The sequence below is a fragment of the Lonchura striata genome, chromosome 1 (assembly GCF_050655825.1).
Source record: "Lonchura striata isolate lonStrDom1 chromosome 1, ASM5065582v1, whole genome shotgun sequence".
Taxonomy (NCBI): domain Eukaryota; kingdom Metazoa; phylum Chordata; class Aves; order Passeriformes; family Estrildidae; genus Lonchura; species Lonchura striata.
This window is the reverse complement of record NC_140703.1, coordinates 45,420,629-45,708,986: the sequence shown is the minus strand read 5'-3', so window position 1 is coordinate 45,708,986 and position 288,358 is coordinate 45,420,629. Positions and strand designations below refer to the sequence as shown.

General features: G+C 39.2%; 2 protein-coding genes across 3 annotated transcripts; both read left to right on the top strand.

Annotated features, from left to right (window-relative positions):
• The first annotated feature begins 13,086 nt into the window (after window positions 1-13,086).
• On the top strand, window positions 13,087-24,255 carry VMO1 (vitelline membrane outer layer 1 homolog). Its single transcript, XM_021529393.3, has 3 exons — window positions 13,087-15,072; window positions 15,537-15,634; window positions 16,295-24,255. The coding sequence occupies exons 1-3, from the start codon at window positions 14,905-14,907 to the stop codon at window positions 16,578-16,580; spliced, it is 552 nt and encodes a 183-aa protein (XP_021385068.3). The 5' UTR covers window positions 13,087-14,904; the 3' UTR covers window positions 16,581-24,255.
• A 44,722-nt stretch (window positions 24,256-68,977) lies between these two features.
• On the top strand, window positions 68,978-219,263 carry GUCY1A2 (guanylate cyclase 1 soluble subunit alpha 2). Of its 2 annotated transcripts, XM_021529359.3 has the most exons (8): window positions 68,978-69,303; window positions 83,496-83,557; window positions 84,043-84,164; window positions 95,436-96,154; window positions 145,040-145,525; window positions 161,377-161,520; window positions 190,280-190,434; window positions 201,198-219,263. In XM_021529359.3, the coding sequence occupies exons 1-8, from the start codon at window positions 69,049-69,051 to the stop codon at window positions 201,403-201,405; spliced, it is 2,151 nt and encodes a 716-aa protein (XP_021385034.1). In that variant the 5' UTR covers window positions 68,978-69,048; the 3' UTR covers window positions 201,406-219,263. The 2 variants fall into 2 exon arrangements, with proteins under 2 accessions (XP_021385034.1, XP_085449548.1); XM_085593422.1 differs by lacking the exon at window positions 161,377-161,520 and having other exon boundaries at window positions 69,006-69,303.
• Window positions 219,264-288,358: the final 69,095 nt, after the last annotated feature.

Genomic DNA, 288,358 nt, shown 5'->3' with positions numbered 1-288,358 from the left:
AAGCAGTGAAAACTATTCACACAAGTAATTAAGTGCCTGTGGGAGCAAGTGAACACTGGGTGCATTTCTATGACTTCACGGTGGGAAGCAAGAAAACAAACAAGGAACTAATCTCAGTTCTATATTTCCCTCTCCTGTCTCTCATTAATTTTTAACTCTTCCAGAGTGATGAATCTTCGTGGGTCAAAGAACTTTCCCTCCCCTCCTCTCTCACCCCTTTCCCTACAGAAAACTTTCCCAGCACTAGGAGTAAGGAATGGACTGAAATGAGAATGACGGTATCAGTATCAGCAGCTGAATTTGTGCTGTTGGAGTGCAGGGCCAGTGAGTACTTTTGGCCTGCTGATGCCAGATTTTTGACCTGCTGTTGCACCAAACTTCCCTAAGCATCCAGTGAATTAACAGTTTATCATCTGGGGAAAATCTTGCTCTTCACCCACTGCTTCTTTCTCAGTTAACCTGCAGGTTTCTAGTCAGGCAGGAGAAGTACCTGCTTGCAAGCCTAGGATGGGTGGGTTTTTAATTATGTGACTTTGGAAAGCTGGAGTTTGAACTCAGAGAGTCTGGCAACTTCTCTGCTGGTAAGCTATGGCAGCTGGTGGTAGGGTCATATATGACATGTCCTTTCTTCTTTTAATCAAGCTATTGGAAGGACATGATAGTGTTAGACTCAGCAACAGAAGGCATGATGGCCAGTGCAGAGTGAAGATTAGTTCTGTAATTTTGCAAGCACATAATAAGGAATTTTTTTTTTGGGACAATTTAATCCTCCACCCTATGAAAAAAAAGGACAGAGTTACAAAGAAGATAAAATATTTGAAAACAGTGCAGGCACTCAAAAGAATCAGAAATCAGCAGGGCAGTAATAGGTAATCACACAGCCAAATCATCAAGATTAAAGAATGAAGTGCTTGCAGTACCCTCATTGACATTACATGTACACATTTACATTGTAGATACCTAAGTGCAGGTTGGGTGAATTCCCCCTTCCCTAGGGCAGAAGATATTTTTTCATTTCCTGCCCATTTATAAGATGATGGGGCTCTTCAGAAGCTGTATTCTCAGTTGACCTTCCCTAGTAATATAAACATTCTTAGATGGTGGTGAGGAACAGCCACTTTACATTCTGTGTGGGCTGAAAACATTCTTCAAATGGCCTTTGTAATGTCATTTGAGATAAAACCAGTTAAACTCTTCCCACATCTATAAATTAAAGATAGTTCTTTGATAAAAGGCCTAGTATCAAGAATTCTTTAGTGCTGCCAAGGGCATCGTCGGCCTTTGAAGCTGACTGACACTCTACTCCTGCTGCTGCCATATCAGTTTAAAAACAGATGCAGTGTCTCAAAAGGTCTCTGCTGCCTGTGGTCTTCCATGAGTTGCAGGTGCACAGCTGCTTCACCATGGGCTGCACCTCAGGCTGCAGGGGAATCTCAGCTGCAGGGTCTGGAGCACCTCCTGCCCCTCCTCTGCGCTGACCTCAGTGTCAGCAGGGCTGTTTCTCTCACATATTCTTACTCCTCTCTGCAGCTGCTGTGCAGGATTTTTACCCTTCCTTAAATATGTTTTAGAGAGGTGCCACCAGCATCGCTGTTGGGCTCAGCTCTGGTGAATATGTCCTGGGGCTGGCTGGCATTGGCTCTGTCTGACATGGGTGCAGCCACTGACATCTTCTCACAGAAGCCACCCCGGCGGTTTCCCAACAAAGACTTTGCCACAGCACATAGATGCAGCACAGATTGGCAGATCCCATTGTAGTCTCTAAGCTGAAATAAGAGACAAATAGTTACTCCCATCACCTTTGGAGCAAAGTTTTAAAATTGACCTCACATTTGCCCCTGTTTAACTTTCCAGTAATTTTAAATAACACATCCATCACTGCTATGATCTTAGCTCTTCCAGTTTAGAGACACAGACCTCCTGAGTACTTATTATCAGTCTTAGTCATTCATTGCTATTCACTCTGTGACTTTTTAAATCTCACTTCTGAAGTAATTTTGATTTTTACCTAATCCTTCTTAAGAACCCTAATCCCCAGAATGGCTGGAGCCATTTGAACACAGTTTCTTCCACTAGGAGCAGTAATGAGCAAATAAATAATTTTAAATGGCCATATCTACTGTGATCTTTTATAATATCAGCTGGCCCTACAGATTTTCTGACAAGGTCCTGAATCTTTGATATGAAGAAACATTAATAGCATTTATTCCCTTTGCCATTTGTTCCTCAAAGTGCTTTTTGTCTGCCATGTTTTCATGTGCAATCTACCACCAGATATGTTACTTCTATTTTTAACATCTGGCTGCAATATTAGCACTCACTGTCTCCTGCAGCCTCCTTTACCTTATGGTATAACACCAACAATTTTCTTGTACCCTTTCCCAGGTAAAAGTTAATTACTTGTGTTTCCTGGTCCTGTACTTCCAGCACCACAACCTTCAGGCTGCTCCTGCTACAAACACATGGGTTTTCTTTGAAGGCTAGCTTTGGGTGGGAACAATGGAGAAGGACCCTGTGCAGGGTCTGTACCTGTGGTTTTTCAGTGGGCAAGGGGAATAGAGAGCCAGGAGCTCCTCTGAGCACTCCTGAGGACCTGGCAACAGACACCTACAGCATTGTCTCAGCCCTAAGATACCGAGAGAGATGGGCATCCTGCCTGGAGAAATTACTAGGATGGTGTGCAAAAGTGAATTAAATTTAACTGAGAATTAAATGCTTCTCTTTGTGTATGAAATCTGCCAAGAAATTCCTTCCAGGTGGTGAGTCCTGGGAACGTTATCACTGGCAAAGTTTTGTTGGTATTACATTCCAAGCAAAGCCATAGCCATCCTGGCATGATGTACTGCTTCCAGCTCTTGCTCACTTTGAAGAGTAAAAATAAACAAATTTGACAAAATATTTTTTTTGGGAAAAATAATCTTCAGAAGTTGACTGGATATGACCTTCAGAATCTTTATCTTTCTTTTAAGTTGTCCCTCCTTTGAGCAGGGTGCTCAGGTTCTGTGAGAAAGCCATGCCTGCTGAGATATTGTTTGGGACTGAACTGGTGTAAAACTAGATATATGGCAATGTTGCTGCCACACTGTGACAGCAAAATTCTTCTCTGGACTTGTCCTCTGAGTTAATTCTGAACACATTTCTAGCCTGATTTATTCTCTTCCTTACAGTCTACACAGTCACTTCTCTACTTTAATCAATTTCCAGACATTATCTCATCCCTTCTCTTTCCAAAACCACACAGATTTATCCTTTTGAGCTCTTCCTTTGCACTTCCTTCTGATATTTTCTGTGTTGTCTGGGAGCTTTGGACATTTGAATAGTTAAATCCCCATTACACTTGTCTTCAAAGTCTCAAAATTCTTCTTTAATAACATCCCCCCAATCTAAAACCTGAGTTTCAGATATTCTTGTAGCTGTTAAACTCCAAGGCCCCATTTGCTGATTGCAAACTGAGTGGAAGAAAAAAGCCCAGAATACCTCACAAGAAAACTACCTCAATCATAAATGAATTCTCCATGTGAGACAGGGTATTGAAAGTACAGGGGCAGAAGGTAGATCATGGCAAAGAAGAGAGGTTCTGTACTGTCATTGCAAATCCCTTGGTATAGCCAAGGAGGAGCAATCCCTTTGTTAGCCCAGGAGCCTCCATGGGCTCAGCTGGGCCAAGGCTGTGCTGCTGAGCTCCATTTTCCTGAGCACACAGGAACAGATCCAGGAGAAGGTTTGCACGCCTACAGTTCACCTTGAGCCTACGGAAAGAGCAGTCACTGGGGAGCTCCTGCTTTGGAAATGAGAGCATTTACACTGCAGCACCATAGGGTAACACAGCCTCTGTGGTCACTGCTGCTGTCTGCTCCTGTGTCACCTTTGTGGCTGTCAGGGTGGGAACAGCCATTGGTCAGGGCAGCAGCGGGACAGGAAAACTGGCAGTGATTGCTGAGGAGCTGGGAGAGTTGGGTGGCTTTTTGAGGAGGAACAGACAGACTGGTCATAAGTTACATCCTCAGCTGGCCAAGAAAAGCTTTGCTCGTTTTATAGCCCTGTTTATGGTCCCATGGCTTTTGCCTTCTCACCCCTGCCTTCAGTGGTGTCCTGCCTTGGTGGCCCCTCCAGGCTCATTGATTATCTTTGCCCCAGCCACTGCATGCACTGTCCTCTTCCATCTTTCAGCTCCTCTCTGGGACACGCTAGCACATAGGAGGTGATCTTGATTTGGTGGCTGTGTGACATGCCCACAGCAAAGGGACACACATTTGTGACTTGCTGCTGGCTCTGACTGCTAAGTGAAGCAGATGACATGCATTATGTGTTACCTGTTTTCCCCTAAAATGGGGAACGAGTAATAATCTGAGTTTAGTTTTGTTTCCTCATTTCTCTTGACTGTCCAAATCCAATTTCCACAGAAAAGCTTCATGAAGAATGAACAGGGTGGCCTCTGGGAAGAGATTCACTAGCAGGGAAATGCCAGGCCAGGTCATTATTAATGGTGGTCTCTAAAATAAATAACAAGCTTATTAGCTTTGCTGGCCAGAGCAAGCTGGAATAGGCTACAAGTACTTTGTATGACGCAGCTTGAACTTGACAAATGGTCTTGTCAAATTGGAGAAATAGTTTGAGAAAAATAGGACGTGCTTCTGTTCTAGGGACAAGGGTGAGCTCTCACCTTCTGCAGAAATAAGAAGCTGCATGAAGATAAACACCTGCATTGACATCACTCTGCAGAGAGGGTCTGGGGGTGATAAAGGATTAAAGGCAGTGCGTGAGTCAGCGGTGTCAGGTCATCTCCATGCTGAGAAATGTGAACCAATTACAGCCTATGAGACAAATGAAGTGAGTTTTCTTCTCAGCAAGTGTGAGCCCCCAGTGGGGCTCCTCTGCTCAGCTGAGGGCACTGAACTTCCAGCAGGATATGTCCTGGCTGGATGGAGTCCAACAAAAAGCAACAAAACCTGTCACAGTCCAGAAACCTGATCCCTGCATAAGGAGCATGAGAGCTGGGACCGTGTAACTGAGCTGAGGGAGGACAGGGGAGAGGGATTCTTGGGAATAGCCCTTCAGTCAGGGGTCTGCTGCTCTGCTGCCATGGGAGCACGTGGAAAGGACAGTACAAGGAGCTCAGGGGAGAAAGTCTACCCTAGGTTTTTCTGTCTTCTTCCCCACTGGGCTCCCTCCATGCCATTTAGAGCCAGGCTGGGTGGCAGCTGTAAGGGACCAAGGGGGGAGGCTGGTGGCTGTGCAGGGAGTCCTGTTCAAGGGGGAGATGCAGGGAGTAGGCTGGGGAGGTAGGTATTGCTCCAAGGACTTAGAAACCGTATCACAGTAGGAGTGCAGTCACTGGGGTCTGCAGGGAGGTTAACAATCCCCAGGCATTGCAAACAGATCACAGATGCTGTGGGAGAGGGGCAGCATAAGAACCTGCAACAGTCCAGAATACTGCTGTACAGTGGAGGGGAGTGGTCTGGACTCTGTCTGAGACAAAGACTAATGGATGAGTACTGCAGCAGGCTAAGGTTGGTCAAGGAGTATCCTTAATAACAATAATTAAGCCTAGTAAGGCTGCAAGATTATCCCTTGAGAATTTTTTGGGAAAGTTTGAGCAGAAATGCATCAGCAGTGCCTAGTGTGCAGTGATTACTTTGGAGTAGAAATGCAGCAGAAGACCTCCTGAACATCTTTCCAGTCCTGTTTGCTCTAATCAAACTACTGATTCTGCAAGCCAAGAGCCCACCCTGACCTTCAGCTGCTGAGCTGTAGGAGAGCCCCCAGGAGCTGCTCTCTGCTCTGGAGACTCGCTGGGCACGTATCTGCTCCTGGGGCTGGTGGGCAGCAGGTGGGAGCAGCCTGACGGGGAGCAGTGCAGCTCTCATGGGCACGGCCCCGTGTCAGCACAGGGACTCTGCAGCCACAGCGCTCGGCTGAGGTATTGGCTGCTGGAGGTGAGAGGGAATGCACAGGATGGGAGGGGGATGCCAATTCTCCCCCTCAGCCATGCAGGATCAAGTCACAGTTGCCTGCAGGCTTGCTGGGAACAGCTTTTCCTGGGGATTTGTTCAGTTGCTTGCCTTGGCCCCTGTATCACTGTGCTCCCAGGCACCCAAGCCTCTGCTGGTGCTTCTGAGAGGGGAGTGTGAAATGTCAAGTGACAGAGTCTGCAGGAGCTTCACACCAGCGAATCGGTGAAGGCTGCTGCCAGAAACATCATTACAAAATGTTTATTTTCTCTGTATTTCCAGGATAAAATTGGGAAAACACCGAGAATACGAGCAAAAACAGTTGAATAGCTGGAATCTGTTTACACAAACTGGTAAAGGAGAATGTAAGTAACCAGGGCCACATATACATTGCAGCACATGCTGTGTTTATTAGATTAAACATATGAAAATATCTGTTAAATCACATATAATTGCATATGTGTTATGTTTTACTGTGAGTTTAAGTCCATCCTGAATTTCCCATCCCCTCTGCAACTGGCCAGCAGACTGGAAGTCCTAAATAATCTTCAACCTTTATTAATACAAGCTGGACTAGAGTTGCAGATAAGAAACTGTTGGACACCAAATTCCTGCTGCCTGGGGAGTCCTTTTCCTGACCAGCAATGTGAGCCTAGCAAAGGGTAATATCCCCCAAGCCACACTGAAGAAAACAAAGAAATAAATTTTGCCTAGCACTGACATGAAAGGAATACCATGGAGCAAATTTTCTGGGATACTTGGCACTGTCCTCCAGCTACAGCACTGTTCATGGAGCTGGGTGAGCCCAAGTGAGCCTGCCTGAGCACTGGCACAGATCTGGCTTAGGCTGTGGTTAGGAAACACCCACTCAGACTGGCACCAGTTCTTTTTAAATGAAGGGATAGGAAGGTGAGAGGACATTTGTGGGTCAAACAGGGAAAAGGAGAGTATAAACAGTGGTTTACTTGAGTAAACTCTCTCTCTCTAAAAACCCCAGACCTAAAAAACCAATCCCATTTGAGATTCTCTGCTATTTCCAGGAATAGGCTACCTCTTTAAGTGAATGATTTAGGGAACAGGACTTCCACTGTCTGTTTTGAGATATGTTCACTTTTTTGCAACAGTTTTGTGGGACCATAAAACCTCTCCAGTCTGAGTCCCCCTGGTGTAGCAGTAGTGAAAACCTGATGTGGTGGAGCAGGGACAGCAGATCTCCAATGCACCAGTAGCAGCCAGAGAGCCCTTGCAGCAGCTGAGGCTCATCCACACTGCTCTCCTCTGCAGAGGTGGAGTGTAATCCACTGGGGAATTGTTGGGTCTTGGAGCTGAACTTTGCTATGCTGCTAAGGAGATTTGAGCCATCCCCAATTTGTTTTCTCAGGGCATATTAATTTCCTGACATGTCTAAGAAGGCATTTTCACTGGCTAGCATTTGAATCCCGTGCTATTTCCAGGTGACACTCAAGTGGACACACCATGGTTGTTGTGGTTTCAATACCAATCCACAAAGTTGACTGTTTTCTGAGTATTTCTTTCTCATCCAGGCTTTAAAGCTGAAGTCCTGGATCTCGTCTTCTGCCTTGCCCTTATCTCCCCTCTCATCAGCTTGTTGTCCCCAGGCTACAGTGCAGTGTTCATTTCTTGCAGCAGCACAGAACAGAACAGCTCCCAGCATCACGGGAGGGAAGAGCCCAGGCTTGATTTGCAATTTGATTAATTTATGCACAAAGGCTTCCTTTTGTCTGAGGTACTTTTAGCTAATAGATCCCTCACTGGCCAGAGCCAAGGTCCAATTACACGATAAAATTGTGCAGATGTGACCACAGAAGAGACTCATGCTGTTGATAGAATGTCTTTCCACAGTGACTTGACCCAGTTTGGAGAGAAAATTGTGGTGGTATTTTTTTGATTTTTTTTTGTTTGTTTTTTAATTTTTGTAACTGCATTTCATGTAGGGATACAGTTAAAATAAAAAAATACACCAGCTTCACCAGTGAAGCCAACAGTGTGGCCAACATGGTTGGACCTTAATTTCAAGAAACACATGGTTTTGCTCATCTATCCCTGACTGAGTGAAAAAGGGACAAAAAACCAAAGCATTGAGGAAATTCTAAAAAGCAAGTGTTCCTCAAGTGAAGTGTACAGATACCATTTGTAGTGTTCAAAGCCCTTCAAAGACTGAGTGCAATCCTACTTGGGGGAATAGGTGAAGATGAGGGAAACCGAGGCTGCCGTCTAAGACATTTGTCTGGGAGGTTAACAGGGTTCATGTCTTCATGGATTTCCCCATTTTTGTGAAAGATTTTCTTGAGAAATGTCCATAAATTTTCAAGAAAGGGAAAAATTCCATATTCCAGCTGCATAAAATTACTGACAAACTGGACATTCTGAGGGAAATCTAGATACGAGATATTTTTGGCATGTAGCCTGGGAACTGTGAACTGCTGCAGCCTCTGCAGGTGGTGGTGCAGTGGAAAGTCATGTTCTAGGATCAAGGAGGGTTTTCAGAGGGAGTTAATGACATGTGTGGAGCTGGCATAAAACACTACTGGCAGAAAAGAAGGTTTTTACCTGTGGTACAAATCCAATGACTCCACTAAAGTGATAGTGGAGATTTTCCCCAGTTGCCCAAGGGTCTTGTCCTTAGGAACACAGATGACAAAAATGTGCTTTGTGCTCCTGCTCCCTGGAAGAAACAGGAAGAAAAGAAGACCAAGTCCCTGGGTGTGGGACCTGGTATCCGTGAGCTCTGGCCTGGCAAGAGCAGAGCCACTGCTCCTTGGCACAGAGCTGAGCAGGTCTGCAGTGACCTGTCCTGGCTGTCCCTGGCACTGGGTTCTGCAAGGGTGGGCAGCTTCAGAGCAGCATTTCCCATCAGCTGCTTCCCTCTGCTCCCTCCACTGCCTGGCAGCCCTGATGGGGAGCCCTCTGGGAGGCTTCCAGCAGCTCTGAAGTGGGGCTGAAACCTGGGGTGACCCCAAATGAACAGAGGGTTAAGTACTTGGTGAACAAAACCTTCTGCCAAGGAATGCTTCTGTGGTTGCCAAACCTGGAGCGTTGCACACAGGCAGCTCTTAGAGGCAAGGCAAGCACAGCTTCCCTGCAAGCAGGGTATAGCTGCATTTTCCTCCCCTGGGGGAAATAAGAAGTCACAAAGTTTTATCTGAGTGCAGAAGAAAAGGGATCATAGCATAGAAAATAGCAGATTTTCTATCAAGGCACTCGTTTTTTTTCCCCTGAAATAAGAAAGCAAGCAAGACCCCCAGAGAGAAGCTGAAGAACGAGGTGTGTTTGCTCAGGCAGGGTGACACCCTAGCAGCCAGGGTCACCCAGACCTGCTGTTTGATGCAGCCCACACAAACCTGAAGTAGTGAAGAGAACCACTGAGAAAGGGCTTTGATCTGCAGGCGATGCCATAAAAAGAGTAAAAAGAAGCTTTCTGCTTCCTCCTCCCCCTCTGCTATTCCTGAGGTCCTTCCTCAAGGGGGCAGAGACCACCTGCAAGCACACTGGTGTTCCCTCAGCCCTTGTGCTCAACGTGAGAGTCTCTCCCCTGTCTAGTATGTTATGAGGGATGAACACTGGGAGAAGAGATGGACACAGCAGTGTCAGGGTTTCAAGGACATGCCAAAACCAGCATGTCTGGCAAGTGCATTTAGGCAGACTCTTTAGAGCAGTGAGATAATGAAGCAGAGCCCAGCCTGGTCATGATGAGCCTTCCAAAAGAAGGGGCTCTTGTGGCTGTGTGAAAACCTGCCTGTGGCAGCAAAGAGAAAGAGTTAGATGGGCTTTCTGTAGGTGACCTGCTTATCTCCTGTGGGACACCGGTACAGGGCAAGGCCCCGAACTGATCAGCTGCACTGGCAGGCTTTGCTGGGGACCAAACAATATTGAACTTGGTAAAGCATTTAACCCTTTCTTATTGCATGCATATAGATTTACAAACCTGTATAAAGATAAGGTGCCACTGCATGCACCTATCCTCTCTGTGAGAAGTTCTCAGGACAGGTGATTTTCATGGATTCTGCCAGAAATTTCAGGCCTATTCAGAGACTGCCAGCTCCTATGAGTGTGGGGCTTACCTCTGCTCTGAGGTGACTCTGGAGAGGAAGGGATCAGGAGCTTTGTCCCAGTTGGCTCAGCTAGGAGGAGAGTGATACAAACCAGCATGGATTCAGTGCAAGTTGCAGTGGGTAGGGATAAGGGAAGGTGGCTTCTGGAAAAAAAAAATATTTGAGTCTTTCCGAAGTAGTAGAGGATTTGGAGGAAACTGGAGGGGAGGAATGACAGCTGTCCTTTCTTTTCATCACCTGTGTTCAGGATCTGTTAATTAATTCTTTTATTTAAAAAGTAAAGGGAAACTGTGAATGATTTGGGACTTATCAAAATAATCCACAAATATTCAACTTTATTTTCAGAGCTTCTTGCTCACTCTTTCTCTTTCATTCTCTTTCTTTCTTTCTTTCTTTCTTTCTTTCTTTCTTTCTTTCTTTCTTTCCTTCTTTCTTTCTTTCTTTCTTTCCTTCTTTCTTTCCTTCTTTCTTTCCTTCTTTCTTTTTTTCTTTCCTTCTTTCTTTCTTTCTTTCTTTCTTTCTTTCTTTCTTTCTTTCTTTCTTTCTTTCTTTCTTTCTTTCTTTCTTTCTTTCTTTCTTTCTTTCTTTTCTTTTCTTTTCTTTTCTTTTCTTTCTTTTCTTTCTTTTCTTTCTTTCTTTTTTTCTTTTCTTTCCTTTCTTTCTCTCCTTTCTTTTTCTCTCCCCCCATCTTCTTTCTCCCTCCCTCCCCTAACCCTCAGAAGAGCTTAATCTGTTTTTTTTCGTCTTGTCATTATGAGCCTCAGTTTCAAGGGGGTGGAACAGCCCTGTGGCTGTGGTTAAGGATAGGTTTCCTGAGAACTTTTCCCATTGAATTCTCAGAATGAGTTGCTAAAGTTTTCATACGTGAAGTGATCTTTAGCTGAAGACTTGCAGTGGGTGTAAATTGGCATTTGGTCTCTGGCTGTCAGTAAATCTGCACTGCAGGAGGGTTTGCCTCCCCATTTCTTTGCAGGGTTTTTTGTTAATTAGCAAATTTAATCAATATTTAAAAGTATTGAAAGCCTGTAAAAACACGTATCAAACCATGTCCCACAGGAGACAATTCTAGATCGAAAGTTACTCAATAGTTTTTATTTATTTTATTACACAGTAAAATAGAGAGTTTGCTTATTACATTTATAGACTGTAATTATTGCTTTAAAAACAATAATGTATGTTCAGATAACTGTCTAAATTTTCAAGGTAAAGTTTTATATGAAAGCTGGGGATTGTGGGCAAGTGGGAAACCACCAGAAAATAACTTCAAACAAGAGGAGCACCACCTCTACCTGTAGGTCATCTTTACATCCCGTTATTTCAACTAATGCAAAGTTATCTCCCCTTATATCTGAGCAATGTCTATACCTATGTTATTTGCTTTAAAGCTTCTCTTTCTGCTCATGCATCTAGAAAATCCCAGCTCTTGTCTAATTTCTGATATCTATCACTTATATTTTTTCCTGCCATTCAATTTTCTATTAATCTGAGTCAATTTAGCAAATGAGAAAATGAGGACCAGATAGCACATAATTTGATTACTCATTTTCTCTTAAACATTTATCCATATTACCCATATTACTGAAAACTCATTGTCATTCAGCACTACCATTTTTAGCCTGAGAAAGCCTACACAGAGTCTGAGTTTATAAGACTAGTTCAGAGGGGACCATGCCTCACTGTAGTCAGAAGTGATGAACAGATGATTTCAGAGAGAGGTTCATGTGAAGATATCTGCTCCTCTCTATTGTCATCATGTTGTCTCTCCCAGCATCTGTGAAGGGAGCCCACTGCTGTTATTTCAGATGGAGACATCTGCACGGATGTTTGTGTTCCTTCAGAATCTCACCTCTTCTTTATAAATAATGCAACCCTTTCCTTATTAATATTTTCATAGAATAGAATAGATTATTTATTGCCCTTTCATGTTTTTCTGGGTTTGCTGATGTACCATTTCCATGAGATAGTGTGTCTTTTGCAGGATGCAGTTAGCTATGGAGTATCTCATCTACATCCCAAGCTGCAGGTGAGGAAGGTTCAGCAGAGCCAGGCTGTGTGATTTACAATGGATTTATACCCAGTTATAATGGTCAGGTTTGGCATTAGAGCTGCTGAGGAACATGGCTACTGAGAGCTGATGGGTGGCAACCAGTGCCTTGGTAACTGTGTGGGAGGAGTGTAAAATGGCCTAAAGCACTCAGAAGTACACAGTCATTCAGTCAAAACCATCACCCTGTATTTACTGACTTGTCTTTTCCCCCTCCTATTTAGAGTTTCTCCTCCTATTTAGAGTCCCTGGTCACTTGTTGCCTTCAACTCTTCCTACAGCTCACTCAAAAGAGCCCAACATCTCAAATGATCTCACCCTTTGGGCAGCAGCAGGTTTACATGAATATGAGAAAACGAGAATATGAAAAAGACAACACAACACTGCCAAACAAAGTTTGTAATATTAAGTGTGCAGTGTTTTTAGGTCTAAAAATCAGAAATTAATGAATTTTCAAGAGCAGCTAATACATAATTTTTTCAATAACATCATAAAATAAACAAATTTTGTATGGTATATGTTTCTGTATGTTATAGGCAATTTTTTCCATGTTCCATATAGATTTAAATGTCATAACATCACAATAATAATTTTATAAAATCAATATACTGATTAGTATTATGTTAATCTTTTTATGAAAAAGAAATAGAAGTTTTTTTATAAAAGCTGAAAAGTAGTGGCAAAATTTTTATGCTCCTCTGCCTGCAAAAATAATTGTATTAAGCTGGATGAATAATGAAAGGATGAAATACCCTGTATCATCATCATTTTACTGTAGTCATGTTTCATTAATCAAATTCATCAATTTCCCAATTTTCTTTAAAACTATTCTGACATTTTCAAGGATATTAAAATACAGGAGAGGGATCAAGAAAGCGGCGTGGGTGTGTCAGTAATAGATCTGGATCTCAACATTGCAGACTTTTTAAAATTTTGGTAGTCTGTGTAAGCTGATCTTTGGAAACTTGTTAAACTTGCTACTTGTGGTAGCAAAATCAATGTCTGCTCTGCACATGTTAAGTGCTAAGCCATGTACTGTGAAGTCAAGTCCAAGGCATCTCACATTTGGCAGCCCAAGTTACCAGCTATTTGGTTATAAATGGGAAAAGGATTCTTCCCAGGTCCTGGACTAATAGTTCTCTAATAGTTTTCCTCTTGGGCTTGAGTTTTCTCCTGGACCTGTGAGTTCTGGATGGGAGTCATTTCTCATGGCCAAATCCCTGAAGGTGTCCTCACCTCCTGCCTTGTCCTGCTCCCCTGCACACTGTGGGCTCACTGTGCCCCAGGATCCTCCTCTAGGGATGGGAAAAGGCAGGAATCTTATCATTTGAGCAGAGTCTGAGGGGAGAAGATGGGTCCTGCCAGGCTGTGGACCTGCTGCTAGTGGTGAAGTGATCAAGGGTGATGGTCGAGGGCCAGCAAAGGAGAAATGAGAGGGAATCTTGCTCCTTTTGTAATCTTAACCAGGTCCCAGCCATTTCCTTCTGACTCTTGCTCCTTTCTATTCATTTGCTGCCAAGAGCAGGTCTGAGTGTCCTCGGCTACCACTGTGTGACCCTGCTGAGCAAACACACCTGGTTTGCCAGATGTGATTGCACAGTCCTCGTGGGAGAAAACATATCTCCTCTGGATTTTGACATCCCTTTGGAGAAGTAAAACAAAAGTTCTGGTTTAAACAGGAAAGCAGGTTGTGCTTTCATCACGTGCTGTGCTCTTTTAGTGCCTTTCACTAAAAGGATCATCCTACTTCCCATCCTCTTAATTTGGATATGTTGCCACCTGTAGACACCACTGGCAAGTGTGAGGGAAATGCATAGTCAAGAATGGGAAAAGCAACACCACCCTTTAGTGGGACAGTAACAGACGGAGCAGAACAGGAATTGGAAGAGAAACCTAGAAGAGGGAAATTCTTTGTATTCTGTTAGTTCAACAGGTTTGGCACCTCATCTTGCTTTAACATCCTGAGGATCAAGATACTTCTCTAAAATATATTCTCTCTTTGCCTATTGAACTGAGAAAAAGCTTCTGCCAGATGCTGCAAGACCAGCCAAGGGCACTCTGAAGCATTGGTTAACTTTGTGTTAAGAGTTTTTAATTCATCTCTTTCTGCATCATGACATCCTCGAAGACTGTGCCCTCAGTGCATCAGTATCACCTTTCTACTTGTCCTCAGTGGCACTTAGGCCTGAGAATCACTGTGGGCATCCATCCCAACATATCTGACTTTGGTTAAGCTTGCTGCAAAAGAAAAGCATACAGTTTTTCATTGATATTAAAAAGGCTGTTGAAAAGAAAGATATTAAAACCTTAAATTACTTAATTTGTTGAGATTCCCAGGAATCCTATTCAACAGAAGGTATTGGGAGACACAGGGCTTGAGTTTATTTATTGTTTGTTCCAGACCAAGTCCCTTATATTTCTTCATCTAATCTGACCTTCCTTGCCAAATAGCAATAGGTAAAATGGTTCTGGCAGTTACGCTCAGAAGGCAAACATTCCCATGGCCAAATATCTGCGTAGCCAGAAGCAGAAATCTATATTAAGCTTCTACCATGAGCACAGCAAGGAGGTGTTCCCATAGCCCTTCAGTGGGGGTGGATACACGTATGGCCGCAGTATCTGCTGCCTGTCAGCTGCTGAACTCCCAGAGGATCTCCTCATGGGCACTGTGAGCATGTCAGCAATGTCAGCAAGTGCTGTGTCCCTGCCTGGGTGGAAACTATTGTTCCAGTGGTGTTTGTCAATGGGCTGGTAGGGAAAGGCAAGCAGCCTTGGAAGGATATAAACTCCCCGGTCCATGCAATAGCATTCTTTCAGCAGATGCAGAGCACCAAAGATGAAGTTCCTTGTACCAGCTACACTCATCCTGATCCTCCTCTGCTCCCCAGGCACAGGCATGCGTGAATACACCTCTGTCCTCTCTGTCCCCAATGGAGGCCACTGGGGCAAGTGGGGCAGCCGGCAGTTTTGCCACCATGGCTACGCCAATGGATTTGCACTGAAGGTAAAATTCTCTCCATTCCCTACCTTCGCCTTTCTGCAGATTTTCTGCAGATTTTTTATTTTCTTGAGTGTGATACTCTGTACATAAGGCTATGAGTCTTCCGGCAAGTGTTGCCACTGTAGCTACACCAGAAAAGTCTGCATGGGGCTGATGTTGTGGGGAGAAGTCATGTGGGTATGAAAATCTGGATTCTGGGAGAGAACCATCCACCACCAGTGTCCTTCCTGAGACTCTGAGACTCTGCCTTACTTGTTGGGTCAGCAATAGTTAGAAAACACAAAGAACATGTTACAAGGGTTAGGTGGTTTCCCAGTGACAGCTATTTTTTCCAATGTGCTTCCCAAGACATTTTCTCTTTCCCATTACAGAAAGAAGGTGGGACTATTTCTGACAGGCATGTAAAAATTTTCCTGGGTCCTTTACTCCTTGCCTTTACCTCTGCCCCTGTGTGACTTCCATTGCAGGTGGAGCCCGACCAGTTTGGAAGTGATGACACGGCTCTGAATGGCATACGCCTGCATTGTCAGGATGACTCAATAGCCATTGAGTCCTCGGTGGGGGAGTAAGTGACGCTCTGGTTTCTCTCCTGTTTGTCATGCACCAGCTCACAAAACACCCAAATGGTGTCACCATTTGCAGGGGTCTCTTCTCTCTAACTTGCTGTATACACAGTGATGTATTATAGTGAATTAAAACAAGTGGTTAGGGGTTATTTTTCATTAATTTTGAGGGTTATTAAACACAGTTACCTCACTTTACCACTTTTTGTTTGCCCTTGGATTTTCTGCAGAGCACTGTGAACACCTGAAATATGGTCCCAAAGTTAGAGTTTTCTTTGGAAGGGTTTCTAACCATACATTTAGAAACTGCCCTGTCCAAGCCCTGGCCATGCTGCAGGGAACACCATGCTGCACCTTTGGCTGCTCTCCCAGGTGCCTGGTGTGTACCTGTCACACATGTCAGGGAGGAATCATAAAACATGTGCTTGGGCTGCCCTCAGGTTACTACCCAATCTCAGGTTTCCTTGTGTTTTTCTGATGAGATATCAATGACAATTACATCTTTGGAAGGCAAGGAAAATAAAAGGAGAAGGTAAGGGGCCCCCGACTGCAGAAGGATGCTGTGTCAGAGAAGTGTTAAGCTTCAGAGCAGTGTGACAAGGAGAAGGAGCATTTCCCAAAGCTCACAGAGCCCAGACATTTTTCCATTTGCTTTTTGTCAGGTGGGGTTCCTGGACCAGTTTCCAAGTTTGCCCTGGAGGCTACCTGATCTCTTTTTCACTGAGAACAGAGACGTCCCAAAGAGCAGGTGATGACACAGCAGCCAACAACATCCAGTTCAGATGCTCAGATGAGGCTGTGCTGGTAGGTGATGGGCTGTCGTGGGGCAGCTTTGGCCCGTGGACCGACAGCTGTAAGATATGTGGTCTCCAGACCAAGGTAGAGACCCCACAGGGACTTCAGGACGACACAGCACTCAACGATGTGAAGTTCTTCTGCTGCAAATGAGCACTTGCTCCACCTTCATCACTGCCTAAAACATCCCATATCCCACAGGAAGTGATGTACAAGTAAAGCTTTGCTCTAGCTTTATCCTGGGACATGCCCATGATATTTTGACTGCTTGCATCTTGCTGTTCTGGCCAATGCCTTAGATGATAATATCTTTTACAGCTACTGCTATATCAAATCATACTGCTATAGGCAAATCATTGCATCATGAACTGCTGGAATGTTGCTGTGAAAATGCTCAATCTCAACCAATTGCTCAGAGCTGACAGATTTCTCAACTTTCTTTTTCTCTGACTGGCAAGTTTCTTTGAGGTTTGGTCTGCCCATTTTCCCTTATTTGAAGTAATACTTGATCTGTCGATATGACAAACAGGGAAGAATGGGTATTTGAGTCCATTTGAAGCTTCTGACCAAAGCCAAAATGAGTAATGAGAGACAAAGGGTTTGGGTAGGCTCATGAGAGGCATCAAAGGTTTGCTGTCATTGCCCACCTCTAGCTTAAATTGCCTCAAGATTTGTACATGCTTTTTGCAAGCAATCTCTTAGCTGCCTGAGCTCCAGCCTTAGGAAACATGACTAGAAAGTGTGTTTACACTGTGCATTCATCTGTGTGGCACTGAGCCACCTGGGTGTGTTGTAGCTCCCCAGGCCTCCCTTGCTGCTGCTTTTCAGTGTGCTCTGCTGGCTCACCTGGCTGCTAGTGCAAGACATTTTCATGGGACTTGGATTTTGTTTGTCACCTCTGGGCTTCATGCTTTAAATAGAATGGAGTAGAATCCAAACTAAAAATAAACTCTATGTCAGTCATCCATTTCTTATGCTCCAATTTGCTGGGTAAGCTGGAAATTATTACTTTGTCCTGATATGCTAGATGTAAAGAATGTACTCACATTTCAGGGAAAAATAATGTCTGAATATCATTATCATGCTTTATCAAGCCACCAAGCCTGTCTGGCAAGAGTTTAAGAAGACTTGCTGCCTCTCTCAGCACCTTCTAGGAAGTGCAGCTATCGCTATTCCCTCAAAGCAATGCATTATGCATCTTTGTGTGCTAGAAAAAAGGTAGGGGCATGATGCTGGCATTCTCCAGGTGGCTGCTGGGGTTTGGCTTTGGGGATGTTGTGTCTGGGACCACAGCCATGTGGAACAGCACAGAGCTGATGGTGGATGTGAATGGTGGATGTTCCTTTTGCCAGTTCACATCCTTTCCTTAGCACATATATAGTAGCCATCACCACTCTGGCTCTTCAGGCATACAAATTTTTCTTACTGTTGCTTACCTCAGAAAGTACTCAAATAATAACTGTATTTCCTTCCACTGAAGCACTCCAGCAAAGCTTCTGTAGTGCAAGAAGAATATCAGAAAAATTCCTGCATTTGAATTTTATTAAAAAAAAAATATTAAATTTTCTAATCAGACCTTCTGCTGCAAATTTTCAGGGTTCTGATTTGTTTAATCTCAGGATTTGACTTCTTTCTTAACATTTGGTATTTCTAAACGATCCTTTAACTGCTTTCTGTCTTCCTCTTGATTGCAGACATTTTAAGTGTGCAAATGCTTTATTAAAGAAATGCTTATTTTGTAAAACCAGCCCAGTCATCACTTGAAATACTGATTATTAACTTCAAGGAACTGTTTTGCAGCTTCCATCTCATTTTAGGAGTTTCTGAAAAAATCCTTATTTATCATATATTTAGCTCTCGCTAAACATATAAATGCCTCATCTCTAGCAATTAGCCAAAAAAAAAAAGAAAAAGCAAAACAAACTCCCCCCCCAAAAAAACCGAATGAAAACAAACAACCCAAAAACTGCAACCTTTTTAACAAGGGGAACCAAACTAAACTAAAACTAAATTCTGATACTATCACAGTTAACTGTAGTTAGCAGTGTCCACACCATATCTTAACTTCCAAAATTACTGTTTTCAAGCCCCACAAGAGGAGGACATATTTTAGTTTGCATCTAGTTGCTTGGCTTTCATTTTCCTGTGAAACAGGAATAATTTCAGCTTGCAAACTGACATTCCGTATAATTAGTGAGGCAATATTTGGGAACATAAAAGTAAAAATAGCTGCACTGATCCACTGATCTAAGCAAAACAGGCTTAATTTGATGAAAGTGAGCAGGAATCATGGTGACACGATTATCTGCATCATCTTCCAAGGCCTGGGGAATTCCCTTGTTGAGGGAGAGGCAGCTCCATGCGCTTCGCAGAAGTCTTAGAGGGCCAACTGCTGGTCACCTTCCACCAGGGCATGTTGGACAAGCAAAAACCATCAAGTATTGATAACATGACACTGTGTGGTCAGTGTCACCAGCAAATCTCACAACAGGAGATTCCAAGCGTGTTTGTTTTAGTAAGTTGTGTTTTTTTTGAAAGATATACTGAGTTGTGTGTGCAGCCAGTTTTGTGGGGGAAAAAAGGTCAGGTAGTTCATCATCTCCATATAAAGAAGGTTTCTAAGAGAGTTAATTCTTGGAACGGCCAATGCCACTGAGCTGAAGTGCTTGAAAGAAGGAATGGCATTTCTTTTGAGTGACTTGTTCAAGAAGCAGTATCTGTTTTCTTATATATATACGTATGCGCATGTAAATGTAGATGATGGAAAACTGGAACTTCATATTGTGCATTTCTTCTCCAGAGAGTAATTCAGGCTGGAAGACTCTGATCATCTGCTCTTTCTTTGCAAATGAGCAATTCAGTTAAATTTTGAGGTTTCTCTGTGGGAAGAATTATTCACAGTGCCAGCAAAACTGACCTTCTGTGCTTTCCTATTATGCCAGGTGTAACACAGCTTCCTAATAGAGTGTGAATAGATACTCCAAATGAGAGCTGTTCCAAGAAATGTTTTTTTCTCATGTACTTACCAGCAACTTGAAAATCAAATGGCTATTTTTTTATCATCTGAATATTGATGAACCAGCTGGGTCTCCTCTGATGGTCCACTTGCAAAACATGGGTTATACACAAACTAGAAAGTAGATCTCAAGCATTTACTCCACTCAGAGTGGAGAAATCACTCTTGTACCAGAAATGAAGGCATAAGACCACCATCTAAGTGTGCTGGAGCTAGTGTGGCTGAAAATGTGCATAGCTGGAATCTGTGAGTGGCTACATCTGCATGACTCAAAAAAGTGACTGTGTGTCTCTGGCACATCTACAAGTCAGGAATATGTTGCTAAAGAACTAACACACAGTCCCTGTGGAATGTTGGTGGAATTAGTGGCAACACCAAGGACCAGGCAAGAATTATCCCTGAATCTACTGATAATGTGGCAATATTGGATCCAGAGCATGAGTAGGCTTGGAGAAGGCAAGGAGGAGTTTTCCACTGATCCATGCATACTTGGTGCAGCTCCAGGGAGACTGGCAGAAGCAGTAGGCCTGGAGCTTTCCTGAAATGATTTTTAAAAGCCAATTCTATTGAATAAAACTGAATTTGACCAAGACCAGACCTGATGTTAGTGGTGCTCTGGTGAACCAAGCTTTGAGTCTGCCTCTGATAAAGATGACCATAGAAATCCTAGCCTTCATGGCCATATTGTTCCTGTTGCACAAAGAAGATAGATATTCCATCCATCAAAAATGCTTTGAAGCTTAAGTTGTTAGTTTTTGTGAGATGCAGGGGAAACACCTGAAGATGCTTTAGCTACATTTCATTGATAATACTATACATGATGAGTGCACCATGGAGCTCATGCTCAACCTGTTATAGTCAGCAAGTTTTCCAACCCCATAAAACCAATCTTAATTAACTAGTGTGATTGGCAATGAGGAAACACTAAAAACATCTGGTTTTGAATTTACTGAGTATTATTATTTGGAGATGTTTTTACAGCATGTGAGGAGCAGAGAACCTATGGTTCATGAAAAGAAAAACATCAGGACTCTGGAGAGGTGATTGAAGGATTGAATTCTGACTTCCATGCTCCCCCACAACACTGTAGGCATGACTTTGTCCAGTAGGACTTAATATCTATGGTATTGTGCTTGAACACTTTTTGTCTGAGGAGTTGTTTCATGGTTTGTACCCACCTGCTCTGTCTTCATCTCTGCAGAAAGGGAGCCTACCCAAGGCAGTCCAGGCTCCAGCAAGTAATGTTAGAAGCTGTTGTCCTGGCAGGAAGAAGGAGTAGCTGGCTCAGTGAAAGCTGGGGGAAACACATGAGCTGTCTGGCAATGCATAAACACGATTAGCAGCAAGACAGCAACACCAGATATATAGAAAACATATTGCTCCCGGGCAGATAATGTAGAATCTTAGAGACTTTTGCATTTGGTGTGTGTTTCCTGAGCTTTCCATGTTCTACTGGAGCAAAACTTGGTAGACATCAGTTGCCTCAAAACCCCTTCCAACACAGGCTGACTCTACTGCTTGCTAAGGCTCGGTGGCTTTGGCAGCAGCCCACTGAGCTGGGTGACATTTGGCTCCACTGGCACCTGGGCCTCTCCAACACAGAGGCTTTTTTGAAATCTCCAACAGAGATTTCTTTTTGATTACTCAAAGTCAGTTCAACACTAGCAATGGGGTAAAAGTAATTTGGTGTATTTCTTAATGAAAATAAAGTAACAAAATGGGCACCCATGACCTCTTTAGTGCTGTGTAGAAAAGGAAAAAAGTGACAGTGCCACAGGAACACGTGCAGGAGTTTCATAACTCAGTTTGTGAAAAAGGACATTTTCAGAGAGAATGGGACAGTATGAGAAGTCAGGTTACTGTGTGAGTCATTTCAGGATCAGGTCCTGAACAGGTCCAAGACATCCCCTTTGTGTTTCTGCTGTTCTCTTTCTCAGGGGGAGTATTCTGCTGCTGTCCATAAATGACTTACAAGTCCATGGACAAAACTGTACATCACTGGCTTCATTTAAATCCAGAAAGGGCTGCTCTTACCCTAAAGGAGTCTCTTTATGCATTCAAAAATAATTTAATCAATTTCACTTTTGCTAGTAGTAAAAGTACATTAAAAAATTAATTCCCCAGTCTGATGGTGTGCCTAGAATGACCTTCAATCCTTGCACCAACATTTTTTTTATGTCAGTGAACTTTTTATGGTGAGATAACCAAAAGTAATTTTAAAAACAACTTTCTGTCTCAGATTTTGCCACTTATCAAATAAGACCACCTTTTGTAATTCTAATTTATTGCTATAGAATCCACAACATGGCTAGAAGTGCTGTCAAGTGGAAACATGGAATAGATTCTAAAGGTTGATTTGAACATGTCCTTTTCTGAGGAGAAAAGACAAAAATAAATTCTCTCTCCTGCTAGCTACACTGTTTGTACTTCACTGTGACAGCAACTTCTGTGTGCTTGCTGGGAAGAGCAGTGTCAAGGGGACAAAGCTTTTCTAATTTTAGAGGAGACTTCCATCTCAGGAAAAGTAGTACCTAAATAAAGAAAATATCACTTCTATAGCTAGGTTTTTTTCAAACAAATATCTGGGAACACATCAATGGTTATGGAAAAAAATAACTGTGTTTCTCCTCTGGGTCATACTAGTGAAGTTGCACATCTCTGAAGTAGGGGATAAGTAAGAAAGACATAAACTTAGGAATCATTACTGTATAAACAACCTGATGAAAAATTTCCTTTCAAGTCCAACCAAATGACTGCAACTTTCCATGTGAGATTATAACACCCATGCTATGGTGCTAAGTAGTTATCCAGCAGTACCTGCTGAGTGTCACTCCTATTAGAGGTGTAAGAAATCCACTGTGTCTTCCCGGGCTTTAAAACCCAGCTGGAAGTTTATCAGTGGGTTACCTCAGAGGTGGCTCACCTTGAATGAGATACAGTGTCACACTCTTGCTTGTTAAGCAGGCTTTTATATAAGTGTTATGGTTTCCATAGAAACATAACTGAATCTTTCCTCCAGCATAATCCCCAAAAAGCTTCCACAGACCTAGAAAATACACAGTGAACAGTCAAATAATTTTTTATGCTGACAAAAAGAATGCCACAGTTGTCACCCAGTCAAGTTTCTCACACAGGGCAAAATAAGTTTAAATCCCACAGAGGATTTCCTTGCAGCATTCAGACATCATCTGGAATCCCATTTCCCTGCAAGTTAAGTTTTAAAAAGCTCTAGAGGAACCTTATAGAACTGTGTGAGCTATAGGTGGGAAAGACCTTGTCTTCCAAAAGCGTGTCAGTGAGTGCAAAACCCATGAGAACAGAAAAAATAATTATGCTGATGATCTCTTCCCCAGGCCTATACTGCTTTCAGTTGTACATTTTCAAGTGTTTTTCATGATGAGTTTTAAATATTTTCCTTCATAGCTGGGGCTACCAGCACGTAGCAAGGATTCTCTGGGCAGAAGAATTTCCCCCTAACAGTCTGTTTCCTCTTGTGCAGGTAGGGATCAGTCATTTCTCCCAGGCAGCCAGGGACAGGACAAGAGGAAATGTCCCCAGGTTGTGCCAGGGGATGTTCAAGTTGAACATCAGGAAGAATTTTCTCCAAAGGGTGGTCAGACACTGGAACAGGCTACCCAGGGAGGTGGTGGAGTCACCAACCCTGGAAGTGTTCAAGAAATGACTGGACTGGCACTTAGAGCTGTGGTTATTTGGATGATGGTGTTTGGTCGAAGGTTGGACTAGATGATCTTGGAGGTCTTTTTCAACCTTAATGGGTCTGCTAATTCACTAGGAGGATAATTTACAGATCTGTGTTTAACCTTGCCTGCTCTTTTAGCGTCTTCAAGAATGTGAACAGAGCAAACTGAAATAAAATCTGGACAAAACTATAATGATTAATTGAATTAACACTGTATTAAGTTATTTATTTTTTAAAATTTAAATATACAGTGCGGCTGCAATTCATTTAAGCAACTGAACATAAGTTTGTTGAAGGTGCATGAGTATTTTTTTCACTTTCAACACTTAAAATTAGACAGAAGCAGGTGTTGGTCTGAAGTTGCTTGCTAGAATTATTTATTATGAATGACAGATATATGAACTGCAGTGCCCTCAGGTGGAAATTACCTGAGTGAACATGGACACCTGTAATTTATAGTCCATCAGTGACAATGTCCTTGTCTTCTGCTTCTATTACGGAAACAGGTCTGATGTTTAGCAATAACCTAACCCTGTTTGTTCTCTATTTAAAGGGTAAAATGCAGTTCTTTCAGATTGTAGTTAAGTCATACATTCCAGGCAGAAGAGAGAAATCTTCTGAGGAGCTGATTCAGGGCTGCTGCCTGTGGGTGACCAATGAGTATTAATGGCAACTGATGGTTTGGTCACAGCCCCCAGACACTGGGGGCTCTCTGTGCACGCAGTCCCTTCTGCAAGGCAGATGGCCTTGTCCACAGCCAGGAGCCAGGCGGGTGTCAGCAGCCAGACACAACATTCCCAGGCTCTGCATCATCTCCACTTCATGTGGGAGCACGGAACAGTTGTCAGCTCTCATTACATCCCTGTGAGTGAGCTCAGGCCCTTCCCAGATGGGCTAAAGCAGGACCGGCTGATAGAGTCCCAGGGAATGGCAGCTGCTCTGGGGACTCTGCGTCCATTGGGCAAAATCCCTCCCTGGCTCACTGGCTGTGCTGCTTTCCTTGGGGCAGAGCAGACAGGGAGGGAGAAGGGCTGTCCCTTTCATGCTCCTGGCATGGGGAGAGAGGGAGGGGGTGAGCAGCCCTTGTTAGAGCTGTCCTCCTTCATCCTGGGGGTGACAGCTCATGAGGACTCTGCACAACAGGAGTGAGTGGAGCTTGAAAGGGGACACAAACACTGTCTTGAAGCTAACAGATTGAGAAACAGCTGTGAGATGAGCTATTGTTTCATGTCCCCATACATACCTCCAAGAATAAGAGCTACTTCATGAACCCTTGGGATTTTTAAAAAATCAATTAATTTAAACTGTAATTCAAGATAGCTTAATGTTAGAAAGTCCCAGGCAGGTTGGTACTTGATACAGATTTGCTCTGGCAAGGCCAGGGTATCCTAGGAGCTTGTTGAGAACTCTACAGGGATGACCTACACATCTCTGCCAAGGTTATGTTGCAGTCATACTGTTGAACCTCCAGGTGAAGGAACTGATGGAGGAGCTGGACCCATTACACAGCATCAGGTAGGATGAAGGGAAGCTGTCCCTTGAGGCAAGACCCCAAGCCCTGTGTTGCATGGAAGGAGGGATGGCAAAGAGCAATCCCTGAACAAGTGGAGGATGGTGACTCCTGTGGTAGGACTGATTGGATTCTTGTGAGCTATTGCAGCAGGAGAAAGGCTCCTTCACTACCTGTGCAGGGCCTCAGCAGGTGAGACTAGACGTTGTATTGGGGTAGGAGGCTAAGCTGGTTGAGCCTGATCTGTGCTCTGGAGCACTCTGAGCCTCTGAAGTGGTGTTTGTCACTTCCAACGAGCTTCCTGCTGCTCTGCTTCTGCTCCTTTGCACTGGGCTCTCCTAGGAAGAAGCCAATCCGGATTCATGTTCCTGAGCTGCAGGTATCAGAAGGTGGCTGTTGGTAGCACTGTTAGATGTGTTTTGTGTGTTCCCACTGTGAGAAACCATCCTGTTCTCAAATAGCCTAGAGTTAATCAATACAGGAAAAACAGGGACAGGCAGTGGTGGGTAGTGAGGCAATGTCTTTGATGTTGTCCAAAAAATCAGTGGAAGAAATTATGGCATAAAAGCTGCAGGAAAACCAGGAGTGAATAGGCAATAATAGTTTAAGCTCCTTTTCCCAAGGAGATCTGTGGTGTTTTTGCATAGGTATTTATAGCATACAATCTGCATTATAATTGTCCTTTGAGGGACTAAGCTCCATGAGATGAATAAAGAACAGTAATACAATGATGTAATTTAATTAGAGCGTATTTCATACAACAACATGACAAGTGTCCTGTTTCCATTCACCCTGGAAGCTGTGTCCTTGATGTCAGCAATAATGGTGATGCTGCGGGAGCAGCATCTAACTGGTGGTGAAATGGAGAGCCAAGGCTCTCTGCTGTGCTGGGATGGATGCACCAGCTAGGAATGCACTGCCTGACAGCATCACCTCTGGATGCAGACAGACGCAGGCCACAACCTTGGATTTTGATGGCTTGGTGATATGTCTAATGAAAAGACACATTGTTATGAACCTTTCTCCAATTTCTGCTAGAGAACATTAAATAAGAGGAGCCACTGTCATGTAGGATACGTACCCCAGTCAAACAAAGAACAGAGAGTTCAGCAGGAGAGAAAGTGCTTCTCTAGCATTACTGCAAGTGCATGCCACCTTCTGGGATTGAGAGAAATGAAAAAACATCACAAAATTCCACAAGCAGAAGTTAAATTCTTACTAAAGACCAGAGGCATGTAAATGCCATTGTCTCCCTTTCGAGTTTTAGAGCAACCTATGAAGATAAAGCTATTAATCAGGTAAGCTGCAAGTCAGATCTCATGCTTTGGCTGATCCAAATGGCCAAAGCTGGATGACACCTAATTTCATCTGAGGTGAAGCAATGCCACCAGCTCTCCCAAGACATAGGACTGCAGAGGCATTGCAGATCTGGTGAGGAGTCCTAGTCAGATTTTTCAGATGTGAAAGGAGTGGAGCAATAAGGGAAAGTCTTCATCCACCTTAGAAGGGAAATTCACTGTGGCAAAACAGACCAGTCATTGCCTGCAGCACTTGTCAGCTTCCTTAAAGACCCTAGACACACTGGGGCACACCTAATATATCAAGAACTTCCAAAGTGCTAAGGATGCATACTTTCCCTCTGTATAGCAACATTAACCCCAAAGAAGTCAAATTTCTGCTTAGAATAAAAGACAAAGGCCCCTAGGAATCCAACATATTAGAAAAAAATTGTTTAGAGCCACATAACACCAGGCTAGATTACTATTTACTGTGATGTTGCAGCCTAAAGTGAATATTGCTTTTATGACCAAATTTTAATTTGGAACCAAGTGTCTATTTGCTAAGTTCCTGTGAGCCAAGGACAACTTTGGGCTAGAGTTTGAATTGGGGATGCTTTAAAGCCTGGATACTTTTTCTGGACTTCTACTGAGGAGAAGTAGAGCTCTTTCCATGAGCTCTTTCTGTCACCATGAAAGTACGAAATGCTTCCTACAGCATTTTTCTTTTTCAGACCCTGAGAATCACCTCCAGGTGATCTTCAAAAGAAGTACTGGTGTATTCCCAGTCCTTTGAACAACTTGCAGAAAAGGAATAATTTACACATTGCTGGAGTTTGAGATATGCCATCCATGTGGTCACTAACCCTGCACCCTCTTTACTCTGTCTCTCAGAGCCCTGAATCATGCAGATGACGGCTGTGTGCCAACACAGGCAGCAGCCCAGCCATTAGTCACCCTGTGGAGCACTGAGGCCATAAGATTCATCTGAACTCACCAATGTACAGCAAAAGCAAAAGGTCTCCAAAGGCAGAAGTCTCCTTCTGCATGCTGCTGCAGGCAAGGAGAACATGTTTCTGGGAAGGGCAAGAAACCTCCTGAAAACCTGCCTTACCTGCAGGAGCATGTCTGACATCCTGGCTCTGCCAGGTTGTAGCCTTCACCCCCACAAAGTGAGGAGAGGGGCATTGGATCCCTCATGGCAACAGCTGTCCCCTTGTGAACTGATCCATTTGTCAGCAGTGACTCTGACTACAGAGCACAGTTGTGACCTGTGAGCTGCCTTGTCAATGTGCAAATGCTGACTGTCTAAATGGACAGAAGTAAAGCAGCAAACATCTAACTTCTCAGTCCAGAGTGAGATTCCTCTCTGTTGTGCTTCCAGCTAGGGCTGGGGGATCATGAAAGAGGATGTGCAAACACTGGGCAAACAGTGTTCTTCAAAATCCCTGACCCGTCTTGAAGTGGTTTGCTGTGTTTTAGCTGATAGCATGAGCCACGTGCTATCACAGACCATGTACAAACTGCATGACTCCTGCAGCAGTGATCCTGCTGGGCTCACCAGCTGGACAATACCTAGGGAAGTGCTGCAGCAGTTCCACCTCAATATTGTATATTATGCTATGTCCTACCACACTATGTGTATATTCAGCAGGTGGTTCCAATCAGGGATGAGGTGCTGCAGATTACTGTGGCTGTCTGACAATACAGAGCTGTTCTGCACAAGGATGCTGATGTAAAATAGGTCTGTAAGATGGGGCTGCAGAAAAAAGGTTGAAGGAACGCAAATTGTATGGAAATGCATGATTTGGATGTGATGGAGCCTGATAAGCACTAGGCAAGGATTTTATAGACTATGCTCTACACCCAGCTCTGCAAAATGCACTGTCTCTTACATGTCATTAGTACACTGGGTCCTCGTTCTGTGTTTCACTTCTCACCTTTCTCTCCCCTAAATGAGGATCCATCTTCTCTTCTGGCCATTCCAGCCAAAAATGATAGCAAGGGAGATCTGCATTAATGCTTGATATCCGCTGTTGGTCTCCACTGAGTGTACAGCCATGGACCAGCCCCTCTCCTGCTCCTCCAGACAGCTCTGGCTGCTGAACCACACTGGTGCTCTCTTCTCCTGCCCTACTTCAGGGCTGTTGGTCTTCAACTTTGCTCTTCACATTTTCTGTGATCTGCTCTGCTAAGAATTCCGTGCACACCAAGGCCAGCAGCAAATTCCCTGCCATAGATCAGATATCAAGGCATGGCCCCCATATCAAAGGTGAAGATGTGGAGCAACCAAAACATTTGGTACTACTCTGTCTGTGTTTCCCAGCCCTGCACCCAGCTGCTGGTGTTTTACTAGTCATTATCCCGTCCAGGAATTGTAAAAGCATGTAGGAATATGTGTCCTTTAACAGCTCAAACTTTAATTTGTCTTAGTAAACAATTGCACTCGTCTTAAGTTAAATATTTGGCTCAAGGAACTTAAGTGCACAAATATAGCAAAATCTTTCAAGAAACCTGGAAAGGAACTCTTTACAAGGGCATGTAGGGAGAGGACAACAAGCAATGGATTTAAAGTGAAATAGGGCAAGTTTAGATTAGCTATTATGAAGAAATTCTTCACTATGAGGGTGGTAGTCATCTGAGCAGAACCTTCTGCTGTCCTTTCAGTCTCTGAAGGTGCTTTTGGGGAAGGACATGCTGCAGACTAAAGCATGGGCTTTATAAAGGATGCAGAAAGGCCACTGAAAACACAGAAAGTATAAAAAAAAAAAAAAGATGTAATGTGTAGAGGAAATTCTGAAATATGGGAACTTCAAAAGTTTTGGGATGTTCAGGCTGCTGGAAATAAAACTGAAACATTATTTGATTGTGATCAGGAAAACCTTGATAGGAATTAAATATCAGTTAGTGAATGGCTCGTTAAGCTCAGGGCAGAGGAATGTATGGTGAGTTACAGTAGCTGGATGCTCAAGATGGAAAATTTGAAGAGGAAAAAATAAGGTGCTGATATGAACTTGACATGAATAGCTGCTAGAGCAGGCAGACAGGGAAAGAACAGGGTCTCCCCCTCAGGAGGATTCCCAACATCAACAAGATATTCATCTGGAAGGCTCTGACTGAACACATTGCCCGGATTGAGGAGGAGAACAAGAATATCCTGTAGTAGCTGTGACATTTCTGGTGGGGTGAGGAAACGCGCTGTTCCAAAAGGTCTTAAACTCTCTTGATCAGTGAATAAAAGGAGTAAGATCTCATTTCATCTTGCTGCAGCCATCAGTTGTTGTGTTGGAAGTCCCCAGTTTAGAAACATGCATCAAGCAGAGGCACATGCAGAAAGGCTGGTTGGGTGTACTGCCTGTTGCTGCGTTGAGCTCGACACCTATGGGAACGACAGAAATGCAAAATTAAATTAGTACCACTAAGGTGTCAATAGATAGACTGGTCAGCTTTCCAGAAGGACGATTTGCTGCCAGAGGTGTCATTTTCCTTTAAAATTAACCATTATGCGCCAAGTAAGCCTCGTACAACAAATACCAAGGAGTAGTTTGAGTGGAAGATGCAGAAAATAGGGCAGCCTAATCATAGGCAGGCTGAAATCAATCTCCTGCTGTCCCTGACCCAGAGACTCTCTGTGCTGAGATCTCTGCTGCATAAAGACAAGGCATATCCTTGCCTGTGCATTGCAAGGAAGGTCATCAGGGATTCACAGGAACAACACAGGAGAATCTGAGACCTTACATTTGCATTCTGAGATTCACCCCAGCATTAACCTGTACCCTAGTAGAATGGACTAGTTTCAGCTTTATGCCCCAAGTTCCCTTGCAATACCAAGTCCAGGTAAGGGATTAAATTACATGTGCAAACCCACACATCTGTGCATTCAGACATTGATTTGGTGCTTGCCTTAATTTTCACACTAACAAGATAAATGCAATAATTTTAGTATACAAAAGAAATAGTAAAATTTACAGGACTGTAATGAGCAAACCCTTTTGGTCTGACTTTCAAGAGAAGCTATTTTTGTCTGTTTTTTAAAGAAAATAATAAATGTGTTTTTGGTGGCCAGCCAGTTCACAAAATAAGCTGCCAGTGTTATGCTGAACTGATCTATTAGTATGGATACCAAGAGGCACTCTGCTCTTCGTTTACATTGTGAGGGAATGGTTTCACATGCTAATGCCCTCTTCCCATCAGTGTCCTACACTGGAATCATAACAGCATCTTGCAGTCTTGCCTGGGTGCTTGTAGTTGTGCAAGAATTTCAGCAGAAATCCATGGTAAATCCTTCCCTCCTGAGAAGTGGGCAGCATTTTAGAAAATACCCCAAATCACCTCTGAGCACAACAACCCCTGGAAGATGCATTATTTGTATTCAATAATTTTATTTCTGATAGGATTAATGCCAATTTGAAAGAGCATTTTAAAAAGATAGAACAGTTCTTTCCACAATTACAGCTACACCAGCTTAATTTACAAACTCCTATAAATCTGTTGACACATGATAATAGTGGCATTTAATCTTTGTTCTAATATCAGATTTACACTGGTTTGGTACACTCAGTGCCTTTCATTGCCAATTTCATCCCAAGTGCCCTTCGTTTTTCAAAGATGGGTAAAAGAAAAATTTCTCTAAACTGTGAGTGTCTGGATATGTACCATGCTGCAGGTTTTTATTCTGGCAGAGTAAGATAGTTGTGTCAAAAGCCAGGGAAGGGAAGGGAAGGGAAGGGAAGGGAAGGGAAGGGAAGGGAAGGGAAGGGAAGGGAAGGGAAGGGAAGGGAAGGGAAGGGAAGGGAAGGGAAGGGAAGGGAAGGGAAGGGAAGGGAAGGGAAGGGAAGGGAAGGGAAGGGAAGGGAAGGGAAGGGAAGGGAAGGGAAGGGAAGGGAAGGGAAGGGAAGGGAAGGGAAGGGAAGGGAAGGGAAATGACACTTAATTGGTAACTGCTCAGAAACTTAGACTGGTCATAAAATGCTGAGTCTCAACTATATAAAACCACAAACTCCTTGTCTCCTGTAATCCAGACCAGTTAATCATTCTTAGACACCCTTGAGAATCTGGGCCTGAAATTCTAATTTGAGAAACAAAAAATTGAACATATACTCTCTTTTGCATCACAGTTTGCCCACAGAGGAACCAACAGCCTCACTTTTGATAATAACAGAGTGCAGACAGATCTCTTGGTACTGAGAGCCATAAATCAACTGCTTCTGTTCTTGATGCTGCAGTTATTCAACACATTCTTCAAACTTTCAGTTTTCCCAAAACAGATCAAATTACAGTCTCTAAAATTCAATTGCCAAATAGACTTATTTTTAAAAATCTAGCAACCTTCACCACATAGCAATACTTTCACTCTTGCAAGCAACAATCCTTTTATCAAGAGGAGTAATAAGGTAAAGTATATGTGGCCTTTCTGCCCATGATGAAATACTTAGTTAGCCCAGAGCACCCACAGAGCTCTGCTGGAGCCATGGGTGATGCTGGGTTTCAGAATGATGAGCCTGATGTTCAGGTGAGTTTGGCTCCCCAGGATGCACAGAGAGGCCCAGGATCAGTAGGAAGTCAGGAGCTGGGGTGGGTGATTGGATGTGCATCACAGTCCTGGGGTGCTTCTTGCCCCCTGGACCCACTCCAGGCAAACCTGGCCCTGGTGCAGTGCTGAGGGGAGCCTGGGTACAGCCCTATATTTGCATGGGTCTGGCACCCACTGTCAGCTGCAAAAGTCAGAGGTCGCCATCCTTGGGCTGAAGCAGAGGTAGTGAAACCTTGCTGAGAGTAGTAGGAACAATAAAGAAAAAAATAATACATCTAAGAAATTAAATACATGGTCTGAAATATTTTGAATATAATTAAATTGCACTTGGAGTTTTCCCTCACATAAATCAAGCCAGCTACTAAATATTTTTTATGTGAACCTTAGGAAGATTTGATGCTATAAACCACTAAACACAGATATTACAATTTCCCCCATGGCCAGTGTGGACATCGTATTAATCATGCAGCACCCACTGAAAGCTATTTCTACCATACTGCTTTTGTCCAGTCCCCTAAACTATTACCATCCATCTACCACATGAATTTCCTGTAAAGGATTGTAAGAAGTCCTCTGTGTAGCACGCTGACTGAGTGATCAGAAGAATTTGATTTTTTTTCCTTCCTTTTCAACTTTTTCATACATTATCTTTAGTGACTCATATGCTTCAGTTTTTTACAGGTGTGCTTTAGGGAAAAATGAAAATAACCTATCTCCAGCATAGGCTCAGCCTCTTAGGAGAAACTGCAAGTTTTTTGTTATTACTATAAACAAGTTTTTTTGTTGCAGAATATCCAGTTAGTGCCATTACTGGGCAGAAAGTCTCTTCTTAGGCTATTAATCACTTACTATTTTTTTCCTGTGGAAAAACAATAAACAAAAAGCCAAAAGATCCTCACTGGTAATGCTGTTCATATACAGATTAAATTGCCAGAGGAAATATATAGTTTGACATTAAAAATTTTCTATGAATCTATACATAAACATACAGATTTTCATTCCTGTCAGTGCAGCCGTTTGCAGGTCTGCATTAAACAATGAATTTCAATGCCAGTGCTGTAAAAGCGTCACTCAGCAGCTCTGTTGCCTCTGGGTCTGATGGTAATAGATTGTCTAAGAAATCTGGACACGTTCATTTTGCCAAGGGATCGAGTGTTGCTGGAGGTAATGCACATCAGATGAGATGTCACACTCTCAGAAGAAGTGCAGAGGCGTTTAAGACAAGCCAAATTCTCTGCTGTTTATATTCTTCTTTACCAATCAGGGTATCAAGATGCAGACTGAATTTATAAATAATGGAATGGGATTTCTTGCATGACAGAAGCTCTTGGAGAGAGATATATAGGTTAGAATTTTTGCCTTATTATGTCTCAAAGAAAAGTGATTATCTGTGTTCACAGTTAAAATTAAATAAATACGTTTGGCTGTGGAGCGAAAGGGAGATTTCAGAAGAAGAGTGCTTCAGAGAGCACGTGCTGAGGGTTGTCAGGGGGGAAGCAGAGAACAGCAGCCAGCTGTCTTTTGTGCTGCACAGTTTTCCGAATGTTTCAGAGCAGCCCTGAGAAATTTTTCAAATTTTAGAAACGGCTGCCTGCAATGAACACCAGTTCTTGCCTCCTATTTGAAAGCTGGTTTTGGGTTACTGGTAACTTCCCTGAAGAAGGAGTGAAGAGAAAAAAAAACACTGATAGGGAATAAATGAGAGCCAGAGACATTGCTGTAGTCTCCTTGTGGCTGTGGAGGCACCGGTGGAGCAGGGAGGGAGGATTGTGGTGGGGTGTTGTATTGGGTTTAGCTGGGGACAGCAAGAGTAGCAGCAAGAAGAGAGAGTCTAATGGCATCTCCTTAGCTTTTTGCCTTTCAGTATTTTTGCCTATCATGGTTTGACTAATCCTTTAAATATATTTTGCGTTCATTTCTCAAATAACCAGCAGACATATGGTGCTAATGAGAGCTAGAGAGGGTTTGTTTTTTAATGAGCAAGAGCAGCTGGTAAGCAGAAAATAAAATTAAAAATGGAGGAAAAAAAATAAGCTCAAGGGGATAGATAAGGTTATTAATCACAGCAGAATTCCTCAGCTCTCTCCTCTGATGAGAAGCATCAGGTGGAGTGGGACACTGGTGACCTTGAGACCAGGTATGTGACAGCCTTTTGCACTAGGTGAAAAATAAGTGACTATCTGATACATTCAACTGTGTCACAGCTCCCCATGGCAGCAGAGATGCTCTGCCCTGTCCCCGTGCAGGCAGCCTGGCTGGTGGCAGCCCTCCCAGCTGCCCCAGACTGTCACAGCATGGTCCTTCATCTGGAGGAAAGCCTGAGGCACCTTGTGGGTGCCATCTGCAGAGGGACAGGTGAGCAGAGACCAGCAGTGACACATCTGAAAGGGAAATAACTAGAAAGTGGAAAAAATTGCTCCAGTACATCCAGGGGTAAATTTGCCATTTCTGAGTGGTGCTGCGTTGCTGGGAGTATTTGTGGCAGATGCTCACAGCTTTTTTTAAATGAAAGTCACTTCATTTTCTGCTATTTAAACATGTCATCCTAAGCAATACAGAATAATAAGGGACTTTTCCAGGATGCACCTCTGTCTGACTGAGGGGCTCAAAGTAACACAAAGAGCCATTCTGCCCAGCAGCCCAAGGTTTCTGCTGCACTACACTGCTGTTTTTAAAAATCAAGCCCATTTTAATTACTTGAGGCAGACAGAGCCCAGCTCACAGCTTCCGTGCTAACTTACATTCACCAGGATGCACATGCTTTTCAATACTGCTCTTTTCACTCAACAGAGCTCCTCTGGATTGTCTTGAAGCCTGTTCCTGCCAGAAGTCTTTTGTCACATGGTTACTGCTGGCCTGAAGTCAGGGTACTCCTACCCCTTGCTAGACAACACCTGAGTCATGGCATTATCCATCCTCAGGCTCTCAGGGGCCCTGAGCACCTCTTGCTGCACTGGTTCCATGGCTGAGGTTGTCCCTGTTTATCAGACCCTGTGACTTTTCTGGAGAAGCATGTGTATTTTGTAGGTATGTCTGATTCTTAAGGTCAAGTTGTTCTCCGGTTTTTGCATGTGCCTGGCCACGAAAGATAGAAATTATCTGGTCCAGTTCTATATGTCTATATGAGAGCCAGTCTGTTCCTGTAATCCAAGGACAGAGAAAGGAGGTGGGATTTGTCTCTCCTAATACAGACATAGAAGTTTGGACAGGTTAGTAGCTTTAGAGACCTTCTCCTACTGTGGCCATGCCAAGGACAAAGGACAGTCCTATCCCTCCCTATGCTTACTGCGGTACACTTTGATCTCAGTAACTTTGGGGCAGAAACACAATTGTGGTCCCAATTCCTTGCTCCTCTCAGCAGGCTAAGGACATTTATGGACACCAGTGTTGCTTTCAGTGTTGGTCCTTTAGGTGCTGACAGTGGTGGGGAGGGGCAGGCATGGCCCTCTAGCTTACCTTTCTTTGAAAGGATTCAGTGTGTATCCCCTGAGACACACTTTATGATGTGCAGAAAAAGTGCATGGCTGCAGTGTGCATTCTTGATCTGATCTGCAGCATAGATGTAGATGTACCTAAAGAGTATTTAACAGACTGCAGTATGAACATGACCCATTGCTGGCTTCTGAGGCATTATTAATCTCCTAATTATTATGCTGAGGGATGATGATGATGATTTACACAAAGCAAAAGCAGCCTCTTTTTTGAGTAAAATCCTTGGTAAATTATTCATTCCTCAAATTTTGCCCAGAACATGCCCCTGATTTCCAGAGTCAAATGCATACTGCAGTAAAGTGACCACTCTGAGCAGGAGTCTGTGCCATACCTTTTCCTCCTTGAGCAGTGCAGTTACCTTTTACTCCTCTAAAGTGTACTGATGGTTGCTTTTTCTAATAATTGAGCAAAATGTAAGGTAGAAGACCAGCCACTGTAACAAAGAATTATGACTTCTTTACAAGGTGAAATCATAAGAATCTGGATATATGAAAGTTCTTGTTTGAACATGTAATTTGAACAAGTACAAAGAGAATCCTCACAGCTGGATGACACAAAGTGGCTTCTTCTGTTTAATAAATACAAAAAATATCTGTCCAGATCAGTTGGATGAGTAATGGAAGCACTCAAACCCTTTAGGGACACTTTTGCTGTCTTGCAGGCTTGGATTCCTTTTGCGCCTAGGATGAGAAGAATTGAAAAGGCAACAGTGGGAGATGATTGCTGCTGCTAGCAGCAGTGAAGAATGAGTGCAGATGTATTAGGCTTTACCCCCTACATGTTAACAACCTTTCTAGGAACAAAGAGATGACGTGTGCCATGGGATTTTGTGGAAAAGATGGGTGGGAAATTTCAGGGACATAGCTGAACATGCTGGGTTCAGAGACAGGGGAAATAATTCCAAATCCATTTTCTTCTTATATCACCCTGTAAAGCCTTTGGTGGACATAAGCATCAGGCATGCTGTGGCAGCCCAGCTCTGTGCCCAGAAAATGCTCTCCTGCTGCATATTCAGTCCCAGCAATCTCTTCAGGAAAAGACTCCACGTGGCTGGCTCTCACCAGGACTGACAAGTGCTATTTGAGCTGTTTGTGCTGTGAGATTTCCACAAACCCATTGTGGGGGATGCACATTTTCAAGATCTGGCTAAGGCAGCTCTCTCTTGTTCACTCCTCTATGGTAATTACAGTGATATTTTTTGCTGCATACTGTACTGAGAGGGAAGGGTCCCGTGGTGTGCCTGAATGCTGCACAGTGTAAAGCAGCACAGTGCTCCCTCCTGCCTCTCCCAGACCCCCCTCAATTTCTCAGAAGGGGGAAAAGGCTCACATAAAAGGGATGTTTATGCTGATGTTATTCAAATGAGCAATGAACAAATAAAATGATATTTAGGCATTGCCTTTGCTTTTCAATAGATTTCTTCAGGCAAAATTACCCACAGTGGTACTTGGTACCCTCCTTGGGGGGTCTGTAGCTCTTGACAATGTTTTCTTTCTTGCCTGCTACAGTTTGAGGGGAAAAAAAATTCTTTATTGTACTAGCACAGCCCACAAAATTGCTGAGGCACAGATGTGAATCTCTTGTCTTAGAAAGAATAAGGAGGAAAAAGAAATCTGAAAATAGGAAAAATTGTCAAGGGAGACATTTGCAATTATACCAAGTCCTTCCCTTGGATTTAAATATTTCTGTAACTTATTATGAAATCCAATGTTTGCAAGAAAGAATAAAACCTCTTTTTGTGGAACAGTTGCTGGATAACATGTTTGTGCAGAACAGAAATATTTCAGGGTGAAAAAATCAATACTCAGAGGGGACTGAATGGCTCAAACTATGGTTAAGTGTATGGAGGCTGCTATGAAGAGCTTAGCACTTTGAAATTCACCCTGGTCAGTAGAAATGAAAACTAATTTCTAGCTAGCATCTTTTCTGAGGCCATTTGTTAGAACCTGTCAAGTTCATATGACCTCTCTTTCCAATCTCAAGAGGACAAATGCTTCTAGTTCCTATTTACAGGATGTTTATCACCAGGACAAAAAGCAGTCTTAGCCATTAGACTGGGGAAAAAAAAAAAAGCCTAGCCACAGAAATAGGTACAGCTCCTGCAAGTCAGGACAATAGCATTTTGTAGGAAATTTGCATAGCCATAGATCACACATTGGAGAGCAGTTTTGACTGTAGTCAAACTTCCGTGGCTTGGTTGACTTTGTGCTAGAGTCAAATCACTAAATGAGAGGTGTCACAAAGCACAGTCGACAGAGGGGTTGCCTACTTGACTTTTGAATCCACTTTGGTGTGAGGGATGCAGGAAAGGCATTGAGCCTCACCACCTGAGCCAAGGACAGAGCACTCATCAAGGGCAGGTGACTGACTTGATAGAAATGAGGATAGAAAGGCAGGAGAATAATATTGACAAGTGACGTTTTAAGGAAATGAAATTACTCCAGGAGAGCTTTGCTTTTATGATTGAGAATCAAAGGGCAGCTGAGCACGGACTTATCTCAGGCATGTTAATTTCTCCAGCATAGTGGACTGATTGAATTCTTCAAAGAAAAGCCTCACTACTAAAATCCAGAATAGGTTAGATGACAACTGTAATCTATCAGCCATGATAATTTCAGCATATATTGGAACCAAGAAATTTTATCTAACTGTATCTATCTGAGTTGGTGAGGAGGTCTGTCTTTGCCTGTGGAGAAAAGCTCCTTCCCATCCTGCTGTAGCATGATTAATATATCCCCCCAAATTATATCTCCCTCTCAGAAGATCAGTTGGAAAGTGTTGGCTGGGAGCAGGTCTACAGGCCTGCAGGTCAGCTGTGCTCTTATCCGCGCAAGTCAGAAGTGGCAGAGCAGGCAGAATTACAGCTGTGACTCATCTGGTGACATTCTGGAAGAAAGCCTGTTGTGAGAGGGCTTGGCAGCTGTCAGCCCCTGCGAACTGCAGGACCATCAGGAGTGGGAAGTGTGAAACATCCCTCTCTGAGTTCACAGAATCATGGAACATGCTGATAGCATGAGCTGGATAGGACCCATCAGTGTCCCCTGAGTCCAACTTCTGATCCTGCACAGGACCACCCATCTCATCCCTTTTTACTAATGTCTAATCTACACCTTCCCTGACACAGTTTTAGGCCATTTCCTCAGGTCCTGTCACTGGTCATGACAGTGGTCATCAGTGCCTGCCCCTCCTCTTCCCCTCATAAGGAAGTTGCAGACTGCAAGGAGCTATCTCCTCAGTCTCCTCTCCTCCAGACTGAACATATCAAGTGACCTCAGCCACTCCTCACATGGCCTTCCTTCCAGACCCTTCACAGTCCTTGTTGCCCTCCTTTGGACACTCTTTAATACTTTAATGTTTTTTTTATATGGTGGCATCCAGAACTGCCCCAGCACTGGAGGTGAGGCTGCCCCAGTGCAGAGCAGGGCAGGACAATCCCCTCCCTTGCCCGGCTGGCCATGCTGTGCCTGATGCCCCCCAAGACAGGGCTGGCCCTCCTGGCTGCCCAGTTCCAGTGAGAAAATGTCCATGCCAACTATGGCTGAACTCACAGGCAGTGTGTGAGGTCAGTGGCACATCCCATCTTGACATCAGTGATCATGTTTTCAGTTGTTGTGAGGCACATGAAATACAGAACACAGGAATCTGTGAGACTGTGTAAGACTTCACTAGAGTGGCTTTCTTCTCCTGTGGAGACTCAAGCTGGTAGTTTCAGATCCAGCAAGAGATTTCTATATGTCATATCACTTGGTTTCACTACAAATTGATGGGTATAAACATATCAAACTCCCTTTGCATGCCCTGCCTTGGAGAATATCATAACCTGAAAGTTTAAGGATCTATAAAGATTTAGACATAGTGGTTGCTATTCCTCTTTTCCCACTGAGAAGGTGTTTCTGATTCCATAGTGCTCTCATTCCATTGAGCCTGACCCGGGACTTTGGGCAGCCTGTACTTTTTACCTGCTACTTGAGCCTTTCCATAAGTTGTTCTCATTTATTTGGTGGCCTACTTAAAGCTGTTTTTACCTATGACATGAGAAGTGGCCCATACCCTTCCCTGACTAAGATGGAGCCCTGTGTGTGAGCTGAAGGGCAGTGGGCCACGCTCCCCTAGAGACTCCCAGCTGGCTGACAGCTTCCCATCCTCCCTGTGTGCTCCTGGTAGGAGGTGACACTGCAGCCACCACAGCACAGCCCCCTGGCAAGGCACAGCCTGCACAGGATGAGACTAATATCAGTTTGTTGTGTTACTTTCTTTCCTGAGCAAGGAGGAAGAAATACCTTCCTTTCTTTGCAAACCGACTGTATGTGCTGTAGATTATTTCCATCATAGTCTTTGTCTGTATTACCTGCATTAATCCAGTACAGTGTGGGATGAAAATGTGCCCCTGAGACTAAGCATGCAAATAACTTTGACTACCAGCTGCCAACATGGATGCAAAGTTGTCTCTTCAAACTACTCATAAAACCCTGTGGATAGTGGCACTAAGTAGCTGTCTTCTATGTAATGCAGGCGTTACATTTTTTTTAATGTGTTGATGCATCATTATATTTCTCAACAAGGCAAATTAAAGCAATGATATGAAGTTTTGTCTTGAGAGCCTGAGGATTTTTTATGGTTCTGGGAGCCTGCATTAAGACAGAGTGTAAAATGGGGTGTAAATATTATAATGATGAGTTATTTCTTCCTGCTTGCTAAAAGCAGCAGAACCGCTGGTAGAAGTCAGCATATCCCATATGGATTGCTTCTATTATGTTTTAACAACTGCTGCATGTACACTAATTGCTTTTAGTTCATAGGGACCAAAGATAATGCTATGAATACTCAAAGGAGAACCTATATTTTGTACATGACAGCCATGGCTAAGCATCTCCTTTCTTCTGCTCTTGCTATGAAGACACCCAGGTGGGATCTTCCTTTTCTATTTCTTTTTTTCTGTCACCAGTTTTGATGTCACTGTGAAGATGTGCAGTAGTTTTGAAATGCTTGTTCCAGGGTCTAGTTGCATGACAACTTGTCCCAGAGATGCCTACAAGGATGGATTGTCCATGTCCTTCTGATTAGGGGCAGATGGGCTGTGTGTTGCCAGAGTCACTGTGATACAGCCTTGGGCTGGTACAGCCCTTTCTTCTTCTCAACCCCAAGAGCTATGGCCATCATTCTGTCTGTGACAGCACAGCTTTTAAAAAAAAAGAGAACTGGGACTGGGAAGAGTGCAGCCACCATGCCATGTTACCTGTTTTGGACAACACTTCCTGCTAGCACCTGCTGTCAGCCCATCTACTCTGACTAGCCAGCAGGTATTCAGACAAAATTCCTGTGCCACTACCCACAGAAAGGACATTTCCACATGAAAGCTGACCAAGAAAGTGTAGAAATTAATATTCCACAGGACTCCTCACTCCCTGTGTAGAAACCTGCTTGGATTCCCTTTTCTTGTTTCAAAGTGGTAATATTAAATACCAAAATAAAAAGGACTGGAGTTCCTGAGATCTCTTGCAAATTCACTGTGTCATGGACATTTGTAGTTTAACTTGCACACTGCTGGGTGCTGGCATTTGCTTGTGCTGCACCCCACCTCCTTGTCAGGGGCAGGGGTGGGTGAGCACAACTGCACCCTGATTTTCCTATGGAGAAAGCCTGACCACAGCAGCAGGGCGCAGTGCTGTTTGCTCCTAGCTCAGGAGGAAACTGGAGAAAGTCTCCTTACATACATTTAAAAACATATACTCCTGCTTAGCAGGAGTTGCTGTTCAATAGGTGCTACTGATGTATCATCCAACCTTCTGCAAACCACAGGACTTATCATTCTGCTTTGCACCCAGCAGTTTGTGCTTGATCACAGTAGGACTTGCCTTTTGCCACACATAATGTTCAAAAAAGCCATCCAGCCTTCATGTGACACTACAAAAGGGGAGAGAAATTACCATTTTCCATGATCATGTGTTCTGTTGGTTAACCATCTTTGTTCTTATAATTGCATGCCTTATTTCTAATTTAAATACATCTGACTTCAGTTTCTAGCTGCTGCAACTAATTTTTTTCTCTGCAAAATGAAGAAGGAATGTGGTACTGAACATCTCTGCAGTCAGGTCACCCTCCAGCCTCCTCTTTGGTAAAGCAACCACAATAAGTGCTTTAAGCCTTATGAGGTATTTTCCATAGCCCTCAAATAACTTTAATATTTGTTAAAATCTCCTTTTGTAATGCCAGATCCTTGAGTTGAGCAAATTTTTCCAGTAACAATTTCTGTGAACAGGAATGATCTGAGCTGCCAGCCACTGCCTGCTTCTTTGAGCTGCTCCTGCAATCCCCAGTGAGACTGCACAGTTCTCAACCTTGTCCATTTTGACTCCTTGTCCCTGCTGTTTCAAAAACCATGGATGCTGCATCTCTTGCTCTAGATACAGAGCTTGATGTTTGACTGTTCCCAATGCTTCATTTTGAGTTTCAGTTGCTGTACTTTAAGGTAAAACCAGATAAACCTCTGAAGAATGAGACTTTAAAATCCAGGTTTCTCTTTGTTTCATTAATTACTTTCATTAATGGGCTACAAGGGCTTATTTTTGTTCATTTGTTTTCTGATTCCTCAAATGTACCCTCACAACTGGGAGGTCAGAGCCAGAAGCCAGAGGAGTGAAAAATGATTTTGTGGGAGCCCTGGTGCTATCCCAGGGGTTTTGGCATTCCCTTGCCAAGAGGGTGATCTGTCCCAATTCATCCAGCTTGAGGAGGACTGAAAATTGTCTCTCCCTCCCTGGGTGATTGCTCTGATCATCAGCATTTTCTACCACCTTCAGCATAAAAACAAGGAATGAGGCAGTGTTGTGTACCCAGCAGAAAGGTAACAGCTTGGGAGCAGAAGTCTGTTTCAGAAGATGTATCTCAGGCTCCCTTAGAGAGAATGGTAGAAAGGCAATAAACTTAAATTTGTTCCGGACCAGACCATTACATTTGAATCTCAGAAGGCTAGTGCAGGTTTGAAATCCTTGTTGGGTGGCCAGAGGTGCTATTTAAGCCCTTTCATACAGCTGGATTTAAGATTCCATGTTGATCACAACCCGAAAGAACTGAAGGACCTGAGATGTTCACACAGTGAGTGCCAATTATACTTTCTTAAATAACATTTTCTTTTTAAAAGGAGAACATTTCATCGACAATATTAGATTAAATTCCCCCAAATAGTAAACATTTTTGCACTTAATACAACTATTAGTGATAATAAATCCCTAATTAATGGTAAATATAATTCCAAACCAAACACTGAATTCTTCTCTTGTGGACATTAACATCACTCTGCAGAGAAGGCAGTTTAATGCTGTAAATGTACAAAATTTGGGCCATAGTTATTTGATCTTGGGTTTGAAATTACTTTGATCTTTTTGTTGAGAAACAGGCAACTGCTCCAATCAGGAAAAAGGAAGGACACATGATTGAATAAATAATGGACAATAGCACACAGAATTCAAGCATTCATGCATTAAAGTATAATACTGTGCACACTGGCATGTCTCATAAACATATTTGGATAGAATGCTAAGTCAACTCACAGGAAACCCTGAAAGATTAACCATTTGCGTTGTGTGCCTCTTGCTTAAAATAGCTTTATTTTATAATTTGATTGCATAAAGTAACAGAGCTCTGAAGTTTAGGAGCTGTATTTAATGAAAAAAAGGAAACAAAGATAATGCAAACTAGGTTCCTAGATCACAGGATGTAAATACAGCAGGTATCAGCTGTGGGTGCAAATTTTTTGTATTAAAAGAAGTTCAATAGGAAGGTTTTTCCTTTATTTAATTTCCAACTTTTGATTGCCTTCCCCTAACAGTTCCATGACTTTTTTAAAATCTAGGCAGTTAATATCAAGATAAAAAACACTGGTTCCCTGTATCTCTTTTAGAAGCCTTTTCTAGTGTTGTATACATTTCTGAATCAGTCAAGGTCTTCTCAATGAGAAGCTAAAATGAGTCTGCATTTAATTAATTAGCTCAAAGCAGCCTGCAATGTTTACCTACAACAGTGAATGGGCAGTGGGGCTGTTTGTCAAACCTGGGTGAAAACATGTTTGTTGCAAATGGGATTGCTTATAAGGATTTGACTGACTTGAAGTAAAATCTGTTTAGTTTCTGCAAGTTTTGTGTTTTTTCCTATTTGGAAGGGAAAGTTTATATATTCTTGAGCATTGCCTTTACTTTCCAAGCAGTACAACTGGACATTTAATGATCTGCAGAATATGACGCATGAGAAGAAAACAGTCACTGGCACAGAACATTTATAAGAATGCTTCTAACAGAAAATCATAACAGAAAATTCCATGTTTTATTTCACATCTTGTAATTCTGGAGTATCCATCTCACCATGCTCTGTCTGGCTCTTTACTCCTGATAACTTCCTAAGTGCACCCAGGGGCAGAACTAAATAGAAGTCAAAATAATTCCAAGTAAAGAGATATTTGCCTTCAGCATTGCTTTTTTATTTTCTCCAAAATGAAAGCATTTAGTTAAAAATTCTCATTGAAACCAAAGACAAAACTTCTGTTATCACCTGTCACCCAGAAGAGAAATTCTTCAGCTCTTATAAATCAGAAGGGTATATAAAGGCTATTGAACGCACATTGCTATTTCTGTCAAGTTAGTGGGACCAGAAGGACCTTTGATCTGGCCTAGAATGGAAGTTATTGTATTTTTATTTAATCTAAAGTTGCATTGAAGAGATCAAGAATTGTGGGTGGTTTTATTGTATTTATGTAGACAAAGAAATGTAGGTCCCAGCTGTTAGGTCTTTATAATCTTCCATGAAATATAATAAATTGCTGTAGCATGCTTTAAAAGAACATATCTGCATATGTCCTTTATACTTTATATGAAAGTAAGAAAATCTATTATTGAAGAATATTTGCTTGTTTTGTATGCATAAGTCACTATTCACACTTCTCATTCCCCTTGTGTAATGCAGAGCATGTTTGGCTTCACATGACCTATATGGTCCATCACACAGTCCAAAAATCCATTGGTACACATCACAGATGATCAGCTGGCTAAAAGTGACTCAGAAGTAATGGATTTTATGGATTGCTACACAAAACTTCTAAGATAAGGCCCAGATTCATTAAGAACATTTAATTTTTGGTGATGAAAACCCATTTTTCCTGGGGAAATCTTCCTCAGCTGCTTCATTTGGGTTACACCAGGCTTGATCTATATTCTCTTAGTATTTGAATAGATTGTGGTTTGTTTGCTCCTTTTGGCTTCTCTGCCCAGAATATGGTCTTTGCCTTCTCATGAGATGAAGGTTTGCAGCCCAGCAGCCCCAGACTACCTGCACTGAAGCTGTGTCTTCAGATTGCCAAATGTTTAAATAACTTTTTTTCCCCAATAAATTCTACCACAAGCAGACGGAATTTACAGTTTAGTCTCCGGAGTCAGATGCATAAGAGCAAACTGTGCCCAAGCTTTTCAAAAAACTGGTCTTGCTTTTAACTCAGAGTTGTATAGACTGTGGCTCAGCTATAGAACACAATTCAATGCCTCATTTCACTCCTCCTTCATGAGTCCTCTGGGGAATGCAATGTACTTTTGCAGATGGCTTCTTCCTCAATATGTCTCCTCCAGCCCATCTCCTCCCTCCTTAGCTGTTTCCACAAAGGAAATAACCTCATTTCTGCAAAAGTGGATCTCTCAGCTCTTCTCTCCTGCTCAGTTACCATTTGTTGAATATCCCTCATGAAATTACTTGTTCCCTACCAGAACAGTCAATCAGTGACTAGTTAGTGAAAATCCAATTCTTAACAAATTATATGCTGAACTAAGACTTTCACCATCCCCTGCCCTCAACCCCCAAAATGTAGGGTCTCTTTAATGGTCAATCTCCAAAGTTCATTAACTTTCCTCTACTGGTCATAGCCAGGTGCAAGAATACTCCTGCCGTCTTCTGGGGATTTTCCTCTGTGTGAGGCACCCCACTGAAAACACACATCATCCCCTGAAAATACTACCATGTAAAAGGCCCAGAATTCAAAAATTCCTCAGTTTTGGTAACAAGTGCTCTGTGTATAGAGCCCAGTGCATTTTAAGCAGCTAGCTCAAACCAGTCATTTTGAGACTGAATGAAGTGTCCCTTTCTTTAAATCTTTGTCTTTCTGAGGAGGAATGACAGCAATTTTCGATTTTTAATTTTTGTGACAATTTTCAGTGAAATAAGTGAAGTATTTCTGACTTTTTCTAAATATGCCTTCAATCCTCCTTTAGTAAACATACATCAAAAGCAGCTGAGGCTGTGTTTGGTAAAACATTCACTTTTCTTCATTTACCCGTAACAGGACTGACTTCTGTAACATCCTTGATTTGCATGTGACTTCTAACTTTCATTCTGCAAAAGGCAGAATGAAAGTTAGCAAAAAATCTGACCAATGATGCCCTTGTACCTTTCTGTTGGCAAGCTTGGTCACCAAATATCTTCTTGTTTTGTTTATGCCAGTTTAATTCACTATACATATATGGTTTTGCTTCAAAATCCCTACAAAATGCAAGTTCCTTTTACTACACAGGCATAATTGTCTCATGCTTTAGTGCCATCCATTAACAAGCAGCTAAATAATAAATAAATTAATAAACAATTTAGAGAAAGCACACAGAAAAGTAAGCAGCATAAGAATGGATGATGTTCCCCAGTAATCTCAGCTTTTTCATGCCACATAGAATTTCTTGTCTTTTTTTCTCAAGTCAACTGCTGGAACTATTTCAGACAGATGCCCCAGTAACCTCTGATGTTTCCTACAGATCTCTCCTTGACACAGAGATTACAAAAGCTGTACTCTCAAAGAAATTGGAAACCTTGTATTCTGCAAAAGCTCAGTTCTTGATCTTCTCCAAGGAAATATAGTATACTTAGAAAATAGTATACTTACAGTATACTCAAAGTATACTTACTCTAAGTCTACTCCACATGTAGCAAGAAGACCAGAAGGTGCAGGATAAATTTATCTTCTGTACTACCTAATGTTATTTCTATATTTGTATATTTATAACTCCTCCTTTGTTAGTATCTTCACAATGTAAAAAGTGAACGGAAGTGGTGTGAGATATGTTTGGTTCCTGTCAGATGTAGCTCTGAAAAAAATGTGAGAGGTCATGGTCACCCAATAGAAGATGAACAAGAGGCTTGGATTCCCTTGGATGTCTGCCAGTGGATATCGGCTGGTGCTCTGTGAGTAACACATTTGTGTAAACAACTTTTTTCTTGCAGGAAGTGCTCTGAGGCTGTTGACCCACAAAGTTGTCAGGACTTCCACTACACATCTCATGTGAGGGGTGGCTCCTTGCCTGGCACTGTAGCCAATGCCGTGTGGAAGCATTGGTTCATAGTGCCACCTACAGAATCAACACTTCCACTTGATGAATTGGATTGCCTCTTGCTCCTTTCTCTGTTAAGACTTTCGATTTCATTTAACATTATGAAGAAGCTGTGAAACAGAAGCCTCAAACTTTAAGTGTTAAATTACCACAGATTTTCAAGTGAACAATTATACAGTGCAACTGAGTATCTTTAAGCATCTCCCTTCAATCTAGCCTGTGATGAGGATATTCCTATCCTGGAAAGCAGAATAAAATTGAACTCAATTTCAAGTGGAAGGAAGACAGATCTGGAATGTTAAGTTAAAGATAACCCCTGAGAGAGATGTGTGGACATTGAATAACATAGGAAAACATGTAATTTATTAGGCCTGAAAGTGTGGAATTTAGTTTTCATATTGAAGGATATTTTTATTTTTAAAAATAGAAATTTGATTAATACACCCATTCCCAAAAATGAAAATGCACCTTTTATGAATGGAATCCTATGTGTAGGACAGGATCATGTGTAGCAATATGTGTAAAGAGATTATATGTGCACTTGGAGAGCTGCATTCTAGGGCTTCAATCTAAAGGACATTCACGACAAAAGCTTCAGGCACCAGGCTAGACCTTGAAAGAGTGAGACCTGCCATGGGCACAAAAGGCAATGAACCTGTTATAAAGAGAGCTATCCAAATAATGTATTGGGATGAAGAAACCTTTCTGGAATGTCTTCCTTTCTTTATGGTTAATATACACACACACACATACATGTATATATATATATATATATATATATATATATATATAAATGAAGACAAGTAAACTGGACAATATGGGGAAATTTGGACTTCAGACCTATTTGGATTCCTCTTGTGTTAATTTATGCACTGCGCGAAATATAAAGATTCATCAACTGAGTTTCAGAAACCCCTTGGCATCACCAACAGGAAATTCATATTTATCCCTTGTGCAACCAGTTGTTTTTGTAGCAAGCGGGAAAGAGATAGGGTGATGCATGTTAGAGAATGATTTCAGTTTCAGACCTGTTCTCACAATGACTGTTTTCAGTGAAAACTTGCACACAGGTAATTGCACAGCATCAAACATGCTCTATGTATGGTGAAGCAACACTAATTGCTTCTTGCAGGTGAGGCCAGGTGCTGGAAGAGAGGTAAGCTCTGGTTTATCTTTATTTGCTCTCTCCCAGAGCACACCACATCCTGGAGTTAGTCCTCTTGTGCTGGAGTCCTGGGTACCGGTCCCAAGGACATTTGCCTGCCTGGTGTGTATGATGGGAAAGCCCTGGGAAAACAAATTGACTGCATCTAAAGAGGAATAATTGAAAACAATTATATGTGAAGTCATAGCATACAAGAGTTTGAGTGTTCCTGTCATACCAAGCATTAGACTTGGAGAAAATTTTAAAAGTGATTGTGGAAGCTCTAGAAGTGAATAAATCGGTGTATGATTCCCCATTCAGAGTAGCACTTGAGTGAGAAATTATTTAAAACAAGTGGAACAGAGTAGGTGTTATCAGTCTGACTGTCATTCTGTTCTGTTTGGAGAATCTTACTGGTCCCTAAGGAAAGAGAAATCACATTCCTTGACTCATGCTGTGCTGGTAAGGGATGATATGTACAAATTACTGGGAGCATGTGTTGCATTCAGTAGATAGCAAAGAGAAGGATGAGCTCCCTTAATTAGCATCCCACTTTCTAAAATATGTAGTTGTACAAACTGGGCTGAAAATTTGTGAAATAGGAAAGAAAGAACAAATACTGAGAGAGAACTTTTTCAGCCCCTCCGTGCGTAGCTACAAGCTGCATTTACAATTCTTGCACCTTTTATGCGTGATCTTTGTAATAATAAAGCCAAAGATGAGTTCCTTGCGGTTGAACTACTTGACTTAATGTATGACAAGGTGTAAAACCAAAATACAGAAGGAAGAACTGAATTTAAAATACCCTTTTATTGCTATAAAGCAGACTGGAGTTGTATATCTTTTCTCATGTTTGCCCTTTAGCTTGTGATGCTCTTTAGATTTATGGCAAAGTGCTGAGTGAAAATGATAAATGGCATATAGATACTGGAAAATGGAAATGTTGCTTGCCAGCCTGAATAATATGAGCAGCCATTCAGTCGCTGGAAGATATTCCAGGTTTAAATGTACTTTCTGATGCTTCTTCTAGCCCTACACCTTTAGTTCATGCCTGTTTCAGAGATACTATCTTACCATGAGATACATGCTCTAAGTAGCAAACCAGAAGCTCAGCTGTGGGAATTACTTTCCATTGCTCCCCTGCAGATGTGTACCTCTCTGTAAGAAAGCACTGCAGAATAATTGGAACAAAACCTTGGAGCGTGAAAGTGAGGATGGCTTTGTTGCTGAATAGTCAGATCATTAACATAGGAATTGTAAACTATACTCTTTTTGAACTAAGTTGTGTTTGTACAATCGACCCAGTAATTGGGTACTTATTATTTACCCAGTAGCTGGGTAAATGTGTGATAATGCAAAATAAACTGAGATCTCCATGGTGCAAAGACCAAGCACTCTTTCAGTCTTAGGGTAAGTCTCATGATTTGGAGTCATGGAAATAAAACTTAGAACTCAATCATATATCTTTTAAAGATGGAGTGCCCTAACATGACAAGGATAGCCAAAGGTTTGAGTGAGGAAGTCTGGGATCAAGTCTCCTTTCTGTTTGAGCCAAAACACAGTTACAGTGAAGATCAACCACATCCTTAACTCATGTGAGGACTGGGGGTGGATTTTTCTCATCTGTCTTGTTGAAACTGTTCCAATTTATATCAGAACTTAAATTCTCTGGGGCTAGAGAACAAATGAGAATATACAACTCACTAAACTTCATACTTTGGGCACTTAGATGAGGGAAAGGAAATGATAACTTGTATTCACCCTGTTTTTGAGGGATATGTCTATATGCAAGACAAAACATCCCGTGACATCTGTGGTTGAACATCCCATAATGTCTGTCTTCAGAAAGCTGATTCTCATGCAGCTGTTTCTCATAGTTCATAAATGAAGAAGTCTGGTGCTAATCTCAGACAATAAAAAAGAGTTAGATCAGTTATGTGGAATTCAGATGATTAAATCCCAAACTTCCTGTGTATTTTAGATACCAAATGCCCTGAAATGTGAGGGTGTTTGTGAAAGAAAAGGGATTATAAAAAGTCTTAGTTTTTTTTTTTTTTCTTACTCAGCATTGAATCTCAACAAGTGCTCAGTTATTTTCACACTCCTAAAAACATGAATTTTTTCATTTTAAAATGACATCTACAAAATATGGATATTTCCAAAACATTTTCCTTTTCCCAGAGGAAAAGAGGGCATGGAGAGAGTGAGGGAAATGTGAAGAAATTCCACCATACCCACACTGCACGTAAGTTTGAATATAATTCATGGAATCATAGAATGATTTGGGTTGGAAGAGATATTAAAGGTCATCTAGTTCTAACTCATGGGTGAGGACACAAGACCAGATCACCCCATCCACCCTGGCCTTGAGCATCCCCAGGGATAGGTCATTCACAAGTTTTCTGGACAACTTGTTCCAGTGCCTCACCACCCTTAGTAGTGTAAAGACAGTAAAGATTTTCTTCTTTAAAAAAATCATATTGGTGAAACAAAAAAGCACAATTTTGGTAAGTAACTTACCAAAATTAATGATAGCCTCTTCTCCTTTCCTCCCTTTCTCCAAAGTTAAGGATTCCACAAACTCATAGCTGTTAGAAGACTATAATCAGGAATGCCAAACTAGACTTAAAACAATGACATGAATTGCCATTAGTGATTAATAGGCTCCTTTTATTTGCCTTCAGTTTTTCTTTGGTGAGTTTCTTTGAAAAGAACTTTGCTGAAAATGAGTTGACCAATGGCTCCTCAGATTCCATAAGAGAAACCCCAACACTTAAGCTAATGGAGAATTTTCATTATTTCTCCTAAAATACCATGGTGATGAACACTGGGGAAATGACTATTAATCATTTGTCAGCTTCAGCAGCAATATAATTTTTTTTTTATCGGGCATTTAACCATATGAGGACAAGAACAACAAAGAAAAAATTTCACCAGGACAGAATGCTTAGTCTTTCACATCATTTCTCACAAAAAATGTTGGGTTTTCACTGGTCTGACAGAGGGGTGTTTGCCTTGGAGAATCACTGGTGATGGCTGTGCCTGCGTACAAAGTGGGCTATCAGTGAGCAGTGTCAATGCTGGAATAAGGTTAGTGCCTGGGAAATGTGAATCTTACAGACAGGCGGGTGGTAATGTCTCTTCTTTCCAAGGGAAGGCAGTAGGACACTGGCTGGATGGCTGGAGTTTAATAGGGATGAATTGTTTCAACACAGTTGCCCCAAGGAGAGGACTGAATATCTTTCAAAGAAAAGGACAAAACAAGGCAATTTGCATTACAGAGGAATCCAGTAATGAAGACTTATAAAGACTTTCTATATGTGTTAGCTTAGTAAATGTGAGAAAGGTGGATGTGAGGCTGTCCAATGAGAAGCAAAGATCTGAGAGAAATGACCAACTGTCCCATAACATTTACCTACATGACTGGAAGTTTGGAGGGCTGATACGCCTACAGCTTCCCTCAAATCCCTGACTGTATCCCTTCTCCCACTGCACACACAGCCTCCCTTGTTCATGAGCATAACCAAGTTCTACCCAAACTTACTGAGCCTGCAAATACCCCTGAGCTGGTGATATTTTCAGGATATTTTTCACCATGGAGCCACCAGAAACACTCATTTAATAATAAGTTTCTTGTGTGACTTGATTTTCATCAAGCTTTTATCAAACCTGCATGGAGAAGTTTGGGTTAGAGGTGTACTGAGGAGAATCACAGGCTCTATCCAGCCACTCTGTCCCCAGCCTGTAGCACTGCAGGGGGTTGTTGTGGCCCAAGTGTAAGACCCAGTGCAATACCACTCTCATTTTTTCTGTGCAGCAGCAGCACTGTGACTTATTCAGGAAAAAAACACTGCTCTAAGGAAAGCTAAGAAGTCATCTTCTCCAGTCTCCTGTCCTAGTGAATGTGTCTTGCTGTGCCTAAAATTTTGCCTGGCTTCCAGACTTTCAGCCTACTCCTAAAAATCTTCCCTGATGGAGACCCTGGGGTCTCCCTAGACAGCCTGTTTTGGTGCTTAACTGGAGCTAGATGTTTCTTGCTTTGCTGCAACCAGGGGGTCTACCCACTCTCCACACAAGTATGGTTGAACAGCCCATGATCATGGCACCCAGCCCCAGGTCCCCAGTCACAGCTCAGCTGCAGACCAGCTATGGCTTGGCAATGCAGGAGAGTAAGTTATTTAAAATTACACTTAAAAGAGTCCTAATCTTCCTGTCTGAACAAATGAGTAGTCCAAGTAAGTTACTTAGCTGCTGTGAGCTCTGTCACCTCGTTTCAGCATGGATGACTAAGGAAGTAGTATGGCTAAAGCTTAAAATATTAGAACATATTTTTACCCTAATTTAGGCATGACCACACTGTGATTTCCAGCCTGTGAGAAGTTGCTCACATTGGGTCAAAGCACACTGGCACTATTATTAACTGTGGTCCTTCATTTTTGGGTTTGCATGGGAATGACCTGCATTTCTGACAGATGCCCTGCCTCTTGTGGGCTGAGCCCACCTTGTTGGCATCTGACTAACACAAGGCTTATTGGTGACTGCAAGGCATTACCTTTTGTCTTTCCTCAGCTGCTTGTTCTCCTTAGACTTGATCCTTACAGCAAACCATTCCCTCATCCCAAATTATCACTAAATCTGTTTAAACTCAGACAACAAAAATGACCTTTTAAAGTATTCTGTAAGTCAAAATATGATTAATTAGGGTTGAGTTCTTTTAATTCTGAATAGTTTAAATACTTATAAATTAAAATTTAAATAATTATAGTCTTCTCCAGATATTTTAAAGAAAGAGCTATCAAGTAGAAAGTTGAATTTTCAATGCCTCATTTAGCATGCTGAAAAGAAGGAAAAGAAGAATATTAAAATATTTTATATCAGATGCCTAAAACTGAAAAGAGAGACCTAGCATTCTGATTACTAATTAAGTTCTCATTTAACACAAATAAAGCATACAGGGTTGTAAGAAAGTTTGACAAAAAAAAAGCCTGCAGAGATCAGTATTTTTTGTGCTATAATTATATTGGTATTTCTATATTATTATAGTCATTATCTTGCCAGTACCCAAGACAAAAAGCCACTATTAAATCCTCTGAAGTGGATAGTGGCTGCATATGTATGTCTGTATATGTGTAAAAGTGTGAAGGGTTGTAAAAATATTGAATGGGTTTCAGAAAATAGTCCAAATTTATGTAACCACTTAACTGCAGCTACTGCAGCTTGAGTTTCACTTTGTGTCTGTGAGAAATCCAACACAGACTGACTTGAGAAGAACCTTGCTCAAGTCATGCATGGCTACCTACCCTTGAGTTTGCAGGAATTCCACTGAGCCACATGCCAAGAGCAGGCAGGTGAATTGCTGGCTGCAAACACAAAGCCTGATCTATATATTGAATCCTACAATTCTTTAAGGATGCTGGTTTGGCTCACATCCCTTCACTCACTGACTGTGTGCAATGTGTCTCCTGAGAGTTTCTTCAGCACTGCTCTCAGCTGCAGGAAATGAACAACAGAGCATGAAGTCAGAGCAAAGTCTGACAGTGCTCACTGTCCCGTGCTTGCAAAATGTCTGCAGCCACAGACAGGTGAAGCCTGTGGACAGCAGAAGCAGTCCAGTCCTACCAGTCAACCCCACTGGCTCCCACAAGGGTGTTCCAAGGTTACTTTGCTTCAGCTGAGAACAGAGTCCAGTATGTCTTGTGTGTTCCCCTTCAAGAGCCTCCATCATTCTTGTTATGTTGGTTTTATTAGTGTAGAAATGTTTAATTTACTGAAGAATATAGAAATTATTTGCAGGCGAAGAATGTAATCATTTTAAGAATGGAGTAAGAGTGATTCTTAACAAATACACTTAGATTTTTCTGGAAAGGCCATTTTTCTATTCACATTTAGATGCATTAAATTTCTTATGGAGAGCATCACCATAAGTTTCAATGATATGAATTAGGGATGAGGACTTTTTTAAATGGAAAAGTTGAATAGGATTGATCAATTATTTGAATGGAAGTTAAAGCTAACTGGAGTTTGGAGATTAATTTGAAAATGGTATATGTATTCTGTTTTCAGGTACCTTTATGCATTCAAAGTGTGAACAAACACAGGGCAATCAAGAGGAAAAGCAGCAGCTTGGGAATACAACTTTTTATGACATTAGCATTATGTTTTCAGAATGAGGTTGCGAGCAAACTTCTTCAGCTTTAGTTGGAGAGTTTGTGCATTTAGGCCAAGCCAGATCTCACAGAAGATTCTCCACAGTAGCAGGCTAGTTTTACTGAAGTTGCAAGAGGGACTCCCCCTTTTCAAACCTGCTCCGTCCGTCTCTGATAAAGAAATCAGTCAAGCTGTGCTGATAATTCTGCATATCAGGAGAACAGGGAAGGCCTGTAGTGAGGAAGGCACAGAGTTACTGAGTGGTTGTCTAATATTGGCCATGGGGTTCAGGTGCCACAGGGAGGCCCAGGGAGGTTCACATCCCCACACAGATGCTGCAATTGCACATCACAACATCACAGAACCTTGGAATGGTTCAGATTGGAAGGAACCAAAAGGATCATTGAGTTCCAAACCCCTGCCATGGACTGGGACACCTTCCACTAGAGCAGGTTTCTCAAAGGCCCTTGGACACTTCCAAGGATATGGTTTCCACAGCTGCTCTGGACAACAGTTTCTATGGCATCTTCCTTAAAAACCAGAATAAAAAATGCTATTTCTGTATCAAGCAAAGGTCTCAGGTAGGTTTCCAGATGGAATATTCCAGTTTAGGAGTTTTGCTTCCTTAGCACTCAAATTTGGTCATATGTGGCTAGCAGTTGGTAGATATCTCCTCTTTGAAATCCATAGTATTTGCCTTCCAATCTGTTCTCATTAATTAGCTTGAAGATCCAGAGTCAGCCTGTCTGTGTGATCAGGTAATTATTTTCACACTGCCACTATGGTCTGTGCCTTCTTTGCTCCTCTCTCTAACCATCTCCTGACCCAACATTTGCTTTGTAAAATGCTACTGCTGCATGGATTAGCTGCAGAGCAGTTTCCTCATTAGTACCAGAGTTTGTGTGAGGCACAGCCCTGTGCACCATGTGGGGCTTCTCCCACAGCAGATAAAGAATATTCCCCTTTATGTCATCCATGTTTTGTTAATGTGTCAGCAAAGAAGCCAAATAACTGTCTCTTGGGGCATTAACACACCCAAGAGAAAAGTGCTATTCTGGAGACTAGTCCATGGTTGTGTAGTCCATAAAAGGAAAATTAGAGTGAAAGGTGAATGCTAGGGCTTGGTACCTGCTGCCATGTGCTCACAAAACGCGTTCTCCATGTGAAGACCTCCTGGAAGGATCTCACACCAAGTGCCTGAGAGTGTTTTCTAAACGCTTCTTGAACTCTGTCAGGCTGGTGCTATGACCACTTCCCTGGGAAGCCTGTTCCAGTGCTCATCCCCTTTCTGGGTGAAGAAACTTTTCCTGATATCCAACCTAAGCCTCCCCTGACACAGGTTCAGGCCATTCCCTCAGGTTTGTCACTGGTCACCACAGAGGAGAGATCAGTGCCCGCCCCTCCTCTTCCCCTGGTGAGGAAGTTGCAGACTGCAATGAGGTTTCTCCTCAGCCAATCCTCTTCTCCAGGCTGAGCAAACTAAGTGACCTCAACAGCTCCTCATAAGGCTTCTCCTCCAACTTTTCATCATCCTTTTACACCCTCTAGTAGCTTAATATCTTTTTTATATTGTGGTGCCCAAAACTACATACAGGCACAGGAGGGACAGAAAAAAAAGAGGGGAACCAATTATGAAGACTAGATGAAGAAAAAAAGACTAGTGAGAAGGGAAAACCATGGTGGAGAGAATATTTCATCAATTTTTGTCCAGGGAAGAAGAATTCCCCCAGCACAGAGTGAAACTAGATTGTAATGAATGGCAGCTCATGTGCATTTTGCCAGCAGGGCTGACCCAGACTGTGGTGGGGCTGCGACCACTTCCCACTGGTCTCAGACCCGGCCAAAGAGTGTTTCAGATGTTTACAGCAAGTGAATTGATTAAGGTTACCTGGGGACATTTCACACTCAGTTGGATTTACTGCATGCAGAGGACATCTGCTTTCACCTGGCATCCTCTTTCTCAAAGGCATGACATCAGCCTAGTGCATGGTTGTGATCTGCATGGTGTCTCCCTCACTATTAATGTTTCCCTCAGTATCAGTATTTCCCTTCTTAGTTCATTGCCAGCATAGTTTTCTGATTTCTGTTGGTCACTGTTTGGATATTTTTTAGTAGTTTTGTGACAAAACACAGATACAGGTGAAAGCTGCTGTGCAAAAAGCAGCCAAGCACAAAGGGGGAAAAAACCACATCTCTCCTCAGTGGCAGGGAGCTTCACTGTGATTCACTGTGCTGCTGCTGAGCTCACAGCTCTCTGCTGGCTTTTTAACTGCTGCAGGCAAAAGCCAGATCAATCTGTTTGAGGTGTTTGTTTCATTGTTGTTATTCTGCACTGTCAGTCACAAAGGCAAGGGACACTCACCCAGAGACAAACAGATGATGGCAATTTCTGTTGTGCCAGATGGGGGTGTGCAATTCAACACTGAGAGGAACTGCCAACCAGAAAGGCCATCATAAATCACGGTATCCACATTTTCCATATGATTAAGGTCTGTCAGGTCTCTGCCAGGCATAAATATCTGCAAGCATGCTATCATTTCAATTTTGGAGCACTTTTCTGCCCAAGGAGTTACCATTTTACACCTGAGTACTCCTTGGAGACTAAAACATATTATCTGCCTGACTGAAGGATGGAGGAAAATCCCACAGGATTTTGGCACATGTGAACCATACTTCCTGTTCTTCCAGAAAATCTCAGCTGGCTAGGACAAATGAAAACTCTGCCATTGTTGCAGGAATTTACGAAGTAAAAATTTGACCTTTGTCATTAAAATACTGACAAACATTGACAGAATATTTTTTATGCCATAATCCTACACTGTAAAAGTCAATCTGATTTCCTTTTGACCCAGATATAATTGCCTTAATTTGTTCTTTGCATCGTCATTCTACAAGAGCAATCTTGCTCTTACAGAGTTTGCCTGCAGCTGACACTTGGGGAAAGGTGAGATATCTGTGCCCTAGGGGTTGGAGTCCATGGGCTGCCATCATCTAAATCTTGCAAAAGACAGATCCCTTTGGAATGGCTCAACACTAAAGATGTGACCTCCCTGGTAGGGGCCAGTTGCCGAGTTCACCCACCATTATGACTTTCCCAGGACTCTCTGTGCCTGAGTCTTACTCCTGCAGCTCTGCAGCACAGGAAGATGACAGTGGATATGACACAACTATGCAGCACATCTGGCCCTAAAATATATTTGAGTTGTACGTAGGGTTTCTGTCAAATAGGAAATACCTCCGGATCTGTTAAGATCCCAAATCTTATCCTCTCTCAATATCAATCACAAAAATTCTGTGTGTGTTTGTAGTGCTTATATTAAACTCCTTATGTGTGGAGGATTTGGTAGTTATATTTGTAATGTTATTTAATATTTTTGGAGGTGTCATACTAAGTTTTTCAGGTTCTAATTTAGTATGTTACTGCAGAAAATATAATTTTGTATTACCTAATAAACATACTTATTAAAATCTATTTGGTGGAGGGAACCAAAATCCAGTCTGTGAGCTGCAATAAAAGTTTGCAGAGGAACTTCCACTGTTTTTGTAGAAGATGCATGTTAAGACAAAGTGAAGCATCTTTTCTTTGCATTGTGTATGGGGAGTAGGATCATCTCATACAATTACAGCTGTCTCTGGTGTGAGTGTAAGTCACCCTAGGTTCCTTTCAGAGTCAATTGAGAGAAGTAGGTATTTTCAAGAAGTGATTCACTTGACCTATTTGTAGCCATCTATTTTAGGATGAAATGATCATTCCCCACCCCCCAAGTGCCTATTTCTGTGCATTGACTGTAAAGAGCAGTGAAGGCACTAGCTGAAGGGTAAAACATTGCAGGTTTTTGCTTTTGGCCAAATGAATTAGTGGATCTTTAGATTTTATCTTTACTTATTCTTGGCTCAGTCCCTAATGTTATTGTAATGGGTAGTTTTGGGGCAATATAATCACACCAAGGACTGCTCTTTTTCTGCTGTTTTTTTCTCTGCCTTTCATATCTTCATTTTCTGTTTCTCTTTTGTCTTTGTTGTCTTTCTGTATCTCTTCATTTTCCCTGCAGCAATTTCTAGTACTTTCTTGTTCCCTGAAATTGTGTTCAATGAAATAATTAATATGATTCCTTAAAATACTATAATACTTTTAAGGTAGTATGCCAGTGGGAGTAATGGGAAGCTAGAGAGTTTATAACTCCGAGAACTCCTGTGCTGATCAGGTTTCAAGGTTATCTTCCCAGTTAGTAAGATCTGGTTATCTTTCCAGTCAGAGGGATGGAAATACACATTGTAAAATAAAATCTTAAGCTATTCAGAACCTGGACATTGCAAAACCAGAATACTACCCCAAATATGTTGAATTCAGACAAATGTATTCCAGGGAAGAGCTGCTCAGTGTGTTTGCTCGATATTACCAATTCCTGAAGACCATATTTCACTCATATGTTTTTACCGTTGCTGTAGCTTTGGTACATTTCTTCCTTCCCCCTTTGCTGAGCTGACTGCAGTGAGCCTGGCAGTGTGAACCTTCTAGCAGGACACTCAGGGTTTGCGGCACCTGCAGGGGTGGGTGCTGGGGCTGACATTGATGCACTTGCATCCCAGGAGGCTGATGAAAGCAGGGACAGATCTACCTGTCCCACCCAGTCCTGGATCCAAACTGCATTCCCAGCCCTGGGCTGTGATGCCAAGGTGAATAGTGGTGCCCCCTGATATTTTTGGAATGGGATCTCCTCTGTCCACTAACTCTACTCACTTCTCCAGGATGGAAGATGACTGTTTCTGTCTCTAATTTTTTCCTGCAAGTGTAGTGGCTTGTTCCTTTTATCATTTCCAACAAAATTATGCAAAACCTAGCATAAAGAAATTTATCACCTCATCTTTACAAAATTCTGTTTCTTTCGTGCCTATGGTTCAGTTGTTCCCAGTAGTGCCTGATTTTCTTTCAGTTAGTCATCTTTGTTTTCTTAGCTGGGAAAAAAGTACTCAAACTTCATAAATTCTGGTCCTCTAAAATAATAAAACTCTATTATTTGTGTTGTCTTTGATGAAGAGTCGTATGCAAACATTATGCATGTTGCTCTCTCATCAACAGTAAAGGAACCCAAAATACTTCAGAAGAAATTAAGAATACAAATGTTACAGCCCTTCATAACTTCTCTTTAAAGTTAAAGAAAAATAAAGAAGAGTTGCAATGTTGATTGAAGTTTACAGCAAAGTCATTTCTGTTCCAGAGTTTGCTAGCAAAATTAATTTTACATTGCTGCATTTTTAAATGTAGAATTATTGACAGATACTGAGCTTCTGGTTAGGCTCACAGAAGATAATGGGCTGTCTACAGGAAATAGAGATTTCCTTGGAATGGTTTCTTTTCTCGTGGAAAGCCAGAACTGGTATCTTTGAATAAAATCCAAAGAGGAACAGAGAAGTTGACTCAAGATTGACAAGTTTAAATTGGCAGAACTTTCCCTTTGATAAAATATAGATGAGTACTTTACCTATCTGTTTCTAATTTGTCCTTTGCAGCATCAAACCTGCCTCTCTGTCTCTCACACTTTTATTTCTGAACTACCAGAGATGAGACTTTGCTCAGTATAGACCTTTCACACTATTTAAAATCCAATTACCCTGAAAATTCTTCTCTTCCCAGCTATGTCTCAAGTGTTCAGGTTATGTGGAAATTGCTCTGCTTGATTGTAACAGGTACACTTACCTTACTAATAGAATAAGGGCTTTTGCTTGTGTTTTATATATCTGTTGACTCATACCAAATGTTTAACCAAAATATTACTGTTTTTGATATTTAATGAGCTGTATTTTTAATATAAATAACAGTGAACAGAACAGGACAGGACAAGATGGGAAGGAAGAAGAGAACAAATAATTTTGAAACTTAAAATATTTAAGAATTACTGGCAGCGGTGGACAAGAAGAAAGCTACCATAGACAGTAGCACAGTGTTTCTGTTTCTTATTCTCAGACTTCCTCAAAGAAGTTGTCTATTTAGGAATTTACTGGTTGTGCTAATCTTCAGATTCTTGGTTTTAATACTAGCGTCAATAAATTCAGTGTTTCCTTTTCATGTCTCTATAATTTTTTAATGTGACTTCACATTTTTCTCTTTCATCTTCAAATCTTGTCTGCACTAAGTCATTTTATGGCTTTTTAGACAGAAAAAAAATTTAAAATTATTTTAAATTATTTTTTTTAAAAATAAAAATTCTGCTATATGATGAACTGAATGGGGTAACACTCTATTGCCATGCACTTCTGAGTTTTCACCTGCAAGGAGTTCAAGATGCTTCTCAAAATCCAGGGAAGTGTTTGGCATTTGAGCTGGTACAGGTATTTTAATGTTAACCTGCTTCTTCCAACTTCAGCACATTTGCTTTGTGTTGCCTTTGTGCCCAGCCAACAAAGCAATTGCTCTTTAGTGGTTTTGACACCTTGTTCATATTGAGTCATGTAAAGCATTAAACTGTTGTCAGGGGATGGAAAAGATCACACATGAAGAGAAACCATGTGCATGAGGAAAAAACCATGCCATCAATTTGAGATTATACAGCAGGAGCACATTTTACTTCATGGTAAAAACAGGACAAGATACTTTGCAGAAACTTTGTATTGTGCACAGATTAGTGCTAAAAATAGTTTGAACCAACTGTGTTAGCATTTTCACCTTTCTGGAATCAAATTCTCATTGCTTTGCAGAAGCATCTGTGGTTTAGCTTTAGCTGAATCTTATTACTGAAGAATGAAGTGAAAAACTGATTGTATAGAAAACTTTACCAGTCACCTGAACTACAGCACTATTTTTACAAACCAGGGACTTGGCTGCACCACTGCAGTGAGAGCTAAGATCTACTTTGTCTTTTTAGAATAAATATTCCAAAAATATAGTTTAATTATTGGTCTTACTAGCAAATGTTCGATTCTTTCAGGATTTTAATGGTAGTTTTCTGTAAAAATACTTTTATCTGTCTACAGATAAAGGTTTTTTTTAAACATTACTGCACTAGCAGCAAATATTGTTAGATAGAATGTATTTCTGCATTACTACAAGCAAGCACATTCCCATTATGTCAGTATGTGCCTTGCTTGTGGATTTTTTTGCTTATAAAAGATTTTGAGATTGATTCACCCAGAGCTGGATTCAAAGAAGATATGAGGATTTCTACAAGGTGCTGAGCACCTCAGCCTATATCAGCAGGGATGAAAGCTATAGGATTTGGCCCACACTGCTCTCAGCTCCCCACTGAAACCATTAATTGTTTGAGCTTATTCATATGCTATATATTTGCTTTATAATTGCTTGCAAATCACCTTGAGAAGTTTGGAATGAAACATGCTACAAAAGTGAAATATTCATGTTATGGCAAGCACATTGCAGCTTGGTCCCCCCACCCCCCGCCAAGGTGTGTGGTTCCTCACAGTAGACTACCTTTTTTTGACCTTTTTTTTACATAAAATATGTTGATATGAAAGAAAACTTGAGAATCCATTAAGAGTCGTCCACAGAAAAATGATTGGTCTTTCTGTCCTATATTTTCCATCTTCTGTTCATTCATCTCCTCCCATTCCCCCTCAACAGAATATTTTAGAAAGGTTCCAACTCAGATCCTGAAGCTGAAACTACACATATATATATATTTGTTTCTAGTAATGTCACTATTACAAAATACATTTATTTAAAAACTCCTAGTGCAGAGTTTCTCTATTAGTATTCACACTAATGTCTGCGTAGAAACATTCCTCTGGGAACTGTCTGTTTTGCAAAGAGCACAAGAAACAGTGGAATAAGAAATGGTGGTATCCTGATGCTCAGTAACATCAGCAAGAGTGACAGTGTTGAGTAACAGAGGAACTCATATCTGAAAGTTCTGTTCCTTCACCAAAACAAAGTGACAGGAACTAATTTGACAGGAAAATAATTTACCTTTATCTTTGCCTGTAGCCTTGTTTTAAGGAGCCAAGTGAAAGTGAAGAATGAGGTTAAACAATCAATTATGTTTTCAAGGACTAAAGGTAAAAGAGAAGAATGGAAGAAACAGAAAAGTGGATTCCTCTCTGGCGCTAAAACTAAAGTCATCATGTTTTGCAATGCTTTCAAATATTTCTCCAGAATACTAGGAATGTTTTAACACAAGTATCTAGAGCAGGTCAGATAGCTGAACATCTAAAAAGGAAAGGGTTCTGAACACTATTAAGTAATAAAACTGCTATGCACTACTAGCCAGAGACAGACTGAAGTTCATGTTGAAGATACATGTGATGAAAGAGGCTGGGACAGTCACTGTAAGCACCCACATATTTTATATTTATATTTTAATGCTTGAAGAAGTTGCTTTCACAAGAAGATCACTTGCCACCGCTTGGAGAAATAGAGTAGATTTTATTACAGTAGATTTTATCTGGATGCTCAGTAGGATCTTTCATTAGGACAGTATTTTGGCTGACTCACTGTTCGTGAATAATATCCTGTAGGTAGATATGGTAGATGATTTTTCATTTGCTCAAGCACTATCTTAATGGCTTATTATCATCTACATCTATAGGTATAAGCATGTTCTTTCTTCTCCCTCTCCTGTTGCTGAAACTATATAAAAGTAAAACCTCTTTATTATTTTTTGGCCTTCATGGAAGCAAGTCTTTAGGAAAAATAAAAGAATTCAAAGAAACTTCCAAGAGAAACTCTTCCAAGTCCTTACATGATAGAAAGTTTCAGTTTTCAACAAGTCTGGGTAAAATATAGTGGGATTTCCTGTTGTTAAGATAAAATAGAAAAAGTTAATCTAATCAGACAAGATGTCAGTGTGAATTAATCGTAGACCAGTTGGTAAAGTGGTATTGCCACATTGGTGGCAAATATTTACATTCTGGAACTTCGGAATTGGAAAATATCTGGTGGAAAGTGTCAGTCTGTGAAGTAACAGAAGTGTGCAGTGTTTGTGGCAAGGACCAGCTTGCCCAGACGAGACAAAAGGAGCTGCAGCTCGACACTGTGTTTGGCCTCCTCTGGCAGAACCCTCTGTCCTGCTCCCAGCCAGGTCCTGCTGAGCTGCTGCAGAAAACCTTCCTTACACAAGCTCTGCTGCAGGCTTGTCACCTTCCAGATGCTGTGCAGCACTGCTTGCCTACCAAACCGCTCCAATAGATAGGTTCAAACCTAGTCAAACCTGGTCAGTACTTTGTGATTATCCTGATTTTCCAGGACTTGCCTGCTAACTCCTTGCTTTTGCTTTTTCCTGGTGCTTCTGGGAACCACAGGGTTGTGCCATGTGAGATACACACACAGAGTGTGCTGTGTGAGACACCACCAAAGGGAATTTCTACAGGCAAACCAGATGACTGGGAGAGACACGAGGGGCACTCTGCCTTGTTGGCATCAACTCTGCCTCTCCTCAGGCAAAAAGGCAGTCCTAGCAAATAGCTCAGGAAATTTGAGACTTCTGGTTTAATTCAGCCTCTGTCTGGAGCTTTAAAGATCTTTCCATTTTGGATCCTCATGCTGTATGAAGAGTGGAAGGAGCTTCTCCAGAAGTCTGGAAAACATGTCTATTTGAATTCCTGCTATGATACTATGATACAGAGGGTGCTTGAAAGCAAATTTGATTTAATTTCATAAATACATACATACAAACCATTGTATTTTCTTTGGGTTAGACTTGATTATGACATTGATATCCTTACAAAAAACCTGCTCTTAGCAGGAAGTATGTCTAGGATAAATACATCTGCAAGAGTGGAAACAAACTGGATTTCTGTAGGGAGATGTTTTGTAAACAGTGGCTTGACTAAGATGTAAAAGGGTGCTGGTGTGAGGTAGCTCTAGACTATAAAAATACTCATCAGCATCTTCCTGTTTTAGTGTTTTAAATGAATTTCAATGGGGCCTAAAGGTAACTCTGAGGCAGAACTTATGCTGCCCCTACTACCTGATGTCCTCAGGGTAAAATGGACACAGAAGAAATGCAGATCAAGAAAAGTTTCAGTTTACCTCACTCAGTGCTGAATTCAGTAAATCTGCCTTTCTGCTCAAGTGGAATGGAAATAGAAGATTTTGAGTTCTGTAGTACAGTTTTTATTTTGCAGTTTATAAGTTTTTAGGTCTGAATGTTTAGCCAGCTGAGTGTTCATTCTGGACAATTAGTTAAATTCTATGCTATCACTTCTCCCTGAGATTTGCAATCTCAGTTTGACCTACTCATCTGAGTGAAAGCACTGTCATTTGGGCATTCTTATTTTTCTCTCTCCATCAGGCACTTCCTTCACCTTTACTTTTTCTTTTTTATGTGTGAAATATTGATTATGTCAATATACCTTAGCTCTTTCCACAGCCCTGACATCTAGTTTTGATCCTATTTTGGCAAGGGAGTATAGTGAAATCCCTGCATTTACAAATGGATCTGATCCTTTCCATTCATGTTTCCAGCCAATTGATCCTGAATAAAGTTGTCTTGAAGTTGGATTAGGCAACAAGGTATTCCTTATTCTGCTAGGTGGTCTGCTAGGTGGTGTGAGTCTTGTGGTATGTCACCAGTGCTTTGTTTGCTTTTCTCATCGACAAAAAAGAAGTCCTAATAGTGTGATGAAGATCTAAGATGAAATATATTTTATGAGCATTAAGACAGATTCTTCTGCTTTCATTACATCATCATCTCATCTCACAGTGAAAAACAGATTCATTACTGCTTCAGTAACATGCTGGACTCAAACATAACCTGATGACTAGAACAACAAGTTAGACCAATGTGAATTTGCTGCACTTTGCACATAAACTATATTTCTGAATAGTTGAAATATAGAATTGATTTGTTCTTCAAGCCAGCTGTAATTCAACAGATCATTAATGACGAATGGCAGAACGCCCCAGCCATCCTTCCAGGCACTACTCCAGATGGAAGTCATTGGATAAAGAACAGGAAGGTTTGGCAGAATGTGAAAGAAGAATAAATTTGCTGCACATCATTCATTTTGCCTGACTGCAATAAAGTAATTGTAACACAATGTTGTTACAGGATAACAGTCTCCTGCTGCTTTAGAAATGCTTTGCAAAACAGGTGTTTACTTTCTCTGTGGGGACACATTGATCCTGTGACAACAATCTTTTCTATTAAAGGAAAATTAAGTACTTACAGGTTCAGCAGTACTATAAAAAAGATTATTATAAAAAGCCATATAATGTAGTAGGTGAAATTATATGAACTATATATATTATATATGTGAGATATATATGTGATATGTGCAGCTAATGTCTAAGAGGGATTAGTTAAAATACTTTTAGCAGCTTTGCAACCAACATTTTCTCAACAAAGGCAGACAGGACAATGCAATGCACTCTGATGATGTTGTTTTTGTTATTTTAATCTTCCAAGGCTGTAGAAAAACAGCATTTGTGAACAAAAATAATATCAAAACTCCAGCATATGTCTGATGAGAAGTGCATAGTTAGTAGCAAATAAATAAAAATCATTAATAATTACCAATAAACTAACACACTCTAAATAATGGAAATTAAAGACTATGTATTTTCTGTCAGGACTGAACTCAGTTTTATGATGTTTGCTCATTAGCACTAAGACAAAAATATGAAAATAGATAAAAAATGATAAAACATTTGTGATTTTCATAATCTTTTCCATAGAATCATAGACACAGAATCGTTTAGGTTGCAGGGGACCTCCAAGGTCATCAAGTACAACCTTTGACTGATCATAACCTTGTCAACTAAACCACAGTGCTAATCCACAACCTCTCTGGGCAGTCCAATCCAATGCTTAATCACCCTTTCTGTGGAATAAAAAAAAAAAAAAAGGTCTTCCTGATGTCCAGCCTGCATCTGTCCTGGCACAACGTTAGGCTATGTCCCCTTGTCCTGTCACTTGTTACCTGGAAGAAGAGGCTGACCCCACCCCGCTGCCCCTCTCTGGACACACTCCAGCCCCTCAATGTCTTTCTTGCAGTGAGGGGCCCAGAACTGAGCCCAGGGTTGGAGGTGTGGCCTCAGCAGTGCTGAGTGCAGGGGGACGGTCACTGCCCTGCTCCTGCTGGCACAGCAGTGCTGATCAGGCCAGGGTGCCATCGGCCTCCTTGGACACCTGGGCACACCCTGGGGCACGTTCAGCCAGTGGTCTAATGAGAAGAGTAATTATGCATTTGAAATTGTAAAAGAATTAAAAGTACTCCATATTTTTTCTGACGTGTCTGTAATGTGGGACACATACATTGCACATTGTTGTAGTATGAAAGAAAAGTTGCATTGGCTTTCTTTTAGTGAACCTTATTAATTTTACAGACATTCTGCTATTTACTCAATAATTTGCCAACTACAAGTTGGTGCTGATGAGACATGTATAAAAGAAGAATATTTGTTCTTATATGCTGTAAATGTCTATGTCTATGGGTTCTCAAAGGCATTTGACAGCCAGATGAAGCAATCCCTGTGGTATTTAGCTTTTGCCAAGGCTGTGTCTGGATCAAGAGAAATTAAATGAGAATAATTAACTGGGGACTGAATGACTTGTTTGCTCACCAGACTCACCTCCAGAATCTGCATCATCTTGAATCTTCTGCTGTCCATTTCTATTTAGTTCAAGACAACTTATGATGATGTTTGGTAGTTTTCCAGCTGGTTTCTCTATTCAGTTCTCTGTACTTCATATAATGAATCCCAGAGTTGCAGTATGCATACTACTGATATCCTTAGTAACTGGATTGGGCAGGTATGAGGTTTACTTTCACAAGCTTTAAAGGTTGTATCTAATCAGACTAGCCAACACTATCTGGGTTTACTCAAAGCTCTGCTTCATCTGAAGAAAATAATACTTGAAGAACCTAATGGCATTTTCCCCTGAGTTATGAACTTCACTATCTTGATGTTGGAGGAAAATGTCTTTCACATTCTTGAAAAGAGTTGCTTTGGTACACAAGTACATTTAGTTATGATGTCCTCACCTCAGGAATAGTCGCTGAGGTAGAGAATCTTCCTTTCCATTTCAGGATAACTATATTATGTAATAAAAACACTCAGAAGCACTTTCAAATGCTACCACTAAGTTGCATTGGGAAGTGCTACTTTAAACTTCAAGAAAAAGAGGAAACTGAAGACCGAAAAGGTGTCATTTTTGTCATGTTGTAAACCTCTTCCCTAGTGCTGAATAAAATGCAAAATGCCTCCAAGCAAGTTGCTTGCCCTACAGCTGAAGTGCTGCACATGGAACCAGTTGACACTTTGGTATTTTTGCAGTTTAGAACTTATAAATATGTATTTGCATTTTCTGTGCTAAACTATGTGGCTCTTACCCAGTTGTCACTGTCACTTCATCAACCAGGAAGCCAGTGGTAGTTTACTTCACTGAGGACTGTATGAAATGATCTACGAGAAGGAAGTAAACTTAGTGGAAACTGGAGCACATGAAGAATGTTACACAGAGTACCCTGTGCTAAGGATGATGTTTAGCACCAAAGGGCACTTTCCAGACCCCTTAGTTCCTGAGTCCCTTCAATAGTGGGAGCTTGGCCTGCAGGCCAGCAAGGGCTTGTGCAGCAGGTCTCAAAGAACCTGTGAAAATGGGGATTTGTTCAGAAGGAGGAACAAAAAAGGCAGTGACTGTTTCGCCTCCCTACACTCATCAGATACTGATGAATATTGTTAATCACTTGAGGAGGAAACGCAGATAAGTACAACAGATCTGAAGGTTCATGTGTGAATTACTTGCATGCCTGATTCATGTCCTAGGTCTGCCAAGGGAATCACCAGGACTGCAAAAGGAAAGTCTGTGCATCCCAAGTGTAATACTTCCCATGGCAACAGAAGGTAGTATGGTACACTCTGGCTTTACTACACATCCTTTCAAGCCACAGGCTTCAATCATTCGACTTCATATCTATTTCTATTAAAAAAAAAAGCAAAAAAAGACACTATGCGAGTCAAGGGAAACAAGGATGATACACTGAAAGCAATGTCCTGGCAAAGGTTGTTATGCCCCAGTTAAAAGCAGCATGCTCGGCCCTAGACCTGTGCCCCATCTGTGAGCAGACACTGGCTTTTGCTGCCTGAGGTCATGCTCAAAAGCTCCTTCATACCTGTGGATATGTCCCTAGTTTTTTCAGTGAGTCCTTGTTTAGGCTGCATTCAGACATTTAAAAGGATACGGTTGTAAAACATGTCATAATACAGTGAAAAGGTAGAGTAAAAACTATTTAAAAATCATTGCCTTTTAAAGTAAGTCTTGTTTGAACAAAGGGAAAGTAATGACAAGCTGTCTTCATTGATGGTAGGACGAACCATTTCAGCTCAGATCACATTTCTTTGGAACATTTTTGCTGAGGAGAACTTTATGGGATTATCACTATTGGAATGAATTTTGAAAGGTGTCTTTAAACTGACAGCATGGGTAGGGAACGTTGGGAAGGAGACACCTTGTGTGTCATCTGGGATCGAAGCTCCTCTGCTTTGGGTCCTCTAGACCAGTCCTTTCTCCCCTTGCCAGGGCTGTAGCGTGGAAAGGAATTTAGTTTCTTTGCTGTTTTGGACATGACCCACAGTGTTAACGGGAGCAGTGCTTGCAGAAAGACAGCTTCTGATTCTGAAAGCAGATGACCTGCATCCTCTCTCCTCAGTTTTTAAAAAGACTTATTTCTTAAGCTTCAGGTTCCCTAATGTCATTTCAAAAGTTGGCTGGCGGGGAGGCTGGCAGCGGGCGGGTGCCGGCTTCCCCGGCCGCTGGAGCTGCCAGGGAGCTGTCCAGCATCGCGGCGGCACTGGAGGCGGCGGCGGCGGCGGGGCCGGGGCGGCTGCCACGGGAGGGCCCCGGGATCGTCCCCATTCCCGGCTCTGGCACCGCCGCTCCCCGCGGAGCCGTGCGCGGGTGCCGGGCCACCTCCCCGCTTCCCTCAGCGCGGCTCCAGAGTGCCAAAGCGCAGAGCTCGGCGGGCGGGAGCGCGGGCTCCGCGCCGGCCCTGCCCTCGGCCCGCCCCGCCGGGCCGGGGGCATCGCCGCGGCGCGGGGCAGCGGGGCCGGCGGGGCCGGGGCCGGCGGGGCCGGGCGCGACAGGCGGCGAGCGGGGCGGGGGAGGCGGGAGGAGGAGGAGGGGGAAAGGGCTCGGAACAACACGTGATCCCCGCGGAGCAGCGAGGGAGCCGGGGGAGGGGAGAGCGGGGCGGGCGGCCGAGGCAGAGGAGGGCAGCAGCCGCCGCGGTTGCCGCCGCCGCCGCTTTAAAGGCTCCCGGCGAGCGCGGCGCGGCACCGCGCTCCCGGCCCGGCGCGGAGAGCCGCGGAGCGGGCAGCGCCGCGCTCTGCGCCGGCCCCGGCGCGGCGGCTCCGGCGCTGCCTCCCGCCCGCCCAGGGGCACCCGCGGCCATGCGAGGCGGCCGCCCCCGCGCCCGCCCAGCTCGGCGCTGCCCGCCGCGGCTGCCCGCCGCCCCGCGCTGAGCCCGCCGCCGCCCCAGCCCGGCCCGCGGCACCATGTCCCGCCGCAAGATCTCGTCAGAGTCCTTCAGCTCGCTGGGCTCGGACTGCCCCGAGACGAGCCCCGAGGAGGAGGGCGAGTGTCCCCTGTCCCGCCTGTGCTGGAACGGCAGCCGCAGCCCCCCCGGCCCCGCTGACATCCCCTTCGCCGCCGCCGCCGCGGCCAGCGCCGGGGCGCGCCGCGCTCCGCGCCGCCGGCGGGTCAACCTGGACTCGCTGGGCGAAAGCATCCGCCGCCTGACGGCCCCCGCGGTGAGTGCCCGCGCCGGCCCCCGCCCCGGCACAGCAGCCCCGGCTGCCCCGCGGGCTCCGTCCCTGCCGGGAAAAAAGCGGCCGTGCCCGCTCTCCGCTCCCTGGTGGACCCGCCGGGTCGCTGGAGCCCGCTGCCTCTCCGCGCCCGCTCCGGCTGCCGGCTGCCAGCCCCGCAGACTGCGGGAGTGCAGCTCCCGGCAGCCCGCTGCTGGAAATCGGGTCGGGAGTCACGCTTAGGCGCAGCTGCCGCTTTGGCTGGGTTTATAATTTCTGCCGAGTCCCTTTCTGAATGAAAACGAAGCAATAAAGTGCTTATCACTGGTAGTAGCAACATTTTTATTTTTTAATATAAAAAGTTACATCTGTGTGGTGCATGGTGTGCACATCGTTCCTGAACAATGAGGGGATGTGAACTTTTACATTTGTAGGGCTTCTCTGTGCTGAATAGGGTAAAACAGAACAAAGTTCTGGCTATGCGCTCGGAAATATTTCAGCAACAGATTTCCCTGTGCCTCGTGGATGTGCAGACATTACTGACAGATCAGTTTTTTCAAAGCAGACTTTGAAATCCACTACTTAATGATTGTCTGGATAGCTGCATCTGTAGTTGAGTCAGGGACCCATTGTCTGTATGCTGTTAACATCAGGAGCGAAGTTAGGTAGAGCCTGTAACATATGCTGGTATAATTTTGTAAGACTGAAACCAGTGATTCAGGAGCTCTTGTAGATTAGTGTGAAAAAGAAGGTTTTTCTCCTGCCTTTTTGTTTTGATTGTGCTATGTTCCTGTACATATGTCTATGATCACTGCTAAAATTTTCTCCTAAAGTTTCAGCTGCAACTGAATGTTTGTTTGGGGTCTGAGATAGTTTAATGTTTAAAAACATAAAACATTAATGGCAACAAGTAGTCTTAATGTGCAGGGCAACTGTATCTGTTATTGTGGCATCATATAATCTTTTTCATATTATTAGGCAGTTCTGGAAATTCCTTATGAGTCTCATCACCATCAGCTCTCAGTTTGCATTTGTTTTAATAGACTCTTTTCTGTTTGGAGTTTAAACACTGGACAGGAGTAGACAGGGTGTTTAATGGGAGAAGTTTTAGTGCATTAAATAGCTAATAGTCATCCAGTAGCAGTTAAGACTTTTCTTTCACATTGATTTTTTTCCTCTCCACTGGGAATCTGGTCTTGTAATGCTGTTATTAATAGATGATATTTCAGGTGACCTGTCTTGTTTTAGTATATTAAAAAAAAGAGAAGCTATTTAATTTGATAGTAATGCAATGATATAATTAGAGCATTTGTTACCCCAACTATATGAAGTATTCAGAAGTAGTTCAGCACAGTATTTTGAAATAACCTTAGTATTTGAGTTTTCTAAGCTTTGCCTGTTACCTCCTGTATTGTGCTGCTATAAGAGACAATTACAGTTTTACATATAAATTGATGAATTTGTTTTCAAAATAAACATATTCCTTGAATTAAGACATGAATAAAACTCTGATAGATCAAGTCCTCTTTCTCCCCTGCTTACAGAGAAATTTTATTTAAGAATGCAAAAATTTTGTCTAACTTGGTTTTAATGTCCCAAACAACAGCTTTCATTATTTCCCTGGGAGGTAATTATAGCTATCCTTGTTGCTAAAAAAAAAATAGGTTATTTAAAAACTATAATATGATACACATTACTTAAAATTTCCCTTTTTATCTTTGCTTTGTAACTACAGCTTCATTCCCATCTTACACATTTTGGCATAAATTAATGTCAGTAAGTCAAATAAGTCTTATTGTTCTAGTCTTGGTTTAAGAAAAGAACCATGTCTCCTGCCATTTTTCACTCAGAGAAACCACTGTTAAGATGCTTTGTTATTTTGTGCTTTTCTTACTGAGCTCTGTGATACTGAATATATGCCTTCATGCAACAAGTCAAGTTACCATATGTCTAACACTTTGGATCTGATTATTTTTTCACATCTACTGATATAAATCAAGAATAACTTTAATTAGAAGTAAAAAAAAAAAAACCACTTTGCCTATAAAATTGATTTAATAGGATTCATTTATATTGTTTGTTAAATTAGAAGGCAAGTCTGAAGGGAGCACTGACAGATGTTCTTTCTAAACAAGAAGCTCTAATATTTTTTTATAGATGTAGATAGATCTTCATTCCATAATACTATAGATGGGGTCTCTGTTAAATATATAAACATATTTATGTGCATACAGATGTATATACTAGATATCTAGCCTGCAGGGTTTAACATTGTCTTTTCAAACATGAATGCAGCAGTTATTTTTCCTCATCCCAACTTTCAAAGTTGAAGGATGCTACAAGTTCCTGATGTTTATACTTAGCTGTAGTTTTTTGCGCTTTCCTTCAGCAATGACTAGGACTGAATACTCAGTAAAATATTGTTTTGTGTTTCCACTGAAGAAAAATTTTGTGTGTGTATTTAATACTATTGTACCATGAAAGGAGTTCTAAGTGGTAGCAGGAGCTAATGAGAGCTGCTCTGGGCACATGGAGAGCCTTGAACAGAGCAGGAAGGGGCATCCAAGGGGCAAAAGAGCATTGGACACCCAAGAGGGGTGTGCATAGGGCAGAACAGCCAGAAGGCTGTGCAAACAGGCTTCATCTTAGGAGAGGTAGTGCAAAAATGTGTATGAAATGTATCTCCTGTGCAATTAATTCATGAATTAGTACAGCTGTATTGTCAATTGTATGAGACTCTGTAGAATGAAATTTGAGATATATTACACTAAAATATAGAGAAAATAAGTTACTACAATTTCTTATCACTTGTAATCTTGGTCTCAATTTTAGCTGAGTATGACTTTGCACAAACATTACTTTTTGTGGAACTGTGGGAAAATATAAAAAAATGAACATTGCTGTTGCAGCATTAAATCCTCCCCATTCTCCTTGCTCCCAGACAACAGCTTCTAGCACTTTCCAGCAGGCATGATATTCTACTTTTTCTCTTATACTGATTATTTGAGATATTTTTTCCTGCAGTAGTTATACTAGAGGATGTAGGGACCTGATCCCTCAATCAGCACAGGTTATGTTCCTGTGGGTTCGTAAATGTTCCCCGACATGCTTGGATAGGTGAAGGATTGCTGTTGTTCATCTGGAATGTACTCATTGCAAACCCTCTCTTTTCTGAGCGCCAGAACTAGAAGGATGATAGGGCTCACCTCCCACCAAAACAGCTCTGTATTTTGGGGAAAAATGTGTGGTGATGAGACCTCCATCCACATCCCACCATTGGCATTCGTGGGTAGGCTGTGCTGGGGAGGCAGGGTGCACTGGGCAGGGAGGCAGAGCAGCAGCAATGCAAGGAGAGGCAGCTCTTTGTCCCAGCTGCACTCAGCAGACTAAATGTGCGTGTGCTGAACATCTCATCAAGTTGCTGCCCTGCTGCCTCCCCCAGAACCAGTTTGCTGCGCAGCCAAGTGCTTTGACATCAGAAGGGTGGAGGCGCAGCCTGGCGCCCTGCCCGTGGGGCCGGGGAGCTGTGCTCAGCACCTGAGTGTGAAGATGATGGTTGGTGGCACCAAACTCTGCTGCCCAGTGCAATAAACCCCAGGCTTGGCACGCAGCTCTCGTGGCTCCATTGGCTCACGAGGTCCTGGCACCAGTGCTCCCTGCATATTGCCCCATGACTGTCCCTGCCCTCTCACAGCCTTTGATCCCTGTGATGTTCCCACAAGGCTGAGTGATTGTGAAGGCAGCTCCTATCCATTCTAACATGTTCCTAAATCATGTTCCTGACAGAACACAGATGTCCCTCTGTCCTCCTTCATCTGAACCACTGTTGAATGGTCTTTGGTTATGCAGAGAAATCTGGAGCCAGATTCAGCTGCTCTCAAAACAAACAGTTGCCCTTGTCACCAGGCTGGGTTCAGTTTATTGGAGATAAATAATAAAATGTTGGGAACTTTATAGGGACATTGATTTATGACCTTGTTTTTAAGAAATAACTCGGTAATTATATGCACATCACAAGCAAATTTAATGATACATTCTCTTTTTGATTCCAGCATTGCTATTGTGTTTCATTTTAAAGAATTATCTTTACACCCACAAAGACATAAATTTTGATTAATTAAAAGTAGAGAACATGATACTATATGCTATTCATCATCAAAATAATATTTTCTGCCATTAAGGGCTGTTCTATAGGAGTATGGTATCCTGGCATCAGCTGACATAGCTTGATTCTTTAAAAGTTTAGTTTAGTATGTTACTGAATTTTAGTTCCTTGCAGCAATTTTCACATTTGCTCCAGTTCTATCTTGACTTGTATCCAATACTGAGCTGAAAATAGAATCAAAATCAGAAAAACATAATTTGTCACTGATTTGAAAAGTCAAATTCTCTGGTCCCATCTAAGAGGCACAGGCTATCCCTAAAGGAACTGAGAGTGACTGGGTATGCGTTCAGAGTAGTCTGTGTACCCCTAAGCACTGCACTGATCTTTCTGAAACACAAATTACAGCATAACACAGCATTAAAGTGACTAACACTTCCATTTGATTTTATTTTCTGAAAGGCTAATGTAATGCATCGCTTACAAAACTGTTACGTGAAAATCACTTCTGTTATACTTTTCTGTTCATTTAGAATTATTTCTGCTATTCTTTACAGGCCCAGTTCAAAACACATTAATGTAAGAACACTTCTTCCCCTGTGTTATTTAGGAAGCTGCTACTGGCTGCCGCCAAATAGTTTGAATTTAAGAACTGTCTTTTTGAATACAGCCCTTTCCCTGCCAGTAGAAGAAAAGTGAATGTAAAGGCAGTCATTTATGTTAGTGTGTAGGCTCTGACTTATGTCACAGAACTACTGTAACTTCAAATTGCTTAATTGCAAGTGAATCCTCCAGCGAGCGGAGGTGGGGTTTTGGCAGAGAAGCTGCAGTGTAGCAGCTTATATCAAACGTGGCTCCATCATAAACCTCTACCACTTAGTGTCCATGAATACTACTCCTTTTACTAGCTTTTTACTTCTACTCCCTTAACAAGCTGCTGCCACTAGAAGAGAGGTAGCAAATTGGTTTTTGCATAAGATTTTGTAAAAAATTTGCACAAGTATTCTGAGCTCCTAATGATTTACATTAACACATTGTGTATAGCTAAGCTCTGATGTTGTAGAAATGACTTCTGCCTGTCTTTCTGAATGAAATAAGGTAATGTCAAATGAAACCCGTATCAGTGCTATAATGAGCTTATTCACTTAGTAGCCCAGGCTGGATGAGATTTTTATATGAGTAAAACCCTTCTCAAGAATGTGGGTGTGAACCATGAAAATGGTGAAGAGAGACACATTCTATGAAAAACTTCTAATTTCTCATTTTAGCAGGCAAACAGAATGATTTTTTTTTGAAAGTATAATAAACTCAGACTTTTGCCAAGTATCTTCCAACTTAACATAGACAAAAGTCAGTTATACAGAAGGTCACACAAGCAGTCTGTAGCCAATCAATCTGTTATTTCATAGCCTGAAACAAGAGCTGTGATGTCTTAAACAAGAACATTCAGGAAAATATCAATATGAGAATCACAGTGGGTTTTAATTGTTTGTCTTGTTCAGAAGTTTAACATCTGATGCAAAGAAAAATCAGCTTCAGCAAATAAAATACTAAAAAAATTATCTGCACCCAAGGACCTGCAGAATTGTATTGACCTTGATGAAATTTTATTGAGTGTGTGTTTAAGTATTTGACATCTAATGCTTAGACCAATCATAGTAATATTGGCTTTCTTAACGTTTGTATGGTTCCAGGCTGAATCTTCCCTTCAGTGTTTGGAGAAAATGTGTCTTGGAAGCATTCATAGGTTGCAGACATGTTTGCTGCCTGGAAGCAGTGAGCATATCCCTGCTATGCTGGGGAATAGGCTTGCCCACGGGCAGTTCGGACCTGCTGGCTGACAGAGCAGAGTGTGGCACCACTAGTGGTGATCCCACAAAATTGATTTAAATTGCTTTGCACTTCTCTGCCTCTCCCCTGGCCAGAGTGTGCAGGTGCAAATAGAGAAAGATGTAAGGGAGTCAAGAATGTCATGATCATTAATATGTGCCCCTACAAAAGCAGTGAGCCCTCATGGCTGCATCAAAATGAGTGTGAATGTCCTTCACTTGAAACTGTTTGAGCAGAGCCAGTCACAGCAGTTGGTTGTACTCTGATGAAATGCATAATGTTAATACAGAGGAAAGCCTTCTCTTGCCTTCTACCTCTTGTGCTAATGTTAAAGGCTGCTATGAAGTGGTTTGAGTAAAAGAAGTTATTCCATCTTGTATCCAGATTCTTTCTATGTTTTCCAACTCTCAAACTAAGTTTTAGAATGAAGTTGAAAAAAATCTGTGGTTTGTCCATAGGGCTCAAATGGATAAATACCTATGCAGAGCTGCATATGAAATTAGGTCCAATTACATTGGAGAAATCAGTTCTTCTTCTATCTCAGCAGAAAAAAATCCTTGAAAAGATCCAACCTGTAAAGCTTTTCATTTCCCATCAGTCTGCTGGAGTAGCACTGATGATTTTATGTAGTAGATATCAGTTGCATTAAAAGATGAGCAGGTAGCATTAGCAATAGATCATCTGTTATAGTCTTACCTACTGAACCCGTTCGCTCTGCAGCACAGAACAGTTTTTCTGTCCATTTCAGACCAGGCTGAAATTCAGAGATTAACAAAGTGATCACAGCTGGTGTTATAAGGGATAGCACCCTGAGATACTTATCCTTTGCTGTCAAGGAGTTAGGCTAGATGATTTAATAGGTAATTTCCATGTGTAATGTCTGTGGTTCTTCTAGCTGAAAGGCAGCTGGGGATGCAGAAAACTTACAATTTTTAGTTATTATTTAGCTCTGCTTTATTTCTTCACAGTGTTTGCATTGTTGCCATGAAATAGTATTGGGCAAAATTCTTAATCTCACTGCTGTTTATTAAATTAAGGCAATTCTCTGATGTGCAGCAGCATTTCTGTGTGAAGAGGACCCCAGTTTGTGTGAGCTGAGAAGCAGAATGGTCTCAGGTTTGTCTGCCAGTCGCACTGACCCCGGGCACTGCACCCTCGCACAGTCCCGACTGGATCATCGTGAGCTGTTGCAGGCAGTTTGTTTTGCCTCCAGCTGTCAGTCACCCTGCCCTGGATCCCCAGACAGTCCACTCCTGGGGATTATGCATCTTCCTCGTTTGATACCAAATCTGCTGCTAGTCATGGAGGTCTGCAAGCAGGGGGTGCTTTTATCTAAAGAACAAACATCTGGAATTGGGAAGCTGGTCTTCATTAAGAAGATATATTTTTAGCTCAAATAGAAGCAGTTAAAAAAATAGGTGCACCTTAAAATGCTCAGAATCTAGAGAGCAGAACTATATTTTTTCCTGATTATATTGTCAAAAGAACTATTAAATCCCTAAAGATTATTTATTTTTTAAAATTTCAGATTATTGCTTATGTTGTGACTCTGTTTCTCCATTTCTGATTTCTGTCTGTTCCCTTTCATTCCATTCTTCAGCTACTGGGAATGGGACAGGGAGAGTGCTGGCTGTGCAGGACCTACTAGGGAGTTTTCCTCCTTTCTGCATCATCAGAACATTGCTGGATGCTAAAGGAGCCTTCCTTTTCTTTTTCAGTTCTGCTTTTCCCTAGCCACAGCAATTTCAATGCTTCTCTCCACTCCTGGCACTTGGGAGTGTTGATAAATGTTTTCTTCAACTGGAGCCTTGATTCTTTGTTTACAACCTCTTTAATTCAATATTTTGCTGATCAGAAGGACAGGGAGGGAACAGTTTTTCACTGCTTACATGATCATGGGGTAAATATTAAAAATACTCAGACTGAAAATGACTGCTTTGCCATTTATCTTCTTTTGCATGGGCAAGATGCACACCTGCTCGCGTGTGCTTAGAGATCTGCAGTCACCTAAGCACAAAGACTTGACTAAAATTGTTTTTAAAATATGAAAAAGGGAATTTTTGTCATTAATGAATGATCACCAGCAGTGAACCTGATGATTAAAATCATACACATCTGTTGAGTTTGTGATTGAACACTTGAAATTTGAAGCATTTAAAACTTTCAGTGTCACAGTGCTGATATGGCTGATGTCCACAGGCTCTCCTGCTTGCAGGGGTGCTGATTCCTCTGGGAAGGACTTTACAACTCCCCAGGACACACAACTGTGGGGAGCCCCCTGACCTAATGGACATACTTCAAGAAATTTTGGTAGAAGCAAAGTGGTTTCTAGCAGAGCCTGTTAAGCTCTTCAGTGCTTCAACTTCCACGTTTAAAATTTTAAGCACTCAAGTTTTTAACAGCATGACTGCTGAAGCCCTTCTGAAGCTCAGCTAGGAGCCACTTAGCTTTTCCAAGGGAAAAAAAATCTTTGAAACTTTGTTAGGCTTAAGGAGAAGCTGTCTATGTACCTGGCTGCACTCTTGGCAGTGCTCTCTACAACCCTTTTCTTCCCTGATTCCATCTGAGTATCTTAGGATGCAAAAGGAATGGCATGGAGAATTTGAAACTGCATTTATGTAAATTTAGACTGAGTCATCTGGGATACTGTGTGCAGTTCTGTCACCTCAGTGTGGGGTTTGTCTGTCCTTACCTAAACATTTTAAGATGTCGAAGTCTGTAGCAATCAATCAATGTCTCTTCTAGACAAAAGAAAGAAATGGGTATTTATAAAGACTGAGTCCTCAGGCACGTATTAGATGCCAACCAGAGGATGAAATGAATCACTGTGGGTGCCTGCAGTTGGGCAGATGAGCCCTACTGTTTATTTCCAAAGGTATTGCAATCAAATGAAAGACATTTCAGAGGCAACTGAAAATGGCTAGAGAATAGACTAAAATCTCAGTCCTCTGAGAAGATTGGAAAGTTTATGTTTGATTGCCTTAGGAAAGACATTTGTAAGAAGGGATGCAGTAAGAAGGGATGCAGTTAAAGTGTAAGTTCTTTCCCCTTTACCTTGAATACCAAAGCAATGAAGCTGTGAGAAAAATGAACTCAGAAAAAAGCCACACAGTTAAAACTAGAATCCTTTTCCAAAAGAAGTAGTCTGAGTTTAAAAGCCCAAGAATATTTCAAGTTCATTTAGACAAATGTCTTCATAAAGATTTTCTCCAGTTAGTCATAGAAGGAGTTTTTGAAGAACTATTACTCCTCTATCTTCAGGACTTGAACCAGTTTTGTACTACTGGAAAGCAGGATGAGATCTAGCAGGAAGGGCACATTTCTCTAGGAGTGCATCGTGTAAACATTGGTGGCTGGCAGAGTGACAGTGGGTGTCACGGCAGGGCTGCCACTGCCAGGATTGCTGCCTGGTGGTGCCAAAGGCTGGGCACTCTGGTCAGAGAGCAATGAGGTACCAGGGGGAAGAGCTGTTGTAGATAGTGAGGGAGGATGGACAGATCTTTCCAGAGGCCCTGCAGAGTCAAGAACCTGAGCTCCATGTTGAAGAAGAGAAAAATAGAGCTGAGCTTTGAGAGCCAGGGTTAGAAACTTTCCAGGTGGAGAAGGCTGGAGGTTGGTTACTGCTGACAGCATAACTAAGGCCCCTGTTCCACCTGTGATTCATCAGGTACAGAGAAGGTAAAATGCCCTGTGAAGAGGTGGGAGAGATGACCTCCCTCCCTTCAGATGGGGCAGCAGATCCAGCAGAGCTTCAGCCCTTAGGAGGTTCCAGAAGAGGAGGTGGCAGGTATCAGAAGCCCTCTCCTGAGGAGATGGAAGCCTCATGTGCCAGCCTGCCGTGCTGTCGCGGGTGGTTTGCCGCTTGCCGAGGGCAGGCACAGGAGCGCTGCAAGGAGGCTGCCAAAGCTCCTTTGTCTCCTGGGCTGTGACCGCTGCTGCTCATCCGTGTGGGCACCCGTGATGCAGCCAGGGGAGACCTCAGGAGTGACTGCACGGCTCCGAGTGCAAGGGTGAAGGGTGCAGGTGCCCAGCGGGTACCTCAGTCCCGCTGGTGCAGGGGGAAGGCTCTGGCTGGTGCAGGCACATCTCGGAGCCAGTCTGTAGCTGTGATGGTGGTGCTGCTGGCAGGGCTGTGATCTCCAGGGACGTGGGGTGTGCTCTGAGGAGCAAGGACTGCTGAGCAAGAATCTGACAATGTGAGCTGAGGTCATCTCTAATTGGCTGCACAACCTTGTGAAGGCGGCTTTAAAAGATGCTTACTGGGGAAGAGGGTTCATTCTCTGAAGAAAAGGGTGAGCAGAAAGATGCAGTCTACAGCTAAACTGAGCAGGGTGTGTAGGGAAGATGGAGCTAGGCTTTCCATGGAGGTACAGAGTGGAAGAAGGATGAGAGGCAAAAAAAATGAAAGATGGGAGTTTAAAATCAGAATTATGGAAACAAATGAGATGTCATGAGGGTGTTCAGATGCTGGCACAGGTTCCCATAGAGGTCCATCCATGGAGAAAATTAAAGCTTGTCTGAAGAATGACCCAAGCATCCAGTTTTAACTCAATTTACTGTGAGTAGGATGTTGGTCTAGGAGACTTCTAGAGGTTCTTTCAAACCTGAACGACTCATTGATTCAGTCATTTTTTACAAATTATTCTGACACATTAGGGTTGGCCATGGCCTGATGTCTGAATTCAGTTATTTCAGGGAAGTCCTCTATTCTCTGCCATGCAAGAGATCAGTATGAGTATCTCCAGTGGTCCCTTATACTTTACATATAATCATGTCATATGGAGCTTAGATATGACCTGGTATGGCAATCCTTGGATTAATTTACAGTTATGAATAAGAAGAATTTGTTTTACTTTGATTTGTCCTTAGGCACGTGAACAGATGTGACTACTTCTCTTGTGCTGCATACAAATATTCGTCAATCATCATAATCAAAAGGAATTCTTGACATTACATTGTTTAGGTAATAGTCCCTGGCTTATATTTACATTAAATCCTATAATTTTAAGTAGTAATGAAACTTTACAATCTCTTCAGTAAATAAGTGGCACTGAGCACCTAAATGGCATTACAGTGGAGGAGGTGTATGGTTAAAGGCTTTTACCTCCTTGAGTGGTAGAGCTCTGCTTCTGGGAGAGGTCATGTGTGCCATGCTTCTAGGAGAAGGTTTAGATATTTTGTCTCCATCCACTCTTGCTACTGGATACAGAAAAGAGGTGGAAATGTTTTCCTGCTCATTCTCTGCCTCATGGGCAATGAATTATCAGTAGTGGAAGAAGCAGTGCACCAAATTGCCTTTTGTGGGCAGCTGTAAACAGGTGTCATATCTCTTCTCACTGTTTTGTTTAGACACGACCCTGGTTACAGAATTACATTTGTAGCAAAATGACATTCACCAGTGATGAAATACAACAAACTGAGAAGGTGAGCATAGTGACTCTCTAACGATGCACAGCAACATGCCATAATAATTCTTGTCAGAGATGAAGAAAGACTTTGTGACTCCTTTCATCAGTTTTCATTCTGGCTTTGAGTGCATTATATTGAGCTCTGTTTATGATGCATGTTTTAATAGTAAATCCTATTTTTGTCTGTACTTAATTTCTAAGATTCGGTAGGAGTTGCCAGTGAAAAATGGTGTGAGTTCATGGGGTTGTTTAGAACTGTGTGACAACAGCTAGGCAACTGATTTAGCTTTCAGGAGAGAAAGTTAACGTGGGATTTTTTTTTCTTTTTTTCCATTCAGCACTGTAGGAAAAGGGGCATTTACCACTGAAATAAGTTCAGGACTAGGAGATTGCTTGTATTGTCAGATCTTGAGGTAGTCAAAATGATTTTTCCCTCATTAAGGAGCATATATGTTCCAGGCATGAGAAGGACAGAGACAATCTGTGGATGATTGCTCAGGTGTTTTAAGTTACAAAACTTCTAGAGAAGTCAAAAAGCTGTTTTTCTTCCTCTCTGCTGTGATACCAAGCATTGCTGCATTTCATATGCTTGCTGTAAAAGCACTTTGGGACAACTGGAATGGAGCTTTAATTTAGCAATCAAACATTTCTATTATTCCCTATTTCATGTCAGAGGAGTCGCTGGTGGAATACTGATTGTGTGTAGGGACTGGGGCTGAGGGGAATGCTGTATGGAGATGGGAAGTGGCAGCTCTCACTTCTTTGCTTGAATCTATTCTGCTTTGCTTTGTTGCTGCTGTGAGAAAACACATCTCTTCTATATGTCAAGAATGGATTTTTTTTTGCCTGCTGAGCACAGGGAGGCTTCTGAGTCTTGGTGAGAACATGCCATCAAATATATTTGCAGCCCATTAGGCCTAAAGACTTCAACACCTGCTGTAGCAGTGAGAAGGATAGCAGTGAGAAGGAGATGGTTTTTTTGATATGTGATGATTTCACTCATATGATGCTTTCATTGTGTTTTACAAGAGAACATGCAACTTGTTAAAGCCTTTTGGCACAGGTAGCTTAGTTCCCACAGTGAAGTAAAGTGATTACCTGATAGAGAGTTAGCAAGAAAAACATCTTTCAAGGTTTGCATCTATGCTGAGCTTTTTTTTTTCATTCATAGGATCATAGAAAAGTTGGGTTGGAAGGGACCTTTAGAGGTCATCTAGTCCAACCTCTTTGGAATGAACAGGGGTATCTTCAGCTAAATCAGGTTACCTGCAGAGAGCCCCATCCAACTCAACCTTGAATGTTTCCTGGAATGGGTCACCTACCACTTCTCTGGACAACCTGTTCTGGTGTTTCACCACTGTTGCTATAAAAATCTTCTTTCTCATATCTTGTCTAATTCTATCCTCTTCTAGTTTTAAACCATTGCACTTTTCCTACTGCAACAGGCCTTGCTAAAAAGTTTGTCCCCATCTTTCCTATATGCCCTCTAATGCTATTGTTGAGTGCATGCATTTCAATTCTTTTTTTTTTTTTCAGTTTTATTAATTTATTTTTTTAATTCAAAAATGTAGATGTTTTCTTACAGTTTGGTATTAGAAAATAATTTTTTGCAGTTGTACAAACCTAGTGTAGCCTGGTATACAGTTTTTTCTTCCTGCTGTCATCAGGACAGATGACTCCTGCAAACTCATGGGCAAGTGTTTGAGCAAGGTAGAAAACTCAGCTCTTGAACTGCTGAATTTGTAGGTTGGTAAGAAAAATTTGAGACTTTCAAAGGTGATTGTGGTTTTAGAATGAAATTCCTCTAATTAAGGGGCATTTTGACTACTATTTTCTAAAACTATTAAGTATATATTCCAAAAGGCAGGAAAAGACCAAACATCTCCAAAATTCCAGTGTGCGTTGCTGTGAGTCTGATCAAAATGTCCATATGCACTTTTGATACAGAAGAAAAACTTATAAATCTCATATGTGTATCTCTGTCTGAATTCTGGCACCAGGTCAAAATAGACAGGTGAAGAACCTCAGATTTGACACAAGATAGTAATTTTTGAGGAATAATATTGTGTCGTAAGTGACTTGGAAAATTCAAGAGAGAAAATTACATGTATATCACATGTCCTTTATTTGTCCAAAGATCTGTCATGAATTTGTTCAAAATAATAGGGGCCACAGCAGCAGTAATAGTAAGACAATAAACATTTATATACATAAGAATTTTGGTGAACAGTGGTAATACTGCAAAAAACAATTACGTACATATATAGTTTGGTGAACCCCTATTAAAGTGAAATAGCATAGAAGAACTTGAAGCAGGTAATGATTTTCTTCTGATGAACTTGACTTTCCTGGTAATCTGAAAGATAACTGAAGAGTTATAACTTGTCAGGAAAAGAAGCCAAAATAAATTGCATCTTTATAATATTCTTTATTAGAAAATGCTCTAGGGAGCATATAGAGTTTAAAAACTCAATGCCTTTTCCTGATGATACTTGCATCACAAAATAATGGCATTTTATTGCAGACTATTTCAAATTAATTATTTTAAATTAGTGAGATAGTTGGTGGGTGATAGTTTTTGAGAGCTGTTTTTGAGAGTGAAGTGTCTCCTTTGTTATGTGCACCTAGCCTTATAAGCAGTATTAATTATGCCACATTGTAAAATTCTTCCTATTTAAATGGCAAATAAGATACAAGGAATGAATAATAATATTTCATATCTGTTGTTGCAATGGGCATATGGCAGGTAGAAGATAAAGAGGAGTAAAACTGGAGAAAAATAGTTAATGGAAAGATCTGTTAATTGAACTGTGCTACAATTCCCTAATCTCACAATTTTTAAAATTATTCTTCCATAGCCTCAGACCATTCGGCAGACTCTTCAAAAGACATTGCAGTATTTTGAGCATCAAGTTATTGGGTAAGTGTTAATGTGAGGTAGTGAAAGGTGCATGGTAATGTTTTGCTCTGTGCTTTCTAATTCACAGCCTTACATGATAAGCTTTTTAATTTAAGTTTTAATTTTTTCTCTCAAATTCTTAGAGATGCTTTGGAGTAGCAATATGTAATCTGGATGTAAATGTTAAACTGCTGTGCAGTCCTGCTTCTGTACAATCCCATCAGACAATGACTGCTTAATGAACTATAATGTTTCTTATAAAAAGAGAATAATGAATCTTTTTCAGTCATAGAATATCAGGTTGGGAAGGGACCTCAAAGCTCATCTTATCCAGCCTTTCTTGACAGAAGCATGGTCTAGACAAGATGGCTCAGCACTCTGTCCAGCTGAATCTTGAAATTGCCCATCCTGGTGCAATTAATCCTTAATCCTTTGCCACCACTTCTGAAAGACATTTGTTGTCTTGGCATTTGTATAAGGAGTTGTTATAACTTTTTTTTCTGTAGTTACAGAGATGCAGAGAAGAATTTCCACAATATATCAAACAGATGCGCCTATACAGACTGCTCTGGCAATGAAGAAACTGAAGATGTCTCAGGAATTCTCCAGTGTACAGCTAATGTGCTTGGTATGTGTTTTTTCAAGGGAATTTGTTTCCTTTAATTGGAAGGAAAGTTTACTTACCAGCCTAATGCCAACAATGAAACCAGAAATATTTGCTCCAACCACAGAAATTTAGAATATAGGCAGCAACATACCAGTGCACTGTTATTACATTTGTCTCCTTTTCTACATACATATTGAATCTTTAAGATTATCCAGATGTGATTGTCAGTGGAGGCAGTGAATGTGTATTGTGCAATACCCAGTGATTTGAGAAGTTTCAAAGGTTTTTGGCAAGTGGACTTGCTTCTGTGCAGGCCTTGGGATTATCTCTAGTGTTTTTATAGAGGTTCTGCAGAACAACAGACACTTGCCATCTGTGGGCCTGGTGGATCGAGGGCCTGAGAAACAGCAGCAGGGTGTACCAGAGACATGAAACATTCTGAAAACTTAGATTTTCTTCGTCAAGAAGCATAACACTGAAATCTGACTGTGTACGATGACTGAAGATAAGTTTTAACTTTCCATGTCAGGGGAATATGGTGAGGTGATAGCCTGCTCACGTCTTCGCCATTGTATCCTACTGACTTAAAATACTTTTGGCGGATATGCACTGTGTATCTGTCTTTTCTATTGCAAACTGTTAAACAGACTTGGTGTGCTCTGTGAAACAGCAAACATGGTCTAGTTTAGAGATAACTGTATTTCACTGACATTCAAAATGTTGTTTTTTTGGTTTTTTTTTTAGCTGTCCAGTGTTTTATTCTGAAAGATGCTGGATGCTGTCAGGCATGTTACGTGTGCCTTTAACTGCTGCTAGAAAAAGGTGGCATTTAGAACAAATCAAATTCTAAATGTGTCCAGTGGAAGTTACCTTTTTTTTTTTTTTAATCTTCAAATATTTGCATTCTAGTTCTCTAAAACAAATGCTATGAGTGATAAGGCAGCATTCATGTAAAGCAAAAACTTTTAATGTTATCAGGTGCATAATAATATTATAAAAAGCCAAACTAGACATTCAGTACTTATTTCACTATGACACAAAGTATGTGTTATAAGAAACATTTATTAATGACTTTTCACTCTCAAAGTGTTTTTAAGCAGTGTGTTCAAAGTGCTTTTAAGCTTTGTGTTCATTACTATCTTGGGGAACTGTTAAAGTGGGCTTTGTTGAAAATTATGTTGCAGAGACTTTTTCTTGGACAAGTTCGCCTCTTAAAGAGAGTTCTTAGCAAAAAACCCACTTCAGTATGACCAAAACACTGAGATAATTTAAAAGCAATCCCTCTCCCTATCTGGCATAAGAACATAAGGGAATGAGCAGTAAACCCAGCTTCTTTATTTTAACTGTAGCTCCTATCATGACAGGGAAAAAATTAATGGAGGCTGTGTAATTAATTCTCACATACACAGTTGCTTTTCTTGTTGAATAAGGACAGGTAAGAGCCACCTCTGTGAGAGAGGGATGTAACCACTGGGGTGTGTACCTGGAGCAACTGGCATTACTGAGGCAGGAGGCAAGCATGAATATGACTGTGACGAAGGCTACAGAAACTGTTGAACCAAATCTGGCTCTTAGCTTATTTATATGAGCAGTAAAAGGCAGTTGCTGTCTAGGGCTGGAAGAAAATGTTTCCTTAAAGATGCTTGGAAGCATCTTCATGCTCTCTGAACTTAGATACTGCCAACATGATTCACCTCTTCCAGTCTTTTAACCACCTCTAAAAAAGTCATTTAGCATTCCTTATTCATCAGAAGAGTGCAAATGCTGAGATCATTGGTAAGCTTGGAAGACTGTGAGCAGATGCTTCATACTATGGTCCTGGTGCTTACACTGCTCACAGGGAAGTGCTGACTGCAAGCTGTTCACTCAGCTCGGTGCATGTGATTTATCATGTATGAATGCTGCAATTTTCCTCCTGTCAAGTCAGCACGAAAGTAAGTGTGTCACCATTTTCCTGCAGCACAAGGACCTGATTCTCCTTGTTGCCTTGCTGAGCTGCTCTGCTACAAGTCTTGACATCAATAGAAGTCTCCCTGCTTTAAAGCACTGTAATTAAAGGAACCCATGTCCATTCCATTCGCATGCTGTAAACCATGTGTGGTACCAGATCAATCCCACAGTTTTCCTTTACAATGACAGCTTCTGAGGCTTGAGTTTTTATTTTAACTTTTTCTCCTTTCAAAAATAGTCCAGACAGCTTCATTGTGGACTACTGTCATTAATTGGTGCATGCATACTTTTACAGTGTCCTTCATAAACATATAGAAACAGAGAATCCTTTAGGCTGAAAAAGATCTTTAAGATCATCAAGTCCAGTTGTTAATGCAGCACTGCCAAGTACACCACTAAACTGTGTTCAGAGGAGATTGACATTGTTGGAACCTATTTTAGAAATAATGATAAGAGAAAAATGTCCATGATGAAGTATGGTATGTGGATTACTACCACATTTGTTTCTTAGGTGACTATAAACTTGTACTGAGGTATGCTAGAGAGAAAACATTCAGATATGTTGTATCTGAAGAGACTTCTTATTTGACCTTGGGCAAGTTTTTATTCTTTCTGTGCCTCAATTTCCCATCTGTATAATGGAGATAACAGGATTTTAAAAATCCTTTAAACCATATGTCAGTGACATTCAGATTTCAACCTTCTTGAAGTAAAGACATTTTTTTTCATACCCTTTGTACATTCAGCATTTTGAGCAATGACAGCAAATCTCGTTTGGGACTGCTTTTGTCCTCATGATTTAAAATAATTTGATTTCAAGTAAGATTAGAGTGTGCATTTTTACTTAAGTGCTTCCAGAATAAAGCAGAAGACCTTCATATACTGCAAATTAAAACTTCGGCAACAGGAAATTACAGATTAAAACTTTTTTTTGTTGTTTTGTAACTGCTATTGCAAGGAATTTATTCCGAGACATAAAGCCTTCATGACCTTTCTCCTGTTTATTTTTTTGGCAGGTATTCAAAGAAGGTCTGTGCTACTGAGTTTTACAAAGCAGTAGAGAAATGCCCAATTTTCCTTTTTGAACCCCACTCAGTACTTCCAATATATCACATGATATTTCTCACATCCCAAATGCACAACCTTCACCTCACCTCCTCCAAACACTCTTTTCAGACACTGCAAACAATTAATGTAACCTTTGTGAATGCAAACTATTTTTCACTCTTCAGTCCTTCACAAGGAAAGAAAAGAAAAGGAGCTTCACTAAGGCAGTTACCTATCTTTTAAATGGCATCAGTATTTCCTTTGGAGCCACTTTACATCTTTCTGAGGAACTGTGTAATCTGTCATCACTTTGATAGTAAAACTAATGAAAAGTAACCTAAATTTTAAAAGTCCTATAAAAAGAGCTGTTGTGCCAAATCTGTAAAGCAGCAGTAACTGTTCATACCCAGTCTCTAATGACAAAGAAGTGTCTTTGAAAGCCCATTTGTGTATTTTAAACTTCAGGATCTAAATTGCATGTACTGCTGCACCACGTTAGATACACTCTATAAATTACACTTGGTCACACAGTCTGAAGTTACAAATACACTTGTATCAGATCATGGTTTCAGCAGAAAAGCCTGTAGAAGTAATTTTACCTGACTTTCCATTGCATAAGGTACAGAAAAAAAAATCTCCTCCATTTTTTAAACTCAAGCAAATAATTTATACAACAGAATTTATTTTGTCTAATAAAAATTTGGCTCCTAAAATTTTACTACAATTACTTCATTTTCTTTAAAAATGCACAGCACATATCGATGGCTAAGTCAGCTCTGCATGTGGACTCAAGTGTATTGCAGGAATTTTTCCTATTAGGCATTTGTAACTTGATGGATAACAATGCTCTTTCTTTTGATTTTGCTTCAGAGAGTGGTGTGAGGAATTTGCTTGTCTTTCTATCTTTTTGGGCATCTTCTGTTTGGAGGATGATATGGAGCAGTGGCAATTCCCTAGGGATTCCCTAATACCCTGGTGATAAGCTGTATGGAATCCTGGCCCAGAGCCCTGTCCTGTCAGGGAGATAAATTGTGTTTCTGGATTCTGCTTCCCCAAGTCACCAAGGAGGAGGTGGCATCCATTGTTAGTGTAAGGTTTTAGAGAGTTCTTGCTCTGGGTGACATTTGCTTGTCACTACCAAAGAGAACGTGCTGCAGGCTGCTTTATATAGGGCAAATCACTTCATGCCTAAAAATATCTTGCAGGGTTGATCCTTCATTTAGTACAAAGGGCATAATTCTATAAAAGTCATTTGTTCTCTGTACATTTGTCAAAGTTAAAGATCCGTGTTTCCTTTATGAAGCTGAGAAAATCTTAGCTCTTATATGAGGCAATGGCATGAAGCTGGACATTAGGAAAAGTTTATTCACCCAGAGGGTGGCTGAGAGCCTTACTGAGCTGAAGGCTGTTCAATTTTTATTGCTCCACTGCTGAGCACTTGGGCAGTGGTTGCAGCATGAAACCTGACAGAATTCAAGAAGTACTAGGACTATGTTCTCAGGTATATGGTGTGATTCCTGGGGATGTCTTGTGCAGGGCCAGGAATTGAATTTTGATGATCCTTGTGGGTCCCGTCCAACTCAGAATATTCTATGCTTCTATGATCCTCTGTTGTTAGAGAGGAATATATTTGGAATCATCCTGGTAACTATTAAATAACTGCTGAGAAATAGTATATTTGAAGAGGCAGGAAATAATTGAAAAGCTGGTGCCAGGACAGATCTTAGCCTACCATGAGATTAGACCAAGTGTAGTGTTTGCAAAAGGAAAACAAAAGTTTGGTAGATTGAGTGCTTGGGAGGTGTCTGAGAACTGTAAATGCTTAGATATTAAAAGTATATAAATTTTTATCACTTCCCTTTGCACTGAGAACCGCGGCTAGTCATTAGGATGCAACTAATTTAGGATACACGGCCTGATTTATAATTAAAGTTGTTGGTTTACAAATGGCGTAAAAGGAAATGTTACATGGCCCAGAGGACTGGCAATACTAATGGATTCTAATAATACTTTATCCTGTGGGGTCTAAGCTATACACACAGGGCTCCTGTTATTTAGCAGATGTTACAGTGCACTGGCAACACAAAAGTAATCTAAACAAAAAGCATGTAGTTCATGTGATTTCAAAACTGAGATGAGTACATCTCAATTAGAAAAGGACAAATGTTTATACCAAATGGCCTTAGACATCCCACTCTTCTCAAATCAGAGCTATTTATTGCTAGAAAGCAGATGAACTTCCAGCAGATAATGAGGGGTTTGGAATTATGATATACAATAGCATCTTGTGGAGGTCTATTTATAAAGAACATATTCTTGCCATGATTCATTGACTAAATGTAGGTGTTTGTCATTATCTGAGGTGCTGTGAGGTATCTTGTGGCCTCTGTCAAACCTTCAGAAATGTGTAGGTCTCCCTTAGGTCCTTCATCTTGGCAGATACAGTAACTGTTGGTTCTTTTGTAGATGTCTTGGATGCCTTATGAAGACTCAAGGAGCATTAGATTTCTATATTTAGTCAGATGAGTTGAGCCCTTTATACATGTGAGGAGTTATGAGAGAAGATTTTGCATTTCATGGGAAGAGTTTTTGGATTTCATTACAATTTTATTCATTCCAGGAAGTGCAGTTCTGCTCCCCATATTAATTTAAAGACACATATATTTATTTTATAGAAAGAAAAAAACAAATGAAAAAAATCCTTATTACCATTTAGTCTCTAGGTTTACCATGAAACAGACCTGGTCTGCCTAATGTCTAGGAACTACCAATGTAATGACTGTAGTTTTCATGTAATGAACCCTGAGCAAATGTAAGAAGTGAGCCTCCCAGCTTGTGGTGGGGGACATAAAATCATGATTGCTACTTGTAGCTTGGCTTTGCTTGCAGAATTCGCTGCTTCTGAGAGCACTATATGGGGGCAAAAACCCCTTCTTCTGCCTGTTCTTAATATCTCATGTGAGCTTCCCATATCAACAGTTTTGAGCAGAATATTTTATATTTATGTTGAGAACTGGTGATCAGCTCCTCACCAAGAGGAAGTAATTACAATGGTGTGTCTATCACTGGGCAGAGGACAGGGAAAGAAACCACCTCATTAAAAGTGGATAAAAGAAATATTATAGGTGAAAAAGTTTCAGGAATTATTTTTATAGTAGTTGTTCGCATTTATATTCTGTGAAATCTTGAAAGACATGCAGGTCCTGCATGTCACTCTAAGAGAAGTGTTGTATAGATTTTTCAGTTGTGTCACAACCATATGTAAAGGCATAAAATGATGCTACTGTATTTATATAAAAACCACAAAAAAGGTAATATAAAAATGCTATCTCGATTCCAAGGATGATAGAAATTCACAATCATAATGAAGTAAAATCTAAGTCATTTATACAGTAATTAGATACTGGTACTAAGCTCACTTTCAAGCCAAATGATTCATCTACTATACCTTCAGCATTAATCTGTACACAAGAAAACCTTTTTTATTCAGAGACTAAACATTGCTTTCCTTACCATCTGAAATAATTCTTTGGAATTCTGAACTGCCACCTGTCTTTCTGTCCACAGGTCTGTTTAAGGAAAAGATGTTACTGATGCCAAAAATTCGATAATCCAAAAGCATTTAAGAGACACTTGCTATAACTGAAGGTGGCAAATTCTGCTTCTGTTCACAGTATGAGGTCTGGAATTGCATATTTAATTGTTCCAGCCCCTTAAGGTTTGATATTTACAGATTCTGAATGGTATCTCAGAAAAAAAATGTATTTTTCAATGCCAAATGAGTCAGATGCTGGCCACTATGCTGCCATTGTCTTCATTATTTACTTTTAGGAAAAAAAGTAAATAATGTAAGTACTGGATGTCATGTAACTGCTTCTGCATGCTGTACCAGTTAATGAATTACCTTGATTTTTTTATCACATCACATCACATCATATTTTTTAATCACATCAGATTTTTTATCTTCTCATTGCTTCACAAGAGCTTATGATTTGCAATTTTCCTTTTGGGAACATTCTTACCTAATTTCTACACTTCATAATGTACAAAATACTTAAAAATATTGTATTAATTCCTTGACATTTTCTAGTGTATTTTTAGTTTACAGTAACTGCTGAAAAGAAAGTGAAAACCTTTTGCTAGGATGTTATTACAGGACGAAGTAATCTATTTCTGCTCCAGTTCAGTGAAATACTTAATTTGTACTTTGAACCTGTGCTTAAAGACTTTGGTAATTTTGGATCTGGATAGCAAATATAGGATCTCTTCTCTTCATGTCTTTGAGACACATTTTGAAAGAATAATAATTTTTCACAGATCCAAAAGTGCTTTTTAGTGGAGGTCTGTAGCAATATTTCCATTCTGTGTTGCTTTGCCTCAATTTACAATGTGCATATTTAATTTCTCTCCAATATGGACTAGAATAAAAGTGACTTTGTAAGGAAAAGCAGCGAAAAGAAACTACTAAGAAAAAAAAATTACAGTTAAGACATGATTTGTCCTCCTGACATCAATTTAAGTACTAGGATCACAGTAGATTCCTCTCCAGGATGAAAACAAATTGAGACTTATGCATGTTTAGGACCTCATTGCCTATATTAGTATAAGGATTGTAAAGAGCAGAAGCTCAAAATAACGAGTTACTTCAGTTGGGGAGCAGCAGAGAGTGTTGGGATGATTTTTGGTTTATTTTGTATTGCTACCATTTAGTGGAGTGTCTTGGTGAAACCAAGGAAGGCCTTTTCCTCTGCATGAATTGCAAGGCAGTGCTCGTTAGGAAGCCATGCTGGGGTCATACATGAGGTGATACGGGAGTGCAGTGGCCTCTGCATTTGGAAGTGCTGGGCCCTCATACGGATATCAAATATATTTCTTTTTTCCTGGGAAGCTGGATGAAGATTTTGCTTAGAGGTCCACAGCGAAAAAGAAGGAATGGAGATGCTGGCTTTTAAGAATGGAATAGCAAATTGTCAGTTTTGATGAACAGAAGTTGAATCATATTTTCAATGCCATACTCAATTTGAATTATCCCACTGCAAAATCAAACAGAAAAACAATTGTCCAGCAATTGAATGTGAGATGAGTTTGAAAAGATTGGACTTTTTATGTTGATGCATAATCTGAAGGTTGTAAGGAGATTATTTTGATTTTGTTTGTATTTTCTCAACATAAAAGGTAAAAACAGGAAGTACCATACATGTTGAAATTGGAAATCATATTGAATGTAATATATAAAGATAACAACTAGCCTGTGGAAACCTCTAAATGAAGTATGCACTATAGAGACAATGTGTTATGGGATTCTTTTTTTTAGCATGCAGGCTTTTCTACTTGTAATTAAACTATCTCCCAGTCTGGGAGTATTGTCCTGGATTTATCTGGGATAGAGTTAATTTCTCCCCAGTAGCTGGTACTTTGCTGTGTTTTGGATTCAGTATGAGAATGATGTTGATAACGTACTGATGTTTTGGTTGTTGCTAAGTAGTGTTTATCCTAAGCCAAGGACATTTTCTGTGTCTCATGCTCTGCCAATGAGGAGGGGCACAAGGAAGCTGGGAGGGAGAGCAACTGAGACCCAAAGTGGCCAAAGGGACATTCCACACCACTGGAATATCACACCCAGTTTAGAAACTGGGGAAGTGACCTGGATGAGGAAAGGGACTGGCATTGGTGGTGAGCAATTGCATTGGGCATCACTTGTCTTACCATGTGGGTTTTTATTTTTTTTTTCTTTTATCATCATTATTACTATTACTAATATTATTAAATTTTCCTTTTGTTTCAATTATTAAACTGTTCTTATCTCAACCTACAAGTTTTACATCTGATTCTCCTCCCCATTCCACCGAGGTAGGGGACTGAGCAAGTGGCTGTGTAGTGTTTACTTGCCAGCTGGGATTAAACCAGAACAGGTATGTGTAGAAATATGGGTAGCGAGAAAATCTACAGAAGTTTTGCAAAAGATTAGGATCATTTATATGTTAGCAATTGAAGAGGTTATACTGAAGTATGTACAGAATTAGTGCTAGGTGAGCATCTGTTCATTTTTTTCAGCAAGAGAAGCAGGAATAATTCAGTAAAAATACATATCAAATATAATGTGTAACTTTACACAAAGACATCACTATTGAAGCCAATAGCTTTGCAGAGAAATACAGAAAAATGTAGTCTCTCTGTGTGTTTGTGTAACAGGGAATTTATTAAATAAATATTTTTAATTCAAAGATAAATATCATGCTTCATGCAAAAATTATTGTCTTGTTGGTAAGGCTAAGGAAGAAACTTTGTTTATAGGAATATTATGATTTTTGGTTCTGAAGGTTGCTTGACTTAGTTTAATTTTCTTAGTATATCGTAGTGTCTGTTCTTGTGCAGAAAATTCATGACTAACATAGACCAGCAGTTTGGTTGAGCTTGGTCATATCCATTTTTCTATTAGAGCTGATCTGATTTTCTGCTGGTACTGTGTGCAACTCAATTCAAAACTTAAATGTTTTTAAAATTAGTGGCATGTCCTTGAGCCAGGTCATTTACCTGAATTTAATGGTAATAATTCATTTGGCTTCAGGTCAGTATGTTGCATCCAGACTGAACAGCCAGTTCTGCACAGTAGACAACAAGACCAATCTAAGACAATTAGCAAAACTTCAGGCCAAATACTGATATTGAGTTCCCAGCAGTGGTAATGAGATGAGGTTTGTATATGCAGCAGCAAAGTCCAGGAGTGATCAGTTCTGCAAACCTCATTTGCAGTCAGTGGCGCCAGAGCAGCTGCTCCACTGTATAATGTATAATGTATAATACATTTGAAAGGCAGTTCACCTGAGCTGTCTTTTGGGTGGCTTTGTGGGATGTATTTGGCCATTTTTATGAATAACCCAGGGGTTTCTGATGCTGTCCTGGTCCTCTCTACAATCCTAAAGCCTTGGGTGACCCTGCTAGACTGCTCACTTTTACACACAGACTTCTAAAATTGCTCACACTTCACTATACAGAACAAAGAGATTTAAAAGTATGAGTATCTGTTTGTGTATACATATGAATATGATGATTTCTTAGCTATTTGCTATTAATATCAAGTTATGACATTATTGGTATGGGTTAGAATTTAATTCTTTTTAGGTCATAGTGAGTATTTTTTGGTAGGATATTACAATACCATGGTATGCAGGCGTAATGGTAATGAGTCAGGAATTGGCACACATTCTTCTGAGTCAGGATATTAGGGGGCATTTTGTACCAGAGGTACTTTCTTTTGGCTTAGCTGCAGAGATGACCATCTGTGGTCATAAAAGATCCTGGGAATATTTTTGTAATAACCTAGTTTAGTGTCCAAATTTCTTTATGAGTAATAGCATTTGAATGAACTTTCCCAAATTATAGCTATTACTTCTTTTATAAAATATGCTTTGTCATGTACTTATGTTGTCATATTTATATATGTAATTTTATGCATTTTAATTTGCTATTAATCATATATCATTGCAGACTGTAAAGCTGGGGAACACTGAAATTCCTTGTGATTATTGATTTGTGTTAACTATGCCTGTGTACACAGGCAGTTCAGACACTGCCTTGAGATTATAAAAGGTTATTGTCTGCAAACAACATGACTTCTGTCCCCTGTTTTACCTCAGGTATAAAAGTCACTAACCACTCTGTTCTTCATAAATTGAAAGCCTAAAAGCAGTCTAAACAATGAGAAGTTCAGTGATCTGCTGGGATATTACCAGTGTTATAAAGCATGCTGAATACACATTAAAATAAAGGGCCTGTTGTGGTCTCAGGAAAGAAATAACTGCCCTTCATTTCTGTTCAAATTCAAGAGAAATTTTAAGGTGCTTCACTAGTTGACTGACAGGTAATTCTGTATGATTTCAATGTAGTGAAGAAACTATATTGTTAATTCCCAGATTAATTTCCTTTGAAAACTGTGGATATTTGTAATTCACCAACAGCTGATATATACTTCCTTTTATTCTGTTACATCTTAAAACAATACAAATACCTGATTAATGCTGTAACTGGGAAGTTGTAATGGAGGCTGGCTGCCGGTGAGGAAAAGGAAACAGGCCCACTAATAACTGGCTGGGAGAGCAAGCTGAAACAGTAAGGATTTAAAAAAAATGGCTCCTATGGTTATTCTATTCCCAACCACCACAGAAACCTATGGATAGGTCTCTAGTGAAAATGTTGCTCTCGCTGTTTTGGAAAAATCCTGGGCAAATAGAGGGAAAAGGGAAAAATGTTACACAGTAACAATGTTGTTGACATCAGTGTCTCATTGTCCTATAGGTCTGAAGTTTGAGGAAATGCAAGAAAAATTTGGGGAGGAATTCTTCAATATCTGCTTTGATGAGAATGAAAGAGTTCTTCGAGCTGTAGGTGGGACCCTTCAAGACTTCTTCAATGGCTTTGATGCTTTGCTGGAGCATATTAGAACTTCATTTGGAAGACAGGCCACCCTGGAATCTCCTTCTTTCCTATGCAAAGAACTCCCTGAAGGCAATCTCATGCTTCATTATTTTCACCCACATCAGATTGTGGGATTTGCAATGACAGGAATGATAAAAGCAGCAGCAAAGAAGATTTACCGCTTGGAAGTAGAAGTAGAACAGGTCACAAATGATAAGTTGTGTTCAGAGGGGACAAACCCAGGTAACTGCAGTTGTTTGACTTTCCTTATCAAAGAACATGAAAATGCAAATACCACAAAAACACTTCCACCAGGAACTTCCCACTCCCCCTTAGACCTAAGGATTAGCATCAGCACCTTCTGCAGAGCTTTCCCCTTTCACCTGATGTTTGATCCAAACATGCTGGTTCTCCAGCTTGGAGAAGGTCTTAGGAAGCAGCTCAGATGTGACACTCATAAAACGCTGAAATTCCAAGAGTGCTTTGACATAGTCTCTCCTAAAATCAGTGCCACATTTGAACGAGTTCTCCTGAGGTTATCTACACCTTTTGTCATTCGGACCAAACTTGAGGATTCTGATTCTGAAAGTAAAGATAAGGTAAGCATATTGATTTGGAAGTGGATGTGCTTATATGTGTGTGGTGGGAGAGGATTTTTGCTCAGAGAAAAGCAGCTCAAGTCCTGTGTACTCTGGAAAGCCCACTTATGCTTGCAAACAGGGGCTAAGTGATATTCCCCAGCCAAGTGAATATTTTCCTAGATTATTTATAAGCTTTGCCTGTGAAGTTGTAGCAAATCTTGACATTTCCATTCAGAAAATTCTGCATAGTGGGGTTGAATAGTACAGCTTGAATAAAAGGGTGAGGAATTTTACAAAATACCTATATCTTATCCTTAATTTCACTCCAGCTATATTATGATAAGAATAGCTTATATAAATATATAATAAATAGTAAGCCATTTACTAGGGCCTAGCTTGAAGTATTTATTCTGAAAGTTTCTCACTGCAGGGTTCTCAGTGCTACCTTACTGTATCTTATTTCCCTGTTTTGGAATGCTGCTTTCCTATAGATTTTTTCTTACCTCTCACCCTGCATTCAAGGAAACCAGAGCTGTAAGTGGTACTGAGTATCACTTAAGCCAGTTTTATTGTGTTCCAGTCATTCAAATAGACACTTGTTCTCCTACACTGCCTCTTTCATCCATGTTTTACGAGAGAGCTACCTTAACCAGTGAGTCCTGTGTTGAGTTCAGTGCATTCAGCGGAGAAAACTGAGAACATGTCTTTAGTGTGGAGTTCTCCAGTGGATGGATAAAATTTGTCTCAAAGCTTATCCTTGAATTACAGGAAAGTTTTTTTTTTTTGTATGAAGTAAGGTTCTGGGTTTTATGCACCAAAATACTTGTACTTAATGCTAACATTAAAACCTGCTTAAAGGCTTGAAAGTCTGTGTGACTGTGCCTTGGAAATACTGCTGCCCTAGGTTGAACTGGATGATCTTTAAGGTCCCTTCCAACCCAAACCGTTCTATGGTTCTATGATTCTATGATAATTCAAAATATAGCTACTTCTTACAGCAGAAGTATTTCCAGCTCCTCTTTGGCACCAAAATGCATGTGTGTGGTGCATTTTCCTTTGGAAATAATATATTCCCCCAAGAGAAACAAACTGGTGCTTTTCGTTTTGTATTAGTTGATCTAATTCAACCTTCTCAAAACCAAAAGGCAGTTTATGTTTTAGAATCTGTCCTCAGTGTCACCCTATCCCTTAAGTACAAGAAGGAAATGAGGTGTGAAAAGGAATGGAAGTGTTGGCTCTGAGCTACCTTATGACACACTTGTTTCTCCTTTGAAAGAGTCTGGTTTCATGATACTTCAGGCAGAACACACTTGTCCCTCTCAGAAACCTTCCCCTCTCCCAGGACGCTCACAGCCTTTTGACTGCCTTCTGCTCTTCATGGATCTGCTGTAAATCACTCTGAAGAGGAAGAAGGCTTAGGTGGGGGATGGAAGCTTTCAAATCCTTTTCCCCTACTTAAGTTAAACACACAAAATATTCTCTTAACATGACAGGTTTCATATGCTTGTGGCTTGCTCTTAGGAAAAGTGGCAGGAGTGGGGCTTGCTGTAGGCAGGATTTTAGATTAGGCAGTGCTAACACCAGAAAAGCAGGTGGAAGGGGGTAGCAGCAAAGGACATCCTTTGCATGCCAGCAGTTAGGAAAAAATGTGTATCTTTAAAAGTAAGGTGTGAATGAGATGCAAAAAGGTGCTGGTGAGGTGCAGGGGAGCTGCTTTGCTGCAGGCATGGGAATTAATTTGAGGACATCAGTTTATCTGAAGAGGTATTTTTTTCTGTCTCACCCATTTCATAAACACTTTCAAATTTTTTCTTTGTGAATAGTTAAAAAAAGCTCAGCATATGATGCATCTTGCTAGATATTCCTTTTTTTAAAAAAAAAGAAGTTGCACAGATTCATAGGCTGTGGCTGACTTGCTTACATAGATTTTGGGAGGAGGGACATAGCAATACAGTTTATGTCATGTCATTATCCATAAAAGTCTTTTATGGATAAAAAAAGTAGACTGGGCCTTGGGAACTGCATGCTGTATTATTTTCCCAGAGCTCATGTCACTTGTTTTGGAATTCTTTCCAGTTTGCCAGCACTTGTTTGGAAGTTGGATATTAGGCAGGTAGATCAATGACTGGTAGTATGAACCTGCTTAAAATTTGCCAGTAACTGACTTAGAGATTTCTCTGTTTCTCTGCCACACGCCTCTATTCAGTTCATAGTAGAATCGCATTACACTTAGAGCTATTTATCTTTTTTTTTTTTTTTAATAAATCTGACTGAAATAACTGACACTTTTCAGCTACCTTTGGTTACTTTTTTGGTTACCTTCAATGGCAGCTGTAGGCATGCAACCCAGACAGCCCTACTGCAGTGTTGAAGCTGTTCAGATTTCTTATTGCATTGAAAAAACAAAAAGTTCAAAGGCTTTGCAATGAACAGAGGCTGTTCCAGCCTCTCTTCAAAAGATGTTTATTTTCATTTCAATGCATAAATCATATATTTTTTTCAGACTGGCAGTGAGAAAGACAGAATGAGAAAATAGTTTTCATTTAGTCTTGACACCAGATCTGTGTTCAAATGAAAGTCAGTCGCAAATCATGATCTTTCCCTAACTAGACACGTAGAAGTAAAATAAAAAAACCCACCTGTCCTGGCTTTCAGGGTATTTAGCGCTTATTCAGTTTATTTAAAGATTAATTTGTGTGTTTGAATTTACTTGGATTTGAATTATTGGAATATATAATACTATCCTAAATTTCTGATACAAGGCCTGTGAGGTCTGGGTGATAGCACTTCCTGCAGATCTGTATGTGCACCTTTACAGAAGCACAGCCTTGTGCCTCAATATCTCAGCAAAATTTTGTTAATTTGGTATGTCACCAGCTGTTCCTTAGAGGCCACAGCATTTACAGGATCCCATTGTTCTAGGGACTGAACAAAAAAAAAAAAAAAGAATTCCCCATCTGAAGAACATGGACACCAAGCTCTAAACATGATTTCCAAAGCCATGTTTCCTGTTTTCCCATGCAGTTAATTGCTTGTTATTGGCTTTTTTCTTATGGTATGGTACTACCCAGATGTTAAAGGGCCCTGTTGTTCTACTTCTTATACAAACATTAAGTTGCTTTTCACATTTCATTCTAAATTTTTTTTTTTTTTTGTGTGCGTACGTGTTTAACCAGAGACCTTCACTAGCATCCAGTCAGCTTTTCCAAATTTTGGACATTTTCCCAAAATAACAAGGTCACAATGTTTGCTGTTTGACCTCTCTAAGGAAACTCATTCTATACCTCTCTATGGGAGCAATTGTTTATTGCAACAATAAAAAATAAACATATTGTCACAATTAACCATTTGGAATTGATCTCTTATGGCTTCACACATGGCTAACACAACGGTACTACACAGAAGTTCAGTGAATGTTAGTGGAGTCATGTGGGATAAGAAATTAAATTAAGAGGGCTGATGTGAACTCGTGTGGTGGAGTGTTTGAAATCATGTCGAGCCCATCCCCTAAGGTGAAGGTGCTGGCATGGGAGGGAGCTGATAACCCAGCAGTGAGTGGTGCTTGCAGGGCGGGTTGGTGTCCCCCCACCATTTCCTGCCCAGACAGGGGCTGGAAGCTCCCGACAGGTACATCCTGAGCACAGCCATTTTCAGCCTGCAGCGATGAGCAAGGCCATCTGTGACATGATATAAATACTCGTCTCCTTGACAGTACACTGAGGTGCCTGGAGCTGCTTCAGTTTTTAGCTGAATGGGAGCACAAGAATGGCTCTCCTGCTTTCACTCTTCTGGCACGTTCTCCGCACGTGTCCCTCGTGAGCCATCAGTGCTGGGCAGATTGAGAGGAGAAGGGGATGCCCTCACAGGGACCCCCTGTCCCCAGGACTTCAATCCAGGCCCTGCACTCCTGGATTGACAGGATGAGCCCTGCCAGCACTTTTGGTGCCCACCAGTTTGTGGGTCCGCATTTCTGAAACTGGCTTTCAGGTTCCCTGCCATATGCTGTGCAGCTGTAATTTCTTTGTATTGCTGCTCTTCAGATCAGACTAACAGCCCTTATCCGATTTGAAATAGATAAGTTTTTGTAAGGATACTCACTGGCCTTTGACTTAGGCCTCTGAGCACTTTAGAAATTACCTAAGAATAAAGCTGGCACCTAGAACTGCATTACTGGAGGTGTCCAGACATTTTTTTCCGTGATGGAATATATTTGCTTTAAATATTTTATTAAAATTATAACTTCCCAGTTAATAGTTATCAAAATGTCTTCTGGCAAAAAATTACTTTTATTTTATTTTATTTACTTTTATTTTATTTATACCTGAGTTAAATCTTTTTTCAGTAATTTTAGACATAAAATACTTTTATTAAGGAAAAAAGTTTACCTTACAAATTTAAATTACAATGCAACATTTAAAATATGAAACACTGGATTTGATAAATATGACCCTCTGAAAATTTAATATTGGAAGTGTGGCAGCAGTTCCCTGGTCCCAGAGAGAAACACAACTTTCCCAGGCATCATTCTGGGAAAAATCTGTGAGAAGATCGGAGAAAAGAATAGGAAACAATTCCTATCTTAACTTTGCTGCACCTGGTATTGTGAACATGTGGACTGTGTTATAGAGATTTGTTTACCAGAGGGTGGTTTCTTAATTAGCCAATGGTGATGTGTTTGGATTCGAGGACCAATCAGGTCTACCTACAGCAAACTACAATATAAAAGAGCACTGGGTTTCTTATTAAAGATAATCATCAGCCTTCTGTAATATATGAAATCTATGTAACTTACTACCTGGCTGGGGGCTGTTTGCAATGACATGGAAGAAATTCCAAATGCCACATATAATTCAGATTTATGAATGGCTTGAAGCTATGTCTGTGAGGTTTAGGTTGGATATCAGGAAAAGGTTCTTCACCCAGAGAGTTGTTGGGCACTGGAACAGGATCCCCAGGGAAGTGGTCACAGCACCAAGCCTGACAGAGTTCAAGAAGTGTTTGGACAACACTCTCAGACACATGGTGTGACTCTTGAGACTATCCTGTGCAGGGCCAGGGGTTGGCCTTTGATGATCCTTGTGGGTCCCTCCCAGCTTAGCATATTCAGTAATTCAATGATGAGAAGTACATCCAGACCAGCATTCTGACTCTCACAGAGACCAAGAGACAATCCTTTATGAAATAGGTAAGACAAAGTTCAAGCCTGCAGTGCTCCTCTTTGTGAAACACTCGCCTTGCTTTTAGCTCTCATGGGAGGGAAGCACATCCTCTTGCAGTGGTATCCCGGATGTGGCACGAGATAGCCCCCTCAGGACCAAACCTCTCTAATTTTCTCTAGCATCTTGTGAACCAGGAGGAGTTCATACTGTCAGCTTCTGTGGCATCCTGTGGACGTAAGGTCTATTCTTTATTAGAAACTGTGAATAAGAGACCCCTTTCTGGCAAGTGTCAGCCAGATGTGAACATTGAGGATGGAGTAAAACAACTGCCAAAGAAGCTTACTTGTTCCTGGCTTTGGCAAAGCACTTTCCCAGTGTGTGTTCCCATTTGTGTTGATCACTGGAAACTGTAAAAAAGTAATGCTTTTTAAGTGCTGGAAGTATACTCTCTTGCTTTTGATACTGAGAGTCAATTCTTTATCTCCTTCTGTATTTTTAGTCTGGACCAACTGAATGAGACAAGCAGTCCTGACACTAGCAGATTAATTTAAAATCCACTGTACACAATCTTGTGTTTTTCTTTTGCTCTGTAACTGTTTTTCCTCTTCTCCTAATAAAATTAAAATGAAATGGCCTGAAAGTCATTCCGGCATGAGGGACATCTGTCACTTATGATCTAGGAATTCTAATTCTTTCCTAGAGCTGATTTATTCACAATAAGTCAGCTTTTGACACTAAGCTCCTGTTGCTTTGCAGGCTTACGGAGCTCTTGGAATCAAATTTGTGTCTTCTGTTTCTGCTAATGATATTATCCCACCCATTTGCTTGTCAAAATGTGTATGGACTTCGATGGTTTTCAAGATGAATTGGGTTGGCTGCCTTGACTGCTTCTAGAGATTATGGTGGGTTGTGAGACACAATAGATGACATGACTTTCTTATCTCACAAACAGTTGTGCATTGTAGAACTCTAATAACATTGTGAGACAAGCCCAGAATTGTTAGTATTTCTGCTTTAAGACAGGCCAGTGAAAATGCTACTTTGAAAGTGTTTTCAGTGATAGGACTGAAAAAGTATAGTGACCTAAAGTTAAAATACTTCCTTATCATTTACATTCGCTGAAAAACAAAGTAGCTGTTTGGAAATTGTTTTGGCAAGTGAAGTGGCTGTTAAAACATTGTGACACCATGGTAAACTCTTCCTTCTTATGATTTATATAAAGTTTTGGTAAGGAAGCTGGTCAGACAGGAAAATGTCCGTACTTTTCTATTTGCTGCAAAACTTTTGTATGGGTTTCTAAACTACACTGTGTCATAACTGGAACAAAATGCATGTCATTAATTTTTTGCATTGCAAGATGAGAATACTTAGACACAACTCAGTTTGATTTTCAGAAATGCATTTTTTCCTACCACTTTGTTCCACTGAATAAAATTAGGTGTTGGCTATTCACAGTACATTTTAATGATTTTCCTCATTTGCTTGTCTGAGTTCTTAAATGACTGTGCTTTTCATGGCATCTAATCTGAATGCATGTGATGTCAATAAAAAGTCATTTTCCTTGGGATGGTTGAATTAAAGCAGACACATTCAGTCACTCTTTGCCTTGCTCCTTCCTGTCCTGGCACCTCCAGCTTGACACTGTATGAAGTTAGGCTGAGGTTTTATTGATGTGTGTCTTTGCAGAGGCTGAATGGATTTAGAAAGAAGGGGAAAAACTGGAGTGTCTCCCTATGGATTGAGCAGGCTTTGTGCAGGAGCTCTCTCAAGTGCAAGGATGGGAAGGTAGAGCCTGTGAGAACACCTGGGTGTGCCTCTGAGCATAAACATTGGGTTTATTCTCTGAGGGGCAGCGATTGTGAGTGCTGGCTCTACTTGTGTTGTCAGCTTCCAGTTGTAAGGCCACTTCTACGCAGCCATTGCCAAACCTCCTGCAGCCCTACTCCTGGAATGTGCTCCCAACAATTTGGCAAGCCTGAGTTACCCCAGGTCACTTGCAGAACTATCCTGCATGGCCAAAGAGCCCACACAAAAGAGGAAGCTTCCCACTTTCTTCCTCCGCCTTAAGTTTTGTCTTCAAACCTCAAATTGGGACCATGGGATTCCCTTCCTGTTTAGTTTTGAGTGTAGCTTAGTAGTTTTGGACCAGTTTTCTACTGCTTAGCTTGTTTCCTCCAATCATATCTCATAAATATCTAGTCTTTTGAATTTAAATTGTAGTTAACAGGATGATTTGACTTTAAATATTAATTTATTCATGCTCACTGGGCATGCATCTTGTCGAGAATTTTTCATGCTTTATTTCCATGGAAATAAAGCTCTGAAGTTTTGAGACTCTCTATGAAACAAAAACTTTGCTGATGTTTTGGTGGGCCATGGACCAGGCAGTTAACAGAAAATTACTTTGTCTGAGACTTGTACCTGCATTTAAGCTATTTATATTCTGGGAATGCAGCTGAATCAGACATTGTAGATTTTGTAGGTCATAAAACTCTAATCAAGGGGTATACTACTACTGCTTTGCTAATACCTAGCCAGGCATTTCTGCTGTCTCTGGGCAGTATTGGAGATAAGTTTGACTAGGTAACGTTTTGCTGCCTTTGACTCTTGCCAAGGATGTGTGATATTCACCCTGCTCTACTCCAGGGTCTTCCTGGAGACTGACAGTGCCAGTAGCAGAAGATCAGGCAGGTGGCCCATGCCAGTAGTGCTAATCATTGCTTCAGCTTGTGTTTTGCAGTGATTAAATGGTTGAGGAGGCCAGAGCACTCACTCAGAAAGGATGAGCCTTTCTTTTGCAGTTCTTTACAATGTTGAGGATGGAGTCACAGCTGAAGTGTACAGCCCAGCCAGTTCCCCAGTGGCTGGCTAACTGGATTTGCTCCTCTGGGAATATTCCTTTGGCACTTGAGGGTACACACACAAAGGTACTGCTTAGAGTGCTGAGCAATCACAAATAAAAAATGTGCAATGTGCCGTTGTGAGGATTCCCCAAATTTTGTAGTTTGTTTCTTTCTTCATTTTTTTTGAATATGGCTTTTATAACTATATATATTCAGATTCTTTACAGCTAGAACATCTAAGATAAATTTCCTTTAAAAAAGCATATACTACCCCCCTCACATTGTCATGATTAAAGAGAGTGAATCAACTTAACCCATAAAATAATATTTATATTATTTGTTCCTGTCACTAGCCTTTGGCTTTTATAAGTGAGGACTTAGACTGAGTATCTGAGAAAAGAATTTAATATTCTTTTTCCACAGGCACAGGACATGCATGCAAGATATTCCTAACACATAATTTTCCTCTTAAAAAATTAAAATTTTTCCTCTTTGCAGATTGCAAACAAATAATAAACATTTCGTACTTCAACACCTCAGAAAGATGTAAACATTTTAAAATTTGGTCCCAGATGAAGGCATATTGAAATATCAGTTCCAAATTTTGAATAATGTAATTTATGTCTGCTTTGTGAGTTTTATATATTAAGGCTTACTCTTTTTCTTTCTAAGAGTAGAAATTGATCTTGTTCACACTAGACAGCAGCTTTCTCTATCATAATTCTCATTCTGCTGTGGGCTCACTGGCAGAGCAGCATTTATGCAACCATCACAGGAATGAAAACATATTTCATTTTCACAATACCTTTCTTTTTCTTTGATGCTGTAGTGATTTAATAATTTTTTTCCCTTTCTTGGAAGGGGCTGCTATGTAGTTATTGTGTGATCTTCATAAAAACAATTTCAGCTATTATTTTTTGTGTCTATCTGACAGCATCTTTGTTGGAATATTCCAGTGGAGTGGCTGTAGTGGATTGCTGTCAGCACTGGAGTTGGTAGGATCTGATCATGTTGTGTCTCAGTACTTTGGCCTTGTACTTCCCTCTTCAAATGTTGAACTAGTAGCTTTAAAAATGTCTGTTCTGATGAAGATACAGGTCACAAGAATCCTGCTTGAGACAGTACAGATAATATACTGAAGAGTTTAAAAAAAAGATGGCTTAAATTGATAGTTTGCAAAGATAACTTCCTCTGAAAATTCATAATATAAAAACTTAGAGCATAAAAATATTTGGCCTCTGATGTGTTTGGAAGAGTTTGAAGAATCACCCCAAATTTGCAAACAGTCTGTTAATAAATCAATTTCTTAAGCAGGTATTTTAAAGGGCAAAAATACTGATACTGAGATAACTTCAAAGTCCTCGTTCATGGCTGTTGAAGGGAGATATGCCTGTCCCAAAACAGAACTGAAATCACACCCCATGGCTAAAGGAAGAAAGTGAAATGGGGCAGAGCTGTTTTTTGTTCTGTGTGTGATGGGGCACTCCCAGCACCTGGGCACGTGGTGCTGCTCTGGCTCAGTTTGAGCAGGAAAGTTCAGTGCTTGTGAGACATGGGCTGCAGGATGGGTGCCGGGATGGGGATGCACTTCTGTTCCCTCCTTCCACTGGTGTTAGGGGTCTTAGCAGCCTAAATTCTCCTTTTGATCCCACCCCCTCGGGAGTGTTGTATTATTTCAATTGTCAAGCAGCTTCTCCTTATGAGGACAACCTTGCTTAGAAAGGGATGATATTAAAACTGATCTCATAAAATACAGCAGGGCTGATTTCATGTATTAGTGTAACACTTTCCAGTGAATGCTCAATTAATTATATTTTAAGTGTTTAACTTAATAGAATTGCTACAATTTTTTGGATAAAACTGTTGGTATTTTCTGCTTGGTTACCTTAAAGGCACCCAGCAGAGGGAATGTTTGAATGGATTAACAGAGCCTGGGGATTGTTTTGGCTGTGCTTGCTGTGCCTCAGAGTCCTTTGCCATGCAGACTTTTGGATGACTCCCCTGTGGAAGTACATTCTGTCTCCATGGACATTGCACCTGGTAGAAGTCAGGCAAAAGTAATGAAGAGCTCCTGTATTCTCAGAGTTCTGCTACTGCCAGTAAAGGAGAACTACCAAGAAAAGAACAGATGAGGCTGTGTTAATTCCATCTCCACTGAGACCCAAGAGAAAAAATATCAGTGCTTGGCAGGTATTAAAGAAGATACTTCATACTAAAAGAACTTAAATTTTTCAGCTTCACTGAATGGTATTTAGTTTTTAATTTTAAAGGAAAAATTGCCATAAAAATATTGTCTAAAGCAGTGATGTGAATGCTGTGCAGACAAGCAGTGTTGTTTAATTTTCATGTGAAAGAAGCATGGAACATATCATTAAAAGGGCATCACATTTTCTCACTCATCTCAGAGGACTGCTGATTCAGTCTATTTCCTCTTTGCTCAGGAAGGCTTCAAATTCAGTTATTGGTTAACTTCTGTTTTGTGTCTTGAGCATTCAGTTTCTGGCATTTGTTCCTGGGAATAGGAGCATAAAATAACAGAATATTTTCTGTCAGCCAAAAATGCAGAGACCTCTGAGAGGTTTCCTAGCCATGTTCAGCAGCATCAGAGGGTCCTGAAAGGCTTTTGGAACCATTTTGGGTGATGGGGAACTCCACAGAGAATTCCAAGGACATGGGAATAACACTAACAAATATATAAACAGTATTTAAAAATAACTGTCTTACTGCTCCAATTCTGTTTTTTTCCCATGGTGTTATATAATTATATCACTGAATGTGTTGAACACATCAGGGTGCCACACTAGACAAGCAGGACTTGAAGAACCATCCTAGCAGCTCACTGTTTGCGCTGTCCAGAAATTACACATTTTTTTAGTGGAATGTTACCAATTCATTCTGTGAGTATTGGTGTACTCAAGCGTGCAGTAGTGTAAGAACAAAGAATATAAAAATGACAGCATAAAACCAACGAGAAGTACCAGTGGCAGTGGTCGGACGTCCTGACCCCTGACTGATAACTGAAATCAAATTATAATTCTAAACTAAATCAAATTATAATTCTAAACTAAGTGTATTGTGCTGCTACTGTGGGGCCAAAACCTGGTACCTTTGCTCAGGGTAAGTAAGTTATTACATCTTGATTTGCCTTACTAATTATCATCAGCCCAGTTTCAACAGGATTGCTTTGAAGGAAGGTATTTATTTTGAGTAAGGAGAAGAAAATAAAGTCTCATTTGACATTGAGAGATCTGGGGATGTTCAGCCTGGAGCAGAGTAGGTGTGACCTTATATCAGCCTTCCAGTGCCTATAGGGGATTACAAAAGAGCTGGAGAGGGACTTTTTACATGGGCATGTAGAGATAGGAGAAGGGGGAATGGCTTTAGAATAAAAAGAGAATAGGTTTAGAATAGATGTTCACTCCTGTGAGGGTGGTGGGGCACAGGTTTCCCAGGGAAGCTGTGGATGTTCCATCCCTAGAAGTGTTCAAGACCAGGTTTAATGTGGCTCTGAGCAACTTGGTCTAGTGAAGGTGTCTCTGCTTATGGCAGATAATTAGATAATCTTTAGGACCCCTTCCAACCCAAAACTTTCAATGATGATGATGATGAAGTGCAGAAAATACATTTGGTCACTGCTCCTACAAATGCCTCAAGTATGAAACTTTTGGTAACAGAAGTGATCCATATGGCATGTTCTGGGAATTAGACTTTTTTTTTGTTTCTAAACAGGAGTTGTTAATGTCGTCAATACTGTATTGCTGAATTTTTTTAGATGCAATCATAAATAATCCTCTTCTTTTCCTTTTCAGAAAAAAAGCCTTTTTGTCTAAAAAAAGAATTTACTATTCAACAAATTGTGACTTAAAATATTGTATAAGCTTCATATTTTTGAATGTGTTAATTTGATTAACATTTTAGGACTTCTTTCTATAGCCACTGTAAAAGTAGAGATTGTAGTATTAATTATGGGAAATGTCCAAAAAAATCACCAATTAATAATCAGAAGTGACTAACATGTTGTTTTGCATCTATGGCAAAGTACAGCTCTACAAAATTATGATGTGAAAGAACTGATTGATCACCCACCCAAATGTTTATTCCTGTATTTGTTTTAAGCTACAAATGGCTTTTGCAGGTTAAACCAAAGGCTCCTTTCACTAAGAGATCTTACAGTGATGTTGTCAAATGCTGCTCTGAGTGATTACTAGGTAAGGATATAAGTTACATATGAAGTCAAGTAGAATTTGACTAAGGAACATCTAAGAAAACAGGGCAGATCCAAGATACTGTTTTAAGATGCTTTCATGAAAATATTTCTTATAATGAATCTTAATATACCTTAATAAGCAGGATTTATTTTGCGAATTCATAATAGACAAGGAATTAACATGCAGTCTACTAAGGGAAACAACACCTGAGTGAGGTATTTGAGATGATGAAAAGTTTCATCTTGTTGGCTTTTTTGTGACACAGATGAAAATGTTCTTTACGAAGTATCCTATCAGCAAAGCTCTTGGCATTGAATCTTCACTCAAAGAAGGTGACTCTGTGGGCATAGTCTTGCTGGGTGAAACTTGAAAGGATGTGTTAGCCCATTGCTCCAGCCATTGGCAGGGTTGGCCAGGAGCATAGTGCTTCAAATACACTGTGGGGTATTTGGGTGGAATTTATGGGTGAGCTCCATCCACCTCTACGCTGGTGCCACGTGGCCAGTGAATGAGGAGCCAGGTCACGGCTGGCAGTGTGACGTGGTGCCCCAGCCATGCTGATGCCAGGGGCTGCTGGCCGAGCAGTGCTGCAGCTTTCCTCAGCAGTCTAACCAGTATCACCAGGAAAGCAACCTCAGGAGGGTCCTTGGGCATGGAAGTTGTCCAGATTTCTCCCAGAGTGTGAGTGGGAGGTTAAGAGCTAATGATCTTACAGAAGTGCGTCTGCCTCCAGACTGATTCTGCTGGGGAAGGGATGTAGATCTGGGTGAGCTCTCGTTTCTCAGCTGGAAGCTCCATTTTAGACCTCGGGCTCCTTCCACATCTCAGCTGAGTGAGGACCACTGCTGCATGCCTGAGTCCTGCAGAAGTGCTGTTGCTTTTTGAAATTGTTACAGATTTCCTTTTGCTCCATTCAGCACATCCCAGTCTTGTTGCAGGTGAGCAGAGGCAGATCAGTCAAATTCTGAACTAGCACACAGCTAACACTACTTTTTCTCAAAGAAAGAGCTGTGATGAAGAATAATATGTTTTAAAATTATGTTGCAAATTAACTGTATTAATGAGTAGTTAAATGAGCTGATTATATGCAGAGCAAAGAGCTTATTTTTCTTCTTCCCTGACCCTTTCATTCATTTTCATACTCTCCACTGTGCATGACCAGCTCTCTAAACGAGGACCCTGGCTCTTCACTTGCTGTGAAACTGGATGTTTTTGAAAAAGTATTCTGGGACATGGACCTCTCTGACTGCCTTTTTCTGTTTATCTGCCTTTCTTCAATTTATCTGTGTTTCAGGAGCAGTCTGGAGCAGAGGGAGTCCTTGTCCTCTCTCTGCAGGCAAGGCTTACATGTGCAATATGCTTCTCTTTGAACAGAGGTTCTTCAGGGTTTCTCGGTCCTTGCCTGGTGAGAAGCCTCAACCCTTTAGCTGTGATAGCCCTGGTATTTGAAAATAATTGTGCCAGTCAGTTGTCCAAAGTAATGGAAACACCACTGCAAATTTTCACACCCTTGAACAGCCTTCACAGAAGCCAATACTCAGGAGTCTTCTTTAAGCAGATGCAAGAATATTTTCCTGCTGAGGGTCCTTTCCTGAAAGGAAGCTTTTTTGTAACACTTTACCCAGCTGTGCAATATTCAAATTTATGACAGAAATAGCTAGTTGCCAGATCAGAGATGGCCTTAAGCTTCCCTCTGTAATTGCTTTATCCAGTGGATTTTGCAGGCTGTGTTAGTGGTTGCTGCTCAAGCAGAGCTTTTGCACATGACTGGGGAAGCAGAAGGATTACACGCAAAGGAAAAACAGATTCCATTTTCTAACAGGCTGAAGAGTTACTAATATTTTTAGAGAATCTGCATGTGTTTCTGAATTGTGTCTGCTGAAGTGAAAATTGTACAGATGATCAGTGTTTGATAATGTGTTGTGAAATTAGAAAAAAAAAAGAGATAGTTTTTGATCCCTGCATAGATTAAAAAGCATGAGGCTTACTTCTTTGAAAGATGTGTGAATCACAAAAAAAATGCCTTGGGTGTTTAAGCTTAACAGTTTTTTTCCTGCATAATTCCTCAAGCATTTGTATTTGTATGTAGTCATCTACCAAAATGCTGCCTGGTGCTTTCCCACTTGAGTTAGAGAAGATTAAAAGAAATAAGGCATTCTGCTGAACAGGACTGATATCCCACAGCAGATTATAAAGGCCATGAGTAAACCCATCTTCCCCTTCGCAGAATTAAGACTGAGAAGTTAATTTAATTTATAGGTTTATTCCCTTTGAAGAAATGTATCAGTAAAGGGTATTTGTCAATCTGCTACTGCAGATCTGTGAGAAGAACCTAATCATATGACTCTGTTCTTGTTCATGAAAGTGATCTAGATTTAAAATAACCTCTCCCAGAGGAGTGGGAGTGGAAGGTTTGTTTTAAACTGGGGTCAGAAACATCTTGAAAAGTCTACCTGAGTGCCCTAGTTACTGGGACCCATTTACTGTTAATAAGTTTGTTACAAATATATTTTTGCAAAACATAGGAATTTGGAAAAAATCTAAAAAGCTGTAGGAAACAAATGAATTCTTACACAAGCAAACAACAAGCTGAGACAGCCAGAGAGAGTCTTGCACTTGACACTGCACTTGCACATGAACTTGGTGCACAAGAGCTTGAAAGTCCTGATCTTTGTTGGAAGAAATATCCTGTCTCCACTGAATTCAACAGGATCAGTTCAAATTACTAAAAAAGAGGCAGGCAGGATTTTAGCTAAGGTGAAAACGGATGTAAATACATTCCTTTAAGTACCCTTTTGTAGGAATTACAGACCACCATGCTGGACAACTAAAATCAAATTGTAATTCAGAAAGTCTCATTTTCTGTTACCTTGCATTTTGTTTAAGAGAGAGTGAACGGTTCTATGGCAGCCTTTCTTATCTGCTTGGCACTGGAGTCTGAAAAGAAGAAGTCAAGAAATATCTTTTTACTTAGGCTATTTAATGAGGTTGACAATCCACCAATGCATTTACTTTTAAGAGTACCACTTTGCTCAGTTTCTCTTTTTATTTCTCATTGAAGAATTTTCATTTTCTATTTAAAGATTTCTGCTAAGTAAATAGGAACACATGAGTAAAATCACCAGCACATATTTTGGCTATACCACTGTTGATATTTAAAAATTCAAAATTTTCTTACTTCTGAACTTTTACAATAATATAGTATTCTAAAATTATATCTCAATTGGCTTAAAATATGGCATGTAACCGTGTCTGGATTCAGAAAAGCATAATGTGTGTAATCCTTGTTTGTACAATGGGCTTTAGTTGATCCTGACGTGTACATTGTAACACAGTGCACCTTCTGTAGACACTGGCAGTAGATGGAAAAACAGTATTGAGGCCATATATATCATTATTTACATGTGCTTGTATCGGGGATAATGCTGAGAAATGAAAAGTGAACATAGATTTTAGGAGTTCACATTGCAACCATGTGTAGTGTGCCTGTGTCCTGTCAGGCATTTGCAAAATTTTCTTTTGAAGGGTTTGCCAATCAATGTCAAATGAAACAGTTCCTTCCTCCATCTTACCAAGTAAAATCTTATTTATTTCCTATTCATGTAGGACATGGAAAGCAATTTGCTATGCACTGCATTAAAGGTCTTCTTCGATAAAAGATAATATTACCTCTCAGTAATTTAGATTTTTGTTCAGGACAGTAGACACTGGAGGAAGCACCCATGAGGGGTAGAATTGCCCTTGAATTGCCCTTATTACTTATTTGGCATTACTGTTTTGGGATGCTACTGTTTTTGGCTGGGAAATTCCCCTAATGCTTTTACTACATAGCTTTTAATTAGAGATTAAAATTTTTCTTTTCTTATTTTTGAGATTACAGATGTCTTGAATCATAAATAGTCCACTTAGTGTGTGATTTTCTTGTCAAATTAAGTGTTCGAAGTCTGTACAGCATTTTGTGTAAATCAGTTAGTCTGTATTTATTAAACACTGCAGAAGACAAAACGGAGTGGGGCTATTACAACTCTGTCTTCAAATCTGAACCAAGATATGAACAAATACAGTTTGTAAGAAAAGAAAGTTCTGAATCCCTTTTATACATCTGTCAATTCTGCCATCTGCTCCAGGACTGGAGGGAGAAAAGCCCAATGCTTTTCAGGTCACACACAAAGCTCAGCATCCGGGCTCCCTGTTCTGTAAGGCAGCAGGTGTGATAAGCTGCTTTAATATGAAATATTTTTCTTTTCCATTCCTTATGTACATAGAGAGGCTGGTCTGCCACAAAGCACCTCATTCTACTATGTAACTTAGAAGTTTCAGTGTCTCTTTAACTAAAAGAAGTCATCAATGCTGGAAGTAGGGAGGGAGAGAGAAACAAAGAAAAAATATTTTAGAAGGCCTAAATTTTTCTCATGTAACGTGATGACTAGAGTGTAGTTATAACATTTGACATTTTGTATGATTTTTTTCAGTTATGATGTGACTGTCTAAATATTATTTGTTTATTAATGGACTCTTTCACAGGAGAGATAAGCTATAGTACTGGGATTTGAGCAAGTTGATGTGTTTGGCCATTTCAAATATCCAATAAGAACAAAATGTTTTCTTTGTTTTGGTATGAAACTGTTGGCTAAATACAACATCACATGATAAGCCATGCTATGTGTTGATACAAGGCCAACCAGCAGTCCTAATATAATTTTCACAGTCCAAACCATTTATAGTTTGTTCTCAGATCCAGTCAACAAACTTGAGTTGAATCCATCTGCACGGACAGCAGAAAACTCTTCCAATTAAATGCCCATAAGCATATCTAAGAAAATTATACCGTATTAAACCCAGTTGTTTTGTTTTTTTAAATAGGCAAGATTTAATGGCAAATGAGTATCAGGAAAAAAGCTGTTGTAAGACAGTGCTAGAATGCTGGGAAGCACAAGCGTAGAGCAGTAACAAATAGAAAAGTGTTCCAGCCTAAGGAAGACTTGACAATGCAGCACACATTCTGGACACTCAGGGTAGCAGTGGCAGCTCTTCAGAGTCTTTACAGCTGAATCTGTCAGGAGAAAAGGCAATAGAAAACTCAACAAAACTGTTATAAAATGTGTTGACTGTCTTTTGAAACCAAAGTAAAAATGGCCTCTGTATTTTGCATGTGGAGGTTTGTATGCAAGGGTGAGCCTTTGGAACCAGAAAGGACATCTGGAATTTTGGTCAGCAGTCTGTGTGCCATACCATGCTCTTGCTCTGCTCTGTGGCACTAAACACAGGGAGTGACATGTGTGCATCTGTTTTTTCCTGCCCTTTTTACAATTTAGCTCAAAATTCACTGTCTAGATATACTGCTTTTTGGATTTACCACTTCTGCAGTATAAAACCATTACCATAACCCAGGTTTAGACTGGATCTTGGAGTATATTATATTCTTAGAATATAATATCTTTTTATGGGGATGAAGGAGACAAAGAACCTTTTTGTTTATGGATTAAGGTGATTTAAATTTCAGTTTACACTGAGGATACAAAGGGTCTGGGCTAATTCCAACTCCTTCCAGGATTTATGGAAAGGGACCTGCTGGGCTGTAGTCCCCACACCTCCTCAGGTGTTGTTTTCACAGTGAGTTGAGTCTTAGAGGCATACACAAAAACTCTACTTTATAGCTATTAGTAGGATAAGTATGCAGTGCTGCAATCAAAATCTGTCCTTTAACTCTTTGCTCAATTTTAATTGCTTTAATGAAATAAAGAATATTTATGAGTGCTAATTAATGGCTGCATGAAGAACGATCCATTTCAGACATAGTACAAAGGAAGAAATGGAATTTAAGATAAAAGTTTGACCTTCATATTTGAAAAAACCCTCAAACTTAATATGGAGTTTTTACTTTGAGGCAGGATCATCTTTTTTTTTTTCTGTTATATAGGACAACCAAGTACCAGTCTAATTAATTCATTTCCTAGGCACACTAAAATGTTAAAAATAAACCTAAATGATAAACCCACATCTCTGCGAGAATCAATTCATGGACTTTGTTCTTCAGAATTTATGTCAGCATAAAAAAATTATAAATAATAGGCACACCCCAAAATTTGTAAATAGTAGGCACACGAGCAGTTTCTAGGCTGCACGCACCTGTTCTGATTTCATTTCACCACAAATGCACCTGCATTTGAATCTGTTTTTATAAGACTAGTTATGACTCCCTCATCTAAGGGGCTTTACAGCCTTGAAGACATCTTTAAAAAGTCTCAGTTTTCTTCTTTATCCTCTCACATTTTTAGAGCACTACCTTGCTTTTAATAATATCAATTAATGTAGTCCCTTCTTAGGAGGTAAAACACACAGCAATCTTTCTATGGAAATCTTGATGACTTAAATTGTATTTAATGTTTGGTAATGTCACTATATTTCTCTTTTTCAGAAAAAAAATCAACTGTTTTTAAAATTCATAACAAAGAAAACTTGCTTTTCAAATCTAGAGTTTTGGTTTAGTAATGAATTTTGTAACGAATTAGAGACTGATGGGACACATTAGAGACATTAGCTCTGTTTCAGATAAGTTCTGTCTAGTAAAATGGGCACTGGTCCATTTGTAATTAGCAAGGACATAATTTGGAAAGAATAAATTAATTGCTCACAGCTATTAGGTAAGTAAACTATCTAAAGGATTGTAGCTACATTCAGCTAATTTCTTCACTGTTTTAGCTATATTCAACTATTTTAATATCTCTGTCTAGTCTCCCTAATACACCGATCTGTAATTTACTCCTTTTTCAATATTCTATGTAGTTCCATTTTCCATTTAATCCTCTGTAACAATTATTTTTGTTTTTTTTTTGTTCCAGTTCTTCTGACTTTACTAAACCAAATTTTTATTGTGTTTAATGTTTTTCATTATAATCCTTGTAACTACATATATTTAGGACCCTAAAGGCTCTGATTTCCCATGATTGCAGCTAAATTTTTCATAAAATGAACAAATGCAATTTTAAATTGTTCAGACTTTATTTTTTCACCAGTTCTACTTACAAGAATGTTCCAATACGTTACTCTCCTGATGATTGGAGTAATTCTCTTCCTGTTTAAGTGTATTTGTTGTTGTCTTGTGTGTATTTATTGTTGTGCAGAGTGTTGAAGGTACTGCTAAGGCACAGTAACCTAGGTCCTGATGGCTTCTTACAAGATGCACAGCATAGATGACCATGCCCTAGGCAGCGGAAGATTTCAGTAATGTAGGCAACTTTCAGGTGGCATACAAGACAAGTGGCAACGGTCATGTTCTTTCTCCCCTTCAGAGTAATCATAACTTAGCTTATAATATTCTCCTATCCCAACCCAGTAAGCCTGTTGAAAGCTCTGAGTTTTGAGGTGGCATGTATGCTGAGCTGATGCTCACTGCATGAGATTGCAATTCCTGGTGCTTTATTTTAATTGTGTGATGATTACGTTGGTTCTCTGGCTGCTGTGTTTTTTGAAAGCCACGTTCCATATATAGGGCTTTTTATTAATAAGAATTAATTTAAACATTTTGCCCTGCCATTTTACATCTATGACATTCAGGGTGGCTCAGAACCAAAAATATTTGATTTGACGTGCTGTGAATGTGTGCTGAAAATCCCACATTGGCTTTGTGTCACAAATTATCAACAAAATTTAAGAATCTGAGTAGACTGATTTTCAAATAATAATGAAAACAAATCTTTGTGAATAAAACTAATTACTTATTTGAAAACCAAGTTCCTGATTTTGTACCAGAACTATTCTACTCATTTCAGAGCAATTACTCTGGTTTACATAAAATGTACGTAATACTAAGATCAAACTTTTAATGCAGGTCCTAATTCTGTCTCAGGAAATACTGCTGACTGAATGTCACATAACTTTTGTTTTGGTGTTTCCAAGGAAACACAGCTTGCTTCCACTCCCATGTGTGGAAGATATGAATTTTTTTATCATTGTATGGTTCTCTGGATTGCTTTAAAATTCCCTTCTGTGATTACTGCATATTTCACTCTGCATCTGCAGTGTCCTTGCCTTGAATTGAACCAGATTCTATCCCAGTCTTGATTTGGCACTCAGGTGCCACACAGATTCAGCTGTCTTCAGCCACAGTACATTGTAGCTGATCTTATATTTCGGGCTTTTGTTATTGGTTGGTTGGTGTTTTCCCCCATCACTAAATGCTTCCATCACTCAAGCTCTTTTGCTCCTACACACTTCTGCAAAATGGTTCCTATGGTGACACAGCTAAATACCTCTTGTATTGCCCTCTGTCATCTTTGCCTTCAGAAGAAAAGGTGGCATCATGACATCCCATCCTCACTGTTTTTACAAAAAAGCTAATTTAGAGCTAAATTAACCTTTTTGTTTTGTTTTTTTTTTCTCATAGAGCATTTTCAGTAGCATTTTTTATTCATAGAGGTTCTTAGTTAAATAGCAGTATGCATGAACTTTGAGTTCTTGTTCACTCTCTGTGGCTTTGCCCATATTTCTTCACCTCTGTAGAACTTACTTTCATAATTGCTCTCTGCCTGCAACACCTGACATCCCTAATGCAAAGGGCACCCCTCAGGAGATGGCCATGCTCTTGACTTTTAAAGTGCTTCAGAGGTTTTATTACAACTGGAGTAAATGGCTTCATGTTGGTGAGTGTTGCACTCATGCATATTTGCGTTACTTTAAAGGCCATAGTAAAAAGGTACGTGGATCAGCTGCAAGATGTTCAGAATCAGCTTCACGAGAATGTTTCCATAAGGGCACTGCTGTTGTTTCCAGGCCATGCACTATGCCAGCCTAACAGTTCACCTGCACACTCTTTGGGAGATGTAAAGTAGCTTGGACAGCTTTTGCTGAGTGTGATACCTTAGAATTATTGTGTAGTAAAGCATGCCCTGCAGCACAGGTTATAGTAGATTACAGCTGCTTTCTTCCTGGTGTATTTTTACTGTGGCCATTCCTGTACCTGACTTGGTTCCAAATCTAATGCTTCTGTGACTTTGTATGCATTTTGTCAATATTCCTCCAGCAACATGCCAGTTTTGTCTGCCTATAGCTTGTTAAATACAAATATGCCATAGCCCTGGGAATTATTACAGGGTACTTTGGTTTCTTGCATGGAAAAGTTCACCTTTGCTGTATTTATACCAATTTGAGATTTTTAGTTTTATTTTCAACTGTTATTTTTAAAGCAAAATATTCTGGGAAGATCATCTTTATTTATGCAATCAATGGAAGTCTGATATTTTTTTATTTCCATGATTCAGAAGTGAGCATAGGGAAAACCTCTTCCAGAAATACTGGAGAGTTTTCAAAATTCTGAAAGATTGTCATTGATTTGGTATTTTCAGCAGGATCTTTGCTGTAAACAAAAACTATTAACCTAACTTATTTGCAAATGGGAGTTAAAAGCTTGAAAGTCACATAGGTGCTTACTGCATCTTCAGTAATATACTTAACAGTTCTCAGTTTTTAACTTTATACTTCTAGTAGGTATTGGGGTTTTTGTTAAAAAGGTTGTCAATAAATTGCTCAGGTCTGAGTGCTTTTTTTTTTGTGTGATATGTAGAAATTTGAAACCTGGAGCTTTGCATTGTTAACTACCAAAATATGAATAGTGTTTCTGTATTGTAGGAAAAGTACCTGTTAAGCAAATACAAAATAACTGTGCTCCCAAAAAGTGAGAAATATGCCTGAAAATACATTCTTGGGAAAAGATAGATTTTATCTTATTATCTATACTTCTAGCTCTATCTATCTTATCTATTTTGTCTTATAAATATTCTGATAAAATAGATTCTGTTTGCATTTTTTTTTTTTTCTTTTCGGTCCAGAAAAGTGGGTAGTTGTTGAATGTGCTAAGCCATCTCTCCACACTCAGTTCTTGTGTTTTTGCCCAGCAGTGCACTTAGTATCTGTGGTCTGGAATTGCCTGTCCAGACAATAGCAACACAGGCCATATATCTGATGAAATGTGCTACCAGCTGTCTGATAAACACATTTTTAAAGGGTCTCTGCATCTGTTAATTTGGATGAGTTGACAGAGTGGCATAAACACATGCCTGATACAGATGGTAAATTTCAAATTTGTGCTCTTATGTGCAAAAGTACTGGAAATCACCAATGTAAGGGCTGTTATTTCCTACTGTATTAGGATTGATTTGCTTTAACCATGGGGACTTTCTGTTTGTTTGGTAAGGTTTTTTTTTAATGGCCCAAACCATTTTGGTGCAAATTCTCTAATGTCATGACAACCTGAGGGAGATACTGGAAATGGAAAATTTCAGCCTGAATGGTTCAAATATGACAAATTTATGAGCAATGGAAAATGAGATCTGTTAATGGGAAATGTTTGTCACCTTTAGTAGTGAAACAGGCTCATAATATTGCTTATGATGCAGACAGAGCAGCTTTTAGTCACTGTTTTTTAACCTTCTCAGCATGTGAAGGGTAATGCATTTGAAATGATTAGCTGGTTTTAGCTTATGACAGTCAACAGTTCATTACAGGTGTAATTAATAAAATAGATGATGGCCTTTGCCATCTGCTTAAGTTAGGTTTACAAGAAAAACACGTTCCCCACTGTGTAATGACACAGGTCATTATGTATTGGCGACTGGATTACTTGTGAACATTTATACTAAAAATTCTTCACTCATCCCCCCCACCTCCACACTCTACCTCCCAAAAGAACCCTCAGCAGCCACAAAACATTATAGGTATGCGTCATGTGTATTTAATGTATTCACTGAGGTGCCTTAATTCTCTGAAGATACTCAGTGAGCCCCATACCTGAGCCAGTGGTGACTTTGTCAGTGCTCTGAGCTTCGTGTCTCTGGGATATGAAGCATAGTTAAGGTCAGATGATGATACTGAAGAGAAAAGAAAGTGAATAGACAGAGGTCAGAGGTGACCATCTCTATTGCTCTTTTCCTGTGGGATTGTGGCTTTTAGGAAATACCCAAGACCCAGAGGCAATAAGTCTGTTGTCTGATGCTAAGTAATGTTATAGGGTCCCTAGTTTGAGGAGGGTCCTTTGGGCCCCTTTGAATTTTGCAGCAATCACACAAGTCTCTGTAGCTGTGAGATTTATATTCCTGGCAGTCCTGAACCTCTATGAGGTTCCTGGGATTCCTCCTCTTCCAGTGAGGTTAACCTCAAAGTTGCCTTAAATCTCTTTTACCAGGAAGATGCCTGAAGATACCTGAGTTACTGAGATATAAAGATTACCAGGCATTTGTATTTTCAGCTTGCATTCCCATTTTCCAGGGGAATATAATGGTCTGAAGAACAGCAAGACGTGTATTTCTGAATCATTTGTCTGTACCATATGACTGGCTTTTTTAACCCAGGATGTCTCTCTCAGTGACTGGCAGGATATAACTGGAGGCAGTTAAAAGGAGGAATGCACATTAACTTATTTGGGGGGAATTTTTGTCTGACTTTCTCTCTAGTATGAGGTGTGAAGGCATTCTTTTATGGATTAACTTGGGCTGTTTTATTGTCCTTATAAAGTACTAAATGTTTTCTAGCAATTACAAAATCCTTTGCTTGGATGAATCTTTCCAATAGTTGAATAAGGTTATTTTTTCAGTGTTAATTAAAAAGAATATTCCCTAGCCTGCTTTTAACTCTCTTCTTTCATTGAATGTTGCCTTTCTCATTCATTATAACAGGATCATTAAACTTAAAACCTCAATACCTTCAATGTCTATATTAGAGATCCCCTCCAGCCTTTCTGGCTGCTCACTGTATAGTTGTTAACTCTTAAGTTTTGCTATCCCAGTATTGCTGTGGGAGTTTTTTGTTTTTTTTTTTTTTTTTAGATAATTGAGGAGAAACCAAATGCAATTCCTTTAATTTCATCATCCTCTGAAAAACTGATCACTCTGTGTTCTTCATTCCTTCCCTTACCCTGCTTCTGAAATGACAGAATATCACCTAATCCACTGGATGTATTTCCTTTCTATCTTCTTATGAAAAGCTTTGCCACAAGCTTTCTAAGTGTTGTATATGCTCTCACCTTTTGCTGAGTGTTCCTTTCAATAGGATTCCATTCTTTGGAATGAAATACATTGGAAATATCATCCTATTTGCATTCTTGTAAATGTATCAAGGTGTATTCAGTATTTCAGTAATTTTATAATGAATGAACTGGTTAGGGCTGAGCAAATCCTCTGCTCACTTATAGTTCACATGGTCAAGCATGAAGCTTTTTAGCTGACTGAGCTGCTAGGAAAACAGGAAGAAAACAATGAAATATCTTCTTGAACCCAGCTGAACACTGGTGTCATAAGATCTCACATACCCCTTATTCAGTATCTTCCCAGGCTGGTGGCTGTGAATATGTGGGGATTAAACCCTTTTTTTTTCTAGTACTAGCTCTTCTGAAATCTTTCTCACACTATTCCTCCTTAATCAGAGCTTCTTAGCATCCTGCGTGTGAAGAGAGTTATGATAAAGGCGTCGTCTTCCTCCATGGAAATGTCCTTAGTCTCCTTAGTGAAGAGTTTTATGTTTGACACCATGTGTTGATGTGGTAGAACTGTGAATTCGTTGCTCCTTCCACAAATAGAAGTGTAAGAGGGTAAAGAAACTCACCTGAGTGATTTGGAAAGCTGCCCACCATCTGGACCTACTTGCTGTTGGTGTGATGGTGGCAAGAAGCCTTATCATGTCTAAGCTTGCCTGGGTCTCCTGTAGGGCAGCAGCAGGTGGAACTGACATGCAGCATGTGCTCAAAAAACGCCACTGCTTCAAAAATGGCAGTTCATACATTTAGGAGAATTAACTATGTGATGGCATTGTCTCCCACAGGGAACTCAGCAAAATCAAGTGGCAGATCTGTAATGACCTCTGAAGCAAGCTAATGAAAGGGATAGAAAAGTGTATGCAAAATGCCATGAACACTTTATATTCACTTTGCTTTAGTGAAATGCATAGTGACACTATCTTGGTTTAAGTCTGAGAATTCATAACAATCCAAAAAAAGCATATGAGACTGATGATGGACTATAATTTCTATTCTATAAATAATTTTTTTAAAACTTAGATAGTTTATTTTTACTGTAAAATATACCTGTACGTGAGCTGGAAAAATACTTTTCTGTGTCTTAATGACTTGCTAAAGGGCTGACATATTACATATTGAATACTGGTTTTATAATGGATTTTATTGTAATTCAGAAATTGCAGAGCTAGCTGGCTTTGAGGACAGTTTATTATTTGCAGCCACTTGACATGGGTGTAACAAATTAATACCTGAGGTAAGACAAACTTTAAGTGCAATGGCAATGCAACAGCATTTTCAGTAGCTGTTTAGAATAAAGACCAGACTGATACTTAATATAACTCCAGAGCACTTTAGATGGTTTTGAAAATCCTATGTGTAATCCTAGGTAGTAAAACAAATAGAAATCTGTGATCACAGAAATGTAATGTTTTCTGAAGCAGTTACCTGTTTGTGATAGATAAGCAGCACCTGCTAGTGGCAACTGGCAGTGTGGTTAATTGAGCAACAGAAATGACTCAGGGCCTGATCCTCTGCTATGGCAGATTTCAGCTTTATGGACATTTAAATCTGGGTAAAGTGATATTCAGTCTGTCAGGAGTGTGCTGCATTCATTTGCTATTTGCAAGATGACTGCTTGAGTTTCTAAGGAGGAACTGGGGGCATGACAATTTCATAGGTGGCTTCCAAGTTTAGCTTTACATACATCTGCTAGCAAGTTGGCATAAATTGGAACTGGCATAATGCAAGAGGCCTGGACCGCGTGTCAGAAAGGGCCTACATGCAATTAGCTACATGCAATTAGCCTACATGCAATTAGCTCCCCAAATTATTCAAGAATTTTACTTTATATAAACAGTCACAAGATCTGCCCGTATCTACCCTAGCAAGCATTGTTGAGTGCTAGGAACAGACCTGGAGGGCAAAACAGCAACTGCTGACTACTCAGCACTGACATTATTTGTATTTCTGTGGGTTTTACTGTGGACAGGCCCTCATCTGGTCCTGTGGGCTGGCTGTCCTTTGGAATGTGGAGTTGGGAAGGGAAACTCCTAGAGAACAATCTGCTCTCTAAGCCTGCTCTGCCAGGCTTTGTTTCTGAAGTGAGATCTCGATCGAAATTAAAACACTATAATAGATAAGCAGCATCTGAATCTGCAATTTTACCGAAACAATTAAGTGTTTCAATCATAATTATTGTACTATGACCTACATAAACTATTATTTTCTGTGCAACCCCCAAGGGGAATTTGAAAGTTGCAGCTAGTTTGTTCAGATGAACCCTGATCTTTAAAGAAAACCTTTGAGTAGATAGTTTTGAATACTGAAAACTAGTCGTTGGAGTATCTGCAAATAGGAAAAATATTAAATCTCAGATTTACCACTGTTCTATTACTGCTCTAGACAGTCTGTCTGTCTGTCTGCTAAACATACAGGTTCTTCAGTTACCTTCTTGAAACTCATCTCCCGAGGCACTCCACAGGAAAACAGATACCCAGGGCTCAATTCAGTGTTCTACTTTGAATTAATTTAGTGTGCCTGAGATGCCCTACAGCACAAAAGAAGGTCTCGTAGGGCTGGTGGAAGTGTGGGAGACCTGTGCTCTTTTGGAGCAGCAGTAGGAAGCCAAGAGCAATACCACAGAACACATCAAATGCTATTAATGCAAATGTGTCAGCCACTAAATTTAATATCCACATTTTATGCTTTGCTGCACCATGCTTTTCTGATGTAGAAATTGTTATTTGTGTATCATCCCCAAATTCATACAATTAGCAATGCCAAAAGCAGTGATGTTTCACTGTGAAATGGTAAGACACATGATTGTATCATAACATAACATCTCATGATGATGACGGTTCACCATGCATTTGAATGCGTAGTTAGCAGGGATTTGTCATATTCATGACTATGGAAGTGTCCTTTTCCATTCACTATTAGTGGACAGTAGCTGGTTGTTTTGATTTTTTTGTGTGTTGTTTTGATTTTTTGTGATTTGTTTTTTTTTTTAAGGAAAAATCTTCTCTGTTAGTTTGTTCCATATTTAGTAAGTTGTAAGTTGACAAAGTCTTCTGCACAGCAGCACAGTTCTAGTGCAATATTCTGAATCTTATCTACATCTTTTGATGCCTTTATTTTTACTGGTTGTCAGCAATTCAGTGTTTTAAGAAAGTATTTATCTCTATTTATCTAATATATATTTTAATATAACATTACAATTCCTTTAAAATTAGACTATGTATGTTCCCTTTCTAAAACATTTGTTTCCTAATTCAACCAATGGACTTCATTATTTTTTAAGTCTATGCCAAACTTAATTATTCTATGATTGCTTGATAAAATATTGAGCTTTTTATACATTTTAAAAACATGCTGGATCTTTAAATGTGTTTTCTAAGAGAAGAACATCCATGCATTAGCTTCAGTTGGGCTTTTCCTCAGTCTAGTATTGATTTTAGACAAGTACTGGTACCCATCAGTAGACCAGTTAGATTTAAGGATTTAAGTGCATTCTTGAAGGTGGGAATATGCTTGAAATGGTTCTCAGAAAAGAGATAAACTGCCAAAAAACGTACCAGATTTCAAGGATCTGACCACAAATAATTCTATTTCCTGTCAAAAGATTTATTTGGTACAGAAAGGAGGTGTATTGAATCTTTTCTCAACTGGACAGATCAGAACACATTTAAATTATTTCTTGCAGGAAAGATAATACAATTTTTGTTACAAGTAGCAAATGATAAGCTTAAATTCCTAGTCAATCTTAGTTATTAATGACAGAATCAAATACTGCTGCATGTTTGGAAACTGTGTGCCTGGCATGTTTTATTTTCTGTGAAAAACAACTGGAATGAGACACTTATTTGGAGCATACTTCACTTTCAAAGCAAATCCTAATGATGGTGACATTTAAAAAAATATATTTTTGCAATAATGCCATTACAAAGCCATTTAGGCTTGATATGAGTAGCAGAGGTTATTGTTTTCTGTAGAAATATCAGATTTCTTCTGGAGGAGAAAACTGGAATACATTTGTTAAATGTACCATAAAAGTACAGTTACCCAAGGTTTTTAATTTTCCTTTTTAGCAGGCCAGTTTGATGAATTGTCCTGATTAGCTCTGAGGAAATTTATTTTAAAATTAGGTGGGACTCAGAAGAAGAGAAATAGTGACATGCTTGGGAGTCGTTACAGACTGAATCATATGAAGAATTAGATGCATAGCTAGGAAGAGGCACATTTATTTAGTTTATTTTATTTACCTCACACCCAGGATGATGAGGACTGGTTTGTTAGTGAATTCAGAAGCAGAGTATTGTTGGAAAGGATGGATAAATATAATTGCCTGGCAAAAGATTTACGATAGTACAGCCAGGATGAAAACAATCCCCGCTACTGGCTGGACAATGCCCTTACCTACAGATAGGTCCAAAAGTCAAATGGACTGTTCTATCTCAACCCCCAAAATGTATGGTTCACCCTGCACCTGTAACCCTCCCCTGAAACATCAGGTGTCTGTGACCCCATTGGCCCAAGTCTTGTTCCAGCCCACCTTGAAGCCCTCTGATAAGGGGTCCCTGAGGAGCCGGATGGCCTCTTGGATCTTCCCCCCTCTTAGAGCTTCCACCCTCTCCTAGAGCATCCTCTCTACCCCTTGTCTCTCCCCTCCCCCATCCCCTCAGGCCTTGCCACATGCTGTGTCTGGCAGCTCCAAGCAAGACCTTTCTCCATCCCTAATAACCTGATATCCTAAGAGCAGCCTTCAGAGATCTCTTGTCTCCATTCACCCAAACTGTCCTGGAGCACAGAGTTCCCTACAGAGTATCATTGCCTAACCCATGGACTGGCCCAGCTCTCCCTGTGTTGCGTATCCCAGACCCATGGAAGGTTTCCTCGGCAGTGCCAGCAAGTCTCTCATGGGAGCGGGCTGGCAGCACATGCCAGGAGGTAGCAAAGTGGGCTCTGCCAGCCCTGACCTGCTCTTAGGTGCTGAAGAGCACTGAAATCACAGGCCTGATTTGGAAAGAGACTCAAGCAGGAGCCTGGCTGCTGCAGACCCTGCTGGGGCACCTCTGGGCATGGGTACAGGCTCCTGCAGCTGGTTTAGGCTCAGCAGGGCGATGCTTGGGAACCTGCGTGTCCCAGACTGCTGTGGGAGCCTTGCATTGCTCTGCACTTGTGCAGAAAGGCTGCTGCATGGCTATTTAGATTGTCTAAATCCTTTTTTTGGAGCTAGCTCTTGGTTCCTTCTGGCTAGTCAGCAGTAATAATTGAGATAACAGAGATAATGACTTTGTGTAGCTCACATCTCCAGCTGCACATTTTGAAGAAAGGAGGGAAAATGTACATTAAGGAAAAATAGCTTCCTGATTCAGTTCTTTAAATCAGTCACAAAACAACTAAGGGAGTTTTCAATAAAATCAGAAGGCACACTTTAATGTAGACCTTTCATGCACTCTGGTCTGCAAATGGCAGGCTACTGGAAGACATTCTCCACGTTGTCATGCATTTTAGCTCCTTAATTTGGCTATTCAGTTTGAACTACAAGTGCCACAGTCTCTGGATTTTCAAACCTCCTGACTAATGGAATAGATGGCTTCATCATTGTCCTATGACAAAAAGGCATGCTAGATGGTATGCCAAATTAACTTCATTTCTTTAATTTATGAGGCATACACTTGCTGCTGAATGACAACTAGTGTGAAATTGGACATGGCTGGCTAACAGTAATGGTATAATTTCTTATTTTTGCTTTATTATGTCTGCTAAATACAAATTTACCTGCAGAGTTTGGCCAAGAGGAAAAATATCAAAAATATTAGCATCCAACAGAAATGCCTTTTTTTTCTTCAGCAGTTCTTTTTCTTTATAATTTTTTTTCTTAAGAGACTTATTTTAAGAAAATATAAATAGTTCTTTTATATGGCTCCAGAGATTGTATTTTATAATTATCCTTTAAACATTTATAATATTTTAATAGCTGTTTTTTTTTTTTATTGCCAACATGACAATAGTTGCTAGATTAAGAAAAAGAGCAATTTGATCAAGCTTGAACACTGGCTTGATCCTATTTCTGTTGAAGTCAGGGAGACTTCTTCAGTAAAAAAAAAGTTGGAATTTTCTTCATGATTGTTTCTTTTCTCCTGCCAAATCCTTATTCTCTTGTCCAAGACAGCAAAGAGTTCTTCTTTCAGTCACAGTGCTGTAAATCTGGTCCAACTGCATTGACTCAATGGGCTTATTTTTGTAGAAATAAGTATAAGTGAGAGAAGGATTTATCTCAGTTGGATTCATGCTTCTTGTTAGTGAGGCAATGCACTATATAATTGGCGCTATCAATAAGATTTTCCCAGTATTGATTTCTTCCTCAGTATGGAAACAGATGGAATATATGACAGGGTCTAACTGATATGAGCTGTATATGCTGTACAGTATCTTGCAAAAAAAAAAAAAAAAAAAGTGTTTTTATTTTGCTGGGGCTTTTAATAATTTATCCTGAGATCTAAAAATAGCAACAAAAGGACATGTTTCATTATCTATTGCTAAGTTTTTGCTGTTCAACTTTCCTAGAAGTTGCTGACAGTTGTAACTGTTTGAAGGGTTGGATCCTAAAGTAGGAAGTGCACAAGGTGCTGCTTATTATTTACAACACCCACAAGGTGCTATGGATAGAGTATCAGAAAACACATAATTTCAATGTTAGTCAATTCAAAGTTAATGAAAGACTATGAAGATAGCAACAAAATCTGACAAAAATCACGTGCTCATAGCTTAATTGAGAACTGGATTTTAGCTTGAAAAAGTTATAGTTGAGATAAAAAATGTTCTCTAATATAGCTATTAGAAAACACAAAGGAGAAGGTCTTTTCCAGACAGATGAGAGAGCCTTAATATAAAATCTTAGAAGGAGCCTTATATTGTTTAACTTTGTGGAAAACCCGTTTTGTGTGGTTGCTTTGATAATCTGGGAACTCTCAGGCAATCTCAGTTATTATATTTTAGTGCCAAGATTTCTTTGGCATGGATTTTTATGTGGCCTTTGACATATTTATTTTTGCTGCAGTTTTTCCAAACAGCAGGGACCATGCTTAGACTGTGCTTAGAAATCTGGAATGTGTTCAAGCAATAAAAGAGGGAAAAAGATAATTTTGTTCTTATATGTTCTGATATACAAAATAGCTAAAGAGGTCATTGATTTATGTATTTGGTACCTCCTTTATATTTTGGCAGATTTACATGTATGTATATGTATTTTAACTATCTGTTTTTCACCTGTGTATGTGTTACAAGAATTCATGCAATATAATTTAGTACGTATGTCCTGTCTGATATGTTTGTGAGTCACACCATGTCATTTAGAGATTATAACACATTCAGGAAGTTTAAATTACTCATCTTTACAAAAGGAATACAAAATTAAATTCTGATTCGAGCATGCCATTTCAAACCACCTTGGTTCTCATTAGGGTTCTGATAATCTAATGTTAGATTCATTACCATCTAAAATTATTGCAATCGGCTGCCTTTTGTTTTGAGTCAATGTCCATAATTGTTCCACGTGATGTCAGTAATTACTGAGGCTGCTTTAGGAAGATACGCAAAGACATGGGAAGAAAAGATGATCAAGCCAAGTTTAGATTTGTTATGTGGTTGTACATGTGCGTCAGAAACTGCATTTTAGTAGTGTAACTGTTTACACTTGGTGTTGCATTGGTTCCAGAAAAGGAGGAATTATGCTGCAAGATAAGGAAAACAAATTAAATATAGTCTTGAATCATTCAAGATTGAAAGGAATGACTCCTGGCTGTATGAGGATAAAAGTTATGATGTATTGAATAATTTTTTACTTTGATTTTCTTAAAAGACAATATATGCTCTTTCCTTTGTAGAACCTACTCCCCTTCCATAAAAAACAGACTAAAACAAACACCCGTACCTGCTGAAAATGAACTTTGCTGACCCCAAATTACATTGCAGTTTATAGAATTTGAAACCCAAAAATGTTTACTCTCAATATATTTACTCTCAATATATTTACTATAGTAATATGTTCTGCTAAGTTTTTTTTTTCTTTTTTTTGTAAGTCAATAAGACTGTCTTTGCACCCTTTATGAGTGGGAGGAGGTAGAGGAAGGATGAAGCAAACTTCATTTCTACCATTTGCTTTTACATACCTTATTATGAACATTTAATAACGTAACACTGCATCACAATCTGATCCATCATAAAAAAAGTTATAGCTCTGAGGCAGCCCTAAAGGGACACAGTGCCTGCGAATAATGTTGAGTCTCAGTTGTTTTTGGCAATGTTAAAAAAGAAAGTGGATATTAGAACTAAGACATACAGGTGTAATGATCGGTGCTGAACATGAAGTATTTGAAAGATATTTTTCATCCTATAATTTATTTCTCTTACAAAATCCAATCTTTGTTCATTGGCAGAAGCTTTTGAGAATTTTGATAATTTCCTCACTTTGTTAGTTTGTGTTTTGTTTTTTTTTTTTTTCCTAGTGCACATTTCTTTTAGAAACATTGAATTCTTTTAGAAACAGATGAGACTTATTTAGAGTAAATCAAAACAGAATCTCTGCCTAGACATACAATAGATTCAGCAGATCTTGTGTGTTTTGGTTTCTGATGCATCCAGTTAAAGGACTTCTTATGTTCTGTGGTTGGAATTAGAAAGAAGTAGCAGAAACCTGTAAAATGTTAGAGTTCTCAAATATATGTATATTTATTGGACTACTTAATATGAAGAATGACGTAGGAAAATCAATTTGAAACCTATGAAAAAAGGCTGTTTGTTTTGGCTTTTGCATGAAGAAATGAAAAACATCAAGTTTCATGCCAATAAACTGTCAATTTGTGGAAGCAGCTGTAAATCAAGTACTGCTTTATTATATTGCTGTACATTTTGAATAAGCTGGATTACTGCATTGGGAATCATTTTACATTTATACTACTGAAAATGAGAACATGATGTTTCCTGAAATCACTAGCCAAAGTTTATGACAAAAGACAGTTTACTAAGGAGAAAAAATAAAGAAGAGGGGAAAAAAAAAATCAATGTTAAAATAAAATTTTAAGAGATTACAATAAATAGCCTTGTACTCTCACTTGGTTCTTAGTCTTATTTTGTTAGGTTAAAGGCCTACAATTTATTTTGAATGATATGGAAGAAGGAGAACAAGAATTGAAGTAGGCTAGAAACAAGTATGATGTTTGACCTGTGTTAGAAAAGCAAGCTCCCTTTCCAGATTAAAGATGTTTTTTCCAGATGATACAAATAGCAGATTTTTGTTGATTACTAGTAAGTATGATGGGAGAGAAGATTCTTGGAAACTGGCCTCAGATCACCTGGAAAATTCAGTAACCAAAGAGATGAAACCAGATTCTCTGGAGGCATTAAAACTTTTTAGTCCCACTGTAGAACAAGGACTAATGACAGTCATCCCATCAAGGAGTTTTCCATCTTTTTTTATAAGAAAGAGGAAGGAATTAGTGGCTAAGTAAAAAACAGATAACAGAACACCAAAAATTGGCTGCATTGAAACAAAGCCTAGAACTTCTCACAGCAAAGCTGCTTAAATGGGAGAGAAGTTCTGATTTGCTGACTCTGAGCTCCCAGGGGGACTTTGATGTTAGCATCCCATGTGGGGGTATTTGTCTTTCTAGCTAGGTCACTTTGGAATCCTGGTCTCTTCCTCCTTGCATCAAGCAGCAGCTGCTTAGACTTCTTTAAGATAGCTCTTGGGGAAAAAAAGTCCCACAGCACAACAGCAAAACCAAACAAACCTCCAGAATCATGTGAAAAACCCCATAAAAGCAAATGTGTTTCCTGGGCACAAAGTATATCAGCAGCCCTGGTGATTCAGTCTGGAATGTCTGGTGTTGGTCAACAGCAGGCAGAGAGCAGGAGAAGAGAAGGACCATAGGCTAGACTAACACAGCAAATCTAGTGCTGTAATTGTAGTGTTTTCACAGTGCCAGGAAATAGTACATTATTAACTTCCTTTTGAAAAGAACACATTCTATTCCAGGGTTGATATATGAATAAGCACAGGTAAATCATTACTTCTGTGCAAGGAATTGAGCCTGGCTAATCAGGAAATGTGTGAAGCTGATGCTGTTTGCCAAATACAGGCTGTTCATGGATTTGGTTGTTTAATGAGACTAATAGCACAGCTGCATCAGCGTGAGAAAACACAACATGTCATGTTTGCTGATCTAACTAAGAAAAATATGGTCTGATACTACCTGGGAAGGTGTACAGAGGTCAAAATGAAGACAAAGAGGGGGAAATCACTTCGGCATGACGTAGCCTAAGTAAAGGAATCAGTCTCTGTTAGCAAAATGTCGTCTAGGTTTGATAATGAATATTCAGCGGAAAGGTATGCCCATAATTCATCTGAAATGCATTTTTAGATATCTGCTGGGTTGCATCAGGACAGAGGTTTTTCTATTCTCCTTGTCCCAAAGCTGATAGTATTGATATATCTGAAAATATAATTTCTTCGTATGTTTATGGTAAGAGATATTCCTTCAAGTTTTGCAACCTTATCACCTTTTTTGATTGAAAGTGCCTGTTTCAATAAAACCATAACTTCTCCATTTTATCACTTTATTTATTCATTGTAGGATTGAGGAGGAGGAGGAGGAGGAGATATTTTGCTAGGGTGTTTTTGACCAGCTACTGTCAGTGTCTTCTGTAGCTATTGAGGATGCATCTCCCAATTTTACCTTAGGGAAGGACTATTTTCGAGAGTAGCTGAAGAGCTTGCTAAAATCAGCTTCATTGGAACTGTGTGGCTACACCAGCTCTGAATATGAAACTGTCACCAACTAGGAAAAACAGTAATGTTTAAAATACATTTCTCAGATATATTGCCAGTTGGAAATCTCACTCCAGAAGAAAAAAATTGCTGGTTGTTTCACTGATTAGTTTGACTGTTAGGTTTATTTCTGGAAGATTTATTCTGATAGAAACTAAAACAGTTGGAACAATCTTGCTTCTCCAAAATTTTTCATTTTTTGTGTGATCTAATACGAAATCAGAAATTTTAAGTTCTATAATAAGAATGTCCTGATATAACAGATTAAATGTTAAGGCACTGTGAGACAGCAATGTTGTTGTAGTTTCTTCTTGTGTGAATCCAAGACAGTTTTCCTGATGTTGTTGATTTACACACATGAAATTCTGAGATTTGATTGATCCTTGCTGAATTTAGGCATCTGGTGATTTGAAGTGAGCAAGACAGCATATGGAAGCTGATCTCTGGAAAGCTTTTACAGAATGAGCTTTGATTTCATTTGTCTCCTGACTTGAATCTTTAACTGTGTTTGTGAAATATGAGCATTAAGATGTTGTGAACCTTTGCAATCAGTAATATATATGGTCATCCATGTTCAAATAGTATATCATTTCAGAGCATAGGGAAAAGCTGCATTGGGCATCTCTACATAGTTAAGTTGGCTGTTTATCCATTTATTTCACTGTGTCAGGATTTTTGCTTTGGGGGCTTCAAAGCAATTGAAATGCCTTATTAATCTATGATCATTTAACATTCTTCAGTTAGGTTATTGTCTGTTAAGTACAATGGTGTTTTAAACTGACTGAGGAGCCATCAACCAAAGCAGAAAGGAAAAAGAGAAGTTTAATTATTCTATCTTTTCACAAGTCACTAATACATCATAATGACTTTTCATAAACAATATCTTATTTTCTTGCCTGTTGAGCAAAGGATGTTATTTTCTTTCCCAAACATGTGTGGGAAGAAATTGGGGAAAATGGCTAGTTACACTGTTTAGCTATGACTGACAGATCACAAATGTCATCAGGGTGTTGTTAGTGCCAGACTTTCAATTTATTTCCACTGATGCAACATACACTTGTATGTATTGGTAGATATGACCTAGAATGTTTTGTGTGCTGCAATAAAAGGTGAATGTATTTTGGTCATTTGAGAAAGGAGGGATTTTCCACTCTTTGTGATGCTGTGTCCTAGAGTGTGCTGGTCTCGAAAACAGCCTCCCCACTAATTCCAAATTACTTTGGAGGAGGCCTTTTCATTGCTCTAGCTGAAGAACATCCCTTCTGGAGAGCCATGTATTTTGAAAGCAATTGGAAAATCTATTTAAACAAAAGATCTCATACGATCTTGTGAGAAAATTTGTGTCTTAACACAGAAATAGGGAATCATCAGTCTGCTTTTCTTTGTCATTTCTTCTTACCTGAAGCTGGGTAATCATCATAATTTTCTCTCATTTCCTCGACAGATATAAGAATAGTTTCTTATTTTTAAGAAATCAACTGATCTGTGAATAATGCCATTGATTTAAATCAGAAGACTGTTGCAGTGTGATTAAGGAGTGCTAAATTTTACTGTCTTTTAAAAAATTATTATTATTATGGAATATTGTGTAAGAATAGAGTATTTTAGAAAATTAGTTTAACTTATTTAAACTTTATAAATAAATCATATGTTCACACTTGAGAAGTCAAATATTCTGTATTCTCAATACATCAACCAGTGTTTTATTTCATAGAATCTTCAGTCTGATAATGCAATAACATTTAATATTCCTTTAATTGTCCTCTATAGTCTTAATACTTTATTAAAATTTTATGAAAAATAAAATGAAATTGCAAAAATTAAGCATTCTGGAGGACATCATGTCTAGCCAAATGGCTAGACATGATGTCCTCCAGAATATTGCAAGTTATATATGAAACTAGGGATAGATTCCTTGATTTTGTGCTTGTGCTGAGTACTACAAAACATAAGCTGTTAATGTTCAGAATAGAGGATTTCCAATGTAAATGTGTAGAAAAAATCTACATGTTATAGGATATTACAGCACTCTAGCAATACCTGATATCAGTGCACAATAATTTCCATGTAACACACAACTGTGTGTCACTACACCAGTTCTTACTACTTCTTGAATCCAAGCAGATCCTGACTTGTACAGAAGGAAGAGAGCATTTATGAGAGCCTGTGCTTGTAAATGAAGTACAGAAGTCAATGACAGGCCATGGAAACCCAAATAAATGAAAATGCAGAACAGCTACTGAAGACACATGTATTACAGATGCTCAATAAAACTTAGCCCACAGTTTTAGCTGAAAAGGCTGCAGATTTACAGGTAAAACCTGAAGAAAATAAGGTGGACTAATTTCCACAAAGAGTATGTTTTCTTTTTTAGCTCTTCTCATGGGACCATTTTAAAGGAGACCTTAGGCAGGGCTCCCTCCTCAGCTGCACAGGGGAGACAAAGTTGTGGGTCAAGATAAAAACGGGGAGAGATCACTCATCAGTTACTGCCAGGGCCAAAACAGTCTTGACTTGGGGAAATTAGTTTAATTTATTACTAATCAAATCAGGGTAGGATAATGATAAGTATAACCCAATCTTAAAACCTTCCCTGCTGCTTCTTCCTGGGCTTAACCAGGAACTGAATCCCTTGAATCTTGAATTCCCTGCCTCTTCTCCTCCTTCTGACTCTTGCAAAGGGAGTAAATATCTGAAGTGTGAAATTTTGAAAGGGCATCTATATCTTAAAACTGACTTTTGACATACAGATTTTAGGCTTAAAGGCTTTAATACTCAAAAGAATTGTAGGAGTCAAGATGCTGAAAATGGGGAGGCTCATCAAATGCTCTTGCTCTTCAGGGAATTCACATCTCCAAATTAGCTGCAGGTCAGTATTTACATTGGTTATGAATTGGTTAGAGTTGATCCTGTGGATGTGTGTACAGACAGCTTTTCATTAGCTCCACTCAGGCTCTCAGCCGTCCTGGGTAAGCTGGCCATGTGCCAAAAGCAAGGAGGCTGTGCTAGCATCATTCTGTGCCTGAGCAAATATTTTCTGCTCCTCGGCAGGAGGAGTGCTTCAGCTGAGGCAAAACACTGCTAGGGCAGCCCTGCGATTTCTGGGGCTGGCTGCCTTGGGATCTGCCTACCCACGACAGTCCTGAGAAGCCGAGCAAAGCTCCCCTGCGGTACCCAGGGACAGGAATCCACAAGCTGAGTGGGGAGCTTTGGCAGGCAGCAGTTCTCAGTGTTTTTAGACTGATCGCTTCTGTTGTCCTTTTTTGCTGTAAAGGCTGGGTCTCCCAATTCCATCCACACTCCCACTTGCCCCATTCCACCATGCTCCCTCCAGGCTTTGGTGGCCCCCATGCAGCAGTGAGGAGCAGGAACTTGCTTAACTGCTTGCTTCAATTTGTGCTAGAAAAGTCAAGGCAATAGAAACTGACCATGTTTTGGTTTCAAAACATCACCTTAAAAAAAAAAAAAATTCTTTACTACCATATCGAAGAAAAATCAGTTAGATGCAGTGAAGAAAATAAAAGCTAAACAGATATTTTAATGTGCACAGAAATGTGAATATTCGCTACATCTGACTGCTCCTTCTCACACTATGTCCTATTTATGCTTAAGTTAAAGGCATTATGTTTTCATTTGCTTTTCATTTCTTGATGGATTGTAAAATAAGTACTTTGTGGAAAATGACACCCTTAACCTGAGGCTACTAAACCAGGCCAATACATTCTTCCCAAATTCATTAACACAGCGTGTAAGAGACTCCACAAGGAGACCGACTTTTACTGGTACTTCGGTACTTCTCAAATATGCTACTTACAGCAGGTTATGGATGAAAGGTGTCCTAATGATGTGGTGGATTATGTTAAACACACTAAAAGAAATTCAACCTTTTAAAGAAATATAGAGAAAATATAACTTTAAAGGCCTGGTGCAGTTCTCACTAAAATCAGCTTGATATATTTACAGTGACTTCAGTGAGAGGTAGAATGGATCTTTCTTATTATATCTAACGTAAGAATTATTGGACATGGGAAAGAAGAAATTTCTTCTCTTCATGTCCTGAAAATTTATACTGCACCAGGAGACCAGAATTGATTAATCCCAATACCAAATTCTAATGATAAAATCTTTTATAAAAGCTGCAAACATACTTGATATATGGGGTAATAAAAATCAAAGCAAAGTAAAAATACCAACAGAGGACTCAAATTCTTATCAGCTTCATTGGTGTGGTGCTGGCAGGAATTTTGAGCAGATTTATATACTTAAGATGAATTAGGGAAAGAGTCAGATTCTGTAACTCCTAAAGGTGAAAAATTCTGCAAGCTAGCTAGTGCATGGGCTAAGAGATCTTTTAATCACAGGAATTTTAAGATACCTAAGTTGGTGGTGAAATGTCATATCTCCTAATGGTTGCTATATATATATATGTTTTCACAGATCAAAGGGTAATGCTGCTTCTGCTGCTCCTTGCCTACTGTTTTCATTAATAAACATATGCATTTATTTAACCATTTCACTGTTTTTTGTTAAGAACCCAGTTTCCTTAAAGAAACAAGTGAGCCTGAATCTGAGAAAGAAAAGCACTTAATAAGAAATATCACATAAGCAGTATGATTACTTTCTGCTAGTAAGTCATCTCAGGTGGCTGGGACAGATCTCAGTCAAAGGAGAAGCTCTTGTTAGGAGGTGAAGACTGCTAGTGGTAGGATTAGGTGAAAGACTGATTCATGCACCCACACAAATCGTGGACTGAAGACACTAGAAACTAATCCAAAAACTGTGGAAAATGGCAACATCTCCACTCCCTTCAGTGTACTGACCCATTCCTCCATAATTTTGCTTGGTTGACATTGTCAGAAATAAATAAAAAATACCTGTCTTTAACAAACTGACACATAATATTTGTCAGTTTTAAAGGTTTTCACAGGCGTGATATAATTAGAGATTTCATTATGTAAATATATATAGCATTTATTTTTAACCATAGGTTCAACAAAAATTGATTGGAAATTAGTATTTTTCATAGAGAATATTAAATATGGGAAATTTCCCTTATATTTTGATCTGTTGCAATTAAACTGTTGTGGTATAAGTGCAAAAATGCATTTTGCTATGGTTGAAATACGAAATTAATGCAAGTGTGTGGCTTGGAGCATGTTTATTGCTATCACCACTTTCACAGTCCACAGATCTTGAGCTTACCCAAAGTGGCTGTGGATGCCCCATCCCTGGAATTCTCTAAGGTTAGGCTGGATGGGGCCCTGGATAAGATGATCTAGAGGAAGGTGTCCCTGCCTGTTGTGGGCAGGGGTGGAACTTGATGATTTTAGTGCTCCTTTCAGCCTCAGCTGTTCTATGATTCTGTGATTCTAAACAAATGAGCATGCCTCTGAAAATTGTTTCCATTCCTTTGTTCCTGACAAAGCAGACCTTTTTAACACTGATACTGCCAAATTTGTAACTCTATGTTGTTGGAGTAAGATGGCCAGCTGAATATCTGCACCGAGTAGCCTGGCTTTTAATAAGGTAGCAGAGACATGTATTGCTGAAAGGTAGAAGTCTAGCATGTTAATTAAAGTGTGTGCAACCTGAAAACAATCTTAGGGGATGAAATACATTTTGCAGTAAAATGAACACCACAAAATCATAGACTATCTTGAGTTGAAAGGGACCCATAAGGGTCCTTAAGTCCTACTCCCTGCTTCTCACACGATACCTAAAACTAAACCATATGGCCAAGACCATTGTCCAGATGTTCACTGGTTGATAGGTGTTTTAGGTAAAATGTTTTCTGGATGCCATCAGGGTACTCCAGGAGCTGTGGGAGTCCGCAGGGTGGAGGGGCAGCACCTGGCAACCAGGGCGTGTTCCAGGCACCCAGACTGGGAATGTGGGGGCAGCCAGCACCAGCACTGGCACCTCCCGGGGGTTGGGGATGGGGAAACACTGATACTGGGCTGGAACTCAAGCCTTTGGATGGGCCTGTGGCCAGACAGGGCAGGACAGGGCTGTGAGAGCATCCCAAGGGGCTGACAAGGAGTGCAGTGCCCTGGGCAGGGCCAGCGGTGTCCTGGGACACTGGACAGGGACTGTCAGGCCAATGGGACCTTTGGGATGCACACAGGTCATTTAAGTATATTAAGCTATTTATTCATGGGAAAAACATTCAATCTGTTCTCAGTGTGTTGATGTTCAATGGGATTTTGAAATTCTGTTGGAAACACTGGTCAGTTTCTTATTGTTGTTTTATCAACTCTCTGGTGTTACCCATGCCGTGTTCTGCCTGTCTCTGTGTTGAGTTCACCCACTCCTCTGCTTGAGAGCATCTGTAAGGGAAGCTGACCAAGGAGCACATGGGGTTGATTTCTGACTCTTTGCTGTCTTTTGAAGATAGATTTTCTTTGAAGGAATCCTTTTCCCATTATTCCACAGGGCTTGATTTATCTTGGGCTTATCCAAGTAGCAGTCAGGAGTACCTTCTTAAAAGCCATTTCTTTGTCTTGAAGCAAGAAAAGATAAACTGTAAATCACCGTGACTTTTTCCAGATGGAATCCACTGTTGCCTTTTGCTTATCTAGTTGGTTTGGCAGACTAATATGTTAAGGATAGTCATCTCCTTTACCTCTTCCCCTTTTTCCCTTTCATATGTCCTTATGCTCCATGCTTTTGTCATGCATTTTTATGCTTCTTGTGGAGCAGATCCTATCTAAACCTGTTTGCTTTTAATCTGCCTCTCTTACTTTTTTCATACCAAGAAATTATTTTAGAGATCCAAGTTTACAACTGAAAGATATTAATGTTTCTTTCATTATGATTTTCTCTCTCTTTTACATTATAGAAAATGAATATATCCCCACCAAAATTTTGGATTTCTTAAAGGTACAATATTTTTGATGCCAGTCTGGGTTTGTGAGGTATTTATGACATACAGAAAATGTTACATTTGGTCACTTTGCTCTGAAGACTGTTGCATGTTATGAAACACTACAGGGTTTACTATAAATAACAAGAAATTTTTAACAGTCCCTTTGCTGCTGTGTGGAATAACATTCTTTTGACAATGCAGTGAGCTGGAAATACAAACTTGTAAGCAAACGCTGAGAGTTACAATTTCACAAGAAGCCAAGCACATCCTGAGTTGTGCTGAGCAAACCTTATCTAGTTTATTCAATTGTATCAGGCATCAACTGAAAAGTTATTTTTCATTTCTGTGGAGATATGTATTTCTCTTAGGTTGTTTTTTGAATAAAACATGTGTGTACTGGAAGATGGTATTTTGTTATTTTTGTCTACAGATAAAATAGCAAATCAGGATTTCATTAGAGTATGATTTTTCTTATTTTCATGAATCTTCCTCCACAGCTAGTTCTGCTGGCTGTGGCTCTAACTTACCCCACTCTATAAGCAGAGCAGGAGTATTGGAGAGATTTAATAGCTGTTTTTTTTCTGTCTTAAGGGTCAAAGTCATGCTTTTCTTATCTATTGGTCAGCCAGCCACAGAGCAGCACTAATTTTACAGGTTTACCAAGTCTTCATTTTTTTAAATTGAGGTTTGGAGCATTTAAAATAGAAATCTGTTAGATCAATAGAGAACTCATATTTCCCTTAATGTACTTAACATACTGGCATTTAGGTATCTTTCAGTGCACAGCAGTACATTCACTGCTATGAATTAAGTTTATTCTGATGGGAGGTAGACTTAACTAGTACAGGCATGTACGTCCAAGCCTTGTGCTCCCTTCATAACAGAGACCTGTAAATATTTATACACATGGGGCATGACTTATTTGACCATGACTTAGTTGTGTCACATAGATCACACAACTTTCCAGCTTTCCAGAAGCACCTCTTTCTGTTATTACCTGTAGAGAGTTGTAAACTGACTGAAGCAATGAATTCCATGCTGATGCTACATTAATAATCTCAGAAATAACGTGTGTAGTTTTTGTTTGAATGCAAAATGATACCCTACTATCTCTCCCCTTTCTGTTTCTACCTAGATTTCTGTTAAGTCACTGGTTCATTCCTCTGCTTTCCAGACAGACAGATCACCTTTGACTGGTCTCACAAATCTAATGCATAGTCCAGCTCCTCACCATAATCCAGCTCCTCACCAATGATGTTTTCGTTCTCGTTCTCCCTGTGAATACAAGATTATCCCACATTAAACTATTTTTTTCCAATTTGAGCCTTTTACTTTTTGTTCATTTCATAGACTGAGGTTGGAAGGATCCTCTGGAGGTCATCTGGTTCAAGTCTCTGCTCAAGCAGAGTCACTTAGAATCAGTTTCCCAGGACCACGTCCATGTGGCTTTTGAGTGTCTTCAAGGATGGAAACTCCACAATCTCTGTAGGCAGCCTGTAGCAGTGCTTGGTCACCCTATATAAGCAAAAGTGTTCTCTGTTATTCAGAGGGAGCCTCCTTTGGGTAGTTTTTGTCTGTGGCCACTGGTCCTGGGCACCGCTGAAGAGTGTCTTGCTCTGTCATCCCTGATCCCTTCCAGTACTTATGTACATGGATAAGATCATCCTGAGCCTTCTGATCTCCAGGTTAAACAGAGTCCCAGCTCTCTCAGCCTTTCTTCATAGAGAAGATGTCCCAGGTTCCTATTACCTTTGTTGCCCTTTCCTGGATGCTCTCCAGCATGTCCATGTGTCTCCTGTAATGTAGATCCCAGAACTGGACATGGTGCTGCAGGTGTGGCCTTGCCAGTTCTGAGCACCAGCTGCAACACTCCTCCTGACGGAGCCCAAAGCATTTCTAGCCTTTGGTGCAAGCACTCACTCATTGCAGGATCATGTTCAGTTTGGTGCTCACCAGGATCACCAGGGCCTTTCCTGCAAAGCTTTTTCCACAGGATTTGTAGAAGAGTTTGACCTCTTTACACTGGCACTAAGTATTTTTTTCATAGGCCCACCCTCAGATTTTTCTTCTTTGGGGTAAACCATCAAATGTTTTCAAATTTTTTTGTAGGTTATATTTTTTAGACTTTTCATTGCCTTCATTGCTTTTCATCAGACTCTCCAATCGGTCCACCTTTTTGTTATACTTTAAAAGGAACAGATTTGCCCTTCTGGGGTCTGAAAATTAGTAGTCACAGCATAAGGATTATTGCCTGTGTTTTGCATGCTGTTATTTTTGTTTATATCGTCCTATATAGTGTTTTCTTTCTAAATGACAGCATGACATGTTGGCTTACATTAATTTGTTCCACTCTGCACTCTGGGCCATCTTCTTAGGAACAGTTAGCCTGCCTGTACTTTTTGCATTTGATTATTTCTATCTAAATATATTTGTTACCCTTGTTTTGAATTCCAGCTTCAGCCCATTTTTCCGATTTAAGATTTTTTTTTTAAATTCCAGTGTTGTCTGTCTTATCTGTCTTACTTTCAGCCTTCTAGATGTGTCATGTAAGCATAGCAAGGAAGTTATTACATTTCTTTCTGCAAGTATACTGTTGCCTTGTCCAGTGTTCACAAAATCCCCCAAGCTTCTAACTGCTCAAATATTATGAAATACTTTGCTGTTAATGTTCCTGAGACATTGCTATGTATCCTATAGGACATTCAGAGAAGTCCAGTTGTTTTAAAATTTAGGTTAGCTGTTGGACCTCCTTTCTGAAAGTCACCCTATATCCTTTGTACCTGGAAATGATGATGGTGATGGTGTTCAGGTTCAAGCTGATTTTGCACCAGTTTTTTCATCCTCTAAATAACTATGAGCCTGATAAGGAAGCAGCTTTATATTCTCTTACTGAATTTGTCCATTATATGAAATCAAGCAGGATTGTGCAACTGTGTATGAAGGGGTGGCCTAACACTTTAAGCTTCTAACCTAATCCAAATAATAAAACTAATAAAAAGAATGCTATAATCACAGTTTGGGAGGGTTTATGCATTGATCAAAATCAAAGGAGCAGCTCCTTTGATTGAAATTGAAATTTGTGGTTTGCAGAGGCTGCAAAAAAGGTCTGACCATTTAGAAAGAAAATCCTTTTTAACCCTGCAGTTATTTCTCAGGGATGCCATCCTGTATTTCCTTAATCTTTTTTGAGAAGATGTGTACACTTGCTTTCAGTCACTATTCCAAAACACACACCTTTGTACGGTGTATACTCGCCCTCAGTGCAACTGGTGAAGCTTTTTCCTGTGCTTTTCCTTGAAGATTAGGCAGTGGATTTGGTATTTGATGAATAAGATTTTTGGTCCCAGGGTGGCTTGCATCCAGAGTATGCAGAGGGTGTGCAGAGGGTTGGATATTGTGTACCTAATGAAGAAGCTGGTGGTGCACTGCTCAGTAGGAGACTCCCCATGTTCTCGAAAAGCAGCTTTAGAATCTGTATTTCTGAGCTGGGTCTTTGGGGAGAGAGGCTGAAAGAGTTCCTTAAAATCAGGAACTGTTTGCTCCCTTTCTTTGAGTGGGTTTGTGGTGAAAGAAAAATTTAGCGATAGGTTTTTTGTTTTTCATCCTGGAGCTACTTAGGCTGCACTGTCATTTCACTGCAGCATAAGACTGTAAAATATGATACATAATTGCTCTTTTCAAAATGTTCTCTTGCACCACTGTAAATCAGGAGAATGTCCTCTGAAAATGGTAGAATTATTCTCATTTTACTCAGTGAGAATATAATTAAAGAGACTGGAAGGCAATGAAATGTAGCAGTAATGAAATACATTCGACGACAGAAATGTTTCTATCTTTCCCTGCTTACAAGAAAGATGGATGATGCCATCCTGATTGCCTGTAGGCTTATGGTCCAGGTGTAAAGCTGTTCAGCTTTGGGGAGGTGCCTAGAAGTGTGACTTACTATGGCAAGATTCAGGCAAACCTGATATCTTAGAACATCAGCTATATTTTAAGATAAAAAGAAGAATATAAGAATCACAAGAAATCAAAGAAAAGTGATGGAGGTCATCCTGGATCACAGTTGCAGGCTGAAGTCTGCTAGAAAGTGTCTGAATCATCTCTGAAACTTCTTTGGAAAGGAAAGGGCTTTGCAAAAGCTGATAAAAGTGATGCAGTCTTAACTCTTCTCTGCTGTTGTTCTTTACAAGACCTGAGTATTTCTCCCCAGGAAAGCTGGGACAGTTTTTTTTCTGCTGTCCTTTTCCCTGATTTGGCAACTTGAAGAGACTGGCAGGCCATTTTCTAAAACATCCATCAGTCATCAAGAGAGAGCAGGACGACAGAATCACTAAAGTAACATGGAAGAAGTGATAGGTAACATCAACATCAACAATTCCTGTTAAGCAGAACACGTGATAATTTAGGGGATAAAGCTGAAATATCACTGAACCTTCAATAGTTTTAGGAAGCTAATCTGTTGTGTAGGGAGAATATCTATGCAAAATTTTCTCAAAATGCTCTGGAAACACTCAACCTTGTTGAAGCAGGGGGCAGCTCACTTGATTATTATTAGGCATTTTACAGGATGGTCTGTCTTTTATTGTTTTATTATTTTCACACATAAGTCTCAAAGTGTGTTACAGGGTGGTCAATAGCATTGCTCCTGCTGTGCTGCAAGGCCAAATAAGAAGTCAGGGTTGATAATTTGCCTGAGGTTACCCAGAAGCAGAGCAGAGGACTCCAGAGTGCCTGTTTTAGTACATTATTTACACAGTCAGTGTTTCCTGAGAAAAGTCCAGCTGGGGAAGGTTGGCACAATATATTAACACAGACAGCAATCACATCAAAGAGTTTAACACCTCAAATTGACAGAGGTAAAGTGGGAGCACAGGGGGATGCATTGAGTTTCTTCTAGCCTCACAGCAGGCTAAGAGGAGAAACATACCTCCAAGCCAGGTGCCTTGCCTTGCTGACAAGCAGCTCAGGCCAGGCTGGCTCAGCCAGGGTCTGTGATCACACTCTCCTGAGCTGAGCTGAAAACAACCTGTTTTCACCTGGAAATGGAAGAGGCAAGTGATAATATGAGATACTTTTATTTTGCACTAGAGTGAAATTCTACGAACAGAAAACTCTCCAGCACAGAGGAATAAAATAGGAAGAGAATTTAGAAATGCTGTACCATGTATTTCATATTTGGCAACTTGTACTTTGGAGTTAAAACAATTTCGCGTGTGCCCTTTTGAAATAATGAGGCTGCATGCATGAAGAATGCATCCTATTTCCCAGGGAGCCATGTTTTAAAAGTAGAAAAAAGAACACTTAGCCATGGAGCATTAAATCAGCTCATGTAGTTAGCTGACAAGCTTTCTCACAGAGATGAATGTCCCAGAGTGAAGCTGAGGAAGCAAGGCTTAGGAATGTAAATATTAGTGGGTGTGCAGGAACGTAAATTAGAAAATGTGACAGTTTTAATGACTTGCATTTATTTTCACTTGCTGAGTTCCCTGGCTACCATCAGAAGCTGAATGTTAGGTTGCTAGCAGAGAAGGCACAGGGCAATAGGGACAGGATAAGCTCTATTCCCATATTGCCATCGAGTCTGCAATAATGACGTATTACGTGATGTAAAAAAAGAACTGATAGAAAGAGGAGCTTCCTAAAATCTCCCCCATACATGGAAGTACCATGTAGGATTACCTGTCACCTCAGCAGGAGCTTTCAGACCACTGAACACTTGAATCACATCATTATTACAGACACCTCCGGATTCCCTGATGGAGGTTTTTCCATTTTGCTTGGTAGGATTATAGATGAAGGATTAAATAGCAAGTGAATCATGTGACAGCGAGCAAATGCCTACATGATGAAAACATGGTGACTGGAGGAGGCCTTTTCATTTCAAAATATTATGTGGACCAGAAGACACAGATACAAGGCATTATGGTGCCTAATACTGCTTAGGTGCACAAGGCTTGTGTGTTGTGCCTGTATTGAGCATGAGATCCTCATAAGGTCTGTGGGTATTTTAGATCACCTAGAACAGAATTGCCCTGGTCTTTGTGCACTCCTGGAATGGAAACATTAATGGAGTTGTTTTTCATGACACAGGCTATGGCAAGCTGTATTTACAAATAGATACAGCTTTGTCTGATTTAGTTTAGTTTTCAATGTCAATTTCAGTCGGGTAGTTTTGTGCTTGACTGTCGTGGAACAAGAGGTAACAATCCACGGCCTCAGTGATATCAACCCTTGGACAGCGCTCAAAACATCCAGCCATCTAACAGGCAAATGCCAAAGCTATAAACCGGAGTGATGAACCACCTGATGCTCCTTCCCTCCTGTACCTTCTGCTGTCCCACAGATTCAAACTGGATGAAGCTCTATTACCAAGAAATCTGCAGATTCTGAGTGTTACCCCTTCAACTCTGCTGCATGTATGAGAAGAAAAACGGGAAACAGGACTAGTATATTTCCATGCCATTTGTTATTTTATAGAGCTGGTTTTTACATCTGTTTTTATTTGATTTCTCTATAAAATTGCCACAATAGACTTGTATTAGATATTTTGCTGAAAAAGAACAGAAGGCACTTCATTTCACTAACCTGCTTTCAGAAGTTGCAATTTCTCTTCACTTTTTTGCTTTTTGTAATTTATAGCTAAGTAACAGAGAAAGAACAACTCTAAAATTTGCTTGTAAGTCCAAGTACATTCCAGGAGCATTATTTAGATGTCACTCTGAGAATATGTATTATTGCTTTCTTATTTAATTGGGTACAAATAAAATCCAACATCTGATTTGGGAATACTTTTGTGTCAATTTAGGTTATTTCCTGACTCAATTTGGTGAGCAGACTGTGAGTCTCATTACTTGAGTAGGTGAGTGCAAAAGGCTTGTGTATAAAAGGCTACAGTTAATTGTTTTAGCTGAAAAGATGGAGAGAGTAGAAAGAGGATTCACATCTATAAGCTGATTTTTTCCCCCTCTCTAAACTTTTTTTTTTTTTTTACAGGTGATGGAAATTAAAGGACAAATGATTCATGTGCCAGAATCAAACTCCATATTGTTTCTGGGTTCCCCCTGTGTGGACAAGCTGGATGAGCTGATGGGCCGAGGCCTCCATCTTTCAGACATACCTATCCATGATGCTACTCGTGATGTCATATTGGTTGGGGAGCAAGCAAAGGCCCAGGATGGCTTGAAAAAACGAATGGATAAGCTGAAGGCAACGCTAGAATGTACACACCAAGCCCTGGAAGAGGAGAAAAAGAAGACAGTAGATCTCCTCATTTCTATTTTCCCTGAAGAGGTGGCTCAGCAGCTGTGGCAGGGGCAGCAGGTTCAGGCCAGGAAGTTTGATGATGTCACCATGCTCTTCTCAGACATTGTTGGCTTCACTGCCATCTGTGCTCAGTGCACGCCCATGCAGGTCATCAGCATGCTCAATGAGCTCTACACGCGCTTCGACCACCAGTGTGGATTCCTTGACATCTACAAGGTAACAGCTCAAGTGTTAACTTAGCAAAAGAAACTGAAATGAAGGCAGAAAAAATCCCAGTAGCTTTCTTCCTAAATTGCAGACCTTCCTCAGAAAAATAAGAAGGCAATATTTTTTTTGTGTAAAAAAACCCAGATCTGAAATATGACCTTTGAAACGCAAATGCTTCAATATGAAACTGTCATCATGGTAGTCCCATGGAAATATAGGCCTCATATTCCCACTTCCTTATAGAAATACACATCTGCTGTATTATAGCCTGGTTTCCTTTAGATGACACGTCAGTCACAGCATTCTAACAATGAAGAAGTGCACAGTGATGAATCCTAACCCAGGCTGCAGCTCCTTGGAGGCACTCACTTTCAACTTGAATGGTTCAGGATCTAGGCATTTATCTTTCCCTTGAAAGAGCTAAAATTTTCCATAAGGAGCAGAGCATTCACTAAAAAAAGTTATTATAAGGAACTTCAGCTTCCACTGAAAAGCAGGAAGAGGACAGCATATGTCAGTGCATGGTAAATGTAATGAATGGGACATGGCACTGGTGTGCCATGCTCCAAAGGAAATGTCACACATGTTGGTCCTATTAGAGAACTCACCTTCACTTCCTTAAATGGATTTGGTGTCCAGTATGTATTTGAGAGAAAAAAGGGAGAGGTAGAATTTAATAAATGCACTGAAGATATTAGCAGTGTAATTATCCTGTGAAACCTACAGCCTGTTTTGTATATGGAATGCCTTTAATTTTGTGATAGAAGACATAGGGGAAGTCTCTTTTTATATGTTAATACACATGAGAAAAGAGATGTGGTTGTAAAATTATATATTGACTTTATTATATGCCTGAGGTTTGCAAACTAACAGTTTTCAAAGTATTTAATATAGTATTTGTTGATAAGCTGTAGAGAAAAAGGTCTCAAAAATGTCCTGCTCCTTTAATTTCTAGGCTTTAATGCACTTTAAAAGGAAATGGAAAATAATTACTATCTACCTAAATAATAATCATGGCTGAAAAGCTACAGCATGTACCTTGGCTAGAACTGAAAATAGTATAGCTAAAGGTTGGTAGGGCAGTTTACAAAAGTAAACAAGTACACTTGTACCAATAAAGAAGTTTTGGGCTCCTGGTTTAGGGATTTGTTTTACTAATGCTCAGAAGCCAAAGACCATCTTGGGACATGAATGCAGTGGAAGGTACCAGCCCTAATTTGAAAACTGTTCTGGTGGTGCTGTCAGAAAAGATGGTTGGTGTGATCTCAGTTTGTATTAATCTGATGTTGCTGCACTGGATTATGACCCAGCTTCAAGAACAGGACTTGAGGAACTTCTAACCCAGAGTCAGGAGGATACCAAGGAGGATACCTAGTGACCCTGCTGTGTGTTCACATGGGTGTGCTCACTGTGTTCCCAGATGATTAATTACAGCTGTTTTGAAGCATTCAAAACATCTTTCGTTGAAAATTATATTTGCATGGGAATAGGATATAAAGTATGCAAAACTCTATTATCTGATTGTAAAGAAGGTTGGTTGAGTCCTGCGAGAACACTAAGAATATCATTCCTACTTATGCATAGGAATGATCACCACCACTACAATTATGATTTTTTAAGTTATTGTCAGGTAGTGAATTTTAGATACTTAATCACCACTCTCTGTACCCAGCCCACCTCAAAGATATACTTGTGTAACTAGGCTACAGAAATTTATCATGTACAAATGACCTAAATACATAAATTTTAAAATTTGCTTGTTTTTAAGCAGCATGGCAAGTATAACTTGCAAAGATTAATTGGTGAATGCATCTGAATACCAAATTTACCATTTTGTAAACAGAAAATTAGGTAAAATACAATAAATAAATTCCATGCTGTAAATGATTTACCCAGCTTTACTCTTACAGAATTTTGTGTTCAGAACCTCACTCCTTCTAATCCAGCAATGAATGTAATATTTTCATTTGTCTCATGCTATTCATCCAGGGATGTTCACAGAGAAATATGGCACAGAAAGAACAAAGATCCTCACATTTAACTAATCAGACATAGAGAGCAAACATAATAAACTCTTGGAAACAGACTGAAAATCCTTGGAGAGAGCTGAAGGGTGATGAGTTAGACTTTGAAATTTCCTGGAAATTAAAGTAAGTAGCTATAACTGATGAGGTAGGGAAAGCTTATCCAATGGATGGAGGCACAGATAAGAATGGCACAGACAGATGATGGGCTCAGAAGATGAATTTCACAGCAGCATTTTGAATGGATAGCAACAACGACAGATTACATTTGTCCAGGCTGAGGGAGAACATTGCCGTAATTGAGATGCACGGTGGTATGACCTGGGTGACAGCTCTAGCAATATAGAAGAATCTGTGGTTTTGAGAGTGAAACCTGGGAAAGAATCTGCTGACATATAGCCTTGGTGAAAGGATTAGGAAGGATATGCTCATGATAATCGCAGAACAAGGAGGTGAAAGAACTGAGACCTGGTGATGCATTGGGAAACTGGGACTGCTGACTATCAGAGCTAATTATATTTGGCTTGGAGTTGAGGAGTGGGAGAAAAAGTCCAGCAGAAAGTGCAGTTCAGGCCAGTGTAGCTGCAGATGTTTGGCAAGCTGGTGTTTGGGGACATGCAAGTAGAAGCATGGACTCCAGGAGCAGAAGTCATGGGAGAGCTATCCTGGTACATTTTGAAAGCTGTGACTTTGGGTAAAATATGTCCTGTTGGCCTGACTGTTTTGACCTGTTTTTCTCTGCATCTGAGTTCCTGTTATTTATCAGACAAGTACTTGGAAATGATGCTTTAGTTAAGCCCTCTCTTTATCAAATAAGCAATTTAGATATGCTGCAGCCATGTCTTCTGGCATTCAAACTTAACCCTGCAGTCTGATATCTTCCCTGCTTAAGATTCCCCACAGCTTCTGCTTCTCCTTCATGTAATATATATTTGACATTGGCTCATTTACAATATTTGTTTCTTGTTGACTCCTTCTGCCTTTGTAGGCCTGCTTTCTCAGCTCTCTTCCCCACAGTTTCCTTTCTGAAGCATTTTTCTCTTGCACTCTTTAACTGTGTAAAGGTGACATTTATTGAGCATGTTTTTTTGGCTGCATGCTGGGTAGTGTCAAGCCAAACAGAGCAGAACCAGGCCTGATTCTGTAGGTGTTAGTTTCTTTGTCCTTTCTCTACACAGGGCAGAATTTGTCCTTGAAAACATTGCAGCTTTTCTCTGACACTATACTTTCTCTGAAGTCCTAAGTCCCACTTTCCTTGACTAAGCAGAGAATCCTAAATGTCTTTTGAAAATGAGCTGTGGTCAGCTGCCAGAATTTCTTTGCTATACATCTTCATCATAAACATTTTAATTGAAAGTTTATTGATTATTTATATAAGACAATATAATTACATACATTCATTTTACAGTCAGAATCCAGAACTTCGTTGTGTGGATTTCTGCTTTCTTTTTGGTTTCATTATTTGGCTAAACTGGCACTCTCTCAGCAGTACCACATGCAGTTTCCTTGGGCTTTTATTCCTGGCAACATGATACACTTAGTATGTTAGATCTTTATTTTCTGATTTTATATGCCTAATACTGTATACAGCCTTAATGTTTGCCTGTTGTAAAGACCCAAGACTAAAAAATGATGGGAAATCTGGACTTTCCTGCAATCATTCAAGACTGATACTCACCAGTGTTGAAAAATGCTTATATTTAGGTTGTGATATAATGCTTTTAGGAATGTAATTTTAAACTCCCATTTTTTAAGAATATCACTTTACATTTCTGTACTGGTAGTTTAAGTTGCAGAAATCTGTACTTATTTTGCAGAAAATGCCAGTACATTCTCAGTACCATGACTGTCCCCTCTTGAGAACTAATACATCTTGTACTCAAATACAAGTATTTGTACATACTTGTACTTGAATAAATGTTCTCAACCTTACTATCAGTGCTATAATGACTAAAGAATACATCAGTAAGCAGGGTCATGAGCTTCAGATTATTCTGAAGTTTTCCAGGCTTTATGTTTAATAAGTTAAACAGCATAGTCTCCAAGTTTTCATGTAAAATCTGTGGCCACTATTTTTGCCATCTTTCCATCCAGTTTTACTCTTTTAAGTTCTGTGCAAATACATGACCATTTTGAGAAGTTTTGGAATTCAAAACTTCAGCTTAGGCTTTGCAAAATGCAGGAAATGCAATTAAGATATATAAAATGATAGTGATACTCTTACATGAGCAATACAGAACACATAAAATATTACAAGATACCTTTTTTTTTTATTGGAATGGTGCAGTTCTGAGCATTACCAGTGCACTAGATGTTGCTTCTTCCTGATAGCTTAAAGTCAGTGGGTTTTGAATGTGTAATAGATGAAAAGGGGCTATAGAAAAAAATTTCCATAGCCCAGATGCTTGCTCTCTCTGCAGTGCCATCCAGCCTGGTAGATCTGTCTTCAGCACACTGTTCTGTTTGGGTCCCACCACAGAGGGTTCCCAAAACTTCTTTCTCCTGTCTTTGAGCTGACACCTTCTTCTCCTTGAAGTCTTTGCCTGTTGGACTTGTTGGCACACTGGCATGTCTCACTCCAGTGTGAAGTTAGAGCAAAGCCAGGACAGCTATATCTTTGGGGAACCCAGAAGTGTTCTTGGGTTAAGGGGAAAAAAAAGCAACAAAAAACCTATGAAAAAAACAAACACAAAATGTTCCACGGATTTTCCCTGCATATCTGATGTAACACCACCAACTCAAGAATATTTTAAGACTTCCCATTACTTTAAGCATGTATTTTTCTCCAGCCTTATGGACAATTTACACTTTCTGTCTTCAGGGAGATCTGTGGACGAAGCAAACAGACAGTCAGGCTCCAGAAGAGGTATTCTTTGCTTTATAAACATACAGCCCTGCACAAAGCACTAAAACATCTGTGCATGTTCTCCTGCAATACATCACCCAAGAATTCTCTAAAAAGCCTAGCACTTCTGTTTCTGTATATAACTACTTCTCTTTTCTGTGTATAACTACTTCTCTACTTCTTCAGTAATACCATACTTGTATGTAATTACTTTTTTTCCTCTCTCTCCTTTCACTTTTCTCTCATCTGGAACACACACATTTGTTTGTAACTGCCCTGGTCCATTTCTCTCAAGTTGCATGGGAGCCTTAGTGTCTGTGTCCAGCTTACAGGTTCTGGGAGCACTTTTCAAGTCCTCAGTTTGTATGTGAAGCCTGGCTATAAGCTTTAACATGAATAGGACCAAGAAGGGTGTCCTGCCTGCTCCAAACTGAGGAGCAAGCCCACATATTGTGGCCAGGCAGGAACCACAGCTAAGGGCATTCCCTCTTGAAGCACACAGGTCTCCCTGATCCTATGTCCTTTGTTTTATTCTGTCCAGTTTTTCCACCTTCTAAATTTTATTGCCTCTGAGGGACTGGAGAAAACTCATTTCACTTTCCATCTGCGTTGGCTCTTTTCATTTTTAAGCCGTCTGGCTGGACTTCCATGTACCAAGATGCAACATTTTCATTCATGAACATGGAGGATACTTAAGTAAACTAATAGAAACTAGATGACATAGGAATTTCAGAACACATAAATTAAAGCTTGTATAACCTTGAGAAAGATATTCTGGTTCACTAGGAGTTTAAATACTGGGGATACCTAAGGCAAATTAAGACCACACTTACATTGGGATAAGGACAGTCACATTAAACTGAAATGTGTGTCTTGGGTCATACATTATTATTTTAATATTTTCTTATTTTGTTAAACAGTTCTGCACTTTGATACTGCAATAAGGCAGAATGCCAGCCAGGAAGTTTTCTGTTCATCAGAGATAATTGTTCTGATTTTTGTAGTTTCATATTTGCCTACAGAAGAGAGAAATAATTTATGCACTATGAATTTTGTGTTCTGTGGCTTTTGTGTGCAAACCTAATGCTGATGTCATGTAAACTACAAGTCTTCTGACATGACTCTTAACTAATGGAAAAAAACTCTCTTTTAAGATTCTAGGTAGTAATTCTACGTGGCAAATATTGTTTGTCTTTTTTCTTCTGTAAAGGAAGTAGCACTCTGAATTACAGTGTAGATGAAAGAGTTTCTTCATGTATTGCATACTGAAAGATCTGTACTTAAGACTGCTAAGGTGCTTTAGAAAGAGTTCAAACACAGCTCTTCCTGCAAAATGCTCCTGAACTTGACAGTATGTAACATCATTAAATTCACTAAAAATAAGATGCCCTCAGGCCTGGTAAGAGCAATTGCTTCTTAATTAGGCTCCTGGGAAAGGAGCTTGGTTTTATAGGAAGTCACTTCTTTTGAAAAATGAGCTTTACAAGAAGAACAGCGTTCTGAACTTCATAGGTGGATGCCTGTAATCCCTCCCTTCTCACATGGGAGGACATTTCCTGAAGTATTTCCAAAAGCAGAATGTCATGTCATAAAAGTGTTGCAAAGTTACCTTGAAACTTGGGCACAAGATTTCACTGCCTAGGAATTAATTTTTAAAAGATTAGAGACAGAAGCTAAGAGATTGAAACACTAAGTAAAATCTGAAGGACATTCTTTGAAAACAAGTGTATTCTCAGATCCTATCTTGGAAACTTTATAATCCTGTCCAAAGCAGAACGTTTTTTATAATATACCAGAGATTTGAAAGTCTATGAAGAGCGCTTTAATGCTGACTAATATTGTTAAGCTTCAGCAGTGTTGCAAAATTCAACTGTTTCAAAGCTTTGCTGACAAATCTTTGCTGTGGAAAAAACTTAGAGAAAACTTTAAAATGTAAACAGAATTAGACCTTAATTTGTATTGACAAACAGCAAAAATCCAAACGGGTTTTGTTTAATTTGAAAAAGGATAGTATTCACTCTTTGCAATGTCAACAGAGATGTGGATCTAGACCTACCTCAGGATCAAGAATACCTAGTCCAAGCTCAGAGAAGGCTTTTCTGAATTGCACTTACACCACCTCAAGAGAAAGAGCACACACACTTAATGTCTCAGGGAAATAACCTTATCTGCTTACCCTCCAGCATGTTTATTTGTTATTTCTTTCCTTAGAATCTGTGGTTTAGATTAAATGACTTGTTCAAGTCTTTGTACTATAAGCTGCCCAAAATACTTCACATCTGTTCTCCCTCTGCTTAGTGATTAATAACATCCCCTGACCTGCATGCCAAAATATGCATGGCAAGATCCAGGACTTTTTGAGCTAAGCAGGATCTTGCTGTTGTGCTGACAAATGGTGTCATAGCACTAGCAGCCAGCACACTCATGCAGTCCTTTTCCTGCCTTGGGGTACTCTGTGGGAGCAGGAACATGCCCACTGTGGTGCACTTTCCAAGGCACAGAGCTCCCCCAGATTCTTCTGCGAGTTTCGTGAACTAAGGCTGTGGCCCACATAAACCTCTTTTTCAGGCAATGCCCAGAAAAGCATGATGACAACATGGGAGGGGTCTTGCACGTTAAATCACAGTCTGGGCATGGATGCAGGCAATTAAGCAAAGATATACAAATTTGCATCCTGCTGTACTAAATGGGAAAAAATGAGGTTTACAGAATTCAGGATGGAATACGTTATGCCTTGAAAATTCATTTTTGTCTTCATTTACTATAGAAAGATTATGGATGAGTAGACTGTATTGAAGCTTCATTTTTGTGTACTGATGCTTGATAATGAGTTCCATTGTGAATGGGAGCATTGTAAGGTTATGACTGTGGGAACAATTTGGGTAGAAGAAAATATGGCAGATATCAGTGAGATCTTAAGTGAGAATATGGATATTAAATAAATCGTTCCTGTGATGAGTGCTGAGAGTGCTGACTTAAAACTAAAATGGAGAGAATCTCCATTTTCTTCAGTTTTTGTCCCATACCAGTTAAGAACTGTCCTGTTTGCTGCTGGACTAGAAGTCATGGACAGGAACAATGAAGCCCAAATGATAAATCTGAAGTACCATGTTGCCATATACCACAGCCTTTGCCTTATTCTCCTGCTGTACAACTTAGGGCGAAAAACAGATTAAAGAAAAGCCTTTGGGAGATAATAACTTCAAAGGTTTCCTTTAAAGTTAGACTTGCAAGAATTTCATTTTAAGGCTGAATTTCACTGTATTCCTTTAGAGGGAAGATATTTCAGCTTTCATAAAAGAAATATATAGTTTTGAGGTACTGTGTAGTTCAGTCTTGCAGATGGAATGAAATATGGATAAACAGCATAATGAACATTTTGTGAAAGCATAGGTCTTCACTATAGGCTGTGATAATTTCCCATGCAATGTTGATTCATATCCTGTATTTTGGCCTCATGCTGGGATGAAACTTATAAAACCATCTCCTTTACTATTTATATGCTCCCATGGAAATGCAGCCTGGGTGTGCAGGAAGTTAAGATGTGCTCCAGTAAGTCTAGGCTGAGGAGTATGTATAGAACTTACTCTGACTTTGCTTCTTAAGAAATGAAATCCAAGTCTTCAGATCAAAATAATATGAATCAATGCTAGAAGACACATAGAGCAAACTTCTGTCTAGCATTTTCATTTTGAGATTTACCTCCTAAAATAAAAAGATTATATTCTTTATCCTCATATTTGCTGAAGCATCTATTAAAATCTTCACTGTCTGCAGATGCTTTAAAAAGCTTCTTTTTATCTGAGTAAGACCTTGTTGTCAATAAGTTTCACAGGTTTCTGTGTCTCCTAATCCATAAGGATCTGATTTCGTTTTTTTCTCTTGCTCTCTTATCATCCACCACTGTGGAAAGCCCATTTCTATCCCCTCAACTGTCATGAAGCCATCTCTGTTCCAGTGTGGACAAGCTCAGCTCTCCCAGCCCTTTTTCCCAGGTGCTCCAGCCCCCAACATCTTGCTGGCTCTAATGAGTTGGATCCAGTTTGTCAATCTGTCTTGCACTGAGGACCCCCAAAGTGGATGTGGATCTGAGTCTAACAAGTGTTGAGCAGGGGGTGATTGGCACTTCCCTGGCCTCTGTTCATACATCCAGAATGTCATTGCCATCTTTATTCCCAGGACTCATTGCTGGCTGACATTTACTGCCCAGCAAGACCCCGAGGGTCTCAAAGAGCCACTCTTCAGGAATTTTGCTGTACCAGTTCCAGATAAATTCTTTCCCAGGGACAGGACCTCACAGATGTCCTTACTGAATTTCATTAGCTTCCAATTCATCCTGCTTGTACAAGTCACTCAGGATGGCAGCCCAGCCCTAGAGCAAATTGACAATTGACCTGTCTCCCCCATTAGGTATCAACTTTAGGTTGATGCAGGTGCAGATATTGTTATCAAGAAAAACACCCCACACATTTTGTTATAAAAGAAAGATACATTTTAAAATTCTAGATTATTTTTACAGACTGTATTTTAAAAAGTGTTAACTGCTCAGTACACATTGTATACACTGAGAATGCTGTATTTCGGTAGGAGAAGGTAAATGTGCATAGGAAACAGGCAAAAGGAGAGGCAGGTTAAGATAGAGAATAATGCTCTTCAGTGCAGGTAAAAAAAATGACCCAAACAAACTGGAAAAGTTAGTTTTCTCAGAGAGAATAGTTAAGAGATGAACAGAAGAGCATTAAACTGCAATTAGCTAAAGCATTACCCCTTTCCATGCTCATTATTTCTGTTGCCTTCACTCTCAAGCTCTTTAAGAGGAAACTGATATAATTGCAACTGCTGTTATTATTTCAGCTTTATAAAATAAAGTTTTATGGAGTATCTCCCAGGAGTAGGATAGTTTCAGGCTATTGGCAGATTACTCATTTGTGATAAGAAACAATTTAGTAGTGATCTTCTCTTCAGCTAAACATAGCATATACACTTTGTACACTGTGTCTGTAAACAGGGTGTGGAGCACAGAGAAATTGTTTAATATTCCTAGTTTCCTTGCCAACTTAAAATTACAGTGATTATGAGCACATACTTACTTAAGCAGAAATAAATATTTCTGGTGATTAAAATAGCAGAAAGGGGGGAGACCACAAGCAGGATTTGATGCATATGGAAACTCAATTCAATTGGAAGAAACATCTGTTACTCTATAAAAAGAAGGGTAAAGACATCAAGACATGGCTAAAGAATGTCTAAGTCTGGTTATTCTATCTAAACTTTATGTGTATGATACACTTATGCAGATTATGCAGATTACCCATATATGTCAGTGGAAAACACACACAAAAAATTTGAGCAGCATAATATATTTTTCCTCAAACATGGCCCTTTTCTCAAGGAAGAGAAACCTTTAACAGATATTTGATATGCAATTCTTACATATTTGCTTTCCAAAGTAATCCTTTATTCTGGTCATCTGTGTGTAGCAGGAGTATCCTGTTGTTCTTTATCCTGAACTGGAAGGCAGACTCACTTTTTATTTCCAATTTATTTTTTAAAAAACATAATTGAACAGGCTATAAGGGACAGTGACATAAATCATTTTAGGTTAAATGGGTGCTAAATATTACAACCCTTATGAGTGAGATAATAAATATGTATGCAGCCCTATTTTAGAGATGAAAACAATAGTACATACTTATATACCCTTCAGAGGAAGGTGGAGGACCTACAAAAGACATGCTGTTAAAGGTAGGTTTTCTTCCTGAAAAAAGACAGCAACTTTTGAATTTTCAGACCATTTTTGTTATGTATTTCATTTTGATTGTAAACAAAGATGCCTGATTAATATAATTTAACCCTTTAAAAACAAACAAACTGCACTCAGACTTATGTATGTCTCTTACCTGAAAAGAATAGTAGTGAGTACTCCATTGTAATAGTTCTAATACAAATTATATATTAGGTTTTCAGAGAAAGCCTGCTGAGAGAGACAGGACTAAAACTATAACCAATTCTCCCTGCAGCTACTTCTTTCAGTGTGTTTAATATTTCTGATTGCAGTAAAAATTTCAGATTAGAATTGCCACAGTGACCTCTGCAATTATATATTTTTATGTTTATTTCCAAGTTATGCTTTGAAAAAGGTTCTAAGTAGGACTGATTAGAATTGAATGTTTGAATTCCTGAATATTTTAGATGAAAAATCTTCGGCCTGCCATTTGATATACCAAATGTCATCTCTGCGCCATGTATGTCACTCTGTGAAATGAAGTGTAACACGTCAGTATCTTTTGTTACCTCTGAAGTTCAGAAAGTTAATGACTGACACATATGCATGAATTCAGGATTAAGGATGCAAAGAAAGGATGTTACTTCAGTGCACACATTTTCCCTTAAAAACTGTCACTGAAACAACACCCTGATTTCATATCCATGGAACATCATTTGGCTTAAACTTCCAGTTTCTCAGTTTAATAATGAAAGATAATGCAAGGTTTAGCTGCTGGTAGTTGGAGGGGACCTGTTGGAGCTGCCCAGGGATCAGGTTATAATCTCTTTTCTCTGGACATTTTAGAATTGGAGAAATTACATTCTGACCTCTGTGCTACCAAATTGATCTGCAAATCATATTCCATCTCAAATGGTTATGAATTAAGGATAAGTGACTGTAAGACAGTTACTATAGGGTTCACCCTCTGTAAAAATTGCTGTTCACATCTAAAGCAGACACCTACTATCTACTGAGGACAGAAGCTGGCTATATAGAAAATGACTTCTCAAAAGCAGAAGGCATTTTCTCCTGCTGCAATTGCATGCATTATCACTCTTCAGTATCCGGTGTTGGGATAACTGTCTAGAAAGTTCTCCTGAACTGTAGAGCACACACAACCACTTCAACTAATTATTAACTTTAATATGGCATTTTTTGAAGGCCTGATGACTGGAAAACATTTGGAGAGTTCCAGTGACTTAAGAGTTACAGAAGGCTTTAGAGGAGACTTTTGAATAGCAGTGTTTCCTGGATTCTTCATTTGTTACTTAAGAATAAAAATTCTATTATGCAGTTTTTGGAAGTGGGTCTAATTTTGAAATTCATGTTCAACTTCTCTTCTGTGGTACTTTGTATTAATTCCAAATTAATGAAAATACCAGTGAAGCTGGGTATGGTAAGTGTAAATCAGTGAAAAGGGATGAAAAGTTGGTAACAGTAGGCCAGACAATCAGTGAGTAGCTAGAACTATTGGGAGCAAGTAAGAAACTGTAATTTAATTCCAAAATAAATATGCTAAGTCTTATTAATGGGAAACTGTCAGTCATATGCAAAAACGGCTTTATATTCAGAACAGAATATATTTCACTTTTTTAAAGAAGCAGGTTAAGGCATTCCAGTCTTAAAAGATTGAAAGCAAAATATCTTTTCCTGCATATGTATTTAGGAAGAATATAAAAATATAAAAATCATATATACTACTACTAATGTGTCTTAAAAGTCACATTACAAAGTCAGAAACTCAGAATCTAGTTTATCACATGGTAGAGATTTCCTCTGGAGTTTCGTTGCTGTATATCATCATACTCATCAAGAGTATCAAATAGATCTGAGCACAGCAATTTTTAGACAGTTTGAGTAGTGCCTGCCTTTTCTTTTAATCCTATTGACATTGAATATTTATAGAGTAGGTTGCTGTCCGGTGTGCACAGTTTCAGGACCCAGACGATACTCTGGACCAAGCTATAAGCAGTACTTTGCATTTCTAGTCCAATTGCTACTCCTCAGCTAAGACAAGAGAAATTCCCTTCTTCCCTGTGTGCATCTGACTCACTCAGGGACCCAGCCTGAAATTCTGAAGTGTGATGTATCACTTTTGTTGCAGTCTCTATTTTAATGTCTTCATATAACCTTGTGAAGTTCAGCAAGGCCAAGTGAAGGTGGATGAGTGGATTGAGACCATCCCTCTGAAGAAGGACTTGGGAATACTGGTAGATGAAAAGTTAGACATGAGCCAGCAATGTATACTTGCAGCCAAAGACAGACAACCATACTCTAGGATGCATCAATGAAAAATGTGGCCAGCAGGTCAATGAAGGTGATTCCTGCTTTGCTCTGGTGAGAGCCCATCTGCAGTGTCACATCCAGCTATGGTGTCCTAAGAAAAAAAAGGACATGGATGTCTTGGAATGAGTCCAGAGGAGGGCCGCAAAAATGACCAAAGGACTGGAGCACCTCTCCTATGAAGACAGGCTGAGAGAGTTGGGTTGTTCCACCTAGAAAAGGGAAGATCTTGTTGTGACCTTTGATACATAAATGGGGCCTATAAGAAAGATGGAGAGAGACATCCTACCAAGGCCTGTTGTTATGACAACAGTCATTGGTTATGAAGCAAAAGTGACTGTATTTGATATAAGGAAGAAATTCTTCACAGTGAAAGTGTTGAGAGACTGAAACAGGCTGCTCAGAGAAGCTGTGGCTGCCCCATCCCTGGAAGTGTTCAAGGCCAGGTTGGATGGAGCTTTATGCAGCCTGGTCTAGTGGAAGGTATCTCTGTCCATGCCAGGGGAACTGAAACTAGATAATCTTGAAATGTCCCAACAAAAACCATTCCATGAATTTATGACTCCATACAAGTGGACCAAATGCAAATGCCATGAACAGTCTGAATTACAAGAGCTCATTGAACTTTTGGAAGATTTGTCAAATCTGATTTTGAAGAAAGATGGAACCAAGGTTAAAGATTGGTAGAGGTACTAATAATTAAAATCCCAGCTTCAATGCTTAGCTGGAGAAAATCCTAGAAGTGACTGAAAACGGAGTTACACAATGATTAATCATTAGACAGGCCTGTCTCATCACATCCAGTTTAAACTACCAGGTCAGTCTAAGTAGTCGTAGTCCTTCCCCTGCTTCTCCAATATTGCTGTCAGATGAGCTCCATAGGGACAAGCATTTTAAAGAGTAATAGCATTATTATAATTTTTATTTTTATATAAAGATGAATATGAGGCAGCTTCAGTCCCGTTTTTCTGGAAGTACAGTACATTCAGTGTGTAATTTAGTTGGAATTTAGTCGTTAAATTACAGCTATGGAAATTTCCAAGGGGGAAGAAGCTAACAAAATAAGCAGTTTTGTCTGAACACTGTAGGAACAGTATATGATGCCACATCTATGAAACCAACTTTAGTGGAAAAGCAATTCCGAAATTAGGCCATTCAACAAGAAGCAGAATTTGTATTTAATTTTTGTATTTGACATCATAGACTAAGCTCTTTCTGTAGTAACTCCTTTGAGTCTATTCCTACTGATGTTTATTCATGATTTTAAAGAATGACAATGGATTTCTGCTTATGCTTCCTTCCAATTTAGAGCATTTTTAAACATCTAATTCTTCCAGACTGTCTTTTTAACTTCTGATACTTCTTTTCACTGTGCTTGTTTGGTTTTTTGCTCAGTTTCTACATTTTTCACCAGCCACTGCAATATTCTTGCCCCTCCATTTATCTTTGGAAAAACAAGCTCCTAAACTGCAGGGCATTGGTAGTGTCTGCTTCTTATGGACAGACACCCTGAGATACCACAAACAGGCAGGCAGCAGTATTGATTGCTCTAACATGTTTTGTTCTATATATATACAAGTACTATTAGGAGCTTTCAAAGCTGTTGAAGGAACTCTAATGGCTGTCTCAGCTCAGGAGAAGCCTTTGACTTCTTATCTATATTTACATCCTCCTGCACAATTAGCCAGAAAGGTTAAGGTGGCAAATTTCACAATGGGCTTGCAGCAGATTATTTGGTGGTGCGAAGTGTTTGCTCGACCTGTTCTAGGTTCATGCTCTGGGTTCATGCTGACTATTTAGGTACTATTTGTATTGAGATACTATTTCCAGTTTATCAAGACTGGAAATTAATCTGAGAAGATCCAGGCATACTACTTAGTAGATTGTCTGCAGAGAGATGAATCAACAATATTTATTATCTGAATAACTCCTTTCTCAGAGCTTTCTTTCTTCCCACCCTAGTCTTTGTTGAAGCATTTTCTGGCATTCCTGTAGTGTTGTTTGCAGGGTGAAAGTCAGATTAGTTATGTCACAAAACCTAAACTAATCCTTGAGGCCTGCTTGGGCTCATGTTAATGGATTTTGTGTGAGAATGTTACAGATGTGTGAGCAAACAGACTGCAAAACACAATGCTGTAAATAAAGCTGCAGGCCTTGAGGGCTGCAGTGTTTCTCAGGCTGCCTTTATCCAGAGGCAGAGGGCTTCTGCAATTCATTTTGCTCCCACTTCCTGCTGGGGGCAGCTCTTTTTAAAGCAAATCAGGATAAGAGAGCAGTAAGGCCTGCCTGAAAAGACCAGAGAGGTCCGTCTGCTGAACTTCCTGCCTGCAGGTAGGAAATGCAGAGTAAGACAGCCTGCATGGTAGACAGAGACATCAGACCTTATTTGAAAATAAGGGACAAAGATTCAGGCAAAAGTCTGTAGCAATAGCATCTGTTCATAAATTATACTAGGAAGAGCTACCTGCTAATGAGAAGTTAGATAGACTTCACTGTTTTTTATAGTGATGTTTTGCTTTTTCTAATTCTCTTCCTGATATAATTTTCTAGCATATCAAGTACTAATTATGAATTATAATTATGTGGCACTACTCTTACCCAACAGCAACTCAGCCAGGATAGTATGAAATGAAACTCCAAGTGATTTCTCATTTAGGAGAATGCAATTTTCTGTGTTACTGCTGTGGGACAATGTTGCCATATCTCAGCTGATGCCCTACACTGTTCTGGACAATCTTCTTTGGTTATTAGGTGATAAACCACTGTGCTGTTCCTTGTCGGGTTTCCACTGTACCTGTTTGCAGACTCAGGTAATTATGTTCTTTTGTCTAATTGCTTATTTATGGATGTTTTGCTCACATGTTCATTTGATTGCAGCCCTAATGGCAGGGTTCCCCTCTCATTATCACACCATAACACCGGGTTTGTCTGATTGCTGCAGGTGGAAACAATAGGTGATGCATACTGCGTTGCAGCAGGGCTCCATAAGAAAAGCCTTAGTCATGCCAAAGCCATTGCCCTGATGGCACTGAAGATGATGGAGCTTTCAGAAGAGGTTCTTACTCCAGATGGAAGCCCGATTAAGGTAACCCCTTTGCTCTTTATTCTCAGCTAGTCAGTGATGCATGAACCTGATTCATTTTGTTGTGTTCTGTGCCAGGGAGTTTACACTTGTGCATGGTATCCACAGATCTCTGCAGCTCTGATGGGCCACAGGCCTCTTCTCCAAATCAGTGTGAACCTGCATAAAAGAGGAGTCTGTGGTCTGCCTGCTCTTTCTCATTGTTAATGTGCTTCCTTCCCATGCTATGCCGTTTCTGTCCCCAGCTTTGGTACAGGGAGGGAAAAACAGATGTCCTTTTGTAACATTTTCAAGTTCCTCTGCTGTTCTGCTTCTTTTGGTCCTATAACAACATATTCAAAAGAATACCCTTCTGAAAAAATATGTTGGTCTATGCATCTTGAAAAAAATTCTATTAAAGCTTCACATGAACATTCATTGAACACAAAATAAGCATTAAAAAACTGAAGATACCAGAAGACATAGCATTTTCAGTTTTGATATAAAACTATTTCAAACAGATGTTAATTTAATCCTACTAAAATATATTTTTTTGGATTGATTTTATTTGCTTTTCCAATAACTATAGGCAATTAATATTTGCTGACTATACTGGTACATGCTGGGAGAGTGTCTTCCAGAGCCACTTTGTATTTTCACTTTATTTTGAGTCATTGTTTTAATTGTAGGGAAATTTTGAAGGTGTATGTTTTACTCTGAGACTCACTTTTTGTGATGGTTTTCATTATCACGCATTATTTTTCAGAAAATTCCTCTTACTTTCACTGTCTGCATAAGAAAACCTGTAAAAGAAAGACTATAAAGACATTGCAGAGGAAATATGTATAGAATAAAATGATGGGAATAACTAAATATTTTCAAAAAGTGCTAATAAACATCCTTTAGAATTCAGAAGGAAAAAAATAATTTCATCATACTTAAACTGAAAGTAGAGGTACTGAGAAGCTCATCATAATTTCTTAATTGTTTTGTCTTCAGTTTTAGGTTTCATAGATTTCAGGGCAGGAAGGATGGTGATATTGTAGAATGTTCTTACCTTGGTACCTAACCTGGAAGCTGTGCTTAAAAATAAAGCTTATCTTTCATAGAGGCCTATTCTGATTTGTTTTAAAATTTATTAAAATCAGGGTTCCTCACAGGTGGATATATTTACCCTGTAAACTGTTAGGATATATACATATGGATATATTTACCCTGTAAACAATAAGGACTTTTGGAGAAGTCTACTTTAGTTTGTCCTAGTTTAGATGTCGTCTCTAGGATGAAATGAATCACTGCCTAAAAATGTGTACTTTTTCAGTTTTCTGTAAGGGAAATCTATGTACTGAACCTAAATGTAGATGTCTATGTTGCGAGCTTCTACGCTCTGTCACATGAGTACTCCTACAAGTGGCAAGGAATGCATAGTTTTTCCTAGTGGCTGTGTCAATGATCATCACAGTTAAAAACATACTCATAATTTCTAAATTCAGTCGGCATGACTTTTTCCTTCCAGATAATGTTAAATTGGCTAGCGTGATCTCTATTTTTGTTAGTCGGCAGTTTCTTACATTAAAAAAAAAAACATGAAGGGGCCCATTGTGCCACAGATTCCCCTCAGCAATTGTTCCATGTGCATTAAAATGTCTTAAAGCAGCATCAGGGGAAGTTCAGATTGGATATAAGGAAGATGTGGTCAAGCACTCGAACAAGGTTCTCAGGAGAGTCATCATGGACCCAAGCCTGTATTGGTTTAAGTGCTTGGACAGCTCTTAAGTATATGACTTAACTTTTAGGTTGCCCTGTGTGAATGTTTATGGAATATGTATTTTTAAAATTAGTTTGATAGATAAATTTTGTTGTCATCTTAATGCTAAATTCACCAGAATGCAAGGATTTATTTTTTGCGATTCTTGAAATATTCATCCCTGTGATAGCAGTGGGTATCTTGTTAAGTGACACTTCCAGTCTCAAATAGTTAGGATAAAAAGGTGAATGAATAAATTAAAAAAAATACCATATCACATAAATATTTAGGATAAGATTTTTAAGTGCATTAGTAGATGATTAAGCAAGGCTTGTTACGTGGGTACACAGTTACCATATGAAGGTATTCATTGTAGTGATCAGAAAAATAAATTGTTTGTACAACTATGTAGACTCTATGGAAAATCTGCCCCTTAGAGCAGTGCTAGTGTGGGCAGTGAGCACCACTCAGGGTGGTGGCCAGGTGTATGAAGCAGGTCTGTATCCAGGTGATGCTCCCTGCTCTGAGTCAGAGCTCATAGCACGCTGATGTAGAGAGCATCATGGTGTGCAGCTGACACCTACTCAGGCATTCGGCACTTCCAGCAGAGCCAGGGGCAGCACAAATGCATGAGCAGGATGGGGACTCTGTGCCAGCACTCCTTTTACCTGTGTGAGCAGCCTGGGACTTGAAGGGTAATGAGAATCTGTTATTTTGCAGAAAGAGAGAGCAAGCTGTATTATAACAGAATCCACAAATCCTATCATCAGCGTTGTAACACAGCTTGCCCTCTTAAAAACAAATATTTGTAACAGAAAATGGGCTGAACTTGCCCTGTGAGTGATGGAGGAGGCTTCAGGTCCCTGTGTGATTTTTTTAAATTCATGTCTACTGGAGGCAAAATCCCGTTACTTTAGAATGAGCTAAGGCCTTAGTACAAAAGAGGGACTTTTACTTCAGACACTTCATGTAGAATTCCATATACATTTTTATCCTTTCAGCATAAAATTTTACTTTGGAAGCACTCTTTTGATTTATATTCTGTACAACTATTTATATGTAGTGCTTTATGACTTTAGTCTGAAAATATTGATTTAAAATTGCCTCCTACATTTAAGTGAGTGTTACTTGAGTTAAGGATGTACTTTGTACTTTACCACTTTTTTTTAGATAAAGTGGAATTACATTAAAATTAATAGCTAGAGATAATACTGTAAGAGGAATTCTTGATGGCATTGACCTTCAGTGAAAGGTTGCAGTGCAGACATGGAATTCTTAGAGAATATTATTACTTGGATAAATTTTTATCATGCTTCAAAGCTTACCTAATTAATCAGTGTGTGGTATATATCCCAAAGAAAGAGAAAGCTCTCCTTTTCAGTTTTTTTCCAAAAGGCTGCTGTGACAGAACATACCTAGTTTCTACTAATGAGATTTCCCCAGAGAAAATTATCTGCTTATTTTTGTGGTGTATGAAGGTTTATGTAATAGGGTCATGAAGAGATAAGAACTGGGAACTCAGAGGAAAAGTAAGCGATTTACGTGAAGCTGCTGAAATTAACTAAATTATTTAGATTAATTGTGTGCAGGTGTTCGTCTAAAACATAATGGTTGAGCCCTACCACAGCAATTTGAAACACATTTCAAGATGTTTTGCTACAGCAGAAAAATTCCATCTATATTTGAAATTATTTATGTTACCATAACATTAGAATTAGACCTGTAAATACTATAATCTCAGGCTGAAGCAAATACATGCCCCTACCTTTCTTTTTGCTCACTTTCTAATGACTAGTTTGTGAAATACTCTAAACAGAGTAGTGCTGAACATTTCTAGCTGATATTGGCTTCAATGTGATTAATTTATTCTCAGGTGAGGTAGATGGGACCTTGTGTTTGCATGGCAAATAATCTGGTATTTGGCTCAGTTGTTTCTTTATTATCAAGATAGAATACTTGACACACTTGAAACTTCTAACCTTTGGATGTGCATTGCCATAACTATTTTATTATTTGATTTGTAGGCTGCACTCAGTGTAGGCACTAACATCATCTAATTTCAAACACTGACAGTGTGAACAGGTATGCCAAAACTTGTTACTGTAGCTCCCTCTTAAATGAAGAGAGTAAATTTAGTCTGTATTCATCTGAAATGCTTGCAGTGTCTATAATATAATGAAATAAATGAGTTAATATTTGTCAGGTAACTCCTACCTCAAGAGTGAACAGGTTAATGACCTTGCAGGATGGATGATCCCACTGGAAGTAGCTGAACTGAAATAGAGGTTTACAACTTTGGTCAGTCACAGCTTTTCCATTTGAATTCTAGCTGTGATCCACACTTTTTATGCTTCAACTTTCCATATATAGTTGACAAATAAAGCTTTATGGGTAGAACTGTTATTTTAGCATGTCTAAGGTGTATGACCTTACAGCCATGCAGCTGCATTAGTTTTTGTTTATGTTGTCTATTTAAATACCTGTGATCATGGCAACTGAAACAATGAAAGCCTGAGTTTGATAAAACTCTAATCTCTGCTTGCCAAGTGGTAAATTTTAACTAGCATGAACTCTGACTTGTGAGTAAGGGCACAGAAGAGTCAGAAGGGCTCTGTAGATTTTAATGGCTTATGGCCACAGTGAGTGACACGCTTTTCTAAATAACATGGAAATGGACAATGAATTTTAGAGTGCATAGCATCTTCTGCTGGTTTATTAAGTATTCCCCTTTGTATTTCAGTGATATGCCACTTGGGTCCAGGACCCACGTAGGAAGTGCCAACATTTGTTTGTATAAATGGGATTTCTATTTTCTAAGTGAAGGGGCTATTCCCAAGAACAATGAGAGAGAGCAGCAAGTATCGTTTGTGTAATCCTTTTCAGTGTTTCTTGCCTTGCTTATTATTCAGGTTGCGGTGTGCTGGTTTTGTAACACTTTAATGATTCTATCCAAATGTACATCTTTACATAAGCAGCAAAAGGTTGTCTGGTGTTTTAAGTTGTGAAGGGCTGACTGCTGATGTAGGCATTCTCATCAGTCCTGTGTGAAAAGCTGCTGCGTTACTGCAATGCTCCTTGCTCCATCTGTGGTCTCCTAGCAACTTCGCCTTATTCCTAATGTCTACATCAGACTCTGGAAGGTATATAATATCCTACTTCAGCCTGCAGAACTGGAAATTAGAAATAGCCTTGTGTTGAAAGAAAAAATCAGGAACAGTTTCACAAAATAAACCTTTGCATTAAGAGACTTTGAAAAGCTTGTAGTTTCATAGGTTTACCAGCATTAGAGCATCATGACAATTTTGGGGAGCATTCAGAGCTGCATGTCAGGGAAGCTTGGTATTTTTTCTTGACAGCATGCTTGGGAGATGGTGAGACAAAGCCAGCCCTGGTGATGATTCCCTGGACGTGGGAGAGTTCATGATTGCACTTCCTCAGTTTGGCCCAGTGCCTTTGGAAATGTAAGCCGAGAGGAGCTGATTGAAGCACATTTCCCCAGGAATGTGGGAAATTGCAAGTTTTGTTAGACTGCTCTAAGGGAAAATTCACTTTCCTGAGCCCTCCAGTCATTTTCACTCAACTGCTTCCTTTTGTGTGATTTTAATAATGATCTTTAAAAGCCCCAAACCACACCCATTATTTGCAACTTCTTTTCTTTTGAAGGGGCTTTGTCAAATACAGTCAGAGGTTATACCCACTGTAGGACAGTGTTACTGCATGTGTTGCAGTAACAAGGCAAGGTGAGGTTTATATGATTAGTGGGTGCACAGCAGTAGCTTTGTGTAAGAATCTGGTCTGAAAAATTAGGCCGGCACTTAGTCTGCTGAAGAGGGAAGGTTCCCAAAGGGTTGTTAATTCTTTCAGATGGCACACATTTCAGTTGTTAGGTAAAGTCTGCAGTAGATGCTAAAGGTAGATTTTCAAAGCTACGAGGACTTGATTCTGCACAACATAATTGCCAACCTAGTGTAAGCCAAAGTTGAGTAAACTAGAAAGCTATGGAGTTTTTTTATTAATGATTGCTGGGAGAGAGAGAGACCTAAAAGAAAAGCAAGGAGCTAATTAACAATGTGAAGACTAGCTGAGACGAGGTTTTGTCATTAGACCTGGCCATTCTCCTCTCATGCCATGTGTTCTCTGACATTTTGTCTCTGGCAAGCAGGAAGCACGAGTGCCATTCCATCTATACTTGACCCTGTGGCAGAGATAAAACATGCCTGTAGAAACCCGGGCACCTTTTGAACTTTCCCACTGTTTATTAGTTCGTAGTGATTACTACATGTTCACAGCTCTTTGAGTCATGGTATGTAGCTCTAATGCTGCTGTAATTCAGTCATACTTCCTGTTCCTTAAAGGAGACTAAACCTTGCTGTGATGGCTGCACCTAGCTTGTAACTTTGTCCCGAGGCCTCACAGTAAGTAGATACTTTAATTTCCTTCTCTAGGTGGTATAAACACATGCACATGGAAAATCAGGATTTCAAGGTTTAGATCCCTGCAGGGAGCACAGGATACGCAGCTGGGTCATGAGGCTAGCTTTAAGGTCACAGTGTGACATCTCTCATGGTTCAGCAGTCATTCCAGACACAAACGCCTCCAACTAACACTCCAGATGTCTGGCCAGTAGTAGAACTGGTTGGGAATTTTCCATAGAGAACATATTTTGCCTGAGAACATCTTATGATAAAAAACAAATTGCTGGGTATATCTACCGGGTTTTGTTAAATCACTGATCAAAACTCACTTCAGAGTACTAAATACCAATAGTTACTGGGACAGTGACCTGGTGGGGAAAAACCCCAGAGCTTTAAAGAGAATAAAGGATTGAACTTGTGTTCTTTATGAGGAAAAAGACCTCTGCATTCTAATTTATCTAGGATGGAAGATATCCTAGATATCTTAGATATAAGTTTTGCCCACAGGCTTGGGTTGGGACATTTTTTGCAGCTGCCAGAACTTCACATTCTGGCTTTTACTGTTACAGTCAGTGGAGGACTCCCATGCTGAAGCTGAAACTTTCTGTTTTTATTATTGTACATTGACTCTTTATTCAGACAAAACCAAGCAATAATAACAATAGAAGCGCAATCCTCCAGGTGAATAAATAATTAAATCTGTGGTGTATACAGCATTTCAAAAGGTTGATATTGTTGCATCTTTATGAAGGGAAGAATAGACAAAAGCTAAAGTTAGAATTGCAGCCTGTAAAATGATGTTATATGTTTATATATGATAGAGATATAACATTTGAAATAATTCATGAATATTTAAAGAATTGGGCTAGGGAATTCAGGATAGCAGAGTGATGAAATTTTATTTATCCTAAGTCCTATATGTATGTTCCCTTCTTCCAGTGGTATATTCCCTGTCATATAAAAATTAAAAAGTCTTGTTTCCACTATACTGCAAGAGTATTTTTTCTTATCTCTTGAGAAGAAACGAAAAACATGACACAAAAGTTGAAAAAAATAGTGATATGAGGATACACAAACCTGCAAGGATTCACAGAAGATAAGCAATAATACACTGAGAAACAGCACAGACTGTGCATAAAAATAGTGCTTGATTGGCTTTTATGCAGTAAGTATGACCAGAAAATATTAGCCTTGGATTGCTGCCTCACTGGGTTAATAGGCACAGGTGATCCCAGGGGCCTCAGAGGGAGATGCAGAGATGCAAATGCCATGTGCTTTAAAGCTGTAGAGGTGGTTGCTACCCCAGTGTCTGTTTCCAGCTGCTGAGATGCTGTCAGGCAGCTGCTGCCCTGTGCTGCATTGCTACAGCATCTGCCTCTCCCTTCAGTGACTGAGCTGTTAGCACCTGTGTTGTGGTCTGCCTGCTTGAAAATAAGGAAGCCTATTCTGTCCAGTGCTGGTGATATCTATTTATTTACTGCTGTAATCTCAGTTATGTCCATTCTCTTTTCTGAACTGGACAATATGTTACTTTGGAGCTGCTATTAAGTCACTGATATCCAGTTTCTGTCTCTTCCAAGGGTCCCAACAGTTTAGTCACCTAATCCAATCGGTTTTCTTTATGAGGAGTCACAGTGTGCCATAAACTGTACGTTTTGGCAGTGAATAGGGAAAATCTACTTCATCCTGTGGTCTGACCCTCCCCTGGAAGAAAGGTGGTATTATACCTGCAGCAGCCTTACAGTGTGCAAAAGTAACACATCTTCCTGGATGATGCAACTTGGGCATCGGTGGGCTAGATGACAGTGCTAACATAGCTTCTTCTTTCATCCACATGCAGCCTGGAGAAAAAGATTCAAGAAAGAGCCTTGTCCCATCTACTCCTTCTCCCCTCTCCCTTGTCTGCTACTGCATGAATGGTTTTGGATAAGGTGCAGCTGGAAATACAACAAGCAAAAAAGAAATAGAGCTGAGCTGCCTCACAGTGTTTTATACTGTATGACATTAGAAGGGCATTGTTCTCCTCTCCACAACCTATTAACTTTCTTGTCCCTTTAATGTCATTTTTCTGGGGGGATTATCTCCCTGGTAGAGAGAGGCAAAGCTTTTTCATATTGCAAGGAAGAGCACCTCAGTTCTCCTTCTCTTTCCTGACTGGAGTACAAGCAAGTACTGGGTCCCAGAGGAGTTGTCTGTGGGTTGTCTCATGGAGATCAGTGTCTTATCCCCATGGGATAATCCTGTAGAAGTGTTAACCTTTATGCAGACCTGGCTCGATACCCTGGCATCCACAGTTACAGCATTTTTAGGAGCAGCTGCCAGCATCTGCTCTGCAAGTTTAAGAGGAAAGTGCATTTGTTAATGGCAGTTCACTACTTGGCTTCCCCCATTCTCTCCAAAGTGCACAGTTCAGAGAGGAAAAGTCAAAGTCTGCAGTTTTAAGCATCAGTTAAAAAACCCTGTGGCATAACTGTTGTCATTATTCTGAGTTAAACAGTGAGTCATTGCACTGTGCTATATTTGAGTGAACAGTTCAAATGAGGGGTGGATGCTGGAGGATTGTACTTGGCCTCCTGTTTGAAGCTAACAACTTCAGCAACATTGTTTAACAGTTTCAGAATAGTTTAGTTCCCTAAGGAAGAATGAATTTCCTGTAATAAATAAATCCATAAACTAAATGTTTCATGGTATTTCAGCTTCCTTTCATATGAGACATAGAGTATTTTGGAAAAAATGCCAATACTTCCAAGGGATTTGTGACAGCCTTTTCTGTTCAAATCTAAACTAGGGTGAAAGTAACTCAATCCAAATAATCCTCTTCAGAGACTATGTTGAATAATTTGAACTTTTTTTTAGCATAAAAATCTCCATATTTATAATGGATTTTGGTTTTGCTTTAGTATTTTAAAAAGAGAGGAGAGGAGAGGTAAAAACATTAGTTTTGAATGGAGGAGGAGGGAAACCATGGCACAAATAGTCTGAAGATGTTCAATCCTACCATGTGACCTATTTGATGACAGCAATAAAAAGAAAGGGAAAAGTGGTATAAGGAATAGTGGATTAGAATGTATGAGGATTTCTCCACCTGGCAGAACCCCTGGAGGAGTCAAAGTGATCATTATCCTGAAGGAAAACCTGATTTTTGTCTAGCTTTGGAGCTTCATTTCAAGAAAAGAATCAACCCTGAGAAAGAAGATGGGAAGGGATGTATTTCTGATATCTCATTTTACCCTCCTGCAAAATCTCCATGCCATAAAGTAGAAGCGCTGGATAATTTCTTGCTGAGATATAGTTTTCCTAGATGACTAAGGTATTTCTTGACATTTAACTAAATATTCTAATACTTTCACCATTATTATAATGTGTAGAATGACAAAAACTGATTAGAATGAAGCTGCCAAAAATCACAAAATCATAGAACAACATTTAGGGGTTGGAAAGGATTTCAGAAGATCAGCTGGTCCAACTTTTTGTGCCCAGATGACATTATTGACCACATGGTCCAAAGATAGCTTGAATGCTTCCACTGATGGGGACTTCACCACATCCCTAGGGATGTTATTCCAGTGATTGTTCTCAGTGCTCTGCTGACCCTGCCAGCTTGTCCATGAGGACCCCCAGATCCCTTTTCAGCAAGGCTGCTTCCCAGACATGCAGATCCAGACTTGACTGAGCTCTTTAGTTATTCTGGCCTGGGTAATATGATGATAGGTTTATATTGTTAAAATTTGATATTCATCTGGGAGACATAACATGTTCTTTACAACAACGTGTATTTTCACTTTTCTGTAGACATAATGACACCTCTTACAAAAATTTAGATGGAAAGTGAGTAATTAAATACCTATGTGCCTTTCTGAAAATTTGTCTTTTCTATCATCTCTCTTTAGAATACCTGTTTTTCTTTCTGTGACAACTTACTTTGTAGTAGGTCCATTTGTGCTGCTTTTTAAAAAATGGATGAAAAAAATTAGTCAAAACCTTTTCCAGAAGAAAAAGAATCCTAAAAATAGGGAGATTTTTTTAACTGCCATACAGTTCTTTGGGAAAGGAACTAACTGCTGTTGCTGCTTTACTACTGTCATTTTTGCATAGCGGCGCCCACTCTGTAGCCACAAACAACACTTTGCAGAATTAGTTATTGTTTCCTTTGGGAACATCAACATGATTTACTTAAAAGAAGCAGACTTTTACAAAACCTTAACTTGAAGAAGTCTTTTTTTCCTTGACTGATACGACAGTGACAACAAATATAAAATATGAAATGACACTTATATTTCCCTGTTATTCCAATAAGTGTTTCTGTGAGTGTTTTTAATAAATGCTATGCTCTCAAGGTGTTATGATAGTCAGAAAATAATTGAGCTTTGTGGTCTGAAAATCAGGCATCTGGGGGCGTTTCAAGTAGGACAATGACAACCACTATACACTCCAAACTTTAAAGTAGATAGTACACTCAAAAGTTTTATATTTATAGTCCCTGGTTATAGGACTTTGATCTTTCATTTGTTATTTCATTTTGCATCTGTGTATGTTTTTTCATCTTTCCCAGTTTACAGACCTGGTTGTATAGGCCATCTTTCTTACCTATAATGTTTTGAAAATGTGATTGTCTCACAGCACACTGGTTGCTTGAACTTAGAGAACAGCTTCATTGTTCAGATGTCTTTTTTGACCAAAATAGCTGTTTATTTAATCAAATATGGTCCAGTGTTTATAGATAATTTTAAACCTGGTATAACTAACTACACATTTGTAAATATAAGTGGTTGGCACTGAACTCAGGTCCTTTTATTTGAGTAGAAAATCTTTTGCATTTAGCTGCCTTTGAGACTTGGATTTTCTGAGGAGAAACTGTCATTTCTGAACATCAGTTCATAGATACTGAAAGGGATGTGAATATAGAAGGACTGAACAGTTTCTTCTCTACATTACAAGTCTATTTGTCTTCAAGGATTTGCTCATGGTGGCTATTCTTAGCTTATATGCACCAAGACAAAATAAAAATTAATTACCCTTTTCCTATATAAATTCTGAAATACTAATTAATTTAATTTCTTTGCATGCTAATTTTAGCATGGGCAAGGTATTTTTGTAGGATGTTTCATTATTTCTAACTCCAAAATATCAGTCTCCTTTCACTTTGAATAATGACTTTTTCAAAGGGAAAATTAAAGATGACATGGAGTTCAAACTTAGGGGGTTTATTTCTGTATGTGTTTATCACAAACCTTCACATCACTTAGAAAACTATTTGATGTTCAAAATTTACAGTCTCACTTTTCTTAAACTTCAGTGAGAAAAAAGCACGACTGCATACTGTTTGGCATTCCCTGGAACTTTTTCTCTGTCATAAATAGGAAAATTTTTCAAAGGCTTCAGTGAGTCCTTCATTTAACCCCATTTGTCTCCAGGGTACCATCCATTGCATAGTGGGCTCTCTGTTATGTCTGCTTCCAAGGCCACAGTACTGGACTAGATGCTCTTTTGGTCTGATTCAGTACAGTTGTTCTTACATTCTTATCTAATTTATTGCCTGTTCCTAGTCACGGATCTCTGCAGCTAAATGTCAACTCCTTTTTCTGAAGGAATGACATATTTAATAGCTAGGATAGCTCAGATAACAAAAGCAGCAAAAATTCTGTCAGCTATGACTGAGATCATGGTATCTATTTCAGTGTGGTTACCCTACAGATTTTTACAGAATAAAGTAATGGAATTATGGAATTGTTTAGGTAGGGAAAGACCTTTAGGATCATCATGTCCAACCATTATCTCAGTGCTGCCAAGTCCACCACCAGACCATGTCTTTGTGGTTTGTTTATGCATTCCCATTTCCTCCTCAACAGACTCATAGGAAGCTTATGAAATTGCTAGTCATAAAAATATTGAGGACACTATAACATTCTTCTGTTCTCAGAGCTTTCATTACTTTTGAACAATTGCCAAAGAATTTTTAGCTTTTTTGTTTTTCATGAGCTCTTCCTTGATGTTTGCCATTTGTTGCATTGTGTATATTGGATACCTAAATTGTGTGATGTTCTGCTCTCTGGACAAAAAAAAAGCTTTTGAGGCATGAGAATGAATGGCAAATAGCTAAATAATAAAGCCTACTCTTGTTCACACATGAAGGCTATTTTTTACAGGAGATGAGATTAATTTTTCTAAGATCTGTTCCCTTATGAACACATTGAATAAGTTTTTCGGACTGACAGTTGATGACTAAAAAGAAATGAACAGCCATTCAGAGTCACTGTGATTGCTTGCAACTGTGCCTTTTGCAGAATGGAGAAAGGCTGTTCCCACAGTAGAATTGTCTCTACAGTTATGTCTTCACAAATTTAGAGAGCCATACTCTACAAACAGCCATCTATATGTCAGTCCAGAGTTTCCAGTCTGGTTTTCTATGACGCTAAGCATTGCATCCTGCATAGTTCCACTTCCCTTCACTTAGAAATGTGAGGTAGGTGTTTGTCATGATTGTTGCTGGATAAGAGCCTCCTGAAGTTTCTTTTTATTTTTTGTTTGTGGCGAAATATTTTGTTCATATTAAACCAAGCTTTATTGTAAATGCATTATTTTATGGGTTTTTAAAAGAGATTAAGATTTCTGGTAAGACAAAAAGTTATTAAGAGTAGCCAGTATTTAAGGGGGGAGAGGAAAACCAAGCTTAGCCTCTATGGCTTACATTAGAAAAAGGTGAATGTCCCACACTCCATATGAGGGAGTACCATTAAGCCCCAAATAGAGTAATGGATGTTCTTGAACCTGTCATTGTTTTTTCATTTCAATTTTGTTTCCCAGAAAAGATGTTTAAAAAAATGCAATGTGTACGAAACTGGTTTTTTTTACTAACCCTAACAGCAAGAATCATCAATGCACAACCCATGTAACACTAATATTAAGATGAAATCTAAGTTTAAGCAATGTTTTGCAAGAATAATGAAAATGTGGTTTTGAGAAATTGGAAAGTGAGAAATAAATACATGTTTTAGAATCTCTTGTATGCTTAGTGGGCATCTGAGTCCCAAAAAATTACATTGTAAATGCCTCTGTTTGGAGCTATGACCAAATTGCACCAGATGACTGATGTTAGTTTGGTCTTCTGAAGATCAGAAAGCAATATAGAACTCTGATGGCTTTCTGAAAATTCTCCTGTGTATACATTCCTTCTCTCCTCCACAGAAATGGAAAAGGAACAAAAAGCCAATAGGAAAAACAACTCTGAACAGCAAATTTGCATGCATAAGAACTGAATGGCAAGTTTACAGGCTGTAGAAAATACTGAAATTTGTGGAAATTTCTGAGATGCCTGTAATACCAGTTTTTTTATTGCTTCCTTTCCAAGAACACTAGCAAAGAGCAAATCTTAACTGGAATTGTGGCTTCCTCAGTAGGATGTGTGTCCATGCATATGTGAATATGGGGTTTCCCTCTATGTAAAGCATTCACTTGAATTCACTCTGTTTGCAAACATTGCTAAGCCCATCTCCTCATGTGTCTTAGACTCTCATGACAATGTTATGAATAATCCAGATGCAACTACTTCCTGAGCATATTGACAATTTAGTTGGACAAGGTTCCTAAATGACAGTGTAACTTGCATTCTCTCATTAGTTTGGATTAGCAGAAGTTGATACCTTTATAGCCCAGTACCACTGGAGGAATTACAATTTTCCCATGGATACTGTGACACATCTGGAATTCTTACTGCTGCATGAAAAACAGATGTGCATATTTTTCTGTTACTGCCCTGTTTCACTCTGGGCTTAGCATACCAAAGCTTAACTGTCACTGGTCCCCTTGCTCCACGCTCCTCCTCCCCTTTTAATTTTGTCTTGCCTTGAATTTTGCTTTTAAGTAATTTTCTATAAGTGCAATTCTCTTTTGCTCCATTTAGTTATGCCCAGACATATTAGTTATGGCCTTTAAGACTTGGTAGCTACAGCATTTAGGATCACTGTGGCTTAGTATGGATGAACACATATTGTTGTCCTGGCCATGGATGCCTTCAGGAAAGCCTGTGTTTTATCTTGTGTCACAGCCTTAACTGCCACAGGTCCTTTTTCCCTTCCCAGCTGCTGTTCTCTGTACACCCAGGCATCCTAAGCATCCCACAGCATGCTGTCCACCCACCAGCTTGCATTGCCCTCTGCTTTCCTATACTGCCTTTGACCCAAATCCTTTTCCAGGCATCTTTTGAGTCAGTGATAGTTCACTAACCAGGTTTGAACGCTGCCTTGTGTGTAATCCAGCTCTGCTGCAGCGTGCTGTCAGCTGTGGGTGTCAGCACAGGGCTAACGGGGTGGAAAAGCAGCGAGCTAAATCATGTGCTTTGATGCTACCTTCTGTTTTAAACTCTCTAGGACTGCACTGAGGTGATGTCAGAAGCACCACTTGTGACCTCCACAGAAGTGGCACATTTTCAAAACTGTTTACTTTTAGAAGTCATTTTTGGGGAAGGTAATCAAATGTCTACAGGTTGAGCAGAACTGATTCCATTCTTATGAAAAATATTTTAAATTCATTGTATACTAATTGTGTAATGAATTGCTTCATTTAAATAAAATCAAGGCTTTGTAGAGGGAAAAATAAATTCTTACCCTGGAGTTAGAGGTTAGGTTTATCATCACCTTATACTTATAGCCAGGAGGGTAGACCAAAAAATGAGGGGATGCAGACAAGTAAGCTGTCATCAATTAATGCCTGAAGGTTACACCAAACCTTCCCTTCAGTCCTGTGAACATTTGAGGAATCCCCTGAGTGCATAGCTTTGAAAAATCTGCTGCAAAGAAAGATGACCAGGAAAATGCTGGAACTCAGGGGCAGGCAGATATCAGAGTTGCCTGTTCTGGTTTGCTCCAGTTATTTTGAGCAGCCACAACAATCTAGTGAGGACATCACAAAACATGGAAATCAGCAGAAGGTGATGTATTCTTACCCTAGAAGACTCAGAGCTGGTTGGAAGCAAGGAAGGCTAGAAAGCTATTACTCTTCATTTGTCAGGTTCTGACCATGTTTTATGGGTGTTGAGCGCTGCCATGGTTTGTGGCAGGACAGCCCTCCTTGGACTGACCCAGCAGCAGTGCTGTGATTCTATGGCTGTATTGGGTCAGATCTGAGCAAGCTTATCTTAACACAGCTTGGAGTTTGTGTGTCTCACTGAAATGTACAGTGCAGGCTACAGCTTTAAAGGTATTCCAAATTTAAAAATAGCCTTTTTCAGTGTGGCAGAAATTAGAGATACAAAGAACTTGTGTTTGCTTGGCAACATTTCATCGTGATTAATGTGGAAGTATACTTCCTTGTTAGCATGTTCTTCACCTATAAGCATAATTCGTAAAAAAAATTAATGTCTGTTTAGATACAATGTTCTATGATTTAGAGAGGCATTAATAAAATGCACACTTTAAAGGAGAAGATCTGCTTCTGTTTGCTCAAATTTGCCTATTAAGTTCAGCTGCATGAATTTGGATGGTTTTTGATTTGAAGAAAACTTCTATTTATTTCTGTAGAAAATAATTAATTTATTTCAGAGAAAAGGAAAAGAGTTTTCATTACTCTGCCCACAATTCTACCATAGGGAATGGTGTCTGTGGAAAATGTAGTCTGAACATTATTCATCTTTCCCATGGGGATTACTACAAGTAAATTAGAATTCTCTGAATTTGCTTACAAACCAAGATCAATTTCTAAGTAACACTAAGTGAAGAAAAATTGTGGTGATTTATCAGACACAGTCCACTGTAGTAGCTGCTTTATAATGAGCTTTGATGAGCTTTGAGACACACCATAATGCAGTCTTTTGTTGCAAGTATCTTTTGTACACACACTGCCTACCTTTTATGAATTAATTGGAATTTAACACGCTACTGCTTTGAAGTATATGAAGCCAAACCCTTAATGTGGGAAGCTTCTGGGATTGAAACACTTTTGCAATGAGAAATCTTAAATATGTTTTGACTAATTTCATTCAAGGATCATCTACAACATTTTTATGTAAGTGAATATCTTAATTTCATGAGCCTTACCATTCTAATTAAAATGTACATTTCAGTCCTTAGAACATTTCTAAGAGACCCATAACTTTTTTTACCTAGTAATATATCTATTGTAATAGAATATCAGTCACTGATTAGAATTTTAGCAAGTTTTAAATTCATGTTCACAGGTTTGAAAGGTCAATGTAACATAGTTAGTTTTGTTGTTGCCCCTGTCACTCATGGCGCAATAAGTGTGCCAGCTCTTCGAGTAGATCACTGCAACAGAAAAGGATTGGTGGATTATTGGAGTTTGTGCTGAGGCCCTTGCATCTATACTTAATGTTTTTAGATTTGTATTTAAAGTGATTTTATTCCTCATACTAAATGTCTCTACCATACTAAATGCCTCCACAAATCTGAAAGATCAAATGATGATTTAAAAACTGATATGCCCATAAAAGTTTGTCTTAACTTTGGTGTAAATCTTGAGAAGAGCTACTGCTTCAATTTATTTTAGCAGGGTTCTAGTTCATGCAGAACAAACCATTTTGTAAAGTGAAGCAATGTAGAGTAAATAGGGGCAGCTGGGGCAGGTGCTTCAAAACCGTGTAGAATGGTTTAAAAGCACAACCACTATGTTTGGAGCTACTTTGGAGGTTGCTGCCCTTCAGTGGGGTGATTCTTCCTGTCATTCTCATGGAGGCTGAATGTGCCACTGCCAGAGTATTTCCTGTGAAAGGCTTTGTTTTGATAATTGTCCAGAGGAAGCTTAGCTGTGATCATCTGTGATGAGGAGCAGACCAATGCCAAAGTAACGTGACTAGATATGATTGCAGTGTGGTAACAGAACTGACAGTCCATTATGAAAGGATGACTGTCTAAAACTTATGTTTTCTAAAACTAATGTTTTCTGTCAAGCTTACGCTCTTTTGCTATTCATGGTGTGTGCTTGATACTGCAAAGTATGTTGCTGACATTGATCATTGATCATCGTATGATTATTACAAAAAGAAAGTTAAATATCTGAGTCTATATCATGAGTAAAGTTGGTTCAGCACTGCTGCTGTCTTCATTTTTTTTTTGTTTTAGTAAAATTTTAAAGACAATGTGAACCAAGGTACAGAACTTCTCTTTGAGCTGAAATTCAAAATTAAACATTAAACATTAAAAACTATTTCTCCCACCCCATCTGTTCTTAAGGATGACAGGAGAACAGACTTTGCAGCAGTCATTTGAAACTCTCAAATGTAACACCACTTTTTAATTAGTTGTCCTTCAATGCAGTATGATGTTAGAGTTAAAAAAGATACACATATGTTAATGCATCCTGTCCATTTTCCTGTCAACATCCTCACAATGTGTTTTCCAGTGTTTCAGTATTGCCATCATAAAATGATGTAACTTAGCACATTTACCTCAAAAACTTGTCTCTGTCATACAGTACAGTCCATTTAGGCCTAGATAAGCTGAATATTCACCTATGTTTTCATTTAAGCTGTATTATTTCTAGTTGTGTTCCTCTTTGATATTAACGTCTTGCACATGTAGATTATTTTCACACTTCCCCTATTGAGTAATAATTAGCCAAGCTGTAAGTATTTACAGATTTTTAGTTTCTCTCTAATCAAATCCTTTCTGAAGAGATTCTTGATCTTTTCAGAAGTCCCAGCTGTTGACAGTACCTACATTTTAACTTAATAGGCTTGGTGAAGTTTACTGGAATTATATAGGAATGAACTATAGGTGTCAGATGATGTTCATAACCCCAGATTACTTCTTTCATGTGCAAGATTGCATCCTATCTCAAGTTTATTTTGGTCCTTTCTCAGAATTTCACAGCTTTCTCTCTTGAATTGTGTATTTTTAATTCAAAATGTATTTCTAGATGCATTCAGTTTGCGGGATCCTTTTACTTGTGTTGCGTGTTGTTTATTGCAGATCCTTAACAAATACAATAAATAAAAATAAGTTATGCTGAATTTTATTCATTAAACACAACTAAGAGTGAGATTTCATCTACTTTATTTCATTTATACACAAATTTCAACTCAAGTTAAATACAAATAAAAATTATCAAATTTTCATGATTTAATATTCACAGTCATCTTTCTCTCAGACACACTGATAAAAAACAAGGCACTAAAAAATAAAGGGATGCTTTTCATGAAAACACATCTTGCATGCGTTTGGGAGGAAAAGAGTAAAGAATGATACTTAGAGCTAAGGGACTTTTCAGAAGGATTGCACCAAGAGAGATTCTTCACTCACTTCTTGGTTGAAAAATTTGACTGGAAAAGTTTAAAATAAAGCCTAATTAGTTGGAAGCAACAGCAGGAAAGAAACAAGCAAGGAGAATGGTGGATAAGCAAAATCCTGGGCTGGGGGTCTGTGTCCCCCAGCAGCCAAATGCACCCAGTTAGTGTCATTAAAGGCTGTCTGGAGAGCAGAGACAAACAAGGAAGTTGTAGATATGCCATACTATCATCTTCTACTGCCTCCCAAAATAGAGAACATGCAAGGATAATTGAGATTTAAAGTCTCTGGCTTTCTTTTCTGGTCTTACTCACACAAATAATACCGTAAGTACACTTAAATTTTTGTTTATATATTTGTGGATTATAGAGATAGAAATTAATTTACAAAAGCTGGTGAAGATGGGCAGAGATAATCTTGGCTAAGCAAATTAATGTTTAAATTTTTGCAATTGCAAAATGCATAACCTACAGAAAAGGAATTATTATAATATATGCATTAAGATTGCTATTTTTATAGAAATTACAAGCCAAAACCAACTGTATGTGTTACCATGCTTTGTTCTTTGTCAGTGTGTCTCTGAGAGAGGGATGAGTGTTAGACACAGTGGGAGAGATCATTGAATGAAATAAAGGAAAGTCATTAGACTGAACACTGAAATCTTTCCTTCTCATACGTGATTCACCTTCATCTGAGAGCAATTAGTCTCTATTTGGGTTTTTTCACATTCTTGACATCATAAGGCCTTCATTTGCTATTTTTTTTTGAAAATAAGATCAGAAGCTTTCCAGTCATAAAACACCAGAACATTTGATTTTATCCTGAATCGTCTTCTTTAAATTGTAGTGTAGTTAAGAATTTTCTCTGGAGCAATTTAAATAAACAGTGAAATAGTATTTCATTCCTATTCGTGGTACATGTAATGTTCAATAACAATCAGATATTGCTTGTAGATTTCCACCTGGAATCTAGGAATAGAAAATGTTACCTTTTGTATGAGCCACAGAGTGATTTTTCATTAATTTCATTAACAAATTTATTTACAAATGTCCTTTTTAAAACCTAGATTTTCAGTGAAGGTAACAGAGCTGTACAGAATACTCTGAGTTCTGATCCTAGCTTTTGTTATGGTTTGTTTTGTGGTGTCAAGAAAGTTTGATTGACTTACTGAAGTGTTGTCTATACAGGAATCAGGAGACTAACTAAATACTTAGATAATTTGCTCAAATCCTCAGTTTGATGCAAACCATCTGCCTTTCTCTTTGTGCTAATTCCCTTTGTTGTATGAAGTAGTTATTCACAACTGTCTGGATTTGCCTGTCTGAAAGACTTCAGAAAAATCATTTTATGTGAATATGTATTTTGATCTCACTGAGGAGGAAATTCACTTTCCCTGCAAAGATCTGCAGCTTTGTGATGGTGAAGTACCAAGGCAATAAGGAGTATTAATAAACCCCTTCCCCATTATTGCCAAGATGAAGTGTTTTGGTCTCTTATTTATAGGATCCATACAGTCACTGAGCCTCATTTCCCTTTGTATGCAACTGCCACTGCCAGCTGTGGAGGTTTCCTTCAGGCATGAAAGAGTTGGGTAAATTTTGCAAAAATCATTGTCATCATCTTACATTGTCTTGTGTTCAGTCTATAGAAATTGCAGTTCTTAAAATCAAACTGGTGAACAAACAAAGGAACACAGCAGCATTATCATTTTAGAATGAGGTGCTTAATGATTTTCTAATACAGTGAGCTGTTCAAACATTGGAACTTATAAGGTATACAATATCTATATGTCCCAGCAGTAATATGGAAATTTTCTTTACTTTACAGGCAGATTTGTTATTTTTTTTTTAATTTGGGCATGAGAACAAGTTTTTATGCTGCACATTTAGTATTCAAGTCTCTATGATGGTAGCAGTGCCTTAGGTTTCTTCACAAGGAAGTAAACTATATTTTAGGTATTACAGCCTACAATTCCACACTGTCTTTCTACACAGCTTGGAGTTTCCATAGCCTTTTATTTTTCATATTGTCATTCTTTGATTTACTGTTTCAAAAGAGGGCATATATTGACTTGTTTTGGATATTTATCTGTATCGGAGAGTCACAGAATCACAGAGAATCATTTATGTTGGAAAAGACCTCTTGGATTTTTTGAGTCAAACCAACCTTTGGCTGATCACCACCGTGCTATGGTCAATTAGACCATAGCACTAAGTGCAACATCCAATCATTTCTTGAACAATTTAATTGGCTGTATTGTTAGACTGAGAAGTGCTGAAAGAAGCAGTCTGTCTGCTTTTCCCAGCTTAAAAAAAGGTACATTTTTAAATCTTGACCCACTGATTTTTTTTTTATTTTGTCATGTCTATAGCGTCCATATGGAGCAGGGAGTTTAATAATTTTTTCATTTTGATTATGTCCACCTTGGTACTGATTGCAAGAACCTGGGGCATCCGGTAGAAACTACAAGCTTAAATGTATCTCTTCTTCATGCAAAAAGTATTAGCATTCCTTGTGGTGGTAGAGGTTTAAATGACATCTGCAGCAATTTAAGTTTCATTAATAGTGTGGGAGCTATTGGAAAGACTCTGATACATCATTATTGTAGAGGCTAGATAAGGTTGCTTCTAGTAGTAAAATTGTGAGATTGTTACAGATGAGTGGTTCTATTTAAAAGCTGCTATGATCCTTGTTGATTGCTTCCAAGCTCTTCCCAAAGCAGATCTGACTTTCATCATTGTGTAAGAACATTTATTGTGGTCAAAAGATGAAGCATGACTGCCATTGAAAGGTCATTTCATTTTACAGTTTCAAAGATTGCAGGCTAGATTCAAAGACCATTCCATTAAAATATCTGAAGAAATTTCTGCAGTTCTACAAATAGAATGATCTTTGATGGGGTCCCATCCATCAACACAAGTATTTTTGATGATTTATGCACAAGATTGTAGCTCATTTTACAGACAGGTAAAAGCGTGTCAACCTTGCCAGGCTGAGAGTTGAATTCATCTCACCTTTCTTTAGCTGTCTGTTTATGAGGTGTCCAGGTTAAACTTACCATTAAATGTTGCTCTCTGTTCCACCAGGAGAGTTAGACAGCTTCAGGAGTGAGTGATTCAGCCTCTCCTGTGTGCCAATTTCAAAATATGAAGAATTGCAGCCCTAAGGTTATTTACCTCCTGTGTTTAGCAGGAGTCTAGAAACCTGACTTAAACAAACTGGTCAACTTCTAGGTGGTTGCAATGAGGTGAAATTTACCTTAAATTACTAAATTAGCAAAAGTATCAAAAATGGATTCTTGAGGTTAAAACACTTAGGTCAAACTTATTTTTTTTCATACAGTTTTTTTTTTTTCCCCTTAAATATTTTGAGCATGTGTCATTTATCCTTGTTAAAGTATCACCCAATCCATTCAGTATATGTCATATGATGGCACTGTGAGACAAAGATGTCCTCCTACACTAGGGATCAAAGAGAACTTTCTGATGAATATTTTTCTTTTTTGGGTGTCAGTGGTGGGGAGGCTGGGAAAAATCCTCCACTGCCATGTGGGCTTGTGTGAGTGATTAGCTCTTTTTTAAGTGCCTGAACACACAGTTTCACATAGTAATTAAATCCCTACTGTGGAAATTACTATTTAAAGAAAACAATAAAAGGTGTTTTTGATTAAATGCCCCATCAACAATGAAATGCAATGTTTTACTGGGGAGTGAGAAGCAGCTCATGAAGCAGCACATTAACTTTAATGTTTCTTCTTTGGAACCATAGGGACGGATATAGGTTTTATTTTTCTGTTTAGCAGCACTGAAAATTCTCATTTACGTCATTTAACACCCACATCTCCACTCAGAATGCCCTCCAGTAAATAATTTCAGGTCAGAAGTTTACAGATGACCCAAATTCTCTTCTAACCTAGACACTGAGCAATGCCATAGTGAATTAACATGATCCCATTTGGTTCAAAAAAAGCTTGCTCCAGTGTAAACTTCCCTTTGATGCTAGAACTAATGAATTCCCAAAACTAGTCTGAGTCTTTGTTTTTGTTTTTACTTCATCCAGTTCTACCTCATACTGCTGATGGAGACTCACAGGTGTATAATTTTTCAACACAGGTTATGAAATACAGAGTTCTGATATAAAGGAAGCTGCAAGGAACCTCTGGAGATTAACTAATCCAAGCACTATTCAAAGCAGGCCTAGCTTAGATCATAGTGGAAGAACTTCAAGGGAAAGACACAAAAAATTTCATCCTTCAAGTCTTGGGCTTCTTTATGTAGAAATGATTCATAGCTCCTTTTCCCACATTCAGTAGAAATGACTCTATGCCAAGACCACAGCCCAGGGATGTACATATGCAATGTGCATCACATTGGTTATCATTTAATTGCATCTCTTTTGCACAAACCACATGATTACTTTACCCAACAACTACTAAAAATGGATTTATTGATCCCAAGGCGTTCACTCTTTATTAGTTTATGACTTTATTTTTCATTCTCCTTGTATAATTTGCTGTGTGTTTTGCTTCAGATGGGTCAGATAATTCTTTGAGTAAAAAATCTAGGAAATTCTGATTAGAAAAGAAGTTCAGTGTTTATTTCTCCAAATAATATTCAAATGGTGGGGGGGGGGGGAGGGGGGGAGGTGCAATTTATCCTGTAGTTTAGTTCTAGAGAACACCTTGTGAAATTCAAGTGATCTAAATTTTCCTCTGAGCAGGTCTGTTCCTTGGCAACAATTCTGTAGTGAGCTGTACTGTCATATGTCCCTTTCCAGAAAGGCACTGTGATATTTATAAATCTATCTAAGAATACAGATAACCCACACACTAAAGCATATGTCAGGACATAGCTGTCAGTCCTATCAACTCGCAGTCCTCTGAAGGAGCAGAAAGGCACATTGACTCACTGGTGTGTGGCCCTGATTTTAGACCTCTGAGCTCTGGAGAGTCTATTTTGCATTGAAACATCTTAAAAGTAAATGTCCCTGTGTAAGGCATATGTTGGGATTTAGAGATAGTGCTGTTATAGAAGCTACTAGAAAATATTAGAGCAGAAAACACACTAAAGAATTTGGCAGATTCTTTTCGAAAGAATATGGCTGTGTGTCATGGACTAACAGCTAAGACACCCTGCAAGAGGTGACTTTTTCCTTTCTGAAGGATGCTGCAAGCACAGAAGGGAGAAGATCCATAGTGAAACACAGATTATCAATCAGTATGTTAGGCCAGAAAGTGAGGAGTGCTTTTGTCTAAGAAATTTTCCTGTACAGATACCAATGTACATTATTTTGGCTGATACCAAAAGTCCTGATCCAGCAGAATCCTACTGTGTTTAATTGCTTTTCTAGCTTGGGCCATCCATTTGCCTGGAACTTTTTTCATGCTCCTCAAGCTTCTCATGTACATGGTGCTGTGCAAAAATATTTGCAGTCTTGGTTATGGGCTTACAAATCTATTTTAAAAAGCATAATTCATGCTTTATTCAAAATAAAGGAGTCTAATAGGCGACAGCATAGAGAATTGCATAAGGGTATGAGTGTGAAGAATGATTTCTGAGTTGAAAAGAAAAGGACTGCAAATATTTTTGCACAGCACCATGTACATGAGAAGCTTGAGGAATAATATGAAACCCAGCTTAATTTTCCTTTCAGGAAACATTACAGCTTGAACCATTTTCCTGTGGTCTAATTAATAAATGGAATTATTTTATATCTTGTAATGCAATGTCTCAGTTTTGTTTGAAGAGAAATAAGGTTAATGTACTTTATTGCTTATCAATATACAAATATATATTGGTCAAAAAATTTTAGATTTGACAAGATTTTCAAAAACATTCTTGAGTAGACAAGTGCTGTTTCTCAGACTGTCTTTCCACTTGTATTCTAATTTTTGCCTTAAAAATTATGTGGAAAAATAAAGAAAGAGGAAGGAGAATACATTTTTCAAAAAGGTTTCAAAGGAGAAAAAACTCAAGAGCTTTGACTATAATGAAAACTACTGGATTTTTTTTTTTTTTTTTTTTTTTTTTTTTTTTTTTTTTTTTGAGAGTACTGATTAACCAAAAAAGCTATTAAGGAGCAAATTTGCAATGATGAAATTTACTCCAGGTGTGCCACTGCATCCGTTTACTGTTATTAAAATATTTTTGTCACTTCTCCATAAAGTCAATTGTAGACAGGTTGTGAATTTTCAATGTTTCATTTACTCTCATCTCAGTTGGAATAGGCTTTATTTTGATGTAAGAGTGCAATTTTCATTATGGTGCCCAAGAAGGCATTCAGGCAATTGCAAGTAATTGAAGTTGCATAGCAGATTAAAAAAAACTCCAAAAGTAAACAAAATAAAACCCCCAGCACTTCTAGATATAAAAGAGGAACTCATGCTTTGGCAATGAGGAGGTGTAAAGAAGTAGCATGCAATTTTTCTAAGATTTGGGACATCAGAAGAATTCAGTAACAGAATGTTCAGTTCAGAAAAAGAGCAAATATTTTTGTCTTGTTCATCCTTGTTCCTGTCTGTTCTTGACTTTCCCCTTGCAGTCTTGACTTTTCCCATTGCAGTCCCCTTGCAATGTTTGATACCACTTCTGGCACATTTCCCCTGGTCATTTTAGATGATGACCAGTGCTTCACATCTTGCCTTATGGATGTCTTTCTTTATCACTATTAAAAAAAAAAAAAAATCAGTATCCTTCCAGTCACTCAGGTATTAGACATTTCTGCTGTTTGTGCCTTATCCAGTATGAAATATTCAAATACTGCTATTTTCTTAATGCAAATTTTGGAAGTTTCTTTTGCTTTGCACATAGCTGTGTCTTTCCTCTCACATTACATTGATCAATGCAGGCTGCGTTTCTTTTGCACCTCTGACTCATTAGCTTTTCTCCACTTCACTATTAACACAGATCTTGCAAAGATCAGATCTGTTAATCTTTTTTCCTCATTTTTCATTGCATTCATTTCAAGTTGTCCCTCTTTATCTAAAAGATCTCTTGTAGGTCTCTCAGTATTTTTCCACCTGTTCATATCTGTTTTGCCATTGTGCCTTCCAGGATCACGCTTTTAAAATGTCTTTTGCTTTTGTGGGTCTCTTCACTGTTCCTTAACTATTGGAGAAATGATATTAACTGCTTGTTTTTCTTCACAGCTGTCTTCTCTTTGTGACGATTTCCAAAGACCCACCTTTCCATTTGTGTGCATAATGCCTCTGAACTTTCAGGTTCAGCTACATACTTCCCTTTTATCTTCAGCCAAATAATTAAGGACATACAAAGGAACAGTTGGTACAGATGAAAAGCATGCATTTTATTTAAAATGTTCAATTTAAGAAAGTAATTTATAATTTGTGCTGCACATATATTAAAAGGAATAAACAGAGTTACGATAGACAAAAATATTGCATCCTAGTGTCATCACCTAATTTTCACTTTCTGTGCTAATATTAATATTTAATGGTGACTGTTCTGAGAAAGCACTGATAAGAGCTACATGTACAATATAGCTTGGGTACTATAACTATTTTTGTGTAACTGTTGTTATTATTGTTCTAAGTTACATGGTCTGGGCAGATTTTCTTTACTGCAAAAGTAATGTGAAAGGTTGATGTGCCCCAGTAAGTGCCTTCCTGTTAATAATTTGATCACATATTTTTCCTTTGTAAAAAAGAGCCTTAAGCTGTTAACACAACAGTTTTCAACTCTGTGAGGAAGAGACCAGAACAATGAATCTGCAAATAAAGTAGAATTTTGAGAAGACACTTTTAAGTAAGCATATTTCTCTAAAAAGTACTATAGGACCAATGTAATGGTTATTCTTGGTATAATTAGGCACACTAAGGAATACTTTATGGCAAGAGCATAAAGTATTTATGCTCTTTTCTTGTAAAGAACTATATAATAAAGCAGATGTGGAGCTTTATTGTAAGCCATTCTTAATATAATATCTCTCTAAGGTTTATTGAGAAAGCCTGCATCAACTTTCTTTCACCCAATGAAAACCTCAGGTTTTGACTGTCTCTATGTAGTTTAACCTGCGTTTGTGAGAATATATCTACCTTTTTTGTTGTAAGAGCATGTGTTTTTTGAAAAGCTCTTAACATAGTACAGGAGAACCCTCACGTCTGTCACTGAAGCACTGAGTGATAAAAAACTGTGTACCCATATAAAAGGAAGCAATGAAAAAGAAAGAATGAAAATAACAAAACAACCAGCAATAACTTCAGCTTTCACTGCTTATATTGCAAAAGCAAATTTTATTTTCTTAGTACATTTTTTTGCTGTCATATTTTCCATCTTCTCTAATGTATACTCTTATTCCTGTGTTTTTAGAGGAAAACAAAGCTAATACCTTTCCTTACCTTTCAATCTGGCTTTTACACGTGATTGAATGTACTGTGGAAGAGGTCACAGCACACAGTTAATTTGTGATTTTTAAATAAATGTGCAGAGTAGCAATGGAACAAATGGGTTTCATTAGCTCTGTTCCTAAAATAGTGTGCAAAATGACTAACTCACCTCCCATCTCACAAGAAGAAGACATTGTAAATAGGTTGCTTACTATTTATTGAAAGCTGACAGCATGCTTGCTGTTGTGTGAGCAAGACTTCCTGCTCATAGTCTTTCACTGAGGGCAGGTACTGACATCACCTATATGGAGAAGGGCTGTTTACCCAATTCACAACTGCAGGATCACTTTTTTCCACTGGTAATGGACAATGGAGTTTAAATGTATGTTGGAGCAAAAACAGGAAATCTTGTTGCTCCAAAAGATGAGCAAAATAACCCAAGTGTTATGAGTTTGAACAGATGTTAGCAGGCAAACCAAGTTCATGGATGCTTCCCAGCCCTTTGGAATAGAGGATTTGAAGGATTTCTGTGTCTGCCTTCCAAACCATAGTAAAGGTTTGAAAGTTCAATTGAAGTGAGTAATACATTGTCACAGATTATAAAAAAAAAAGAGAGAAAAAGGAAGAGGAAAAACCCAAACAACCTAGTGTGTAGTTAACAGTATTATTGTGAAGATTGAGAGTTTTAGGCTGCCTGTGAGAATATTGTGATAAGTAGTATCACAATGAATGCAGAAAATGTCCTTATGTTATGCAGGAGCAGATATATTTCTAAACCCGTTGTCTGTGACACATAGGAGAGGAACAAAATTAGAAGAGTGCTTAGCTGCACGGTGAAAGTCTTGGGCATGTGGGAAAAACCATAGTCAGTGAAATAATGTGGGGTCCCACATGTTCTTAGAGCTTCATGGACAGCAGTGTTATCAAATGCTGGCATTTTCTTTACATAAAAAGAGATAACAATGATTTTTTAAAATTTGTATTTGAGTACATATGTATTTTGTTATTTAAAAAATAGGGACTGATGGACAAAAGCACAGTGCAATAACTGTGAATTAAGTAAGTCAAAGGACCATACTGAGTACAGTGTTAGGTAAGTCACTCATTCATATCCCATCAGACCCTCTTAGTACCTGCTATTTATTTCCTACACCTTATGTTTTGCAGCAGTCCAATTGCTATGAGGAAGAGTATCCTCAGAGGATATAAATATCTTCTTTTCAATTTTTTACTGTTACAAAGTTAACAAGAGAAAAAGACTTCCCTATCTCTAAAAATTGTTTGCTTGGCAAACACAATTGTTAGCTGAAATATATGCAGAGTAAATCTCTGCATGATTATTCACTCTGAAAGAAACTTGGATGGTGACTCTGAGCTGTACAGGTCTATGCAATTGCCAGATCTCAGGCAGTTACAGGGGATGACTGCTGAAATAATCACATGAGGTTTTTAATTTGCTGGGGCTTTATTCCTCCTTATTTAGAGGAGGGTACAATTACCTTTAAAATGATTGGTGCTTCAGTCTTCAGCATTCTCACCACTGCAATATTTCTCTGTCTGACAAAGTGAGAAAGACCTTAGACCTTGAAGAATTTGGAGGAAAAATATGGAGGAGATAAAACTTAACTACTCTTCCTGCCAGTTTGAGAAAAACTGGGTTTTACTTTAAAGGCTGTGTTATAAGTGGTGGCAAAAATAACCCCTGTAATGTACTTATTTGTATAATTAGATGGCTGATATTGCAGTAAGTCTGAATGATCCCAACTTATTCTGGTCATGATTTCTATTTTGAATGTCACAGTCTCCAGCAAGTGTGCACAGAATAAAATAGTTTTAGTGAAAAGATAATTTTATTGTTCTTCTTTCTTTTAACTGCACCTGATTTAAGCTAGAAGAATAGAAGGGTTTTTTTTTTCCCCTTCACTCTTTCTTCTTTATTTTACTCTTTATTTGGAAGGATTGCTTGTAAGCAAGTGCTAATGACATTAACATTGGTGGCACAGGAGAGGCAGCCTGACGTGGATCTCATGTTTTTTTCCAGATGAGGATAGGCATTCACTCAGGTTCGGTGCTGGCCGGCGTGGTTGGTGTGAGAATGCCCCGCTATTGTCTCTTTGGGAACAACGTCACCCTTGCAAGCAAGTTCGAGTCAGGAAGTCACCCACGCCGCATCAACGTCAGTCCCACCACGTACCAGTAAGTCCTCTTCACCCTTCCTGTTGTTTTTGCTTCAGCCTGTTTTCAGTTCCATCCTGTAACATGTTCTTTCCCCAACACTTGAAATTCAACAGAAAGTTGGTAGGGCATCAGTACAGCTGGAAAGAGGTATTGCTTGGGCATGCCTGTCTTTCATTTGCAGGTTTGGATCAGAATGTGCAAAGAAGTCGGGCATTGGAGGCAAGGAGGCACAACGGAAAACCGAGCCATTTCCACCTAAAATAATATATAACAAAAGAACTGGGAGATATCTCCCAAAGTAATGTAGTTTTGTGCACTATTACAGCTTTTGACTGGGGATTTGGGTTCCACCCACAGTTCATGAAAGAAAGCACAATCCCATTGTCTCAGAAGGAAGTCTAATTTTGCCAGTAAGGGCAAGCTTACAAAGAGATTTAATGCTTTCTTGAAGACAAACTTTTTTATTTAGCACTGTAAAGACACACTTGATAGAAGCATTCTCATAATGTAGGAAAAAAGATTGAAAGTGGCAAAGCATTATCCCTAGGGTTTTGAAGAAATTATGCAAATGGAGAGAAAGCTTGATTAAATCTGGTTATGAGGAACAGCTCCTAAATAAAAAAGGTGTTCCTTATTGTTCAAATTTGACAGTTTGACTATTAGAATTTCTACTGCTTAGAGTACAGCACTCACTTTTTCTTTTGGCAGAATATCTCAATCTTCCAGTGTTCTCTATCTGAAGTAATTTTCTGAAGTAAGGTTTTGAGACTGTGGAAAATCTGTACACAGTTGCTTAAACAATATTGGTTTTCTTTCTTTTTTCTTTTCCTATTCAGAACTGTGAATCTCAAATATTTTCCCCCATAGCTATCTATGTAAATAAAAAATTTAAATGGGATTTCTTCATCCAAGTATTAAAGTGTCTGCTATGCTAAAATATGAATCAGTCGGAAGTTAAAGTTAAAAGTAATTAGCCTAGTGCATAAAGTAAGATTCTTCTGAAGAGCCCATTAACTTGAGATTATATTTTGAGAATGAAGGACATGTAACAAATTGAAGAAGAGGTAGAATAACTGAATAAGGTTTGTATCATAAAGTGAACAGAAATCGATTCATACGGATGTCTGGTAACATGCAAGAGAAAGACAATCTATTATCTTCCAAATCTATCCAAATCTGATTTATTATTCTTCACAGAAAATATTTTCATTTCAATCAAAGTAAATTCAATAAATATATAGGAAATTTCTGTTTGGAGTTTGGTATCATTTGAAAATGAATTGTTTTTGGGACCTTCCATACACAGCATTCTATAGGATTTGGCTCTTGGTCATCCAGTATGGGATAGTTACAAAAATTACACAGTACAGGGCCTTTGATGTATGGTTTGTGGTCTGGCAAAAGCTGACCTGTGACAGGGAGCTGAACTTTTCTTTAACAGGATCAGTTCTTATAAAGTACTGTTCTCTAGCCTGAGATAGTCTTCAAGATACACTGAAAGTGCAGTCCATACTTTTTCAGAAGAGAGACCTTAGTGCTTCACAAATGTGGCTCAGGGGACTGATTCCACTTGGGGCTATGGTGTTGCTTGCTCATGTTTGGGTCCCTGAGAGGAGAAACTGGTGAGCTAGACATCTTTATGAAAATATAAGTAGAAAGTATCTGTGGGACCTGAGGTGTACAAAACTCTCTTCATGTTGGGGCCAGAGTCACTTTCCATGTACCAGTGCACAGTGGCAGTGGTGTGGAATTTGGTTATGAGTGCTACAGCACCTCCTCTGTGAGAAACAAATTTGTGGTCATTGTTGAACAACCTGATCTAGCTGGAGATGTTTCTGTTCATGGCAAGAGGGTTGGCATTAAAGGTCCCCTCCAACCCCACTGATTCTATGGTTCTGTGATGGTATTTTCTTTCCATCAAAATGCTGATTAAAGGACTGTTCCAAAAGTTAGTTTGAGGGCCTGTGTGTGGAACTTGTTAGAAATCTGTGGGTCTGTGCTGCCCTTTTTCTGACTCCTAGTACATTGTGGCACAGAGAAGATGGCTTCTCTTTACCTGTGTCTCATCTCTGCCTGGCTGCCACTGGGCATGTTGTACCACGGCAGGTCAAATGTGAGTCACCTTGGAGAGTGTTCTTACTGAGTTGTAGGTACCAAAACTTTAGTCAGGCCTTCTCACCCTGCATATCTTTTAGTTGCATCAAAACTGGTTTTTTTTCACTTACATTTAATCCTAGAAATCCAGTATGAATAGGACCCTTTTTTTTTTTCAAGATGGTGAAAATGAGCTATCAATGAGAATGACTTATCAATGAGATATCAATTGATATCAATGAGATATGAATGAGCTATCAATGTAGGCTGTTGTTTCAAAAAGGGAAGAAGGTAGAAAAGTGAGTGATTATGCAGCAATGCTGCAACATAAAATTGCAAAACAGCATACAACAAAATACAGAATTGTTGGTATTTTTTATCTGCATTATTGTACTCGGTAAAAAATATGCTGTTAATGTGCTGAACAAATTCAGTGCTTGATTCAGAGAATTTGCAGTGGAAGCAACAGGCTCAACACAGTTACAGGTGAAGGAAGTAGAAATGGCAAGAAAATATATGTTTGAATGAGATGCAGTTATAATTCAAAAATGAGTGGCTAAAATAGTGATGATCACGCTAGGAACAATTTTATATTACAGGCTTGGGAAATGATGTGAAAAGATAAAATGAATGTCCATGGGGCAACTTGAAAAGTTAATTTCAAACTATACCTTCTGGCATAGTTGGAAGCTTGAAAACAGGGAACAAGTCAAAAAATGACACTGTTGACACAGTGGCCAGAAGAGGCTGCAATTACAAAATACTCAAAGGGGCAAAATTATTCAGAGTTTCTTAACATGATCTGTGAGATTTAAGATAAAATCCTTGTGGTGTCCAAATCAAAAAGTAGTGATCTGATGCATCCATATAAAACTTTTCTTAAATATAATTTGTATGAGTATATATTTATTCTGTATAAATAAGGTGATTCATCATAAACTCAAAATGTATTTGTATTTGACTTTATATTCTATTAAATGCTTCTATTTGATCACACTGTGCTGCTGTGCACTTTATTAATACTGCTGTTAATATTTCTATTATCTAAGAATAAGTGTTTTTCCAAAGTAGATGATTTTGCAGTCAGTATGAAAACAACAGAATTTTCAATTATATGAAACTACTGGCATTTCTCATCACATATTTGTTTCTACCACGGCCCCTGATGGAAGTTGTGATATAAGTTTTATAAAGCATGCATTTCCTTGAAACATATCCAATACTTACAAGCTTTCATTTTACAGTAAAGATTATGCATCATAAAGTGTCATCAGTATTCAAATAACAATCACACTTCAGAATACCTATTATTGGTTACAGACACTTCCCTTCAAGCCTGTAATCTACCTAAGTAAGAATCAGAGTCTAAAATAAGTGAAATAAGTGCAGGGTGTGATGTTTGTTGCTTAGCAGCAGCAGTGAGCCTGGGGCAGCCTTGCTCCAGTTATACCTGGGCAGAGCTCTGCTAGGTATGAAACAACACCTTTAACAAAGGTGGACTTTGCATTTTTTGAATCTGAAACATCACTTCTGTTTGAAATATTCTGTTCTCTTGATTCAGACAAGTCTTTAGATGCAAGGATCACAGATCCCCATGTGCTTTGAATCACTCAGCATTGTGAAATTAAATCACTGGAATAGCATTGGTAAAAGTTCCAGTGAAAAATATGGAAACTGGAGAGGAAGTTTAGCATCCCAGACTAGTCCCTGTATAAACATATGGACTGGAATAGGAAAAGAAGTTTCATTAACTCATCTACATTATCCTGAATTGAATAGAATTACCCTATTTTCCAAAGTCAGGAAGGAAGCACAGTAAGATTTATGAGGCTCTTCAGCACAGGAGAGAAATCAAATTTTTTTTTAGGTTTTTTTTTTTGTTTCAGCCTTTAATAATGATTTTTATGAGATATTAATATAATAAACCTACATTTATCTTGTTTTCTTAGTAGTGTTGCAATGTAATGCTTTGGGATTTCTAAGAAGTTATCAAAAGCAGGTAAACATAGTTGTTGCTCTTTTTCAAGTAACTCTTATTTAAGAATGATTTTTTTTTTTTCTGTTCTTTTTACCTCTAGTCTTTTGCAGCATGTATTTCTCTTGTGGAGAATGTGCTTCTGGCACTCAGTGCTGGGTATGGATATTTTCAATTATCACATGCTGGGCAATGCATCTGGGACCTGAGCTTAGGCAAAGATGAACAGCCTGTATCCCACATCTTTATCTTGATTTAGGAGAGAAGGCAACCCAAGTGTACCTCCTTATTGAGCTGGGCCAGGTCATTGTGTTCACCTGCATAAATTGCTTCTCAGCCTTTAAAATTGATTAAAACCAATGTAGCTTTTTAATAGTTCTTTCACAGAAAGGTGTATGAAATAAATTTTATGTAATTAAGAAGTATTGCTATACTTCCCTCTTTACACAGATTTTAAATTAAAATTAAGCTTTTCTTTAAGGTCCTTATTGATTTTTATTTTTATCTTTTTTTTTTTGCCTACAGGTTGTATCTGTTTATATGTATTACTTCTCCTACAGGTTATAGCAATATCTACATCTTTATTTTTCTGCTTTATATGGTCAAAACAATGGGCTTGCTCTCCCAAGAGTATTTTCAGATTATTTCAGGTTTTATTTCACAGCATCCTTTAAAAAACCTATTTTTATGTTGGTCAATTTTATGTATGTTTTCAAGAGATATTGGTGGATAGAGACTTTAGTTTTGGGCAGATTGGGAATACAACTTATTAATGGGCACAAAAAATTATTGCTAGTCTAATTTTAGAAGCATAGTCAAAATGCACTGTTTTTTCTTGCGTTTCTGCTCCCTGTGCCACCTGCCTCTGTGAGGCTGCACCTCCATAGTCATTGTGTTTTGTGATGGGTGGTCCTTGGGCCTCTGGTGTCTGTCTGTGCTGTGCTTTGTGACACTATTTTTGTTCAGGGTTCACTTTTATTCAAGGTCTATTCTACACAGGATAGCTGTGCTAGATCACTGTTCAGTAGTTAACAGTGTATGTTACCCCACAGTTTCACACAGCTGATCTAAAGCTGTGTTTAGGGAAAAGTCATCTGTTGGCTACACAGCTGTTAAAACTACAAAAAGCTCAAACCTGCAAAAATCCAGGCAGGTCTTGAGGCCAGCACTGTTACATCAGTGTAAAGCCTGAGGCCTTTTAGTAGCAAACCTGTGCATTGATCCTCTGATGTCCCAAAGAGAAGCAGAAAACCAGTATTCTTTTTGCTTAGGTGAGTGAGAAAAAAAATGTTTAAGGACAGATTGACACTCACCAGGCTGAGCTGCATGTGGTCTGCAATATATTCCATTAAAAATCATGACTGGCTCTTCCATAACCTTTCCACAGTTGACCTGTATGAAGAAGAAACACCAATACATTAACTTCTGGAGTTTAAAAAGTAATAAATGCGATGTGCACTTAATTAGGTAGAGATGTAGTCAGGGTTTTATTTCCAGTCCCTTATGCACAGTCCCTTAGCATGCACAGAAACTGAGGGGGAAATTCAAACCCACTAAAGCTTAGAACCAAGCACACTGATTTTTAGCATTACAATAGTAAATTCATATGTTTATACAGAGTACTTTAAGAGCAGCCTTCCAAAATTTCTCATGAGTGCAGTAATAGTTTATTATCTGTATTCATATGGAAACAAATGAGCTGGTTTATGTTATCAAGAGGATGCCCAGTTGGCGAAGCAAGCAACACTTCTTGCCACAGAGGAAGGGAGTAGCAGTCCAACAGGAGAATTTTCCCATAGCCTGTTTGGAAAGCCATTTTTAAAATTAGATTTTCCTAATTATACTGATTAATGGGCTGATGTGAACAAGGTTAGCTAAAGGTTTTACAATACTTTTAGAGTTAGGGCAGAAAGAACCTTTTTCTTTTGTTGATATCTCTCCCTGTGATAGGATTTATGGAAGATTGACCTGGCCAATGGTGCATACTATATTTCGGAGTGCAGGCATAGTCTCCTTGTAGAGCATTGTATTCCTCTTAGAACTTTTGTTCAATTTTGGTCTATACAGACCAATTTTCCTAAAGAAAAGTTCACATTGAAGATTAGTTCTGAGTGGGTGCTTTTGTGCTCTGATTCAGCAATCCAGTGAAAAGTTCAGAAGTCTGACATCTCTGAGATATGAAGGGAAAAATTGTAGGCATGGAGGGAGTTAAGAATCATCATGGGAAACATGCACTCAGTATAGAGGGCTTTGTAACAATTCTGCAATAGCAAGTCTCTGTTAGCTCAAATGGGAGAGATGAGCAATTTCTTACCTCAAATTAGAGGGGTGGGCCATAAGAACCATATGAAGTTTAATAAGGGAAAGTGCCAGATTCTGCAAGTGGAACCAGGCAACCCTGCTTGTATGTACAGACTGGGGAATGAGATGCTGCAGAGAAGCACTGTGGAAAGGGACCTGGGCAAGCTGAACATGACCAGCAGTGCCCTGGCAGCCAGGAGGGCCAGCCCTGTCCTGGGGGGGCATCAGGCACAGCATGGCCAGCCGGGCAAGGGAGGGGATTGTCCTGCTCTGCTCTGCTCTGGGGCAGCCTCACCTCCAGTGCTGGGGGCAGTTATATATAAAAAAAGACCATATAAAAAAGACATTAAAGTATTAGAGAGTGTCCAAAGGAGGGTGAAGGATCTGGAGGGGAAGCCATATGAGAAGTGGCTGAGGTCACTTTGTTCCACCTGGAGAAGACTGAGGGGAGACATCATTGCAGTCTGCAACTTCCTCATGAGGGGAAGCAGAGATGCAGGCTCTGATCTTTTCAGTCTTGTGACTGAAATCAAGAAAAAGGCACAAAGCTGAGCTGGGAGAGATTTAGGTTGGATATCAGGAAAAGATGCTACACCCAGAGGGTGGTTGGAGGACTGGAAAAGGTTCCCCAGGGAAGTGGTCACAGCACCGAGCCTGAGAGAGTTCAGGAAGCATTTGAACACTCTCAGGGTCATGGTGTGATGCTTGGGGATGATCCTGTGCAGGGCCAGGAGTTGGACTTGATATTCATGATGGGTCCCTTCCAACTCAGCATATTCAGTGATTCTATGGTTTTCTGAATATAGAAACATTGATGAAGATGTTACTGTTTCTTGCCAAGAAAATTTGAAATATAATTTCTGTATCATTTAATCTATGAGAGGAAAGAGCTACAGCTTTTAAAAGCTTCCTCAAGATTCCCACTAAGTATGATCCAAATTTTCATTCACACAAGGGAAGGGAAGGGAGGGGAAGAGGAGGGAAGGGGAGGGGAAGGGAAGAGAACCTCCTGAATTTTTTTCTTAAATTAATGAACTGAAAAGAAAAAAAAAATAAGTTAATTCTCAGACACTATCTCTTTTTGTGTGAAAGCAAGAACATTCCCACCAAGGAAGGGACAGAACAAGAATTTTAAAAGCTCTGAAAGATTTCAGGTTAGGAGGAGAAGGTGTCAAAGTTAACTGCAAATCACTGCTTAAGAAATTCTTCCTCCCCTTGAACATGAACGAAGAAGACAAGCTGAGGGCAGACCTAATTCCAGGCAATTTATAGGAATGCCTGAGTACCCTGACCCTCACAATTTGAGCTCTGAATTGTAAATTATAAATCCAACTACTTGAGTGGAACCCAGAATTTTGAACCTGTGAAAAACTGACTATAAAAATATCCTTTGCAATAGTGCCCTGAGGGGAAATTCACAGAAGTGATTCAGAAAATACAGCTAAGATAAGTGCTTTGGGATATTTTCAGACTAGTTGTTATATGAATATTCCTGAACTGTGGAGGTTGTGTAACTTCAGTTTAAGCTCTCTGAATATGGGACAATCTGGGGACATTTTTTATACAGTTAAAACTGCAACATAATTTCCTGAAGGTGAAGGATAAGATTGTGCTCTCAGGGTAGATTGTTCTTTCAGGTTTTCACAACTGGCAGCCTGTCTTGTTCACAAAGGAGTGCTCTGAGAACAGTCCACGAGGTGAGGCAACCAACCTGAACTGGGTGCCAGCACCCAGGAAATGTTCTAGAGCAGAAGGTTTTACACTGGATCTTCTCCTGAACCAGAGAGGAAGTGCAAAGAATGGATTGCATGGGACAGAGTGGCTTGGTTGGCACCCAGTGTTGGCCCACCACAGTGTGGCTCAGCGCGCATCCCTGAGGATGTGCACTATTCACCTGCTTGGCACAAGAATATTTTGGTGTTCTTTGTACCCATAAAAAGGAATTCAGTGAACTTAAAAATGGCCGTGGCCATCAACTGCTATTGATTTCTTTTTAAAATCACAGAAGGCATAAAAGTAAGAGGGAAAATTTTGCAGAAAAATATCCTCACTGATATGCACTGAGAATTTGCAGATAACTTGCTTCTTTAGTATATACAAAAAGATGTAAGAAATCAGAAGGAATTTCTGAATTACGATCTCATTCTCAGACTGGGAAGCCAAGTGTCAGGACCAACATATTATTTAAAGAATTTGAAGAACCTGTTCTTTAGGAGAAAGTTAATGAGGTAATTTTCATCATGATGAAAATCTTTTTAATAGTACTAATCCATGAGCCAGAATTTTTTTTTTCTCTTAGAAGTAGTAAAGTAAGTAGGATAGAATGTAATCATAAGTAACTTCCATTAACATTTGGTAACAAAGGTTTCCTACCATGCTTGCTTAAGAGCTGAAATGTTATCCCAATGAAGGTCAGCTGGACAATTTCTGAGGGGTAGAGTCTGATTCAAGCATCTAATACAGGCATGTGGAGTCTATCATAAGCCACACCAGTGGAGGAATCTTCAAAAGACAAATTGTCTATCAGTCCTGGAGCATTTAATTGTAACCAAGCTGCAATTCACAAAACAAGTGAAAATAAGATGGGTAATTAATATCTTGCACTTTTTATTTCTATGAGGAAATACTATAAAACAATCAACTAATCTTAGTGCCAGCCCTGACCTTAATCAAAGAATATAGGTATATTTTATCATTTTGGATTGTGTAACGGTCATTAAAATTACATAATGTTAGACTCTGATGAGGAAACCATCGATTTTTAGGAAGGCCAGATGTTCCATAGTGAATAGCCAGTGTGGGGAAGAGAGGCTATAGTGAAAGCTTACAGATTAGCTCAGAAAGTTTTAAGACTTCAGCTGTTACATACAGAAATCTAATTTGGGAAGCTGTGAAGAGTTATTTCAGTACATTAAGCCTGTATTAAGCACCAAATATTTGCTGCAAACATTGCAGAGATTATAAGAGAAATTCTCTGTAAAGGCCTCTACAAGCATTCCTGCAGTTTAGAAAAGATTGCAGTATTTTGATCATAAAATTGACCTTCTGAACCTTCAAACCACATGCAAAATAAAGTTCTCCACAGAAGTTCAAAGGCAAAAACTTTATTGGCTTTATAACCAAGTGATTATTTAAAAGCTGGAAAGAAAATGTCTTTATATGTCAATGAGCTTACACAGAACGTCTCATGCAAAATTCATGAAAAATACTCTGTGGAGAAAGTGCCATTGCATATAGTGATAACCCTGCAAAATTCTCCTGGCAAGAGGATTCATTCATTCATTTGCTTTCCAGAAAGCAACTTTGCAGGCATTAAATAATCTACCTATTACAAAATTCCGTGGAAACTTATAACGTTCTTCCCAATTATGTTTTTGAACTTCAAACTGATTGAGAGAAAGAATAAATATTGTTGGAGGGAAAAAAGGAAGAGTGCTTTTGTATATCCAGCTGTGCTCAGAATTTACCATTGTCTCAAAACTGCTTTTTTCAATGCTGCAAGGGATTGAATACCACCAATTTAATTTACTTTGGAAACAAAAAGAAAATGTCTAGAGTTACTTCCTTTATTTTACAAGTCCAGCTAGTTCTGGGGAAGATACTTGATAAAGATGCCCTAAATTTTCAGGTCTAACCAGACAGGGATTTCTCCACCATGACTAAGATGGCAAATGGCAGCAGACAGCATAGTGGGGTCTGTGGTGTTGTTCCAGCTGAGCAGGCATGCCAGGAGATGGCTTTGTGGGTCCAGGGGACCTGGATCTCTTTCTGACCCAACCAAATAGATTAAACCCATGGGTACTGCTGATGAATAGTGTCAGATTTGATTCTGCTGTTGAAGTTGGATTTGCTGTATTTGAACCCAATTTATGAAAATCAGTACTACTGAGTACTGAAAGTAGTACTGAGTAGTACTGAATACTGAGTACTACAGTAGTACTGAAAGAAGGGCACAAGCTGACCTCCCTGCTTTTATCTGGGAGAGCTCCCAAGCACTGCCACCTTCACGCCTGCCTTTCACCAGGAAACCTGGTAGCAGCCATCACTCTGAAATGTTGATTTCTGCCAGACTGACCAAAGTGTTTTAATTAAGCCAAATGATACATTCTGGACAACTTTCATTATGAATTTGGTTCTCTTTCTGGTATTCTGAATGCTGACACTGATTTTCAGATAATGTCTTTTTGAGCCATCCCTTCAGCTGATCTCAGTCAACAGAGCTCCTTGAAGTTAATGATGATAAGTTCATATAGATCAGCTGAGGATCCTAACTTAGAATTTCTCTATATGCTACTTAGTAGTGTAAACTCATTTTTTACTTTGTTGCACATAGGACCCACCTTTTCAAAGAGGCATTTCTGGAATATGTTTTACAGCGTTTTATATCACTATTTGTTTTGTTTTTCTCCAGGCTTTTGAAAAAGGAAGAAAATTTTATTTTTATCCCTCGTTCCCGTGAAGAGCTTCCAGAAAACTTTCCAAAGGAAATTCCTGGGATCTGTTACTTCCTGGAGGTCAGAAGTGGTCAGAAGCCACCAAAACCTTCCATCACATCTGCCAGAGTGAGAAAGGTCTCTTACAACATCGGCACCATGTTCCTCCGGGAGACCAGCCTATGAGGCCTGCTGCAGATCAAAGACTTGTCAAAAAAGCACAAGCCCAGAACTGGGTCATGGCAGGGGAGTTGGAGGTTCTTTGTGTTTCACTGCCTTCTTCTGAACAGGCAGTAAAAAGCTCCATGTAATGTCAGGCAATAATCATTTTAAAAGGTGGGTAACTGCTGTCAGTAAACAAAGTGGAGATAAGGAAAAAATATTAAACAATGTACTTCCACTTCCAGAGGAATTTCTTTCATAAACTTCAGTCTGGCCCCTCTATGGCAAACAAAACAACAAAACAAAACCCCAGCTCTCAGATTAGAGGTTGGTCTTGTTTTGTGCAGAAAGGATGATGGTTCTCTGTAGATTTGCACCAGCTAAGCAGAATTGAGAGTCAGTTCTGATTATGCATTCCTATATTTAATGTGTTCTTCAGTAAGGTAATGATGTTTTTTAACTTTATGAACAAGCATTTCATACATATACTGTAGAGCTATTGTAACCTTCGTGGCAGGAGGAATTATGACTCAATACAAATATTGTAGGAATTTTACCTATTTTTATACATATTTCACTTTCTGGATAATTACATTCCACATACTGTAAGCTGAGTGAGCTTAGATATCTTTTCAGAAGAAGTTACTGTATATTTCATACATTCTACCTATCAAACCTTATTGTTATACAAGTGGGAAGAAGGCATTTCTTGAGTTTTTTGGCAACAACAAAAAAAAATCAGTATTTACAGAATAAACCCCACTTTGATAAATCACTTTATCTGGTTTTTATGCTAAAGCTTTAGATGAGCACTGTCTTCTTATATAAAATAATATTCAGTATTTGTCCTACAGTGTTGTATTGTCCAGTCCTTCCAGGACAACGTAAACAAAGTGCAGAAGATCAATGTGTAGACAGACAGAAAATTTCTCTTCCATGGGACTTGTTTTCCCTCTAAATTATCAGCCACACTGATTTTCAGTAGGAGCCCTGAACTTCTCTAAAAATTTGATATTGCGAAAACTTATTCTGAGGAATTCCAACAGACACTGGAAGCTCTCTGGATGCTGGTTTTCCAAATTACTAATAAGACTTGTGCTTCTAGTCCAGATTGCTTGTTGAAAATCCATTCTGTTAATAATGATTGCTCATTTGGAAACTTCCTCTATTGTTGGATTGGCTGAAGGTCCTCTTCTTTCTCTAATTAAGATCAAAAAAACACCAAAAAGGGAAAGGCAGTACTTTTCCAGGTTTAGTGCAAATGGCAGTTCAAGATTTTTGTTAGTCCAAGACAATTTAAAAAAAAAACCCAACAAACCAAACAAAAAAGGCCAATTCTTTGCTTTGAAAATTAATACACTATTATTGTCTTCAATTAATCCAGTTCAAGCAAGATGTGTATCTGGAACATTTTCAGGCATTGTTTATTTCTCAGGTTTTCTTTTTCACAAGTAGTGGTGGTCAGTTTTCCTGTGTGGGTGTGCTGCCTTTGGATCATACTGGGGTGGTGATGTTGTTGTGAGCTTGCAGATTGTTAGTTAAAATCTGTGCTGTGATTCCAAAGTGGCTTAGCTGTACGTGGGCCTTTAATCACTTTAATCAAAGATAAGACTCAGCAGCAGCTAGTAGGCATAAGATACTCTGCATTTCTCTAATTCAGAACAGAAATTAGTTTGCTTCTGGATTTAGTAGTCATAACATGAGGCACCTCTTGAAAATAAGTAAATAATTTTCACCACATTTCAAGATTATCCAGCTGGATCTTTCTGTGAAGGGAATAACAGTTCTCTATTTCTCCCCTTTGACCTGTGGCCCCTGTGAGTTAGCATGGCTCTGCTAGACTGTGCTGAATATGTTTCAAGATTCCTTTCCTGGATGAGAAAGGACTGTTTGAACCTTTACCAACTTCAGCATGCGGACAATGTCTAAACTTATTATGCAGGGGTGAATTCTTCCTTGTCTGAGGAGGGTAGATGCATGGGAATTAGCATTAGAAACCAATTTTAATGCAAATTCCCTCACTTTCTAGTGGGATACTGATGTTAAAGACCTCTTCCATTGGTATTAGAACATTCTTGGGATTGGAGGAGTTATTTTTTTATCTACCTTGATAAACAGCATATGGAATTCTGTGGCCTATCTGAAAAATTACTTTAAAAAAGAGTTCAAGCTTGAGATTGTGAAATTTCCATCCAAATTACAGCTCTGAGAATTTCCTGCGCAGGATGTCAAGTTTTAGCCTATAGCCACTAGTTTGCACATAGACAGGATGTAGCATGCATTTTTTTTTACCCTGGGAACATCAGTAAGATGTGTAAGAATCATAAATGGATCAAAGTTCATGTTTCACCACTGAAAGAGGAATACCACTTCCCAGCTAATAAATCCATCGTTCGGATGTCATTACTTAGTTCCCTAGAGTGAATTTTTTTCAAATAGCCATTAGTAGACTTAGATTTCAGTCTGACTTCTCTGGCACATCTTCATTGTTCAGTAGTTGCTGATGTCAGTCTCAACCTATCTGGCCAAGCTTTTTCTCTTCTCACCACCCACAGTCCTATGTGAAGAGTACAAATTTAGAGGTTTAGATCTAAAGCTTGTAGTTCAACAACTTGTCTCTTAGAGTTGCTAATAAGAAATGTCTAGGTTAATTCTGCACCTGGAATAGAAACATTGGAAATGTTTCCATTGGAAACATTGGAAACAATGGAAACATTTTCATAGCGAATGATGGATAAATGCTAATTTTACTAGCAAATTGGAGAAGCAGTCAAAACCAGTTTGTATCACCATCCTCATGCTCTCAGAGACTTTTTGTTGCATAAGGATATTTAAAATCAGAGAGATCTGTGTGAGAACTTAAAATTGGTATCACCACAAATACATTGGCAGTGTTTGTAAATAAATCATCTAGCTCCCAAAATTAGGATACACTGACAGTATAAAAATATACAGTCTTTACTTTTCATAAGCTTATGTAAAGGTAACATACCTAGAACTGCAGTGCAGATGCTAGGTATGTTGTGTTATGATGGGGGATGATAATGAAAAAAGCGTGGGCTCTCTTGGGACATTTTTCTATGTCAATGTGAGGAAAAAACAAATTCTCAGCACTTTCTAAATTAGTAGCTGCATCTGGTGCCTTTCATGTTAGGTCACAAGCTTATTTTGTTGGGCACCTTTACAAAGTTAAATGAAACTTATTCTCAGGACTGTTGTTGTCATGTCAATTAGCTGGCAGTCAGACTCAACATTTCTCCAAAAACACTTACTTTTAGTGATAGGGAAAAGGTTCTCGTTTTCCTGGCATTGTCGTCTTATATAGAAAGGTTCTCAGAATTGTGTACCTTGAGATGATGAGGTGGAGAGGTTAGAGGTGCTGAAATAGTTACAGAAATCATACACACTAGTTGGAATTTTCTTTCAACATTTTACTTCCTATAAAAGAGATGATGTCTGGTGCTTCTGGGTAAGAATTTACGTTCTTGTGTTTCTTCACGTAGCTTCAAGAAGCCACATCTGCTGTCTTGAGTTTCTGTGCAGAACAAATCTACCCTCTCTGAAGAGAGAGGGAGGAGATCTATTTTGTATTGCATGTGCAAGGCAAAGGGAAGGTGATATGAGGACTCCCCTAGCTGGGTTCATCAGTCTCTTTGTGTCCAGTTGCTTGTACAAAAATCAGGAGGCCAGAGTAAAGAGAGTCCACAGTCATTTCTCCAGAATACTTTTTACAGATCTTGTGTCGGATTTTTCCATCTGCTTGAAGCTCCCCATCACACAGGCTTTTCTGTGATGCAGTTCATAGAGATCATGAACTCAGAGCAAAAAGGAAATAGTGATGAAATTGTAGGGTAGTGGATAAATTTTCTTCTGCATCCCTCTGGTAAAATTTGCCATTCAAAGACAAAAGTCTCTGCATGGGAGAATTGCTACTAAGCCAGGACTCTCAAAGTGTGGTTTTCTTGCAGGATCCCAAAGGATATTTCATTTTTACATCCAGAGAGCCAATAGTCATTAACTGCGATTGTGGTTTTGGCCTCTCTGCTCATTCCCACATTCACTTTCAGATCTGAGTCTGTTTTGAAGCCTGGAAACATGCCTCTGCAAACAGAAGACCAAAGCTCTTAAAACTTTAGAAATCTTGTATGGGAATTACCTGTTTTGAAGGAATCCTTGTGATTGAGTCATTAGCAGTCCATGGCAGCTCATGTGTGTGCATGGGCTGTTTCACAGTGCTATCTCCTCCTGTGCTCACAGTGTTCTCTACCAAGCCCAACATCAGGATTTGGCATGTTTAACATCTATCTTCCATTTTTTCCTGGATAAAGCAAGCAGTGCAAACCACAATATGCTGCATGCATTTAAAGGTATCAGCACTGCACTAAAATGTAAGCTCTGATAACCAATTTCACATTTTATATTTCTTGGTCTGAATAGATCCTTCTCTCAGGCAATTAAAAAATGAATGGAAACAAAATTAGCACCCAAAACCGCTGTATTGAATTGTAAATGAGTCTAAGACCTGCACTGGTTGTTGGGGCAAGATCAATTGCTGGATAGCTTTCTGATTCTTGTGCTGCCACAAGCTGTCACATGTACATGCTTCATGCAGACTGTCCTGTCAAGGACTCTGTAATCCAGCAGCAGCATTATAAATTTAGGACATCTGAGTTTTCCTCTTCTAGTCTCAGGCCATTACCTTACCTCTGTTGAATGCTCAGAGCTCACTGAGGAGAGCTAATTCCCTGTCCTAATGCAGTCTCAGAGCTTCTGGCTTCCTTTCTGAAGTCTGGTGATCTTTTGCAAATTGTGCATGTGTAGTATTGGAAATAGCAGCGTGCTTAAATTAGCAACAAAACAAGAAGCTTGTCAAACTCAGAGACAGTTGGTCCCTTTCCCTTGAGTTAATACATTATTCATAATGCCATACAGGATTGAGGGTGCCAGTGACAGGAGAAGCTATGAATGAATTGAAGATGCTGAGTGTGCAGTAGACTCAACAAGTAGGAGTTTATCAGCTTCTGCTACTGTTAATAATTCCATCATCTTTCATGCTATGTCCTGCTCTTGTCAGGGTTCTGCTCTCCAAAAGATTGCCACTTACCTTCCCTTAGCACACTGTATGTGATATAGTGAATAATTCCTATTGTTGTTCTAATTAGCATGTATTGTTGACACAGCTGCTTATATCTAAAGAATAACTGGGGTTAAAGGGCTGATCTTATTCTTCTTGTATGAAAGACAAAACTGCTCCGGTGACACAGCAGGCACTCACATCCTCAGAGAGTGAAAGGATCAAAGTGCAAGTTATAACTGGTGGGTTTGGGTGAAGTCATTGCATTAAGAGCCCATGGCATGCATTTAGCTTTCACAAGCACCAAACTTATCTGTGCAGATAGGAGTTACTCCTTAACGATGCTATTCATTTGCAATGCATGAGCATGCTTACAACAAAAATCTGTGAAGTGTTTAACCCCATATACATGACTGATCTTTTGTGGCTTGGCTGTTAATCATGCTTGAAAGCAAGAGAGAGAGTGAAACTGAGGAACGCAGCAATTCAGTCACATGCAATAGATTATTCACCTCTGCAGGTGCTGACTTGCTCCTGTGGCTTAGAAAGGTTGACCTCCAGTTATTTGTGGTCCAGGTTAGTGTCACTGTGTCACTGTAGCAACAAAATAGCCTCTGAAAACAGCATGTGGCATCTCAGTCTGCTTCCCTCTGGGCTGAGGTTCACATTAGAGAGCCCAATACAACATGTGATGCAAAGTGGCAACTTTGCTGGCAGCATTAACAAAAGGATCAGTGGAGGCAGATGTTAAACCAGCTGTTTGCTCCAGGGATTTTAGTTTCCAAAGGCAGAGTGAGTCTGAGCATGTTTTAATTGGATGAAAAGAAACGAGAGGATTTCAGAGAAAAAAGTGTCTTCCTTGGCTAGCAAGGAGGCAGTGGAATTAACATGAGCCTGAGGGACAAGCTGATTACCATGGCTGCAGCAGCACCTTCAGCTGTCTGGCCGTCTTTGGGATTCCAACAAAGTTTCTTTTGAAAACTGGAGGACAGGTAAGCACTTCAGGCACTTGTCCCTTCTGCTTCAGAAAGAGTATGAGGCTGCCTAAACCCTTGAGTGTTCTTAACTTTCTCAGTGACCACAGATGGCAAACTTAGACTAAAACTCTGTTTTTTAAGATGGCCAAAAGAAGGGAGACTGATCCCGCTGTATTACATTCTTTTCAGCCCAAGTGCTGTGTCTTAGATCTTCTGCTGTGCTGCTTTTCAGCATCTTGCACTGGCCAAAATAAATTGAATCATACTAAGTGTCAGAGTGATAGATAATCATATTCCAAGATAAGTAAAGTGTTAGCCTGTTAGTCTGTAGCCATGGAGACTGTTGCGGGCATGGGCTACTGCAGTCCTGCAGATCCCTCCCAGTGTCTGAGCCCTTTGCATGTGACATCAGCACTGCCACAACTCTGGGATGCCATTAGGAGTGTGATTTAGAAAAGGTTCTCAGCTTTGAACTCCTAGCCCAGTTACACAACACCTGTGTGCCATGTTCACCTGAACTGTATGCCAGAATGCCTCCATAAACCTCATCCTGTAGTCAGGATGGTAATAACATATAGATTCTGAAGAACAGAGCGATAGCTGCCAGGTTATCATTAACACACATTTTTTGTGCTTTTGTGAGTTTGTAGGCCCAAAATTAACTTTCTATTAGCAGAAGGTCTCACACTGAGGTACTTGTTTTCTAGGTAAAACAAGTATTATTATTATTATTATTATTATTATTATTATTATTATTATTATTATTCCTTAGCAATACTCTCTAATGACTACTCTTGAAGCAATAAATAAAGCCATGCTAGTCTTTTCTGTGCAGGCTCCTGTATAGCACCTATCACCTTAACACACTGCTTTTCAGCAGGACATTAAATAGCAGAATAACACCCTGACATTTACTGTTTATCCTTCCATCCTCTTCCTCAAAGAAGAACATGTAATGGAATAATTTGATTTTTTTGACATGGTGTTTTTTTCTTTGTCTTCTACAAGTATATGTTGCTACTCAAATAAGGAAGAGCAAAATCAGAACTGTAGAGCAGAATTAGAAAAGAGTTTTGGATGTAAACAGTATTTTAAAAGACTGCCCACTAAGTAAGACTAGTCTCACATCCTAGAAACAACAGTAGGTGTAATAGATGCAAGATATACCCAGGAATTATAAATAGGAGTAATAAACCGGGCAGGTATTTACAATGGATGACTTCTGTTTTATACACAATAGTAAATATATGCTAAAACTGATTAATACCCACAGAGGGCAAATACTGTTTAATCTATTTTGGCATTTGTTTATTAGCAGTACATCCCTAAGGTATTATTTTTTCCTTCCCTAATGAAATTGGAAAATACTGTTAAATCAATATCAGAGTTTCTGAATTTATTGCCGAAGAACAACCTTAGGAATAAATAACCATCAAGGAGAGATTTTTTTAGATGTGAGCCATTGCATGAAAGAACAGATTGTGTGGAAAAGAAAAAGGAGGTACTGACAGGTATATTTATTTTAGAAGTTTCTATGGCACTTCTGGTTGATTGAAATAATTCTGAAACTGTACTCTGAAAGCATGGCTTCTCAATTCAGATTATTTGCATTTCCTAAAAAGAAGCAGGTAATTTTTAAATTCACATTAAGGTTCATACCTCTCAATCCCATTTTCTCTGCTTACAAACTCTTTCTAAAAGTTGAATCTTTGCTGAATGATCCTGAGTTTCTAGATACCTAAATACGTTTTGGAAATGTGAGTTAGAAATCCCTCCTCTAAGTGCCATGCGCTTGCCAGTGCTTAAGTGTGTGAATATTCCTCTCTAGAAACTTCTTGTAGGTCCTGCAAGTGTATAAATAAGAAGCATCTGAAGAAAGTGAAGTCTTTGTGTGGGAGAGAGCAGCTGTAGATAGATGTGGTGCTGATGTTATCTTTTATCTATTTGCAAGCTGGATGATGCAGAGATTATTCATACAAAGTGTAAGAGAGTATTGCATGTAGTGTCATGAACTCTGAGGGTGTAAGGTTGAATTTTAGAGTTTATAATCCTTAAAGTTTTAGTGGAATTGCATGAGAAATGCATGATTTTAGAGTTTTTTATTTTAAGTAAGAGTTGAATCTCTACTTACAGAAAAAAAATGTGGGGAAACAAGAAAATCTAGAATGTCAAAATGCAAGTAGTCTCCTGCTCATTTGTATTTTTTGGCTTTTCTGGAGGTAGGGATAAGAATTCCTCCATGAGTTTCAATACTGAATGACACATTGGATTTGAAACGGGGCAAGTGAGGTACTTGTCCAACTGGAAATTTGGAGGTGGTAGTAAGAATGTCTTTTTAAAAGTATATAGGGATAAATGTTAGTACTTTTTTTTTTTTTTTTTTTTTTTTTTTTTTTTATGGAGACTACTTTGCTCTGTAAGTGAATATTGTTTAGAAATACCTAAACAGTAGGAAAGCTTGGAATACTGTTCTATCATAATAAAGAGGTACAAAGTCTATGAGATAATCTGCAGTTGACACTCCTCCTTCAGAAACAGTCTTATATATGGAGTTTTCAAATGCACATTCAACCAAGAGTTGACTGTAGAAAATTTCCAAGGAAGTAGTATTTTACCCAGTAGTTTCTGCAGAAATGTCATGCAGATCATGTTGGGTAAGGCCAAAATTAAACTCAGTTGTTCAGAGCTAGTAAGAGATACAGAACATCCCAAAGCCAAGCTTTAAATATGCTCACTGTCAGGACAGCATTGTGCCTTTTACTGAAGTCTAAACAAAACCCATTCTAGACAGAACTCCCATCCTAATACACGACATTTATACTGCCTTGCTGGAAATTAGGACATCACTAAGTTGCAGACATTCATGTCTTTGATGCTAGAATATTCCTTATTATTCTTATGTCTCACTGTGTCCAAGTTGCACTGGGGTCCTCTAGAGCACCAAGGGTTTGGGGAGTTGCTATAAATATGAGTGAAATTCAGCTGATCTGCATTTAAGCATCTAAAATTGTGTCTGGACTGAGCTAGTCAGGTCACTCCCTTTACAGTCAGTGCATATATCCTGGCATTTCAAAGACTGAGCTGTCCTGGAGAAAGTCTTAGGGATGAGATAAACCATTGCCTTAGCTATTCTTTTCTTTTTCCTCCCCAGTGACTACTGTGTGGAGGTAGAGGACAGGTTCAGATTAGCTGCCATGCTGTAGGTGAGATAAATTCCACTGCTGTTAAGAATGAGATGATGTAAAGAATAGAACATCAAGTACATATGGAGACAAAGACACTGGGACAAGGGCCAGGCTTCAGCCAGAGATTCAAGGGGATGTGACAGTAAAATTATTAATATATAAGATTTTAGAAGTCTGGCTAGGGGGGCTTATTCTAGTTATAAGAACATTCCTTTCAACTCAAAGCTAACAATCGGTGATTGTTGTTAGCTCCCCAATTTTGCTCTAAGATAGCACTAGTGTATTATCTGATGTATTCACCAAGAGCCAACCCTCCAAACCATCACATTGTTTACTGCTCAGTTCCTTCTTGGAATAGCTTCTTAATAAATCCATGCATCCCAGAAATTTATATATTTTTTTAAAAATTGAAATGATACATTTTCATCACCATTTTTTTTTTATTTTCTTGAAACAATATATAGGTCAGTGTCTGCAATCACTTGGGAAAGAAAGGAGAGCAGAGAATGAGGTGCTGGCTGGACATTCTCTCACTCTGATCATAGTTACTAAAGCTTCTGCCTGACCCTCCTGAGTCATACTTGTGTTGTGATGCTCTTGGAGTACCCAGATTCTCCGACAGGAATTTGTTTCCGGCTCTGAACCAGAGAGGAGTGGGAAGAACCAGGGCTGCCACTCTGCTACACTGCTCCCATATGTGTCTCTTCTGTTTGCAGTTGCCACTCTGATCCTTAGACATCTGTGGTGATTTTCACCATACTCATGGTCCGTGGGAAAGTTCCTCTTGAGAAGAATCAATAGTATGCTGTCCTCCACACTGTGAACTGTTACTCTCCAGAGAAAAGGATTAGAAACAGTATTGTCCTCAAGAGCTGAGAAAACTTGCAGATTTTCCATGTACAGTAAACAGTTTCTATAATTACCAGGAAAACAAAACAGAGGCAGAGCTGTGCAGCAGGGCTGGCCCATCTCATAGGCACTGCTGTGATAATGAAATCCAAACCCTGTGGAATTGCAGCCACATTATTCTCACTTGCTTTAAAGGTCAGCTAAGAAGCTGATTTCTCAAATGGTCTCATAGCTCTGAGACAACGTAACACTAGTCATTTCTTCCAACAAATTGCAGTTGTCAGAGAAACTGGATTAGTAAGCTCATGGAGCTAAAAATAGACACTATGGGCTTGCCAGAGAGGGGTGAAATCAGTGACAGAGGTGAAGTCACATCAAAATATCATAACATCCGGATAAAAAGCAACGCAAGTTGGCCATAAAATTACGTTAAAAATAATTGTAATAAAAAGAAGAATGACAAGGTTTAGTATTAATTCTGTCTTACCTTCTAAATTCACCTTGCAGTTTCTGTTTTATCTGCTGCATCAGTTTGGCCACAGTCCCTTCAAAGTTAAGTACAACAAGTTAAACACTGATAGTCATGTTAAAGTCATTATTTGAATACTGGAAAAGAAGTTTTTGGCTTGACGTTTCTATCTTCTTTGCAGGAGGGAGCAAGAGATAATTTGTTGCTAAATTTATTCAACTGAAAAATAAAAGCTAAACTCCAAAAACCCAAATCTAATAACAGAGCTATAGTGAAAGAAAAGTTCCAAACCTCAGCGAATCTTTAGTAAAAAGTGGGTAATTATTTTTCATTGCCTCAAATATTTACATTTTAAAGAATTCTCTTCTGTGCCATGATTTTGCAAGTTCATATTCCTTCTTGCTTGGATTTAACAAACAAAACAAAATAAACCACTTCTTTATTCTTAGTTCTTTTTCAGTTACTTATTTTCTGCAGCAGGGCAATTCCACCATACTGTGCATGACCCTGAAGGAGCAGCAATCCAATGCAAAAGGGAACTCAGCCTGTTTGGTCAAGGTGAAAAATTCTTCCAGGTACAGGCTGGGTCTCAGCTGAAGACAGGGCTGGCAGTAGTTGCATGCAGTTTCTATTATGACTTAAGTTATTAATTTTATTATATATTCACAAGCTGACCTATGCATAGCTCAGGAATAACCTTCACCACTCTCTTGACAAACTCTTTCTCTAGTATGTGTTTTTTTTTGCACACCTGTTATAACATCTCTGCATTTCAAATCTGAGGCACTGACAAGTGTAGGGTGTAATTAATAACTTATGTCAGCGAAGCAAATCACTGTGAAAAATATTTGTAAAGTATTTATGCTCGTTGTCTTTTGGATATCTTATAAACTAGAGTTCTTTTTGCAAAGTTTTGTTCTTGCAAAAATCCTCATTGTAAAAGAGGTCAAGAGTAATCTTGATTTTGGGATTTAATTAGCATCAGTGCCATTTATCTGGTATTCAGTGTGTCCCATTATTACCAGGATGTTAGGGTTCAGTGCTGGAACAGAAATGTCAGGACAAGCAGCACCAGCAGTTATCTGCATTGCACGTCCTACGCATTATCTACACATTCCATGGCATACTTTGAATTTTATAGAACATGAAATGACTGCTTAAATTTGTAGAAATATAGTTAGAGATAAATAATACAAAATATATGGACATTGTCTGATAGCTATCTTGAGATATTTTGGATATATTCTCACCTACCCTTAGGATTACCCTAAACCAAATCATGCACCTTTAGCATCCATCCTTATTTCAGTGAGAAGCATGGCCATCTTCATCCCTTTACTTTTTAAACTTCAGTTTCTTTAAAGCCTAGAGATTAATGACACTAGTATTTTCCAGCAAAGTGTTATAAGAGAACTGTTTTATTTTTGTTTTTGTTTGTTTGTTTGTTTTGTTTTGTTTTTCCTGAATATGGTATACTCCACTGCTAGGACTGACGACTGACTGCATTCCTGCTTGATATAAGTTTGACCTTTTCTAGTGAGCTAAAATTCTGCTAAAATTCTTCTTTGCAGGATCCTATGGTGTTTTGAAGAGGCTATGTGTACTCTGCTTTTGCAAGTTATGGGTGCAACACATAAATATTAAGGTGTTCTCAGATCACTATTGGAGAGTCCAACAAATTTCACAGCCACAAATAATCCTCTCACTGTCTTTGCCACTTTGCTCTGCCTCTATAGCCAACCTTAGAGAAGGAACTGAATGCTACTAAAAATAATCTACTGGTTTATGTTTATATATTTCAGTAGGATTAGCTTGTAATAAGCAGAAATTTTTTCAGTACAAGCTTGTATTGGTGGCATGAAATTCACAGCCTGGGCCTACCAAGTTCAGTCTCTTCCCAAAGCCTTTCGGGAACAAATTGAACTTTGCATACAGTATCTCACCTAGAAGAAGAGATAACAATTTTCCAGTTTTCTGTGACTGTGATTCTGACTCTCCCTTCTAATCAGGAGTCATAAAATTCAAGCAAGTGTGAATGGAAAGTAATTTTAAAATGCTTAAATTGTTTGAACAATTTTTCCAGGAACCAGCTGAAATTGGTGATTTAACTGGTGATTCATTCAGACCCTTCTTCATTTCCTCTGAAAGGAATGCTAGAACACAAATAACTTTTCTGCCTTAGTGTTGTATCTTTCAACTTTTCCTTTTAATTTCAGTGTTGCCAAAGTAAAATCTGAGGGCTAATTCCTATCTAATGTGGTCACAAACATCTGTAGTAACAGAGCCAGACATATGTGAAGATAACTTGGATTATTGTAGAAAGACAGATTTCACCCAAGTTCAGGATGCTCCATACTGGGAGTGTGAATTTTAGGAAGGGTTATGAACCACCCACTGCTGGTGTGTCATTTTCTGAGAGCAGACCAAAGGGGCAGAACTACTCAGTAGAGTGCAGTTTTAATTTCAGTTTTATGAATGCTGAGAATTGCTGCTTGTCTTGTTTCAATTATCTCTGTTCTGGATGCCGGATAAAAAATATTTGGTCCTCTTAAAATGTGAAGACTGACCACCTCAAAGCCTGCAGTCCTGTGGAAATGGACAAATATCCATCCCTTGGGTGCAAATGCTTTTTGTGTAGTTCTGTAATACTGTTTTAGTGTTGTCTTATAGAGCTTATCTGAAGAGACTTGTACAAGCATTCTGCACTAATAAGATTACAACCTTGGACTATCAAGAGTAGTTGCTTAGTATTAAAATAATCTTGGATGCCATTAAAGAGTACTAGAGCTCTATCAGGGTTTAGAGCACTGAGGTGTTTGAGAACCTGATCCTGCTTGTATAAAATTTCTCAGAGACAAAGGATAATCTAATTAAAAACAGTATTTCCATTTTAGTAATACACAGAGGAGATAAGGCAGTGTCCCTAGAGATTTCTGTCAACTTAATGATTAAGAGATTAATTTTGGTACTGTTTAAATCTGAACATTATTTTAAAACATCAGCCTGTGATGTTTTAACTGGGAAGCGATGAGGTGGGTTAGAGTTTTACTGTCAGATGGCATGAACAGAAAAGCTCAGAAAGCATATAAGCCAGGATCTTCCCACACTGAAATCAAGGGATTAATTGCAAAATTGCATCTGATTACTTGTCCTGTAACTAGCTGTTTAGCAAATGAATCCACCTGCCAACAGAAGCAGAGTCCATACAAAGTACCACATGCTGCATTTCAGTTTTTTTATTGGGATTTGTTTGGTAGACTTAGTGGTCTGGAAGTTCCAGTAAGTACCTCTGGTTGAAAGTTGCTATTTCAGTTATGATTGCTTCCCCAAACCAACTGCATTTATTACTAACCAAAGACTTACCTACTTGAAAAGAAAAACAAAAAACAAACCAACAAACCAGTAAATTTGGTTCTGTCATTTGTGTCTTTGATTGTGAGCAGTTGAAGTGCATGATGTATGTACTAACCAGGCCTGTGCTGTGGCATTGAACAAGTTATTCAGGGCTGCAGTACCAGTATAACACATTCAGAATTCAGTATTAATCCCTCCATGGGAACAAGAGTCTATGTAAAAACTTGATGTGCCATATGTGTAGGCCATGGGAAAATTGTGTGTGCAGTGAACTATATACGGTCTTAAAAGCTTTAACATTTGTACTGCTCTTCCTATTACAGAATGTATGTCTTGATAGCTGTTGATCCTATGAGCTTCTGAAAAAAAAATGTAATCTAAAGTTTATTCTTCTTGTCTTAAAATTACTGTTTTGTGTCTAACTGTTTACACAGACCTGCATACAGCAAAGGGTCTTTCTCTGTATGTTGCTGGGAAATGGAAAAGCAGATGCTATTTGTAAATCTTGTAGGCTTATAGAGATCAGTGAATGCCTTTCCTGGATCTCCTTCTGGTAAGCCACTTCTATTTACTAGCAAATGCAAACAGTGCCAATAGCCTGGGCCTTCTTTAGAGGAAACAAAACAGCCTTGTTCAGTTCCACTTCTATTGATACTTCTTATTTTAATCTTTTTGCCTCCTTTTGAGTAGACTTTGGTGATAGAATTCTTCCAAAGTGCAACTGAGGACAGTTTGCCTTTTTTACCCTTCTCTTTCAAAGCCACAGAAGGCCTCAAACAAGAAGAAAAAACTTTACAAAACTCATGCAGGGATGTTGTTAACAGGTAGCAGAAGGATAAAACAGCCTTCTCAGAGTAGCCCAGACTATCTTTTAACATCGTGCCTGCACTGTGTTGTGACTTGACATCTCGCTTTCATGATGTGACCTGTTGTTAATGGTGTTTGTTGCAATGAGGTCCTTTTAGTTTGTCCTAAAAGATTTTACTTGTCACCATATTAGAAACATAATGTACACTCTATAAGAAAAGCAATATACAATATATTATACATCTTCTATTTCAATGCCTCTGGTTTTAGGCTAGTATTCATATCAATGTTTATAATCAAAATACAAGTTTTCTTGTTCTTCACAGGACCAAGCAAAGTTTTGCCTTGTCTAAATACTAATAGTGATGTTTCTATTCAACAAATACTCTTTTCTCATGCTTCTCGTTTTCTTGTGGCAGTCTCCATCCTTCTGATTCCCCATTAATGCATTTGAAAAGGAAAAGTAATGAGCTATTTCAGTGCATGACCTTTGCACAGTACCTGATTCATAAAGATAAATAGATCCAAAATTTCATTTATGAGTTACTAGTGATCAGCAAAACAACAAAAATCCTTTGAAGTTCAGCTGAGGAAATTCTGAAGTTTTTACATTGCTTATTCAGTTTTGCAGTTTCTTCAGTCATTATAATAGATATATTTGATGAGGCTTTTGCCATAGACACTGGCATCTTCATAGAAGTTATTCTAATTTCTGCTTCTAGTTATATGTGGAAGTGTACTGTAGTGAAGAAATTATCTAGATTAAAAAAAAAAGAAAAATCATACAAGTTTTCTTCAAGACAGTTCTTACTTTATTTGACCTCATCCTCTGGTAGGTAGCTCACTTTAATTAATTCTTCTCATGATAGTAGTCCATAAAAAATATTTCTCCAGAGAAACCTCACTCAAAAATATTTTAATCCTGATTATGACCAGGATGTCTTTCAGAGATAAGTCACTGAAGAGGTGATCAAAGACAGAATATTAGGACAAATCAAGAAAATTCTGTGTATATGGTTAAAAAAAAGTTATATGATGGGGAAGTTATTGAGTTGGGGTTTTTTCTGCATTAAAATTTGCTTATACACATTACAGCTGCTCATAAAATATTCATTTCTTCCTTCACTGTCTTTCTTTTGAAGCCAAAAGATCTCCAAAGCGAAAAAAAAAAACTACCTGGTGACTTTTTATGAATTACATAGAAAATGCAATCCAGACACCAAATCCATCAAGACTTTAGTAGTCCCAAAGGTATCAAATTCACTGGAAGTCATTGACAGAGCTTGTTCTTCTGAACATTGTAATAGCAATGTATGAAATGCACCAGTTCACTTGCATTGTTGGCTGCTCAAGATGTCACCCAGACTGTATTTATTATTCTCCCATTGCATGAAAAGGAGGAGGGAAAAAAAAAAAAGCTTAGGTCTATGTCTCTGCATTTCATGAGTTCTCATATGTGCAGACTGCATCTGGTGATATGCAGAGAAGATGGTTTATCTCTTTTGTGGTACCTTTTTTTTTCCCCCGTCTGGAATTTTTTGACATCTCTTCAACCATGTCAGTAGATTTTTTTTTGGGCTGCTCAGTGCCTGTAAATCCTGGGTAAAAGGCCACACTAAACATTTGCAGAACAATTCTGTATCTCAGGTGAGGAGTTTTGTAAGGATATTTTAGCTTTATTGCTAGGGGCAGACCAACTCTCCAAATTCAATGGGCTCACCTTATGCTGTAGAGCTGATGTGTAAAGGCACAACACATGTTAACACGCTGCTCAGCTAGTGCAGACAGATGGTCAATGCAGTTCAGCATGGCAAATCCTGAGAAAAATGGAATTTGTAGCAATTGGGATCTCAGATGTTGGCAGGAGTACATTATTTGTACCACCTACTCTCTCTTGTGTCATGAAAACTATCTAGAAATATAGGAAAATAAGATGGAAAGGAAAAAGGAAACATGAGGGCAACTGTGAGGCAGAGCTCATTTATCAAATTTCATATTCCATAGGTGGAACTAAAATCATTCAAATTCAGTGGTCAGTGCTGATCAGCCATCTGATAGGAGTTCTATCTCAGTTTCCATATGTACATTTTATACTGAGCAGCTATAATACTGCCACGGGGCAGGAGGTATTTGACTTTAATAACCACTGTTTAAAGATTGGTTGCTGAAGTGGTCAATACCCAAATTCCCTGCTGGGTCTTGGCAAGTAGGGCTCAGTTTCCAGCAAGGTTTTGTGGTAGGAACTTTGAATGTTCTTGTGAATCAGGACTGACCAGGGGTGGTCCTAAGCCTTCACAAACACACGTCCAGGACTGGTTTTGCACACATCCTACACACATGCCTACATATTTTATGAATCAGGTCTGTGATCAATGTTTTGAACAGTTTGTTTGCTGCAGTTTCATGGGGTTTTTCTCTCTTTGGTTTGCACTGTAAATAATACTGTACATCTGCTATTTTATGATACAAATGCCATGTGAGTTGCTTATTTTTAAAATGTTATATAGCTCTGTTATGATTTATTTGCAATGCCATATTACACTATTGATTTAATATACAATGTATCTGGCATGAGTGAAAATGCTTATATTTTGCAATGTCAAATATTTTATTTTTGTTTTTTAAAATGAGTACATTTCATCCTATGCAGTTCCATAAATGTTTTTTAAGTGGCTCATTATGTCTGAAAATATTGCTTCCTCTCCAGTAGTGCAAGCATAAGAACTAGTATTCCTGATCAAAATCATCAGATATATCATCTAGCAATTTCAGATTATAAATGTATGTACAAATATGTAAGCATTTATAGTTAATCAGAACATCTACTATATCTTCCTTGCTTTTCATGTAATGATACATTTTAATAATTTTGTATTCTTTTTATTTGTAATTATTTGTGACTCATACACAGTGTAAATAACATGTTCCATTATGCAAGTTTTCTAGGTATTCAAGCCTACAAAAAAGTTTGTATATGAAAAGAAATTGATAGTAGATTGGAATGGCATAAAATAAAGTGGTGATGACTATGTTCTATTTATACTGTTCATTTCCAAGATGTCTGTTAAAGAAAAAACGTTTTATTTGCCCTTTAATGTCCAACCAGTTATTTGAAGTATATTTACATCAATAAATCATGCAAGTCTATTAAAAGTAATGAAGAATCATTGAAATTTTCTTCTTTTTTTCTGTTTATAGTTTACCTATGGAGAGCAGAATTTAAATATACTAAACTCCAATTCAGTGGGAACAGTACAAGAAGTCAGTGAAGGTATTTGTGGGAAAAAACCTCACTTTTTAACCCAAATCCAAATATATTTTCAAAAAATAAACCAGTAAAAAATGTTATAACAAAATGCTTGAATACATTTTATGTATATTCCTTGATATGTAATCTTTGGTTTTCATGGACATGGCCATGCTAAAACCTTATTAAAGCCTTTTTTTCTTGACTGAACTTCTGGTATTTTGAGACAGAGCTTCTCAAGAAATTTAACAGAATGTTGGGGAAAAAAAAATGTCTGGTGTGGGTGATACTACAACAGCTGATTTCAGTGATTGTTCAGTTCTTGGTTCTGTAGAACAACAGAGCAGATCAGATTTCCTTCCTGGAGAACAGAGTGAGAGAAAGGTGACATTGCAGGGGAATCCCAACACCAGCTCCTTGCTACCAGTGCAGGAACAAAGGAAGCTGGCGTGTTCTAGTGTTGTGAGTTTGACAAATGCTGTTTGTGTTGCCCACTTTTGCATTCCTTCATAATTTTTTCTATATCCTCAAGTGAGAAAATGACTCATTCTGCTCTGCTGTTTTTTACAGAAGACCATTAACTAGAATTGGCTGCAATATTTTTCTGCAAAATGTGCTGCTGGGAGAAAATGGAATTTCAATCAATTCTATGTGTTGTCGAGGTGTTGATTCTGGCATTTTTGTTCTAAATGTGCTTCGCTCTTACATGGCTAAAGCTAAAGCTAAGGAAAGTCTAACCTATCGTGAAATTTCAGGGATTTTTGTTGGCTTTAAATCTGGTGAATATTTTCTAGGAAGGAGACTGATAATTTGTCTATTCCTGTCTTGAAAATTAGTCCAGAAAATTATTCTGAAATTTTTAGATGGGAATTTAAATAACTCCAGTATGTTGAAGTCAGTTCTTGTCCATATTATATTTGAGAATTCTGTATGTTAACTAGGATATCATGCTAAAGACAATTATCAGAGACTTATTTGCTGTGAGAGTTATTATTTTATGAATATAACACTACATTTTGAGATTTCACTTTCTCCAATAAAGTTCCTTTATGTGACTGTATGAATGCAAGGAATATAAGAAGTGCCTTCAGCTTAACACATTAAAGATAATTCCAGGACAGAAATATATAATAGGAATTAATGTTTGTGTAGACAAGGACAACAGCTGTGAAAGCTATTGCTTATATTCCAGAAATGATACAAGAAAGAATTGCTCAGGTTTGAAAAGATATGACTAGGATAAAAATCTCTGAATACTCTGTTGAAAAGGGATAGAAAATGATTATTCTGTGTTTCTTATAATGGCAGAATCAGAGGGCATTTAATGAGGTTACAAGCAGCAGATTAAAAACAAGTAATGCAAGAGAAAGCGCTTTTTTCTTTTCCTCAGAGTGTGTAATCAAATTGTGGCTCTCAGTGCCAACAGAACATTTAAAAGACTAAAATAGAAGCAATTAGAAAAGCTGATGGAGGGTAGATTCATCGACTGATTTCAAACATGTTGAACTGCATGCTATTGTCAGCTCAGAAAGCCTCTAATCCTTTGTTGCAGTAATCTGGGAGAGTGTCCCAGCCAGAGGTCTTGTAGTACTTTTTTATCCCCTCCTTGCATACCATTCCCTATAGATATAATTCCAGAGAATTTGCTGGGTAGATGGAGCTTTCAAGAAAAAGCCTGGGTTTGTATTTTGATATGGGATGAACTGGAAGAAGAGTCCAGAATAAGCTGCAGGCTGGGGGAAGAATGGGGAGGAAGAGAATTTGAAATCCATACCAGCACCTGGAGGTAGCATAATGCACTGGGAACTTGCTGCTAATATCCAGTCTGGACATCAAAACTGGTCTGGGGGAAGGAGGTGGTCTTAACTGGGAGGAAAATCAGAAAAAATATTTTTGCTGAAATGACTCAGCACAAACATGTTTCCTGTGATCTTTCACAGCATTTTCCCTATGCCTAGGAAAAAGCCCCAAAAACCTGGACTAAGGCAATTAAAAAAAGACCCAGCAATGGAACAAGATCTGTTTTAGAAGAAAGACTTGGAGACCTGTCATCATCTTGGGAAAACCACTCTTGTGTGCTGACTCTACCTGAGTACCTGGGGCACAGACCTTGTAGGATGAAATCTGAGACATTTTTAGTAACAGCTTTAAATGGACTTTTTAAGTTTCCTCAGATGTAATATTCCTCCTTCAGTACAGAGGGAGAGAAAATTGATAAATATACCAAATAAAGAAGCTATTCTTGTAGGTCTGCATACTCGGTATGTATGAGCAGATCACATACTTGTGGGCATGGGTGAGATGCACAGGCTAAGTAGAACAGAAACTGAAGCTGAGGACCACTTTGATTCAGTATTTTCATTGAAGATCTTAGCACAGAGAAGAAGAAATTACATCTGTTGATGGCACAAAACAAGGAGCTGTTACCAACACAACAAGACTCAAATGAAAGAAGGGGATAATAGAGCAGCCTCCAGACCACATAAAATAGAGGTGGGCTGAAATGATAAGTAATGTCTGCCAGGATTAATTGCAGGTATTTGTGTAATAACTGGAAACTCACAATTTAGAAGTGACAGTAGAAGAAAAAGAGATGGAAGTGTACTGAAGGAGAAGTGTGTGATTATACCCACTAATGTCATGTGAAAAAGAGAAAGAACTGTTCTTGATAGATACAGGGAGACGTCAGTGGCTTTGCATAAGGTACTTATGTGATCATATCTGGAATACTGTGTGAAACTCTGATTATTCAAATTCAGGATATTTTTGTGACTGGCAGCAACGTAAAGCCTAAGGGAAGGATAATTATTTAATTAGCCTGTTTCTTGTCGAAGAAACCATGCATCTTTTAAAGAGCATACACATAAAGGGTACCTGTTATACTTGTATGTCTTTAGGTAGAGAATATGGCATCAAAAATTTTCAAAATACTCACATTTCTTCCTGTTCAGTAGGTTAAGGAGGTACAAAGTAATACAGCTTAATAAAATAGCCAAGAAAGAGAGGAGGCTGAGTTACCATCTGGTGTATCTCTTGACAGGTCCAGGTTGTGATCTTTAAAACAGTTTTTCTTGCTTTACGTGAGGCTAGAATGAACAGGTGAAGGGTTTTCAGCTATTGCCTATGCTCCTTACATGGTGCTGAGTTTATAATTGATTTCTAAGATAAAAACATCACACGGCTTGAAGGAAAAACTAGGTAACCAGATGAAGATCATAGGTCATTAATCTATCACTATATGTGATTACTTTTACCAGAGTACATTCACAAATGATGAAAAAAAGCTTTACATATGGGCCAGAAAATATTTAAAAAGACTGAATAATACTCCTAACATGGTAATGTAATGATTTTAATAGTTTAACAAGAGAAACATAACTTTGATATGATTTATTTAATTTGTCTCCTAAGACATTTCTTTAAATCCATGGAAATAGACATAGTATTGTATAATTTGCATTTTTCCTCCCATAGTTATTTCTGTAAATAGACTTCTTTGGTCTGGCTGCTATGTCTGGTATAATATGCCTTATTGTGATTGCTTTCAAAAATCAATATAATCCTACAGTGCACAAATCCAGCTAGACTGCTTGTCCTGTAATGGCAGTGAAAGAACAAATACCACTTTTATTTCAGTTGTCTGTCTGGAGCTGACAGGTTATTATGCTGCACATGAAAATGGTGGTATTGAGAACTTTGCAGCGCTGTGGGAAGCTGAGTGTAGTGCTCTTCACCCAAAAGGACTCCTGATTGTGTAACTGGCAATCTACAATTCCCTGTCACAGAGTCCCATGGCTGGCAGGATGTGGCTGCTCAGCTCTGGGTTTACAAACCTTAGATGGTCCCTCTACAGTGACAGGGGCCTGGTGGTGAGTCAGGTAAGAGACCTGTGGTCACACACCTGAGTCATTACAGGGCAAGTCATACAGCTTGTCACTGATATTAATTCCTTGTTCAAACACACCTATGAAAACTTGCCAGTTTTAGGACCGAATGTTAAATATTCCTTTCTTTCTTTAATCTTGCTTTCCTTTCAGGTATCTGCCTTGGGAAATTCTGTCCTGGATAATGAAATATGACAAAATGCTTAGCTTCACTTTTCACCTCCCTTCGTGTCCCAGATGTATATACAGTTTCTGACCCTTCCATTTCTTTCAGGTCTGAAGACACCAGAGTGTCAGAGGACATTTGATTTTTAATTTACATTTCAAAGCACTTTGTTATCAGAATTCCAAAAAGACAGCTTGTGCTAGATATCCAAGACCTTAATGGGTGCTTCCCCCAAATGCCCTCAGAATTTCTCCAGCTCTCTCACTAACACACAGAAGCATTAAAAAATGTTCAATGCGTTGAGAAAAGCCTCACAAGAAGCAGAGGGGCTGGCACTGATTTCTTCTCATTCTTGACCAGCCATAGGACTCAAGGGAACAACCTGAAGCTGTGTCAGAGGAGGTTAAGGCTGAATATTAGGGAAAGGTTCTTCACCCAGAGGGGGGTTGGGCACTGGAACAGGCTCATGGTTTGACTCTTGGGGATGTCCTGTGCAGGACTCAGTGATTCTTGTGAATATTCTATGATTCTATGATTGTCCAACAACAGAAACATAGACAAATGAGGCACAAGTGCCTAGTTTGCAGTGAGTATTTTCCTCTCATCTGTCTGCTGGGAATGCAACATAGCCGAGAGGAAACTGACCGGGGGTTTCCTGGAGTGTGTGTAAAATACCTTCCTGAGATGCATGAAATCACAGTTAAGTTAGAATCTAGAATTGAGCTCAAATATTGAAATGAGTACAAAACCATCTGAAATAGCAGTCTGGGAAAAAATGGAAGGTAGAAGGAAATGTAGTATAAACTGGGTAGGACTTGCTAAGGGCAAAAGAAGAAAACAGATGATGCTGTCACCAGTAGAAAACTTCAGAAATCTATTATGAGGGGATGCTAAGCTTCTGTTTAAGTCATGAAATAATAATTTTGCAGGTCATTATATTATATAAATCTACTGCTGAAATCCCATCAATAACAGTAATACCAATAATCTTGAATTTCATGATAAGAGTGAATTTAAAATTAGTTTGAACATTGAAGAGTGTAGTTTATAAGGAAAAAAGAATTATTTCTTAATGTCTGCGCTAGCATCCAAGGGAGGAAGACAATTTTTTCTTGAAATAAAGAGGAGATTATTGGTAGAAAAAAGAAGGCTTATTCCTCACTTTAGGCTCAGATTTAATGTTTATTAGAATCAAGCAAAATTCTTTTCTGTCTCAGAAAAAGCTATGAATATCTCAGATACTCTGGAAAATCAAGAGCTAATAAATTTTAATTGTGTATAGCAGATTATTACATGCAGGAAGTGTAACACAGATTACTACTTGACTGAGTATTTGCCGTGTGCTCCAGGTCAAAAGGAGCTTGTGTAGATGTCAGTGGCATAAGTGATCTGTGATACTGGAAGAGTGTGGTAAATCGATATTGTCTTAATTACATTTTCTTGAGGCAATTATATAGTAGTCAGAGAAGGATGGCATACTTTGTTTTAGCATAATATAAGAGCTTGGCTAGTTCATCTGTTAATTCATTGTCTACAAATCATTAAGAAACTCCAAAATCACGTGAGGTTTTCCCATATTACTCCTGTACCTACAGCATTCCTGGTGGAGACTGCCATGGGTGCTGTTCACACCCACATGCCACTGTGCTGAAGTGTTGCTGTGGTGCCATGTTGCCTTTTCTAGAACAGGTGATGGATGAAGATGATAGGATGAAGGCTATTCTGGCTTTTCAGCACCTGGCAGCACTGATCTACTTCTCCATCCCCAAGGACATCACAACTTCCTTGCAGAACAATGCCTGCAAGAGAAAATGCTTGTTGAACCTTAAAAATACCCAGTCACCAACAGGAGCAATGCAGAAGGAGCAGAGGCAGCCCAGTGGCTCACCTGTTGTGTGGCTCCTCCTGGGTACAAAAGCAGTCACTTAAAATAAACACTGAGATAAAGCAAAAACTCTTTTTCCTGAAAGCCATTTCTCATTCCACTGTCCTTCCTCTATAATTAATTGCTAATACTATAGAATTTGTTTGATTAAAGAACTACTTCTCAGAGGCCCCTGCAAGATATAGTGCTGGATTTCCCATGCATGAAAAGATATTCTTTACAACTTCTGTTGCTAAAGAGTGCAGGCAGCTCAGCTCACTGGCCAGGTCCCTGCACCATGAGGACTTCTCTGCCTGACTCATACCAGTAACCTTGTTAATTTTCTTCCCTTATGTAAATAATTAATGCCATTAAAATGCAATTCTTCTTTAATCTGTGTGCTGCAGTGTCACTCTGTACCATTAGGAACTTCATTATTTAATTAGGCTCCAATGTAGCAAATTTTGAAAAATGTGGCATTTCACTCAGGAATGAATAGTTGAGTGAAATTATTTACTTTAGGCTTGCTTGTGAATTTCTACTCCCTCCCCACGCCTCAGTAGATGGTGTGGTGTAAATGAAGAAATGGACCTAGAAGAAAATGGTCTTAGAAAAAGAAATGTGGTAGAAAGGAAATTATGTATAGGCTAGGAAAAAAAAAAACAGTTCTGAAAAAAGAGAAGGCTCCAATTAACCAAAGTTAAATTACTCAGAACTGTTCAGAGCTATTTTAATAGCATCTGCTGCAGAGGTTAAGAAAGTAGGCAGGTGAAAAGGACAAGTACAGATAGTAAGTGAGGAAAAGCCTGTTCCATAGAAAGACTTTTCCATAATCTCATCAGACTGAGGTAAAGTGATGGGGGGGATGACACAAAGACTGGGAATGCTGTCCTCCTGGTGAAACATGCTTTTATCTTTTGTGAAGGTTCATTATTCTTAAATTTTCCATTTCAAAAAGAAAACTGCTGTTGATAATTTAGCTTTGCTTTTCTGTATGTGGTCCTGATTTGGTTGAACTGAATTTTCTTCAAATTTCTTTGTAGCAACTTCCGTCAAATATATACATTATTTTTTATTTAAATGTTTACTTCCTGATTATTTGCTGAACATGACTCATAACTGCATTTTCTTTTCCAATTTTGCACATTTGCTATGAAGAATGCTGTAGATAATTCACTTTCACAGTGGTGAAAATACAAAGATTCATTTCTTGTCATCACCAGAAACTGAGAAGAGTTCAGGGGAATTACTTGGGTGAAGTGAAAAAAGAAGAACTAGAGAATAAGATTCAAATAGATATGGCTTCAACCAGTGAACAATATAGCTGTAATATGCCAAGAGGCCTCATGGATAACAGAGCATCGAGGAACAAACCACAAGAGAATTCCCATCACAACTGGCTGCTTTCAAAATGGCATTGCAAGCTGGGAAGTACCAAGGAGGAAATTGGTTTAAAGGCTTTGCAAGCAATTTGCAGGGTTCAGTGCAGCTTTTCATCAAGACATGTCCGAAGAGTTGATTTGCCTAAAAGCAAATTATCTTTAGCAAAATAAGGTCCAGAATAGAAATTGACTTGCTAATATACAGCAAGAGGTGTCAGAAGTTCTAGTACCTTGGGAACAGACTCATTTTTCCCTCTAGCTTTGCCTGTAAACCAGCAGGGAATATGTCTGCTGTGGAACCATATCTGGGCTCTTTGCAATTCCTTCCCCTGCCTGTTCGTTTCTTGCTCATCACCAGGAACCGGAGAAGCAGCCCTGGTTGGGTGGGTGGCTGCAGCAGCAGGTGATTTGAACACAGCCCAAAGACAGCACATGCTTTGACATCCTCTTTGGTTCTTGCCCAAGAGAATCCATATCACTGAGCCTGGTCTTCATTTTATATAAAAAATCCTTATCTAATAGTTTATCATCATTTCTCTCTTGGTAGAAAAGGCCTTACACAAAACCTACAGGTTTCGTTGAAAGCCACTAGTAAGGACCTCTACAGGTTCAGGTTCATTTTTCTGGAAATCACATGTATAAACATGAGACCTGTAGTTCTGCTGGATATTTTCTGCATCGACTTAACTGCAAGATGACACTGGATCTTTGAAAAAAATACCAAAACAACAAAACAAACACAAAAAATGCAGCAAGTCCATGGTCTCGAGACATGGTACAGAACTCAGGTTTGCCAGCTGTTAAAACTGGAACATTTAATTGTCCTTCCCTGTGGGACCAGAGTAAACCCAGGCACAGCCAGAGACCCTTGAAGGGAAATGATATTTCAGGCTTTTTATTGCAAAGGGCTAAAATAATAAATAGTGGATATTAAAATCATGTACCAAGCACTGTTACATTATCAGGTATAATAACTTTCTGCAGATATTACCTTGTTGTAATTCGTAAAATGACTATGACTACATTAGCAGTGTGGGTGACTACTGTGTTGGTGAGATATAGCTATTGCTGGGCACATTTGCTGTCACCATGGGCTCACAGATAATAAACATAATTACCTCCACGGTACCAGGCAGAGCATCTGCTCACATAAATTATTTTGCAACGCTGTGACCCACCCCCATGTGGTGTGCTTTGCTGCTATTGTATGTCATGATCCCATTTCAGCAGGTTATTAGCTGCAGTGTATCAAAGACATGGAGCTGTTGAGCACAGCTCCTAGAAGATTTTGGCCATTCATTTAATTCCAGAGAAGGAAAGATTAATTTATTACCAGAGCTTCAAGAGTGTCCTTGGGTTTTCATCTTGAGAATGTTGGGCAATTTTTTTCCCTACACCCTGTTGCAAAGGCATACTTATAGAATCTGATTTACACTTCTAGATTTACACATATATCTGATTTGCACTTCCACCCCCTCTCCTGGGACAGTCTAGACAGCTTTACAAGATTGATAGACAGAAAGGTATCACAGAGGCTGCACTTTTCTGTCCAAAACTGCTTGGATATTTAACACCTTTTGGCAATAGCCCTGAATCTGGGGGAGTAAAAGCAGTTCTTTGAGATGGCACAAACCCTTGGGGAACCAGCACTGCATCAAACATACTTAGCTGGAAACTGTCTTGCACACAATGCATAATATCAACAAGCTGTTAGACAAATGTCAGGTTAGCTAATCTCTGGAAGCATGACTGCTTTTTGCAGCATCCTTTCTTTCTGCTTCCTAACATAACTCTCCTTCTTCAGATCCCTTGTCACCTAGGACCAACAGCAACACCATTTTCCAGAGCTGAGACACACAGATGCACCCTGTATTCAATCTGGAACAAAGCCTGGTTCTAAGCAACATAATCCTTGTTTCTGCTAAGAGAGGTAACAGCACCTATCTATCCGACTTTCTATCTCTGTAGTATTAATTCTTCCGAGAGATTTCAGGGCTGTCTTGATCATTCTCTGTTTGTGATCTGTCTCCTTTCCATCTCCAGTCTGACAACTATCTATGTCCTACCAGCATCACTGAGTGCCTCCCAGGACTTACTTGCCAGTGGCACGAAACACAGGGAGAGCATGTCTTCCTATGTATTTTGGCTGCCTACCTGAATAACTTATTGGTAGAATTTGATCAGGAATGTTTGGATGTAACTCATGCTATGCCTGACTGCACACCACCTCTGTAGAGTGCACAGACCTGGCTAGAGGAGACATCAGCCCTTGGAGAACTTCTCAGAAGAGCCATTTGCTTGAAACTGCCTGGTATTAATCACAGAACATACTCACTGTGTGTGCTTCTGTAGCAAATGACAGTTTTTGTACTCTTCCTCTTAGCTGTCATGCGGTTTTACACACTTGATTTTTGCTTCATGAGTCTTTTAACATTATATTAAGAGCCCCAGGCTTCTCTGCTGGCTGCAAAAAGTAAAATCTCCACTGGCATAAGCAACCAGGGTGCTTTCATTTCAGCCTATGAAATGCCTGTCTGCATGTTTCTCAGAGTAGTCTGCTTTTATTGTTTAAATTGATAAGCAAAATCCTTGCTCTTCAGAAATTTTGCAGGTGTGAAATTATGCATGAACTACATAACAAAAGAAACCAGGCAAATAAATTGAAGGGTGAAGAAGCTGAACTTTACTATGCAGGGGAAAAAATGTCACTTTACATTGTCATTAAAAGAGTGAAATATTTATTTTACTTTCTTTTGCATCAGAAATTTAGTAGGCTCTGTCTGACAAAGACTCAAATACGACTCTCAGTCCTTATTCCCAAGTTCTGATTACCAAATATATCTACTGTGACAAGAGTTATGGGGTTTAACTTCTAAACCTGATCTAAAAAATGAAAGTGGATCTTGCACAGAGATGATGAGTTGAGTGATGGCAGTGATTTACCTGTGTGCACACCCAGTGAGCTTGGTCACTGCTCCCTGGGGACTTCAGGGACTCCCCAGCATCCATGAGGCACAGGACTGGTTTGGTTCAGTGCACTAATGTGTGACACAGTGCTCAGCTGAGCTACTGGCTTCACTATGAAGCATTTGACCAGTTTTGACAGCGGCTCTCCAGGGGAGTTTGAGTAGCTCTGCAGATTCCCCTGGGCAGCTGCTGCTGTGCACAGACAATGGACAGGCAGTGCTGCAGTCCCAAAGATGTCCTGAGGCTGTTCCTGAGGCAGAATTGACCAAACTGAACACAAACAGGACACCTGTATGGTCAGTAGTATCTGCTTGTGCAGATGCAGGAATGGTCACATAGAAAAGTGCTTTGTATCTACTGGAGATGGGAAAAGCTTTTGCACAGTTGAAGAAAATCAGTGTCAGTGGATCTTGCTTGTGTGGGTGCTGTTGTGTAGAACCATAGCCCATCTGGATACGGAAAAATCCCCTGAGTACAGTTTAGGGAGTACTGCTGCAATGATCCTCACAGAGAACCATCACCAACCAGGCAGCAACTGGTCACCTGTCTGAGACATTCAATTTCCCTTCAGAGTATTATCCTATGTAGACATCTCAATAAATCAGTCTATCTAAAAAACATTCTGCACCACTATGACAGAAACCTTATCTTCACATTTAGAAAACTTATGAAACCATTATAAATTAATATAAAAATAACTGGTATCTCTCAGAAATACCATAATAACCTTAAAAGAAATTATTTTTTAAATCTTGGTAAACAATAGTTGATGCTTGACTTCTCCACAGGTTCTTAAGCAATGGTAAAGAGGTTACAGGACAGACAGTTCCTTATTAAGTCAAGCTATTAATGATACTTTTTTATAATTTCTTCCCACATTAAATGTCACTGTATCTTCTCATAAAGTTGGGGTGAAATTTAGAAGTTCAGCTCTCAGGAGACTGAGAGTCTCAGTAGTCTGAGAGACTAAGACTACTTTAAAATTTATCACACTTCCAGCTGAAGAAAGAGAGTTTGACCATAATGTCTCCAAGACAGCACAGCCCTCTGGTGTATCAGCAAATTCTCCTGCCTTTGGGTCACCAGAAACCTGCTGGTGGTACATTTTGTCCCATCATTACTGAAGTTATTGAATCATCTTGTGTATCTCTGGTTTTCTAAGAACTATAGCTGACCACTGCATTCCTGCTCTCTCCAAGGAATACTTTTTCAGGAATACTACAAGGAATCTGTACTTTTTACACTGCCTTTGCCACAGTCCAGTGTGTCACTGCTGTACCCATTTGGGTACTTTGAATTACATTTGCTTGAAGAGCACTTGCTAAATTGGAGATTGGTTAAGGGTGGGCTGAAACTGCCTTTTATCAATACAAAGAAGGACTCTGCTGTAATTTTTTTCCCCACTGTGAGGATATACATACAAGTTTGTAGAGCTTGATGTTCATACAAATACATTTACCTGTGGGAGGGGAATGACTCATCTCTGGATTTTGAAAATGGATGTGATGACTGAATTGTTTTCTGAAGACAGGCATTTACACCATCTGCAATGTTGTCATGTTACTGTGAACAGACCCAAAATGCAATTGGAACAACACTGTAAAATAGACTGATGAGCGAATTCCATTGTCCATACTGTGGGAATCTTAACAATAGCAGTGAGAAATGTAGTTTATATGAAATGTAAAGAAGACTGGTACTGAGAGCCTTCTACCTATTCCTAGAAGTTAGACACTTGGTTTAGGTCTGAAAACTGAGGCTTTATCTTTTTTCTGATATTTTTTTCTGACATAATTTCATGTAACCATTCAAATTTCATTCAACCTTGCAGAATCCTTGACCTCAATTGCACCTCTATCAATGTATTCGCTCCACAGTCAGAATTATCTCCTCTAGGGAATGGATTTTATCACTTTTCATTCTGCCAGCTTTCAGGTATGCTAGCATATCTCCATATTCTTGCATCACAAGACAGAGGAAACAGAAATTCTCCATCTATCTTTTCTATCACATTCTTTTATTTAGTATAGTCATTTCTCATCTCCTCTTATTAATCTCATTTCTAAAGGAAACAATTACACTCTTTTCTATCTCCCCTTAAGTATTTTTCTGTGTTCTTAATAATTATGACCTTCTCTCAAGCCCTCTATAATTCTGTCCAATTTTTCTCAAGAAATGGTGGCTGCAGTTGTATAACTAGAAACATAATTGCATTAGTTTTGCACTATTCTACTCAGCCCATATTTTTGTACATTCTGACATATCATTTGCTTTTTCTTGTCACTGTGATGCATTAAGTAGGTGTTCCAGTGATTTACCTGTAATGATATACATATTTCTTTCCTCAAGTGGCAAAGCCAACAGATTTCTAATTCAACTGTTGAAGAACAAGTAGTTTAGGGGGATTTTTTGTACTTACCAACTTCACATTTCACTTGCCTATATAGTCTGTCCTGCATTTTTTGTCCTATTGTCATGTTCTGAATAGAATAATAATAAATAACTTTATCAGGTTTCATATTTTGTGGACAGATTCTGTAGGTAGAGTTCTGCCCATTCTTTTGTATCATTCTTGCTCTATTATGTTTTTTTCTTGTGCATAGTGAAACTTCAATTTTTGGTTTTCTTTTGTTGGGGATAATATATTTCTCCTAAAGTAAGCAGACCTACTAGCTTCATCCATTTCCTATTTTCCACTGGGGTTCACCCACAAATAATACAACTCACTGATGGAAAAAGGAATAAAGGAAATTGAGTTAAATGGATTTCCAGCTCAGTCCCCTGCATTTTCAGATTATCATGTAGAAAAACATTAATTTAAGAGTTGTCTATAAAAGCATCTGCTCTCCATTCCATCTCCCATCCCACCACACAAAAAACCAGAAATGACCATATTTAAGTTTGTAAAGATCTTCAAAATTTGAAATTTCCCCTGTAATGTAAACAAAAATTTTGAGAAACATATGAACAACATATGAAGAGTAGCTCCATTCAAAGGGTCTTGCATTTAGTGCAGAAAATTTCTCAAGAATCATCAAGAATGGTTGACCATTTATGACTTGATCTTCCATGGTACAGCATAAGCCCATCAATATGACCTTAAGAGAAGAAGGAAAAGAAAAAAAAATTAAAGTATCTCATAGTTATGAGGGTTTTGTAGCAGTACTGTTTAGTATTTAAGAACACAAAGCTCCAGTTTTATATATTTTAGAAAAAAAATCATGTAAAGGTATTGAAATTAACCCTTGGAGATTTACTGTGGAGCACATATCCACCTGGCATAATGTCCCATGGAGGATGCCATGCTGGAGCAGTTTCCTGGCAGGACCTGTGTCTCCGTGGAGAGAGGGAGCCCATGCTCAAGCAGGTTGGCTGGCAAGACTAATAACCCATTATGGGTTATGGTAATAAAATGGGAAATGGTAATAAATTAATTTCCTCAAATTGAATCTGTTTTGTCTAGGGCAGTAGTCAGTAAGGGAATTTCCTCTCTTTATATAATCTCTAATCATAAGATTTTTTCCAGCTATTTTCTCTTCCTGTCCTGATAAGGGGAGAATCTGACTGGGGCTCTGGTAGCCAAAAGATGTCAAGGCCACTACAGAGCCCTCTCAGTCAAACATATACTTGCCAACACAAAATATTTTTCACACTAGACATGGTCAGTTATTATATTCAAATGCAAAATCATCATACATTAATTCTTCCACAACTAAAGGGATAATATTTCCTATATTGTACTTTGTATCTTCATGCCTATGCCTGGTTTTAGCCAGCACAGGCCTTTCCATAGAGATATTCTAAAGTTTTTCTATCATGGGTACACTGCAGCAGGGAAAAGCTCTTTGTCTTTTGACTCCACTGGTGTGTCATATGCAGCTGTGCAGACATTTCTATTTTGAAATTGCATCTGTACAAGAAATTGCCTACCCAAATGACAGAAGCAGAGGGACTGGATGATTTGGCCCATTAGTCAGTCGGAAAGAAACTTAACTTCCAAGGCCCCTGGATGTGATACTTTTAATACAAAAATTGAAGAAATTTTCTTTAGTTGTTCAGGCAGATGAAACACCACTGAAATTGGCTGCTCCTAGACTCACTTGCTGCTGCTCAGTTTAGGATTTTTAACACCTTCTACAAGTACCCTTTAAAAACAGCTATTTGTTTGTTTGTTTATTTGAGTTTTGGTTGGTTTAGTGATTTTGTATATTTGTATTTTGGTTTTGGTTTTGTTTTGGTTTTTTGTTTTGTTTTTGTCATTTTTGTTTTGGTTTGTTTTTGTTTTCTTGTTTTTCTCACCATGTTCAAACTGTTTAGAAGCTCAAGATACTGACCAGGTCAGGGAGATGGGAATGCTGACCAAGAAATACAGCAAAGTGTCTTTGCTTTGCCCTCATTTATTTAGATAAGCTGACCAAGCTGAAAGCATAACAAATATTAAAACTGAAGCATGGAATCTTGATTCTCCTATTAGAAGCAGAGGCTCTATCTCTTTTGCCTTAAAATTATATGAAACAGCAATATGGGATCCAACTTCCCCTATTACAATTTTTGCTCATATCAGTTTCCTCAAAACCTCCTGAAAGCAGCCCAACAATTCATTTAGCACCAAGAGAACCTGACATTAGATTAGACCAGTTACAAAGAAGAGGAAAATCAAAGCAGAGGAAATCAAATCACAGAGATCCTCTGAGGAAGAGGTGATGTGTGCTGCGAAGCACAGATAGCTAACAGAACAAAAAGGGAATTCCAGCTGAACACAAAACAGGCATGTAGGACTCTGATTTATTTTGAAGCAGCTATGTTATAATGGTACTGAGATAAGGAGGTACAAAAAACAACAAAACAACTAAGGCTGATGGCAGTAAGCAAAGGACAGGAAAATCACTTTCTCTGCTATGAGCTGCTGAGGAAAAACTGAAAGCAAGGCCAAAGACAGAAGGAAAGAGTTTAGATTAGTTTCCTAGAAAATGTCTTTTTAAGTGAAATGTCAACAGTGGAACAGATACATGAATTGCCCTCCAATGGCTGTTTGTATTGAAAAAAACCTGGTGTGTAGGTTTTATTGGCTTGTCTCTGGAAAATAATATTATTTTTTTCTCTTTTGCGTGCATTGCATAAATTAGATTCCAGCTACTGAGCCATGAGAAGCAAAATCCTGTTTAATATCATATTCAATCTGAGAGGAGCAAGCCTCCTGCCATATTGTATAACAAGAAGGAGGCTTGTGGAATGTATAACAACAGCAGGGATGAAATCTGGGTATAACTGAGAAGTTTTTCACATGTGAAGAATATACCTTTTTATTCACTCTGGGTATACTTATCCTCTGGAGGGACTTTAAACCCATTAATTTTCCACTCAACGCCCCATATTTTGTAGAGATTGATTTTGTTACACAGAGACATCCCTCACAGTCTCTTTCCTCACTCTCAGGCATAATTTATCTTTGTGTTCTAGAGAGAAAAAGCCACTCTCACCATGCCAGAAAGTATCGGAGTACTAAAAGTAGAGACAACTTCAGACAACAAAGCATGCAGAAACTCTACACATTTTTCCTATCTGGAGGAGAAATCTGGCTTTAGTTCTGTACATACCAGGTTTCCAGCATGCCTACACACATGACCATCTGTTGGGTGGCACCATGCCTGTTCTCCACAACACAGTAGAAGTTCCAAGGAGGAGCAGGCACCAGCCAAAGAGGAGCTGACAGGGCTAGCCTTCAGACCCGAAGCACAGCCCTCACAATTTGTGTCCATCGGCACTGTGTGACACAGACTCTCCCTCTGTGATCCCTCAAAACTCTTTTCCTTGGGTCTGGGACAGAGGCTGGGATAGTTACTGGGGGCACCAGTGGGCACCTCCCTCCAATGCCTTCTGGTGATGCCTTCTGAAGTGGTGTCTCTCTCTGGTGCCCCACTATGCCCTATTTTCTCTTGGATACCTTATAAATAGCAGAGAATCAGTAAGAAAGTATTTTGCAGGTAATAAGGAAGTTGCAGAACTCTTTGCTGTAATTCTTTGCTCTTCAGATACTTCTGAGTTCTTCCTATGACTCCCTACCCAAACCCTACCCTATGGAAACGTTCGCAGCATGGGGTGGAAGTTTTACATATGGAAAGGCAACCAAAAAAAGTTGGAAATTTTTTCCCCTAAAAATTGGAAAGAGGAACTAATGAGTCATGCTTTTGGAATCTTTTGAGTTGGCTGCCAGGCAGAGCTGCTTTCTCTGTACCTCACCCACTGGAGACATGAGCTGCACACTTGTGAGGCTGCTTGGCCTAGGGTTTGCTGGGGGGGAAATGCCAGCTGAGCAGACACTGAGGTTACCCCAGAATAACAAGGGTAGATTGATTTGAAAGTGGCAAACTCTGTGTTGTGGAAGGACACTGGGACACAGAGGTCCGCCTACACTAGCTGAGAAATCAGTTTTTCTTTAATAATTAATCATTTTTTATTAATTTACCTGATTTTTCTCTGAAAGTCTTACTTTATGCAAAGTTGGGTATTGGCATTGACCTTAGACTGGATAAGGAGGCTATGACTGGATAAGGAGGCTATAAAGATTAAATAAATAAAGTATGCCAATGGCTCAGTAACATGGAGGTCAGGAACCTTATCCATTTGGGTTTGGATGTTGATGTCTTCCCAGTGATTATTCCAGTGGTTTGAAATTTATGGATGTGTTGAACTGGAAGGCCTTTTTTCACTTTGTTTCCAAATATATTCTTGCTCTGTCTTGAAAATGATGTGAAAATTTTTTCTTGATTTATGAGGGTTCTTCCATAATTGAGAGAACACAGAAGACAGACATATAAAGTAAAACAGTAAAATCCCCTTTGAACTGAGTTTTTATGATAACAGTTATGCCTGCAATTCAATTCTTCTTAATGGGGATTTTTCCGAAGTATTTCCTTTGAATTTCAGTATAGAGTATCCTTATATCCAGAAGTATCAATGAGGAAGGCTAAATATTCCTGCAATTCTCTATGATTCTGGTTTGCTGCATGAAACCAGGAAAGAAACCTCTTTCAGGGACTAATTTATTGGTACTGGCTCTCATGGAATAAACTATAAACTACAGTAGACAGATTTATTTCTGAGCAGAGATACTTCTGTGGCAATACTTTCAAGCCTTTGGTATGGAAGCTGGACCTTGATCTTACTGTCTTCTTATTAAAACAAATACCTTAAATAAATAAATAATTTGCTGAGTCATTACAGTTCTATTACAAGACTGAGTTTAAAATGCTTATTCAGGGTGTAAAGGGATGATTTTTAGGTTTGTTTTTTTTTACTATCAATGAAAATTTGCTTCCCAGATGAGTGGCTGTGTCAGCTACTTACCTATCCTGTATCTCAAAAGGTATTAGCAATAATCTTCTGAATCTTCTTAGCATATGTATTGAACTGAAAAGAAGAAAAGTATTCTGGTTAGTGAAAACAACTTGACACAATTCAACTTGACACAATTCAACTTGACATACCAGGAAGTCCTTTCCCTTAAATAACATTTCCTCTGTCAGTGTTCAGTTTGACATGACTAGAGCTATGTCACAGCTGTGATGTACCGTGTGTCACCATCCTATGGTATCCCAACATGGTATTTCATACCCATGCCTGGTCACTTTTCTCTCTATGATAATGCCCCGATGACAAGCAGGTTTTCTGGTGAAGCTGGACCTGGCTCAAACACCATCCAGTTTGTGATGGGCCAGGGAGAAGACAGACACTCAGAGCCTTGTGTTTCTACACCAGTCATAAATACTTGTACCTCATCACACTCATATATTCTCTTTTTTGACAAATTAATACTCTTGATTGCTCACACCTAGTTAACATGCAGTACCTACTGTAGCACTAAATCTTTCAGGGAGAAAAAAATCATGAGCTGCCAGAACTAACAATGCACTTATGAGTTTATAATTTAAATTATTAAAGGCATCAGGAAAAAAAAATTCAATTATTTACTAATTGTTTCAGTTAGAAAAATAATTATAGCAATTTATTGAAGGTTCTTTAAAACATAGATTGCTTTCAAAAAGTCTTCCAGTTGACTCAGAGAAACTTGAAAAAAATTCACTGCAGTCTTTGCATGACAATTAGGGAAGGAGGCACTGCAGCAAGGTAAAAATGGACTGTTCTGGATTTCTTTAGTAGCTCTCCTCAGGTGATCCATGGCTGAACTAGAACTGTGTGTGGTTTTTATGTCTAACTTAAAAGTATGCTTTTCTTTAGCATTTATCAAACTATGTGTCAGTCAAACCTGTGGCTAATCAACAAAATTATGCCAGGTACTAGAATATTGTAGTATTGACAGCATCAGGTAATCAATGAAAATGCATACAAAGATGGATGAAACTGGAGAATCAACTCACTTTCCTCCCCCAAAATCCACATAGAAAGATGATTTTGCCTTACCACTACTGATAATAATTTTGGATATAGAAAGGCCTTTCTTTTTCACTATTCATTTTCCCTTTGCCCTATTCCTTTCTCCAGAAATCTACACTGTTAGTCATGGTCATAATGAATTGGAGGTGTGGTTTTGATTTATTTTTGAAATTCTTAAATAATCATTTTTTTAACAGAATACTGAGCATTCTGCATTTAAGGGTAGGATTTAGATAAAAGTTTAAACACCCACGGATATGTGACAAAATTCCAGACTATTTTAGAAAAGCCATCAAAGCAACTGAGGATTTTCCAGTTCTGCCACAAATGAGTGCTGCCCTCTAATTATAATGCGAAGACTCTCATTAACACCTTTAACCTCTGAGCCAGGCATTTAAACTGCCATTAAAATCAAGGGAGATTTAGTCAAGTCAGCCAATGGAGTGTAGAGAGCTATTTACCTGTCCAAATGTAGGTGCTTGCTTTTAGAGGAGACAAATGGCTCTCCAGAGTCCATATCTGCACCAGCCAGATCCCCACTGGCTGCCATCAAATGTTAAATTTCCAGTGTTTAGAGACACCTAAATTTAAGTGCCTAAATCTTCAGATACACTGTCTGCGTTTGGTAACCTGCAGTGTGTCTGACATTTATTTTCACAATGTTGACAAAAATCACTCTAAAAATATTTTTTCCTTGCAGTGTACACCATTTTTTTTCTGAGCAAAAGCTAAAGAGGTGGCTAGTAGCAGTGGAAAATCCCAAGCAGAGAATGGTTATTGTTGTGCTCAGAAATGTATGTAAACTTTACAGAAGAGTCCTAGCTTCAATCAGCTGTCATTTATATAAATCCGAGATGTAAGTAGATCTATATATATGAAAAACCAAGGAATGAACAAGAGAGAGGAAACAAATCTTAAATATTTTTCACACTTGCAAGAGTCTATTAATTCTTTGCACTTGCATTTATCTGAGCAGTCTACTGTCTTGATACTTTTAAAAGCTGGCAAGATGCACATTTGTAGAAATACCCTGATATGCATCTGTTCTTCTCCTGGAATTCTTCTTCCACAGGTGAATAAATAATTTATTTACTTGCTAATTTCTTATTTTCATCTTTTCTGCCTTCCAGTTGTAGACCATTCAGTCACTTTTATTGCTTCCTTTTTAACCTAATCCTTACTAGTCTGTCCCTTGGTTTCTTTTTTCCCTCATTACCCACAAGACTCACTTTGATTCTCCAAAAAGCAGAAGCACATCAGTTTGAATTCCAACTTTGCTTATCAATTTAACTTTCTCTGTCTGATCTATGATACATCTAATTTAATTTTTTTTAAATAGAACTAGAAATTTTCACAGTGTCATCTGCATAAAGGTGATACAGGTTTTTTTTTTCCTAGGCTGTCATCTTGTATTTTCAACTCCACATCGTAGCACTTCTTTTCTATTGAGTTGCAGTGTAATTGTTCCTCATCGGTAAAGTGAAAAGTGAAAGTATAATCATCCTGCTGACATTTCTCTTTTGGCTTCTTATTAAGTCTTAATGTAAAATGTTGGTAATATGATGCAACATGTCTATGATATTTAAGGATGCTTAAATATATGACAACAAAAAGAAAAAATTGCAACCTTTTAAAAGTCTGAAGAACACTGTAAAGGATATTATTGCTCCAATGCCTGAAGAAGCACACCGTATTACACATCTGAAGAAATAACATTGTAAAATATGCTATTTGACTTACCCTGAAACACCAGAACATTTTCCTATGTATTACACAAGTACATGGTGAGATTTATGTATTTGTTTTTCAAAGAGCTCAATAAGCCTGATCATACGTGTCTGGATTGCAAAAAAGCCTAGGAAATTGTGGCTCTCTGCATTCAGTTTTTTGCTCAGCTGCATGTAACACAGGGAAGAATGACTGTATCCCTGTGCCCTTCTCTAGCAGAAGAAATAGAGGTGGAGGGAAATGATGTTACAGAGGACATCAAGCTAGACAAGTCTTATTTGTCTTAGGAAACTTGGATGCAGCATCTCCATCCCAGTGTGTACAAACTCAAGCAAAGACAGTAGCAGTTCTGCCCTCATGAGCAGGTGTTTCTTGGCAAAACTTAAACACAAAAAACAAATTATACAAGATTTGGAAGCAGGAAGAGGTGACCCAAAAAGGTTATAGAGGCACTGTTCAAGAGTGCACAGTTAGGAAAGCCCAAGCCCACCTGGAATTGAAACTGTAAGGGATGTGAAGATCAATAAGAAAATTTTCTACCTGTACCTCAGTAGCAAAAGGAAGATGAGGGAAAATGTGACCCTAATGCTGAAAGGAGCAGAACACCTGATGCCACAGCACGTGGAAAATGCCAAGGCACTCAATGCCTTGTTTGTTTTGTCCTTTATTGGTAATATTTGCCTCCAGAAATCTCAGACACCTGAAATCAGTGGGGAAGTCTGAAGCAAGAAATTAAGTTGGGGAAGATTTAAACAAAATCTGACATGTGCAAGCTATTGGGATCTGGTGGGATACATCCAAAAGTGCTGTGGGAGCTGGCTGATGTGGGGCTGCCCTCAGTTACCTTTGAAAGATTGTAGCAATCACAGGAGGATTTTTGGAATGGGCAGAAAGCAAATTCCACTCTGGCATTCAAGAAAGACAAGAAAGACAACAAAGACAAGAAAGACAAGAAAGACAAGAAAGACAAGACAAGAAAGACAAGAAAGACAAGAAAGACAAGAAAGACAAGAAAGACTGTCCTGGGAACTACAGACTGGCCAACCTCTCCGCAATCCTGGGACATTCCTCGAAACTTTTTTCAGACTTATGAAAGACAGGAAGGTGATTGGGAGTAGTCATCATGGAGACACAGGATAGATTGGGCCCTAGGAACCATCATCTCCTACAATGAAATTAGTAACTTAGTAGAAGAGGGGAAGAAAAGTGGACATTGCTTTGACATTAGCAAGGCTTTTGTTCTTTACCATAGCATCCTCACAGACCAGCTGACTCTGTGATATGTATAAAGCAGATAGGTTTTGGCATTTAAGGAACAGAATTTGGTTTATGTACTTCTTATGGGATGTATTCCCACAATGGTTCACAGGCTAGTAAAAGATCTAAGACTTTTCTATCTCACCTAATGAAAAGCAAAGGGGTGACACCTGGGTTACATGTGTCAGCACCCACCAAATTATCTCAAGAAAGGTTTCTGATCCCAAATCATATTGCTTTCCTTTAACTAAGTTTTCAGATGTGAAGATCTGGAGTAGTTTGGATTTTCCAGCTGTTTTGAAAACTGACTCATTTGAGAAAATGATTAGTTAGACTTTTTAGAGCCGAAATGCAGGCAGCCATCATTTTAGCCTGGGCCATGGATTAGGCTTCTGCTTATGCTTAGTTCTCCTTACTTTTGTATCGTATTTCAAAGCATATGGCTGAAGTTATTTTGTGTCTTGGTAAATGTGTCATCCAAGCAACTCTGACACTTAAAATGTTAGTCAGATGGTAGTTTTCTATTTTACAAGTCAGGATATGACATTGTGAAGCTCTTGGTTTCTTAGATGCTGCTAAGTATATGCAAAACATTGTCGTTTAATGGGAATTTCAATTTGCCATCACCATGCATTACATCAGAAAATATAAACAGATGGGTCACCTTGTGATAACTAGGAGTAAAATAACAAGTGAGGGAGTTATTCTAGTTTTATAGCTTTATAACTGAGGTCAGAAACTGGCTATTAGGCCATTTGCTGTACAATTGCATTCCAATTCCTGACTGTATGAGATACTGTGAGCTACTGAAATTTACTTCTCATGGATTATAGCTTCTGTCCATCCCCAGCTTGCTCACTCTTCAGCATCCCCAGGTTCTCTGTGTTCCTTGAATTCCCATGATCCTATCTAGATTGTCTTATGCCCAGTATCTCTCTTGATTCCCCTACTCCCACATCCATTTCCTTACTTATGCGTTCCCTGTATGTTTTCTGTTTTCAGGGCAATTAAAAAACAGGTTCTGCAGCTAGGTTGGAATTCCAAGTGCACTGACTGGCCATCTGGTACTCATGTCAGGTCATATCAACTCTCAAAATAGATAAACACTCATTTCTACTCTTCTTTTCATCATTTTTAACCATTTGTTGATTTTCACAAAACTTGTTTGCTCTGGGTTCTCTTGTGGTGCCTTTCCCAGTTTAACAGTAGTTGAAGTTAACCAGCAGATTAAGAGGTTACAAGTGGAGTGGGATAAGATATTATATTCCTGCATGGAATGGATCCCATAAGTATAGTTTCTGTTAGGAGACAGGATAAGCAAAGCATAGCAAAGCAAAGAAAAAAATGAGAATAGCTGTGTATTTTACATCGTAGCTGCTGGAAATCATTCTTTTCAAAGGAGAGAGGTCTGCTTCATTTTTTCCATTTCAAAGCAGAGAAGTCTGTTTTCTGTTTCATTTTTGACATTTTCTGGTGCTATGGAAGAAAACTTACCATTGATAGAATTCATGTCTTATATGTTTAAACTTACCTGTCTTTAGGTGAAAAGATGGATTTTGAAATAAGATTAATTTTATTCAATCACTGGTTAAATGAATCTTAATCAATATTCACCTCTCACAGACTAAAATTAGCTAACAGGAATCCCATCAAGTCATACTAAAAATAGTTCAATCTTTTTTAATTTAAACTAAGAAAAATCCCTTGTTTTACTCTGAGTGATCAAACAGTGGAACAGGTTTTCCAGAGAGGTGTGGAGTCCTTGGACACATTCAAATGCAACTGGACATAGCCCTGAGCAACCTGCTCTATGTTTGACCTTAGTTTGAGCATGGTGACTAGAATGGATCATCTGCAGAGCTACCTCTCAATTTCCACCATTCTGTGATTCTCTGACGCTGATTTCTTGTACTACAAAATGCATGCCTAAGAAAATAGATTATATGGACAGATGTGCCTCCACCTTGCAATGCTTCTTTCAAATTCATTACTTATTCTCCTGCCAGGCTTACTGCTTAGGCAGTGAAACATGTATACAATTAATATGCATGAATTAACGTCATGCAAAGATGATTGTTTTGATGAAAGGATGATGTTTACTGAACATTTCCTGAGTGTTTTCACAACTGTCAGGAGTGGAGCACACAACATCCTTACAGGAGATGTTTAACCAACATTTTAAATCTGAAGCACTCATTGTTTTCTTTCCCTTAGCTTATCTGAGTTCCCCTGTGAAGGGGTTCAGGGAGGAGGTGCATGACCAGCAGTAAATGACAACTGAGAATGATTGCAAGGACTTGACCTGCATGGGTTCATTTGACTCAGGCTGCATCCAAGGGTGCTAAGAGAGCTAATAAGGTCCTTGCAAGTCAGAACTCTATCGTCCTTAAAATCATACCTGTAGGAGAGGTCCTCCAATGACCAGACAAAAGTGTACATTATACTCCTATTCAGGATGGGCCAACAGATCAACCCCAGGAATTACAGGTTGTTCTGCCTTGCTTCAGTCTGTGGGAAAATCAGAGTGGGACCTCCTGGCATTGCTGGGCACATGGAGGACAAGAAGATACTGGGAACAGACAGCATTGATTTGCCAAGGATAGCCAGTCTGCCTGTGAGGATGGCAAGACACTGGAACAGGTTGGCTAGAGAGCTGTGGATGCTTCATCCCCGAAAGTGTTCTTGACTAGTTTGGATGGAGCCACGAGCAATCTGGTCTTGTGGAACGTGCCCTTGTCCATGGCAGTGGGAATTGGAACTAAATGGTCTTGGGGGTCCTTTCCAACCCAAACCATTGTAGGATTGCTACAATAAAATGGTTCTGTGATCTGACAAGATGACAGGACAGCCTGCTCTGTCAGTGGTAATAAAACTGAGGTTCTGATCACTTATATGGATAAATGGCAACTGGAATAAGGAGGGGGCTGCTGAAGAGCTTGTCTATTAGGAAATACTTGTTGGAGCACATCTATATTTCATAATGGAACTAAATCGTCACATACCCATGTGACATGAGCTGAGGCAGTCTGGAAAAGAGACACTATGGGGGTTTTTTGTTTGTATTTTCATTTTTTGTTTTCATGGGCTTGTTTTGTTTTGCTTATTTGTTGGGTTTTTTGTTTGTTTTTTTTTTCTTTGTTTGTTTTGGGCTTTTTTTAACAATAGAAAATTTGGGTTCTTTTGTGCTTAATTCTAAGTATGCTGGTATAGCTTGAAGACCACCTTTCTTTGTTATTGTTGTTGTTTTGTCTTTGTTTTTTAGGTAGTAGAAAGCATTGAAACCTGAGTTGATGATCAGTCAGTGCTAGGAACAACAGCTGAGGAGCAAATTGCCATTATCTAGGCTCAGTAGATCTGCTGCTCTTCATAGCTCCTCCTGACACACCCACAGAGATTGGACTCTCATCCCTCCAGCTCAAAGGCTTGGAAGCAGAAACAAAACTTTTCTACTCATCCTCTCTTTTTCCACCTAATATAAGCTAACATATCTAGCCTAAATCCTGATAAATTTCTTATCTTCATTTTCCATTCCTTGTGTCTTATGATTGAGATTTACACATCCTCTAAACACTTTCAATTCCTTCAGGGAAATGAACATAATGGGATAACTTCTTTTTTTCCATAAGCAGGTTGGATTGACTTGTGTGTAAAATAGTTTGAAGCCTTTCTCTAGTTCTCAAATGAAAGCACTGAATTAAGCCTCTGATCTTTGCTCATCACATTAAGTCTGTGAGTTCATCAAAACTGAACCAACCAATTTGTCCTTAATTCAATTATATTTTTCCCCAGATCTTTCTACAAGATCCATTACTCTATTTTCACTTTAATATTATTTTCAGTGGGACCTAATATGAAAGGAATTATTCTAAAATTAAAACCTCTGCAGAAGAATTCTTTCCCAGTGCCACTCTTTCATTGGCAATGGATTAATTTGTTCCCTCTTCAAAAACTCTTCCATTATTCGGGTATTCATTTTATATCTGTATATATATTCAATATCATGAAAGTAAAAACCCCAAACAATTGGACCAATGGAAAAAACAGCTGAAGAATTAACATCTGAAATAGAGAACAGTGGAATTATCTGAAAGGCCAAATGAATAAAGGCTCAGAAACCCACCCTGAAGTCACAGCATAATTTTTTCATCTCTACTCCCATGACTTACTAATATAGTATTGCCATTACTAGTAATAGGTACAAGGGTGTGACCTGATTTGGCAAGGTTTGTTTAAACTTTTTTGGCCAACCTGGGATTTTGTTTTCATTTAATCACAATTGCAATTTTTCTAATAATCAGCCAGTCATGCCTAACTTGTTTTATTCCTGTTTATCTGTACATGATAAAACTATATTTTTTATGTGGATGGTAGAAGCAAGCAGATGTTCCCATAGAATGAAATTTATGATTGTGACTTAATAATGTGGTGTGGAGAAATTCCAGTCTGTTATATAGCAGAGACCTGGAAAAATAAATTTGAAGATTGCAAGCAAGAAATTATAAGATTTGGGGTCCTGACCTTGCACTACAGACCCCATGGTTCTAGTACAATGGGGTCTCTTACCAGTAGTTACCTAAAGAAATGCAGATGTAGATCAATGAAGACAGAACCGTATTTAGGAATAATGAAGAGTGAAAAGAAATGAGATTTTGAAAAAGCACCATATACAGTAATTTCACATGTAACATGATATTGTAGACCAGTGAAGAAAAAGAAAGTGTATAGGTGAGCTAACAATCATGATAATTACCCCAGCTGGATCCTAGAACAAGGAAAGAGAAACCATCATCACTCCTCCTGGTGGAGGACTCTGGATGCTGGCAGCATGCTGAGCCTTCTCCACCGCCACCAGACTGACACCATCCACCTGTGGTGAGTCAGAGGGGCTGTGGGCAGCATGACCATAGCACCAACCAAAGGGGTGCTGTACATGGAAATATGTGATAACAACTGAAACTTGTATTATTATTGTGACTGAGATTATTTTTTCCTTGTGTAATGACACTACTTTTTAAAAAGAAATTTGGATAGTTGTCTTTCTGTTGGAACTTGCAGCCTATCTCTTCACTAGTTTATATTAAGACAGAACAGCTCATGTAAACTGTCATCTGCAATAACAGGAGACTAGATACAGTGATCCCCAAAGTCTAATCTAGTTTTCCTTTGTTTAATTTAATATAATGGTATGAAAGGAGTTTTTAAATGACAATGGTTCCTATCACTCAAAGTCTTTTGTATAGAAAGTGAGCTTTAATCAAACTCATTTGAATAAATCTCTGTAATGTGAGACAAAGTGCAGGAAATATAAAGGTGTCCTTCCTCAGCTGTAATACCTGCATTTGGGTTGCCACAGTGTAATTACTGCTTTAGCACTCTTTTAAAGCATTACCATCCCAGGAAAAGAATGTAACTCTAATAAAGATTAAAAAATATTATAACTCTAATAAACTAACTAATTTGAGTTAGGAAGTAACTTCAGTGCACTCCCTGTGGTCCAGACAGAATTTATTCCATGTCTCAGCATGATTCCAAATACAGACAAATGAATGAATCCTTGGTACCTGCACCAACAATCATAACCTTCCCAACTTTACAAACCCAAGTAGCCCTTTGGCATGCAGTTTTTGGAACTGTAAAAGAAAGGATTCAGAACTGTCCTGTTTGCCTCACATGTAATAATGTGATTGAGGTAGGTGAGATATCTGATAGTCAAACTGAGCATGGTTGTTCCAGACAACTCCATCAGAGTACTTAGTTCTGTCCACATTAATGGACCATGCAGAACTAAGGTTTCTTCTCCTACTGTTTCTCAGAGAATATCTGGGTGCTTGGACAAAGTTTCTGTCCCCATAGCAACTGAACACCTCTGGATTTCACTGTAGGCTGTACAGAAATTATAACATGCTTGAGTCCCTGATTTTCCGACAGCTGGACACTGACTGTTCAGGCCATGCTAGCTGCTGTGGGTTGTCAGGAATAGCCTTCCCCTTCAGCAAGGCTTTTTTTGCTTTGATTTCAGGAAAGAAGGTCAGAAGCCTTGGGGAACATTTCTGTATATAGTTGCTCATTTTTATTTCTTTGTTTCTTTTGTCAGTTTTGCAGCAAAAATGACTTTGGGAAAATGCTTGCATCTTTCCTTACATGGAGTCAACTTTGTACTTTTGTATTGTAGAAATGAAAATAATATGTGTAGGAGAGTGGAATAGAAATAGGGAGGAAAGCCAGCATGTTTCTAATGAATGAAGACTCATCACAGCTACACCTTTTGTAAAATAATGAACAGTCTCTTCTAGCATTTCCTTGATTCTACAGGCCAAATGGTACCACCAAAAGAGGGGACTCACCAGTGTGAATAAGGATTTTCTAGAGGGAAGCAATGTGACACCTGTAGAACATGACATCTGTACTCTGTGTTGCAACTGATACATGCAAATCTTCCCACCTTCTATCCAACATTTATTTCTTTTTGCCTGACCTTAACACCTTCCAGCAGCATAGATAGCAGGACTCGCTGTAGCATTTTTCCCTGGTGTCTAGCAGAGTAACTCTTGCTTGTGTAGTACAGTTGTCATTGTTTAAAATTCCTAGCTACCATTAAAAATAGAAAGAATAATGTATTATTTATAAAAGGTTGGAATCTTGAATAGTAGTAGTATTTAATTTTGGCCAGTCACTGAACTAAACGCTTCACACCCTGACAAGTTACAAGGTGGAGATACAGGCATTCAAGTGTGGGAAAAAAAAAAAAGCTCTGAATGTTTGTTGGACCAGTACATAAACAACAAGTCTAAATCTGGTGGAGTTTTCTTCACTGCTGTTGAGATACAGAGATATGTTTTTCACAGGACAAATTCATCACGTGAATTATTCTTCCCTTCTGGATCACAGTATTATGAATGTGATAGGCAGGTCTGCTAAAGAAATAATTGCCATTTCCTTCTGCTGATCAGTACAACCAGGGCAGAGGGGTCAGCATGTGATTACTAGGAGATGGTATGTGATACATAGAAAGTGGGCATTGCAGGATCTACACTTTTCTGAGGGTGCAGTGCAGCCCTAGGGCTCTGCTCAGAGGCATGCCTCTAGCTTAGTGTATCTCATTCTGGGTCAAATTTCCTCCTGTCTTTTATGGGTCATGATATTATTTTACACATTCACTGGTATCAAGGTCAGGCTTCCAGAAGATTTTTTTTTCTTAACAACCAAGAAGTCTTTAGCTTTGCATTCTCTTTTATTCCCATTGATGCCTTGTAAAGGCTGACCTAAAACAGAGACTAGACAGAGTTAAAGAATAAAGTAGGTATTTATTAAAAGGCCTCAATAGATACACCTTGGGCAATACAAGAGCTCAGCCAGGGCTACATCCAAGATGAACCCAAAATGGTCACAAAAATGGACAACCAGTCATGAGGTCTCACACTTTTATAACTTCTGGTCCATTAGCATATTGGAGTTAATTGTCCAGTTATAGCTTTAGGGTATGAAGTCCCATCCTTCTTGTTTTTTTTTATTCAGTCCACATTGTTTATGCTTTTGGGCCTGAACTTTGGGTGGTTGCCTTTGGTCCCAAGCTAGGAAAGGAATTGTTTTTTCTAGCTTCTCTATGAAGAGAGCTTACTATCCCCTAATATGAAGCTCAGAACGACACACTAAAGCAATAAAGAATCTGAAAAATATAAAAGTTAACACTTAAGGCATTGCCATCTAAAAAGAAATCTGACTTTTCCAGATCTCAGCTTTTCCGGTGAATTCCTAAAAGCCTACATTCTTCTAGCTAGCATAGTTGCTTCTGGAAGGATCCAGCTCTTCAGCTAGAGCAAGTCTATAGATTATTAGAAGAGTCTGAGCTGACTCACCTTTGTTCTTTTCCATTTCATTGCATTTGTCCTGTAGAGAAACTGAAGAGACTGTAGAATTACCCTGTCATCTCCAGTAGCCAAATTCAGGCAGAAACTTGCAGAAGTGAAACTTTAAAACAATGAATATTTATTGTGTTTTGAAACAGGAAGCTTCTTGCTGGCCTGGAGAGACTAAAAAGCTAAAAAAGACCTTCAGGCTTCTAGCTCACGAATACCTTTGAATGAGCTGGAGCTAAAAGCACAGGTCAAACAATAGATATGTGTCTAATCCAAGGGTAAAGCCTGGTGATTTACATCACAACTTAAACTTTTAAGTCTCCCAGGAACAGTTACCATTTATATAGTGGTGGTAGATAAACCTTTTCTTCTTTCTTTTCTGTTCTTCTCTTGACACTGAGAAGTTTGTCATATAGATATCTGGCAACTCAAACTGTATTGTAAAGCTACACTGAACCAAGATGATAGGAGGCAGATGTTTCCATGGCAACTTCAAAGCAAATTTTAGAGCAATTTCTCCCCACTCTGGTACATTGCAGTATAACACTCATCACCTGCTGGCTGAAAAACTCTGTTTGTGGCTACTTGAACTGGCTAGGTGTGATGAGGAATAAAAATTAAGGTGATCCAAACTGACTTCAGTCAACAGTCTCATGCATAGAGGTATCTCAGACATAACCCCAAAGCTCAGCTCATCTCCAGGTTTCTGGTGTCCCTGATGAAGCAGTTGCCAGACTAAAGGAATGACAAATCCTTCTGCCATGTCCTCAGTCACGTCTGCCATGGAAGAAGTTTCTCACCAGGATTTGTATTTGTTCATCTGGTTTCTGAAAGTCAAAAGGAATTTAAAGGCAGCATAGGATTCATCCCCTTCTGTCCATATGTCATGGTTAAAACATTAAAGTAAGTTTATCTAACAGCATTACAGGAAAGATGTCAAGTCAAGAGAGATGATCAAAACTTTATCTGCACCTTTACAGGTAAAATGAAAGAAACATCTGGACTTTGAGGAGATTTAATGAAGCCTGGGATTCAAAAGTGCCTGTACAGTCTGGACATAAAATATTCTGTGTCTTTTTTTGTTTGTTTGTAGAAAAAATTTGGAAGCATAACTACTACATGAGTTTATATTGATGTGCCTGCAGGCGAATTAGCAAACCCAACTTCTCAGACATTAATTAATACAATAGCATAAAATTCTGCTTGTCATGATTCTTGATAAGGTCAATAAATTCTGTATACATAAAAGGCACAAACTACCCTTGCCAATACAAATGAGTGCAACAAAGAAATCTTTGTATGGAAATTCCCTACACCGTGTTGCATTTGGTATTGATGAAATGCCTTCTGAAGCCAGGAAATCCTTAGGAAAGACACTTGTAAAGAACGAACAACTTTCCTTCTTAAAAGGGTACAGCTAAACATAATCATAGGCATCTATTTTAGTTAAAAATTTTAATTAACAAGAATTAACTATGTATAATATAATTTATGCACAAATGTAATAATATTTAAATAAGATTTATTACTTCCATTTTTACTTGATTAAAACCTGTAAATCTGTGTAGTGTCAAGCTTTCCTGTTTACATTGAAGAGAGAAATAATCTGTATCACCTAGAATAGGAAATTAAGATCATAGGTTAAGATCTGCTTTGTCTCTGTGCATAAAATAACCTTGTAATGAGCTCTCACTGTTGAAAAGAATATTTATGAATTCTGTAAAATATTAACTCAGACTTTTTTGGTGCTTTTTTGTCAGAATTTCTGCTAACCAGAATTTGACAGAATTGCATTGGAGGAAACAAGCAAGCAGTGCTGCCAGGTCTGGGGTACTGAGCTAAGCTAAATATGTGTCGTGAGGTGCTAAAGATAGGATTATTTTTTTCCCTTTCAAAGTACATACAAACATTTCTGGAAACCCTGGTACTGTGTGCCAACAGCTGAGTTTCTATGTGACATATCTATATGTGCACATGTGTGGCTCTGAAATTTTAATTAATCCTCTCCAGATTATGTTTGTTCTCACTCAGAAGATTTAGGGAACAAAAGGCAAGGCTGCAATGAAGATTTGAATTTGTCTCTTCAGTCTAATATGACACCCAGAGCTCTCTTTCTTTTCTTTATTCTATACAATGAGAAAGATACATACAAATAGCTCTCACAGTCTCTGTTGGTGCTATTGATGGAGTAGGATGAATATTAACTCTGAACAAACTCTTCAGAGGAAAACTGCCTATACCAGATACTCCTGTTTTGATATAGTTTGTAGAAAAATTAACTTTATTATTGTCTTCTGTAAAGAAAAATACTACACTGCAATGCAGACATGAGCCAGTATGTGTTTTGTAAGGACATTAGAAAATTAATATTGAATAAAGAGAGGTAGGTTGAGGTAAATAAGGAATTTTATATGAAGAATATTAATTAGTTGAAAGTTGTTCCTTGAAAGAGAAGATGAAGAAAAGTTGGACGGGAGAAAGATCTAACTTAACAAAGATCACCTATTTTTTATTAATAATCAAGTGATTCAGTAAGACATATATAATTCACTGACTACATGTAGTAGTCTTTATTCAAGGATTTATACCCTCATCTTCTTTAGGATAACAACCCCCTTATCTTACTTGGCTCAATTCTTTTTCTTCAGTCTTGCCATTTTGCTTCTCTAACATGCAATTTCTATCAAAACACATCTGACACTCTTTTGGACTGATTTACAGCAGTATAATTTACAGCACTTACTAATATTGACCTTACAGTTGACAATATAACAACCATTATTTTTGTTGCCAACAAAGACTTAACAGGAATATCCAGAGAAGATCATGAACCTCTGCAAGGAAAAGGTAATTCCCTGGGATAGATCTGCAGCAGGCTGGTCCTGTTGTGGAAGTGTCACACATCCCACAGCCATGGTAGGTCACATTGGGCTGAAATTGCACTACACTACAAAAGCCATCAAGGACTCCTTGGGGATGCAATTCATTTAAGGGTGAGCTGCCTGCTCTCACTGACATCAGAGCAGCACCAATAACATCAGCAGTGTTCGAATCCCTTCAGTAGGCTGACGTGGAGCTGCTGCTGGTACTTAACAACAAGCCAAATACCTACTTGCAAAATGTGGTTCATTGCCACTGACAACACATTCACACTTGGATATCCCATCAAGTTGACTGCAGTGAAATGTTAATATGCTGGTGTCAGTGGGAAATGCACACATGTCCTCAAGAGGCTCTGTCTTTCTGACAGTGTGTCTAAAGGCTGTGTGTGTCCCACTGAGGTGGTGCGCCCAGTCAAACAAACAGGGCGGCAAGTAGGAGTGCACTATTGCTACTCTTCTGCCTGGCAGGACATATCTAAGCCTCCCAGTGACATGAATGATGGCTGTCATCAAAGCACACAGTCACAGAGAGATGCAAATTGCTCCATGCCCTCTCAGACTTGAGTTAGCCATATTAGAATAGAGCCTGACAACGCCTAAGTGACAAAACTAGAATAATTCTCTGAATGTAATCTATTCCCCTTGGTTTTAAGTTTTCTTCCCCTCCCGTCCATAAAAAGTACTCCTTCAAGCTTTTAAAGATTCTGGAAGTTGCCAAATGCCAAACTGAGGCCTGAAAGTAGTGCAGCATAATGGCAACCATTTGGAGAAGCACACAGATTTGAGGACACAAAGTCTCTGCTTCCAAGGCAGTTTCACCTGGACTATCTGGATCTTGTCTGGCCCTGTGAGTTCAGAGCCCACTACTGGCCATAGCACCACAGTGGGGTCCTCTTCTGGTTTAGCTTCATCTAGAACAACCCATTTATGTTCTGTGAGGTCACCACAAGAAGCTACTTGCTTCCAGACCACACTTTTGAGCCAAACACTACAATGCACTTAAAGTTAGATACTATTTCAGAGTCCTACTTGGGGTAACCGAGAAGTAAACTAACTACCATTCTGAGACAATCAGATCACTTTGAAGCATTTCTGGTAAGACAGTTAAATGTGAATTGTATCTAATATCATCAGACACATAGGCCAGCTGTGACTGCAAGCTAGGAGAAATTTAGACAATGGTGAGAAATAGTCATTCCTCTTTTGCCCTTCTTTTCAAGGGAAATATTGCTCACTATCTGTGCAGCTGTCTAGTCAGAGTAATATTCTTCAAGAAAACAGAATGTTTTCAATTTTATATTTTTTCAATTTTTCAACTTTTATAGCTAATGCATATTTGAGACATAAATGAAATCTTGTGAATAAACTCAAAAGCTATAATAAGTCAGATGCCAGAAAGCTGAATGTTAATAAACTGCCTGAGGTTTAAGTAAACACCAGAAAAATACTGCAATTCCCTATAGTGAGGAAGAATTAATAAAATGGTCATTCCCTGCAGGGAAGTATTTACTAGATCAAATAAAGTACGGCACATTTCAGGAGGTTGGTAGGCTGCTCCTGATGCAAAGCCTCTCAGATGTTCTTAAAAGGAATGTCTCTTTTATTCTTGTGGCTATCAAGGTGCCATAACTACTCCTACCTCTGGGGATATATCTGTTGTGCTTTTGAATGCTTGGGTCAGAAGAGGTGTTGGTTTGGTGGTGAGGAAGAAAGGGATCCAGTGATAGGCAGGGAAAATATATAAAGAAGAATTTTCCCTCCCCTGCTTTATTGATCTTTTGGCTGTTGTGGTAGGTTGACCCAGGCTGGAAGATGCCAGATACTCACCACACTGCTCTATCACTCACCTCCTCAACTGGACAGTGAGGGAGAAAACAAAATGCAAAACCTCTTCATGGGTCAAGATAAAGGCAGTATAATGAAGCAAAAGCTAAGGCTGTGTGCAGAATAAGAGGGAAACAAAAGGTTTATTCTCTACTCCCCATTATCTTGTGATGTCCAGCCACTTCCTTGGAAGTGGGGTTTCAGTACACATAGAGCTTGCTCCAGGGAACAATGATAATATAATGAATATTACATAGTCTCATTGCTTTTGTTGTTGAACAGATGTCATATGATATAGAATATCCTTTCAATCCATTTTGGTCAGCATTCCCAGCCATGTCCCTTCCTAAGATCTTGACCCTCCTAAGTCTGCTGGCAGGGAAGGATGTTGTAGAGACAGCCCTGATGCTGCGCCAGCGCTGCTCAAAGGCAGCCAGAACATTGGTGTGTTATCAGCACCTTTCTAGCCACCAATGCACAGCACAGCACTATGGGGGTCTGCTCTGGGAAAATATAATCTGTGTCAGCCAGACCTAATACAACTGTAAATAGGTACAGCAAGATTAATCAATGTCCAGCTTTTCTGAATTAGCCTTTGTCATCTTTCCAATTTCCATCTACTCTCAGGTTTCAACAGCAGCTCATGTAGAATTGCCATTTCAGGTGGTCTCTTGTTCTCCATGGCCTTAAAAATAATTATTTAATAGATTCAGTTGACTTGACATAGTCCTTGCTGAGTAGTCCATTTTCATACAAGGGCTCGTGATAGTGCTTCCATTGCAGCTGAGCCATTAGCTGTGGGAGAAATTAAATCTAACATATTTAATCCATTGCAATCCTCTGATGTAGGCAATGCTATTTCTTTAACATCCCCAGTCACAAGCCTGAAATACTGTCTGATTCTTCTCCTAGCTGGAGCTACTACCAAAGTAATGGAAGTAATGAAAAAATGTGATAAGGTTTTCAATAAACTGCATCTTCTGTATGGGGAATATAAGGCAAGGAATTACAGGAAATAAGTCTTGTTGAAGCAAACTGTTTACCTATTTTTTGCTGTATTTTCAGTTTTAGTCAGTAAAACCTGAGCAAATATAGCAAACTCACTGGAGTTTGTGTTGGCATAATGCAAGATTCTAAAAATGCTTATTATCATGAACCAGGTATTAAATGTTCAGAAACATTAATGAGAAAGTTCCAAAAGATGGAAGTTTATGAAAAATGAAACTTTTTTAGCTGGATGGAGGTTTTCTTCTAGTGAAGGTGTGCAAGGCTAAAGATAAAGTCTCATGATAATAAGCATTTTTACCAGTAAAAATGAAGAAGCAAATATGCATTATGCATAAAATCTCAGATGGCACAAAGTGATGGGGAGAGCCCAGTCATGGGGTGGACTATGGAAAGCAAAGGATCTGAAAGGGCTAACACACCAAAATGGAAAAGCCTAGTACAATGGGATGGGTAAGGGTGGAGGGAAGCCCTTCAAGCAGAACTGGTTGGAGAGAGAATTTCATGTTGGCATGAAATCTGCTGGAAGGAAACCATTATGGTGCATAAGCATTCCAGGAGGCTTCAGGCCTGAGATGACAACAAAGCTGCTTCCAGACATATTGATAAAATGTTTGTTGGGAAGAGTCAGCATGGATATTCAAGAGGACAATCATGCCTAACCAACATGACAGCTGCCTGTAAAGAGACAGCTGTCTTATTGATGAATGGAGACAGGAAAATTTGGGGGTTTTTTTACTTCAGCTTTTGACACTTGTCTAACAACTTCATTGACAAACTATTGAAGTGCACCCTAGATTAGTGAACAGTGAGGTGGACTGAAAAACAGAACTGCCAGCTTCAAAGGGTTGTGATCCCTTTTCTGGTCAGTGGGAACTTCACTACACTGCCATGACTTCTCCAATATGGATGATGGCTTATCCACTTAATCTGTCAGTTCCCTCAGGTGTTGATACATCTCATCAGGTCCCCTGGGGCCTTGCAGTTTCAGGTTCCTTAGGTGGTCTTGAACCTGATTCTCTCTTACATGTGGCGTTGGCCATATGCTGCTGTCTTTGCATATGATGCATGTCTCTGTGGGTAAGGTCACCTAGCAGTGGATATACTGTTTCTAGTTATGGTGCTCATATTTAAAAGTATATTTTAGAAGGCAGAATGAGTGCACTCATGCCCAGAAGGATGTGATGAGCTGTCTGTGACTGCACGTCTTTGTTATTCCATACTCCATCAAAGGACTCTACCTGCAGGAGATCTGCCAGATGTCCTCAAAGTAAGAGCAGTATGTGCACCCTAGTCATACACAGATTTACAGCCCAGAGATGGCTTCAGTGCCTGGATGTCTCCAAGCTGTCAGTAGGAGGCATCCCAGCCAACTTCTGTCACCCTTCCTCCTCCCCACGAGCCCAAGGAAATGTTTCACAGCCAGGAACAGGCTGAGGGACAGCAAACTTTGTCCTTGCCTGCTGATACAGCATTTTACAAAAAGGGGCTCAGTGGAGATACTCCATAATTTCCAATTATCTTAATCCACAGTGTTTTCTAGAGGCCAAGCCTGCTTAGTTTATGCAACCAGAGAACTAAAACAATGTTTACATGAAATATCCTTTCCTCCTGACTGCAATTTTCATACATCCAAATATCCTGGATGATGCCAGAGATTAAAGAAACTGAGAAGCCACCCTCCCAGCTAAGAGCTCTAACAGACTCATATTCTTTCAGGACAGGCAGAGGGGACAGAAATATTCCTTTTTTGATAAGTAATAGCTTTGCCTTTTTGACCTTTTGACCTTCTCTAGAGGTCTCTCAGCTGAAGTCTATCATCTCATTTCTAATTCAGCTTTAACACAAAGATTAAGGGAAGTTTAATATTGGTTGCTGTTTTTCCTACTTTTAAGCCAAATGTATACCTGAATGTTGAGATAGGCTAAATATATTTAGGGGAAATTCAGTGACAAGGGATAATGTGTCAGATGGTAAAAAGAAACAGTCATTCCTTGCCTTTCCATTTTTCTAGACATGACTTTTTTACGGAGGAGGGAAGAATGTGGTGTAAGAACTGTTCTGCTGTTTGTATACTGCACTGGAACGTGGGAGAGCAGGGAGTGTTTAGGAAGTAAAAGTAGAGTTATTAATTTTTTTTCTAATTAATTTTAAATTATACTGAGGTTTGTAACAACTCTGTTACAATACTTATGAGTTTTCTTATACATGTGTCTGAATTGATATTCATAAGCATGAGTGGCAATCTTACTACTTCCATAAACTGGCATTAAATCTGTGGTATAAAGCAATAGGTGTGAGCATTGCATCCAAATGCTGAAACAGCCAATCCAGTATTGACTCAGTGCATTGTACAAGGCTGATGCAGTCTCAGCCAAGGAGACAGAGCTGTGTGCACCTGAGGTCTGGTTCCAAACCCTTGTGGTCCAGAGGAAATAGCCCTGATCTCCTGATGTGAGGGAATTCTCTGAGTTACCAGCCTTTCCAGGGGTCAAACTGGCAGGGTGTGTGAGCACGGGGGTGAGCTCTCACCAATCTACTAGATATTTGAAATTAGTGCACCACTAGCATGGTGACTCTTAGTACTTCATGTGCACAGCACGAAAAATAGTCTGTTGGTCTTAGTCTCTCTCCCATTATGCAGCATTCATACAGGATTAATACAATACAAAAGGGTCACAGGTTTTTTCCTGCTTTGGTAGATTCCCTGGCAACACAGACTACAGATGATTTTCCTCAACTCTTCTTCTAAAATTAGTAATTCAAATTTTAATGTTTATCCTGTTTTGCTGCTTGAAAAAACTAATACATGCCAGTCCACAAGAAAAAGATTATTCCCAGCAGAGCAGCTTCTCTCCAAGAAGGTGGGATGCCAACAACTACCTGCAGCACTGTGGAGAAAGTAACAAAAAGATCTGCAGATTTGGCTGAACTGTTAAACTGCTAGGAGTTCTTTTTAAAGGGCCTTAAGTAACTTCGGTCTTATTGTGAATTCTTTTGAAAGTTCTTAAATAACTTCTTCTAGTTATTAGGCCAGCACCAGAATTGGCATAATGCTATTAGTTTTAGTAAACCATTTCTTAATTTTCCTGTGAAAGACCATAATTTGAGCACACTTCATCAGAGATTCCAGATTATTTTAAAATAAGCTTTATATCAATTTACCAATCATTGCACAGTAGAGATTAGTGATGTCAAAAATCTTTCTCTTCTTGGAATATATTTATCTCTTGATTAATAAATTTTACTCTATCTTGCATGCTTTGGAAAATAGTATCTTCACTGGTAAGATGGAAAAGAACATAGAAACACTGGTAAGATGGAAAAGAGCATAGAAAAATGCTCTTCTGTGCTTCTGTACCTGAATCACTATTTTCCTGTTGAAAAAAAAAAATGAGTTTGTCCATAGCAATCACAGAATTACCAAAAGGATGACTTAATATGTTTTTTAAGAACAAATGGCTTTCAGTTTGATAACAACATTTTTCTGTATCTCACTGGACAGGGACAGATGGGATTTTCTGTAGAAACTCAGCCCTTTTCCAGGTCACCAAATGGAAAGCAGAAGAGAAGATTTTGTGAAGTTTAAGCATGGTTTTCTTAAGGACCAGAACAGCCCATTGGACAGCTGGGACCTAAGAAAGTGTGAGATCTCTGACTTCCTCCAACATTAAATGGAATCAGTTGCCAGACTGGCAATTGTACCAATCAATTGCCAGACTTTAATGTGTCAATCCTACCCTGATTCTATCCTCATTACATACACCGAGCTGGAGTTTGCTGATGAGTGTCTCCATGGGGTGAGTGCAGGGAACGGTCCAACTCCTTATAAATTCTGGGAGTTTTATCTGATATGATTTTATGCTAAACAATAAATTGATATCAGTATTATTGTCAAATACTCTGTATTATGCTTCCACATAGAAAGCAAAGTGTTTGTGCCTTTCTCTTTCAGAATCCAGTAAGACTATGAAATCAGATCCCACACTTAGACTTTTTTGCATAACTATATAGAGGTTCTTCAGCCTTGTTGATAGAATCTTAGATTACATTAAACATAAGGATGGAAGACTCTTAGATCTTTTGGGGATGGAGACAAGTCAGAGTGACTTCTAGAGCAGAAGCTAGTCCAAGAAACTGCTTTGACAATTTATTCTGCCCAGTGTCTGGGCATCATAAGTCATTCAAGCTCACACTTTATTTAAACACAAAAGAGAAAAATCCAAAAGAGACTCTTAAGAGTCTCTTAAGAGACTCTGAAAGAGACTCTTAAGGACATTGAATAGTCATGGGGTAGTAGTGTGCACAGATTGAACTCTGTGGAGACAGATAAAAATGGAAAGAGAACAGAAATCACCAAGACTGGTGACTGAGAGAAGACAAAAATTCAACCTTGGCAAAGGACACACCTTTGGATTGTGTAAACTGAAAAGTTCATGCACTCTGGATGAACTGATTAGTTGTAGCTATAAATACATATATATTTATATGCAAGTACATATATATTCATGCACACACTGGTATAAATTAAATTCTTATCTATCAGAGTACTCTGAAGTTTTCATTATGCAGTCGCCCTATCCAATGATCAGTCTTAATTCTGATTATCATCTTGTTATTGTTTCTAATTTCTATAAAGTTCTTCATCCCTTCTAGTAGGGAGAAGTCTTAGACTTAACTGTAAATAATTCTACCCTAAATACCAAATCATGAGGGGAACATGAAAGTCTTCAAATCTGACATACAGAGTTTTCTAATTTTCTGCAGGTTTAATAAATAAGTATCATAGAAATATTGTGCAATTATTTTATAATTTTCCAATTTCATTAAGAGTAAACAAAAATATTTTTATAGATTTGGCTTTAGCTTTCATAGGATTGCAGTGTCCATTAACATGACAATAAATGAACTGCATATTATCTTTCTTCCTTGGTATATCTCTCATGAATTCACTGGAGTTGCATGAGGAATCATTTTATCTTCTATCTTCTTTGGAGTACATTTAAACACTCCTCTCTTCTCCTCTTCTGGCACAAAAAGAGCAGTCTATTCTCTTTACAAATGTGAAAAGAACCATAGTTTGTACTGTACAGGGAAACCGCAATATGATTTTGTCAGGTGTTCGAGATGAGACCATTTAAAAAAGATGTTGAAGGATCCTTTTTTCCCTGACCTAAATAACAGACTTAGGAGTAAAAGTGTTAAGTAGATTGCATAAAAGAAGTACTTCAGAAATTCCCCTTGGAAGACAGATGCTGTCGCCCTAATATGGGACAATTTCTGTAATCCTTTCTCTTTTCCTTTTCTCTGAGGTCACTCACCATCTGCTTGAACTATTTGGCTGTGTGGCTTTACAAATCAGCTCATTTCTCAGCTCAGGAGGAAAAAGTGTCTTTGGAAGTTACCAGAGCAACCAGCTCTGAATTACAGAACAATGTCTAGGCAAAAGAGATAGTCTTTATTTATATTCTTTTTATTTTTAGAAAACATTGTGTCTTGTAAACCATAGATCTATTTTCTCCCATTAGTTATGTAATTATAAATTTATTTTAACTACCATGAAGAACAATAAAGACAAGTCAGACCATTGGCAACTTCCAGAATATCCAAACATACACTGTGTGTATGGGGTAGGACTGCAATGTGCATTAATTAAGCAGATGTCTATGGCCGCCTTGTCAGCTGGGCCTGATCCCCCCTCTTTTGGCTGACATTGTCAGTGTATTGCTCTTTTCATCTCCACACCTCTTCCCAGTTCATCACTTTTGCTGTGCAGCCCCCCCCACACCATTGCACCCTACCCATTTCCCCTGTCCAAGATGTTTCCTGGTCTCTCCACCCTCTCAGGATTCTTACTCAGGTTTCAGATACTTGTCTATTCCTTTTTCTAGTTAGCCTCCCTATTTTCAATAGAGTAAATCTTCTCCCTAGCCCTATTCCTTCCTTTCTTCCCACAGCAGAAAAATTCACTTTTTTCATTTAATTCATTCACTTGGGTTGCCTTTGCCCCAAAGCCTATTTGTATCTGAACTGACAATTAAAATCCAGTTTCCAGACATTTATTTAATTTCATTTCTTCCTAATCTCTCTTTCCATTCATGATCCCAGCACCCCTTGTCCTCTATTTCTCTTTCCATTTTAATATTCCTACTCTGCTTGTGACAGAATAGTCTCTTTCCTCCTTCCAGCCTTTTTAAAATTCCTAATGGTCTAAAAAAGGAGACATCCTTTCTCTAAATAGTATTCTCAGATAGCTTCAGTGAGAAGGGATGGCTGAAGATGTGTAGTCCATCAAAATATGGTGGAAAGAAAGAGAGATAAAGGAAACAAGCCAACAAGATTCTGGAAAGATGCTCAGTTGGTATATATATATTTATACAGCTTCAAATTATATTTTTGTAAAAAAAAATAATGTGTCACGAAATAGAATAAAATTTATAACTTAAGGATGGGAAAAAGTCTTCCAAACAACTAATCATGTCTAACTCTGGTCAGTATGACTTGTCATCTTTTCCCAAAGCAGCAATTTGCAGTATTGTAGTACTAAAGTCATAGGCAGTAAGTGGGAAAAGATAGTTTAACCAAGCACTGTTTGTTTTATCTTAAATATGTGTGAAGTTTTATATTGTTTGTCATGTTACATGTTATTTCTTTTTCAGTGCAGAAGTGTGAAAAACTGAAGCATATTATCGGTAGTGTAATAATAGACTACTTTTGCCACCTGGCACTGAGCAGAACAGCAGCATTTTTCAGTATCTAAATAATTCCCCAATTTGGGCAGTGAACACATTAAAATGTCCAGCTAAACTACAGAAGAATAGCATTAAATATTAGAAATCTGTAAACTTGAGCAGAAAATATTCTCAGTTTCAGTGCCTTCCACATTATTTTGCCATTTCTCTTGGCTTGAATTTTTAAATGATAGGTGAGGTCTGAGCTTTCTCTTTCCACCCCATCCGGGCACAATAAAAGGTCATGAAGGCAAATATATTGTGCATGTTTTTGAAGATCCTAGTGAAATATCTTGGAGGAGAAGAGGCTAAAATAGCAGAGAAATACACATGAAAATGATATTGAGGGCTTCTAGGAAAACTGGTGTTGACAGGATCATAGGAAAATGTGGGTTCAAAGGGACCTGGCTCCACCCCCCTGGTCAGGACTGTCTTTAGATTAAGGTAAGGTTGTTTAAGGCAACCTTAAAAGGACATTGAAATCCTTAGATCTTTCAGCAGGGTTTCAACAGGGGTGCTATGTAGAGTTGTGTTTGCACTGTATATTCCCTCATAATGGCTTGTCCCTCCATATCCCCTCTTTGTACCTGTTTGTTCATCCCAGCTTTCCCATCAGTACCTGTATGTCCATCAAACCCCAACCCATCCCCCTGTCTCCTCCCAGGTGATGTGTCCATCACCTGGTGACCCTTCCCCTTTGTCCAGATCCTTCCCCCAGGGTCACAGGGTAACTGGACCCTGGCTGGGACTCCTTCCTGACCCCTCCTCAGTGGTCACTCTGAGGCCTTGCCCCCCGAGAGCCGCTCCCATGTCCTTCCCCCATTGCCTGCTCGGGTTTCCCCGCCCCCCTATATCTGGCTGCTCTGGGCGGGGACCTCCCGCTCTTGCTCTGGATGCCCTTCGAGGTCAGATGTGGCCTGGGATCTCTCCAGGCCCTCATTAAACTTTGGAACTAATCCTGAGGGAGAGCGCCTCTTTCCTTTGCTTGTGGGACCAGCTCATCTTTGGACTCAGGTGGGAGCTTCTCCAAGCCCCCCGGGATCCAAGGAGAAGTTCCTTGCCTCTGCCCACCTCGCCCCACTGCCCAGCTGGCCGGGCTCCACAGGGGATCTGTTCCCGTGGATTCGAGGGGGAGACGCAGCAGTGCTATTTGTCAATACTTCAAGAAATCATAGATTTCAGTGCTTCTGTGCGACAAGAAAAGGAAAATCCTGGAGCAAATGAGGGTGTTGGATAGGATTTGAGAGATGCAGCCTCAGTGTCTACACACAGGGAAAGTCAGAGTCAAACGCTGCCTTTTTATCTGTGGTGTGCGCGGGCACCGCGCTAGAGCTGGCCAGACAAAAGCTGCCTTGCATCATCAAGGAACCAACTGAAGTTTCTATCAGACCATGCTTCCTCTGGACATCCATCTCTTGTTTCGAGGGTTTTCAGACCCAGTGATTAAGGAACAGGAATTACTTAGATATCTGTGCAAAACAAATTTTCAACTCTTTGCTGTGGAGGACAACCAACTTGTTTATTTTAAATTTTGTTGGCTGCATGTGGCACAGCATGGCTGCCAAAAGCAGGAGAAAGTAAGAACCCCAATATTAGATTCCTGAGAGGGAAACAATTTGTCCTCTGTCTGTTCCCAAGAAGCATCTTGCTCTAGAAACCAAACAGCATGCTGTGGATCTCTGATTCCCCATTTAAAACCCCACATGTGATGAATGAGCTTTCCATGACTCTTCAGTCTTGGTTATAGTGGTTTCTGTGATGAGGGAACATCCTGGTCTATGCATGCCACAACACCTGGCAGCACATAATAAAATGGCCAGGATGCTTAGGCAGTAAACTGTGCACAAGAGTTTGTCACAACAGTGTCTTCTCTAAACATTGGGTGATATTTTGGCAGAGAAACACAATCTGCCACAACATGAGGAGAGGCTGGAATGCATGGGACAAATCCTACAGCAGTCAATCCTTATCTCACAGCAGAACTCGACACCCTGCTGAGCCTGGGTTTGCACCCCAGTGCTTTCTGCACTGGAATCTGATTTTACCCACTTCTCCCCTGCGCTACTTTTCTCTGAGGGAGGATCTGGTCATACTTTTACATCTGATTTTCTTATCCACAGGTCTATTTCCTTAAAATTTTTTGCTTAAATTTTTTTGCTTTTTCCACTTCTAGAGAAATAGTGACTACTTGCTGTCTGCTCATTGTGTTTTGCTTTCTGAATTGCATGGAATGTCTGCTTATAATTGGTGACTGGCATTTTTAAAAGATGAGACTAGTGCATGAAAAACAGTGACTTACTTCCAGCCCTGTCTCAGTGTAAAAAACAGTTAATGTTAAACTTCATTAAATGTTTAGTAGTTATGTAAGCAATTATCAGTTAATTTATTGTCATCTGACCACTCAGAAAAAAAAAAATATTATTACATCATGAAAAACTATATATAGAACTCATTATGCTCAATTAAGAGCACTCTAGAACAACTATATTTGTTTCATCTGATTTCCTCTAAATATTTAAATATTTTTTCCATAAATTTGAAGCGTGCATTTTCAAAATTATGCTTTCCATCATCATCTTTCTTTCATATATGTCCATAGAATGGATGTCCTTTTAATTTCAGTATCATATTTTGACAAGCAATTTCAAGGAAGGTATATTTTTTAAGTGCTTTTTGCAAACAAGTGATATAAAACAATGTTCTGTAGTTTGGCTGAGTGTTAGAAATCTTTTGTCAAAATACTCCTTCAGCCAAATCTAAGGTTTTATTTTAAGGTGACACTGAAATGTTTAAACAACCAAGTAGGCCACTGTTCTAAGAAATGCATCTACTCGTTGGCAGAGCATTACTAATTATCCCTGATATATTCATTCCACTTATTTATTAGCCAGCTCTATTGAATTTCCTAGCAGGATGCCATTTTATTTTAAAGGCATATGTGAGTTATAGCAACCCTTGATTTATTAGTCTTTTACAATCAAAAAGTCCTATTTGTTTTTGTGAAGTAAAGCTGTAATCCTGCTAAACTTCGTTATTTTATTGGCTTTCATTGGGTGCCTTGTGTCTTCAATGCAATGTTATCCTTAAACTTATTAATGAATCAGACCAACCTATAGCTTGGAACAGCTATCTCAAATTTGAAGGGATGACTTTCTTATTTCACTTCTGCAAATAAAATTACTATAACACTAAATAGTATTGCTTGTTGTTTTGCAAGTAAAATTGTTCTGCTGAAAACTTTGTCAGTTGATGTGTATTCAGAAGTTTGAAACACTTTGTGTGTTTGTGTGTGTGTGTGTTTTGACTTTTATCCAAATATCTTGATTTATTACCACTTTTAATAAGCTAGATCAAAAAACAGCTTGTAATGAATAACTTAAGAAAATATGGTTCTCACTCAATCTCCTCTAAAATATCCTTGGGAATTCCAAGGTCCAGAAAAGCAGATTAAAAATTCCTTTACAGATCATATGAGCTATTGCTTATTAAAACACAGATTAATTACTTCTCTGTTGATAAATCACTTCTGACATGTGTAATTAAAGCAGAAGATTCAATCATTAACTTCAATCACTGTGAAAGTACACTTTAGAGGAGCAAATTGTGATGCACAGAAGGTAATCGCCTAATGGTACACTGCTTTTAAATATATATGTATATCTATATCTAGATATAGATATATAAAAATATATTTTACAGGAAAATGTTTATAAATATCTAATTGCATGTATCTAGTTTTTCATACTTCTAAAATCATAAATCACTGAAACAGCATGAAAGAAAAAATGCTTGAAAAGGTTTTTTAAAAATATTTAGAGGGACAACTGTTTGATGTGGTATGGTACATATATGTTGCACACATCTCTGATGTTCCTTAGGTGCAAACAAGCTGGTGTCTGACATTATTATCTGGCTAGTTATGGAGAGAAAGGCAGTCCCTGTCTCATATAAAGGTTTGTGACATTAATAACAGCACCCTTGCATACGACTGCCTCACACAGCAAGAAGAAAAATACTGTACCTAACTCAGAGACAGGACAGTGCCACTTAGCCTGGCTAAATGCCTGCTAATGAAGAAACATGCAGTGATTTCCAGAGGCAGGACTGCCTGGGAGTATCTCATGCACTGACTAATCCTGGTAAAGTGGTTCTACTTTAAAGCGTATTTGATATAAGGAAAAGGTTTTTTACAATGAGGATGGTGGAACCCTGAAACAGTTGCCAAGAGAACAGTTAAGATGCCCATCCCTGGAAAGAGTCAAGGTCGGGTTGGATAGGGCTCAGGATAACCTGATCTACTTGAAGATGTGCTCATGGCAGGAAGTCTGGACTAGGTGACCTTGAAGATCCCTTCTAACCCAAATTATTTTTTAATTCTATGATTTTTTGCTGAAGTGAAACATTCTGATCGCCACGATGCTTTGAAGTCTAAACCTATCTCTAAAAGCGTCTGGAGTAAAATTACTCTTTTGGAAAGGAAAATCTGGAGTCTGGACACTAAGAGCAGGAGAATCCGTCCAGAAAGGGGATGGAAAAGCTGTTAAAATGTCTTCTGTGGGCTGAAATACAGAAGAAGCTGGAAAAAATTTAATTTGTAGTGCTCAGCTTTCTTGCTGAGAACTGGAAAATCAGTGTAGGGAACTGCCAGTAAGGCCAGGTCACCCAAGAACTGCGGTGGGAGTGTCTAGTGGAGGAAGGTCAGACTGGAGGGTCCACGGCAGCTTGCTTGAGTCCTTGCTGCTCCCAACAGTCTCAGAACTACATTCCACTGCAGCAGCAAAAAAAGCAATTGCTCAATTTATAATCTCTGTTGTCTATAAAAGGAATGCATTTTATGACAGATGCCCAACTTTTAAAAGCCAAAATTCGGTGAAATGAGTGTCACCCATAAAGGTGAAGTATTTGTCAATGACCATAGAGAAAACAGGAAATAAAAAGCAGCACATTAATCTAACATAAGCTGTAATGTAGAGGGTGACTGGGAAGAGTACAGCTCTGGCTTCATTTATGGAAATGAAGCTGCTTCCACTTACACAAAAATGATTATAGCTTCCACTGTTCTAGATTAAACAACCCCCAGGTCTCATTTACCTAATGTGCCCAAAGTTCAGATTCACCTAGCCTTTCTTGACACTTGAATAGCAATTTGAGGCTTCAATTCTTTCTGTCCTTCTTCATTCACAGTTGCTAAAGTCTAATTATGTTTTTTTTAAGCAAGCAGAAGGCCAGTGTCTCTCTTGCCTGAAGGATTTTTCCTTTCAATATTTTGTTTGTTTTGTTTTCTGTGGGCTTTTTTTTTTTTTTTAATGGAGTAAGGGCATCTCAAAAAAGCTTAAAACATCCGAGTAAAGGTATCAGAAGAAGAGTATGTTGCTTGTGTCTAATTCTCAGCCATTGGTAACCTGGTACCATCAGGCATTTTATTCTGGTATGCCTTTTATATGTACCTGTTGCTACTCAAACAGTTTGGAAGCAATGCATATGATTATTTTCTTGAGAGAAATAAAAAAATTTTCTCAATATTCTATAGGTATTCTTATTAACACAGTTTCTTCAGGTAAACAGCATGCACCTGGCAGGATGTGTAAGAAAACTGCCTTAGGACAATTAACTTTTGTTTTGGGATTGCCTAGAAAAGTGATTAATGCAGAATACATTTCATTGCTATATTTTTTTGCATTTTGGTAGAATGATATGGAATAAGATACATGGATTGGGTAACCAAAGAGAAGAAATTTTTACTTAAAAAAAATAACTTTTTCCTTATATTTCTTCATCATTTGTTAGTGAAGAATAGTGGAATGATAATACCATGTTAGCCTTGCTCTGTATGTCAAACAATGGAGGATGATGGGATCACTGGATAATTCTGGCAGGGAGGGACCTCAGGATGTCCCTGGTCCAACCTCCTGCTTGCAGCAGGTTCAGCTCTGGGGCCAGTCCAAGCTGCTCAGAGCTTCTCCTAGCCAGTGCTTGCAAACATCCAAGGATAAAAGCTGCAAAACATGTGCCTTTGTCTGACTGTCCCCTCATGGGAAAAGTTTCTCCTTATATTGAGGGTGAGCCTCACCTACCACAGTTACTGCTGCTGTCCTTTGTCCTCCCCCACTGAACAGCTGGGATGAGCCCAGCTACATATCCTGGATGATCTCCACATAGGTACTGGTACCTGATGTTAAGTTCTCCCCAAATCCGTAGCTCCAAGCTGTAGAAGTCCAGTGCCCCAGCCTCTCATCGGAGAGACACTACTTCAACCGACACACCTTCATGTTCCAGTTGGGAAGAAAAAAAAAAAAAAAAAAAAAGAAAGACCTGAAGAAAAAATCCACTATATTTTAGAAAAAAACACCCTTAACTTTTGTTGCAGTGCATATTCATGTTTCTTTTGATAAGCTTGTCTATCCAGTTTCTTACTCATATAGTTACCCACCTATCTTGGCTATCTTGGCTATGTGGTGCCAAAATATGAATGTTGGAACATTGTGGGAGATGTTTCTGAAAGTCTTGCCGAGGTTAATGTGAATGGCATCCCTGCTCTCTCCTTGCTCACAAGCCCAGCCACACTACTGTAGAAGATAATCAGGTTGGTCTGACATGATTTATCCTGGCAAACTCATGCTCTTTCAGTCACTTTCCTTTCCTCTCTGTTCTCCAAGGGGATAGAAACTTGTGCTCAGGGAAACATGCAGTGATAGGAATGCAGGAAGCCATAACTTGTATTCATCCCCCATTTCCAGCACACTTCAGGATAGAGGCTTACTGAATCAAAATTGATATCTTTGTATTACAGAGCATCAAAATACATTATCTCCCAATAATGCCTCTAATTCCAACCTAATTAAACAGGTAGCATCACCAACAACCTATGAAAGTGTCACACTTTAATTTCTTGCTCTGTGAAAAAGTAGATGCCTCAGCTCTGGGGTTCAAAGACTTCTAATCATCTGTCTTTACATTCAATGGAGAGAAGCAGGCTCCAAAGCAGGAGGAACAAGCAGGTTTGCCTTGGTTTTGTTGGTTTTTTTTTTAACAGACTTATTTATTTTAAAGTGTTGTATTGGAAAAGTAAATCAAACTCTCTTTTTTAGATAGAGGTTATGTAGGATCAAAGACTTGTATAGAATGGAAAAGTTGCTCCTTCCTCTGCCCAGGTCACAAACTGACCTTTGTCTGGATTTATCAACATACTCAGAAATCATAATGATTTTTAATTTCATTTGGGTTTTCTGTAATTTAATTTTCAATTACTTCACTTACAGATACAGTTTGTCTGGGGAGAGGTCAGGGAGTTGCAAGTGCAGATCGAATGTCTGGCTAAGCATGATAATGCAGTTACTGAGGAGGTTCCATGGGATCTCCAAACCACACTGTTAGATAATGACTCTGCCTCTCCTGTCTGCATCTGTTTTGTTGTAGGATACTTTCTTTCCAAGGGTTTTACAAATACTATATGCAACCTGCTGAATTCAGGTCCTGTCATTCAAGATGAGATCCCTAATTTGGTCATTACCACTTGATGACAATTATTAGTGTTATCTGTTGATAAACAGAATTTCACTTGAGACTACATCAGATTCAGCCACATACCCTTAGACGTGAGAGCATAAGCCACAACCAGTGTCTGTGTGTGCTCTACACTAACTTCCTGAATAACCATTAATTTATACACAGCTGTCATCTTCATTTTTCCAGCTGTAGGAAGGTATGGAATACTGATGTCTGAGTAATTTTTGATATCTTAAGAGGCATAGAAATGCTTCAATGTGCCCATTTTTTAATGTTTTGATTTTATCTAGGCCCAGTGCTTTGAAATTTGCATGGGAGTTAACAGTATTGCCTGTTAACCTGTGCCATTTCCATAGATATTTCTGCTAATGGTCAAGCTCCTCTATCTGTTAAGAATTCATGGCTGAAACTGTATTTACAATTAAAAGTGCCTTGTTTCCTCAAAAAGCTGTCTCATAAGGCAGGAAATGAGAAATATTTGTGCTTCATGGAAAAATATGATGTACAGCTATCAAAATAAAAACGTTTATATGGACATCAAATTATCACATCTGTTCAGGCAGGGGTGTATGTATGTCTGTAATATGGTTGTATTTCATACATACAAAGGATAGTTGAAGCACTGCTTCATTTGTTTCAGCAAGAATTCTTCTTTGTATAGAAAGCCTGTACATGCATATGAATGAGAGTTTTAAAAGACTAGAAAACATCCTGCTGCTGTTTTATTAGGAAAATTAGCTGCTAGTCTTGAAGTGCCTTATCTGAAATATTTGAACAGGTCACACTTGCAAGAACAGTTTTCATTTCTAATTTTAGAGTGCAGCCAGCAATAATAGGATTTAAGGAAAATATTGCAGTTTATATAGAAATTAGGGATAAATTTTTAAGGCAGCAGCTAGTTACTCCTATTACTATGTCATATGTAGTTAGTTTATTTGATATAAGAATATCAAATATAATATACTTCAGGGAAACTGAATGTAATGTAAACCAACTATGCCTATTTGAGAAATATTAATTAATCTTGGTGCTTGATATGCAAAATAAGTAGCGTCTTAAGGCGATCAATGGCTGTAACTCAGTACACTTCAAAATATTTGTACTTAAGCGCCACATTTTCTTCTGAATTCTAAGATAGCATTAACCTACAGACAATTGCAAAAATGTTTGTGACAGGGATGCTTGAAGAGAACTTGTGAAAAATTCCAATATGACAATGCCATTGGTGTAGAATCTATAAACTCTTAACTATGGAGTACATTATAATTCAACTTAGGTAGTAAGTTAAATGAAGATTCTATCCTTCTTTGACTGAAGGGAATAATAAAATAGCAGTTGACTTCCCTGGGGACAGGATGGGGTCCTGCCAGGCTTCAGATGATAAATCAAAATAATATATCAGCAGCAGATGGTTGCAGCAGATGATTGACTAAGCACTATGTTTAATTTTTGTGAAATAAGTTTTTTTTAAATGTACAACTTGTCAAGAAATTAAATCTGACTCAGATGAATTCTAAAATGTGTTATATTTTCACCATGGGAGGTAGGGGGCAATTTAATTTGACAAAATAATCTCTATAGCAATAAAATTATAGAACAGCAACATCATGTATATACTCATTCAAATTCAGAAAAAAATAATGTTGTGTAATATAAGAAGAATGCAATAGAAATAAGGAGAGAAAGCACAAAGAGAGTGTAGGAAGAGTTTTAAAATATTAGCCACTTGCCTTCCAGACCTTTTTACTCATACTACAAAGGCATTTAGATATCTATTCCCTGTGAAACTGGGGGAGTCTGGCTTCTAAAAATGGTGAGGCACCAACATACCTCTGTGGATATGTCTCCTGCAGAGAGCTGATGGGGTGTTATATATAAAACACGGCACTGAAACAGAATGGGTGTTTTGACTCATCCTGTCAACACGCATTATAGATGGCAAGAATCGTGCGCGTCCCCATGGCTGCTGCGTACACAGCTGGGATTCCCCAGCTGAGGAAGACACGTGGAGCGCTCTGAGCACACAGGGAGGGAGCTGGGCCTGTCCTCTAGGAATATGGCAACTGCTCACTCAGTGAACGTAATCTATGCAGCTACAGCTTCGTACCAGCCATCCAACAACTCCAGCCAGGTGTTCCCCAGCTCTTCTGGATGGTCTGCACGTACTCAGCTCCTTAAGGATGTCAGGAGATTCCCCTTCCTTCTGAACAAGCCTAACAGTTTTATTAATACACATCTGTTGTTTGCCATATTCATAGAACCATAGAAGGGTTTGGGTTGGAAGGAACCTTAATATCACTCTAGTTCAACCCTTCCCACCATGAGCAAGTCTAACTTCCACTAGACCAGGTGGCTCAAAGCCTCACCCAACCTGGCCTTGGACATTTCCGGGAATGTGCTATCCACAGCTTTTCTGGGCAACCTCCTCCAGTGCCTTCACAGTGAAGAATTTCTTCCGAATGACTTCTTCCATAATGCCTACTTAGGCTTCCGTAGAAGCTGTGTTTACAATATGTGAATAAAATAACAAGCTGCTGCCTCTCCTCACACAGCTGACACCGTACACCCAGCTGGGGAAGCATCACTGACTGCATATCAGGGACTTTGAAAACAAATAAGCACTGTGGCCATCCCACTCATGCCTACCCTCAGCTTTCTGAAATATCAATATTCCCTGATGTTTTTTGTGGGGGGAGGTGGCAAGGAATCAATTTGTTTGAGCCAAACTCATGCCATGGTGAGTGCTAAATATTTAACAGCACACATGGTCAAGTAATGTGCTTGAGACCAAAGCCAGACTCTCTTCAGTTTACTTAGAAAGACATAGCAAAGTTGCTATAAATCTGGTCAAATATGCTAGGAAAGGAAGGAGTTTTAGTCATGGACACAAGTTAATCTAGAAAAATCACATTATCTAGGAAAGTTTCTTTTTTTCAAAGTGTTAAATTCATTTAACACCAGGACTCCTAGAACACATTATAATTTAGAACAAAAAAGACCAGATATATAGTATCTTCCCTAGATAAAGCAAGCCAGATACCAAAAGTTTATTATTGGAGCAGATTTATGCACATAAATGCAGTGTCTGAGAATTGCATACTCAGTGCACCCATGGCTGAAGGAAGACATTAACCAAATTTAGTGCGAGAATGAACTGTACCTTCTAAGAGGCAGTGTAATACATTTGGAACAATACATCAGCTATGGTAGGATGGTTTTTGTTACTGGAAGACTTGAAAGCAACACATGAAAGCTTTATGAAAGCAAGACCTCAGAGTTTTAGTGGTGGATACAAGGCCACCCCAACAAGGACAGGCAGGTTCATCTGGGTGTATACTTCAGGATCAGTTCTTTCTCACTAGAATGTCCCAGGTGAACAGACAACCAGTGGTGAATTTGCTGCCCATGTGTAGGTGCCTTATTTCCGGTTCATGATAGACTTCAGCCATTCTTCTATGATTTATGAACACTTTGATTTTAAGAAGTGCTCTTCCAGCTGAAGAATCTGATATATGGAATCCTGGAAAATATATTGCAGATTTTTCAAAATGCACAGGAGACAGCAGCAGGTCTGAGCATTAAAGATGCCATTGTTTTCCATCTCCAAGCACTAAGCAGTTGTCATGCCTCAGTTTGGTAGCAGCTGGATTGAAACAGTCACTGGTCTAGGGATTGCTGTTCAACCAGATGTTTGCAGCATCCTTTGGGACCTTCAGGGAGAAAAATGGAGTATAATCAACAAGTATTATAAATAGCAATGGACTTGAAGAGGCTCACAGACTCTGCACAGTGTGTTCAGCATTCGCAGAAACCTCTCTCTGCATTTGCTATGAGAAAGTAGAAGTCTGAGAGTGGTTCACCTTCCTTACAGCTCTTTTAAGAGCCTGGGTGCCCTGAAAAAATGATGGGAATCTTTCCAGTCACTTCACAGTAATCTGGATAGGGTAGGAGAGGAATTTATTAGTTTTTCTACTTAGCGTCATCCTGTGAAAGGTATTTGCCAGGAAGGGATAAACCATCTGAGCAATTTTCCTTATCAATTTCAAGTAAACAAAGCTAATGTGGTTACAGAGAAACTATGCAATGTGCAGCATTCCAAGAAAGAATGGAAAATTTTAAAAAGTAAGTTAAAGGCAATACTCCTATGACATAAAGGAAGACCAATTTTGTTTAGAAGGGCTGTGCACTTTGGGTGGAAGAGCAAAAGCTTAAACTCCATCCTCACTACTAGCTAGTCACAGTACAAAGTCTTTAAAGTTGACTGGTAATCCCTTGGGAGCTGTTATGACTTCAATATTCCCTTGATAAATTAATTTCTCCAAGATGTTCCCAGGGCTTTTGTACATTCTGCTTGTGGCTGCACTGATAACAAAGTCACATTCCTCAGCTCTAAAAAATCCAAGAAATACATTGTGTTGTTTTGTGAGATTTGTCTGGTGTGCATTGGAGAGCCAAGAAAGAGGACATGACATGACCTTCAGCATATAGCCTTCTGATTCTGAGGACATCTTTTCATTTGTATGTTGAAGAAGCCCACAGCTCCTTTCAGGAAGTGTGGCTGCACAACCCACACCACAGGCATGATCACTTATTTTGACAACAAGTGGGAAAGAGGCATCTGAAGGACAGCATAGTGTGACCTGTGCTGCTGGATGTTTAAATGGATACTAGCTGCATGAAACTCACCTCAGTAAAACATGGATACCTTATTCTAACAGGACAGTCTACAAACACAGCCCCTACCCGGCTTAGGTGCCAAGACATTGCTGCTGCCTGTTTCCTCTAAAATTCCTCTGTGAAAACTCTTACTCCTCTGCTGATCAGAGATTTTGGTGTCTTGGGTTGATCTATGATCACTCATAGATCACATATATGTGGATGGTAGGTGAATGTTTCTGTCTTCCTCAAAGGGAAATCGCCAACCACTCTCACCTGTTGCTTCTTCCTAGTGCAAATGCTTGGTTCAAGTTTGTCAAATCTGAAGCCCCTCATGATGAAGTTAGTTCCGTCTGTCACTTCCAAGGTCACTGAACCTGTCCTTACCAGTCTGCACACGGAAGTAGGAGCCTTCCTCTGTTTCCAGGTCTCATATCTCCAACCTCCTCCATCTCTTCCATCCACTCCTGAACCTTTAAAGCTTCTGGCCATCCTTCCTTTGGTGTGATGCAGGTTCAGTCTCTTGCCTCTCTAGGGTCTCTGTACAGATCCTGTTAATCCTCCTGGATGCAGCCAAACCTGCTCACCTCCTTTGGCAGCTGCTTCAGGTGTCAACAGCATATTTCTAGCAGGTAGGACACCATTACTCCCAGTCTCAGAAGCACCAGACACTCCCTATGGCCCAAGTCTTGGATGGCCATATCCTCCCTCTGAAGATCCCTGATTTTCCAGAGATAGGTTTTCCAGTTTATATGGACTATACTCAGTGTTGCTCAGAAGCCACTTGCTTTCCTAAGCAGTTTTTGGGATACTTCTATGTCGCTATAGGACATGAGAAAGCACAACATGAGCCACTACAATGGCAAGGTAAAAAAGAAGAAAGATTATTTTTCTGACTCCAACTTTTATACTTTTCCAAAGGTGACAGTGGATTGGGGAGTGAATGGGCCACCTCTCCAAAGACATTGGACAAACCACCAGTACATCAACTTCCTCCACCCTCACAAATGAATGCAAAACAATATGTTGTTTATAGAAAATGTGTGGGAAAGTTTTCTAACAGAATGTAAAATCAGAAGGCTTTAGAAAATCTTAAGAATCAGGGTGACACTTCTACACCCCATTTTGCACCAGGTGTTGGACCTGTTGATTTGAAAACCATGTTCCTGAAGATGTGAGTCCTCCAGAAGCTCAACAAAGGGAAATGACTAAAACTGCACCTGAGGAGGAATGACGTCAGGCATCAGGGTGTGCTGAAACACTTATATGTCTGAAGCTTATATTAGTTGAAGGAGTACTTTCTATTAAAAAAAAAACAACAAACAAGCAAACTGAACAAAAAACCCAGGGGAAAAAAAAATCCTGAATAAAGGCAGTTGCAAGACTAGTAATCATAGTAGATTGGATGGTCTGAAAAAATCTCCAAATGACACATCAATATTCCTGATGGTATTAAGCCCCAAAAAGATGTTCTCATGATAGTTACTGTGCCGCAGATAACAAAGTGAGTCAGAAACTTGAAAGACATCCAGAAATGAATTGGGGGGAGGGAGGAGAGTGTTCAAATAAAAAATTTAGATAAGGGTTGGTTTTCTCCCATAAGCTCATTAAATTGGATTTTTTGGCTGCTGTTGTATGACAGCAACTTGACAACAGGGGACAGTTTCAGTACATTTATCTCCAATATTGGCCTTAGTTTGTTAGATGTTTGGAGAAAGTAAGACCAGGTCCCAGTTTTATAATGCATTTCATCCCCTAATTTAACATCTTTGAAAATATTTTCCCTTTCAGTGTTCTGATCAATTAATGGGTTTTTTTTTTGGTGGGGGGGTTTCCTAGGTTTGTTCCAAAGGATATCAAACAGTGCTGAATTTGAAGTTATCTCCTGGAGAACCCTTTGCAAGCCTTTTCTGAATCTGAGTCTATCAACGCCAATACAATGCTTTGTTTCTAACCCACAGTGCAGGACTGAGCAGGCAAATAAATGGCTTTTACTCTCTCTCAGCTTAAATGGATTCCTAGCAGTTTGCAGTGACTCTAAAAGGTGACAATCAAATCTAAATATCCCCTTCTATTATTCTAACCAAAGCTGTGTTTCATTCTAATAGGGTCTAGAGTAATGAGACAAATTTATGCAAAATTTACTCATATTGCAGGAACAAAAAGGGTGATGATAAACATAGCTACGGAGCCTGTGGAATTTGTTCCTTGGTTGCTATTACTGACCTTTCATATATAATGGAAATTGTCATTATGTCCCCATCATCAAGTAGAATTTTTATCTGAACAAAAATTATAGCAGTTTTGTAGGGTTTTGTTTAACAACTAATGTTAAGTATTCAGGTTCTTTTCTCTTTGTACCTATCTATTAGTTGTGTAATTAACTATAGATCTTGGCATATGGCATATGGCCTATAGATCTTTGCATTTCCTCTCTTTCCACTTTTGGAATAAACTGGTTATTCTCTTTGACCTTAAATCCTCTAGCATTTCATCAGTATCCCTCTTGTTCTCTGCTAAGTGATCATCTCCAGTTACAGTCCTGATGGCAGATTTTCAAAGGTCACAATAATAAGCATTCAAGGGTAGAAAGACTGGCTGGCTAGCTCACCAAAACAGGGTGATAATACCTTCCCAAACAACATACAAATGTCACAAGGCAACCTGTTAAATTAATCATATTTAAAATTCTATTGTGCAGTCTTGTATGTCAACAGAATTATGCCTAAAATATACTAAGTGACAAGCAGCTTTGTCTCTGTGAATCATTTGTGTTTATGTACTTGAATGGTGTCAAACACAATCTGGATCTCCCATTAGATCCTGCCTGCCTACCATGATAAAAGAACCAAAACTTTTACAATGATGTTCTAATCTCATAGTAATGGTAAAAAAGCATAGTTTTTGCCCAGAAGTACTTAGAATTTCATCCATTACTTCTTCAAAGTTTGCTTTTATTTTAGATAAAAATAGTAATGCTAAGTGATTTCCAAAGCCCGATTTCTCCACTCCTGTTATTCTAGTCATATATACCTGGTGACTTCCAAGACTACCAAGAAATGTTTATGAGATTCCATCTTCAGGAAGACAGTGATGAATTATATACACCATCTAATTCAACCTCATAAGCAGGAATGTCTCAAATGTTAGAACTAGTGTCAAATTGAGACAGCTCCAGATTTCATGGGCACCTCCAAATAGAAGAAAAAAACAATTTAGTTGGTGTGCATCTCATATGCTCAAGTTTCTCAGAAGCAAAATTAATTTTGAACATTGGCAGAATGTAGTACATCTCCTGATCTTGGCATAAGGAAAATATTTTGAGTTAAAATACTTGGGCCTCTGTTGACAGCTAACGATAGCAGAGCCACAAATCAGTCATGCTGGGATTCAGCTCATTTAGCTTTGAGTGCCTGCAATGGACATGTTGGCATGTGTGAGAACACTAGGCTTTTTGCACACTTGGTAGTGAGTAAGTTATACTTCAAGGACATGAGCTGCTTCCTACTCTTTTTCAGATATCTACTCAAAGAGGCAATAAATTAAGCTTGTTTTTTTTCCCTGACCCTGATCACTGGCACTCTGGCAAGTGACATTGGCAACTAGGCAACATGTATTGGAAGCACTGGGAGAAGAGAGTGAGATATCTCCTCTAAAAGAGGCAACCCTAGTGAGATCTTGGGTCCAGCTGTTATTAAAATTATTTTTGCAAAACAGCAGAGATGTGGCAGCTAAGGCACTAAAACACAGATAAAAACTCAGAGAGCTAAGAGCAATTTTTTTTACTTAAAAGGCAAATAATGAAAAATACAACTTCATTTTCAGATAATCTTCAAAGGACAGAACCCCAATGCATTTCTATCAACTGATAAAAACTACTGACAAATCTACAAAAAAGAATCTGAAGACTATTCACTGTAAAGATCTGCATATACAGGGAGATAGGTGAAGTTTCTAATGCTTGTTCTAAAAATTATTTTATTGTATTTTTATGTATTATTTAGAAGTGCTTAAGGTCTTTAGAGGAAAGAAAACCTTTTAGATGTCCTTTCACATTTAATAAAGTCATGTGTTGCCTTATTGTTTTATATCATGCTGTCTCTCTCTATCAGTTTCTTAGCAGTCACTACTCCTTCTTCTTTCCATAAATGAGAATTTCAGGTACTACAGTGGTTATTAAGACATATGATGACAGCAGGTTAGTGCTCACACCCACTTTCTACCCCTATTCACTTTACTGGTGCAGCTGCAACACCACCACCGCAGCTGGAGAAAGAACAAGCAGCACAGGAGTACAGTTCATCATAGAGTTCACTTGTTCAGCCATCCTCCTGTAGGTACCTGTGTTTTTCCTAGAGCAGCATTTTCTGACTAAGATATCCAGTTTACAGATGCTGAAGTGGAAGCAGATGAAAAGCAGTCTCACTTTCCAGCTGCCCAGCCTGAACACAGCTGTCAGTACTAGGCAAGCGAACACAGTGGGAGCTACACCACAGATATATAATTGAAAATAGTCCTAAATTAGGGACCCAAGATATAAAAGGCATTTTTGAAAATAATTTTCAGTGAGCTTTGATGCTAAAATTTTCATTAATCCAGATTGCAAGTAAAATTTTAGATAAGCATGGTGTCATTATTTGCTGGCAGACACATAGTGCCAGTAAGTGCACAGCAGATTATATCAAATAACAGAATAGCAATCAATACACGGATTAAAAACAAAACAAAACAAAACCAAAACAAAACAAAACCCACAAAAAAACAAACAAACAAAAAAAAACCCACCAAAAAACCCAGAGAATGTGATGGGGTGTTTTTTACAATAGTTTGGAAGCAGGAGCAATATGAAAAATCTAAGAACAAGCACTGCTTTCACTGACTATGACATGTAGAATAGCCTGGGCAAATAAGGTTCTAATGCTTGATGGAAGTGCCATTTATTAACATTGTGTTGAAAGAAGATATTTTCCCTACAAAACCTTGCAAAGGCTGCTCAATGTATACATGGATTCATCAACTTCCATTAAATAAATTGTCTAAATATGATGAGAAGTGTTTGCTGACCCTTAAAAGCTATGTATTTAATTAGCTTGCCTTTCAGGCAAGCAGCCCAGAGGGCAGCAGAAGTCATGTAGCTGCAGATAATGGAAAGAGATAGAGTAGCTAGGCAGAGACATGGCTAAATAGCTTTTAAGTGAGATTGGAAGAGTGGGTGGGAGGGAGTGCAGTAGAGGTCATCTCAGGGAGAGCACATAGCAGAGGAAGTGCAGGAATGTGCAGCTCCTGCAAGTCTAGATAAAGAGTTGGAAAGATGTTTCTCCTTCACTGGTTGACTGGAAAATAATTCAGAGTGTTGCTGTTGGGTATAAAAATGTGTAGGGCCTGGTGAAATGGTTAGCTATCTTACTAACATTGCTGTTTTGTGAAGAGATGAGGAAGCTTTAGGTAAATTACTCCCAAAGTTTGGGTTTGTGAACAGCAACACAATTTAGTAAGTTGTTCTTATAATACCAAACTGTGAGCAGCTACTGTTGCAGTGGAACTGTCATTAAAGCTCACAAAAGTTTTAGCTGTAATTTCACTTGAAAGCAGAATTCTAGTTTTTAAATGTTTACAGTACTTCTTAAAACTTCAGTACTTGATATAAGAGTAAGAAATTGATGTGGAAAATATTTCAACTGTTGATTTTAAGCTTAAGCTTAGTTTTTAAATCTTGCACTGCAGACCCCAGGAATGTCTGCTATGGCTTTCTTTTTCTACATCACAAAATGTGTAAGACCTGATGTTTAGTCCAGAAGATGCATTTATTTATGATTGTCTTGGAACACTTAGACAATAACCATGAGATGTTTATTATTTAGTCCATGATTAGGACCTCAAAAGAAAAGATAGCATCTGAATGCCTCAGAACACAGGCAACTGTGACAGCATGGCAAATGACACTGCCTGTTGGAATGTTTGATGATATGCAAATCTAGCCCCACACTATATGCATTACACAGTAATGGAGGATTGTAATTGCTAGAAGAAAAATGTCACTGTGTCACTTGCAGGGTAATTGCTAGGGAGCAAGGCTGATTTCCTTCAAACGTGAAGGAAATTACATTCAGAGCTCTTTGATGAATGGATTGACGAGTTCATTTTTATCTACAGTACGGAGAATCTGTATGTTTACTCTTAATTTTCTGTGTGCCCTTTTTTCCTCCAAAGGAATAATGTTGACAACAGAAATCCCTCTTCTGCCTGCATGATTGGAAGTGATAAGAAAACTTTACTATGTTAAATAGCCCTGCAAGTTTCTCATTTCTCAAAACACTCCCCTCTGGAGGTTAAAGAAAGCTCTTCCCAGAAAAGTAACAAAGTATTTAAAAGTAATTAAATATTTCCCCTTACTGTTTCAAAGCCAGCATTTTTATAAAACCATGGAATGGACCCTGTGCAAGAATGAAACAAACCCATAAAATTATTTCCAAAACTGATGCAATTTTTGATACAGCATTCATCGGTTCAGCATAAAGAGGATGGAACAAAAATGTTCAGAGACTGAATAAAAATGCTGGGGATAAACTAAAACTCATTTATGTAATCTTCCAGTTTGATAAGACCAAGAGTATATAAATAATTGAACATTTTATTCATCTTCTGGCTACATTAGTTTTAAACTTGCATCTGTTACCTTGAAAGGCTAAGACTTATTTTTTACCAGGGAAAAGAAAGCTGAAAAACTGTCACATAACATGAGTACACCAGGAGCTGCTACTTGTGTGAAAACACAATCAGTTTTGAAACCAAAATAAACCTAAAAAACGTTTCAGATAATGTTAGAGCTGGCGTTCAGATAAGAGCTCAGGACTGAAGGTGTTGTCATCTTCTTGGACAGAGCTTATAAGGCCTGACACAAATACAGTCCATACACTCAAGTTGCTGCTGCCTTTGAAAAATCATACATACCATTTTTGGTGTCCTGTCAGACCTTGTCTGCAAGTCCTCTCCAAGGTCCAAAATGGAATAAATTTTCTAAATTAGTTCTTCTGTCCCATCAAGAAACTTTAGTTATTTGTCCAGGGGTGCTGACTTAATGCTTCTCAGGGGACAGGCACAGCTCTGCTTCCACCTCTCCTGATGTGGAGACTGCTCAGAACTGCAGAGAAATAGAGAAGACAAAATATGCTGCAGCAGTTAACATAGACTGCGTTTTCCACTTATGAAATCTCCCTTGGGCTGAAAATTACACATTATAACCTATCTGAAAGCCAGCATTACATTGATGTGTATGGTGTGGTATGCAAAGTTTGAAAAGATGAAGTACACAAATGAAAACCAGATCATATAAATAGGACATACATAAAATTTATGTGGACTAGACTGATGACTAAGGAGGCCACAGAGCTGAGCTATTTCCATGCAGATTTGAAGCAAAAGACAGCTTCAGTTCTCCTTCACACAAGCTCAAAGAGCTGGAGTGTCCCTGAGAGGTGACTGTGTGCCACGTTTAGGAAAGAGGAGAAGCACAACACATGCTCCCCTCTTTTGCAAAACATCTTTGAAGAAAATTTGTTGTCTTGAGAACTCCTTTGGACATTGATTATCCCAGTTCAAGAATTTATTATGAAAATAAGACTGAGATCTAAGGGAAGACTTTGGGTTTTTCTCATTGAAAAAAGACTTTGCAAGTCAGGGATGGCTTCATACAGGGCAATGCTTACAGACCAGCCAGGAGAAGCTATTTATAAATCCCTGGGTACATTTATACATGTCCATGTCTCCAAGCCTCTACAGAGCTCTCATTTATCCTTATGGGGACATGAGAGTCTGGGGGTGAGATGCTGTGAATGAGTGGTTTAGGTCACTTTAAAAAATTCACTGATGAGGTATCAGCAAAAGCAGGTTTAATACAAATTTGAGGAAGTTCAATGGTAAGGTTCACTCTATAGTTTACTGTGTAGATAAAGCACACAAAGATAAACCAGATTAAAAGCAGGCTATAATGGTTTATGTGGAGACCAGGCACAAAAAGGATAAGGAAAGAAAAGAGTAAGGGAGGCCGTTCCATTGAGTCACAAGGTTTAGAACAGATCTCCTGCCAAGCTTAGTCTCAGACTGGATCAGCAGTGTAGGTCTAAAGGATTCAGCAACACTAAATCATAACAATATCCAATCCACACCGTAACAGCAGCACTTAATCAATTGACTAATCTAACACTCACAAAATTATTTAATAGAATTTTGTATAAGTCTAATAGTAATTTAACCATAAATCTAATTAACCATAGGTTTAACACAATTTTTAATATTTAATTATAAATTTATTAATGAATATAAAAATGCAGCATTCTTAATGTGCACACACACAGATATAATGAAGCATGTGCAAAGGTATAGTTATGAAGAATTCCCCTTGATTTCAGTGAAATTCTCATGTTGGAAGCCTTTGCATCTTCTTGATGGGCAGAGTTGATCCTCAGGGAGTGGGGACTTGGGCTCAGGCTTCATTACCAGCTTTCAGCAGCAGTTGTCTGCATACAGCAAACTGGAGATGTGGTGAGCTTTGGGAGGAGTCAACTCAGAGTATGGTGCTCACAGTGGTTCAGGTTAAGGGGCCTCAGCACCACTCTTTGTAGGTTCTCAAGATTCTGGGCTTCAGTCCTCAGTAAATTTCCATTCTGGCCACAATCTGAATCAGTAATTACTGGGATTTACCTCAAAAAGCTCAATAACAAAGTTATCTTACTCAACCTGTTGTTCAGACAGAAAAATAAAATCTCAACTCTACTTATTAGAATAGAAGCTCATTAGGCTACAGAAGTTCTGGGAGCAGTGTTTCTGATAAGCTCAAAGAGAGGTAACTGCCCAGGTTTCATCAATTAATGAAAGCTGAGTCCTAACAAGCATTCCTGAGAGCATACTGTGGTTGGGAGTGTAAAAGACACATTATTAACAACAGAAAATCCCACAAAATCCCTCAAAGGAGTGTTGTTTCTTCACAGAGTGAAGAATATATAGAGTATACATCCCCACTCATACTGGGCACTGCGGTTCTTCCTTAGACTTAGTACATCCAACAAAGCACAAAGAAGCAGCTGCAGAGAATATTTTCAGCTGAGCAGACAATAGTAGAATAACTCCATGGCTGGGCAGATAACTAGAAAGGCATCAGAAGGCATCAGTTCAGTTTTGTATTTACAGAATATTTTCTGAGGGAAAAAAAAAAAAAAAGGCAAGACAATTTATAAAACATCCTTAGCTTTAAGTCATTAGGGTTTTTTTTGAGGAGGTGGTATTTTTAGTTTTTTCTTCCCCACATATTTTGTTTGCCAAATGTAACTAGATCCTGAATTTTCTAAGCTTCCAACTACAGCTGGCTTGAATAGAAATTCATTACCATTAAATAAGGAAAATAAAAATAATAGATTTTAGAGAGGAAAGTCAAAGGTCCTTTCTTATATATTTCACATATATATATATGCATTGATAAACTGTGTGATGTTTTGATATACGGAACAATAATAGAATAACATTCCCGTTCTGTTGTTTTCATGGAATTTTGGGAAGTATTTCAAGAATTCCAGAGAAACTGGTGCACTTCTCTACTTCCCTTATGCAATAGAGACCAGTAGGGAACAAATAAGGATAAAACTACTTACACAGTACTGGTGAAAGACAGCAAAGATTCCCTGATCATTTGTGGAAAATTGAGGAAACATTCCCTTAACTCCAAACTGAGTTTCTAGCGAGAAAAAATTCTGGAAAAAAAAGATTCCTTCAAAGGATTGTATGAGACAAGATCATTTATTGGGACCATAGCTGCACCTCTGGAGAGCAGCATTTCAGCTGTGATTTATTAGACAAGTTGTTTACAGGCTTTGTCTACCAGCTTCTGAGCTTTTTTCTTGCCACTGCAGATTCATTTGAGACAAAAACTGTAAATGGTATCTACAGCTACATGCAGAAGAGCATCAGCAGTATGACCACTTCTGTTTCTGGGCCTTTCATTGCCTGGGGAGGAAATATCTGCCACCTAGAGATGGTAAGACACAGTGACAACCATACCCACGAGTCTGTGACAGATTTCTTTTTGAGTGTCTTTTCTGGGACTTCTTGTTTTCCGTTCATTCCCAATATCTGTACACTGCTTTTAGCATGCAGCAGATGCCTGCTCTCTGGAGGATCTAAAGAGAATCCACTGAATAACTGGACTACTACAACCATGAAAACCATGCCTCAGAAAGTGTGTCTGGAAGCCATTGCTAGCAATGCACATCAAGGAAAAGCACGACTTGCTACCTAGTGTGAAAACAGCATCCCTCAGGAGAGGGCAAAGTCAGCTTTAGAAAAGCAGTTCTGTGTGAGGTGAGCTCTAGGGACAGTTTATTTTCTTTTCCTTAAAAAACACTCACTCTAATCCTTCTGCAGAAGCTTAATTCCATGAACAAAACCCACACATCTCCATTTTCTAGCTCTCCTCCCCATTACCTGGCAGTCAGTTTTCTGAAGTGCAGTAGAGGATGCAGAATACCAGTTGAAATACCTTCTCCTGGCTGATGTGGAAAGACAACACAGACTTCATCTGGAAAAGAGTTACAAAGGGCTGGATTCACTCAGATCTGCCTTATGGGCCCTGCATTAAGCATCAGGTTGACAAAAAGGCCAAAGGATGATCCAGGTTAGCAGGGCACTTATTGAGGCAGTCAGGAGAGGAGTGATAACAGAACCACGAGCCTGTGAGCCCAGCCAGGCTGGGAACAGCAGGGCTTCAGTCTTGTTACAGCCCACTGAGGGGGGATGGTCTCATTGGGGATGTCTGTCTCGGATTTACCCTTTGGGACTCATGGCTATTTAGGAGTTATCCAGTGGCTTCTGATGGGATTGTCCAAGGAGGATTAGAGTAACCACATAAAAAATATTTTTGTCTAATTGGCAGCCTAATGAGTCATGAGTCTGGAGCAATGCAACTCATTGTGTGGAAGTCCAGACAGATATAATTCATGTTTTGTTCTGCCTGTGAGAGAAACCTTAAAAATTTGAGGAATTAATTCCCCTTTGAGCTGAAGGATAATTGGATAATAGAGACTGTCATTAAGATAATCACTGCAGATCTGCTGTCCGTGGCATTTCTGGACAATACCTTACAGACCCTTCCTGCCTGGCAGCTCCAGAGAGCACCAGTCTTAGGTTCCCAGTCCTTCCCATCCTCTGCACAGGGAGACAAAGAACTCAGGGGCCAGCAGTGCTCAGCCTTCACAGTGGGTGATTATTGTGGAGTCCTTCAAAGTCAAATAAATGCTTTAATTTAGCTCATAGTTTGGAAGGTTAACAGATGGCTGAAAGATCTGGTCTACAGTTTTCAAAAACAGATGTAATAATCTTAGAATGTAAGTTTTGGTTTAATACCCACAGAAAATGGTTTCTGATTAGGGTAGCTGCTTGGAGCTGGCAAGTTCACATGCGACTGGGGAAGCAGAGAAGAAGATAAATCAGATAAAATCCCTGATCTGGAGCCAGAAGATGGGGCTTTTACTGAGCCAAAGTGGCTGCAAAGAGAACTTTGAAAAGATGTTTGGTGCCAAAAGGGCTCTACCACTGCCCTCTCCAGCTGCATCCATAGGCAATATGCTGACACCTTGCCCTGTTTACTGCCTACCCTCACTGAGGGATGGGAGGATAGGAAATGCTGGCCTTAAAATCAGTCCAGTTTTCAGACTCACTCTTTACCTCCTTCTTCTCAACATTTACACCTGCCTTAGAGTGATAAACTTATTCCTAAATAAAACTTACCAATCCAGAAATGATTGATTACCTGTAGTCAATCAAAATTACACTCAAACTGAAATTGCATTTGATGTTTTCAAGTAATGTGTATGTATGACAGGTTAAATACAGCAAAAATATCAGAAAAACATAGTACAAAACAAAATGTATTTGCCAACATGCAATATCAGTAAACCAACAAATCAATAAACATTTTCAGATTATGAAGAGGTGACCTTCCTCATGTGTTAAAAAGTTCTATTTACCATCTAATATTTTCTACTTTTTTAAAAAAAAACATAGTAAAAACCAGAATTCTATCAACTAGCATGTGGCCCGACAGTCTCAATGCCTGGATTTTAGGAAATAAGCATATTAAACAGATTTACCAGACTGGTTGGAATGGAAGTGACTTGCATGATGCTTTCTGTGACATTGCATGACTTAGTGTGAAAACTTCCACATATCAAGAGAGGTGTTCATATTTCCTGTCCTATGAGATCAAGCAGCCTGGAACAGCAGCTCCTCTTCAGGGATGTTACTTCAAGGTCTGCAACTCTTCACATCACTTCTTTGCTACGTTTTTTAGTGCATAGAGTTTTTAAACCCTTCAACTACTGGAGCTGAAATTTTAAAGGAAGCTTCTGCCTGTCATTTCACCTGAAATCAACAGAAATATGTCAGATGAGCTTGACTTTGAATTTCTCTCAACTTGTGGTTTGAAGTAGGTGTGCCTTGTTCAGATAAGTGCTTCACTTTGTACTGCTAGTATCAACTCTCATTTGGCCATACTCTGCATTTTTCAAAGCCTGCAGTATGTATCTACCCAGCTGATGCAATCTAGAGCTGGTTTCTAAACTCTTCAGACATTTTGTATAAATGGGGTGTATGCAAGAGAGAGCTTATCAATATCAATATCTGTAGGAGAAGTGGTGTAAGGTAAGAAAACTGGTTCTGGTTTTGTGGTGTTGGAGAGACTTAAGTGGAGATTGCCCAGGCACCGGGAAAGGGAGGAAGAAGTGGGATAGAATAAAAAGAAGAGACAAACTGATAACTGGATTTTGGTTAAGAAACTTAGGAGTAGGAAAGAGGATGTTAAAGGTGGATAAAGGCATCAGGATACTGTGCTGCTGGAAGGAGAAACTGGTCAGACAGCAGATCTGTGATAGTTAAAATGACTGGACTGAAAGTCAGAAACAGCTGGGGAAGGAAAGGTGAGGTCCTTTGGAGACTCAAGGAGAACCCAAAGACTGAGAGAGCAGACTAATGGAGACTGACAAGGATGAAGCTTGAGGATAAGGCAAGTACTTGGGAATGAGTTAAAAACCAAAGAATTTTATTCTTGCCTGCTGACTGCTGCTTTTTCATCTTTTGGGACAGCTCTGGGAAAAGTTTATGATTTTACTGCTAGGAGAAAACTGTTAGGTCTCCACGGCACCTGTCCAGTGCCCAGCTTAGCCTCTGCCTATGTGTGCCAATGTTGCCGTATTCTCCAGCACTTCGGCAAACATGAGAGGAAAGAGATGCAGGATGGTTCCTGTCCCCCATCCTTTCCTTTGACTGTAAGATTACCCAGAGAGAACCTGGCTAATATGGGATTTGTACAGAGGCAGAATTAGGCTACTTAACACAGTCACACTTTCAGCCTGAGAGGAGGGGAAACTGCTGGAAAGGTGACTTACTAACATCTCCCTCAACAGCACAACAAAGAAGTTACATTCAGGCCTTCTGGAAATCTCTCTAACCTTGCAGCAGACCAAATATTTCCCAGGTGTTTCCCATTTATTTCATCCATGTGTTGCTAAACGTTTCAGGACAACAGCCAAGTTACAGAAGAGGCAGAGTTTGGGAGCTTGGAGGTTTATTTTTTCATTCACTCAACATATTTTCCCTTCCTGTATTTCTCATGTATGCCCAAAAACTACTTCTTTCTCTCAGATGCTTTTTTCCTTTCATAATGCACGAAGCATTCCCTGCACCATGCCTTTAGAAGACAGATTTCCTCTCTTCTAAAGTAAAATCCACTAGAGGGGGCATCTATCCTGCCTGATCTTGGCGATACTGAAATACTGTGGAGATCCTTTGGCTTTTCAGACTCCTCCTTTCCTCCTTCTTGACTACTCACCCTACTCCACAGCTGAGTAAGGTCCTAATGGGGCCCTTTCATGGAAGTCTTACCCTTAGTAAATGTTTCTGTGTGAAAAAGTATTTACAAAATCCAATATGGTGTTTATCATAATTATTTTTAAGCTCTGTGGGAAAGGCCTTCTTTCATCCAGATGCTTTCCTACCCCTTAGTCTTTAACAAGACTAATAGTGTAGAGACAAGATATGACCTTCCTGCAAGGTTTTTATCATCATATATCTTTCAATATCAAGTTAAAAAAAACAACAACCCCAACTAAATCATAATGAGATGACAAAGTAGAGAAGTGAGATGCAGAATGGAGAAATGGATCAGCACGTAACACAGTAATGTGTCTATCTTAAAAACTGAAGACATTCATACATAAGTGTCCTTTTAAACTTTGTGGGGATTGTACCTGGCCACAAGACCACCACAATAGCTTTGAACTGTCCTTTTGTCACAGGCTGCAGCAAACTTTTATCTCCTATTGCTGTGCAGAATATTAGAGGAAAACTTTTGTATATGGCTTCCCACATCAGTGTTCAAGGCTTGTTGAGATGGGATTGTGCTGCACGGCTATTCAAAGCTTGAAACATTCCTCAGTTTAGAAAGTATCATGTCAATGTAAAATAATATTACTGCTTCTCACCTCAATATGAAGTGTTCATCTAATGACAGAGTCTGAAAGAAATACCAAACAGCAAAAGTATTCATCTCTCCCAACATCCATCATGTTAAGTTAGAAACTCAGGCAGGCAATAAAAGAGAATTGGAAACAGAATTTACCCGTGGTCTGAGGTTTACCACATCCCACAAGGCCAGAGAAAGATTGATCTACACAGTGTGGTTCTAATGATTATTTGTCAAATTTCATTTCCATAATGGATGTACCAGGACTAATGTTTTCCTGACAGATTATTCCATGCTTTTGATAGATCATATTTGTTTAGCTCCAATTTTCCTCTTCTCAGTTCTGCTTCTTCATTGTCTCAGGTGAAATTTCACCATCATTTAATAAAATTTTTGTTCCAGCTCTT

Coding starts and splice junctions, on each gene's coding strand:
- VMO1 (XM_021529393.3), top strand. CDS start 14,905: ATGAAGTTCCTTGTACCAGCTACACTCATCCTGATCCTCCTCTGCTCC. Junction 15,073..15,536: donor CCAATGGATTTGCACTGAAG/GTAAAATTCTCT, acceptor CTTCCATTGCAG/GTGGAGCCCGACCAGTTTGG. Junction 15,635..16,294: donor ATTGAGTCCTCGGTGGGGGA/GTAAGTGACGCT, acceptor GCTTTTTGTCAG/GTGGGGTTCCTGGACCAGTT.
- GUCY1A2 (XM_021529359.3), top strand. CDS start 69,049: ATGTCCCGCCGCAAGATCTCGTCAGAGTCCTTCAGCTCGCTGGGCTCG. Junction 96,155..145,039: donor ATTCTGAAAGTAAAGATAAG/GTAAGCATATTG, acceptor TTTTTTTTACAG/GTGATGGAAATTAAAGGACA. Junction 145,526..161,376: donor GATTCCTTGACATCTACAAG/GTAACAGCTCAA, acceptor TGATTGCTGCAG/GTGGAAACAATAGGTGATGC.